The sequence below is a fragment of the Pseudopipra pipra genome, chromosome 4 (assembly GCF_036250125.1).
Source record: "Pseudopipra pipra isolate bDixPip1 chromosome 4, bDixPip1.hap1, whole genome shotgun sequence".
NCBI classification, from domain to species: domain Eukaryota; kingdom Metazoa; phylum Chordata; class Aves; order Passeriformes; family Pipridae; genus Pseudopipra; species Pseudopipra pipra.
The window spans coordinates 14165719-14411984 of NC_087552.1; the positions used below are offsets into that span (position 1 = coordinate 14165719).

Below are 246266 nucleotides of genomic sequence, written 5' to 3' on the forward strand. Positions count from 1 at the left end.
AAAAAAATTGTTCCAGAAGCAATGTCAAATTTCAAATTGCTTGCCTGCTATTGATCATCACCACAATAATGCTAGTAACTTCAAGGCAAAATTAGAGAAACTCAACTGCTGAACATAAGAGTATTGAGAGATAGATAGTAGATCAGTGGGACCTAGACTGTCACATCTGAGACAGTTCAAGAATCCCTTCATAGCCTCTCTAGAAAAATCAGTAATTATAAGGCACAAGACATCTCATTTCAAGGTTACGCAGGTTTGATGAAATCACACTCAAGAAATGCCCAATTTTTTTCCAGGACTAGTTCATATAGTGGTCCCAAACCACTGATGCCTAGTTGAAACAAGGACAATCCTGCACAGGATACCTGAACTGGAACTACTGGAGGACAAAAAGGAATGTGACGATTTGAGCCTCTAACACTTGGTGAAGTAGGAACAGAGCCTGGATTTGAGAAGTTTTATGAACATTCTTAAATTTCTTAGTGCTTAAATGAACCAAACCACAGAAATTTGAGGTTTGCCCTTCATGAGCTGGCAGATTACTATTTTTGGCACTCCATTTTCGTGATGATGTCAGAATGATTATTTTATTGTAATCAAAATTTGAATGTATATGACATTTTGTTTATGCCAGTCCTCTTTTTGTTCTCCATGTGTATAAACAGATATACCAGTGCTAAACAACTATGATTTTGTGTCACAGACACAGATGTGGAGCAGTATGGAGGCTTTCAGAAAGTTCAGAGTTGCCAAAAATAATCTTCCACCTATCATCTTGCACAACAGCATTTCAGAAGACTGTGTACACCACATACAGAGCACCTACTACTTATGCAGTAGAGAAAAACTAGTGTTTTGCAGGATTTGACTGCACAACAAAGATGTAGGCACACCTACAAGTTCTAGAATTAATATGTATCTAAGCATATTTTAAGAAAGTTTCAGATTCATTCTAAATGGCTGAATTTCATCAGATGTTGAGGAACATCATTTGAACAAGTTCAGTTCTTGCTGTCTCACACTGCAAGACCAAAATGTATCCTAATGTGTTTAGCACTGTTACAGTAACTGTACTTTGCAACAGTGGGGATGTTTTCCCACAAGTACATGGGCTATTTATATTTAAAGCTATTTATTTCATAAATGGTTTAAAAAAAAAAAAGAACCAAACAAGCCAAACAACATAGAGTTCCCAGCCTAAAAAGGTGAATCAAACAGGACAGCAGCTTCCTTCCCCATCAGTTCTTTGGTATGCCTTCAACAACAGCCAGAGGTGTGACAGTGGCACTTCAGGCACTCCTGAGCTGGCCCTCATCTTGTCAACAGGGCTGTGAACGTAGCAGCAGAGATTTCAACACAGGCTCTGTGACCCCGTGGGACTGTGGTCCTCATGCCAGCTGCACGGATGCTGGCTGGGGTCTGACTCTTTCTGCTGCAGGCACACTTCTGATTGCTCTGCAGACACAAGTCACCCTGCTTGGTTTTGTGTATCTGTGACTGAGTCAAACTTTCCTCGTGCTACCAAGCCTTATGCTAGCACGCTTTCTTTCTGTGTACAGTGAGTCAATATACTCTGACTCTGTTTTCAAGATTCTAGAAAGACAAGGCTGGAAAAGCAGTATAAATCATTCCATGTTGGAAATAATTACTTACATTTGAATACTGTAATCCTTATTTGAACAAAACTCACATAGACCTTAGTGGGAGTTCAGCTCAGTTAATGACTGGAGTACTTGGCCCTTAATTCCTTTTTCTGCCCTGCTATCAGATGTATTATTATTATGAGAAACATCTGTAATAATACTTTACACTTCCATAGCCCCTGACATCTGGAGGCTTCAACAAACTCTCTCTGAAATTACTATTAGGTATTCTTATGTTACTAAGGATGTCAAGTAATTTGCCTAAGTCAGAGATACTATGTTTATGTTTCATGCAGCTTTAAAAAAGTTAAATGAGCTTGCACTGATAAATACCATCCATTATACAACCCATGTATTTATTAACTAACTGGAGAGAAAGACAACTAAAAAAATGACTGATTCTGGAGATTAAAAGAACCGTAGATGCCCAATATGAAATAATGTCAAATTCAGCTACCCCTACTTGAAAATTCTTGTTTTGCTTTACAGACTCTAGAGATCACTTAACAAACATGAGGCCAGAAGTCTGAGTGGGACAATAATGTGGTTTCTGTTTATGCTTGCTAGCTTGTCTGTCTGTGTTTATCTGTGGGCTGCAGCTAACTGATCACATACCATATCTGTTCCACTGTGGCAAACCAGCACTATTTGCTTTGTTTTTCTTCCTTGAGGTACTTTTTAAAATGCTTCCAGATACCAAGCAACCAATTATTTTAGGAGAATCTGGACCTGATCACATTCCATCAGACAAAATGCAGCACATGGCAAGCAAATGCTCAAAAATGCACCTGAAATGAGGTATGTTACGTACAGGTGGCTGTTTTAAAAGATAAACCAACAAATCTATATACTGTAAGGAAAGAAATTACAGACTCACCTCATTATATGAGAGCAAAAACCCAGAAAAGATGTAACATCATGAAGAAAGTGGCTGCCAAACTGATCATAAACAGCAACATCTTCATGACAATGAAAGGGAAGGGTCTATTTTCAGTTCACAGCTAGTTACAATTCATCCCTCATTGTAAGACACTCAGTTATCAAGACTCAAGAATAATAGTTCATTGTTCTCTTAGCTCTTTCAGACACTCAGAACCACAGGATTGTGATTCTCCTCTGAGTATCCCTGTCACCGAAAAAATACAGAATACTTTACAGCTCTGTATGTCAGCTGTTATATGCCCTTGTACCTTCTCTATGTGGGTTGTCAGAGTAATAAGACAATACAGTACCTCGCTTTCTGGACACTTCTAGCTGTAATTTGCCCTTTATCATCTGAAGAAATACTGAATAAAATCTGAGATGACTGTTATGCTGAACCACGAATGGGCCCAGAGCCAAAACAAGTACTTCTGCTTTAAAATATAATGTATGATTTACCTCTATTAACTTAATCACGTAACAATCTCCAGAGGGAAACAGATTCTGTTTCAGCCTTAAAAATCTGCTAGGATGTAGTGCCTTACTGAAGCATTTGAATGGCTTAGAAGTGTAAAATTCATGGTTCACAACCCTAAGTCTTCACATGCATTTCTTTTAAGGGTAGAGGGCTAACTGAAAGCATTGCCTTAGAGGAGGGGGAGTGAAAGAAAGTGAGACCAAGTGTTCTGCCTAGCTGCCTACAACTTTTGGCAGTGGATCAGACAAATAAGTTCAGCAGAAAGTCGATGTAATTTTATTGGACCACACTGTCTCAAGCAATTAGAAAAATATTTGTAAAACATCAGATGAGAAGGGGAAACGTGGAGCCCAATAATGCAAAACAATGTTTATAAGACAGAAATTGTGAAACTGGAAGAATAAACACAATTACTCTATCAGCACCTCCAGTTCTGAAGATTACTTAGCTCAAAAGCAAAATGTTTTCTTGTTTCATTTAAAAGAATTCATAGTTTAAAAAGTTTTAAAAATGTACATGTATATTAAAAAAATGTTATATAGATTTTTACTGTGAAATCGTCAGTCCTCATCAACAGAAAATTACATGCTACATGAATGCACTTTATGTACTGACATTCACATGCATATTTGGGCAAGGAATTCAAATCCATGGTTGAGCAAGAAGGATCATTTTTAGAACCACAGATTCTTTTTAGAAGAACTACAGATCATCCAATGTATGTGTAAGCTGCTCAGATAAATTAATACTGTGTGAGGTAAAAATCTTTCTTTGTAACTATTATTTCCCCCCTTTAAATACTATGCTGAGAAAAACAGTTTTGACAACTTGCATAGGGCAATCTTAGACACACACAACAGTAAAGATGACCATTTGAGTTCCTTTTTAAGTTGCTGGTGAGTCAGAAATTTGTCTGCATCTGCAGTTGGGACATTTGTTCTTTTCTACCAAGTAGAAATATTTCATTTTCTGCCCCAATTAACATCATAAGACTTGTCACATTAACTATTCTGTTGAAACCCCAGCTACTTAGGCATTAGGGCATGGAGAAGATTTATCTGTTAATTCTAGGATAACATATTACTGTCTGACTGTTGGCAGCTATCTGAGTAATAGGATTGGACAAAATGCAAGTATTACCATGTCCATTAGAGGTTCTATCAAGATTAATGTTGGTTGTTAATGAATCCGAAGAAGATTCTGAGCTCCCTGGAATTCAGGTGTATTGGGCACATCAATTCAAAACTATCTTCAGCCAAGATGGAAACCTGCTGTCCGTGTTTACCCTTAGTGTAAAAAGTCAAAGAATTCTAGCAGTTGAAAGGACTGTTTTGACCTGGGTCTCAGTGAAAAACACACTATGCCAAACAAGGGAGAGATTCAGGTGAGGGAAGGGTGTTTGGACCAAAGGTTCGTGATGATGAGTGACAAAGACAGGACCTCCACAAATACAGGCTGCTTCAAGCTAACAAGATGGCAGCCCAGGCCCTTGAAGAATTTTGCTGTTGCAACACTGGGAAGAATTCTTAATGTAGCAAATACAGGGATCCAGGAGCTGGAACTGTCAAAATTTCAACAGTTTACAGACTACTACAGTTACTCAGCTGCAATCTCAGCAAAAGCAGGAACAGGCCTTTATAACACCAACCATCAAGTTTACCTTCCAGGCTCAAATCCAGTGCCAGCATACTCAAATAAAAAACAGAGAGAAGAGCCTGTGTTGCCCAAACAGCCTACTTGTACCTGGCTATACAGCAATAATTTCTGGGCAATAGTGAAAATTATCTACACTATAACAGCCTTTTCCCACAAGCACATTCACAATGAAAACAAGCTGCGAATTTCAGGATAAACCTAAGTCTAGAGAAAGCATCTCTGTTTGAACTTGTGTTTACAGAGAAACTTTGGCAGTCCCAAAAAACAGCTAAGCCCTGATTTCCGTACTTCTATATACTCTGCAATATATCTTGTGTGGACTAGAAGTGAATCCTTTGCATTCCAGAAGCATCAAAGAACGACTGCTGAAGAAGACTAAAAGTTTTGTGAGTGATTGCTGGCGAGATGTGTGTGTGTGTGTGTGTGACACAGCTGCAGCCAGACAGGACATTAAATGTCCCAGCAGAGCTGTTGCTTACACACATCCTTTAGCATACTGTCAACATTGGAAAAGAATCTGTGCTGGAAAATACTGAGAAAATACGTTTTTCAATACATGGTACATAGTCAGCTGAGCTAAGAAGCAGCAAAAGCACATGAATTAGCTGACATCCTAAGTTCAACCAGCAGTATGGACAAAATCATGAAGACAGAAGTGGTCAGAGAAAAGGAACTAGACAGGTGAAATAAGAGCATAGAAGACAGAGAGTTGAATGAACAGATTACATATGGGGTTTGCATGATTTTAAGAAAAAAACTTTAAAGCAGCATGTCATATAAGCACATTTCATTCTGAGAGAAGTACTTCAGCAGATCAATTTTCTACTGAATGTCTTCATTGACCACACAAGATTTTTTTTTCAAGGATTAATGCTGAGCAAATACAGCGTAAAGAAACCCTTTTCAAGAAGTATTTACAAACAGCCATTTGAATGAAACCACAAAGTGCTTTAGGTGGTATTTGGTTTACCTCACCATTCACACTCTAAATAATGAAAATTACTCGTATTTGCAGAGAGAGAAAAATTTCTCCATTAATATTTTTGAGAACATTAAATAGAAATAAACACAGGATAATACCTTTAAAGTTTGTATCTGGAAGTTACGGTTGTATAAAGGGTAAGATGCAATGACTATGTTTATAAAGCCTGTCAGGAAAGACTGCAACATTATGAATATTGTTGACTTTCTCACCTTCCACATATATCCTCTTCACCTCCTCAGCTAGCTTGCAAACATAATTACCTGTATGGCATACCAAACTACCAATAGCAGAGAGAGACATCATATATGTCACACTTGCTGGCTCCCACACTTACAGGCTTACTATCTGTCTGGAAAGAAAATGTGACCTCATTGGAGCATTCAAAGAACAGTTTAATAGGTAACCAGTGCTTTATTGTCTTAGTGAGGATTACCTCATTCCCAAAATCAAGGCCCATTAATAGAGCTATCAAAGCACACCTGGCAAGGCATCCTCTGGATATGGGACCCTGAATCTTACTGGCCTGATTCCTTGAACTGTGTGGTCCAGAAATGTAACTTTTCTATACAGACATATTTTAAAATTAAGGATTCATAAATTTGGCACTTTCAACATTTCCTATGTTGATTATCTACTACTCTCTCCTTTAGAGTACCCATCCCAGCCTTGAAAGAAAAAGAGCTTGCTGGAGTGTTTCAAGACGTCCTCCTTACAAAGCAATGTTGCTTAATTAGAAATAAGTACATTCTCAGGGAATCCAAGAAAGAGAAGGATTAGATGGATAATGAAAATATCAAAAGCTACATGAAATCTTACTTTTTTTAGAACAGTATAAACTCATGTGCTTTAGGAAATATGCTAACAATATCAATATTTGAGGATAGAAAGTTGCTTCTCAAATACATTAGGTCTGCTCTTGTGCACTCCTTTGCTGTGTCCATGCACTGTATCAAATACTTGCCATGTATACCTTACCAATGATTTAAACTGCACTTGCATGTATTCCTCTACTGGAAAACTCCAGTAGAGAAGCAAGGTTGGGGCTCTTACATACTGGATGACTGAGATTTTAGTATTAGAATCTCATCCCAAGCTGAATTCAGAAAGATCACCTCTGAAACATGTATGTTGAGCCAGAAAACTAGTGTTTTTCAATATGGCAGTGAGTTGTAAGACAATATGGAAAATGTCTTAAAATATGAGTATCATTTTGCCCCTTCACATTAATCTGCTTTCCTCTCATGGTAAAGAGGTGAGAACTAACCGAAACAATACTTTGACTGGGATACTCTCTAAATTATTAAAAAATTAGGATGTTACACATGGAGTTCTTTCATTCAAAGGGCATTGTTTCAGTTGTCTTCAAATACAAATCAGCACTTTTCAACAGTTTTTCTTGTATCCCAAGAGATACCACATACTAAGTCTACAGCTATCCCAAGGTAGAACGTAAAGGGGAATGATACAGGGTGATTTTTCTCCTGATGTGGTCACCTAACCTGGCAGAGTATATACCATGGCAAGACTGCAAACATCACAAAATATAAGTTACTCAAGTATGAGATGAAAATACCATTTCTGCAAACAAATCCAGGACACATTTGTGAGAAAGTGTTTACTCTTTTCCTCCTTTTCCATCTTAATTACCTCCACAAAAAAAATCGACTACAACTGGTAATACATGAAAAGTAGAAATCTACAATACAGCCAAAAAAACTGAACTAGGAAAATGCTGTTTCAAGGGAAACTAGTCCAAATTACAGTAAAGACTTGTATGTAACCAAGAATAAGTTACTAATCCAGAATGCCGGTTCATTCTGGCTGTTTAGGTATGAGGCAGTGAAACAACCCATGAACAAGAAAAATACACACAGTGGTTCTGCAGTATTGCACTACATAATCTGAAGCAGTAGGCAGCAATAGAAGTTTTGTCTTGCAAGTTCCCACAGTCATTCCTTAAAGACAGTAGGATAGAAAGGAAAATGTACAGATCATACTTTCACATCGAAAAAAAGTAAATGGAGGAGGTTTTCAGTTGGCCACATACAGACACATTAGCTTAAGCTTCTCAAAGAAAAAAAGAAAACTGAACAAAGCCATCTTTGTCTTGCTTCCTTGCATCAGTTGACAATCATGGTCCATCACAATCAGCTTACACTCAGGTATAATAAACAGTACTGAGGAGGTTATATTTTAATGTGAGAGATGTAATTTGCTGCTGGTGACAGGTTCAAACCATGCCTGTAAACCCATCATATAACACATCCTCTTTTAGTCCTACTTAGATTTAAAATAATAATACTGAAGGATAGGTTTTGGCTTTGGTACACACTGCAGGCACTTCAAAAGAGCATACAGGGAAATGTGATGCATTTTGATTGACTCATCCAGAGGACTTTTTGGGTGCATCCAAAAAACAACTTAAAGAAAGCATGCACATGCTCCCATCACATAATGGTGCTCCATCACATCAGTGCATGTGTGGATGTGCATGGCTGTGCAGGAGAAAGAGAAAAAGACACAGAAGGAGGAAACTTCTCACCCCATTAGGCACTGAGTGCTTCCAGAAGCTCTGCAAACCATAATAGCAATTTCCCTCCCTGCCCTGCCCCCAGGGTTCATCTAGTCCTTGCACCATCATAAAAGCGGGAAAGCTGTAGAATCACAAAACTCTTGCCCTATTTCTTACACTTAGCATCTTCTTGTTGACATCTTGGGTTAAACAGACCTCTGGATGGCTCCAGTGCAAGCATTGTTACAGTTTGATTTTATGTTTCTTCTCGTTTCCTTTGTGGAGAAAAAAACCTGTAGAGTCAAGCTGAAAAAATTGTCGCTTTGATGTATTCTCTTACAGTAAAGGACATAGCATTAGAAATTAACTGTCCCAAAACAATAAACTTAGCAGACTTAGTAAATCTGAATAATAATTTATCTCAAATAAGTCTGGGGAAACCAGTTTGCCTCTGAATATTTGCCCCCAAACTAAAACAAGGCAAGTCTTCGTAAAATTTAGGTGGTATTTCATTATTATTTTCCATTTCCTACCCCTGCCAATAACCAGACCAGATCTGAAAGGCTGGCACTTTTGCAAGTTTGCCTTCTCAGATGGCCTAGTCCCCCACCTCAGATTCTGAATGTCAGGGTAGTTTAGATTGGTTAATTTAGGCACCTATCCAAGACTATCGCTGCTTGTTTATTAGAATATAAGAAGGTAATTGGAAGGACACACTTTTCCTTAGTGGTAGAAGCAACTGATTGATTACATTATGTGTAATCTCCTATTCATAGAAACAGCAGAACATAGCATTCTACAGGCTGAGATAAAGAGTGTTTGTGTGTGTGTGGCTGAGGGGAAGGGGCACAGCAGGGGAGTAAAATACTAAGAATATCGGTGCACCAGATGAGATGTCAGTGGAATAGAAAGTCATCACAGGATAATGGTCTCCTGCTGCTAAATGAAGGCCAAGGCAAAACAGATGTTGACTCAGAGCAAAGAAGTTTATTTTTAAAGCACAAGACACTGATCCTGTCCTAGTAGTTACTCAGCTAAACTGCCGGTAAAGTATCACTCATTTCACTTGACAGACATTTTAAAGAAAAGCATTACTTATTCCAGGATATTATTGACTTGTTTTATTAGTTTGCTTAAAAAAATCCCAATAAACTCCACCCCCACCCCAGACTTACTGTTTAAGTTCCATCAAGCAGAAATGGAACTAGCAGTGAAAGTATAACCTTTCTGGAAAATTGCACTGAACTTTCATGATTCTGCAACTTTCTGACTGAGGTTGGTTTACCCATAGGCTTCAGGCCATTAAAAACTAAGTTACCTACCAGTGCAACTGGCTGTGTTCAGTCACCTCCACTGTAAAAATCAAACAGTCGTCCTAACGTTTGCAGGAAGGAAAATGGTATGTTTGAGTAAGGAACCCAATCTTTTTGTTAAAGCAGACACTTCTAGTTTTGAAGCTCGGACAAGACTAACAATTCTAGATAGAAATCTTGGTTCCACTTACATGAGTGGCAATATACCCACTGATCCACAGGGACTAATGATTTCATCACGTGTTAGTCTGCAAAATGGATGTAGATGAAAAATGGTCAGTGCTGGAAATTCTTCTGTCTGCTTCCCACTGAGGCACTTGGACTCCTCTGTCAGAAAACCACCTCTGTGAGGAATATAATATCTTCTCTCACTTGTTTACAGCCTTCAGAAAATCTTTTAATCCCCAGTTTCTCCTTTGTACATTATATGATCCCATGATCCCTTCTCTCTTTTTTTTTTTTTAATTTAATTTTATTTTATTTATTTATTTATTTCAGGGTAGGGACTGTACTGAACAGAAAATGCATGGAGAGAGGGTAAAATTCTCAGGCACTGATCTCAGCTATTGTCACTGAAACTACTATGCCAGAAGATAATAAAAACTGCCACCTCACTCAGTATGCATTCTGTTCACTCTGTTCACTAGTTTTCTGTTGAATGCAAAAACAAATGAAAGGCCTTGACAGTCCCACCCAAGATACTTTACAGATTTGGGTATGATTATTTGAAGAATTATTTCAACTCGAGTTACGACTTTTCATCAAAAGTACATTTGGAAGAAGACAACTCCTAAACCAAGAGGACAAGAAACTTTCCTAGCAAGTTCTGAATAGCTGTGTTTTGGAAGAATTCTATTCTGGAAAAAAAACATCACAACTACAACTTACTGTCTTCTTCTGGGAGCCATTATTAAATCCTTCCTTAGAGTCTACATTTTAAAAAATCATGGACATTTATGAGCAGAGGTCTCCCTAAAAAACAACAGAAACCAGGCTCCCAAGTCTTTCTGTTCTGGAGAATCACAGTTACATTTTCAAGTCACTCAGGTGCTTCAGAATTGTACAGCTGTTCATCTCTCAATAACCTCTTGGGGATAATAGACAGCATTCCTAAAAAAATTAGTCCATCTGTTAAGCTTCTCTAACCAATGCAAGAAAAGTATCACACAAATCCATTTAATCTGGTTTTCTTGATGTATATTGACCATCTCTCTACTAAATTAAACATACTGTCCTAAATTGAGCAGCTGTACTATAATTTTCATACTTTTCCTAGCACATTCCCATTGGTCAAAGGATAGTAGTTCAAATGTAGACACTAACAAAAATCTCAGTTCCAAAAATCAATGTCACATATAACTAACAATACAAACAATTATGTCAGTACTAGTTGGAAACATACACATACTGCAGTGACATTAAATTGCAGCTCCAAGAAAATAAGAAGTCACTACTTCTCACAAAATAATAACTATAACATTGACCACAGTCTGTTTTTAAATACTAATCTGTTCATGCATTCTGGTCATCAAAAGATGACTAAAACTAGATTTATTAAAATGTGCTAGCTAATGAACCTGCTAAACTCAACCCAGTTTCTCCTTCTATACAGAGCTTTAACATGTTTGAATTTAAGTTTGCTGTAAAATGGGGATAATTATACTTTCATTGCTCTTTATAACTTGTCTGTATAGACTGTTAACTCTGTTGGGCAGGAACAATCTTGCTTGGCAGTTTACACCTCACAGCAGGAACGAAAAAGTACTTTAAAATTGGACTGATTTTTCCAAAGAAATAAATTAAGAACGGTATTATTATTGGTAGTAGACTTCAGATGATATTTAAAACAAACTATTCAAATGCTACTTAATTTAGTTTCTAGTTAAGCACCATTTTCTACTGTAATCAACTATCAGTGCATAGCTAAAAGCTGGTTGTTCTCTGGAACATCCTTTTTAGAAGTGGTTCTGAATCCCCTTTGCTCTATCCACTTTTGTCATATTTCCCTGTCCTCATGGATATGTGGGGCTCTGCCGAACAACAGCAAATCCATAATCCACTATTCATTTATTCCCTGGTTATTCCACACGTGATTCTACAGGTAACCTCTGCAGATGTTTAAGAATTAATGACTAGAAAAAGTAAGAGGGGTTAAAAATGACTCCTGGAACTAGATGTCACTGTCCAGTGTCATCACGTGCATAATGTGACAGGCAAAACGTGACACAAGGTGACAGTCAGTAGGTTCACATTTCAGTTATAGCTGATTGCAAGTTAAAAACTTCTTTGAACAGGCACAAAAGTGTGCATGAGCAGGAAAGTGATAGAGCAAGCACACACAGAGCCTCATTCAGGTGAATCTGAGGGGCTGGTGGAAAGCCTGGTGAATATGGATTTCACCATCTGGAAATGAAGCTGCTATATGTTTACTAGAGTTCTCACAAAGAAGATTGATCATTTCCAGATTTCCCATTTTGTTGGGCTGGATTACCATCTGGAGAAAAGAAAAGCTGTGTTTGCTCTTGCAGAAATTTCTACTACTTGTATGCATTTATTGAAGCCTGCGAAATCTTGGGATATCAGAGATTCCAACTGCTAACCAAACCTTTACACTTCCTAGATAGTGGAATTGAGCTAAGAAGGTTTTTGCCTGTTCTTGGTAAAATAGTTACTGCTGCTATATAGAATGACAGGAGAAGTTTCTGTTAGATCCTTGCTCAAGGAAAACTTGTAACATCAGTGCTTTTGTCAGAAATCTGTTCTGTTGAAAGCTCCCTTTTTCATAAGGGAGGCAGTCAAGTCTAACTGCTCTCAGTCTGCCAGGTTTTGCTGTTATCTCTTTTGAGTAATTGTCCAGAGTTCTGCATGATAACTGTTCATGAAATATAAATATTAAAGAATCAAGTACATACTTAATATCATTCATCCCATGGATTAATGACTCAAGTATCAAAGTATTTTTGGACAGAAGAGTTAGAGCTAATAAAAATTACAGATTTGCATTTTTATTTAACCATTAATAAAACTATTTATTTTGTAGACTATTTTATTTAAAGGCCCATCACTTTGAATATTAGTTACAAGAAGGCACTTTTCCAACCATCTCTCTTTCATATATTTTTCATAGTATGATCTGAAATACCTCCTTGCGTACAAATGACAATCTGTGATGGTTTTGGACAAGTTTTATGACACTCTTTTTTTAAAAGGTATTTATAATTTTTTTTTAAAAGAGGGAAGACATTTCCCATAAGAAAACATAGGCATTAAAGCTAACGTATTGATGGAAATAAATGAAAGCTATTTTAAAAATAAAATGGAACATTACTTCTAGAAAAAAAGAGAGAGTTTCTTATCTTCAGTCTGATTAGGAATTGCCTCTATAGAATTCAAGGGAAAAAAGATAGCTTTTATAAGCTCTAAATCAGCAGTTTGTTTGTACTCAGAAAAGTGATTTAGTACAGGTTTAACTTTAGGCACATGGTTAAATTCCATTGATTCCTATGGAAATAAAGCAGATGTGCTTGGAGTTGATCACATGCTTAAAGAGTGTTGAATTAAGGCCTTTATACTTTACAAGTTCAATATACCAAATGGTAATTAATCCTCACTGCACTTCTCAAGGAATGTCTCATTACCAAATGCAACTAGTGGGACTGGAGATTGCCTAATAACTCATGTAGTAACTAATTAATTTGGGCTACAAAATGCAGTTGCAGACCTCCTAAGCTGTCTCATTTTTCTTGCACTGCAGAATTGTGGATAGGAAGGAGGTGCTAATGGTAAAAAAAAGAGTTTCTTGTCAATAGGAGAACTTCAGTTAATGCTTGTGTGTTTGAGTGTGCATTCATGGTAAGCAGCCTATATTTCAATCATTGTTGGTGATATATTGAGAATGAGAAAATAAATACATGCAGTATGTAGGCAGAATGTATTCTTTGTGGTCAAAACAATATAAACAGGAGGTGAGGAAGAATGATAGGGAAGAGAAGCAAATTTGATAGCACACTAAAAAAACTAAAGCTTCCTTGCTGTGGAAACATCTAAAACAACTAAACCCTGGCAAGCAAAATCTCTCAAACCTCTTAAAACAAATAGTTATAAACAACAGCTTGTGAAGCATTTAAATGAAACTTGCCATTACTTCTCAAGCGTAGCCCGTATAAGAAAGTAGGAGGGCACTTCCATCAGCTCAAACTGCCAAACAGTCAATATTTTTTAACATCAGAAAAGGCCAGAGTAAAAAGGAGGCTTTTTATATTTTAGGCAGCTTGTGGTAAGCATGGTTAAAAACTCCAAACCAAAGAAAACCAGGCTTTCACCAATCCCACAACAAGTTTTCAGGGTTGACTTCATTAACAAATATACATATGCCTCCAACTAGATATTTCAGTTAGTGGACTTAATCAAGAACAGATTAAGCTTTATAGTTGTAGTACAAGACATATCCAGACTTAAATCAGTTCTGTAAGATCATTTTCTAAAATGATCTAATAATATATCAGTTTATTACTAGATCTACATATTTTACCTTCATCTAAACTCTGTCCTTTACATCAGAGTTTGTCAGTCATCGATACTGCCATAGGTAAGAGCCTTTCATTATTCATCAGTACTAGAGAGAACCAATATTCTCTTTGTAGAAAGGAGAATCTGCCTGAAAATGCTGGGACATGTGACTTCCCCCTCTCTCCCTAGTAATTTCAAGAATAGATTTGAAAAAAATTAATGGAGAATATTTTAAAATTAATAGCTCAGTTCCATTATAATTTTTCTTCCCACTCTCTCCCCCTCCAAACAGTCTTAATAGTCATGAGGTTTCTGAAGAAAATACCAGCATCCAGCTTTATTTACTTTGAAAAGTAAGAATCTGATGTGAAACAAAGCATTCATTAGAAACTGGCTATCATGAGGAGCTAGGCTGTTTTCACCTCATACTCTAGAAGTTTCTTTAAAGATGTGCTGCCTAAATTCCTTTTTCCATAGTGACTCTGTGCTACATCCTTCTGGCAAAACAGCCTCCATGACATCTTTTAACAGGTAGCACATGGGGAAAAAAAAAAAGAAAAGCCTTCCCTAGGAATTTCCAGGGCCAATATTGGAAAATGTGACTATAGACAAGAAATCTGTTGTCTGACTTTTACGTTCTGGTGTAAACTGGGGTAAAAGATTTCCCAATGCCAACGGGTTGGCTCATTGGAATAAACATAGTGGTCAGTGGCTTGAACCTCCTGTGGCCAAGTGTGTCATTAAAACCTGGTGGTCCGTGTGTAAGGTGAAACCACGGCCATATAAACACACACGCCATTTCCCACACGTCCTAAGGAATGCTAGAACCTCCTACTTCCCCACTGAGTGATGCTGTTTTGTGGGCAATGGAACCTGGGAAGCAAACGTAACAGGCTGCTTTTTGCTCCTTTCAGTTTAAAATTCAATGGCTCCCCCAGAAATACTTCTGTGGTTGAGCCAATGACCAAATAAAGCATCAAAGATGATCTCCACAACAAAAATGACTGATTAAACTGGATCATACAGAATTAAAAAATTTCCCTCCAATCCGTGTTTCTGGATAAACACTTCTCCATCAAACAAACAGAATATTTAACATGAGACTCATATCATTAACTCACAGAAACTCTTTATGTTCCCAATGTTAACTGTTACTTGGGATCAAGGCCAGGTCACTTGATCCTTGTCATAGGATCAAGACCAGGTTTAATCTAAGAGTAGTACACATCCTTGTAAAACACTCTGTAAAACACAAAAACAACAATGCTCTATGCAACAAAATAGAAAGTTGATGCAGCAGTAACTAATCATTTCAAAAGTAAACCTAACATGAAGTTTTTAACTGTGCTTGGTTATCACTCTCCTCAACTCTAATATGTCACTCAATAGGCATTATCAAATCAAGTATCATAGTCAAGAACCCTTACGTGATAAGGGCAGGGCTGAAGTCTAGAAAAAGGAGATCAGTCTTGGTCTAGTTATTATTGATAGTAAGAATTGTTCCCTCCTGTGCCAGAAATGGACAGAATACTAAAAAAGGCAAAAAATAACTAAGGGGAAAAAAATCAAAACAGAAGAAAAAGGGCAACATGGAAATAAAGATAAAGCTACATTGGCAGAGGTGTAGGAAAAGAGTTCAGCATGCACTTTATCAGTTCTTGGCCACACAGGCCTGCTCCCAACAGATCCAAAGAAACCCATTTTCAGATTAAGAGTAAAAAAAGATTGGGCAACCTCCCCAGTGGCAACTTTCAGGTGACTTTCCTAGTGCTTATGGGGTCTGCCCTGGTTGGGAATCAGTTTTGCTCAGAAGGGCCTTTAATTGAATTCTGCCACGCAGTACCTCAAACCTGATCTGATATGCTGCCTGCAGGATTATCCAGGCAGTAGCTATGCAGCTTATTTAGGATAATCATTTTGTATGAGGTCCATTTAGAGGCATTAATTGCAGCAAAAGTGTGCTTTCCTTTGGCTCTCCAGCAAGCCAAAAAGAAACAACATAGAGGCAGAATGATCCGAGGAGTATTTACATGCTGATATATTTTAAGAATACTAATTATTTATTTTAGAATGGCTCTTTGTTCTGATTCTCCTAATTTGGAATGGTCTTTTTGTAATGCTTTAAAGCCATATGCTGTCATAAGGCCCAAAATAACGTTTAATATGTATCTTAAAAGCTACAGTGAGTGGTGCAAAGTACACACTTATGTTTTGATTAGCTCCATTTCGTGCTATATGTCAGAACAAAAACTCTCACAAACATTGGCCTTACTGTATTGTAGGACCTATGCATAATTATTTCAAAACACAGAAAGGGGCACACAGCAAAGCAATGAATAAAATGTGAAAAAAAAATTCAAGAGAAGTTTTAGATACTACCAACAGAGCACTTTCTGTAGGACTAGCTTCTTTTAAATCCAACATATTTATAAGGGTACCCTGCTCAAAAAAAAAAAAAAAAAGCTGTATATAAACTAGATAGCATACATAGCTGCTCTGTTTAGAAAACAGCAAAGTACCATGTAAAAAAGTCTCTGTTTAGTCAGCCCACCCACTATGAAAGAAAAAAAAAAAAGAAAAAAGCTGACATTTAGAAAACAGGATATACTGAACAGTTTTCACAATTGTGCCCAGCAAATCTGATAGAGCTTTTTGTGTAAATTCTACAGTATGAGCCCAATCCTGCGAGTTACCAAGTATTGGGAAATGTAAGCTGTTCAGGATAAAAGTTGAAACAGCATTGTAAGTCCAGCTTTCCTTTACAGTATGGCATTTAAAGAAACCACTAGTTAGCAGGGAAATAGGAAATCAAACAGTAAGTGTGAGGCAAATATCAAAACAACCCCACCTTTTGTAAAAGTGGTCTTTTCAGTCCTACAATGGACATGACAAAGTATTGTTACTGACAGACCAAATAGGGGGTTAAAAAAACCTGCAACCCCAAAATAAGTACATATAAACACGAGAAGAAAATCCAAATACTGTTAAATACAATTTTCAGAGCACAGATTTTTCCCTACGTGTTTGGAAAACGCTCGGCACAATGAGGTCCAGATGCTAATTGGAGCCAACAAGCTTCTTGCAGAGCAAATCCTGCACAGAATTATCATGCAGGTCACTTTTGGACACGCCACTCGCTGCCTGGTGCAGAGGCAGCCCGGGTGTGACACTGCTTGGAGCAGTCTCAGTCTGGGGGTGACATCAGCTGTCAAATGATGCAGTGAATTATGAGTGTTATGGTGTGGCAGGTATATGTGGATGGTGACATTCAGCCTCGGAAACCACATCAATACTTTCAGTCCTGCAAGTTTTAGACTTTCAACAGTCATGAAGCCTGTATTTACACACACATGCATGTGCATATATACATATATATATATATGCATCCATCCATCCATTTCTGGTTAAAAATACTGCAATAGGGGAAACATTTATTGTGGAAAAACAGGATAATAAAGAAATGCCACTCTTTATTGTGTTACTTGTTCTTAAGCACTGGGCCTACCTTTGTCTCTGCTCCTGGCTTGCTTGCCTCCCTCCCTTCACCCCTGCCCACAGTACTCGCAGTTTGAGCAGGAAGGCTACTAGAAATACAAATGAACAACTAATAATGCTGAGGTTATGTATACAGAGCCCTTACAAGTCTCCACTGAGCCAGCTGAGGAGTTCTCACCTCTTCATCACTGCCCCCTGAAGAAGTCTAATTAGACCCTAAGATCAGCTGGCAGAGATGCTCTCTAAGCCCTCCAGCCTGTTCCCCTCGATGTGAGATGTGTTCATTTAAACAGCAGGTCTTTTCCATCTCCCTCAGACCTATGAATGATAAAGAGCATGGGCAACAGATAAGGAACAACTCTAAACACTGCAGAATCATAAACAAAACTTTAATTGCAAGCTGAGTGATTTTTTTTTTAAAGTGCAAACAGTCCAACAGAGGCATCCTATACTAAAAATTCCAACACAGAATTCCTGCAAAGAGCAAAATCCATTGCCAAGGAGTCTCCCCTTGAGTATTCACTGAACCTTACTAACTAGACAGCGGTTGAAGGGGATTCCATTGGGGCACTCACAAAATCAGCCCTTGTACAGATTTGTGTCAGCCTTGCATCTCAGAAACAGAGTAGCCTAAGAAACAGCAGCACACTGTCAACCCGATGGCAGGCCAAGCAATTCAGCTCCTGACAGGTTAAAAAAGTGCTCATTGTCTGAGCAGCAAGTCAATACAAGCCAGGAAAAACTTTCAGAGATTAGACCAGTGGCTAAACTTCAAGGAACAGAGGAAGTTATGCTGAGGAATCCACAGCTTTTTTTCTTCTTTTCTCCTTCCTGCCAGGGGAAAGGAGGTTGGAGCTGCTGTGCAGGCTGGCAGGCAAAGCAAGAAGATGAAGGAAGCTTCCCTTTAGCTCCTTTTTTCCAAAATTATAATATGTTCTCTCACCCAGTTTCCTTGAATACTGTAGAAAGATAAGGAATTACTCTAAAATCAAATGTTTTCCCTTTGTCTTCTGAACAGACGTAAAGAGTTTAACGCTTTCAAAAACTACTAACTGGAGGATCATCCCTAGGAATAAGTCCTGAAGGGTACTTTCAGAAGGAATGTGTTTGCTAAGCTTTAAATCACCCTATTTTGGGAAATCCTAATTTCAAATTATAATTACAGTAAAGATAAAAGGTCTACATCCACAATTTTCATTAGTGTCTCTCCAAGCTTAAAAAATATTTCCTATTTCTCTTGTTCAGTGAATGAACACTTAGATCCTGCGTGTCCCACCAAGCAGATACACATCAGTGAGATGCATTACAAGCGACTGAGTTCTGTTAAAAGGCCTTAAGCTGTAAAATGCTGTTAAATTATATAAACATTTTAGATGCATAGGCTATTGTTTACACAACAAAATGTTACAGACTTTTTTTAGAACCAGACATCCAACAGTCAAAACCTGTAATTCGTTAATATAGGGTTCAGACAGCAAGTCTGACCACCACTTTTTGCATCCACTTGCCCTGGAAGAAGCAGTAGTACATCCATTAAAGATTGTTATTGAAAATATTCAGAAGTTTCACTCTTCACTTTATGCTCCTTCAACTGAATTTTTATCATACTTGAGGACATGCACATTTGGAGTTGGTCTAAATGTGGCAGAACTGAGAGCAAACAAAACTAATCCATGTGTCATTGAATAATGATATACAGGAAGCGAAGATAAGCAGATAAATAAATCCTTGGTTTTTTTCCTGGAGTCTCAAAGACTGCACACTCTAGGAAAACTTCTATTGTTTTTTAGTTGTTGGACAACCCCAGGTATGGAAAAGTGCTAAATTCATGTCCCTGTCCAGATCATCCACATCTTTTTAGACTCATGAAGCGTTCCTTGGCAATGCCAGAAGAGAGATAAGTTCTTTGCCTATACCATATTTAGGACCACTATAGAAAGTGCTAAAAAAATGACGTTTCTCTTGCCTACTCTTCCAAATTTTATGCCTCTCTCTAAGCTCCATTGGGGCATTGCCATCTGCTGTCATGTTTGCCAAATTGAAAGGAATATACAACCGTACTTGTATACACTGAATTAAACAACTGGCATAGTAAAGAACTTGCAGTCTGGCAATTGGACTGAACAGGGTGGCTAATAGCAGGGGATATGTATCAGAAACCCTATATCAACCTAAAATGGTGCCTCCAAAATGCCTTGCACAAAACCAGGTAAAGGTGTGATAACATTATCAACGAAAAGTGAAGTAGAATCTATGCACTCTGGAACCTGATAAAGTCTCAGTAAATGTAAGGACTATCATTCTGTATCTTAGTTAAATGCGGTCTTAAAAATATTTACTAAATTTCTAACCACGAGACTAAACAAAAGCATTACCACCATTATAAATCAAGATCAAGGCAGTTTCATGCCAGGCAGGGAGGCAGCTGATAATTTAAGAAGAGTGCTACAGATATTATGAGAGGTGAGAGATGATGACGATCCCATTGCTGCTTTTTCCTGGGATGCAGAAAATGTATTTAATAGGGTAGGATCAAATGCTGATATCTACAATATGCCTCTTGCAAGTTTTGTTTTGGATTAAAACTCAGAAACCTAATTAAAACAATTTACTTTCACCCATTAGCCTTAATCCTTATGAATGGCTTACTGTCTTCTCTGGTTATTTTAGCAAGAGGCACTTGAAAATGATGTCCTCCCTCTCCTGTCCTACTTTGCACTTGACCTTGAACCTTTGGCCATCTCCTGCATTTTTATTCTGAAAAAGTATTTGACATCCAGAAACTATTGGTATGAGTAGGTGAAATTCAGACAGTTATTAAAAGGCATTTTCAAAGAACAACAAAGACTTCCGATGCACTGGTGTACCAGAGGCATAATACCAGAATATCTAAAATTTTCTCTATTGCCTAATTCCCACTGAGATCAACTAGTGTTATGAAGTTTACTTGTTTAGGGATATTTAAAAAAAAGCAGTAGATTTCCAAAATTTTAAAAACATGGGTTACTTCTCGAAATAAGAATAAGGCCTATTATAATTTAATAGTTCAAAAAACACAAAGCTCTGCCAACTGTAGAATGAAGTTGCTAGTTCTAAGCATTTATTTTTTAATCCTTGATAATTTTTCCAAAGTGTAAAATGCTTCCAAGTAAATCTGAAGCTCAAACAAGAGAGACATACAGTGAATGATTAAAGTACAGAAAATAATTTAATAGGTTTCAAAACTGAGATAGTCTGAACTGTAGCCTTTCAAAAACACTTGCTAACATTAGCAAGCTTATATAGAGACAGTTAAAGTTCCTCTCCATTTGCAAGCAATACACAGTTCCATCCAGTTGCTCTAAAGAAACAAAATATACTAATAGGAGAAGAAATTCATACCCCTGGGAAATATATGAACTGTTGTTTCTGTAACTGAATTACCCAAGTTCCTACTCCACCATGAAAGAAGACACCCATATTTAAAAGCATCCGTCTTTATGTTTCCAACTAAATCCCTAACAGCACAGTTACACACATAAAAAGGAGAAGAGGCTTCAGGTTGTGTGATATACCTCCATCTAGGGTGACCCATAGATTTCTTAAGGGAGGGTTATAAGTTTTCTCCCAACTCCCTTCTTAAGGGAGGGTTATAAGTCTTCCAATTATTCTAAAAAAACAAAAAATTGAAGGCTTTGTCATGCCACTACAATGCTATTCCAAAAGACAATCTTCTATCCATTACAGATCTTACCATATACTAGTGAAAGGGCTTTCCTGACAACATAATTTCAAAATTTTAGATTATAAAGTCTTTTTCAGTGTTGCTTCATTTTTAGTTTTTTAGCAGCAACAGTCAGGTTGCTTTTTGTCAAAGCTGTTGGCCCGCTTTCAAAATCTACAGAGCGAGTACATACTAAAACTCACCTATGAACAAGCACAAGATACAGCTGACTGGGCTTTATGACTCACTCAACGGATCTGTGCATGTCAGAGACTGTCAGCAGCTTTGGAAAGATCAGTAATCCATGTACAGTAAGTAGCATTTCCAGCTTTTAAGAAAAACAAGACTCACTCTTTGGTAAAACTGAGAAAACTAGATGTTGTTGAAAGAAATGTCCTTGAAAAATCTTAAAACACAGAGAACGCTAAATAAAAACTAACCAAGAATATTATTGCTTCATACTTCCTTTATTATGAATACCTTTCAAACCTTTTCACCATGCTGGAAAGACCAGCTTTGTCAGTGTGTGCTTTTGCCCTTCCAAGGTCTTACTGCTCCTCTGCCCATCAACCATCAGCTTAGCAGGATGCACATTGTTCACTTGTATTTCTTTCTGCCATTTTTCAATTTTTAGACCTCTACCTGATTGATTTATTTTTCTCTCTGTGCTAGAAAAAACACCCAGCTAAAAAAAAAAAAAAATACAAATAAGCCTCCAGCTAAAAGCCACAGAATTCCTGAGGTTGGAAGGGATCTCCAGAGGACTTCCTGCTCAAGCAGAATCATCTAGAGCAGGTTGCCCAGGACCTTGTCTAGAGGGATTTTTAAGTATCTCCAAGGGCAGAGACTCCACAACCTCTCTGGGCAACCTATGCCAGTGTTTGAGCATCTCTCAGTAAAAAAAAAAAAAGCAAGCACAAAAACACCCAACCTGCTCAATCTCAAACAATTAACCCCCCCCAAAAAAACAAACAAAAAAACCCACACCACTATTTCAAAAGCCTGATGACATATTATAATCTTTCTTCCACTCAAAAAAAGGAGTTAATTTACAAACTCTGAGTGACTAGGCCTATGCAAATCTGAGTACCCAGGCACCTGTATATATGCAAGTCTCTTCTATGTTTATTAAAGTATTTCAATAGGAAATGGTCTATTCAGATAAAATCATTTATCCCCAGTGCTGTCCTAGGGAAGGACAAAAACAAGACAAGAATATATATCAGTATACATTTCAACATACAAAGCATGTTAAAAACAGCTGCACATCATATTTTCTTGAGAACAGAAATTGTAAATTCTGCCCAGATGAAATATAATATATTTAGTTTAATGATTTTTTCTATTCAATATATAAACTTGTATTACCATACATATTAACTTTCAAATATTTCTATTATGATTGGGGACAGAGATTATTTGATAACATATGAAGTGCAGTGCATACAATACTGTATCTAGAAACTGAATTGATATGTTACATTTTGAAGAAAAGGATGGGCAGAACCATGGTTTATGCTTGACATTTCACTTCAGCATAGGAAAAGAACAGATTTCAACATAGAAAAATTGGTGAAATCCTGCTCTTAGAAAATATGCCATTGTTTTCTCAGGTTTTTAGATGAAGCAAGAGAAAATGTCATTTTAAAGTCTCAGCTGACAGTTCGCCATCAATGTTTTAAACCCAAGGTTCATCTTTATTGAGCACAACAGCAATTTCTCTCTTCCTTAAAATCTTTACTGCTTTGGTAGTTGTCCTCCTCCACCTCCCTTAAGGCCTTGAAATATATGACTTTCCTGTGCTTTGAACAGGTTTGCATTTAGATCTGAGAAAGATCACATTTCCTCAGTAGTGTCATTTCAGTGAGTTTGGCTGGAGGCTTTTCAAAAGAGTAAAGAAGGCACTCAATTCCCACTGAATTTCTGTGACACATATTCTTAGGAAAACCTCACTTTTTCCCTGCACTTTCTAGCAATGACTATTTTATATACTCTGATTCTCTTCTTTACCTATTGTGGCAGATAGCCCTCATTATTTGAACACCTACACTGATTTTCTGTGACTGTTTGTGTATAAAGGTTATGATAAATTTCACCTGCTCCAATCCAATTCTCTGACCTTTGTTGTTGCCAAAAAGTTCCAATCTCTTTTCAGCCAGCAATAATATTGGTGTCAGCTGCCAGGTCCCTTCCTTTGTGAACTTTTGCCCATTTAAACTAATGGTGTCTTATTTGTTTTATGATTGTTTTTCTTCTAGTAGCCGCTCTTCTGTGAAGCATTCTCTTGGCTATGTAAGTCATACACCAATCTGGAGGACACCTGCTTTTTAGTACTTGCTGCCAGACCTATTTGAAAAGTCAAATCTCCACTAAGCACATCAAACACTCTGGTCTCACTAGATCAGAAACACTGTGAGTTGTTTAAGAATGTGGCTTGACATTATACATAATCTGGTCTAGGTGCAGGTGGCTGCCAAAAGGGGAAATCCTGCTCTCCCTATCCCTTGAGCTGAATGCTCTCTCCCTCTCCTCGCTTCCACTTGGATGCAAAGATCCAGAGGCCCCTGGCTGAATCAGTTTGGTGAGCTGCTCCAACAGAGAAATCATGTTTTGCCCCGTTGAGAAATGAGTGATGTTTGCTGAACTGACACCCTGGCAGCAGCACGACGTGCTAGACCTAAGGTAAGGGAGAACATACTCCTGGACAGGAGTGAAAGGAAGGTACTAGAAAACCCAGAGATGACGTGAGAGAAAAGCTCAAGCAGCAAGTACATGGGCCACAGGTGAGATCAGTCAGGATATAGAGCTGAAGATAAATACGAGAATCAGCTGATATGTAGCATCATGCAATTTCTTGTGAAATATTTTGGCAAAGAAAGATGGTATTGATTAGAAAGATTAATGCAACAGAGGATGTTCTGAGCTTCGAACTTCCATCCAACTGCAGTTTTTTTAGATAATCAAGACATTCTTAGTACACTTTTTTTCCCAAGACTATTCATAATCTGCTTTTCACAGACAGTTTTATTCTTATGTATTGCAGAATACAGTCTCAAAAGGGCAGATAGGGGAAATGAAGTGATCATCCTATTCTGAGACTGTAGAATACACTTGGCAAATTGCCCTAGGGAAGATAAATGTCTACATTAAAAAAAAAAAAAAGATGAAGATGATGAAGAGAAAATACATTAAAAAAGCAAAGTCAAAAAGAATCAGTAAGCTATGTGTTGGAAATTATAGTGATAGGGTCTGCATCTAGCATTTGCCAATGTTAACAATTGTTTCTAAATTTGGAAACAACTAATTCTAAATTAGGTGGAAAATCCATAGCATAGTTTTCATAGTGACTTTTCATTCGAGGATCTGAAATTGTTTGGCAAGTAGTAATGACTTAAGATGCACAGACCAGTTGTCTGTTTAGGGAATATTCATACACATGTTTCTATGAGAAGAAATTAAATAACATCAAATAATACTAAATAAAGCATCTGACAGGCCCAAGAATATTCTATTAGAGAGCCAAAAATAAAACCCAAACCACTTGCCTCCTGAAGACCTCTATAAATTCAAGCAATTATATAATACACAATAATGTCCACATGATTAAACATGTCAGCATATTGATTGGCAAAGGGTGAAATTCTCAGTTGTTTAGAAGACGTTTTCCTGGACAACAACATTACTGACTCACACATTACTTATTATTAACTATAGTTTGGTCCAAGAAGATGCATATAGTAATCTGTGCTACACCAAACATGTTCAATTACTGTATGATATTAATAGAGCAGCTCCCTGGACAAGGAAAGTAAGCCTCAAGGATGAAGAAACAGGCTAGAGTCTGACTTTGGCTCTGTTATTATAATAATTTAACCATAATAGCTGCTCTAAGACTGTATCAGAAATTCCAGCAAGTAAAGGCATCTTAGCTTAGCTTTCAGTGACATGGAAGTCAAAGACAATGTTCCCATAAACTAACAGATCAAAATCTTCCAGATCTTATGACTAGCTAACAGAGAATCATGAGAAAACTCTGCCCTTTGACTCAGGAGCAAAACCAAGCTGTATGGGAAATGATGCTGATAGAATGGGAACCAAAGGGGAACAAACTGAGGAAGCATGCTATGATTTTCTTTATTTTAAGTGATAGATATCACTGTACAAACAGCAAAAGCAAACTGAGCATTTCATGAGACTGGTACTAAGGGCTGGCAGGTAGTTAAATGAACCACCAAGCTACAGTCAAGCCAGAGTACAGATTACATGAAGTGACATGAAAAAGCCAATAGCTGATTAAAGGGACCAGATCTCCTTGTCTTACCCTGTGAACTCTGTGCAATGAACATGCACACCAGTCCTACAGCCTCCACGAGCAAGCACTGGGGGATTATAGTTCCAACACAGCCTTGACAAAAGTAAAAAAACATTTGATAAGATTTCAATGTAATGTGTATCCCAAATGAGGATTGATGCAACCCCCAAGTGGCATCTGGTAGTAATACTGTACTGTAGCGAATAAAATAACAGTAATAATAATTTACATTGCTATATACTGCCCTTTAAGGCATCTGAAACTGGCTACTGTCAGAGAACAGATGTAGGACTAAATGGCATGTGTCCAACACAGACGAAAAACCTGATTCCTGACTGTTACATTTACATGAGGAGAAAAAAAAAAAAAAAGCCAACAAAGAAGAAATGAGGAAAACCAGCTTTTAACTGTAATATTTATGTGGGTACAGGCAGACCCCAGTAATTTATGCTAGGACCTCATTATCGAAAGCCTAAATTGCACAGAACAGTGAAGTTAAGCCCACAGATGACAGAACACAACTACCTACAACTTTGCTGAGTTGGTCTTTATCTTGACTTAGGTGAGAATATCCCAAGACTACTCTAGCTTTTACCAGCTGTCAATCATTACTAAGAATTTCAGAAATTCAAATAACTTCTCCATGCCCTACACACTTCAGTCACAGAAGGCAGGTGCTGTCATGATAATCTGGAAAATATTATCTTCAGAAAGAAGATCCTTCCCAAGGAAGGATCTAAAGCTACTGAATGTGTAGCCACTTTATGTCCCCAAAGCAGTTCTTAGTGACACAAGTCACTATGTGACTTCCCAGGGAAAAAGAAACCTACTGAAGAGAAAGTTGAGCTTTTCAGTCAAGAAAGCCCAGAGTCAAGTTTACAACTTGCAACGCAGAACTCCTGGAGTACTAACACAATCCTCATAAGTCAAAAAAACGAAGAGGCTGTCTTCACAGGAGAGAGAAAAACATCCCAAGTCTGTACCACTTGATTTATACTTGCAAAGGAAAGTTGAGCGAGTTATATGTGTAAACAGGGGGTTGAGCTGATGTGTTGCTTTTCTCCTCTTCCATTCTGGGAAATGACTGTGGGTGATCCCTCTTCTTTCTTTTACCTCCCACTGTCTCTTCCTCCTCCACCAGAAAAAGAAATTAAAAAAAAAAAAAGAAAAACCCAACTGTTTGCCAGTAGACAGTGTGAGTGAATACCAGCTGAAACACCTGCACGCCAGACACATCCAGCTGTCCTCTCCCTTGCCTCTTGCTGACAAGGCATCTGTGCTGCACACCACACACACCAGTCTGCTCGCTGTAGGTAAGGAGACTTTTAATATTATTATTCCCACTGCTCTTGTACAGTTCTCTTTACCCTCCCCCATAGCCTGCAGAGGGGAACTTCTCCACGACGTATAGCAGCCCAGCAAATATGCTCTGTATAACCCAAAGCTATGGCTTTTCAAATTCTCTTATGGTACAATCACCACATCATTCTAGTGTTGGGTTACAGGGCAGCATGAAGTCAGAGCCCTCCTCTAAGCAGGAAATACAAACATTTATAAGGTTAAAACCAGGCCTAATCCTCTACTACAGAACCCCCTCTCTCCACTTTCACAAATTGCTGTGCTTAGATAACAGCATTACTGCTCATTTCTTCACATTTTTTCTTCCTGGTTGTGCAAGAATCAAGAATAAACTGAGCACAGCAGGAAGTCTTCCACCTTGAAAATTCTAATCTTATTTCAGACATCCCAGAAAACTGGACAGGAAGGATAAACTTCAAACCAGAGTCAAGCAAAAATTTCAAACCTTAAGATTATAAAATAGAGCTGTATGAATAACTGTATGAATAACTTCTTTCAGATCCTATCTAAAAAGGAAAAAGATTTTTAAAAACTGTTTCAGTTTAATAACTTATTTTCAGGGGTTTCGTTTGACAAGATACAACGAAGTTTTGGAACTCACTAAAACAAAAGAAGTACTACATATAGGCAAGACTGTTTCAAAAGGCAAAATTGAAACATATTCTTTTCAAAGTGAAAAGAATATTTGGCCTTTTTCAACTAAGTATTTTTCACCAAATAATTCACCATATTTTACTATGTACATAATCTTTTCAGTGATGCCCATATTTTACTTTTGGCAAAACCAAATGTTGCATGACTTTTTTTCCTAATAATATTTATAACTAAAAATGGCCTGAATTTCAAAACTGCAAAACACCTGCAGTACTCTTTCACTTCAGTGACTTCAGTTTTGTGGGTTCTCAGCCTTTATAAAAACTGATGCCTGTGTGCAGAAATACAATTTAGGATCTTACCATTTGTCATCTAGATTTTAAAACTTTGGCTACAAGACAAAAATCTACAAGACTGCAAGACAAAATGCAAAGACATACGCATAAAAAAAGCGTTATTTACATAAAATTGGTTAATTTTAATTTTTCCCATTTTCCAAAACTTAGTGACAAAAATGGCCACTTTTATCTTTTCAGATATTTGATACTAAAGGGACCTAATACATTTTATACTTGACCTTTTTTTCTTTCTCTACATACTTTCGAGAACTAAACTAAACACTAGTATGAAATCTTGCTTATAGTTATACTGGATTGCCTTATAGTTGCTGGAGCTGACCAAGATCTAACTATGGAAGAAGAGAAAGAATCTGTAATGTCGGTTCCTAGAGCTTTGAATCATCTTTTCCCCTCATTCTCTTGTATATTTGTTTCTAAAACGTGTCCTCACCATTTTCAGATAACAAAGAACATTTTTCAGAACACAAACAAACAAAACCACTAGCAAAGTGTTTGTGATTAATTTTTAATGCTCCACTGGGTTCCATATGTAGCATGAAGAAAGATGTTAGTGCTGGGAAAACAGAATTTCTAAATGCTTTTTAAAGACTACAAAACACTTCACACTTTTTTTTCCTCAATATAGGTAGTGGTGGTAGTTTTGATATATCCATAAGAAGACGATCAGCTATCCATAGGAAAATAGACATAGAACACCTTAACATACCCTTAAAAGTCAATAAAATCAAGTAAAACTAGTGGCAGTGTGGCCATAAAAACCAGATGATTTCAATTTCTCCCAATGAAGAATATGTGGGTTTGCCATTCTCTCGAGCAAGGACAGGAGCAGACTCCTAAATCTAGCCAACAGTTTTATCCTTTTAATCACAGTAGTGTAACTAGTCTCAAGCAATGATGCTTAAATATTGTCCAAACCTGTTTCCCCTTACAGTTCTAAGCAATATATGAAGACAAATATGGTTAGAAAGTCATGTGAACATGAAGAAAAGTAGGAGATGGGAAAATGTAAACAATAAGCCCCGTAAAACCCACGAACAAACCAGTACATTTTGAATTGCTCTTTGGTAACTGATGAAAAAAAGTGTTATGAGGCAAATCCTTCACTGGGTCACTCACTGGGGAGACTGGTAAAAATAAATTGCACAGCTCTAATTTTCCTAGCAGCTTCCATGCTATTCTTTGAAACTGAGTAAGAAACCCTTGGCCTAATCCCAAGAGCCAATCTATAGTAAATAGTGCACACTTAATGCCTAAGTTCCTTTTTAGCACCATTCAGACAGTGACTTCAGCCACACAGCTTAGTCATAGCAGACATTTTTGTGGTGAAAGCATTAAACCCACATGCAGCTCTCTTTCTGTGGCCACTGGGGGTCATGCTCCTTTCCCATTAGCTGAATAAATCATAAAGTCTGCACAGACCACACAAGAAGCAAGGCTAGCAAGCCACAGGCAGTGCCTACAGCCTGCTATTTCTTTTCAGAATTAAAAAAAAAAAAAAAAGAAGAAAAGAAAAACAGGAGTGAAATACAGCAAAACAGCCTAGCTTTAAGAAATAATTTGCTTTTTTTTTTAATTTGATCTCTTTGAAGTCCTCAGAGATTTGTTTGTTTGTTTGTCTTTTAACCCAAGCAGCTACAGCGAAGAAGAAAAGCAGAGAAAAATAAAAAGAGTGGCGTGCAATTCCTTTGTCCTGTGCTACAACAGCAGAAGGTAAAAAATCCTGCTAGTCTGTTAAATAAGAGAGGCTGTCACACAGTATAGAACCTCATCAGATACCCACAGAAAACAAAATAGATGTTGATAAATAACATATAATATACGACTGCACAAGGAATCAGAATAGTGCACAATACTTTTCACATCAAATGATTTATTCTGCCAATGAAAATGACAGTAACTGAGCAAGGTCTGGAAGTCTAGAGGTTGGTTCAAGTTCCCATCAATCAGGAAACAAGATAAGAAGGAATTTTAAACATAACCATTAGCATGCAACTAATGAACATGGAGAAGATATGCACAGCTCATTATGCTAAGGAGAGTTCCTTTAAAATGTACCAAACCCCGAAATACTTTAAAAAGTGCACTGAACTTCAGCGAGACTTTACATAACAGCTTGATTGGCAACTAGAACAGGCCCCATTTCTCAAAGCACCCCGATGGGGCTTTGGGCGGGGGGAGCATGTGGGAGAGCAGCTTTTCAAACTATGTTCTGTTCCATGATCCCGTCTAGATCACTTGGACATGCAGTGTTTAGAAAATAACATTTACATGCTTCACTGTCTACATGCTGAAAAACTGTTTTGAGCAGGGAGGACAGCTGAACCAAGGATTGCTGGGTCTATTTACGCACTGTCAGCTGAACCTTTGTTTGCTACCCTATTTCGGGTTGGCATTTTTGGTGCAATCTAGGGTATTTTTTAGCCCAACAAAAAAAAAACACCAGAAAAGAAAAATATAACAACGAACCAAAAAAGCCCAAAGGACAACAGTACCAAAAAAAAAAAAAAGAGAAAATAAAAGAAAGTAAGCTAGGGCCAGATAGGCTTAGATCAGAGTTCAGAAAGTTCTTTCAGTCAGCTCTACCAGTAATCCTATATCCTCACCTGCAATATAACTTACTCTTTAGCTATTATAGTCCTCCTGAGCAAAGACAGATAATCATGTTGAATTGTGACAAATTATACGGTGGTTTTGAGATGTGAGCAAGCACTCACAAGGGAGTAGGGCAAGACCACTTAAATCCATTTCATTTGTGACTTAATATTGTGGGTTAAAACTTACGTGACCTTTGCCAAAGACATCTCATATATGTGCAGGAGAAAAATCAAATCCCAAGTCTCAAAAGATTCCTAGCAATAAGATATACAGTTTCTGACAGGTCACCCAAGGCACAGTCTGAATTTTATCATGGAATTCTTACTGATGGATTAAGTACCACTTTAACCAGAATAACAATAAATAAAAATCCCCCAATGGAAAAATGTAAAACTGTGTAAAATTTAAGATTTCACTCATTCCAGTGGAACAGCTAACTTTTAACATCTTCATACATAAGCTTTCCCTACCAGCAAAAAACATAGACAGCTCATATAGAGTGTACCTCCTGAAACTGGAGCACTCAAAAAGATCTCTAATACTTGAGATTTCAAACCGATGCAGCTAACAAAGAAAGCTGCATGAAGCACAGCTCCTTTCTGGCCATTATAAGCCAGACTTTTAACCTTTTCCTTAGGCAGAATTTGTGCTGATCCCACTGGGAGATTTGTTCAAGTGAGGACAGCAATATTAAACTCCACTAGCAGGAAGAACCAAGGATACCACTTCAATGATTTTAAAATTAAAACCATGTAAGTATACTTGTTTGGCCCAAATGTGTATGAACATTAGCAACATAGAACATTTCACAGGCCTGCATGACACAAGGATAGCTACAGACTCAAACGGGGCTACTTTCAAAGCACCCTTACTTGTAATGAACAAGCACAATGCAAACATTGTGAGACCAAATTCTCTCTCCAGAATCTGGCAGGGATACATGCTCTCCAGAATCTGGCATGAGCCCAGGAAAGGGTAATGGAGTATGTGTAAGGGAAGGGAAGAAAGGCTTTATCGAGGCAAGCAGAAGGGAACCTAAAAGGTTCAGGTGAGGGAGGAAAGGCCAATCTTCCCCTTTCAATTACACCCTCTGCCTGCTGTCCTAAGGAAAGAGTAAGCATAGCTTGATCAAAGTTTTCAATTGTTTAGCTCTCTCATTCCCAGAATACAGAAATTGTCTATATTTTTACCCTTCTAAAAAAAAAAAAGAAAAAAAAAGAGAGAGAGATGGAGAAATCATGTAATCCTTAAATAATATGTGGTATCAGCAACATGGTGTCAGGCCTCTGTCCTCAGATGTACTGATGAGAAAATATCTGAGGGTTACAATATACACTAACCAGAACAATCACATTGATTTCCACTGTATACCATTACTTCTACGTTTGCAAATGAACTGAAGATTCAGGATGTTTAAACAAAAGAACAGCATCTGACAACTTATTCTCCATTGGTTTCTTTTGTACCAGTGAGAACAACCACACACAAACCATAGAAATCTTAAGAGAAAGAAGCTTTCCTGAGTAAATATGGGGATCTTCCATCTTCAGGGATCAAATGCCATGAACAGCATAAAAGCATAAGTCACATCTTTATGCAATGTAAATCAACCAACATAAGACAATCTATAAAAAATATGAGCATCTCCCATGCCAGTAAACAGTGAGAGAGCTGGGACTGCTCAGCTTAGAGAAGTCTCAGGGGGTGGGTGGGTGTGTTTTATCAATGTATATAAATACCTGGTGGGAGGGTGCATAGAAGATGAAGCAAGCCTCTTCATATTAGTGTCCAGTGAAGGGACAGTGCAAGAAGTTCCCTCTGAACATCAGGTTTTACTGTGAGGATGACCGAGCACAGGCACAGGTTGAGAGGCTGTGAGGTCTCCGTCCCTGGGGATATTCAGAAGCTGTGTCAACGGGCTCCAGGTGCCCCTGCTTGAGCCCTGGGTTGGACCAGGTGCCCTCCAGAGGTCCCTTCCAGCCTCAACCATTCTGTGATTATGGTGATTTTTAAAAACCTGAAAGTTTCCAATTTCAAGGCTGAATTTCTGATATTAAATACCCTTCCACCTTCAGGCCACAAATTCTAGACAAAACCATAGTATTAATAATTGTACTGAAGAAATATGAAAGAGTGCACTTCCACATGTTGCATGAATTGGGTAAATCAGTCATTGAAGGTTCATGTCTTCTGTATTTATAAATAAAAATTTAACAGAGTGAGTATTTATTACAACACAATATGAAAAACAGCTGACTCTGCAACAACACTCCAAAATAAGAAAAATGTTGCTCACTCCATAACTCTGTGTTGTGTGACTAGGTGTACACTAAATTTCAGGTGCTCTGGACTACTATCACATCACTATTTTCCAACGTGCATGAGAACACACACGTAAAACATAGCCTCACTTTCCAGAACAGATCTTAAAAAAACACAGGGGCAAAGCTAGGAGTGTGGTTATGATGAGATAGTACCAGCCACTCCTTTTTTAAAGATATCTCTTGCATGTTGGACTTGTGATATCCAAGATAAGGAGTATCTCATGCTAACCAGCTTCTCTGTTGTGCCTAATTGTGTAATTACTCTTCTGCTACCTTCCTCTGCATCTTCACTGCCCCTTAATATTACAACATTCATCTTACTATTGTTGATCTCAGAATTTTACTAACTGGTGAGCTGATAAATTTAGGAAAACTGTTAGGAGTATGCTACTCACAATAGTAAAATTCAAAAATTATAAGTGTATCCTTTTATTATTGCATAACTATTTAGAACTGATGGGCAATATCCACGGATCACGTGCATAGTGCTTCCATTAATTTTATAGGAAATTACTGAGGACATAAGGAGCACATAGAGCTGTGAAGTGCCATTTGCCTACATCCCATCAGTTAAGATTAAACCTTAAAATTTATCATCACAATGAGCGATTATTTTAAATTCTTGAATCCAAATGCTACTGAAGCTATACAAAGAGGCTCATACCTTGGTATGCAACAGTAGATTAAGACTTGTTAAAATGAGATTAAATTTGGTTATGTTAGACACTTTTCAAAAGGTAGAAAGTGTTAAGTTTTTTTTAAATGTTTCTTCAAAAATGCATTACAACTGGATTCATTCTGTTTCCAGGAATACTGCTGTAGTCCAGATTCAGACACTGTTCAAGAATAAAAGGTATTTATACAAATATTCCTAATTTGGAAAATGCTGATATAAGAACTGCTTATTGATAGGACAACAGATTGTTCTTTTTAAATGCCAGAATAAAATACTGTACCATTTGGTCAAACACTTTGCTAGGGGAAAAACACATTAAATAAGCCACCTCCCTGAAATGATCATAAGAAATGCTGCTGGTGTAAAGCATACTTACCTAACACTTTATTTATCAATAGGGGTAATTCCACAAACTTAAGAGAATGTTTCTGCTTTGTCTTATTATGAATTGTTGCTGCTGCATCCCCTCTCCCATCTAAAATCACTTTACTTAGAGTGATATATATTTTGGGCATTGGAATATATTTGTAAAACTGGTAGTTGCGGTAACAAGATGAGGTTTACATGTCTGTCCACATCAGCACCATGTACCCATGATGAATTTCAGCTGCCAAAAAGGTCAATCCAAACTGCTTGCACAAACCTGTCTTTATGCTCCTGTTTATTATGCTCCCATGTAGTAGATGTCTCGTGCACTAAAACAGTGCAGCCATATGTCAACATCTCTCTGGTGGTTCCCAATGTTCTAAACAAGAGCAAGGGTGCACTGAACCTCCCATGTAAACTTTATACAACAGATTCAGCAGAACTGTAATTATTTACAAAATGATGGCATGAGAAATCTCTGGATTTATATCTCACTTTAAAGTAACGGGGATTGTGTCCACATAATTCTTGAGTTCATGGTAGGTTTCTAATTTACTTTCTTATTTTTGGTATGATAAGATACAACTCAGCACTCGTTAAAAATCAATGTCATTACTTTTTAAAGTTATTAATCTCTTTCTAAAAAGCACTTCTCCCTCTCTCTCTTTTTCCTCTAGTTTTTTCTTTTAATAAAGGCACTGTATTTAATTACAGATGAACCTGTACATTGAGTTATTGGCACTACATGATATTGTGTCTTGGATTCCAGTTATTCCCTGGATAGAAAGGAGTCAGTAAATGAGAGAACAAAATTCACTCAACTACAGAGGATAACAACAAAGCATGGTTGGTAGGTAAATTCCATCAAAGCCTGACATATTTGTCATTATGTCAGGTCCTCACCTGACAAACAAATGACTATGCCTTTTCCACTGTTCTTTGCAGCCAAATTAAACAGGACAGCACACAGAGTCAGGCCTACCTGAAACAAAGTGCACTCAGGGATTCTGACCCCAGCTGATCCCATTTTTGCAGGACTGTACTTCACCAGTCCTCCCATGCTCTGAACTTAAAATGTGTCCCTCTCTCAGTCTTCTTCCTTCTTAATTTTACCTTTAAATATTTTTTCTCTCCCCTCAAACAGTACATGTACAATGAATCAAGCTGTTTCTGGAATATCAGATGAAGTGACTAAGTAATTACGACACCATGGTTTTTAACTTAACAGCCACAATGTTTATGAACATTTGCATCGACTGCTTTCCAGTTGCTTTAACATTTTAATATGCAAGCAATATACATTAAGGTCTCCCTACATAGTGCATATTGAATTACCTTTACTCCATGTACAAAAGTGTTCAGTTGTTTTTGTTGCAGAGCTAATATATAATGAAATAATAATGATTATTTTTAATACAGTGTTGCTTGTCTTAGGATCTTCAATGATTGAGTATAATGAAGTATTTATTATTTCTAGTTCAGGACAAGCAAACAGTGTTAAATGGCTTCTCCAGAATCCAGGGCTTATGGTCCTCTGCTCCAGCCACTCTTACTACAGTTTGTTATTTCTCTATGCTGGTGGGCCTCTTGCCTGACTTTAAGACAGTTAAATAATGTAATTAAACAATTAAGATGATTGTCCTTAAATGATCAATTAAGACAGAATTCTAAACATGCTTTCTCATTTGGAATTTAGCCTACTTTTTATCTCCTTCTGTGTATCAAAGACAAGGCAGCTAGGCTAAATTCTGAAATCACTGCACTTCTTATATTATATGGTTTATTCTAAGCTGATATGAGTGCTATGTGGTGAGTGCTCCTTTTTTAGGGAAAACTTAGATCTATACAGCCAATTAATGAAGGCAAAAGCTGCATGGATTTAACACGAAGAAAAGACAATTTTTATTTCTTGCTGTACCACATATATATGTTACTTTCTTCAGTATCTGGCAGATCTAACAAGCAATTTCTAGAGTTGCAATGAATGTCCATATTAAGCATCTGAAGTTTGCTTAAGTAACCTTTACGTGCTTACTTACAACACTTTTTGTTAATTACATTGGAGCTGGGGCAATAAAAACCAAAGCCAGTGATAGCACAGTTCCCATACCCCTATTCAAATAATTACCAGGCAGAACTGAGCTGATAGAAATAGAGAGGCTACAGGGATTTTGTGATATGTAAATAAAACTGGCATGCCTAAAACATGCTTCATCTCTAATTGCAGATATTGTAATTTCATTTAAAAGGAATAATATTTAAATAAAAGATTACCCACTTAAACAAGTTTTCTCTCCAAGCCTCCCTCTCTCAGTTTTAAGTCACTCTGTTTAGATCCTTTGCAGAACTGGTGTCTTTCTTTACTACTTTCATTCTGTATCATAAACATTCAGTGTTATTACAGACATCATGGTATCAAACTCCAGATAGTCTGATGTTTTAGGGGAAAAAATTGGACTATTTAAAGCGATTATAACTTTCCACTTGATAGTTTAACATTCTACAATCATTACTGAGTCTGCAGGCACTGTTAACCTGTTCTGGTGAGACAAACATGTCTTTTCTAATGTTTACTGAGATATTGTAAATTACTTAACGTACAGCAGAGTACGTTTTTCTCAGTTAATCTAGATCTGATCCCTGAGGGGCTATTTATTACATATGTATACAACCTGTCTGTAGAAGTGAAGTTAATGTAATATGACACAAGTAGCACACATTGTTTAAATGTGTTCCAGAAAGTTAGCAAATTTAGTTAAAAGAACACTTACATGCTCTTCTGCCTGGAAAACAATGAGGAAAAGGGTTCTAAATATTAAACACTGCTGTTCACTGTAGGTGGCCAATTAATACACTGTATCCAAGCTGGAACAAATCCTTCAAATGTATACATAAAGCATATAATCTCTTATCTGCTTAGGCATTATCAAATTTTTAACAAATCCTAGTAACTTCAAACACAGCTTTAATGGGATGTAGTACTAAAACATGCAAAGTAAAGAACAGAGTTTTTAAGAACATAATCTGTTTTAGAATGTTTCAAGAGAACTGCTTTGAAATGCAATTATAATCTTAACCCATGAGTAAATGTGTGCCATCTTGCAGAATTAAGTTACATGAATTAATATATAGAGAAAGAGATACCCTCTTATTCCTAACACCTATCACAAATTGAAAATGGGAGTTTACATCTCAAGATACAGAAGTATCTTCAGACGATTCTAAAAGGTAGCTATGTTGGAGCACAGGAGCACATTTATGGCTACAAGCTTGGTCCCTGTAAATGTTTTATTTGATGATGAGAGAGAAAGTTTACTTGAGAGAGAATTCTGGCAGGATTTTACAACTATTCTATGCCCTGACAAATAGTCGGAACATATTTTAATAGAATCTATCTGACTTCTGCATCTTTATCTCACTAACATAAAATTCACACAAGGCATCTTTTTCTCAGGGTGCAAAAAGCTCAGTGTGTGAGTTGCTGACCCTCAGACTGTCTTAGCTTTCCCTTACACATATAGTGAAAACATTTATTCCAAAGGCTATGATTCCAGTTTCCTTCTTGTATGCAGAAAATGAGTTTTTCACACTGGTTTGGTCTCAATTTGTTCTAGTTTACAGTTCACTTGTCTGCATGACTGGCAAATGAGACATATTTTGAAAACAACAATATGGGTTTAAAATTGGTTCTATTACTTAGAAGACAAAGTGCAAACTGTTTCAGGTCATAGAATCATAGAATCATTTAGGTTAGAGCAGACCTTTAAGAAGGGCACTATATTCTGTACATATACAGAATCTTCAGATCACTGCTTTTCATTCTGAGACAAAAGCTATCACCTGATAATCTAAATTTTCCTTCTTTTCCCAAAATAGGTTGCAATTCCCAATTAAGAAAAGAAACAGACTGTATGCATGTGATGCAAGTCTTGTACTTTAATACAGTAAGCAAACCTTTAGACTATTTACAGACCACCCTGTTAAAGAACGTCAGTGAACTCTGTGAAGATGCTCTTTCTAGGGCTTTGATGTTAAAAGGAAAACCAAAAGCAGTGGATTTTTGCCATATATGGTAACTGTGCAAGGTGTGATTTTCATCTGTATTCAGTGAACAGCCAGGGTCAGATGCAAAAAAAAAAAAAAAAAAGATGCAGAAATGTAATTGAAAATCAGGTAGAATTTAGGCAATCATGGAAAGGCTATTCAGCTGCCACCAAATATAATCAAACTGTAAAAGCACCCCAGTTTTCATTTTTAAGAATCCTGAGTGTCTTCATTGCTGCTTTCATGCCTGCCTTTAAACACATCAGTTACCATAGAGCAGAGCAGATCAGAGCCTGACCAGTGGCATCCTGAAGATCTCTGACAAGGCAGTTTGTAAACATTCTACATCAGGTTCCAAGACTAATGCAATAGTGACTACAGCTTCTGGTTTTTTAAGATATGGCAAAGGGTTAGACTACCACTGTTTTTTATTAATAGTTCAGCACTTGCAGAATCCTCTATCCTCTGCCTAAAAAGGATTCAAATCCTTTGCAAAGGAAGTTATTACTGAAGGATGGAAAAGAAATGGATCTGTATGTCTGGAGAGCGACAACAATCATTGTGCTGAAGCTGTTTTGGAAAAATCAAGGTCTGAAGGTTTCTGTTCTAAGACCAGAACACAGCAGAAAAAGGCGTGGAAATGGAGTTTTGTCTCATGCTTCAAGAACAGTATATATAATTTATAGGGAAAAAAACCCTAGTAAGTCCATAACCAGATGATTCTAGCACTAGTAAACTCCTAGGTCTCTTGCTGCTAGAATGAAGGCTTCATCACCAACTCTGACAACAGTGTTCATATTTGCTTCAAGGAGTTCATCTACAGTAGCCAACATTCAAAGGAGGAGTTAGTGTCCCTTTGTCCCCCTGAGACAGGTATGGCATATACTAATTACAGCAGAGGATAGGTTTGAGTCCTCTAAAGTGGAAGAAGGACTCTGTACAACCCATTAGTGGGAACATTAATAATAGACATATTATTGTTTTGCAGGTTGTCATGGCCACTGGAAGATTTTAAAAACAGTAAGAGAAAAAAACTCAAACAAACAAAAAAACTCCAACAAAACCAACTAAAAGACAACAAACCAAACACCAAAAAAACCTCCTGAAACTTACTTTATTCTTGAAGACTCAGTAAGTTATATTGGGAGAGGAACTTCTGTTGCTCTAACAGAACCAAGTGCTTACCTCTCAAACATCTTATGGCAGGATTCAACATTCACCTCTGCCTTCACCACTCTCTACTGAATAACTAGATGCTCAGTGGCTCTGGAGCCTTCTAAGGCCTTCTTCTCTCTATATTACTCCCTATATTACTGTTTTATGTCTACTGTGCTGGCCACAGGAAGAACATAAGAATGGCAGTATGGATGGAGAAATGAGCTCTGCCCCCTTTTTAGACCTGGCTCTTAGTGTGGAATGACATTGCTTGTACCTTAGTATCTGTGTGTTTTTTTGAAACATGTGCCAAGTGCCAAGCTATCATTCACTATATTTCCTGGTTTTAGCTCTACTTGAGGGTCTTTTCTAATGAATAGCATCCTGAGTAGGAGAGGAATTATAACTTAAATTGAAGCTAGTTGTTTCCTCTTCAAATTAATAAGTGAGCTGCTTTCATTTTTTAATTATTTTTGCTAGAAAGATTCTACTATTTCTTCCACTTTTTACTACACAACGTACTGATTTAAACTATATTTATTACAAACCCAGTTTATGTAGTTTTTTACGTCTACAACAGCCCTTGTTCTAAAGGGAATAATGGGGATGTCAAGTCTCCAAACAGAACTAATTCCTTTTGTAGTCAGTATAAAGAAAGGAAAACAAAGAACTCTGCTGTAATCTGTACTAGTTTGGAAGTGCCTCTAAAATGCATACAAGACTGCAGATTCCAAAACAGGATCTTGATACAAATCCCAGTGAGTTTAACTGAAAGACCTCCCCCCCCACCAAACAGGGCAAATTCCGTAGGCTTTGAATCAAGTCCTGAATATCTTTACAGTGATTTGAATGTTCTTTTCCATGCTAACAGAAGAAGACAACTTTATTCAGGTACGATATTATAAACATTTATTCCTGTTCCCAGTAAACTCTCTGTAAATTCCACTAACCTGAAGAATATATTTATGTGAAAACCTTTCTCCATAGCTTCAGCACTATAATCACTGAAGCTTATGAGTTAATGTTTTCTTAGCAGTGTTTGACTAATGGCTAAATCTTTGTATCGATGACATATATAACAAAGGTCATTTTATCAAAATATTCTTGAGTTATATGCCTGGTTGCCTTTGAAGAATTTCAAATAAAATATAAGTATCTATATGATCTTTTTTTTAGAAATGGAGAGACTAAACAATAGGGAGAAAGCAATTTTCTCTGTATTGCACAACAAGCTAGGAGCAGGTTATTAGGCCACAACAAACCACTGCAATCATCCTATCTGATCTCATGAGTAACACTGGTCAAGGACTCTCCAGAGTTTAAAATAAATAAATCTTGTTTAAAATAAATGGATAGAAGTAAGAAATAAATTATAATTCTAAAATGTTCCCTGACAACCTATCCCAGCCATCCTGTTCTTGTGCTGTTCCAAAGGTTACTTACCTTCTCTCCCCAGTATAACACTTTAGGTGAAGTCAAAATTTTTCTAGCTAAGCTATCTGTTGTGCTGACTTCTAACTTTGCCTGCTAGAATGAAGAGCTCTTTATTGAAAGATGTCTGTTCCACATATACATACTTATATGGATGAAAATGCAAGAAGAGAATTTTGATTTTCCGTCTGATTGGCAGTAAGCCAGTCACTATAGTCCCCTAGGACATCCTCCCACAACTATAGCTAAGTATAGTTTTACATTCACTTTTGAAAATAATCATACACATTACTTTGATATAAAATTAATGGCTTGTGGAAAGCACGACATATCTTTATTAATTTGGATTGTATTGTAGCTTATAAGGAAGGTATTTTGCCTCAAATTCTCTGTGGACCTTTATCAATTTCTTTTTCCTTAAATTGATGCCAAACTCTTAAGATTCACCTATACAGAGATTTTTATTTGTAAATCAGCTATTTGTTTTTAACTATATGGCCTACATAAATCTGCCTTTTAATAAAACAGGAAAAAAACCTCCCAGTCTTCAGCTGTGCTATAGCATATCTCCACAAAAAATTTGAAAATTGTATAGCAAACCTCTGGCCTATATAAGTTATTATATGGCATGAAACTAAGTTGCCTCATTGCAATTTCTTTCCCAGCCTCTCTCCTCCCATTAAAGGTGGGCAGAGGTTGACCATTAAGCCTGCTCAGTCCCAAATTGTATAAGTTCCCCAGATCCACCAATGCTACAAGCAATTGAACCATCTAATCCTAAAGACAGAATAGTCTAGAAAGCAAAATTTGTCTGTCAATTAACGAATTAAGTTCGTGTTTTATGTTAACACTGGATCATTTTATTTAATGAATAGATATCACTGCAGTATATGTATCAATGGTTTGAATCTGAAATGTTTGCTTCTGAAAAAAAAACAACTTTATGTGTTTCCTAAAGGGTGTAAAGCAGAGGTTATCCTGCTTCATATTAGAAAAGAGAATACATTCCTATTTGAAGAGCAGCCATCTTTTTTTTAAATTTTCTGAAGCGCTCTTCAGATCAGAAAAATACAGAGGAAACAACAAACATCCATGAACTTAGCCTACAATTTACCTCAAGAATTCCACTTTCTAAATTATATTTTTTTCATTAATTTTTCACATTTACAACTCTTTTTGCTTATAAAGATATAGATGGTCCATTGCTCCCAAAATCAGAAAAGGAAGGGTTTAAATATAACAGTAACAGTGCCTAGATCTGGTTGGTGTTCTGCCAGCACTTATTGTAAATTCTTAACACAATACAGACTATTTAAAGATACTTACTTAAAGTACACACTTGCCCTACTTAAATCACATTAAATGTAAGTTGCATTCCATACTGAGAAAAAGATTAATAAAGGTGAACATGTTTCTCCAGTTTGCCTCTGTAGGTCTAGATGACACCAAGGTGCTTTAGAGAGAACCAAGCACTCCAGTTAAATAACTGCTAAGGTACTTGTTTTACCAAAATCTGCATGCACAAAATGATTTGAAACTGCACCAGCCAGAAGGAATATCTATGTCCTTACGGGTTTGTTTTTCTTCATTTTCATTTTCTAAGAGTAATAAAGATCTTGGGGCAGGGCATTTCCTTTGGATTAATGACTGGCTGGGGTTAATGGCCAGGATGTTCCTTGGGCCATGAGCTCCTCTCAGACGGTCATTAATCCCCAGGAAATGCTCTGTGCCTCAATCATTATTGCTTAATTTCAGTGCAAACAAACTACTGTGGCAGACAGCATGCTGTATGCTATCCCTTAAACACAAGCAACACAGATTCAGTTCATTTTATCAATTGTTTACTGTATGGGCTATTTTCTGTAGCAAGAGGAAATCACAGATCTTTTGACTGTTCTATGAAATCTGTTGGTTGGCCTCATGATCACTTGATGGACTGGGCTATTTCTGCATGAGCTGTTCTGTTTGTCACACTGTCATTGTTTTTAACTATATGCTAGATGGCCACTACTCACTTTATTTCCTGGCAAAATTCAAATAAATGCCCTAAATATTACTTGCAGAACGTATTTTCCAATGACAGTGTTACCTACCCATGCACACACCTCATCTTAAGTATGAGGTTATTAAATTTTACAGGATACCTCATTTGACACATCCTGACATTTACTGTACAATTTCAGGCGTGCCACAGAGTTATTAAATTATCAACAGTAAAATATAACATGGACCTTCTCCAGGCTTGTGCTATACAAATATTTACTAGAGCACAGAACTTTGTTATATTTCTCTAGTCTACTTGATAATCCCCTGATTAGACATCCACATGCTTGGTGGAGCCAAAGAAAAACTGTAAATGGTCAAAGGCGATGCAGCATATTTGTTTTTAAAGGCTAACTTTACAATAGTTTGACTTAAAAAAACTATTTAATCAAGCTGGCCAACCTCATTGATTTCTCAGCTTTGGGATTAAAGCAAAAGGATTCAAAGAAGCTATTAGTGGTAGCTCAAAGCCACTTTTACTACAGCTTCAAAAGCTGAAAACTTTAGGAATTTAGATATTGCTAACTAATTGGGGCACTTATCCTCTGCTTTTTATGTTAAAAACTGAGTTAAAACTTGAAAATGTAGACAATAGGTAGGTGCTTATGGTCAAAAGCATTTATTCTTTTCCAAACCTTTATCTTAACTCAAATACCGGTATAAGGACAATACTATGCTAAAATAAGTGGAATGGAATAAGCAGAATTTAAATTACCATTTTCAAGGACCTGGTGTATTCTTCATAGTTAAATGCATTTGCCACGCATTAAACTTCTCTGTGGTATAAAAAGTGTCCACTACATCTTTCCTGTGATTATTCCCAGCCTTACATTGTTCTGCTAGGGACCTCAGTGACTCTCTTCGAATCCGAGAGAGAGAGGATTAAGCTGTGAAGACAGCAACAGAGAAAGTGGTTGGATTACAGAAATTCCTTCTCCTCATATCATCTTGACTGGGCAGAACTCAAAGTTCAAAACCTAAACAGATATCTCAGCTGCATTTCCAGACATGTTCACCCACCTCACATAAGCAAGGTGATTTCCTAGAAAAGATGCAGGAAGCTGTTTTAGTACATTTTATTACTACCACTCCAACAGAAGGCATTCAAACCCTTATGGCATGCAGAATGTCCATGAAAAGCCTGGGCTGAAATGCTGCTAATGAACTTGAGTTGAAGGTAGAGAGGCAGGAAGGTCTCTTGCAGAATCTGTTTTGACAATGCCCTGACAATTTCCCCTGAAAAAATTGGCTTTAATATGGGCCTGCAGTTCAGGAAGTTGTTTCAGGCAATTCTGTTCCTTCAGATGTTAATAAATATAGGAGAAAAATATCTCTACAAAGGGTTGCCTTGTCTGTTTAGACTACAATGTAGTAACAGGACACACACTTGTAAATAAAAATAGTTTGATATGTACTATATTGAAGAAGGTCAACAAGTTGAAAAAGTACGACAGAGCTCAAAGCAATGCGCTTTGATAAGATTGCAGGAGTGGAAAGAAGTACACAACAGGATGAAAAAAAAAATAAAAAGAAAAAGCACCAAATATATTTCAGATCTAAATATGGCATTTTAATCTAAAAAACATGAACAATTGGCTGAGTGAAGTCACCCAGGTCATTCTAAGCATACAGATGTCAGGTATTGAAAAACACTGTTGCACTTTGATTCTCTGAACAAGAATTTCCAGTCTTTTCCTGCATGGTTTTGCTTTCAAGTATAAGCAGACCATGTTCATTAAAACCAGATGCTACTGTCTCTTTGCTCCATTTCAGTTATCAATATCATGTTTGAAAGATTCAAAACATTTTAATAAAAATTTAACTGTGTTTGTGATCACATCAGGCAAGGTTGGGTTAAGATGCCAAATTCCATAGGCTTTCTTGCAAAGAGAAAAGAAAAATCCAGCTAATTCAAACTGTACTTCCCCTTCTTCTTTAAAACAGTTTTAAAATTACTTGTGCATTCCAGAACAAAAAGCAAACAAATAAAAATATCATCAAACCCAAACAAAAGCTAAAACCCTAGGTAATAAGAAAACATATGTCATCTGATGGCACGCCCTGAGGACTTTCTGTCAGCTGGATGGAGAACCAGCCATGCTTATTCCCTGTTTTCTTCTACTGTGGGAGGCCTTAGAGGAGGAAAATGTAGAATACATCTACTTTGACTTTGCTTTTGCTTCAGTGGTGAATGTTATTCTAAGGGGATCTATTCTCTTGCTTCTTGCATGTTACTCCAATAGCTGACAAGGAGGTGGTCCAGAAAAATCACATCTTCAAAGCCTGGGTGCTCATTTTGTGGCTCAAACCCATTCTCATACTGTGAGATCTACTAGGCTCCAGGGTTTATGCCAAAGTTCAGAAAACATTGCTCTAATTTAGGTTATTATCATTATGGGAGCTTTTAATGGATTAGTGTTCCACATTTTCCTTGTTTAGGCAGATACACACAGTTTGGTGCTTGGCTTTGCTCTGAGCTGCTACATTTTGATCTTTGCATTTCTCAGATTTCTTACAATTTACCAGGTAACAGCTACAATACTATCCCCAAACATTCCATTGCTGGCAGTTGTTAGATATGACTCCATAGCCTTTTCAGATCCCATTACCTTTTGATTTATTGATTTTTCCTCTCTTCGTTGCTGTTTCTCTACCGAGCAGATTTTCTGCCTTCTAATTATGCCACTGATTCCTTAATTTCTTTCACATAGAATGTTTCTTTTTATTAAGAAGTATATTTGCAAGAAGCTACTGTCCTACCCCAGAGCCTTGTAATGAATCACCGCATCTGTCTTACTTCATTGTGAACACTCATTTCCATCACAGAACAGCTCTGGAGCTGAGTCTTGACACCAGTGAATTAAGCAGTAAAAATACTTGTTTTATCCAGGCCAGAATTTCATTCCAGAACTGGAATAAAAACAGGGTGAGGATGGCATTGAGGCATATTTATGCGAGGTGACTTGTCAATATGTCCTACAAGTTCTAATTTTCCAGTGGAATGTCTGTTTCACTTCCCACTCCTAAAATAATACAGAATGGATCTTCTGGTGAGATTATGAGTAGCTGGATATTTCAATAACAGACAACGACTGGTTGTTCTTTTAATTTTATTTTATTTTTTGCCTATTTTTAAAACAAAGCAATTTGATTAGCAAGAATAAATAGGCAGTGACATGAGTAACTTTACTGATCTTTTCTACGAGAAAGGCATAACTGCCTTAAAATGACCTCACTTTGTAAAGGTACACTACTTTCAAAGCATAAATTAGGAAAACTCCCTTTGAAAGATCCAAAGATACTTTATATTCATATGCTTCAGATTTCAAGATATTTAAGTGTACATCAGAATGAGTGGGAATACAACACATCCCTTAAATAAGTAATACATTCTACAGGCCTCATTTTAGACAATTCATTTCGAACTCGTCAAGTGTCCCCTTGTTCTCAAAAAAAAATATTGCGAAAGGTATAACTCTGACAGATTCCAAAACTTGGCTCATGAGCACTGTTAATTCATGGATCTTTATTTCACAGGTCACAAAAATTCTGCTTAGTAATGCAGTTCTACTCCCTCATCATTTCTATTTACTACACCACAGCTAAATGCTGTTAAAACAGCAGACCCTGTCTGCACAGCGGCAAATTGTAGAGTCCCACTGTGACCAGGAATCAGATGAAACACACCTTGTATGATCACAAAAATGTAGAGAATTACTGTGTAGTACCATCTCTATATTTTGTTCTGATCCACACTAAAAATGGCTGGTAGGTGAATGTACCTACCTTAAAGTAGGAGAATGTACCATGACTTGTAAGCACTTTCAGGAAGGCTGAATTATATTTTGTAAAGAAAGAGAGTTCGAAAGGAACAGACCTTTTGGAAGAAAACCAGAATGACTTCCTGTTCATTCACTGTTGAGTGGTACAATGGCCACTCTAGTGCCTACAAAAAAATTGGTGCTGATTTCTGCTTCATTTTCCTATGTTGAAACTAACTCTGAGATACTGTACATTTTAGTTCTGCCAGCCATGGCATCCTTTCTCCATGTCTAACTTATGTCTGGGCATAAAAAGTGGACTCTGATGATATGGCAGAGATTTACAGACAGCCAGAAGAGGAAGGAAGCCTAATCTGTGGACCTGGTCTGCATCTGCACAAACTCTCTGGGCAGTACACACACAGTTGATCCAATACAAACTGGCCTTGTTGGGCTCTCCGCACATGCACTACCCAATACCTGTGCAAAGATTTCTCTTCAAAAAGAGTCAGACAGATGTATTAGTAATCCTGAAAATCTTGTTTAGCAAAACCACAGGGATCACAAAAAAAAGTGTTCTGTGAGTGGGAATTTTAACCTTAGTTTACTATATTGCTCCTTTTTTTCTGTGAGAGGTTTCCATTCTCTCGCAGTGTAAAAATAAATAAACACTATTAAACCTGCCTCATTCAAAAGGAGCAAAAAAGAAATGAGCACAGATGTTCCCCTCTGGATAAAGGCTTTCTATAGCTACTGGCTGGTAGTCAAATGTATTTGTCCACCCTGAACACCAAGGATCACTGGACACTTCATAACCACAGTAAGAATGCAGATCAGTATTTTTCAGTGTCAAGATGACATAAAAAATTCTCACTTATCCAGGGGGTCCTGATGGCTAGGCATGACTTTTTGAGGGATTTTCTTTGGATGAAAGGAAGAATTCCTAAAATAGAAGGCATTCTGTCTCACATGCCATGCCTTCAGGGTGTGGCTGCTCCCACTTGGAAACCTTCACTTCTCAGATTAACTCAGATAATTTATGTAGCACTGAAGACAGTTGTCTAAATAAGAGAGAGGAAGGAAAATAACAAGGTAGGGCCACCATGATATTGAGAATGGCTAAATTCAAACAAATTGTCATATGAATTTTCCTGTTTATCAAGGAAAACCCAAGATAGTTTTACACTGTCTACCCAGCGAATTTCATTTTAAGGTCTTCCTTTCTGTTAGGGTTTTAGGTGGGTTTAAAACTTTACCTACAATGTTCTCAGGCAATCTGTGCCGGAGTCTGCATTTCCCCAGATCACATGCAATGTGTATTTAAAACACAAGGCATCACAAAAGACCACAGCTGCAAAGGAACATTCTTTGTAACAGGTATCCCAGGTGCTACTCTCCGTATCCTTCTATTCCTGAGATGCCATGCATGTTATCTTTGAGGAAGAGTCCTAGAACTTTGAGTAGGTCACATATGACACTTGTGGATCACAACACAGTAGTCACTATAGAGCTTAAAGGAAGCTCATAATTATCCTGCTCCTTGAAATTCTTGGGTATTTAAAAAAACAAATGGCTGGCTGGCTTGTCTGTACTGACAATTATCAAGCCAAATGGAATTTTAAAAGCTCGAGGAATTTACATTCCCGGGTTTACTTCCTGTCCAAGGACCAATTCACTGTACCTAGAAGGATGAATTACTAAAAACAGAAGTGAAATATGCAATGTCACCAGCAGTGCTTCTTTAATTTCCTACTACTGTCATCACTGGCACATACAAGTAAAAGCTTGGCTATCAATAAAATGGCAACTCATTGCTAGACAGCAACAGATTAGTAAAAAAATTAAGTGATGAGGCTGGGATTTCTTGACACACCATTAAAGCCTTTCCTTGTCACATGTCACGAAGCATCTGCTACACTGCATGGTGCTAAGTGGAGGCTAATGACCCTTTAGGTCCCCTGGCAAGTTCTCCTTGACAACAAAGTGTAAATGGCTCTTTAATACAGCCAACCCCTATTGAAATGAACCTTGTAAAGCCAACAAGCAGTACTGGGGTCTTCTTTAGCATGCCATCTTATCTCTTGGGGGCTGCAGTGAAGGAGAGGACCTAAGTTAGTAGAAAAATGGTTCCTGTAAGCTTTACAGGTGAGCAGTAACTCATATTTCCTAAGTTCTGTGGGTCGCTGTAAGACTGCTTGTGGGGGCAGCACATCTTGAATGCTGTACACAGGAAAGTGAACCAGAAGGAGAACATTTTTACAAATTAAAAAGCAGAGAAGGTATACCTAAAAGGAAATAATCCGAATGCCACGAAAGAAAGTAAAAGTTAGCCTCTTTTCAGTTGTATTAAGAGAAGTCGAATGGCAAAATAGAAAATAACAGAGATATAAAAACCTAGAAGCTATATAGATGCATTTGAATTTCCTTGACTATAAACACAAGGTTAGTTTTTCAGGGACCAAAAAAGAAAATAAATAATTTTATTTAATCACTAGATGAAAAAATTTCAGATCTGCCATTAGCCTGATTAGCAACCTTTAAATATTATTTGCTTAAATGGGAATAAAAAAATAAACCCATAGAGGAAATTTTACAACTTCTTTTTTGGATAGTAAATAAAGATGAAAAGTCCTATTTTTAAGGCTGTTAATGCAGAAGGTATTTTCTTGTATGGAACAGTTTATAGAGACTTCACACATTCCATGGCCCCCCTGAAAGAGTGAGACTGATAAACTGGAGTGAGTGCAGAGGAGGACCACTAAACTCATCTGGAGTACACGACACAAGAGAAGAAGCTGAGAGTTGGATCTGGGAAGACAAGTCTTAGGGTTTCTATTGCTCAGCTACATGGTGGGCACCGATCTAAAAGACAGTCAGTATCCTTGCAGAAATGCAGAGTAAAAGAAAATATCATGAAATTCTAATTGCACGTAAGTCAAAAAAACATGGAAAAGAAGGTGGCTAGGCAGGGAACAAGCTGCTTGGAGAGGCTCTGAAATGGTCATCCTTGGATGTATTGAAAGCTCTACTAGGCAAGTCATGAGGCAAACTGATACAACATAGAGCTGGCCCTGTTTAGAGGAGGGGACTGGACCAGACAACATTCAGATCTAAAATATTGTACAATTCTATATACATATCCATTGATATTAAATTTTGATGCATAGGTTTCAACAAAATTTTACTGGCCAAAAACACCCCTCAAACCATCAAACAAACCCCATATTAAGTGATTCAGCATAATATTCAGCACTGTTATGACCAGTGATCAAACCATTTCATTGTCATTAACTACCATGAAAAACAAGCCAGCAATCATTACTTTGTTCTCTTTCCTAAGGCCCTTCAAGTGTCCTTTAAAGTATTACAGTTATTACCATATACAGTTAAATTATAAGCAGACAGGACCTTAAATTAGAACTTCAGAGACCCCTCTGAACTGGTGCAAAGGCAAAATACAGAGCTAAACTTTGAAACCCTGAGCTTTTAGCACTCTTAACTTAGGAAGGGCTTATTCTGATACTGTCCTAAAAGAAGTGATTTGCCCAGCTCCTCTAGGAAGCATAAGAGAATGAAATCTTGGCACCACTAAATGATAGGAATTTTGTTGTAGTGAAATTACGATTTCCTAAGTTTGTAAATTTTATAGCCTCGAGGTCTGTTCACTTCATTCCATCATCTTTTTGATGCAAGTGAGCAAGGCACATGGAAGCTGGAGCTATCTTAAGAAAATGTCCCACGAGCTCTTCAAGAACTCTCAAAAAAGACTCTGCTTTGAATCTCTGGGTACATTTATAAAATAGGTTTATGAAAATATGTATGTAATCACAAATTATTTTAATCTTGACAAGAGCATACGAATTTGAAGAACATGAGTCATAAAGACAAAACTTCAATCAGACACAAGAATCCAATTTAGGAATCCCATTAGCTTGCATCTTACTCTATTTCACTATCTTGAGCAGTACATTATTGCAGTATTTCCATCAGAACAATAGTAAACATTATTAGAAAAGTTTTCTTCATGTTAAAGTAACATAATCTTCATTAGAATGCTGAGGGTTACTTAAAGTAAAAAGGATTGTAGCTTGCTGTTCAACCAAACTGTGATGTGCAGGCAAAGCTTCTGGAAAGTGTTTATATCAAGTAGACATGGGAGAATAAGTACAAAGAGAAAGATGGATCACCTGTTGATAAATTTCTCCTTCTTCAACAAACAATTGATGTCAAGTAGGATACTGCACAGAACTATTAATTCAACTTCAGATCAACGGCTTGTTGCAATGGTTCAGCCTTTAAGAGACTACATAAAATGCAAATAAGAGGATCACTCTCCTGAGAAAAATTTGTATTATCTTTGTGATGTTCATGCAACTACTGAAAAACATAAATATGCGCATGTTTGGGTATCGATGTCACCACATACATCTGTATTTACTGATCGTTTGGCTCAAATTTAATGTGGAATTTTACACTATTCCAGAAAGTGCCATACCTACTACAGCAGCTTGCTTAGTATTTTTGTGAAAGGGGCTCTAAACAGAAGGGTATGATAATGATACTGCACTCTCACTGCCTTCTAGAGTTGCATAGGTCCTAGAGATGCATGCAGCCACACCACATATCTCCTGAAAACCTGTCTAAAAGTAATACTTTCAAAGCAGTGAAAGTCATTCCTCCATGTACTTGTGCAAGAAAGGTAGCGTGGAAGTCTGCTCCACTGCTAAACATTTTTGATTAACCTAAAAAGACTAATAGCTTTGTTACATCAGGAAAGGAAGACACTCAAACATTTGAAAAGGTTACACCTCAGCTGTGCACTTTGATTCCTTCAAGGAAAACCAGACTGAGGCTAAAGGCAAACCTATATGCACAGAGTGCCTCTTTGCAGTTTAAGCTCCATTCGCAAGGAGTGAAAGGTAACTTGTCAAGTATAAGAAAATTTATACTCCAAAGAATTAAAGAAACTCAGATTTTGTCAGATGATACCCACCCTCAGACCTGTATAGAGCTTTTGCATATGCTGCACTACATGTTTTTTTTCACTATCATGTTCAGAGTACAAGGCGGTGTAGTTTTTTTATATTTGAAACAGATCTCTTCACTTATTTAAATTGAGATTAGCACTACTTGGATTTTTTTTCTGGATAAGATGTCAAGGTAGGTGGAACCTAATCTTTTCTGAAAATTCATATAAATATTTTGGATTTATTGCTTTATTACAGCCTATGACTTAATTCCTTGGTTTCTACATCCATGATTAGAAAATAATTGAAAGTGGCTTGAAAGTGGCAGATATCTGCACCTGTTCCTAAAATTGTTTTCAATGAGTTCATATTTTTGAATCTGCCAACAACAGATAGGATTGAAAAAGATCCAATTCTCTGTTCCTTGAAGATGAGACACTGGGAAACAGCCTAAGATTTGTCACTTTATCACTATAAATTACTCTCATAATTTATATGGAAAATACTTTCTCTGAAATTAAAGACCAGCAAAAAACTCCCCAAAAATGCCCAGTAAAAGATCATTAACACCCAAAAAGATTAAATGCATACTGAATGTTTGTGCTGTCTCACCGGTTTGAACCAGATAATTATGTGCCAGCATTTCCCTTGGTTCACAGCTGATACAAAACAACTAGCCTCTTAAAAATGGCAGGGCAGACTGGTGGAGATTCAGCATATGAGATGACAAAACTGTCTGAAGTAGAATCAGCAGTCGGCCTTCTAAATGATTGCTGATGACCCTCTGGTATAATAAGCTCCCTTTCCACAAATGCCAGTCAGGGGTGGTATCTTGATCATATTCCTGAAGCTAGAATCTTGCTGTTATTTTGCACAGCAACATCAAAATATATCCTGAAGTCTAAAAAGATGCCACTGGTAAGTCCTACTGACTTCAGCATTATTTGAGTTAACCAGGAAAAACAAAACCCAGATGTAGAGACAAATACCAGCGATAGCTAATGTGATACATGGCGTGGCAGGGGTGAGTCCTGCTGCTGTGAATCTTTTTTCTTTCCTGTTGAAGCTGTTGAATCAATATTAGCTTGTTAATTAAAAAAACACCCACAAACCTGCAATAAGGGGGTGGGTTTGTGTATTTATCTCTTAACTGTAGGAATTATCAGTATACTCCCTTTTAACTGAACAACTCCATGCTCACACTGGAACCTGCAGTCTGACGTCACAGAACTTTTTAAAACAAGGGCCAAAATACAAATGCCTATTTTTTTAAATCTATGGGATCTCTCATACCTCATCTGCAACTTCCTAAGTGTATTTTACATAGTTACCTTGGACTGTTACCTTTGGAAGTGAGAGGAACTCAGGTGCTAGGATCTAAAAGAATTCAGGACTACCGTGGCCTTTCCAGAGTTTTTTACTGTACTGTTTAAAAAAAGCTTAAATACCTTTTATGTCTGATTAATATGATCAGGACACAACATAAGAACCTGGACCACACTCCTAAGGGCCAAGTAAAAGTATTTATTGGTGAAATTATTGTAACAGCTATATGTTTGCTAAGAAAGTACATCCCTTTGCTTTATAATGTTTTGGGCTTAATTTTTTTTAAGTTTTCATTCCTCAAAGTTTTATAATTGGGATATTTTCTTGAGCTCCTTGATATCTTGTATTGAGACACAGAGAAAAACTGAGGGAGTCCACTCAGTGAAGTTAAGCTACACTAACTGACAGCAGCAGAAGGTGCACTGACCCATCATTTATCTCTGTGTTGCACAACACCCATTGTGACCTGGCTTCAACATGGCAAAAGACTAAAGGTGAGTTAGTTGAGTTTTCAGCTGCTGGTTCTCCGGGGTCTCTCTTGGAATACTGCATGAAAAACACCTACGACATTTTTGACTTGTCATGGTATTAGCAATTTTCATGGTCTTTAACACTAAAGGCTTCAGTGGAAACCATTATGGTGGCTTTGAAGAGTAATAAATTCTGATGAAATATCTCCCACCCCTGCAGACTACTTTAACCTCTTTCAAGCATGCACTGGATAAGCTCTTGGAAGATCAGCACTCTGCTGGAGTACTGGAAAAAGGGGAGAAAACCTGTTGTTGATGATAGTTCAGATGAGAGATAAAACTCACCAACCTTCTTCAAAAATGATCTTAATATACAACTAAAAATAAAAATATTTTGAACACTGTCTTGTACTATGTAAAACAAATTTCCACTTTCTGTGCCAAAGCATGAAAAGGTTGTAATCAAGAATTACCCCTCATTTGAATGGGCAACTTAATGCCATGCTCCATCAGAAGAAGGAAATCACAATTTCTTATAATTGTAGGGAAAAAGGGAAATAGTTTCTTTTAGAAGGAAATAAAAGAATCATACGGCTTTTCATTACTTTAATGCTACTAAATAACTACTCTTCTTTGAATGCTTTCAAATTATTTCTTCCCACGAATGTCCCAACTTTTTTTTTTTTTTTTTTAAATTAGTACAGTAGCAAAGCTGAAATGCTTCTTGTTGGGAACTACTTCTCTAGAAGAAACCTCAAACAAAAAATTTAGATACAGAAGGGCATTAAATTAGAAACTGTTTCCTTGTATACACCGAAGAGATCCTGTAACTTATAAAATTTGCAGAGTCAGCAACTAGACTGCCAGAAATGGCTCTTCACTTCCTACTCTTCATCTTGTCCCCTTTGCTTCTCATGAATAAACACCTCAATAAATTATAAAATAGGACAATGAAGCTCAACATTAAAAAATATATGCCTTCTAGTAATGAAGTCACATCAGGTATTTGCATGTCATTCTCAGAAAATACCAGCAGTACTATTGGGCAAACAGTGCAATAAGGCAATGTGCAAGATGATCAATGGCAGTATTTCATTTCATTATTTCCACAGTACATTCTTTTTGAAATTATATTCACATCACAGTGCATACTTTTTAGAAAGATATTCAGAAGATACTGAGCAATAATGATTGGATAATATCGTAATGTCCACATTTTACCATCCCCAAACTCTGACTGGGATATTTAGTTCATAACCTTTCTATGGAAAGCTTACAGGTGAAGTAATCTAGTCTTTATCAATCAAAGACACAGATTTCATGATGGTAATTAATGGCTGAATTGTACAAATATCTTTCAGATTACTCTCTAACACAAATTCCACAAACCATTTACAAATATAGAAGTCATCAGATGTGTTTTGCTGCTGTTTAAGTAGAGGCTGTTGTAGGTCTCCGTTACCAGAGAATAACAAGTTAGTTTGGATAAAAGAAAAATGCTAAACCCCTGGCAATGCCTGGACTGGGACTTTAAAATATGTATAATGCTGATTATTCTTTCCCTACAAAGCTGACTGAAAAGCAGGCTTCGTTTCCAAATTTTCAAAGAGTTTGGTCAGCTGAAATGAACAAGCAAAAAAATCACACTTCTCCACACTTTCTGGTCTCAGCTGGAAGTGGAAGTATCAAATATCTGCAAAAGAGACTATCTCAGTGATATTTCTGACATGTCTGAAGGCAGAATACTCATGAAACACTCTGATACAAGAATTCCAGAGCAAAAGGTTAGAAGTTCAAACAAGCAAGCTTTTTTTCCCCCTTCAACTCTGGAATTACAGGAACAGCCAAAACTATTCTGCTGTTCTGAGAGCATTTTTCTTCTCTGTACTTGAGAGTAATACAACCATAATAATAAAAAAGGAGTTAAAAGTGGCACATGGATGAAATGAAAGTGACTTCTTGGCTGCAAAACCCCAATGTTGTATAGCAAATATAAACATAATATCAATAATAGACAGTTATTTTATATATAAGGAGCATTCTGGTTAGCAAACTAATGTCTTTGTTAAATTAATTAGGGATATATGTCATTTAACCACAGTTAGTGCCTACAATTTGTAATGCATTGTTGCAAGTCTGCCATCATTGCTTACTAACATTTATATTTAGAAATAAAACAATGTGGTGAGTGTCATACTAGGTCAGACCTATGACCATCCTATGACCTATGTCCACCTTAGCCTGGAATCCTGAACAATAGCAACAGGAGATGCTCACTAGGGAGAATACACCAGCCTGGTCTTTATCCAGAATCATTCTCCTGGTATCCAACAATCAAAATTTCCAGTTTAGGGATGTTAAAGAGTAGGTCCTCGTCTATTTTGTTTCGTGTCTGTTTACGGATCAGATGTTCATGGATTCTTTTAAACCCTTTTGAACCCATTGATACTGTCTCCACAGTCTTCTGTGAAAATGCAAGCAAAAATCAGTTATCTGCCTTGTAAAAAAGGATTATCCATTTTAAATGGATCTCCTGTTAGTTTCAACAAGTGACTTCCAATTCTTACAGTCCCATGTTAGGAGCACCTTACCTACCACCTTCATGTCCTTGCAAACCTTGATGATAACCCTTTCCAGCTCTGTTTCAAACTGAACAGTTTCAGTTGCCCTTCATCAGGCAGATGTTCCACCCACATTATCATTTAAGTTGTCCTACTGTGAACATTCTTTACCTCCACTAGCTCCTTTTAAAGTGCAGAAACCAGAAGCACACACAGTGGTCCCTTCTGTGCCCCCTTTGCAAGACAGGTGGGTCACACTCAGTTGCCTCTGTGTTGTCATTTTCACGGGCTGCTTGAGACAGAGATAGGAGTGCAGCCCTGCACAAAGCAGAAATAATGGAGTGTTTGGAGCCAAAAGGAAATGTGGGATCAGAACTATAAAAAGACTGAAAGGGTAAGCAAAGAGTTTGCGGCTTAAAGCAGTGCAGTGTGTCAGAGAGAGAGACCGGCAGTCTTGCTGGCACCGCCGCTGGCCAGAGCCTTAATCTGGAAATCACTGTTCAGCCAACACAGCAAAAAAGTTTGGCCACCCTGGTGGACAGGCACCAGGCAAAAAAATACCCTACTGTGCCCGAGTTCCAGCACACAACCCCTGCAAGAGTGCAAAACACCTGGCAGCCCAAGAAAGAGGAAATGCAAAATTGCAAAAGTCCAACTACTTTTAATCAAGAGGTCACAAGTGAAGAGAGCCTGTTCTATAATCTTAAATGAGAAAAAAGTCTCAAGAAGTGTAGTCTGCAAATTTCCTCATCTCCACATGGGAAAGCACTCCAGAATTTTTGGCACCAAGATGAGAAGTCAGTAGCAATTTAACTGAAATATCAACTGTTAGCGCCAAGTGTTGGTAGCTACTTCAAGATATAAACCCAGGTTGCCCTGAAAGCCTAAACTGCTACCTTCCTCCTCACTATCATCACTAGTATTTTATGGAAATCATTTAATCACGCCAAAGAGGTTCAGATTTTTAATCAAAACTAGAGATCTGCAAATTTAGGAGTTCTTTCCTCCACTCCTGTGGGGGTAGTGAGGCCAAGTTACATTCTCTGAATCCTCACACCTGGAAGCAGCACACAGGGTGGGGTGCAACCTGCTGTGAGGATTAATGAATTGCCCTTGTGAAGAACTCAGCATGCCTCATTAGGGCAAATGTCCTAAAGAATCACACCAAGACATAAGCACTGCATAGAACCAGTCAAGATTCCTTCTTTTCTCTTCTCCTTTCTCCTCTTCTTACATAAATTTTGGTTTTATAATTCTGAATGCCCATGCACTTAAGAAAAGACTGGTCACAGTCTGAGCTTTCAACAGGACATTAAATCCTGGCCTGGCAGAATTTTTCCAGTCAAATCTAAGGTCAGAAACCTCAAACTTGCACCTATCCTGGGGGTTATGGCACTAAGACAGGGTATGGGAGACACAGATTCAAACTGCTGTTTTCTTTAATTTGAAACAAGAACATAACTTAGATGTCCCAGAAGAACATTCTAACTACTGGGACATCAGATAAGTCCTTCCTGACAAAATGTTTTTGGGGAAAAAAAAGAAATGCTCACTATGACACAGAAAAAAAGAAACAAACTCTCTAGTCAAGTAGCACAGGAACTCTCTTTGGTAGAAAGCACACCAAAATGATGCTCATGTTTTAATCAAGAAAATGTCTCAAACTTACTGTCTGAGGCTGCTCAATAACTGGCTTGGTGTGGATCACTCCCTGTCTTCCTTCAAAACACATACTGAAAGTTTCTGTTTCTGTTACATACTACGAAAAACCCTATCAAATTATTAATAACAATGTTTTTGGAAAATTTTAATAGTGTATTGCTGAACCTGTCTACCAGCAACAGCAGTAGTAACTTGCATGCCTGCTAAAGAAAACAATCTTTGCAACTGGTTCACAAAGAAGGAAACAGAAAAAACAAACTGGGAAAATAGCAACACAAAATGCCAACCAATTTCCCACTTGCTTCTCATGGGTCATCTTTCTGAAACTTGAATTTAGTTCTGACAGTCTCTTCTCTGACACATACTTGCTAATCTTTATTAATATAACTCCACTAAGCTCAAGAGACAACAAATTTAAGAAATCTAGAAAGATGGCTTTTCATTACATCATTTGCAAACAAAAAATTTACATCTCCTTCTATGACTTAGGCAGAGTTATATTTTTTTGTTCCTAGACATGTATTGGTTTAATTTGTGCCATTTACAGAAGTAAATGCAAACCTTCAAGAGTAAGGGTAGAAAAATGAAACTTTAAGTATTGAGGTTACAGTAGTGCTGATTTGATTACTGTTCTTAAAATAACCACTTAATAGCACTTATTGAGACACTGTTTTCTGGATATTTACAAGTAAATCCCTTAACTGGCTGCTAAAGTAAAAGTTCTAAAATTTGACCTTTTAAGAAATAAAGTAATCCTGTAGCCTGAGATCAAATAATAGGAAGAAACCTGCATTAGCAGCTCCATTTTATAAAGCTTCAATATAAATGCAAATGTGTAGTTAAAAGAATTATCTTTCAGCATCACCAACCTCCAAATCTGTTCTTGTTACAAGCTTTTATTATGTTCCTTCCCACGGGTGACCTCTGTTTTCTTTTTTAACAGACAACTGCCTAGGGAAACAGCAAGGACAAATCCAGTTCCACTTTTCACAGCAGTTCAGGAAAAGGTAAACACCATTACAGCAGCCTAATGGGCATCCAGTGCTAATTTGTAAATGAGATGAGAACCTCAGACACTCACTAAAAGCCAGATGGTCAAGTAGCAACATTTTAATAGTCAGATTTTAGGCTTTCTAAAATGTTTGTGTCATCAAGGTCACATCAAGCACACACCTGTCTCAAAGTGCTAGCATCCCAATAAATACTTTTAGAACTTTCTTTAAAGAAAAGTGAAGAGTTCTGCTATTCAAAGCTAGCACATATGAATAATATTAAGTGAATGTAATTGATAGAACAGCTTTTTCCATGCCAGCTGGCAAACATTTATTAAGTTGAGTTCATACTGGCATAAAAATTGCTCTAAAAATAAAATAAAAAAATATTCTTTGAAAACTTTTAAACACTCCACCATTTTGTCTAGCATGTAAGTACACATAAATGAGTCAGACCCTGCTTTCTCCCTTAGGAGATACTGCTTTAACTTAGTTGAAAACTGTAGCAGAAATTCCATGGGGATATGTCATTTTGTTCAATCTAAATTTTGAGAAAGTGATATTTTAAATTAAGGAGCTTAGTTTTCAAATAATTTATCATCTCGTGTTCTTATAAGCACTGAAGTTGCATCAGAATTCAGCCTCATTTTTACTAGCTCGAACCAACAGATTCCATTATCACCAGGCTTTATTTGTCTATAGTATCAGCTACATCTACTTGGAGAGGGCTCCATTTGCATTTACCACCTGTTCCTAACACCTTTGTGCCTGTATATGTCTACTATTTCCCAAAGGACTTTAATGATATTAATGATATTAATGAAAGGGACTCTACTACATCATAATAAATATTCTAGCAGACAACTGGGGCCTTTTGTGGACAGTAAAATGGGGCATATAAAAGATTACCTTCTAATGAGAATTTGGCCTCTTCATCCTTAGCCAGAATGCCACAGACGACAACATTAGTGGGCAGCAATTTGCATTGGACTCAATATGCACATCCTCCTTCTGGAAAGCGTCACACAAGACAGTTCGTGGCTAAACAAGATTAACTCCCATGGGCTCTTTAAGTTTCTAGTTCCCACAAAGTGCTCATATGGCTTTTGGATTGTTGGAGGAGAAATGGAAAAGAGCAATAGTTGCACACCTGGGCACTGGTGGCTGAAATACTGTATGCATTCTCACAGCCTGTTTCATGTTCCCGGAGCACGCTAGGCCATTTCACCAAAACCAGTAGTAGTAGTAGTAAAGATTCCTGGGGACATTCCTCATGTAGTCCAATACCACTGGAAGCAGTGCTCTACCTGCAAAGGAAGTGCAGTCTATAAGGCTGAATTTGTCTCCAGTGACCCAAATAACTGCTACAAGTACCTACACAGAAAACACTGGTATTGCTCCCTGCCAATCTTGAATAATTTCTTTTTCTCTCTGCCTCAGTCATTCACCTCTGACATTCTTTCCTTCTCTTCCAGATGCCCTAAGCAGTCATCTTTTTTCCTCTAGTTTGTCTTGAAAAAGGCTGTTGCTTTCACCAAAGCTGAAGAATGGAACTGCCTCTTGGTCATCTGGGAAGGCTGAACTGCACCTACTGTGACTCAGTAGGTATTCATGGGAGTGTGAGTGAAGACCAACCTTCTTCTTCAGAGCTGTTGATCTTGCTTAATAATCTTTAGAAAATAAGATAAGGCAGTTAATGATGACAATTAGGTGTTGGTTATTTCCATACTGTTGCTAAGAGCAGAGTTTGGACTAGTCCCCCATTACTGTGTGCATTTCTCTCAATTTTTATGAGAGTCAGAGTATGATCCAACATGAAATCATTTGTACTTCAGACTAAATGACAGACACTGTCTTTTAATGGTGATCATCTTCCACAGTTAACACTTCTCTCCCTTCCACAGAGACTACTACAAATGAATCATTCAGCCTCCTTATACACAAACCTAAAGTTTCTATACCTTCCATTATTTATTGTGGTACTTATTTGATGCGTTGTGGGGTTTTTTTAATGAACTTTCAAGTTAAAACTTTCTCTTGAATGCCTACTGCTTGAAAAGTCAAAAAACATTGACTGCACTGCAGATATAAGCTGACCTTAAAACAAGGTAATGTGGGAACACATAGCACTCCAAAAATGGCAGTAAAGGAACCATTGCAGGTTAATTTAGACATAACTCCAAGTATAGCATCATATTCAAGTTTGTCAGACATTCTATTCAGAAGGGCCATGTGAACTTTCATAGTGTAAGAAGCTGTTATTAGAACATGATTATTATACAATACACAAGCTTTGAAAATAAATTTTTGATCAAAATGAATGTCTTGCTGGCTCTCAAGTCAGCTGGCTGTCTGAAAAATGGTATATTTGGAGGCTACATTAGTTGCATGGAAGCTTAGCTAAGAGACTGCAACTAATTTCTATCCTGCTTTAATAATGTTTTAACAAAAGAAGTGCTTAGTTCCCACACTGTTTTTACAGTGATTATAGTCCAAACATTTCCCTCCCTGAGCCCTCTCTTTTTTAGTGAACACACAGCAGTGGCTACAAAGCATAAATCAAAGTGTAAGTTCTCTTTTGAGTTTGGCTGCTCCATGTGTTCATTGCTAGACCAGCCACCTTTGTCCTTTCTCCCCTTATTTAGGGTTTCCCCTACCTACCTTGACAAGATATGAACACAGGAGTTCTTTTGTGGTCCTGTATTAAAACAGTAGTCCTTGTTGGTCTAATGGCAGCATGAGTTCTCTAAACCACTTTCGTCTCTGTGTAGGCTCCTAGGAACACTTAGCATTCCTCAAATAATAATCTCTTTGTATTATTAAGCCAGTTTGATTGATTGCCCAGTGTTGATACTCAGTATTTTATGGTATATTGTGTGGCCTGTCACAAAATCTGTTACTTGTCAACAAGTAGGCCACCAGCAGCAGCATGCCAAATGTTGTGGAATGACAAACATAATTATGCATGGTATTCTGAAATGCATCTCACAGTTCCAACGCGGAGCAGGATTACTAGTTTATTCAGTGTTCTTGGAAAAGTGTAGCAATAGAAAAGCAAGGAAAGAATCTGGGAACATCTGAGTTCAACTCAGAATGTGAAATGGAAGCCCATTACAGTTTAGAATATTTAGAATCACACTAAGATAATTCCAGAATCAGCTGGCACCTGTGTGGGAAGGCATTTAATATAAAAGCCCTGCATAGCTATCCATTAACATACGAACATGCTGAAATTCTGCAGAGGGAACAGCAGAGACCAAGGGGAAAGGATGAAGGGTATATGAACAGTGGATGGAAAGCACATTGCTTTCAACTAGTAGAAACACATTACAGAAACAAATTGTGTGGGCAGACAGAGACATGATGAAGAGAAGGAACATCAAAAGCAAAAAAGGAGGGGCAATAAGAGGTCATAAAATCAAGCAAGTCAGATGCAGAGGTTCAAGCTATTGGGGAAACCCAGAGGAGCGACTGGAATGTGCTTAATATATTCCATGTGAATATATGTCTGCCAGCTCCCTTTCACCATCCTCTGTTTCCCACAGCCCACCACACTTCTCCTGTGAAGAACCTGCTTTGAAAGCCCTCAGATGGAGGACTTCCCACACACCCTATGTGGCTCTTCCAACATACCCTATGCATAACTCACTTCACATATCCAGGGCCTCTTTACAGAATCTGGGATGAAGAAACAAAAATCTTTATTAAAAAAGAGAGAAAGTCGAACACATGTTTCAGTGAAGTCCAATAACTCCTGTAAACAAGTACTGTGTGTACTATTCCAAAACTATTGTCCTATGAAAACCCTTAAATTAGAAATATCTGGAACGCAACAGTAATGGGATCTGTTCCCTCTGGCCCGTATAATCCTTCCTAGCTTACACCACCCACTCAATTTAACGTTGCTCTGTCATAAAATTGGCAAAAGCATATGCAGAGGTCAAGATAATATATTGCTAGAAGATTGTTTGAATCACATTTCTTATTCAAGAGTCTCATTTCCTAATAAATATCCTAGTGATCTGTGGTTTTGACTCTTGCATGTGGTTCTATGAACACTAAAAAGAAATTGTCAAGTGCACAGTGAAGACTGGGTGGGCAGTAATGAGTGATAATAGATCTAATGGCAATCGGGAACTAGCTGGAACACTCCCTTCATTCCTGGGTTTTCCTCATATTTGAGGTTTTAGACATGTAGATATTTTCAGTATGTACAATGCTCTGGGTTGTTGGTAGGGGTCCATTAAAAAACTTTTGGTTTTTTTCTGGTTACCACCAGCCACTGTTGTTCTCAGTGTTCTGCTGGCTGAGAGATGTGGGACCAAGAAGGGGAGCGCACAGCGCTCTTGGGGTGGTCAGTCAGAGAGATGACAGAAGGAACTCCTAGAACAGCAGAAGGACATCACGTGGGATTGTTTCTGTTCACTGCAGATGATCAAATCCCGTACCTGAATTTATATCTTCAACCTAATTTTTTTATCCTCTTTGAGTTGTTTCATTGCATCTACCTTAGTTGTGACAATTCCCGTGCAATGCTTGGTGGCAGTCACTGTTACTTCATACACGTGAACATAACCTGTACGTTGACAATATCTGCCATCCCCAGTGAAGAAATAAGCTGTCATGATACACCACGGCTTTTCAACTACATGACCTGGGACAGCATCCAGACAGCACAGAATCAATGTTTAACAGGTACATCGGAATAATTAGGAAAAGCAGGAGATCACCATGGTGTTATTTGAAAGCAAAACCAACCCATCAATCTCTTGCTAAGGGATAATTTAACCCCTTGTCTCCAGCCAAATTTATGAGTGATGATTGTGGTCAACCTCATGATTTTTTTTTTCCCCACACAGAAATGGTGCAGTATATAAGCCATTATTTCTGGTAAACAGTACCTTACTGATACGTTATTTTGTTTGCATTGCCTTTTCAATCACAGCTAACTTGCTTTCTTTCTTAAGTGCTGTTTTTGATCAGATATCTCTTCAAAATTATGTGACAAAAATCAGAGTTCTTGTTCAATTAGTCGTTTTTGAAGACTGAGCGCTAAAGATTGTATTCAGTGATGGTGTGAAATAATTCTTTTAGATTGCTGAGCCATAGATCCAGACATCTCCTTTTTTCCCCAGTAGATTGAGATAGAAGTCAAGACTACAAAATATTTCCATCAAAACTTAATAAACATACTATCAATTACACAACTAGACTTCAAGTAGATGACTGGAGGAAATCAGCATGTTCCTGAGAAAAATCAAGGAAGACTGTAATTCGAATATTTTTCCTGTTACATCACAGGTCTTGCATCACAAACATACTGGAATTAGTTGCAGTGAACTGAACAAACATGTAAAGAAAAGCATAGGGCCTGCTCTTGCTCCTGTTTAATCACAGCCACTTCTGAAAACTGATGGGTTGCACAAACGTGACAGTAAACTGAAAACAGATTACTGAGCCTGTCATGCTCCCTTGCAACATGCTGCAACTAAGGACAGCAGTATATGCAAGGACATACACAGTATTTTGAAGCAAGTATTCTGGCAAGCTTTCAGCTTTTCCCTCTGAAAATCTCACCACTGCATGGTATTTCTTATTGTGTGCTTTTTTTGGCAACCTAGACTCAGTGTGTTGTAAGACTGCTGTCATGTCACTGATTTTAAATTGTTGTGTCAGCTCTTTTTTTTTGCATCATAGCAAATAATATTGCAAAATAAGCACAAGTGAGGTGCAAAATATCTTGTCCTAGAACAAAGAATTATAAGCACATGACAAATAAACATTGAATTCCTCATATCAGTATTTTTCATTATAAAATGATTTACATTACACTGCAGTTCTGCAGAGACAATAGTGGGAGACAGTGGTTCCATCTCAGTTATCTCTAAAACTGGGATTTAAGGGGGAGCTATTTGTATGAGCTGTATGCTTTGAATAGTTGTATTGAAAAAGGCTGTTTCGTACTATCACAGTACAGATACCTCAAAACCAGACTACCTCTAAATTGTCCAAATTCCAAATCTAAGTACACAAGCATTGCCTAAGAAGCTTGTTCTGTTAAGCAAGTAAATAGTCTGGATTGAAATCCATATAGTCCAGTGCCTGATGGATGAAACAGTAGAAATAAAAGTATTATGGGCTTCGTAAGTCATGCATTTCTTTGCTGTTTCATTCACCAAAACATGCATCCCTGATTTATATTTGATTGTAAATATTTCAGGTAAAGAATATGTCTAATTGTTTGAAAAAAAATGAAAATCCTACACTAAGAAGCAGATTCTATAATTCTTTTAAATAATAATTTGAAATCTTATTATTTTGCTAAGTATTCAGTGATGCAAAACTCATAGTTTTTAATGTGAATTTTGCTGAAGTTGAGAATTTTAGAAACAAACAAACTGAGAAGTACTTTAAGATTTAGTTAAAAAGAAATCATTATTGATGAAACAGTAAAGTCTAAATCCTATAAAGCCAAGAAAAATTTCCATTACAGTCGCTAGTGGCATAAAAATTAGATGAGCAGGCTTTGCTTATACCTTAAGAATCAATGTTTTAAAATATATTTTCTTAGAGAAACACTATAGGGTATTGCAGTGATACAGGAACTTATGATTTATGAGAATATTTTTGCTTTACCTCTCAATTGGTCTGGATTTAGAATTGCATCAATGCTACTGCTGTTTTGTAAATGTTTTATAGCCTTTTTTTCAAAGAATTGTTTTATAGCCGGAATATTACCTTAGAGCTGACAGTTTGTAAAGCCTATTAGAGTGTCTTACACTATGCCTGTCATATCCTACTGTCTATTTTTTTCCCCAAAACAATTACTTCTCACATGCTGAATGTATGTTTAAATGCTTCTTGGAAACTAATAAACCTGAACTCCATCTGGGCAAACTCCAGAATTAGAACCCTTCAAGTTGCTTACTGTTTCTACTTCATGAAAGGCTAGATCCTGCTCTTTTTTTCAGCTCAAACTTATTTGATAAAAAACAAATGGACACTGAAATACTTCTGTCTCACATGCTCCCGTTATTTGGAGAAAGTCGGCAAAGGATAAGAGGTGCAGGAGCAGCAAACGTGGCCTTTATAAAACAAACCCAATATATTACTTTCTTCTTTGAAACCCAGTGGTGTACTGCTTACTTTTTTCTTAAATTAAAGAGATGTATGGGTATTAGTTTGAGTGAAAATATTCCCCAGTACAAGATAAATTTGCATAATCCAGACATATGACACAATCTACATTATGGCTACAGAATGGCATTCTGCTTTTCTCTTTTATACTTAAAATCAGTGGTAGAGTTACAGGCAAAGAAAAAGGTGATCACTGGACTCAGTAGTTGTGATTTAGGCAAGACTGCAGGATTTTGTTCCACATCTGTCTTCTGAGATGGAAAAACAGAAACAAGATGGAAATGAGAAACAAGACTAATATGATGACTGTGACTTCCTAAAGGATGAAAAGATACTACAAAGGCTAGAAAAGGTGCATAGCCACATGGGCAAAGACTGCAGATCCAAGAATACGAAGATGGAAATTTGAAAAAAGACTATGTTTATTTTCCTGGAAAGTCTAAACAATCGATTTTTTGACAAATATTCATTCTCCAAATAAGTCAGGTTGTGCAAAATTAAATTATAACCCTGATTCAGCAACATTGTTAACTTTGAACATGTGTGCAAGTTATTCAGCAAAATTTACTAAGTATGTGATTAACCTAATATAAGAAGATTAGAATTAAACCTCATGCAAGTTAATGGGGGACACTACAATTCTTGACAAAGGCTAACTGATTAAATTGGCAACATACCAATACGCAGAAACAAAAACAAAAAGCCCACCTCTGATTATGTCACTCATAGAAAATTTTGCCCAGCAATGACACCTTAATTAGTACCACTGTCAGCTGCAAAAGGTCACCTATTTTCCACTGCAATAGCAGCATTGTACAAATTATGGTTGGCAGACTGGTATCTCCTCAATCAAAATAAAACATAAAGTGATCCTTAGTGGACCAACTGCAGCTGTCCAATCATAATAAACAAAATTCCTTAGTTGATTTCTTTTTCTCAATCTATGGTTTCTTCACCTTTCCAAAAAATTAAACGGATATAAGAGAGATGAAGGAAAAGACATTTTCGGCTGATTTGTGTATGTGTTGGATTATCTCAGATACACAGCTAAATCTGGGTGTTAGCCTGAAAACTGTGCAGTGTCAAGTTCAAAATAAATAATGGCAATGGTATTTTCAGGATCAGCTTTTCTTTTTTCTTTCATGTTCATTGCCAAAGCATTTAGAGTACCCTGTTATAAGGTGGGTGGTGAAAAGAGTTGCCTCTACACATCTGTCGTTTCTAGAGAACCTATTGCATGTTGCTGTGGAGCACTGAATGTAAAAATTAACATAATTAACCTTGATGCTGCTATGATGTGAAAAAGCACATTAAGCAAGGCTCTTAGAATAATGGCATTAGTAATTAAATACTGAGTTTGGCATGTTTACAGTAATTCACCCTGGGAAATGCTATAGAAAGAGCAAATAAAGCATTTGTTTTTTCCAATCCAAATTTGTCTAGACTAAAATCTGAAGCCCTTAGTAATACAATAGCAGTTCACACAATGTGAGGTATCAGACTCAGACAGTATTTACTAAATACCACATATACATTCAGTACCAACCACACATCAAAATACAAAAAATCCTGCCTCTAAGGTCTGAGATCAGCAGAACATGATCTGCTCTACTGTAATCCAGTAAGTGATAACAATAAATCTTTGACAGCCATTAAAAATGTGTTATCACATTATGAATGGCATTCATCTCACCTAACTCCAATAACTGCATCTAGACTAAATTTACAAGAAAAGCTCCATTTGTAGTAAATTCAGAGAGACAGGCACTTACACAGTATGATTTATCCTACCTCAGTTTGAAATCCTAGATAAGACTATGATTAAACTTAAAGCACAGGCCAAATTTTGCTTCCATCTGACCCCAACTTAAGCATAATGAAATCAGTGTAACTGAGAATAGAAAGAATGCCTATGGAATATTTGCTGGTTTTAAGACTTCTTAAATTATTCTATATCTTATTTCAAGACAGAGTCTTCAGCCACAGTTTGTCACTTTAGAGGGATTTAATAAACTTTTAGTTCTTATTCAAAGCTAAGAAATAATGCCTAAATTAATACCATAGCAGATCTCCCTTTAAACCTCTCAGACTGAGAAAACTTTTGTTGCAGATCTCAGTTTAATCCTCCTTCTCAGAAGCTACTAGGTTTTAGGCTCTTTGATCTTTTCCTCAGCACCATCTTCTCAGTAGTCCTGTGTCCAGCATCCTTAATGGATGAGCATCAGGTGCTCTTAAAATCCTTTCCTGCAGCCCCCAATACAGATCAGTAAAATTTTCCTGTGGGTACCAACTCTGTGCAGCCATTCCTCAACCAAATGTTGTCAGTCAGAGAATTATTCATTCCATGTTGATTCCTAGCAACCAGCTGGGCCTTCAGGGAAGCTTTTGATGATAAATACCAACGACGAGTTTCATTTTCCGCAATCCTAAACATAAAAATATGATTAACTCACCTCTTTATCTAACAGTTTTCTCACCTTACCTTCTCATGTACTTTCGTTCAATTGCCAGACGCTCAGCAACGTATTGGCCAAGGAGCTGCATGTCAGCAACAGGGTTTGATGGAGGTTAGACAGAACTCAGAAAAGAAGCATGATATAAGAACCTTAAGAACTTAAAATCATGATTCAGCAGACTTACATTCTAATTCCAGCTCTATACCTCGTTTTCTAGATGGCCTTTGTTTCTTGGCTCCCTCTTCCACGATTTGCCTAGAGCGTGAGTTCTATGCCATGCCTTAAACAAACACCAACTTAGCTGGCTCTTCAACTTCTCCACTGTTTTCAAGATTGTATCCAGAGTGGCACAGTGTAAGCAGGTCACAAAAATGACCTGGTAGCTTGTAGGTACAAGCTACAAAATGAGGCAGCAGTCATTGGAAGAGACTGGTACTGTCACAATTGACCTATTGCCTGAAAGCAAGAACATTTCTGAAAGGGAAGCTGCTAGAGGAAGAATCATCAAGGTGAGGTAATTCCACAGGACTGATTAAGCCAGTGGAAAGAGTGCTGCACTAAATATATTTCTCCATATATTCATCAAATTCCACAAACACAGACTTCTCAGGGTTAGGTAATGTCTGTTTAAGCCAATGGTTCTCAGTCATTTTAGATGTGCAACATACTTCAAATAAGTATTTTCCTGATTTAACAGTCTTCTATCAGAAGGAATCTTATTTAAAAGCAAATGTCTTCTCTAGTTTTCATAAAGGCTGTAGGAACAGCTACAAAACCACATATGAAGTTAATGGGTTTATGTGTCAGTCTGATATGTCTGATAATCTTCTCCATGTAAAAGGATCTTTTCATGGTAGTGACACAGAAACCGTTCCCAATAAATCCACAATTTCTTCTCCATGGAGATGTTCCAGAAGCTTCTGTTTGTTTTGCAGCATTTTAGTAATTTATTTTCTTGATTATATTTTTCTAATTAAAATTTTTATTTACACTGCAAGTGTAAAAATGAACATTTTTATGTTTCCAGAGACAATGCTTTTCATTAAGTATTATTTAATTTTTGTCTTAAATATACTCTTCAAAAAATGATCTAAGATTGAAGATAGTTAGTGAGCTGTTGATGAAAGTGCACAAAGAAAGACAAAGAATCTTATATTTCAATTGCTGTTGTCTTCATGAAGGGGAAAATACTGGTGATACAATCCCTCAAGTGGTTTCAGAAAAGCTGAATCTTAAGAGGCCTTTAATATTATTGCTTAATTCCACCATGATAACGTAAGCAATTATAAAAATGTGAAAAAGCTTTAAGAAAAAAAAAAAGACAAATTCCACAATTACCTCTACATCCCGCTCCTGTAAATGCTTGTAATTTTAATATACTTCAATCTACAAAAATTTTCTTTCTACCGACCACATTCAGAGTATTTGCGAAACTCCTTCATTGGCCTCACAGAAGCTGAAGTCACGGTGGAGGTGATGCTAAATGTTTGGGAGGGAAAAACAAGATTCCATTGCACTTGAGCATGACCTAGTGGCTGGTTCATTGAGTGGCATTTATGGCAGAAACAGAAAGGCTACTTGTCTGCTCTCCAAGCATCAGGGCAATTAATGTATGTGCAGCAGCTCACTGAGGACTGGATAAAGGGGAAAAAATAGTGGCCAGGAATGAGGTGCGGAGATGGAAGACCCCACACAAGTTAGCCAGTTGGGACTCAGGTGCTTGGTACTTGGACCAACCAAATGCACTCTATTTTGGGACTAAACAAAATGTGCTAATAGGTTTGCACGGAGGATCAAAATCTGTAAACTTCCTCATTTTTTCCAAAGTATTTAGTATAAAGCCTATTTGAACTATATAAAGGCTTACTGGGCTAAAAGAATAGATTTAGTAGTTCACAGTAAGTATCACCATTAAACCAGAGGTTGGTATTTTTAATATTGTGTATTTAAATTGTATAGGATTCCAGCTAGACAAGTGAAAACTCTGTTAGTAAAATAAATGGTAAAAGAGTATATAATCTACATGGTTTACATGTTGAAATCATATCTATAATTTCTCCAGAAAGGATGTATACTTGTTATTTAGACCTATAAAATAGTGTCCTCAAAGTTAGCCAAATTGATATTTGAGTACCCTGGATAAACTCTCTGCTATATGAAGCACCAGACAATTGTGCCTATTGAAGAATTATTGATGTAACTTACATCATAAAAATTTAATGTGATTGCCTTCAATTTGAAAAATATTAGTTTGTTTTAACCACAAAATATCCCACCATAGGATACTCCACACATTCAAGGCAATAAAATACAAAGCTGTTTGTCTACCAGTCAAACCAAAATGGTAAATGGAAACATGCATTATGTTTTCATTACCAATTTTTAGCTAAATCCCTTGAAATGTAAAAGAAAGTCTTGTTACTGAAGCTGTGTCAACAGAATCGGAATACTTGTTGACGATGACTGACAGATAATGATAAATATATATAAAATGTTGTAAGCCCCCCATCCTCTTTATCCATATCCTATGGCATCAAATAGGCTTCTGCACCTCTTCATGTTAGTGGTCAAAACACTATGACTTCCAGTCATTAAAAAAATTACTTGAATGTGCATTACATTGATCTACTTAATCACCCCAGCTACTCCTTGACAGTCATTCAACCACAAAACATTCACCTTGCTACCCAGATCTGATCCACCTTGAAGATGAAAGTCTTGGCTCTGATCTACACTTTCATTCATTCTGCTGTCTTCTCCCTTAATAAATCAAGAGGATTCAAAAAAAAAAAAAAGGTATAAATTAAATGGTTCAGTTACACTTGTCTATGTTTCAGCACGATATAGCTTGCCCTCATGTTGACCCTTAGTTTGAAAACTCAAAAGCAAAGGGAGTAGGTATATAATTCTGCTTGTAAATCATTAAAGCCAGGACCTACTACTTGGACTATGGGATCAGATTTTAGTCTCAAAATTTTCTTTCAGGCTGCCAAAAACCAGTTCACATAAAAGCAGAAAATATACAATTATAGTGATCGGTATACTCCTTTCTGAGCAAACATGTATCACTTTAAGGAGGACAGAACACACTGGGAGTGAGTAAATATATTCCAAAAAGAACTAAAATAACATTGTCTTTGGTCCTGATTCCTGAATGGGACATACTGAAAAGTGTAGGGAAAAAAAAATCAGGGACTATGTCATCTCCTGTTTAACTAATAAAAAATTATTCTTAGTTGAGATAATTCTTCATAACCACCCTATAGAGTTCATAAGTCAAATTTATATGCAGCCTTTCTGGATGAGCAAACTGCACAAGGCTACTTAGTGTACACAGGCTGCAAATACGTCAAGCAAGGGAAAGGCAAGCCTACTGCACAAAGCCACATATGAAAGAGGAGAAACCTCCACAACAGGAAGTTGTGGAGCTGCCTGTGGGGCGGAAAGCACATGGAACTAAGCTCCTTGCCACCCACACACTCAAATGTTACTGGAGCCAGGTACAATATCTTGTATGATTTCCTTCTGTGTCAGTGCTTCAGTAACTTTCCTGCACAGGCCTGCATGCAAAAAGGACCCACTCTGTTCATTTGTTCAGGGGATGAAGAGAGGAACATTTTGTGGTAAGGAATAATGCCTTCCTTTCCCTTCCCTCCTTCCCTAACTATCATTTTGTTTTAGTTGGATTTGCTATAATGAAATGGCCAATATTCTCCTGCACAGAACATCCACAGCTATGTAATTGTCAGGCGCCTCCAGGTTTCATATGAACAGAATTAGGTAGAACCAGTAAATCCATCTCAGAAAAGGAAGCCCCAGGTACCTGTAGTGACAGACCAAAATTTTCATAATCCAAATGACATTTAATCATTACATAACAGTTTTTAAGAGAGAGACGCCTACACCTGTGTTACCCACATAGCCCTCCATGTTTTTGCCCGGTACCTCCAGACTTTAAAGCACAAGTTCATTTGGTCTTTGATCCCACACATAATTTGCAGTTGGTGGCAGGAATTAAAGCCCACACTGTGCTTTTGCTTGTGCTGGACCGCTCACATCTGCAGTAAGGGCCAGCCTTTCAACACCTTTTTCACACTTCTTACCAGAAGACACGCAAGTTCTTCTGCAGTAGAACTAAATAATTACAAAAGAATCCTGGCATGTCCACAAAATCAAACAGTTGTGTGAACTACACAAATTCAAAGAGCACATCAGTGCTTTTGTACATCAATGAGGCCCAGCTAACTTGTTCTATAGACCCCTCACTACTGATACCTGAGCAAGTGCTTAGCTAGGCAACTCCAGATGGCTTTCTGCTGTAAAAAGACAGTAGGAAAAGAAAGAGGATGAGAAGAAAGTAACCACAAATGAGCAAAGAACTCTGATTCATGAATGAGAAAACACTGATCTTGGCAGTTTTACAAAAGCAATATTTTCACTAGAATGAACTGTTCTCAAACAATTTCTCCAATACATTAGAATACAAACAAGTTCAGTATTAGGCATGCATGTCTTCTCTTTCCACCTCTTTTTTTTTTAAGTTCCAAACCCAAATTTATTGTGGCCAAAAGTTCTCAAAAAAAAATCCCTGTCTCTGTTTGCATTTCAGCTGTGTTTTTCTCTCATGGTATACCAGAGCAGTGATGCAGTATGGGATCTCATTCCAGAACAATATTTCTTTTTCACTATCCTTCTCTTTTAATAGTCCCTTGCCATAGAGAAACTACTAGCATTCAGTGAGTTCCTATGCCAGTAGCACTCAGTTTTGGAAATGAATGAGATTTTCTTTGTCTCTCAGTGATATTAGTAAGTCAAATACTAATGCTTTGACAAACTCATAGTAACCAATAACACGTTATGGATTAGCTAAACCACAAGTGAAACACATAACTGCCTGTGTCAAGAAATGTGGCAATTGTTAAACAGTGGTTAGCTTCAGAACACTCAAAGTTTGGACAAGCAGCAAAGACAAGACCCAAACCTAAGTGAAACTTGAAAGGGGATGCAGACAGGGAAATCAAACCTGGAGCCTGGCCACAACTAATCGCCCTGCTTTTGTAGATACAGGTTAATAATTGCATATGATGAAGACCACCAGTTTGCAGGTCTGATGAAATGCAAATCAGCAGTTATCTAAAGGGTGCAGTTCCAGACATTCGGAGGGGAGAACTGAATATGGGCTTCTAATTCCAAAAGCACTGCATTAGGGGACTTATTTTGCTATTGAATCAGATCAGAGACCTGAAATTAGCCCTGCTGCTCAGGAGGGCAACCTGGAGACATAGATTTTGTGTGTGAAAACTGCATACTGTTTCTTCATTACCTTGGAAAGACAGTGGCATTAGCAGCAAACAGTGTGGATTCTGGTTACATCTTGGGGTAGGGATAGCACTTCCCCATCTGCTTTGGCTACATCTAGAAACTAAACTGGAGTTGCATTAAGGTCTAGAACTTCAAACAAGCTTCAAATCCTTTTGTTATAAAGGAAAGCAATAGCTTTATTCTCCCTCCCCAGGATGAGAGCTCTTTAACTGAACTCTCTTTTAGAAGAGAAAATATGTACCTTACAAAGCTAGGAATAAATAAACCCAGTGATTTAATTTTACATGCTCAAAAGAGCTGAACTGACTTTCCTGGTGTGATACTATTTTGTGTTATGCCACCTTACTTTAATACTAAGATTTTTGTTAGTTGAAACTATAAACAAATCAATGCACTACTTTTTAAGTAATAGTCCTGTTAACATTCTTTACTATGGGTAAGCTTTCTACAATGTTTAAAAAATGGTTTAAATCCCCACACTGAAAAAATTCTCCATATCAGAATTATGACATTGAAAACTCGCACTCTTCTGAGATCACACAGAATCATCTGAATTAGGTTCCTGATTTTGAGATTTCTGAGGTTCTGAGACATTCCATGAAAAACTTTTCCTGAAAATGAATCTGATAATGCCCTAAAAAGTATGACAAGAAATTAACTATGCCCCATTATATTAAACTGACTGCCACAGTTTCTTTTCAGCAGATATAACTCCTATTTAGTACTTGAAAAAGGTAGAAAGTAGAGAAGTCTTAAAACATCTTTTGAAAGTCAATATTTCTAGAAATATTTTAGTATAGTGTTGTGAACACTTGGTTTTGATTGCAACTTCAGTTCAGCTCTCTCCTTATCTTTTTTCATATCAATATTGTCTTTAACATGGGAAAAAAAATGGTATGTGATGCTTTTGCAAGAAAAGGACATGTTTCAGCTATGAAAAGTTCACACATTTAAGCCCAAATCATACAAATGATTTGGATCAAGAAAATTTACTCCAAAACATTCTGTGAAGTAACAGCGAGACTTTGTGTTTGAATGATAGTCTGTCACACCATCAGTCTAAAATAAATTTTTGAAGTTTTAAGAAATATTAAATGGAAACATATTGCTATTAAAAAAAAAACCAGATTAAAATGGGACTAATGAGCTACTACAAATCAACAAATTCAGCAGTTTTGTTTGGTTTTTTACATAGGTGTAAGTCTTTTAAATATTTTTATCTGAACAGGGTCAGGAAGTAAAACTGGCAGAGGGCAGTGTATCTGTAATAACAGAAGTGAACAGCTAACACCATAAGACCATAAGAAAATGATCCTTACTGGGTCAGGGAATGGTCCATCTGGCCTCCTGTTCTGTTTTCAACAGTGGCAGTAGCTGATGGGATTTTGGGAGAGTAGTCAAGCCTGGCCCTTGTCTATAGGTATCCTTTTTTAAGGCCTTATTTTAATGACACTGTCAATATTGCATTGCTACACATACCAATTCATTAGCTATCAGATTGGTTTGCATTAAAAAGCAAAAGGATTTCTTTAGGGGTTTCCACTGAAACTTAGTGTGAGCAAAAATACCCTTCTAAATGTAAATATAAAAAAATACACCCAAAGATTGATCTGATAACATATATTTGAAAAACTACTATGTTAAAATGCCAGAAATAGCTTAATAAAATCTGAGTCATAAAGATATATTTAATTTCTCAATAAATAAATCAAAGTACTGATTTAGATCAGTATTTGAGCACTACTCTTCAGCTTTTTTATATGTTCCTACCATTTTACAAATGCTGCTATAATACAGATGGTCTCTACATTGACTTAACTCATCTGTTATGGAAATCAACTGGGAATTCTTCTGAATGTCCCACTTAGAAGAGAACAATTTCACCAGTCCATCCTCGTCTCCAAAAGCCAGAGTTCCAGTGCAGTAGCTTGCTGTTGTGATTTAAATATTTCCATAAAACCAAATGTCACGATTTTCTGACAGTAGAATATGTAGTGAAAATTGAAAACATGTTACAAGCAGACTGAATTACTGTATAATTAGGATTTCCAAGGAGGCAGCTTGCAGGCTAGTTGGCATTTTAAAGAGGCAGAAATAATTAATAATTGGATTGTTCATGTAATTTTCCCAATAAATACAAGTCTGTTAACATAGATTCAACTGACATGAACTCAACATTTAATGACTTTTCTAAATCAATATTTCTTAGCCTGTGATTTTGTTTGCTTTATCAAAATATGAAAATTTGCTTGACGGGACTAATCTCACTATCTTGCTTTTGGCAATGATCAAGGATCATCTCTAAGAAGCTGGTAACAAAAGGATTTATAGAATCATAGTATCATTTAGGCTGGAAAACTCCTCTAACACAATTGAATCCAAACATTAAATTCATTGAATTGTTTTCAGTTTTATTTCTAAGTCTACAATTTAAAAAATTAAAGTTCTAGGGGAGTTGTAGGAAAGGCAAATAATGATCAGATTTTGCAAATAAACTGACTTCCTGTTTTAACTTGGCTAAGGAGCAGAGTTCATCCTCATACCTTTGATAGGTTTATCTGGACAACAGTCATCAGTCAGTGCAGTGTAACTATATAGGAGCTTAACTTATTGCTGATATAAACTATCAAATAATGTTTTGTCACCAGAATAAAAAGTGATACATGCAGGGTACTCCAGGGATGAACTGACTGCAAATTCAAAAAACTAATGACTTCCTTGAAAATGCTCCCGTAACTTCAGTGAACATAAACCTTGGAACAATTTTTAAATCACTGTCGTATAATTATAACTCCTTTTTTTCCCAAACATAAGTTTATACATAACAATAAATAATTACCAGTTCTCATGCTATTACACATTAAAAATAGACAAGAGTTATGGTTGTTCTTTCATTGCACAGAATTTTAACTGATGGGACTGATGTTGTTCATATAAGTAACTCGAACATATTCCTATGTGTATCACTTTGCTTTTAAAATACAGAAAGAAATGAAAAGCATGGTTAAGAGCTTAATCCTGCCATTTTATTAAGGCCATGAAATGTCACAAAAATTATGACTGCAAGCTGTTGTAAGAGTAGGTTGTAAAATGCCTGTCATCCCACCACACCATTTACCATGCATCTCAGGAGATTCATTATTCTCACAATAACCTGCTCCCAGCAGTACAGCCTCCTTATATTACACCTTCCTCCAGAGCAATATCTGATCAAGTGCAATTGTGATTTCTTTCTGTGAGGTGATTTGGAATTAGAGAGTCCTGTACTTAAATGTGAAGGCACTAAACAGGAGTGTTTGCATCAAAAGGTTCCTGTAGTGAATGTATTAATGAGAGAATTCAAGGGAGTTTTATAATTCAAACTCCTAAACCTTGCCATGTATGTCTCTTAGGGACGTTGCAAAGCTGGTCACCATTGTCTATCTATCTGTCTCTGGCAAGTAAGCAGTAACTTGCCTCTTTGTAGGCCTAGGACCTTATCTGTTATCATTCTTCACACTCAGGAGCATTATCATACTGACCATGAGTGTATCTGTTGAAGCAGTCTGTTGCTATGATCATTCTTACTGTGTCTGGCACTTCAGAAGGTATTTGATCAAACAACATTTATAATGCAGTTATTTCAGATATGTATGTGGCAACATGTAAATACAACTGTCTTTGCTTCTTCCAACTTTAGTTCTTCTTACTTCTTGAACTACTAAATCCCTTTAATAAATATTAAAAACAGCTATTACAAATAGCTTTGTGCAAGATATGATTGTACTTAACAAAGCACACAGTAGACAAACACAGTGTCCAGGCAGAAGCAAGAAACACTGAAAGTACTCTGAAACACCTACCTTAAGTACTTCTACAAGGAATACCCACTTAAATATTTCACACGTGCTTGAAAACAGGTTGGTGGACAATCAAAGGAAAATTATTCTAACCATGAACTGTCAGAAAACAGGAAAGAATGCTGTCATGAAACAGTGATGCACTTTTGAAAGAAGAGCAAGGAAAGGAAGAAGAAACTACAGTAAGTCCACACTGCAAGCTGAAAGCAGCATGGATGTAGTATTTTTTCTTGCTACTGAGTAATGAAGAACAAGAATTTCTGCACCTTCTGGCCCTCTCTGAGGATCAGAACAAGGGTGGAGCACCTGAACTGTGTGCTTTTCCTTATTTGCATGCATTCTTTCAAGTTGCCTGTTACATTACTGCTTTGTGAGCAGTAAAGACAGGGGAAAACCTTGTTTCATCTCCCTGACATGACAAAAAACAAATACAAAGTGTTTGTACAAATACAAAAATGCATTGATGATCAGTGCAAGATATTCAGATCTACCAAATTGTGCTGACACAAGGAAACAAAATGTAAAGTTTCATTTAAAAAAATACTTTCCTGTTAAAATCAGTGCTTTCACAATGTGCCTCTAGGAACAACAGTGTGCATCAGCAACAGCAAAACCCTTTTTTGACAGTGGTCATCCATTAGACAAACTGATACAAAAGCTGGAACAATTTATTACCAACAGAGCCATGATATCTAGACAGAGTGATATCATAATTTTAATAATGTTTTTCCAAACTCCAATTATTCATTATAAAGGCATTCCAACAGAGATTAAATCACACTCTGGATCAATTGCTAATTTAAAGACTGCCTGATGGTGATTGGCTCAGTATTTCAAAACTCTTCTTAATAAAAGGGTACTAAACATACTGAGATAAATTTTTTTTCTACAAGATAGTTATTCAGAGAGTATCTCCTTCATCAACACAAGGATTTGTGTTGATTAAATGAAGAGCATCATGCATGTTGGAAAATATTAATGGCTTTAAGTTACTAATTGTATTTGTCTCTCCAGGAGTGTTTCATTATGAAAAATTTACTAAAATTTGGTGTAATAAAACCCTGCATCTCTCAGTACCGTGTGTCCTGGTTAAGACTGATATTTTTTTAGAACTATTTTAAAGTAATTTTCTGTCTCCCCAAAGCATCAGCTGTTATAGATGAATTCAATACCCCAAATTGTTTAATATAAAATTTATTTCACCTCTAATTCGCATATATTTTACGTCTTTTTAGCTGTCAAATTTATAACAAAGTGATAAATAGAACCTCCTAAGGAATTTATTTCAATCAAGCTTCAGGGTGGTCCTTATTTCAGTCAAAACTAGAAAATTGATGCTTGATTTCCAAAGCAAAAGCCACACCAAGCTGCACAAAAATAATTCATTCTAGCATTTTACAGAGTTTCACTGATGTGCATTCATGGTACGTTCCACATTTTATTAATTGTTTATGTATTTTAGTGCTGTATTTCCAACAGCCTATAAAAGAAATCTCTAAATGTGACTGTAAGAAATAGTACAGTTGACATATCCTTAAATTTTTCTTCTAAAATAAATTCTTTGAATGATACTTCTTCTAAGCAAATATTACTTTTTTTCAAAAAAAACAGTTATTACAGAATACTATAAAACATTGAAACCATTAATGTACTAAATACAATAAGAATCAAAACTTTTTTCAATAAAGTATTCCCACAAAAAGAGCAAGCATAATGAAGCAAACTAGAAAACTTAAGACATCAGAATACAGGAAACATGGTTTAGCATTTAAATGAAAATGAAAATTACAAGACTTTTCCTGCTTGTCTTAAAATTAAATACTACATTTCTTTTAAATGTTTTTGAGCAAACATGATGGATTTCACATGAGTTGTCATGTTTCTAAGCACCTTATTTACTTTGTGTCTGTCCCAGAGGCAGATATCAAAAGTTACCCTCTCCCTACTTCCTTCCAGTACAATACTTACACATTTGTTGAATGTTTTCTTGTCACCAGAAAACATCAATACAATAAAAATTACATTTGATTGACCTCTCCACAATTGCATTGCAAATATATTGATAACAGTTGAGACATACTAATACTTCTTCTTACTAACATTTCTAAAGTCAAGTAAAAATATTTAATAATCTCAGTCATTAAATTTGCAAATGAGTGTCACTTGTCACCTGAAAACATTTGGTGCAGTAAATCCATCTTAAAATATAAATTTGTCCTTCTTTAGTGACTAGTCAAGTAACTTTTTCCCAAAATGAAAAACACTAACTTTCCACTGGATTTCTTCCATATTTTGATACACACAGCATGTGTTGCTGAAGTCTACCCTTCATCTACTCTGGTAGGTCTGTATACATATTTTATTTCAATGTTTAAAGTGTGTATACTTCTATTTGAGCTCAGAGGTTGCACATGCTTTTGGGCCAACTTTTGTAACGTGAATTGAAGACATTCAGGACCTCCAGAAAACTATTCCCAGCTCCCTCACAGACAGCTCCAAAACACTAGCAGATATGAAGAGGCTAAGACAATATCATACAAAATTATAATTCACACAAAGAATCATTCCTGTGGCTATATATTGCTAGTTAATAGAAAATTGTAAAAAATACTCAGCAGAGTTGCAGAAATGTCTCTCTTCTCTCTTTTTTTCTTTTCTTTTTTTTTTTTTTTTTTTTTTTTTGGTGCTTTTAAATTAAATTTGTTGAAGTTAGCACCATGTTGCATACTGGAAACACATGGGTGCAAATGCTCCTATCTGGACTAAAGACTAAAACTGTAGGAGCACAGTCAGATAATGATGCTGCTGAATGTCATCATTCATGGGAACAACTGAATTTAATTCCAACTTGCCTTCCACAAAAGTACAAGCTGTATTTCAAAGAAATCATGTCCTTCGTGTTTAATTGCTAATGTTCTAGGAAGCCATGGTAAGTTTTCAGGGCCAGGACTAAAATAGAACTACAGCATCCACTGATGTCAAAGACATGGTATGGTCAGTTTATGTCTTGCCACAGTTTGTAGAGGAACAAGCCCATTTGTTTATAATGTAGCCAAATAAACATTTATCTTAATCTTTGTCAATTGAAATAGTGTCTCAAACTATCTTAAATAGTTTGGCTTATCATAGAATACTCTTCCTGAAAGCAAGTATTAAAAATTTTAACATTCACACTAAAATAGCATTCTTAGTGAAATGAAGGAAATAGAAACAGTGAGTCACTTTCTATACTCCAATTTACACAAAAATTGTAACAAAAAAATTGTATTTAGAGTAAAATATTAAAAACTCCTGGATGTTGCAATTCTATTGCTTTAAAAAGTGTCTTACTGAAAATAATCAAGCCTGCTAGTCACGAATAGAGGAATGGCTTCAAGATATATTACTTACTGTTTGACATGACTCTACATCAACCTCCTGAACACTGGAGAAATGTTGTCCCACCATCCACACCAGTAATTATTAATTGCATGTCATTACAAGCAGTAATTTCCATCAGTTCGTTTCAGCCAAAAGAAACAAGAATTACTTTCCCACATAAAAAATAGAACAGTAAAAGTGTATTCTACGATATAAAGAGAAGCTCCCGGCAAACGACAATGAATGGAAGACGTTACATTCATGTCTCAAAACTAATTCTGAACAAAGTAATCCCTTTACCTCATCCAGCCCTTGTCCATTCAGAACTGGTTTTCCCCTTTCGGTTAACCTCTGTCATGAGTAGATTGAAGCAATAGGATTTCTCCTAATTACTAAGGAAACTTATAGGTTCCTAAGAAGCATTTTATTTTCTTCTTGATATTTTCACTTTTCATGTATTCTGCTCCATCAGACATTGCCACATCAACTTTCTGTTCCTTCCTCTTTAGAGACTGCTCATCGTTACAGCATTGTGTGTTATGGTTTAACTTTTATGTTCAATTGTTAATTTTGGTCAAAGCATTACAAACCATTTTCTCTAAATATACAAACCATTTTCTCTAAATACGTGCTTGTGTTTTAAGACAGTTACTTTCCATGACATGCAAAAGCTACCAAATGCAGCCACATCAGGATTCTCTCTCTCGAATATCAGATGTTAGGGCAGCAGTAAGGCACAGCTCTCTAGATACCTCTCTCACTACACTTTACAGGTACAGCCTAGAACAAGCATCCTCAACTTGACAGGGCTTGACAGACTTTCAGAACAAGACAGCAGGTCATTTCTTAACTGTGCTGTTTTCTCCACTCACAATTTATTTCCCACTCTTCCTGTTCCAAGATGAGTCACCACCAGCCTGATTCGCAGGCTGTTTCACTGCTCACCTCAGAGAGTCATAGCCTAGCTCTGTTCTGAGCAGAGCTGTGAATACATTCTTCTCCCCAGCCTTTCTTTACATCTGTACAATGCACAGTTCCTTTGTACACCCTTGTCTTCCTTTGGTTCCTGCTGTTCATTCCCTGTAGTAATTCTGTATGAACTGGGTGGATTAGATGGTGAGCTCTGAGAGGAAGCAACCAGATCTCTGGTGTACATGGTGTCATTCTCCTAAAAGGTTTCTTGAAATAAACTTCTAACAAACTCCTAAGAACATCCTCCACAAAAAGCAGAGATAAGATGACCAAAATAAAGGTCTATAAAGGAGTCTGTTGAACAGCAATGACAGCAAACTGAGGTTAGTCACTTGATAGCCAAATAAGCTTTTCTGATTACTCCAGGTCACAAAAATCATGTAGGAGAGCCAAATATTTAAGGCCAGATGGTCCAGTTAATTCCACACTTCATGGCAACCATTAGAAAGGTTAAGGACTTCAAAAGGTGTCACAGGAACTTACTCTACTTGGCCAGATGCCATAGGACATAATACTCCAGAAAGGAACAAACAGCACAGCCTGTGTGCAATGAGGTAACTGCCTTTGAAACAGAAATTTGCAGCACTGTGTAAAGCCCACTGTGATGATTAGACTTTAGAAAGGAGACTCTTCATATCATAGAATTGAAGCCTGCATAAAAAACCAATGGAGAATATAGATCTGAGTGTTTCCCATGTTTTATATGCCTTCCCTCAGGTAAGAACAGAAATATCCGCAAAAACAACATAGGTGTACGTAGCCACATAGTTTGGCCTATGTTATGTAATCCAAAGATATTTAAGTTAACAAATCATGACAGCTTCCTCAGCATGACTATTGCCTCTTCCCAGTCATTTCCAGAAAGGTAAGTGTAGCAGCTTACTGCAAATCATAGAAGCATAGAATGCTTTGGGTTGGAAGGGAACCCAAAGATCATTGAGTTCCAATCTTCCCCTCACCAGACCAGGTTGCTCAGAGCCCCATCCAGCTTGGCCTTGAACATCTCACAGCCTTTATCTGTCTCTTTAGGGTCAGATTTTCCAAAGTCTTGCCTATGTCTCCCCTACCAACAAGGCCTTCCCCTGACTTCAAAGGCACCAGACACAAGCCAACACAAATTGCTCTCACAAATCGAATGCTCATCTGTTTGGTTGCTCCCTTCTCCCCACCTGAGCATCTCCTGTTACCCTGGGCAGCAGCACATGCCAGTTCAGGCAGGGGCAGCAGCACAGCCATCTGCAGGCAGCACAGTCCTGACTTGAACAGCAAATGAGGAGAACTCCCCACTGCTGCCCTGATCTGTGCACAGCATTCCAGTAAGTCATAAAGAAGGGACATAATCACAAAGTCAATTGGGTTGGAAAAGACCTCTGAGATCACTGAGTCCATCAAGTACTGTGAAGAATAGTTCTGGTGGATGGTATTTTCAGACTATGTTTAGGACAAGCCACAGAGGCTGTAGCCTGGTAAAATATGCCTAAGAAATGACATTGCTATGCATAACATATTTTTTGCTACCTGAGAGCAGATAAATAGGGTAGCAGAATAGTTAGAAATGTCTGCTGCCTGAAAGCACTAAAAGAGAGGCCAGCTATTAGAGAATTGCCCTTGTCTCAAGCATATCTCAAGGCCAGGCTGGAACCAGACTGCACACAGATCCCAGAAACTTGACACAGGTATGTAAAATAGAGGTTGGAATTAAAGATGGTAATTATATTCATACAATATGTCCACTGACATATGGTGAAGGCACAGCTGGAATTAATGGAGTTTTCTAATATTTATTCAAGTCCTGCTGCATGTCCATACCATCCTCAAAATGTTGCCTTTCCTGAAAATTCTGGTGCGGTCAGTTTTCCAAATCCCCAAGGAACTCGATTTGTTCCTCTTACTATTTGCTAGCCTTTTTAATTCTCCAAGTATCCTACAGGCCCTGGATTGGTCAAGGGACTAATAGGCTGTGTGGTTAAAGAATCCAGTGGACCAAGAGCAACATTCATCAAAGACTTGGATGGAGGTGGCCAAAGGCATCACAGAACTGAGGGTGGGCCTGTTCCACAACTAAGCCCTGCATAGCCTCAGTCTGCTCAGTAATTCTTTTCAATTCATGCCTCCCCCACGGGGTCAGAAAGCTGGAGTAGGTGGCCTGCTGGTCCTCTGCCAAGCTTGTTTCCCCAGCTCCTCCAAATGTCCGGACTTAACTAAGGGAAAACATACTGGCTGACTTACCAAGCCTTCTTTCCCCTGCACGGTTGACCCACTGACTCTTCCTGCCTCACACCTCTAACACCAGTTTAGTTGCTCTCATACAGTCTCACAGTCAGTCTTACCACCCCACTTGCCCCTTGCATCGTCCCCCTCATGTCCCTGATAAATCTGTTGCTATTTCCCAGTCTATCCCATCTTTCCTAACACATGCCTTCTGTGCCTCTGCTCAAACTGTCTCTTAACCCAAAGGCCTGGGTGAGCATGAGGGAATAATGGCTTTTATGCTATAAAGTGGGCAAGCCTTGTTCCCAGTTTCAGAGTCCTGGTTCTGATCTTCCTGGGTGGGCTAGTCATGACCCTGTCTTGACAAGAATTAAGGACTTTCCACATGGGTTGGGCAATATTTAGGCACGCGGCATGAGGGAAATGAATCAAAACAGAGATGGGTGGAGGACAGAAGGCTAAGTTGGCAGGGGAGAATCATATGAATGTGAGAAAAGCAACTTAGAAGGCCAGAGGACTTTATAAATCTATGTGGATGGCTATCTGAATTCAATGAGTACTGCAACCTTAGGAGGTGGGATTAAGGAGAAGAGGAGAAAAATAGACCAATGACTTCTACAGCAAGACTTAGCTACTGACCTTCACATAACTAGCTAAATGAAAGAGAAAATCCTAATATTAATTTCAAGAATATTTTCCGGGAAAACAAATTACTTACCCATCTCTATTGAAAATACACAACCTTATCTTTTAAAACATTTCTGTAGCCCAGTCTATTTACTGCACTCTTTGAGTTCTCTGGAAATTTGGTGTTTAGAAGTAAGTTGCAGTTTTCTGGGATGGATAAAAAAATACTATAATCACTTTACGTCCATGCAGGTACGTTGAATGTAGAAATTAACTCTTTGTAATATCATTTATATTACGTTCATCTCACCAAGTACTTTCATTATGACCAAGGAACTAATTTTAAAGTAAGTATCAATGGAAAGCAAAACTAGGCATTTGCATCAGAAATTGGAATTTAAGAAAATTACAGCATGTATTTACTAGAACAGAGTAGTAATACTGTATAACTTTTACGATCACTAGTAACCAAATAAAATAAACTTTTAAAATATTTTTTTTCAAACAGCAAGTCATACCATGTTCCAAATTTCTGAAATGTTTTGTTAATACATTGTTTCAAATAACTATATTTAATCACTTCGCTGGTTTATGGTTATTCAGGAAAGATTTTTTTTCCTTGGCAAACTTGTCACTACTATTTTTTTTCAGACAGTAAATTTGACTCATGTTAGCACGAAACAGGAATTGACCCATCTTACATTTAAAAACATAATAGCTTTTTGATGGACTCTTTAGAGAGCTGGATTAGGCCCACAGAGAAGAGAGATTAGGCTGGATTAGCCCCCTTCACTCCATGATACAGCGTATAAACTTCAAAATTGAATTTCCTGTTTCCTACAAGCACTTCCACTGATTATGCTGTACCCATTTACAACTTGTTAGTTCATTTTTTATTTCTCCATCCTCTCTAGACCATGCTGTTCATCACAATTCAGGCACAGTTTCACAAGTAGTTTCTTTCACAATCCACATCCATGTTGCCACCAAAAGAGAAAGTTCTCCCTATTTCATTAAGCCCTTGGCCCCTCCTTTATGCCAGCACTGGATTGCTGGGATCAGATGGATTGACTCTATTCAGCTGAAAACTACCAAAATTAATTAATTAGTTTTCAGGCAGATCAGTTCTCTGGTCCAGCCACTTTATCCAGCTGCATGAATGCTGGTGCCAGCAGAAGAAAGGCATTAGAACCCATTGCCTGGAGCAGAAAAGTGGTGGGACAGTAGCAGAATAGACTTAAACTGGTTTACACCAATTGTGAAACTGCAGCCCTAAAATCACATGTAACTTTGCTGAACATACTGATCACCATCTTCTTCAATAGAGAGGATAATAAATAAAAAGGGAGAGAACAGTGATCCAAACAAAACAGCACTTGGAATACTAAATGGTCAATTAAATAGTTGTTAATGTGACACGGTGAATATGTACAAACTAGAAACTAACATATGACATTATGAAGCACTGTATCACTTGTTTATTAAAATGCATACTATTCTACATTATTCATTCCCTTAGGATCTTACTGAAAAAGGGACCTTTTAGATAAATTTTTGCTCCTCAGTTGTTTTTTTATGCTTCACAAATGCTAACGTTTTTACCTTGTTATTAAACCTTACCTAACAAAAATGCCTGGATTGCCATTTCATCACACAATGAAAATGTTAAATAAATTTTATCCTCATCTTATGTCAAGCCAAGTCCCTTAAAAATAACTTTTACTGTTACTATACACATACCAGTTATATATTTTTGAAAAAATTGGAAATGTATTATTTTGATCAGTCCAGCAACAATAAATATATTCATGTACAGGTTTCATCTGCTTCCTCACTGTTCATACACTTTGTTTTATTTGTTCCTGTAACTTTTAGCCCCACTGAAGATCCTAATAGGTAAACATAAATGGGTGTTGCATATGTGAAACAAGAAAGACATATCAAGTAATGTACCTGACTAGAACACAAGGCACTAATTTTCTAGAAATGTACTATTCATATCTGTTGAAACTATTTTGCTTCTAAAAGGAAAAAAAAATAGTTACAAACTCTCATCTTTATCCCTTTCATCTTAACTATACGGTGCTCAACATAGAGCACTTCCTGGGATTCCACCAGTTTTATCCAGTCAATAATTTTAAGTCAGCTCCACAAAATGTTATTGCAGAGCTCTGCTGAAAAAGTAAAGTAAGTTTTCTCAAAGAATAGCTGACTATTGTCAGCTATTATATACTACTAGGGAGAAGTTTGCCCAAATATACTAATGTGATCAAGAAATAATTATCTTCCTTCTCTCAAATATCATATTCCCAGTTATTCCAGTAAGAACTTTGTTTTGTTTATTTCTCCCATGGATCCTCTAGACCACACTACCTAAAATATTTAAAATCACCACATTACTTTACCATAACTGACATGCTCCAACCCTACCTAATTTCTGAAGAGCCCCCTGACACCAGCATATTGCAATCAGGATTTAAAAAGAAAAATCCAAGGAAAAAAAAACAAATCAAACCCAAAAAGCCAGGAAAGAATCAGGTATTCTGGCTTTTGTTTTTCCATTTCACCTTAAAATGCCAGAAGTCATTTGTCACTCTTACTGAATTACCTCATAGGCATTCAAAGTCCGCCAAGTCCTTCTCACTATTATTTCCTTCAACCTTTCAGTGTGATGACTAATCTGCTGCAGAACTACATGATGTAACACAATGGTTAAAAATAGTAAGGAGTATCTTTGCTTTCTTTTATTGCCAGTCATTTCGAGAGTTCTTCATGCCCTCACGTAACTTTCTGTCCTTATAAAACAGAATTTTAAGCAGCTTTATGTCCTTCAGTAACACTTACACATCAGTCTGTTTGCTCATACTGCATTATATATATATATATATCTGTATATTGTAATTATACATATCAAAAATGTATATATTAAGGCTACAACTTTAAGCACCGAAAATTTAGGAAACACTGGAATAAGTGTTGTTAGTACAACCCTACTCTTGGTACAACCATACTTAAAAAGTAAAGAGTGGCAGAGGCCTTACAAAAATATCAGAACAAAATGAATAATTCTACCTTTGAACAAGGATTTGAAATGTCTGCAGTAAGTAGGGCTTGGGGCCATGCATGATAAGGGCAAAGCAACATACTTAATAGCTGCTCATTAAGTGCATCCAGTGTGAGGTAGGGACTCTGTGGAAAAATAATCTCATAATTAAATGTAAACATATGAGGGACCAAGTTTACTCCATCAAAACCTCCCAGTCTTTTTCCCATTCATTCCCCCTTATCACAGCTCTGTTATCCCCACTGTCCACCCCTCTCTTGTTCTTGTCCCAATTCCTTTTTTTTATTTATGTATATTTGCCTTTTCCTCATATACATTCCACCAAGGCACATCCTCCTCTCTGTTTCCATGGGAGTAACAAACAGCACAAGCAAAACAGATTCCTTGATTTGCTCCAGTGACTGGACCTAGATCCAATCCAGTTTGAAACAGCTCAGGAATATATGTCTACAAAGCAGTTCAGTTCAAGGTTATTGTATTTAAAGAAGAACACAATTAAAAAGTTGATTTTGTCACAGGTGGAACTCTGCAACTTCAGTGATGGGCAATGCTATGAGCAGAAGCCATGCCTTAGGATGTGTTTGTCTGTTCCAAGCACTGTTGAACAAAATGTTGGAGGTCATGTAATTAAATATGGTGAGTACACAAAAGCTCAAATCAAGCCGCACGGGTCACGCTGACATATTAAGTCCTATTATTTGACTTCTGAATTTGACAACACTAACAGTGTCCTTTTAATACAGGTTGAGTGTGTATGTGGCTGTGCTTGTATGCAATTTATTTTACAACAAAACCAAATTTGATCAATGCTCTTGATATGAGCACTTCTCATACTGCTTTACACTGTTGTGATTTTCAGTGTAGTTATTTCTGATGCCTATTAATTTCCCAGTAAATTATTGATTTCTTTTCATACAGATAAATACTGCCACACATACATCAGGTTTTATACATGCAGTCATATATATACAGGTACCTGCACACTCAAACATTATAACAGAGTGTACAAAGCAATTTATGTCTACTACATTTTGTGTATGGTCATGTTTGACTGCATTTGTTCTACTGTGTTTTCTGGAAGATTAGCTTACTAAGATCCTATTCAAGCTTGCTGCCAAAAATTTCAGTTTAGCACTAAACTGAAAGCTAAACTAAGGCAATAAACTAAACTTACCCCTTACTCCCGCAGGGAGTCCAACAAAAAAAAGAACATAAAAGCTGCTTGTTCAGCTGTGACACTCCTTTTTTAAAGCCATTGTAAGACTGCCTTTATTTCAATGACACATGCTGCCTGTCAGAAGGTGATAGTCTCTGTCATATTTATTAAAAGGCATTTTGGTACTAAGCAGCCTTAAGTAGCTAACTAAAGACTGTGACATAAATCATGTATGACATTATAAGACACAAAAAATGATTCTCAAAGTAGTTAGCAACAAGTGACCCTATCACACAATATTTTTAGCAACATAAATGAGCAAAAAAATATAGGCTTGCAGGGCAGAAGCTTCAAAACATTTGAGTGTCAAAAGCCACAATTCCCAGGAGTTGAATTTGATTTTGCCTCTCTTTGATATCTGAAAAGGTATAGAATCTTGCAAGCTAGAAGAAAGCTTCTAGCTATGCCTTTTGATGGACTCATGAGAATTGTTTTATCTAACTATTTCTGCATCTGATTAACTCTGTTTTTTTAAAGTGTTCCTGATTGCTGATCAAAACATGCAATAAATTATGCTTTGTTTTAGAAGTACTTATTTACTATGCCTTTTCTGAAGGTAATCTTCTAATGCATTATCTTTTATAAAGCAATAAAGTAACATGGCATTTTATGCCATCAGTAATTTACATCATAGAAAGGTCTGTACAAAAGACTGGAGTGCAGAGATATTCCAAGCTCACTTTAAGCCAAGTACAAGAAAACATCCTGCTGCATGGCCATGGAGGAACATATCAGCTTATTTACTTTGGAAAACTTGCATGTTTCCCCAGCAAGATTTCTGCCAGTGGTTAAACTTTCTTATTTATACAGGTATTTGGGTACTTCTACATTGTACTAGATGTGCAGGTTACATTTATACATCTCTGGTCCTGCCTGAATTCCACAAGACTTCTTGATTTGGCAGCACTTGCCATGTTGCTGTTACTATAAACTTGAAAAGTGGATTTCTTTTTCCCTTGGAGATACCTAGTATGCAATCCTGATATTATACTAGTATGTAATCCTGATCACATATGCAATTAAGGTTTTTAAACACACTAAGCATTACTTTTCTCTCACTGTGCAACCCTAACACCAGTGTATTATTGGGTAATTGTCATTAAAATTGGGACAGTTATCTTAAATCTTTTCCTTTGAACAGTAAAACACAAGGAAATACAAAATCTCAAGGAATAAACCACAGTTTTATTTTGTGGTGTCCCTTTATGAATATTACATGTGATTGTTTTCATTAAAAAGGTGGACAATTGCTTCGTAAAGAAAGGAAAAGTTGGGTTTGGCTGCATAAGAAAATAGTAGGAAAAGAAGAAACTCTGTAGAAGTCCTCCTAACAATATTTACTGTAAAGCAAACTTACAGCTCTGTAGCTTGACTGTGTAAGAGAACAGAAAGACTTGACCTCTGCTTGGCTAAAGGAGGAGGATGTGAAGAAAGACAAGGAGGCTGATAGGGGGAGTGCAAAGGTTGAAGTCCTAAACCAAGCTACTGCAGGCCTTTGAAATGAGTATAAACCACCAGAATCAAATGGCTGTGAGATACAGTGCTGCTTATTTCTTTCTGCAAGGAAGTAGATAGCAATGTTCAACACATATTGAAGTACATAAATATTAGGTCTTCAAATTACACATAGAAAATAGATGGGTTTAAGGAAAAAAAGAGATGAAAGTTAAATGTACTGTCTCTACTACTTAAGAGTTTTCATGTTAAATTTCTTATTCCTAAAGACTCCATTATCCTTAGACTAAACAGCCCCATTTCTGTAAAGAAATCAGAAGCACCATCCTATCAAAAACCTATTTTGTGGGTAAGAATTTGAAATCTCAAACCTGGACAAGTAATCACTTTGAATGATTGCTGCTGACAAGTTTGCTTCATGCTATTTCTTGACATTGTAGCTGGGTGGTAAATAGTTCTTTTCCTGTGAAATTTTGAAATCTCAAAAATATTTCTTCCCCACATTAGAATTAACCCCAGAAGTTTCAAAGTTTCCCCACATAAAAGCAAGGAAAACAGAGTCCAGAACAGCCAACAGGCATTGTTGCCAGTGTCTTTATTTTAATGTCAGAGAATGGATTTGAAAGTCAGCCTTCTGCAACCCAATCCCAGTGTCCCTTTTATTTCTCATATTTTTCATTCATTTTTTTTCTTTCCTCTTCATTCCTAGTAAAAGTGTTCATGAATAAGCATTTTCGGGGGAAAAAAATTATCCTTCCTTATCAGCTTTTATAGAAACAAAGAGGAAAAATAGCCAGGTATTTTGCTTGCTCTTACTTCACCAAGCAAAACCAGGTATGTGAAGAAACATAATAATTTGCTTGATAAAAATACATTTGTTTTAAGCAACTTGAGAATATTAATCTAGTCAATTCTAAGATGTGAGTGTAAGGATGCAAACCATTCTGTTAAATAAGATACTACAATAAATCAACGTACTATTAACAACTGTTCTAAGTATTCTAGATTAAACTGGAAGTAAAGAGATTGGGCTAACATTATTACCCAAAGAATTTTCATCACTCATATGAATTTAAATTATTTAAGCCAGTTTCAACATTTGAAGAACTTTCCTACTCTCAAGGGAGATATTAAACGTATACATCAGTAATTCACAGATTGCTGCTGCTGCTGCTAGTCATCAGAATCTGGCTTTAATTCCATCCAGTTAAAATTTCTCTTCAAATCAAGAGTGTTTAATTCACTAAAAACATACCAAAATCAAACAGAAACTAAACAAACTTCCTAATGATAGATGATTTAAAATGATACCTTTCCTTTAGGACTTGAGAAAGGGAGGTACCTTAATATCTGAATTATCTGGAGAGTGAGCTGTGAGCTAATTTACATGGTAGTAATGAGCACATAGCTTTCAAATTACTTCCTGGACCATTTGCAGACTGAGCTGGCTGAACCTGGAGTCCAGGGAGCAAAGAATATGACACTGTGGGGAAAAGGAATAGTTAAGCAAAAGGAGGTTATAATAAACATTTGGATACAATTTGCATGGGCCTGAGGAAAAAAACCTGGATCATACTGTGGCAAAGAGTTCACTAGTCTTCATTTCCCACCCTTCATACATTTTAGGGCTACTGTAATGCTTCACTGTTCCCAGAAGAAACAGAAGATGAGGTAGTGGGCTTGACATTTCAGTCTGCCTTAGGCAGGGCTCTTGTTTGTTGTCTCTTCGTGAATGACAGCGTGGTTTCAGAACGGCCAGCAGAAGATGTTAGATTGTTAATTTGCCCTTTCATTCTCCCCAGCTATTAATCAGATAGGCAGGGGCTTGCACTTCTGTTCTCTCTGAAATTCTCTTGTACCATTCCTCAATAAACCTGGCTATAAAAGATGGCTTTCAGAGCAGTCGCCAACCATGGAAGGGATTAACAAATCATTTAAGTGCTACATGGCTACTTGAGGAAAGAGGGGCTTTATACTCAAGATCTAACATATTCTCTGCAGATACTGAAGCTGAATTGCCAAAGAGTTTTCAAGGAATGCAAAGTGGACCCATTGCTATGTAAGAATTCATTTACAGTTGTATTTATTGAACAGCAGGGTAAGTCATTCCTTTTTGATTTCTTTCCTGCAATGAGCCCAAGTGTCAGCTAGGCTTTAGCAGAACTATGTTACTTTTACACCAGAGGGAGAGCTGGCCTGACAACCTTTATTTCATGTAGACAGTCAGATACACATTTTAAAACTCCCAGCGATTACTTTGTTCCCCCAAAAAAGTTTTTTTTCTAGAAACTCCTGGTTTTCAGATGAATCTGGAAATTTCTGTGATGTTAGGCAAATAATGCTGTATCTAGGAGTCTTCTAAACCTGTGTGTGGTTATCCACTTTGATTTAATAGATTTAACACCCTTTCTGTAAAAGAACCAATAAAGTGGCTTACTTATACACTTCTACTTGTGTTAAAAAATTCTCATAGCTGTTTCACTGAGAGGGTCTTCCATCTTCCTTCTTTGAAGAAAGGACTTAAATTTGGCAGGGTCCTTTTCACTGTCACTGCAGTCTCAGCTTGTGAGGACAAGCTCTAAACTTCTGAGAAAAATCAGGAGTTTGCACGTGCTCGATGAAAGCTTGCTAGAGGGTATCAAGCAACGTTCTTTACAGAGTCTGTTTTCACATTTTGTCTTCCAGACTGAACAGAGCTTTTCCTTGCAATAGCTCCTCATGGCTGCCAGAAACAATTATGGCACTGGGCACTGGAACAGAAAAGAGGCAAACAGTCTTCCTGTGTTCTCAATGTTCTTCTTGTTATACACAGAGCTCAGAGGAAGAATCACTTGGGTTGGAAGACACGGTGCTCATAAAAAAAGGGAGTGAAAAGTGTATGGGAAGACTTGACAGGAGAAAGGCAGAAGGGGCAAACTGTTGGGATAAGTGTGAAAAAAATTAATTAGTACTATTAATTCCAACTTAGTACTACTAAGTACAACTATTTCCCACAAGAACCTGGAAGAGGTCACACAGTTCTCAATTTTTAAGATTCCTCTGCTGTAGGTATACTTTTGGGAAAGTCACTGCTAAACTGCATGAGTCTTCTCCATGCTGTGGTCAATCCCCAAAGGAGATGATAGCTTATGGCTGTTGCCATATACTTCATCTGCAGATATGCAAAAGTCTGTGCTACAGGTCTGTAAAACCTCTATTTAATATCAAGATTGCAGTCTGTGTAGCTCCACCTAAGAACAAATTCTGTTTTTCAGGAAGGTCTTATTTCCTTTAGTGTATTCTACCTTGTCAGATAGGATGGTACATGAAAAATCTGGATAAAATATGACACATGCTGCAAAGTCTTATTCAAAGTTTAAAACATATCAGCATTAAGTTCACCTGTGCAATCTTTAACTGCTTCCTGTGTGCATAATGATTCTATTTCAATTTTTCTTACATGAATTTGGGATCCCTGCCTCATTCAATAGTCAGGAAGTATAGTGTTTAGGGAACAATTAAGACTTAGGCCTTGAATGAGGACATTGTCATTAGACTTCTGCCTCATTTGCTCTAAAAGGCAGACAGTACCCTGGAATGAAGCAAAATCAAAGATTGGTCTTCTCTTCTGAGTGTGAATTTAAAAGTCTCTGTTGAGCTGAACAGGGGGAGATCCTGAGGGAAGGAACAGTGCTGTAGCCCTTGAGGGAGTAGACTGTGTCAAGAGAGAGGTGAGGGAAGAGAAAGCGAGGTCTCACTAATGCAATGGAAGACTGCTCTGTTGGAACTGTGCTCTGCCTCTGAAGTCTGTCAGAAGACCTGAATTCTTACAACACTGACATAAGTCAAGAAGATCTCTGTTTTTCACACTTCAAGCTCTATAAGCACCTCAGAACCATAGGAGCAATCAGGCCTAAAGTCTCCTACGTTTCTGAGGACAAAACAAGATTTGCTTTCTCAGTGTTTCAAGTACACAGATATTTCTGTGGGGACATGGAAAGGAGCTAATTTCACAAAATAAATTATTTCTTGCTTGCAGGAAATTCATTTAATATAGCACTAATTGCATAGAAAATCCCACATGGAAATTAGTTCCTCAAAGCAGGGTTTGGCTAGAGGTCACAAACAAAGCAAAAGAGGAAAACATTGATTATGCAACCACAAAGTTATGCTGTGTTGTCAGCTCAACAGAGGTATATTTAACTGGAGCAACACAGCACCATATACGGATAGACAAGCTTGCCTGGACGACAGACACTGTGCCCTCTGGGACAAAACACCCTACTGCTCAATAGGGCTATTAAGATAAAAGATTCCTGAATTAATTAAAATAAACTTATTGCCCAGAATTTGTTGATATTCCTGTAAATAACAGGTGCATGCTAGGAACTAGGATGTAGGGCTACAGGAACCCAAAAGGACTAAAACATCCCCAGCTTCCATGTGAGTTCAGAAGCAGCCAAGAGAAGAGTGTCTGCTTTTCTGCACATTTAGTTGGGAAGCAGATAACTTTTAACTCTTTGCCCTCCACTATGATCTGTTGCACCAGAACATAAAACTACAGCACGTCTTACACCTTGAATAACTTTGGAGATACAATTCTGCCTCTTTTGGAGAGCTGCAATTTCATGTCATTTCCTCACAGGACTTAACTTGGAAAGCACAACCAGCAACTGATTTAGTAACCCACGTGTCTCAGACAGGAGAAAATATTGCAAAGAGTCCTGAATTCACATAATTTTAAACTTATGAAGGAGTGTCTTCATGTCTGAGGATCAGATTCTTAAAGCCCAGTCTGTGCAAATGTTGCTTACATGGCTCTTGGCTCAACAGAGGGACCACAAACGTTGTATACTGTGGAGCCACTCAACATAATCTGAAGAGAATATTTCCTTCAGTGCAGCTGCAAAATACCATAAATAGGCATTCCCTCTGCTTCCTTACAAAGATCTCAGACTTGGCTCAATAACACATCTGCTTCACTTGGGGGAGAGAATCCCCTTCATTTCTTTCCTGCAATTATGACTATGTAATAGAATCAGTATTTGAAAAAAAGGGCAAGTTTACATTATGGTCATCTTCTCTGACTTCATTATCTATAAAAGACAAAAAGGTTACAACACTACGCTGGGGTAAACTTCACTCCCTATATGCCCTCAAAGAAAAATTAATGCTCAACAAGGAAGGGAACAGAATAGCATGGAAATCAAAGGCCTGTTCTAACCACTGTCTGTCCCACTTGTCCCAAACATTATGGTTTGGAAGCTAAGGCAAGTTTTTTCCTTTTCTGTCAAATGGCTATTGACTTGAACAGATTAACTTGTTGTGAAAGTTGTTTAGGTATATGCATTATAGTAATAAGGGATATATGTGCATGGTTCACTCTGATACTGAGACAGGTTATGCTCACTGCAAGTGACAAAATTGGAGACTGAGTGCCCATAGCCATTCAAAGTACAGTATTGCCTGTTATTTCTCCCTTATTGTCACTAAATTGCTGTAAAAATTAATAATTCACATGTCAAAATAACACAACCATAATGAACCTCTAACATGCAATCTAGCCCCAAATAAAATGTTCCTTTGTTTTTCAATAAAGAAAACATTTTTATCTACTTTATTTTTCTCTTCCTTGAGACAACAGTTGAAAACAATTAGCATGTAGAACATTTTTTACTCCTCATTTTTTATGTGCGTTCACCAAGGACACAGTGGGCATAGGCTACAGTATTTTGTGTTGTCCTCCCTTCTATCTGACTTTGTAAGTCAAGTATTCATAGAACCATAGTTTAGGTTTGAAGGGACCTTTTAAAGAACATCTAGTTCCAACTCCCCTGCCACAGGCACATATACCTTTCAATAACCAATCATAGAATCATGGAATGGTTTGGGTTGGAAAAGACCTTAAAGATCATCCAGTGGCAACCCCCCTGTCATGGACAGGGACACCTTCCACTAGACCAGGTTGCTCAGAGCTCCATCCAACCTGGCCTTGAACACTTCTGGGAATGGGGCATCCACCACTTCTCTGGGCAACCTGTTTCAGTGTCCCACTACCTTCATGGCAAGTAATTTATTCCCTGTGTCCACCCCAAGCCTACCCTCTTTAAGTTTAAAACCATTACCTCTTGTCCTGTCACTACATGTTCTTGTAAAAAGTCTCTCTGTCTTCCTTATAAAACTCCCTGAAGTACTGAAAGGCCACAGCAGGAGCTCCCTTGAGCCTTCCCCATGCTGAATAACCTCAACCCTCTCAGCCTGTCTTCATAGGGGAGGTGTTCCAGCCCTCTGGTAATTTTTGTAGCCCTCCTTTGGACCATTTTAACATGTCCATGTCCTTCTTGTACTGGGTAACCCAGAACTGGCTGCGCTACTCCAGGTGGGGTCTCACAAGAGTGGAGTAGAGGGAGAGAGTTAATGGCCATGCTTCTCTTTAAGCAGTCCAGGATACGATCAGCTTTCTGGGCTCATGTACCAATTTTCATCCACCAGCACCCCCAAGTCCTTCTCTGCAGGGCTGCTCTCAATTGATTCATCATGTAGCCTGTACTGGTACCAGAGACTGCCCCACCCCAGGGGCAAGACCTTGCACTTGGTTTTGCTGAACTTCATGAGGTTCCTATGGGCCCAACCCTCCAGTATGATAAGGTCCTTCAAGGGAACATCCTTTCCCTCAAACGTATCAACTGCATCATTCAGTTTAGTGTCATCTAGAAAGCTGCTGAGGGTGCACTCCATTCCCCTGTCTATGTCATTAACCAAGATCACAAACAGTATTGGTCCCAGTATGGACCCTTGAGGGACACCTCTCATTGCTGGTTTCCCTCTGAACATTGAGCCACTGACTGTAACTCTTATCCTTCTAACAGTCCTTCCATCGAATCAATATCTCTCCAATATTATAGGCAAGAACGTTGTGGGGGACCACATCAAAGGCCTTACCTTACCAAAGTCCAGATGGATGACACTGATAGCTCTTCCCTTGTTCACTGATGCAGTTATCCCACCATTGAAGGCTGCATGACCAGTCATGTACAATAGACCCTCGGTGAATATTTGCCTTTGGTGAAGCCATGCTGGCCATCCCTAATCTAATTTCTGCAAAATACTGCATGCCTTGTTGATGTTTTAGTCAAGGATATGCTTCTGTCACTTTAATTTAGCAGAACTCATGGTACTCAAGTGTGTGATACTATTTCCTGATACTTCCAGGAAATGTGGCTTTTAAGCAGAAAAATGTTTCAGCCACAAAGGTTATGGTACCTGATTATTCACTGGGCTGGGAAGCTACAGAGGATTCACTGGTTTTCAGCATGCAGTATACTGTTATCACACACAACACCCACTCATAAGCTTTCATAGCCAATGAGGGGTGACTAGCATTTTAGAAATGCTGACAAAACTACTAAAATGATCTTTTATTTTGGAAATTGCGTTCTTACACATATTGCAATAGGAAAGCTTGTGAAGTTTTTATAGGACTGTTACTCCAGCTATGCCAGTGACTGACTAGATTCTGCCTGTGGCTATGATTCCACTAAATCAGGGTAACAACTCAGAAAATGAATGTAGACACAAATTTTGGATACTATCACCAGTAAGATCCAAAAATTTTGACAAATTGCTCAATGGGTAATTAAGACTTAAATTCCTCTAGCTGAGCACTTCCTACCATCCAAGCAAGGAATAATTTAAACAGTGTGAACTATACCCTTTTTCAAACCCATTAGCTTCCTAGCACGTCATTGTCTTATCAAGAAAATTTTGCACCCTGCTTGAAATTGCCTTAATGAATAGTGTGTGTCTGGTACTCTCAGTAAGCTCGTTCTGCTGCCATTTCCACTGATCCTGTATTTTCTATCGTGGGTAACAGAATAGTCATTGCTTGTTCTCAGTTCTGTGCTACTTTTTTCTGGTTTTCAAACTGCACCAAATACTTGCTGCAGATCTTTATTGCCTCTGATTCACCATCTTTTCATACTTCATGTATGGCTATGTAGTTTCCTCATCTTATTTATGTATCTACTTCTTTCACTAACTTTCCTTATCCTCCAGTGCTATTTCTTTCTCCAGGAACACTTCTAGAGACATGCACCCTACAATTGTTTGTTAAATATATTTAATATTTGTAACTATGTTTTGCCTCTACTTAAACTTTATCTATTTTAAAATATGCTGTCACATAGTCTGTCTACAACATGGCTGATTGTAATTTTCAAGTAAAATTCAGTTTCACTAATGAATTACTACCCATAAATAATCAGGGTACTTGTTGCTGTTCCTGTTAGAGGCTTTAATTCAATTATTTATTCCTGAACAAAAGTTTTCTCTGAAAGTTAGCATATGTCTTAATTACTTCAGCTGTTGTCTTCCCTTCCTCTTTTCTGTCATCATCAGTCATGGCCCAGACGTAAGGCAAGGTTAGGGAAGACAAAGGAAAACAAAGAGGGGTGTAGGATAGTGCAGGAAAGTGAACAGAGCAGAAAGAGAAGGGAAACAACAGACTGAAGGATATGGGGAGAAACTGTGGAGGGGAGGAACACCAAAGGAAAACAGGGATGAATCAGTGTGAAAAAGAGAGCTGAGTATGAAAGGAGAAAGGAAGGAAAAGGAAAGAAAGACTTGGGGAAAACACTATAGCTATAGATAGCATAAAGAGTAGACAATAAGAAAGAACAGGCAAAGAGGAGACAGAAAACAAAATTAATCAAGACCAAAAAACAAAAGCCCTGGGGAGATGATCAGTATCACAAATAAGGGGTGTTTTTAACCAAAATTGGAGATGGATGGTATAATGGGGAACACTACAGACCAGAGTAGGACAATAAACAGAATACATGCTTTAAAATAAATGAGCACAGAGTGACTAGAGCAGTTGTGCTGCTGTACACTCTAAACAGGAAAGGAGTTGTAAGTTATGAATATTAAACTGGTGCTTCTCTACAATTTAAAAGGAAAGCAGGATGCTAAAAGGCATTAGTATAAAACTAAAATGTGACATTATGTTGGAGTTTTTCAGCTACATTCTCCTTGATACCTCTATGTGCTACAGTATATTGAATAAGAATAATAAAACTGGCAGAGCTCTGCTGCCAGCACACAATGATATATGGTAACAGTAAATGTACATTTTACATTTGGGTATATTCCTCCTGATTGCCTATTTCAGCCTTTTGCCAAGCTGTAGGCAGCCCCATTCTTGCTCAACGTTATAAATATTTTTAATGGAAATGGAATACACATCAAAAGATGTGATATTATTGTTTTATGAGGCACTGGTTAGACCTCATACTTAGTTGGGCTCATTTTGCTACAAAAAAGCTATTATTGTACAACATAATGGAGTACATGGGACAAGTTCAGCTTTTGAGATGATTTCTTATGAGAAATTGCACATTGGCAGATGCACTGATTCTAAGTGAGGCACCCATGCGCATCTGAAGGTAGAATATTCTCCAAACAAAAAGAAAAGTGCGAAGTAGCCAAATGAAACCCTTTGAAATTCTATTGTCAGTTTGACAAAATATACTTGGTCCTTATGGTGCTTTCACTGCCCAGAGCTTGGTTACTGCCATCATGCTCATCTTGCCTAAGGAAAAACGGCAGAGCCACCTGACAGAGGGCACTTGGCAGATGCACAGCCTGAAATATTACCCTGAATTAATAACATCAGCCTTGTTGAAATTGATATTAAAATTCTAACTAGCTCCAACTGTCCCGGGGCTCAAGCACAGTTTTCCTCTCCATTTGTCTATTAATTTATCAATCTAACCAGGAAAAATGACTGTGGCCCAGTTCTTTTAGGGACAGGTGCTAGGTTCCACTTGTAGCATCCTCTTTGAAGACCTGTTTTGAAAGGGCAACTAGCCCCTCTAGACACCTGACTGTGCTCAGGAAAAGGGATGTCTAGTGCCAATCTCTTTTTCTGGGTGGACATGGCACAACAGTTGGGCTTTAAGCATGGTTATGTATCTGAGCAATAGATAACATTTGCTTGTGAGGGCAGTGCATGCCCTTACAGGCATTTCCTAGCTCCTCCTTGGCAAATGCAGCAGGCCAGATGGAACTGTTCCTTGGGCTGCCAGTTGGACCACCCTGGTTTGTACCAAACAGGATTTTAAAAAACCCAAGGGGATGGAAAACGTCTGAAAATTAGCAACTAAAAATAAACAGGAAATGAAGGCAGAACTGTTTCACATGAAATGCCATAAGTAAATGAAACAGAATCATCCAGTTAGAGTTATCAAAATTATAAATTTAAGTAAAAACACTGAATAGTGAAAATAATTCCAGGGCAAAAGGGAAAGGAAGAGCTAAATTTAAACAAAAACCCTAAACAACCACAGCTACAACAATGCTATCACTAGAACCACACCTAGGTAAAGGAATGTGTGCAGCACCTATGGTGTGCAGCCTGAAATTTTTTTTCCTTTAAGGGATAGCTTTGAGATATAAAGGCTCACAACAAGTACATGATGGAATTTTGTATTCTGTGATTTGTACTGCATAACCATGAGCAATTAGATAGGAGAAAGTTACTGCATAATAACAACAAGAATACTTTACTAGTTATTCAGGATCAGTTAAGATTTAATGCAGATCTTTTTTTCCAGATGGATGTAAGACACTGTTGCGGTCTGTGAGAAGACATCATTTTCAAAAGACATTATTTAATGGAAATATAATGCCAAAGAGAAATAGCACCACCTACAATTTGACGGTACTTTTTAAAGCTGAACACATCAGAAGAATCTCAAAAAATAGGAGGCACAATCCCCTACTGCAGAGATAAAAACTAGATGATCGACACATGATCTTTTCCTTCTGTAGGTTCTGGTACAGCAAAGACCTCTGAAATTGCTTTCTGATTATTCTATTTTTCACTCAAACCAACAAAATGTAACACAGAAAGAGAAGCATAAACGGATTTTATTTACACAACGTATCATGTATGCTAATATTGAGACACTGAGTGAAACACTTCACTACGCAATTCCTTTCGGTATTTCACTCATCTGAGACCTCGAGACACTAAAGGCTGTGTTTGATAATTTTGGAGTTTTACACAAATGCGGGCACTGGAGCACTTTCGTCATCTAAACAGTTCCCAAGAAATTTAAACACACTGAAGCACAATCAAGCATTATCAGATAGCTTATTAAGTAGGACTTGCTAGGATACTTGAACTGTTAACCAAAACAACATAAGCAGCCCATGTTTGTGCAGCAGACTGGGAGCCCTGGAAAGTCTCGCTCTTCTGCAAGGTGAATTCCACTGAATAACACTTGATTCTGCGGGAGAGATGGGGGGCTGGGGAGGAAAACAACAACAAAACAATAACAGAAAGGAGACATTGCTTTCCTGCAGGACATATGGAATGCAAAGCATACGGGACAGCAAACTGAAGAAGTATCACTCCAGAGTTCTTTGGATTTGGTGGACTCTCCCTACAGCTAGGCCAGCAACACAGTGAGAATCTTAGGTGTTTCCATACCACCTCTAACTCAGCACTTTTTGAGACAGCTGTCTCTATAAAGTGGCATCATAGAAAGATGTCTCAGTGATTGTGCTTGTCTACCAAACCCCTTAAATTAACAGGTGAAACAGCACTAGGTCTTTTTTTATTTTATCTTTTTTCAGTTCCATTGCTACAAGCATAACCTGAAAATTACACCACATTTTTCTGGATCACTCTGCCTTATAATTACTAGCAACATTTCTGTATTTGCAATGTAAAGTAATGGGGAGAAGACTAATTCAAGACAAGACAGGCTGACTAACAAAGAGGACTTCATAAGACCATTTAAGAGGGTGAAAGGAAACTGCATCGTGCTTTAGTTGGCAGGCCACCTTCCTTTCTTTTGCTACTGAAGCGCCACTACATTTTAATATTCTAAAGTGATAAGGCATAAGATGGAGCAAAAGGCATTTCGTTGCTGATTTTTGGGCATGTTTTTATGCCTTCCCAAGAAAATAACACAGAAAGGTCTTTACAGAAGGACCTCAGGGCAGATCTGTAGCTAGAAATTACCGTAACTGAAGTCAACAGAGACGGGACAGTTTCAAACAGCTGATGAGCCTCCTCTTCTCTTTTAGGACTGAGACTTGAACATGGCCATAAAAGGATCACAGAAAGTCCCATCAGAGAATTTCCATGCCTCAGACATCAAGCACAAAAATCTGCCTCTGATACAGGTTTTAATGAAGCTTAGCTATTTTTACTTCTTTAATTGTAAGAGTTTGGACACTTCAAAAGCTTAGACTTTTTCGAATTTTCTGTAACTTAGAAATTTTCAATCTCTTAGAGAGTAATGGCCTGTTTTCCTTGCTCAAATTTAAAATTTACATGAAAACCAAACAATAAGTAAATTAATAGACCTATTAATTTGAGGTTTTCTTTTCTTTTTAAAATAAGATGCAATCTTTACTCATTTAATTAGAATTATTCATAAGACAAAACCAGGAAATTACCATTCTGAATATTATCTATAGCTCAGAGTTCACACCAGAGTTCAGCAAGTCTCAGTTACTGCCCAGAGATGTTTAATTTAATAATAGAAGGAAGCATGCATTTTCTCCATATACAACAGTATCCTAATAAATGTTCCTTCTACAATCTCCATATTTCCTTAGTTTATTTAAAATTTACTCTAATATTAATCTATAGACTACTGTAATATGAATTAGATGACAAAATCAAATGCAGATTGCCACTGTGCCTGGCAACATACAAATACATTTAAAATACACATGGAAAATTAATTTCCAGGGGGCTTAAACAAAAGACTAGAGTTATAGTGAACTAACTTACATAACACAGGTTCTTAAAATAACTGTATTCAGCTTCCTTCTTCATTATGAGTCTCATTCCAGTGCCATCACTGTAGTAAGTAAATTTCCAAAAGCCAGGTGATTCAAACACCGTTTTAACCATGACACCACGTAAAAATAAAATTATTTTTGATGCACATTGTATCAAAAACTCAACATAGCTCCTGCAAATAGTGCTCTGTAGCAATATTCATATTTTTTAGTGTCAACTAAAGTATTTAGTGAAAACTAATTACCCATTCTCAGTATGAAACATGGATGGAGTTGGCGGTAGAATCATACTTGGGTTGCAGCACTCCTCGCCATCTCAGCCAAAATTCACACAGCCAAGGGTGTTGGCTACCTGTAAAACAGTGATATCATCATTTCCAATTGTCTCCTTTCTACAGATATGTAAACAAATCACAGCATCAGCCAGTACGGCTCTTTGCAAAGCTGCATTTCCACAAACAAAGCAAATTCAAGAAACTGCAACAACAGAGTATTTTATATCTTTTGAAAATGTAAAACTATTAATGTGAAAAAGAAGGAACATTTATCATTCATTTGAACAGGAATAGTTGAGTATTCACATGCTTCTGACATATATTGATGCCACAGACCCCCAGTTCTTTTCCATCAGGACAATAATGAATATTCCAAAATGTTTATAAATCTGCAGACTCATAAAGCACTAAACTTGTATGACAAAGCACAAGAGCTCTCAATTTTTGTTGCTTTATGTTAAAACAGTTATTCAGAGCACTTGATACCAATGAAAAATGCATGTTTATCACATATAATAATTTAATAATAGAAACTGCAGTGATACAGTTCTTTTCTACTTTGTGGATTGCCATACATAATGACTATATCTTACATGCCAAATGAAGCACTGAAACATTATTCTCATTTAAACACTACAGAAAGTTACAGCACAGCCTGGTTAAATAAATTACTGCGAAGATCTTAGGTTTGGGAGTGCTAGAAAAATTTCCTATTATAAACAGTACTTGGCACTTAAGAAGTGCTTTGCATTCCCACAATACTCCTCAAACAAGCATTGTACAGGTAAGGTCATTGACATGGACATCTTTCTCCAAGAAAGATTTAAAAGTATGTGTTTTCTCAAATAAGAATCAGAATACATTGCAACTGTTTCTGTTTCAGGGCTAACCAGAAACCATGGCTTCCTCAACTGCTCAAAAGTTAAGTGGTACATGAACCCATTTGATTGTTCTATCAACACAAGATTGAAAATATTCCATATTAATGTAATATTAATGAGTATAAAAATAAACATAGGTATGTTAAGTCAGCAAATACTGTATATGTAGCTAGCTAGCATCTTTGCACTCCTGAGAAATAAAGTATCAAAGTTCAGGTCCAGGAGAGAAGGGTCTACATGTTAAGGGGAGGATCAAGACAGAATAAGGGGTAATGACTTTAAACTGACAGAGGGCAGGTTTAGATTGGATACTAAGAAGAAATTCTTCACTGTGAGGGTGGTGAGGCCCTGGAACAGGTTGCCCAGAGAAGCTGTGGCTGCCCCATTCCTGGAAGTTTTCAAGGCCAGGTTGGATGGGGCTTTAAGGAACTTGGTCTAGTGCAAGGTGTCCCTGCCCATGGCAGGGGGTGGAAAGAGATGACCTTTAAGGTCCCTCCAAACCCAAACCATTCTATGATTTTATGATATGAAATTCAGGGGAACCTGTTGAATGGGCTCTGGATCAAGCCACAATGGAGAGGATAAACTATATTTGAAAGAACCTTGACTTCATTACTCACTTTTCCTTGTCTATTTTATCATTAATTGTAGTTCTTTTCTTTAGTATTTTTTCAGTACTAGTTTCATTTTATTTTTATTCATAAAGTCTTATTTTCTTCAAATAAAAGGATCTTTATTTAGCTCTATCCATCAGTGAGTGAGTTGCTGCCTGCTTTGTGAAAGGATGTAAAAAAAATCAGGATTAACCCATTTAAATATTATATCTTTTCAGAATTCCATCTCATCCTAATAGCTGTAGGTAGGTGGATCTCAAGATACAGCATGGAATCCTATTTGAGAAATCTCTAAATTAAGGAACAGTAAGAAAGAAGAGAAGCACAGGACTGTTTCCCCATCAAGTTCTTTTTCTAGAGGTGTTCTATTTATGTCCCATATGACTCCCTTCCTGTAGGAAAGTAGAAAAATAAACAACTTATAATTACGATATTATCTGCTTGAAATTACATTTTTAACAGCATGTTAAAAATTAAAACTTTAAAACTCTGTCTCCTGTCCAAGAATACTGGAAAATTTATTATTACCTGTCCACTCAGCTCTGTCAAAACAATTTCACTCTGCAGACTTCCAGACTAGTTCATTGATTTCTTGGTACAACAGCACTCTCAGGGAACATACAGCTGTCACTTAGAAGTGTTTCCCCAAAGTTTTGTCTGGGCAGATTACCTACTCCTGAGACATGCAAGTGCCCTTGATGTTGAAGTTCAAACCCTCTGGAAAGCCATGCTTGGTGGAGCGATACGCAAGCCTCCCACAAGAACTGAATGTTTGGTGTGAGGTTCTATAAAAAAACCACAGATCCAGAGAGAACAACCCACACAGTCCCTCTGCTCCTTCAAGCTGCCAGAGGCACAAGATTCAAACATCCTCAGAGCCTTCCTTCCTTACATATATTCAGATAAGTTTATGATAACCAGTTCCACAAAAGTACAGTGCTAGCGTCTCAGACTTTGCATTAGAAAAAAATGACTGCTGGAACAAAGAATTTCCTCATGAACATCCAACCGACCCTTGAATTTCCAAAAAATGTTGAGTGGCAGTAGAAACTCCCTTGACTTCCACTCATACTTGACTGATTTGCTAGCAAAATTCAACAACTGGTCCACGACATGCACATTGTTCCGCAAACAACGTATTTCCATATTAAAAATCATTAAGTATCATTATTCCAGTGGATGGGTCTTGAAAAAATGATCCTTATTATTGTCCTTTATGAAAGTTAACACTTAATATCTGATGCTGACCTATACCTACTAGTCTTACCCCAAACATAGAAAGTAGTCTGTAATTTTCTACTGTCCCTGGAATGCTATGATTCTGTTCTAAATAATCGTTTAGGCCCTACTCTAAAAAATTATATGGGGAGTAGGAAAGGTTAAAAAGCTGCAGTAGTGACCACTTTAAACCATGTTTTTGTCAGAACTAGAACTGAATCTCTGCAGTAAGGGTTAAGTGCAGTCTGTTTACCTCATTCAGACAACATCTAGTCTGCAGTGACCATTCCTTGGGAAATTAGGGATTCCCTCACATCTGTAACAAATTACGTGGAGCAGTACAGCTCATCCTTAAAGTTCATTTGATAGTGATTGTAATACATGCCTTAAGGTTAGGATGGAGTGCTTAACCCAATCACTTGATTATATGCAGAATTTCAAATGCTGCAGAAGCCAGGCTGCATATAGAAGTTCTGGGATTGAGGACAACTCACCTGGAGATCAAGGCCATTATTGTTCATATCCTACCACAGGCAGACCACATTAATAGGGAGAACACTACTATCTAACAGGGAAGCATACAACAGACTAGAAGAAGTTTTTTATTAGAGCTGTCCAGGAACAGATGGTTCCAGCATCTGCTATTCTGTCTCCTTATCCTGGGTAACATATTTATTTTTTAAAATAAGGTTCGGCCTTAAGTTCAGTCAAAGTTCATCTGGCATCCACATCAGTTTACATCTTTATCCAAGGATCTTCTTTGTTCATACATCTTAGAGTCAAATGAAAGAAATTATTCACACATTGCCACCTGTGTGTGAACCTACCACCTACTTAGATTTATTTCTCACTGAAGTTAATGGACTCTTCATCTCAAGGTTTAGAAGAACTTACACAGTCCAATCTGTCTTTGAAGACCACATTCCTGGCAGAAGAGTATCAGCCTGTAGATCCAGGGAGTCCCAAAACCTGATGGCTTGACAGTGCTCTATGCAGATAAAGCAGTTTTATGACCACATTCTAAACTACTAGCCAAACTAGTGCCTACATTCCATTTTAATTACTGTGAAGTTGAGCACTGCCTTTTAGTTAAAGCTTCACTGTTGTAAATAACCTAAAATCCATATGCTTGAAATTTGCTGTGCATCACATGAGTGTGAGGGGGAGTAAGCAGGCCAAACTCAGTGAGTTCAATATCACTGAATATCCTGAAGAGCACCCTCTATAAGAATTAGCTTTCTACAAAATCACCTGTTTCCTCCAGCTTTTTCTTTACATAGCTGGGACTCGGGCTACAGTTTTAAGCCTCTCCAGACTGATCTCATCTGGCCAGGATTTAGGCTGTTAACACAATGTTCCCAATGCCCCTTCAGAGAAACAAGATAGAAAAAGTTTGGAAAAGAGAGGGTAAAATTTGTAAGCACAGGTCAGTGGAGGCTAAACGGACACTTAGGAAGGATGGCCTGATGTATGGATTACACTGCACACAGAAGACAGCCCAGCAGTGCACATGAGCCTGCAGAGGGATGTGTGATGCCAGAAACCTGAGGCAGCGTTCAGCACCACTCTGAATCATTTAACATGGCAGAATGGCTGATTCTGAGCATGCTGTTTGCACATGTCTGAGAAGAGTGTCAGGTACACCAGTACTTTCCCCTGTGTGCCAGCACACTGAGTAGCTGTGTGAACAATGCACTGAGGAGTAAATAGAATTGAGATGAACTCCCTACTTTCCGAAAGAGAACTTTTGGTACTGAATTAGAAGCATCTTTCTGAAAGCTGCATTACACATATGAATTAGACACATGCTCTTCCACAAAAATATGTAACAATGGCTGCTGACTCTATTGCTATTTTCTACCTGTGTGAGAAAAGCTTTTTTACTGTTTGGAAACTATCCTTAAATAGCACAGTTAATGCAGCCTATATGCCCAATGCTGTACATGGTTCCTTACCATGTATTATACGAAAGCCACTATCAAGAATTTCCCCAGGTTTCCACATCAAATAGGAATTGACTCACATCGATGTATGTAACAAAGTGAAATGCACGTGCACTGCATCAACACAGGGAAAACCTGGGGAATCCTGTCTGACATCCCAGTCATTGAGCAGCTCAGAGCAGAACTTCATGAATGCTCAGTTTTAACACTGCCGGGCTATAATTTCCATCCCCACACTCAGCAGGCAACAAAGAATACTAGGCACAAATATTTCAGTCAATTATTTAGTTCTGACATGCAGAATATCACTTATTCAGAAAGACCTTTATTCCTTTGAGAACTACTACAAGCATTTCCGAGTTTCCTTGATGGCATTTTAAGCAAATTGTTCCTACAGCAAGTTATGGATACTTCAAACACTGGAGCAAGGGGCAGCATACACGTGGCTGGTAAACTGCAGTACAGAGTGGGATTACTACAGTCCCTGGGAGGAAAGAAAGATTTTTCCCACAGCAGCTTCTTTTGTCTCTTTGTAGCACACGTAAATAGAGACCTGCCGTTGAGGTGAATTACTGCAGGTAGTGAAAGCATGCAGACTATAGGCAAGAAGGCCTCTTGAGTCTTCATTCCCTCACAGAAATGGTTTGCTTTATCTGCCTTCTAGTTAGACCAGCCTACACTGCAAAATTGAACACATGTAACTGAAGGTTTGTGTTAGCAGCTCACGTGATGTGCTAAAACAATCTGCAGTTCTTACTCCCTGATGGGCCAATCAAGTGGAGTTAACATCACCCCAATGCTGCTTTTGTACACAGACGGGAATCAGGTTTTTTGAAGTCATGTTTAGAGAGCAGACACATTAGTTTACAGACCCAAATGGTCCAGGTGGTTTCAGCTGAGCTGGTTTAGAAGATTTCTAAGAGCCATGGGGAACTCTGTGGTAAAGACATACGCTAAAAACCTGTCTGTGACTGTCTGGGCACCTATTTTCCCATAAAAAAATATCCTAACAAGTCCTGTTCATTCATGTTATACCAGCTTTCACACCTTGTATTTGTGGTATGCAAAGACAAGCAAGATGTTATTCTCAACCCCATGAAACGATGTGGGCTATAGTATATGGTGGATAGAACCAACCAGAAATGTTTTGACCAACTGAAAAAATTCTGTTACGTCACAAACAGAAACATAAGCAAAAATATAATGGTTTTATAAACTCCTGACTAACCACAAGATGCTTTAGTGAAACCATTCCAGCAGTTTTCCTTCTTCGTTACCAGAGGAGTTGCTCCAGCACATGGGCTTGCGGAGTTCACAGCTGTGGGGAACTCCTGCCATGAAGACTGTCCCAGAGTCAGAGTTTCCTGATATTTCAGTTCTCTGCCTGAAGCCACAGGAACCCCAGCCCCAGTGATGCAGCTGAGAGCCAGAAAAAACTCTCAGCTTCACTTCTAATGGGACTCTCAGGACACTTGGGCTTTCACCCAAAAAAAGCCAGAAGCACAGGAGCCCAGACTGCCAAACCTTGAGATTCCTGCCCAAGTCCTCATTCCAAATTTCCATATTCCTGTGTCTCTGTCCACCTAGCCAACAGAAAACAGAGAGACAAGAACTCTGAGTTTTAGGAGCCGCAGCTGAAGCAGAAGACTCAGAGCTCGGAATCTCAAGATTGGTGTTGTTTCAAAATAATTTAAATTAACTCTATGACTATGTGATATTCAGGAAGATTTTTCTGTTTTCCTTTCTAAATGAAAAATAAAAAAATCCAAATTAAAGGCTTCCCCCCCAATTGAATCTGGAAATGGAACTCTAATTTTGAGCATCTACAGCGGAGAATCCATGATCAAGTGTTTCTCACTTGTCTATGATACAGAGTGACCCCAACAAGAACACAGAATTTTAGAACATCTCAAGCTGGAAAGGACCCATAAGGATTATTGAGCCCAAATCCCTGCTCATCACAGAACTACCTAAAACTAAGAAATAAAGTCAAATCATTGACTTCACAACACATCCCACAGTTTATAGAGGGCTCGAAACAACACTTATAATGGACTCAGTGAAAAGTGTAATAGTGACAAGATATGGAGAGATTCCATTCTCATTTCATCTGACAAGGAAGTGGTTCTGAAATAAAAGAAAAAAAGCTTTTTTTCTCTTTACAAAATAATGGCAAGGGAAAAGTGTTTCAGAAGTTCAACTCAAATGTCAGCCAAAACAAGAGCATAGTCACTCTCCCAAGAACTGGAATCCACCTGCCTTTGACACAGAGGGGTGATGTTCCTCTACTAGTACTTTAAATACCATAATTTCTCAGATGTAGACCAAGGTGAGTGATGGTTTGTCTCCTAGCATGTTCTAAAACTGCAATATTCATCCTCATGGCATGCCAGGTATTTGCCACCAGCGTGCAAAGTTGGAATTTAGCCCTGATATCGCTGCTGAGAAGATACATCTCATACTACATGGGCTTAGCTGTGAAAGCAAGGTGACCATATATAAAGTTCTCCTGTGAGTCACAACAGTATGTAAAGCTGTGCCATCAGAAAACATCTGCTGGGACTTTAGGAATAATTTGATGTTACTGTTTGCTTCCATCAAATCTGTTGTCATGGGATCACTTTGCCCAGCTTCTGCTCCTATCTGCAAACTCCTGTGATAACTCTATTTCCCAAAACTGACACTAGCTGCTACACATAACCACGCATTTCCTCTTCTGTTCAAACTACTGGGGAATTCATTGACTTAGAATCACAGAATCATTAAGGCTGGAAAAGACCTCCAAGATCATTGGGTCCAACCTTTGACCGAACACCTCCATGCCAACTAAGCCATAGTGCTAAGTGCCACATCCAGTCGTCTCTTGAACACCTCCAGGGATGGTGACTCCGTCACCTCCCTGGGCAGTCTATTCCAATGTTTAACCACCCTTTCAGTGAAAATATTCTTCCTGTACCTCCCCTGGCACAACTTGAGGCTATGTCCTCTTGTCCTGTCACCAGTTGCCTGGGAAAAGAGATCGACCCCCACCTTGCTGCAACTTCCTTTCAGGTAGTTGTACAGAGCAATAAGGTCACCCCTGAGCATCCTTTTCTCCAGGCTAAACTACCCCAGCTCCCTCAGCTGCTCCTCACATGACACTCTCCAGACCCTTCACCAGCTCCATTGCCCTTCCCTGGACTTGCTCCAGCACCTCGGTGTCTTTTCTTGTAGTGAGAGGCCCAAAGCTGGACACAGCACTCGAGGTGTGGCCTCACCAGTGCCAAGTACAGGGGGACAATCACTGCCCTGGTCCTGCTGGCCACACTATTTCTGATACAGACCAGGATGCCATTGGCCTTCTTGATCACCTGGGCACACTGCTGGCTCATGTTCAGCAGTTGTCAACCAGTTCTGGGCCACTTTTCCAACCACTCTTCCCCCAGCCTGTAGTGCTACATAGGGTTGTTGAGACCCAAGCGTGGGACCCGGCACTTGGACTTGCTGAACTTCATACAACTGGCCTCAGCCCATCGATCAAGCCTGTCCAGATCCCTCTGCAGAGCCCTCCTGCCTTCCAGCAGATCAACACTCCCACACAATTTGGTGTCATCTGTTCACTACCGAGGGTGGACTTCATCGTTCCCCTCATCCAGATCATCGATAAAGATATTAAACTGGTCTTCAAACCTTAAAGCAGGGTTCTTGGTGCAATTAAATTCCCTTGCAAAATATGTATGACATAAAATAAACTGAGAGATAGTAAGTTCAGGTGCATGCCACAATTATCCTCACACTCTTGGAAGGGCATTCTGTCACATTTAACCCACATGATACAGGGACTCATGATATAGATAATAATACAGATAATTAAAGCAATGGCATAAATAAGCACAGTCTGCTTATCTCCCAGGCAAAACTAGAAGAAAAATCTAGCTATATTCAAACATTGTGTCAGCAACTGCTTCCTTTTTTAAAACTTTCTAACCTTTTCACGCGTAATTGCACTGTAACCCATCTGAACAAATAACAGAATTTACTCAGCTCACCTATGGCATCACCATGTTTAATCATTTCTAGTAATGAGCTTCGTATGACAGAAGCCAGGTTGCCTTAGAAAAACTGATGTGTTTATTATCCATATTTCCTATGTATATGTTTTTACTTCATAAGTATTCCCTTATCTCTGTTTATCAGAAGCTGGAAGTCACCTAAAGTTGGCACCCTGAACTGACATAAACTAATACTGACCTTAACTTTGCATTATTAAAAAGGTTTATAAATAAAACCCTGTATCAATCAGCTTGAGAAAAATACTTTGTTAAAAAAGAAGCCAACATGTACTTTTAAAGTGTGGAAAAGAACATGAGATTAAATCAGGTCTTTTTGCACAAAACCCCAAGAAACAGCAATTTCTATTCAGAGGTTTTAAAGAACATTCAACCCTATTCAAGTCTTGCTTATACATCTTTACATCACTCTGTCACTACAGAGCTCGAATTTTTGAGCACTTTATATTATACAAGGTCAAAAGGACACTCCATAGAATTTCTGGAAAATGTCTCCATCATAGATCTGTGTAAAATTTCTGTGTAGAAATGGACCCTCTGGAACAAACTGCCATCTCTTTCTTAGTTTGGTAGCTTGATCTAAACCCCACTTCAGGAAATCATTCTCTATCTAATTAATACACCTCAAACTCACCTTCTCTGAGAACTCGTACAGGTATACATAGAAATGGATATTTATGCAGGCAGCACTTGAAGGAGGAAGAAAGGTTATTTACTAAAGCTGCATTACTTTGATCATACAGATTTATATTCTTTACTTCCTCTCTCCTTCAGAGAGACGGGAACTGCAAGGACCAGGTCACAACTGCTCAAGGGATATTTTCACGGAACATTTGTTTTTTCAAGAGGGTATCTGCCCCACACTCGCTTCCTTCCACCGAGTTCTACTTTCCCACTCCAGTAAGGGAGCAGCAGTACACAACCTGCATGAGAAGCATGAGCACCTGCCTACACAGGGAAAAGAGGCATACAGACTTCCAGCTGTGTCCTTAGGCCACTACAGTTCTGCCAAGCAACCCTCTGTAAGGAGTCTGCTTGGGAATAAAAGTGACTTCTTTCTGATACAGTTACTCTGATGTATACCAGACTCACTTTTATTTTAAAATAATCTATGTAATAACCCAGAGCAATGAAAAGGGCAGAGCTGTTGTAGTAGAGCTACATTGCTACAGTTCAGCCATGTCAGGTTGATCATGGAACAAGTCAAGTTCATGCATTGCAAAGCAGTACTTTTCTCTAAAACTACAAAGCAGGATGCTGTATCCTCAGAATACACCCTTGTTTCTCTCACTAACATGAGTGCTGGGACCCAAGCTGCACCACAGGCCGCCCTCACTCATGCGGATGTGGCTCGGGCCTTGGTTGGGAACACCACCTTGCCTGGGAGCACTGTCAGTCAAATGAGAGTCAAGACAAGGGGTAGTCGTGAGTTAAAGGAAATACTAAGCTTCAAAAATGCACTTGAGGGGAAAGAGTCTTTATGTCTACTAAATAATTTATCTGATGTACCATTTATCTATGCCAAACTCCTGTTTAGTTCAGCGTGGACTGTGTAAGAGTTCAAATGTAAATATGGAGAGACTCATTTTGTTTGGTGAAAAACAAATGGGAGGTGAACAGGAACAGCGCCTAGTTGGTTTAGAGACACTAGTACACATCAGCACACATCCAGGCAATACTTCTTTCCCTTTCTCCTTGCTAAGGGAGCTCTTTGGGTACAAGCCAATTTTTTCTCTAAATACACCTCTGACTCTATTTATCCAGCTGCCCTTTACCCCCAAGTCAGTGGCAGTAGCTGCACCCTCACTTCAGCCACCTCCGAGGGCTTCCCCTCCTTCCTCTCCTCCAGCTCCCTCTTCCCACCTGTGGGGCTCTGCAGCACCTCCTCTCAGCGTTCTCGGCCTCTACCCTGGGCTCGAGTTCTCTGGGCTTCCAACGTTTTTCTTCCCAAATCCATTTCCCCCCACTCACATTGGGCTGGCCTTTCCCTTTTTGGTTGGCTTCTGGTCAAGCAGGTGCTCTCTTGCCACCAAGCAAAGTACTCGGCTCATCCCACTCTTCCCACACACAGGTCCCCCGTTCTCGGCACACCAGGACGATGCTCGCCCCTCCACATCCCGCTCCCTCCCACCTTCAGAAACGGCCTCCATGCCGCCATTACCAACAGGTTGTACTTTGCTTATCACGGTCAGAACGAAGCCGTGAGTGTCACCGCGCTCACAGACACCGAGGGGTCTGAGAACCCACGGCAACTCCGGTGGCAGTAACTACTCCGCAGCTCCGCTGGAAAAAGCCACCGGGAGCTGAGGGCACCTCCCGCCGTCGATGCCCGCCCCGCGCTTGGCCCCACGCCTCTGGAACCTTCCCTAGCGTTCGGGGATGAGTTATAGGGGCAATGGGCGGGCACGGGCGAGCAGACCCAGAGCCGAGCGCCGAGGGAGCCCTGCCCCGGGCGCCTCGGCCGTCGGGGGCGCAGGACCCACCTACGACGCTCGCCTTCCACCGGGCACCGACGCGGCTCCACCGGTTCCCGCCGAGACAGGGGAGCGGGAAGGCGCCCGCCTCCTCCCTCCCTCCCTCCGGGAGGCCCGGCTCCCGTTCCACCGGGAGAAAAGGGGCAGCCGGACCCCCTTTGGGTGGGGGGGATATCTCTGTGGGGCGGGGCGTGCCGCCTGCCCCGCGCCCCCGCCGCGCCCCCGCGCCGCTCCCTCCCGGCGGGCGCGGCCCCTCCGCCGCTCCCGCTTCCCGGCGGGCGGCACGCGCGGCCGGTGGATGCCGCCGGGTGACGTGCAGGGCGCGCGGTGGCAGCACCTCCCCGCGCGCCGCTTAAAAAGAAGAAGAAAAGAGGGAGCGAAACATGAGAGCCCGGGCGAGCCGCAGCCGCCGCCGGCAGCAGCAGCAGCAGCAGCGGAGGGGGCATCGCCCGGCCCGGCCGCCGCCGCAGTCCCGCCGCGGGGACACCCTTCCTATGGGACGACAAGTGAAGGGCTGCTGCTGCCGCCGCCCGCTGCCCGGCCCGCCCCGAGCCTCGGCGCCTCGGCGCGGCAGCGGCAGCTGCTAAAACCTGTGCCGCTCGCACAACTTCGCCGGCTTCGAGCATCCTCCCGCCGGGGGCTCGGGGGGCTCGGTCCCCCGCTCCTGCCTCTTCGCGTCCGCCTTTTTGGAAGAAGCGAGGGGTGGCCGAGGTGCTGTTCCTCCGTCGGCTTTTTAACCGCTACTGTTATTATTCTCCTCCAGACTTTCCCCTTCTGGGGGAGGGAGGTGGTTTCCTGATCTGAAGTGCAAAGAAAAGTCAGTGGGATTCCCCTCCTTCCTTCTCCCCCCACCCACCCCCCCCATCCCCGGTTTGGGTGCATTCACACGCTCCCTCAGGCATGATGCTCAAGATGCTGCCGTTTAAGCTGCTGCTGGTGGCCGTGGTTCTGTGCTTCTTCGAGGGGGATGCCAAGTTTGGGGAGAGCGGCGCCCGGAGGAGAAGGTGCCTCAACGGGACCCCGCCGCGGCGGCTGAAGAAGCGGGACCGGCGGGTGCTGTCCCCGGAGGCCCCGGGCGGCGGGGAGGCGATGTGCCGCGGCCTCTACCCACGCCTGTCCTGCTGCTCCCGCTCCGAGCCGCAGGGGCTGCCGCACGCCGAGGCGAAGGTAGGCACCACCTGGGGCTGCGCTGGGCTGTGGCCGGGGGGAGGTTTTCGGAGTTGTTTCCCTATTTTTCGCGTGGAGCCACGCACCGGCCGCGAACCTGCCGCGTTTCCCACGCGGGTGGGGGCGATGCCGCGGCGGGGGGCGACCGTTCCTGCCCGGGGGGCGAGGGCGCGGCAGGGACGTGGTCCTGGCGCGGGGCTGCTTCGTCGGGAGGCGCGGGGAGCGCGGCAGGTCCGCGCCCTGGAGGGGACGGGCGCCCCGCGGGGGGAGCGCGGTGCCGGCCGGCGGCTCTGCCTGCGAGTTACTTCTTGTCCGCAGCGCCGGAGTTTCTGGCGGTGGCCCCGGCCCCGTCCCGGTGCAGCGGGGCCGGGCCGCCCGCAGGTACCGCTGCCCGGTTGCGGCTGCGGGGAAGGGCGGAGGAGCCGGACGGGCTCCGGCCGCCGCCCGGGCAGCGGCAGCGGAGGGGGCTCTGCCTTCGCCCGGCGGTGCCATCCGGCTTGGCTTTTTTTCTGGGGTGAAGACTCGTGTCTAGTTTGCTCCTCCGGAGCAAAGTTAGGAGGGGGTTTGGATTGCGGCTGGTGCCGGTGTAGCAACACTGTGGTCTCCAGCCGCCTCGGGGCCCGGGTGGTACTCACAGTTACAGGTACCAGCGGCGAAAGACCCCCGAAGTCTCCGCTGCAGGACTCCGGTCTCACGGCTCTCGCTCAGGACCGGTGCCTCGCACCAGGTGCCGTGAGACACTCTGCCTTTTCACATTACCTGGCAGCCTCTCTGCCCAATTTCAAGCTGCGGTCATGTGAAGGGAAGCACCTCCTCTGCCCACCGATTTCTTAAAATCGTCAAGTTCTCTGCATCCTTCAGCAAGTTAAATTCTGCTTATCAGCCTGTTGCTTAGATTTTCAAACGCGTGGGTACCTAACCCGGCAGGACTGTGTTTGATAAGCTCTGCTATGATGGCCAGTGCTGCATCCAGGGGTACGCACAGGGAGGGAAGTTGCTGAATAATGCCATTAAGAGTCACTGCACGTGAAATAAACAATCAGGTGTCTTTTTTTTAAATTATTATTATTATTATTCCTTTTCTTTCTTTCTTTCTTTTTTTCCCCTATTTCATCCTGGTTTAGGTTTAATTAAGAATTCCTCAGTTACAACTCTGTAGTTGTCAAGGTCTGAGAGACTCTTGGAAAACTTGTGTTTCAGTCTTGCTGGCCCAAGCATAATAAAAAAAAAATACCCAGCCTGAATCGAATTTTTATGCTCAGTTCACGGTAGATTTCACTCCATTCTCATGTAAACAGCTTCTACGAATCAACATATGTGTCTGGGTGGTATCTCTCACTTTGTTTTGTAACAAAAAGCCATATTGCATCATTTAATTTGCTCAAGTCATGCAAATAGGAAAAAATCAATAGGACAAAAAGGGGTCGACTTATCCTCCTCCCCACTAAACTGCTGCCCACACACAGAGTCCTGTTGCTTATGGCAAAAGAATAACAACAACACCATTGTGTTTGTTAGTTGGTTCACTAATGGGTGAAACTGGAGAACATCATTCTCCTTCAGTCCCCAGCTCTGTCCAAATGTTCATGCCTTTTGAGGGAGCATTTGTCCTACCCCCTCTATTCCCAGATGAGTGAGAACTGTCTTACTGCAGGTTTTCAGCTGCAGATCTCTCTTTATTCATACCATATGCAGCAGCAGTTTGAGATTCAAGGCAGATATATTTCTTCATGTTGTCTAGAGACAGTGTCATTAAGCTCCTGTGTGATAATTGAATTAAACTATAAACTAACCACACACAGATAACCTGAAAGATCTAGCTGAGAAAAAGAGAAAGGAAAAAAAAAAAAGAAAAAAAAAGAATCAAGACTGGAAAATATGTCCTTAATTCACCCTGTTTACAATGTCTTGGTGGCATATATGCTACTGAGATTATTCAATGCTTGGAGACCCTTGTGGTAACTGGTTGAATGCAGTAAACTGGAAGTTCAGTTTTGGTTAGTTTTCCATCTCAGTGCTGTTGAAGGGTTTATTCTCTTCTTACTATTCCTAAAAAAAAATCTTTTAATTACTTTTGAGTGTAGGTTTTTCTTTTACTAACAGTACTAAAAACCTGACATAAGTGTGAGGAAGTGACCTTATATGCCACAGTATCTATTTCTGAGCTGTCGAACCTGTTTATTTGGGCTTTTTATTGGTTGTGGGGTTTTTCGGTTTTTGTTTTTTGTTTGTTTTTTTTTTTTTAATATAGATTACACTTTTTAAGGAATATTATTTTACAGGGTTGTAAAATCAGACTTTTTTCACTAAAGATTAATGCTTATGAAACTCATAAATCTGCTTTATCATATCAGTATATATTTAGAAAAAATGTCAAAGTATATGTCATTTACACTTGACAGAATGAGATGGTCATTCTGTAAAAGACATGGCAAAGTATTATGGGACACATTTGAATGTAAGTTTTCTAAAAGCACATTTTTAAACTGCGTTCTACTACAGTTCCAAAAACAGCTTTTTTAAACTCCATAATATACCCACATGATGGAGTGGCTATGCCACTAACAGAAACTTGAATGCTACCATCTTAAAAGAAAAAAAAAATAATTAATTGAGCATGCTCAGTAGACATTCTCATAAGAGCTTCTTGGTCAAGATGCCGAGTCTTCAAGAATTTTTGATCAAAGTATTGATCTGTGCTTATAATGAAAAGACCACCATTGCCTGCTTCTTTGGGAAATAAAATGGAGCTACCGTAATAAGCAGATACAACATTGCACTGGCTCAAGTACAATATTTGCATCCTGTTGACATTTAACTCTGTCTTTTATTTTTCTGCAATATCCCCTTGTTTTCGAAGGGCTGCTACATCCCAGTCAAACATTGTAATATCAGTTTTTCTAAAAGTTTGCTTGCAGCCTGACAAGGCAAAGAAGTCCTCTCTACCTTGGATGGTTTCACAGCCAAGGCTGTCAAGGAATGGGTGAAAAGTAATTGTTTTCAAGTGTGCCCTTTTACAATCATTTGTTTGCTCTGGCTCTTTCATGAACAAAGGCTATTGTTGAACACATCCAACTAAACAAATAACTCATCTTGGGGTCCCTTTAACAGCTGCCTTAGTACAATGATCTATTTAAATATTACCCTAAAATTGAAACCGAACTCTTTAATGACATAATCCAGCACTATAATACAGAAGAGGCATATGTTCAACTCAACAGCTGAACGATCTCATCAGCACATGATTTTTAGACATAAATGCTTGTATATCAAATATGGCTTAATGCAATGACTTATTTCACTGGGTTTTTTTCTGTTAGCATCAAAATTATACTGCCTTTCTCCAACTAGATATGACAGAGTACACAAAACAGATGACAATATTAATCATAAAGATTTTCTGTCTATTGTGTCATCTTCTGTTTCTTCTTTGCACTCTTCCTTTTGTTGATAAACCACTTTAGTATGCTACGTTTTCCTGTGCATTCCAGGATTTATCTTACCTTTAGTCTACCCATTTTACTTTCATGTGGCTAGAGATTAAAGGATGATCTTACAGATGTTGTAAATTAGTCAGCAGCAGGCATAATCATTATTAGGCATGTTGCAATAAATGTTTGGAAGTTTTACATATTTTCCAGAGCACAGTTAGTTTAAACCACTGCAGTTTGATGGTTTCACATACGACTTTAAAAATTGAAGGAGGAAATTAGTTTACATTTCTTCAAAAGACCAAAGCCATTGTCAACTTTAAGGTCACTTTCAGAGTAGACATCCAAAAAGCTTAATTCAAATAAGTGTTTCAGAATTCGCTTAAAACTGTTTTAATATACTCCAGGATAAATACATTATGGATTTACTGAAATTCAGAAGAGAGAGGTTGTCCTATCTCCAAGCCAGGACAGAGTTACACATCAGACCTCACACAGAGGAAATGTTACCACCCTATTTTGCTTGAGCATTCTAAAAGTTAAGTAACATTGTACTTGATTTTCAGATAATTGATTGACTCTCTTTCCTTAATCTTCCGATTAGCTATTATATGACCAAGATTCATTCCAGAAATGACATGAGGGGGTGAATTCCTGTGGTTAATTCCTGGATAGCAGCTGCTCAGGGGGATTAGGATCCTTTTGTCTTAACTTTGAGGACTGAAATGTTGGCAAGCCTGTATCACCAGGCAACGTCAATTACGTTTTCCACAAGAAACAGTAAATTAGCTTTGCTATCCTGTAATTTATTTCCCCTCCCCCTTCCCCCTCCCTCCATACACAATGTGTTCTGGAGTCTTCCAGTAGAAGTACAGTTTTCTATCTGCATCACTGTGGAGTTAATTCAATAAGCACACTGAATAATTACCTAGTAATACCTTGTGTTTACTTGTACTTCTAAACACACTGTCATAGTGCTACCACAAGAAAGCTTACTGCCTGAGATGAGCTCCCTGATGAAAACATCTGAGACTTCTGCAAACCAGGTGATACTACTGAATGTAGGCAAGTACTTTGAAGGGTCTGTACTCAAGGTACAGTTTCCTTCGGTGGAAACACCCAAATGGGCCATTTCATCCTCACTTCAGGAGAGAAGTGACATAATGTTCTTTAAAAGTAGCATTTATGGATAGTGCTTTTAGTCATCCCCTGTTGGCTTCAGACTTTGTTCTATTTGGCAGACAATGACCTGAATGAATTATACAGGCCCCTTCCCATCAAAATCACAGCATCCCTTAATAAAGTGCAGCTCATGCAGATTACCTCAGCAGCATGGATTACTGCAAGCACGTCAAGTCTATTTTTTACTACCTGGACTGCAGTCCTAGTCAGTATTAAGTCAAGCTCAAAGTTTTAGTTGTTATGTATTTTGGTTATAGTTTATTGTAGTTGTCATTGTGTTTTTAGTTCTTGACTTCAATGCATTTCCCTCCACATTTACCATATCTAGAACAACATACAAAACTCAAGACTAAGGTTAACAGTTGCAATGCTATGGCTCAAATGAGCAATCCAGCAAAAAGAAACTAAACTTTTTCAGGAGAGAAGAGCCTGCAGCCATGGAAAGAATTCCCCAAAGAATTCAGGACCAATGCAAACCTTCTGCCATACATGCAACATGCAATTAATTGATTACCGTCCTAAAGGGGTTTTTTTTAAAGAAAAAGAGAGAGAGAGAAGGCAAACCCTTTCCAAAATATGTGAGACAGTTACATTCTCAAGAAGGGTCTGAAGAGAGATAATAAACAATATGTGGGGCAGATGTTAATCACATTACTGAATTGCAGGTGCTATGAAGCTGAGGATAGTGTGAGAACAGATAGTGTCAAGAACAGAACAGTTATTGCATTTAATGATCCTGGCAAATCTGGAGGAATTATTTTTGAGGCCAGTGGCAGCGTATCGAGAATAAGGATAGAAGCCAAACGCTGTTCTAATCAGGGTCCCAACTTACAACATTAAACTTTAGTACACATTTCAGATGGATTTTGACAATATATGTATGGTAAGACTACATTTTCCTGGAAGAGTTTGCCTTTTAAATCAAGGTTGTTTTAACCAGAATTTCATTTAAATGTACAGGCTGTACATATATTGTGTAATATTTTGGATACCTATCTGTTGAAAACAACAGAAAGTGCATTTCTCTCAAGCTTTTGAAGTTCATGTAGTTATGATCTGTAAATAAAAAGATGAGTTCAGAACTATGTTATCAAAGTACAGCATCCAAGAAGAGAACAGATGTAGGAGACAGCATACTCAAACATATCAGGAGTCTTCCTGCATTGAATAACTCACTTTTTCAGAAGTAAATTAGATAATTCCCCTTTAATGTTACGTTGCAAAGGAGTGACATTGAAAAGTCCTTCTACAAATCAACTCAGAGATATGAGCTATAGCAAAACTAGCAATGTTTTCAAAATGCTATTTACAAATATTTACGAATTCTACAAACACAAATATTTGCCACATTAATATTTCTTAACCTCAGTGTCTTACAGTCCTTGTTTATAACTCTGTTAAATAACTGGCAGAAGGAACCTGAGCTTTGTTTTTGCATTGGATCAGATTCAGTTGATCTCAACAGAGGGAACACATTTCCCACTACCCACCATTGGGATGAATGATCAAAAAACAATCCATGTGGTTAACAATAGATTAACAAAGTGCACTGCATTCAAAAGCTAATAAAGACAACTATGCTGTTTTCCATTATTTTTCACGATTTGATGACATTGTGCTCCTTAGGCTCCTGTGTTTACTTAAACACATCATCAGTCGTGGTTTCATGCTTCTTCAAGTGCTATGCATACATAATATATGCTCTTTTTTTCAGGACAAAGTTACAGATTCAATATTGACGCAAACAAGATGTTACAAATTCTGCTTTTTCACTTGTAGAAAGATATGGCTGAAAACACACAGGTTTTCCTGCCTCCAAGTAGTTTGCACTAGAGAGAGCAAAAAGCAGAGCAGCATTTAAAGCATGAAAAATCCACGGCACCTGCTCAATTCCACAGCAGTCATTTCAGTAGCCAGGCAGTGGTGTCGTGCAAGATACACCTATTTTACACATACCTAGACATGTTTTTCCCGATGTGTTTTGATGGTAGAACTTTAATTTTTAGCCTCTAAACACCTTACAAGTTGGATTTGTAGGTATGTCTCATAAGAGAAGTGGATAAAAGGCCTGCTGCTGTAACTGCTCCTTATATACATATCTCTCTAGCTGAGAGATTGCCTATATGATTAAGAGATGGCAGGCATGAGTCTTTAAAATAACTTCAGTGCTATTATTCTTATCTGAGAAGCAAGCTCAGATAAGAAATCCTATAGAATCTTATATAAGGTTCTTATAGAATCTTATGTAAGAAATCAGAGAAATGAAAATCTCACCGTACTAATGGCATATTGCACATTTCATAGTAATTTCATTTGCACTTGAAACAAAATGCATTGATACTAACCGTATTTGTCCCACTAGCATTGTTTATTACATTAGGTCATGCAATCTTCCTTTGTGTAAGATGGGGGAACAGGTCATGTGCTTATTTGTCTCTGGTTTGTGGCTTGCAGATACTTTCTGTTACCAACAACACAGAATGTGCGAAGCTACTGGAGGAAATCAAATGTGCACACTGCTCACCTCACGCTCAGAACCTATTCCACTCACCTGAGAAAGGGGAAACAGCTGAAAGAGAACTAACTCTTCCCTACCTGTGCAGAGACTATTGTAAAGAATTCTATTATACTTGCAGAGGTCACATACCAGGTAAAACCCATAACGAAATACGGGGCTAAGAGATGTCTGTTTTGATATGTTGATATTGCCTGAGCGGTTATAGATCCGGCTTTTAATTGGGAAAAATTCCCATTTATATTCAGGGGATTTTGCCCAAGCAAAGACAGAATGTTTCAGTCTTCACAGTGGATCTTATGTAGGGAGGTAAATATTTTGAGCACTTTCTTACCACCCTCCTGTTAAACTCTCCATGACACACAAGTGGCTTGATTGTTGTCAAAGGCACCTCAAACTTTTACCTTTGCTGGAACATTTGCCTGTTAATTCAAATCATGCAAACAAACAGTTGGCCATCCAAAAGGCTATTCTAAACAATAGATTGCTCCAAAATGCAAGAAATAAAAGGTCCTGACTGTTTGCTTTAGACTCTAAAAGCTGATGAGTAAAGTGTTTTTTTCTGGTTTTGTTACCCTAGAAACTGATGTTTTTTTCCACAGGGTTTAAAGCCCATTGAAATCAAAGGGAACGATTTGATAGACTTCTGTGATCTTTGAATCACTTCCAACGTGCTGTTAACGACCAAATTCTTAACTAACCTAACACTTCCTCAGTGTAGTCAGTAGAGTTAGCTGGACATAACCAAAAGCAGAATTTCCCCTGCCTTGTCTAAGGCAGTCACCAAATGTGTGCTATCACTTGTAACCGTATCAACAAAATAACCGCAGAAGACGGTTCTTTTAGAAACACTGTCTTAATACACTATTACGTTAAATAACATCTTTGGTATTCTCAATAGTAAATTATTTATATGTTTAAGACTGTCATTTTTAAACTATGCTTTTTTCGCCGTCCAAACACTACTTACAAACAATGCCACACAGGAGAAAATAATTAAATTGATTGAGATTTCTTTTGAGATTTCTTTTTTGTTGTTGTTGGGTTTTTTTGGGTTTTTTTTTACTAGCAGACTGGAAAAAAGAGTTGATAATGAGACGAAAAATGAATTTGTGAATAGTCATTTTTTACATATGAACACATCTCTGTAATAGAATATAAACATATTTGAGTAAAGGGGATAGTTTAAGTGGATGGGATTTGGAGGAGGGTTTTTTAATTGCATGTGTACAGTGTGTACTTGTTTTCTCTGAAATCCCAAGAGCACAGGAGTTTTTTTGCAGTGTTCTTTTATTGACTTGGGAAAACATTTTGAATTGACTTACATTTTCCCTTTACTGTGGTTTAACATGTATCTCAACCCATTCAAATATGAAAATATTATTATTGTCTTTATAAACTAAGAGATGTTTCTAAGGCTTTCTTAAACCAGCTGTTTCTTGCTCTTTATCACATTCCCCAAAGCAAAGCAGAATAGATCATAGTTGCCAAGACTGCCTGCTGAACAGCGATAACAGATTAGATATTCTAAATGTTTGGCCCATAGAAGAAGTCCACACAAAGACATTTTTGACATGAGTTTGTAGCTAGTGCAAATGATTATCATATTCTGCAGAGCACGACCCTCATAGTTGTTTTGTGAAATTCTGTGTTTATGAGGAAACAATGTGTTTAACTGAAAAAAGTGAAAGAGGGAAAAGGGAGAAGGAATGAGGAGGTGGAGGGAGGGAGAGAGAATGAGAAAGGGCTGAGCAGCACAGGAGCTGTAGCCACAGGAACCTCGCTCCTCAGATCAACATATGCGGTGACGAATGACAAATTTATTTTTCTACAAAGTTTGTGTATATGTAAAACTGCTGAAGTGCATCAAGATGTCAAGTGCTTTTTGTGACCACCCAGGTTGTCTTGAAAGATAACCAGATGAAAGCATAACTTTAGCACTGGGCAGAGCACTGTGCTTTGCAGGAAAAGAGCTTACATACTTCAGCATCAGTTAAAATAGGATTTTTCCTACATCAATCAGATGCTAATAATCATTCTAAATACTTGTTCTGAAAGTAGGTTGTGCTAACAAAAAGTTGTTGCATACTTACATCCACCAACAGGGTTAATTTGGTGACTTGACTGGTACATATGGTTGCTGATACCTATTCTAGGATTCCCAAAGGTATTAATTAAGATTCAGGTCCCTCTTTTTGAGAAGATGGCCTACAGGATTTTAGTATAGTTCAATAGTCTTATACATTCTGAAATATAAATAATTACAATAACAACTTATTTGGGGTTTCTATTTTCCTTGTGAGACTCATATATCCGTAATAATATTTATTGCCAAAGACAGAAAAAAATAGAAAATGGGGAAGCTGTGTTTTCAGCTTAGCCTGGAGGATTAAACAAAGAGTTGAAAATTAACAGGCCCCCAAACCCAAGGTCTCTGGCAATGATTCACTGTGCATTTGTTAAAAAGTCGAATAATTACTCTTCCTCCATTAGGGAGTGCTAATTGTTTCTGAACACCAATGCAACGGAGTTTAAGGAAATCGCTGACTACAAAAATAATTTTATCCCTTAAGTCCCGCACAAATGAGAAATATTATTAGCATTTTAAGATAGCAAGCATCTTTTCTGGGATTGAAATTTTAGCACTACATATTAACCAAGACTGAGTTAGCTTCAAAAATTCATTTATTGTTCTGTCTCTTTTTGCAAAGATGAAAACTGTAGCAGATGCTTGGTTAACTCTTTTGAAGACAGCAGTTTGCCCACCAGTTATAACTGTATCATAACTTCTATTGACTTCTTTAGGAATATTCAGAGAAAAAGGGGACCCTATTCTTTCTTCAAACAGAATAATAAAAATAGCTGTTAGGATTGTGTGGATATGCAGGACAGTGTAATGTTTCACAAAAACTATGAGATTAGAACTTCCCTGCTTCATCCCAGGTAACTGTTGTGATTATTTCCCATCTAACCTTTACTGTAAGCCTCAGTTTAAGTGATTAGTGGTGGAGACACTGGAGTTAAGTGGTTTAATGAAGAATCTTCAAACGACATGAATTTTAAGTTTTACAAGGTCATAAGGGAAGACTGTCTAATATTTATTGTTAATGTAGCAAGTAAAGAAAGGCATGGCTGATTCTGCCTTTGGACATAAGCAGAAACTTGATCCATGCCAGTGGAAGTGGTGTATTCTAAGGAACAAACCTGTGCCACAGCCACAGTGCCATTCAAGGACATGGGAGAGATTTTGAACTGTCTGGTCTCCATTATTTTCATTTGAAGGAATGGGTTCCAGATGATTGTGGGTGAATTCAGATCCAGGCCCTGATCTGAATCCAGGCATTACAAGAACAGATGCTTGATAGGATTTTTTTAACAACAAACAGGGGCACCCCACCCCCAAATGCTGGAATTCTAAGAAATTCTACAACTCACACAGCACTCCCAGAAGTTCTAACGTCACTGATTAATAGTCACAGTCAACACAGTCAACCTGCAGAAAAAATAGTAGTGGCTCATAAGTTTGCTACCGATAACAAGGGCATCAAGGGTATTAACCCTGGCACTGCCCATGTGCAGGTACAGGCAACATCTGAGTATGAGAAAAGGGCCACTGGTCACTTGAAAACCAATAGGAAATGATGTGAGCTTCCAGTGGACTTACTACAGTTTGAAACAGTCAGTCTGGAATCATGTCTTTGATTTGGTTTTCACTGGCAGTTGAGAAGAGAGAGGCAAATGCATTTTTTTTGTTCACATCTAGCTGTCAAAAGTGCAAATCAGGAAAAAAAACCCCAAAGCAGGAAAATGCTTCTTTTACATAATACTGAACTGTGTGCTCAAGGTCACAGCAGAAATAAAGCAGGTGAGCCTGATTTCCAAATGTCCTCAAAGCCAGGGTAAGTCTACTCAGACGAGTGGATGATACTCAATCCTGTGTGCAGTGCAAAGAGGAAAGGGAGTGAATAGGAACTTAATTTGTTGTAAAGACTGGGACACGGGCTACCACGACACTGGAGTTGTATATCAAAGAGAAGAGGCAAGGGAATGGATAAGCAGGGAATCCAGCAAAATGGAATTTGGTGAAGGTAGGGTAGGAAGGGAGATACGGTGCGAGGAACAACTGAATGCAAATACAAGTGGAGAGAGGAGGTGGAGATCAGCTGAAAGCAGAAGTTTTCCTTTGAAAAGGCTTGTAATCATGCAACTTATTCCCACAGTGTTTTATAAAGGGGAATACAGAAAGCCTTCACTGTAACTGCCTTAACTGAAAAGCCTGTCATTTGATTCTTGTTTGCAAGACAGAAAGTTTTAAAAGCCCAGAAATGCAAGCCTGTGCAAAATCTGACACTTAAACATGATGTTTAATCTTCCTTTGTGATTTCAATTTTCTTTGTTAACACAGGCACTGCTCTGTCAACACGTACACAGATGGTAGGAAATTTGTAATAATATGTATGAGTTTTAAAATAAAGTAGTTAGTACAGAAATTCACACAGGACCAAGGGTTGCAGTCCCTATTAGGCACAGTTCTCACAGAGGACAGTGACGGAGCTGTATTTGACTGAGCAAAATGATCTTTTTTTTTTTTCCCTCCAAACAGTTCTACTGCTTAGGGGCACTTGTCAGGGACCATTCTTCTGGACACTGTACAAATGCTGAACAAAATGGCAAACTACACTAAAGACCTTACAATCTAAGCACGAGACAGAAGACATTAAATGGCTTCAAGCAGATAGGGAGTAGAAGCAAATGTTTTTCTAACTGCCTTCAGTGATTCTGTTAGTATGTTAAATTGAGCATGTATAACACATGCAAATTTTTTCTTCTTTGTAAGTTACTATGGTTTTTATACAACAAAATAACAAAATTCCACTCTTAATACACAGGTGAAACTGTCTTTACAGAGGTTACATTATTTCCAGTAATGCAACATTTTTCTCAGTTTAATTCTAACCCCATTTTTTTACAAGCACTTGTAATGAAAATGGAGCATAAGCCTTATCCCTTCTTGGAACCTGCTGATGGGCTTGCTAAATAGCAAAAGGCAACTGCAGTGCAACATGTACTTAAGTGCATGATAAAATATTTCATAAGGAAATGGGATTAGTCTTACATGTAAGAAAAGGCATTGCACTAGTCAAGTGAGTTTGCATCTGATTGTTATTTGAAAGGGACATGTATTGAGTGAACAACATGATCACAGTATGCTCTCAGCTTCCCTGACTAAAGAAACCATTCAAGCCAAGAGTAATTTGTCTATAGTAAATAGGAGATGGTATACTTGGAAAAGTCTAGAAATTCTTAGTAATCGTACACCTCTAATTTGCTGTTGCCTTTTTTTTGAATGACCCTCTGTGCCTAGAGAAATAAATTATTAAAGACAAAACTCTGTATTCTTAAGTCAAATAATTCAACAGCAAGATTTTAGATTACCTTTGAATTTGGCTTTATATCTACAAGCCTTGGAATAGTACTCTGTGATTATATCAGAGTTCCTCTTCCGTTGTTCCACTTGGAATTATATCTTCCATTTTCTCCAAATAACTACTATAAATTAAAACCAGCTCCTCAGAGATGAAATTTACTGAAGCTCCAAATCATGGTAATTAAACTTTTACACCACAAGACACTACCATGTGTTTCCAGATATTATTTTATAGAAACCAAAGGCAGGCTTTGTCATGTTATTTTTCCAATATTTTTAAAGGAAGATGTATATGAAAAGAAGTATAGTTGGGTGGGAAAGGCTTTCCACTCCACAAAAATTCTGGGATCTAAAAAATTTTCCTATTCCACATAAGGAAGAAATTGAACTCTTTCGAAATTTTCCATGAAGAAAGCCACAGAGAGACCACCCCAGGATAGCTAATAAAGTCGTTGTTAGGACATTTACTTGGGAAATGGGAGACTTAGGGTCAAACTCTTGCCTGACAGATGAGGGGCATTGACCTGAATATTCCTCCTCCTAATGAAACACCCTAATTACAAGACATTGGAGTATAGTGATATGAGGTTTGCTGTCTCTTTCTTTCTCGTTTAGACCAGAAGTTTGAGTTCGGACCAGAAACATCATGTTAACTAAAATTTTGTCAAAACTGATAATGTTTCTGAAAAAGCTTCGCTTAAAAGAAACTGGCACCTTCCAATGAAACACAGCTGTCCCTGATCAGCTCTTACTGTACATTGTAAGCCAGAGGTTTTATGGCCAAAACCTATGGATTACTGCATTATTCACAAGTGGTAAAGCCATGCATAAATTAGGCCTCTAATTCCAATTAAGTGCTAATTCTGTGTATCCTATGAGTTATGTCCTGGACCACAGTACATCGTAAGACAGTTGCCAATAATACAAAAAGGAATGAAGGCAACTTAAGACAAATTACCTTCACGTTCTAATAACATAGCACATGTATAACTAGCCAGACTCTGTCTTCTTAGATTTAATACTCGCGCTTAAAAACTGAATAGAAATTACTAGAAATAGGTTTGTGAACAGAAATAGATACTTTTAATGTCATTAAACATAGTGTAATAGCAGTAGTGGCAGGTTTTTTCCTCAAAGGCCCTCATTTTACCAACTCCTTGTTTATCTGGGCCTTCGAACTCCTTCCCATTTTAACCTAAAAGCTAAAGGCCACTTTTCATCCAAGCCAGCTCCAGTGCAGCATGAGGCATATCCCCCTCCTGAGGGTTTGGGGGCTGAGAAGTTAGACTTCATGATAGGACACTGTGTTCACCCACTGCAATGCTGGGAGTCAGCCAGAGGCCAACTGCATGTCAACCCAGGGCAGTTTTCAGCAGCACTTCTGCCTTTCTGAGATTCACCTGACTGGTGATTATTCACCTCTCCAAGCGATGCCCTTTGCTGGCAGCACTCCACGGTCTTTACTTCATGCCTTTTACCAAAGCCTTTATTGAGATTTTGACTACAGCAAGCCACTTAAAAACCAAAAAAGTTACACAGAAGCTACTCGAGCTGTTTTACTGCAGATACTGCACTTGATTGATAGGTTAAAATCAGGGAGAAGTGTATCATAGCCTCAACTCTGAGCTTTGTCTCTTAAATTTTTAGTCAGTGAATTGTTGTGTCATTTTGAACTAATTGGTATGTTTACATAAGCACACTGAAATCAGGTTTAATACAAATACAGATGAATAAACTGTAAAAGGTAATACTCAGTTTGTGTTTATTCAGAGCAGGCCTTTTTTTTTGCAGATAGTGCTTTGTTTAAAATGACCTCTTTTTCCACTGTAATCTATTTAAAGATGAGTTTGATGACACTAAACTGCAGACATGACAACACACTAAATATTTGTATGCTCTTTTGCATTTTTAAGGTTTTCTCCAAACTACAGCTGATGAGTTTTGCTATTACTATGCAAGAAAAGATGGTGGCGTGTGCTTTCCAGATTTTCCAAGAAAACAAGTGCGAGGGCCAGCCTCTAACTCCCTGGACCACATGGAAGAATATGACAAAGAGGAAGAGATCAACAGGTTCATAAAGATAAATGCTGTTTAATCTGAAAAAAAAAAAAAACAAACCCAAAACAAAAACCTATCAAAGCCTGTGGTTTTCACAGTGAAACAGCTCAGTATGTCCTTATGCTCAGCAGCTGTGTTTTCCAGATGTTACTTTCTTTTGCTGCTGTTAGTGTACATCAAAAGAGAAAGTTACATTAACTTCAACATTTCAGTACCATTTGATATTTGCCTTGCTGAAAAGGTGTTAGAATCCTGGTTTGATCCACCCTGTGGATCTTGGTTATCGTCCAGCCTGTGGATCATACATAGTTCTGGGAAGTAATTTCTACCTGAATGTAATATTACTTTACTCTATTGTGAACAACTACAATAAGTTTATTAGTAAAATATTTATTTCATGATCTTCAATTTATTTCAATAGTGTATTTTTCTTCATGAAAATAATGAAATTAGATTATCCCATTGTAAGTCATTATTTTTAAATGGGTTTTAGAAGCCAAATTTTGTCAAAGTGATAAAATTTAGTATGTTTATTTTATGGTAGAAATTCTGTGTTTCTAAATTATTCTCTTCTTTTACCAACTTTTTTTCTCTCCCATTCTTCTACATATTGGATCTAAGTTTATTTAATTTTCTCTTTCTTGCATACAGACCAAATTTTGCTCAAGTGGAATTCAAACTGATTCTCAGTATTATCTGCTTCCCTGCATTCAAGGAAGTAATTTATTCTGGATATGTGATTAGATATTTAAATACATAAAACTGGTTTATAATATAAACTTTCTAGTATCACTGCAGAACAGAAATTTTATCTTTTAGGGACATTGTTGTGTCACGGTTACAAAAAAGAAGAAACATCTCATGTTTTCTTTAAATTTCTTTAGAAAACACAAGCACAACTGCTTCTGTATTCAGGAGGTTGTGAGTGGACTAAGGCAGCCTGTTGGAGCAGTACATTGTGGGGATGGATCCCATCGCCTCTTCATTCTTGAGAAAGAAGGATATGTGAAGATTTTCACTCCCGAAGGTGACATACTCAAGGAACCTTTTTTGGATATACACAAGCTTGTTCAAAGTGGAATAAAGGTTGGATTTTATACTTATCTCTACCTTTTTATATTTTAGCATGTATAAGGGGGAAAAGGGAAGAAATGTCTTTCAGAAATTATTTTAATTTAAATAATGAAATAGAGTAATGACAAGAGACACTACAATTCTTCCTGGCAAGGAAGTGAAAACTTCCTCATACTGGGAATGGAAAACATAGCATCTTATAACTCTTACCAAAGTTTTTTCTTTCCCTTCATCTTTTCCTCACTTTAAATTCAAATGCAACTAGTCAGCAACAGCATTCCACAGCATTATCTTCATATTTTCATCCCTTGGGCTCCTTTCCATCCTATTGAATTCAGCCAGCTTTTGCTGTCATGCCAGTGGGAGCAAGTTTGGCTTAGGGCCCCCCCGACCTGTGGGTGCTCAACATTCCCGTGGGAGCCACAGGACACAGGAGGGTGCCTGGGAATGCTCAGGGATCCCAGGGAGAGGGGATCTCTCTTGGCTCAACCTCAAATGCAGCACAAGCTGCCCTTGGTGGGAAGCTGCTTTAAAACTGCGCGTATTTGAAGCGCACATAAAAAGCAGCTGACCCCCTAAATTCAGACAGGAGGGAGGGTTGGTGCAACAGCTTTCATCCTGTTTAATGGGGAGACTTTCATGGGCAGAGGAGTGAGAGGTGAATGGGCACTGATGGGAATAGGTTGGAGGGTGGAGGTAAGAAATAACATCTAGTTATGGGGTAATTACCAATGGAAAACTCCTAAGTCTGTTGGGGGGTATTTTACTCTGGAAATGCGGTTGAGTGTTCTTCCATGTTGATTTCTTGTCACAATTTAGAGTAGTGATGCAAGTAAAACCCAGGTATATCAAGAAAATTTAAATTGTAATCAGGTTATGCCTAGAACAGTGAGAAATATATAACAAAAAGCCTTCATGGATGAAAGATGTATTGACACACTCTTGACAGAGTAATCTTAAATAACAAACTATATCAATTTCAAGTGCATAGGACATGCTAACTGATAATTTTGTGTTTCAGCTATAAGGGCAATATGCAAATTAAGACAGTCTTTTCTGCAAGAAAGGGTTTTGGTTTGTGTTGAAAGAGTGAGAAATGAAATATATTGCACCTTTTTCAGGAAAAGAACCAATTTATATGATTCTGTGATTTGCTGAATGCTTCCCTTTCTGCCCCTGTAGGTAAGGTATCAAAACAGAAGGGACTTATCAGGGGTGTTTTTGAACATCCATCTAAAGCTGTTTCATATTTCTGAACCAAAAGTTCTGATAACTTGTACTTGTGAAAAACTGACAGCAAAATTCCCACAGAACTGCTATTGGTCCAAAACAAACCTTTCTTGAGGAAACTTTTATAGCTGCAACTTAGAGACAAGGCTAAAAGAAAAACTGATTTTCCGTGCTTCTGAATAGGCAATAACCTGCTTGATATGACTCTCAACAGGTACCCTCAGGATCAAATTCAACTTTTAGTTCTGTTTTAAATCAGTGACCTGATCTTTTTAGTCTTTACTACCTTAACCATCATTTAATGCTCTAAACTGGATCTGTTTCAACTATAATATTTTGTGTAAATAATTTGATGTTTCTAAACTAGGAAGTCTAATTCAATTCCCTGAGATAACAGTCCAGTGACAGAGGATAATTGTATTGCAATGTTTAATGCAGGCTGGCAAGAACAGAGGCTTTATATACTTTGCAGGTAAGGAGGAAGGGAATGTGCCTAGAAGCAAGACTCCAGCTCTTAAATAGAAAGAGTAAAGAATTTGAGGAATGAGTACATTATATACAATAATAAATAAATAGAATAAAACAAACCCCACATAATCCAAACGGTAGTTTTAAAACAAGGGTTCTTATAACATTTTTGTGTTTATCCCCTGCAGTCTGATTCCTACAATCATTGTCCATGGTCCCTTACCTACAAGGATGGGAGATTGCTGTGACAATGGTAGCAATTGTCTCTACTTGGCAGACTACTTGAAGGGTATTTGGTTTTGCTTACCTGTTATAGGCTTTAAAACCAGAAATCAGTGATGGAGAATACTATGTGGATAGATGGTTTTCCAGCAGACAGTGCAGAAAGTGTACAGTCAGCAATTAAAAAAAACCCAGCAAACCAGTATCTAAACCACTGCATCCACACACAAAGTGCAAGGATCACTGAATGTGTACTCTGGGCTTACTCGAGAAAAGTGTGTAGTGCCAGAATTTTGGCTGTATGTATTTTGCACATTGTGTCTGATTCTTCCCACATACTGGTGTAGTAGAAAACGTAAAATGGAATCAATGAATTTTTGGTTGTCCCTGATCAAACGTAGGCCAATGTATTCCAGTGAAGTGCTTTGCTGAGGTAACTCATTGCCTTTTTCAAGTCCTCTATTCATTTACACATATTCATAGATGTTAACCCAAATATCCAGTCTATTCCATGCTGTGGAAAGGGACCTGGGGGTCCTGGTTGATGGCAAGTTGAATATGAGTGCCCTGGCAGTGCCCTGGCAGCCAGGAGGGCCAACTGTGTCCTGGGGGCATCAGGCAAAGCATCACCAGCTGGGAGAGGGAGGGGATTGTCCTGCTCTGCTCTGCACTGGGACAGCCTCACCTTGAACATTGTGGCAGTTTTGGGCACCACAATATAGGACAGATATAAAGTTATTAGAGAGTGTCCAAAGAAGGGCCACGAGGATGGTGAAGGGCCTTGAGGGGAAGCTGTGTGAGGAGCGGCTGAGGGCACTTGGTCTGTTCAGCCTGGAGGAGACTGAAGGGAGACCTCACTGCAGTTACAACTTCCTCATGAAGGGAAGAGAAGGGGCGGGCACTGATCTCTGCTCTGTGGTGACCAGGGACAGGACCGGAGGGAATGGCCTGAAATTGTGTCAGAGGAGGTTTAGGTTGGATATCAGGGAAAGGCTCTTCCCCCAGCGGGTGGTTGGGCACTGAACAGGCTCCCCAGGGAAGTGCTCACAGCTCGAAGCCTGACAGAGTTCAAGAAGTGTTCGGACGATACTCTTGGTCACAAGGTGTGACTCTTAGGGCTGTTCTGTGCAGGGCCAGGAGCTGGACTTTGATGATCCTTGTGGGTCCCTTTCAAGTCAGGATATTCTGTGATTCCTTGATAACATAATGCATATAATGTTATTCTTTAATTAACTTAGAGACTCTTCATTGAAGTAAGCAAAAACCATTCACCTCTTTTCCAGTCTTGGAGCAATGATAGTAACAAAGGGCAAACAATTCTTTTTCCCTAAAAAAAAAAAAAAGTAAAAATTTTCCCTCTTATACATAAGTGTCTGAATATAGCAGTTTCTGTTATTTTTTTTTGTCTCTGCAATACAAACAAGTACTTAACTCTAGTGGCAGTAATAACAATAAAAATGTTTTTTCAAACTTTTAGGTATATATGTTGTATCCAGTAAATAATTAAAATGATGATCATGATGATAATAATGCATCTGTGGTTGAATGAAAGGTAATTTAAGTTGATGCCTCTGAAAAGCATTTTGGACAGCTATCCCTATAAGATGTTTTTTTATGTCGATAGGTGGAATAAAATAGTGGCAGTTGATTTTCTCTTCTTTTTCTAACATGAAGAGGAAATTTAGCAGCGATCAAATCATTATATTGTCGCAAAGCAGCGAATCTGTTACATGATGATTTTCCAAAGAATCTTGAGGCTCTGATATAACCAAGAAACTGAAGTGACATATTTCCTTCATAAAAATAATCCTGGAGTTTAGTTCTGATCTCGCTAGCATATTTCACTCATCACAGCACTGGCAGTCAGATAAGTAGGAAAACAATGTACAAAAATAGAGGAAGAGAGGTGACAGCATTGTCATGATAGCAATGTCATATTTCCCTCCTAAAAAGATGCCATTTTGTTTCTTTAATGGAACTAATGGTTCCTGTGTTGATGAAATTCATTTGGAGCCCCTGACATTGTTTTGAGCAAGTTTGTAGGGCTTCTTCACTAGTCCTGCACATAAATAGGATTGTCTGGAGTTGCTTCTTGTCAGTCACTCCTGTGAAGGTCTGTGGATATAAGTAGAAACTAAGTAAGAAGAGTGGTACAACCTGATGTGTAACTTTTATTGGTCCATTGGCTTTTCATATTCATTGAAGTCATTGAGGTCTCTGCTTGAAAATTGTTACTGCAGTAAAATTACTGACAGTGACTTGATTTAATTTTAAGGAGTTCAAATGAAAGAGAAGAAGTGATAATTTTGTCTGCTGCCAGTATCTCAGGAGGAATTAGAAGAAGCATGCAGAAGTATTTCATAATAGAGATAGATTCTATGAACAGATGATGATTACTTGTGCTTCTTGGTGGCTCTACTCAAGAGAAAATTAGATGCAAGATTACTGCAGATTTTAAAAAAAAAAAGAAAAACAGCTTAAGAAACAATTCTTCTTTGCACATCTCCCGAATTCTAAAACTCTTTCACAGCATAGTTATCAGGAATGTTTTTCTGGTCTTCTACTTTTCAACTTAGTTATTGGAAGCCATGAATGGATCTTACCGATGAATTCGCTGATTCAACATCTGTGGCCTTCTCCAATGCCTTTTATGTCACCCTGGCTACATAAGTACTGAAGTATGTGTGGATGCATTGGGCACTTGGCCAGGTCTCTCCTGTTACCCCTCAGCCTTTTCTTTCCTGTGTCCAGAACGCGGTGACAAGAAGCTGCCTCAGTCTGGCCTCCTCAAAGTTGAGTAAGGACATGAGTGAGACATGCACCTGTAACTCAAATCTAGGACATGCACCTGGGTTCAACTCTTTAGGAATATATAGCTCAGTGTAGTGGAGAAAATACTGATTCCACCACTCAATATGATATTAATGTGTCCATTAATATTACAAACTACCCTGAGTATGTGTTATGTATTCAGAAGAAAAGAATAAACTATTTACTAAAAAAACCCCAAACCTAAAAATCTGCTTCCCTGTTCTGCTGATTTACTGCTCCATTATGTTGTGGTGAAGAGAGTTATTAGCTACAGAGCAACATTTTACAGTTCTGCCTTCAAAGTCATGTAGCAAAGACAATTTTTTAATAAAAATATTAGTATCTGTTTTTTCTTTCAGACTGATTTTCACTAGTGTTATTTTCTTTTTGTTTTAAACTATTGCCAAGTAGAAGAGAGGTAGAAAGTTTGAATGAGAAGCTATTGAACTAACAGTGGTAGCACTTTGATTTCAGTGACATTTAAGGAGACTTCTATCAACTATCTAGAAAAAATAGTGTCTGAAGTGTCTGAATCTATTGTCAAAATTTAGACATAATAATTAAATGCTTTAAATTTAGATATAATGGTTTTTTTGAGATGCAGCAGTGCTGAATATGTTATTACTGCAAGATCAGTCACCTTGTATTCCATCTGTATCTAACATACAGAAAAATGGTGAATACTGTAGCAGTTTTTCAACTTTTCTTACTCCTGTGGCTGTATTTTATCTTATTAAATGTATTATTTCCTAAGATTTGGAAACCTTCAGATTAGTAACAGCCACCATAAAATGTAGCACAATCTATTACATCAATTTTCACTCACTTTCTTGTCTCCTGAGCCCAAAAACATGTATTGGTCTAAAATGTATTGGTGTAAAATAAATTGTTCAGAAGGGAAGTCATCAAGGTATGGTTTGGCAACAACAAAAAATTAAGAGCCTACCACTTCTCTTGGGAGTTAAATGCTATAATCACCTTTCAAACTACACTCTGAAAAGCTAAGTAGCTCTAGGGCTGCAACTGTTAGTCCTTAAATCATTTTTGTGGTCCTTCCCTATAATCATTCAACTTCCCAAAATCCCTTTAAAATGAAGGACATCTGAACTGTACAAAGTAGCCAAGTTTACGTCTTACTGCTGCCAATGGTAAAATCAAGTCCCTGTAGTTAGATGGTAGTTTTCTACTTATAAATCCACCAAGTGAATTAGCTCTTTAGTTATGGAATCATAGTAGGCCGTCAGGTTCAGTTGCCTGGCATCTCTGATCCTTAACTTATTTTCAGTTTATTGCATCTTTTTTTTCTTTCTTTCTTTTTGATTGTGACTAAGCTGTGGTGTGTATCTGCTGGCTGCAGGGTCATAAATTGTGCAGCCAGCAAGAATGGCTTCATTCTGTTGCACTTTTTGCCTCGCACAGTGCCAAGAGGAGAAACCCCTATAAAATGAGTATCCTTAAAATTGCCAATATGGAATTATCACTTGGACTTGTGTAGAGATTTTATTTTTTTTTTTTTAATCTAGTAATAAAATATCCCTAGTATATCTCATGGGAATACTGTGATAAAGGGCAAAGTCTCTGAGGAAGGAAAGGGCAGGGCAGGGGAGGGAAGGGAAAAGGGGCAGAAAAAATTAAATGGTATCAGAGATCACTGTTAAGAATACATGATTGAGACTCCTTGATGTCTGTCACCTTCTTCTCTGCTCTAAGACTGTGGTTTTCCTTGTCAGAAACACTTAAACTTTAACAGAAACTTCCCCTAAATCCTAAGCTATAGTCACCTTTTGATTTCATCTTGCTTTCAAATTAATCAGTAAGACTAGTTTTATATGCGTTTTTAATTCCCAAAGTATTTTAGATGCTATATTCCTATATAACTCCTTATAAATATAGTAATATCCAGTTTTCTTGGCAGTGGAAAAAAATGTAGAAATATCTGCTCAGCAGATTTGCAGGTAATAGTCTTAAGATGAGTGAAAAGTTAGATAGATCTCTTACTGTGTTCTGGTAGTTTTTATGTCAGAGCTCAAGTATTTTCAGTCCTGCAATTAACTAATTATTAATGAGTGATCCAGTGATTCAAACAGGAATTTTCTGTGATGCCATGAAGAGTGCTGTGAAACACAGCAATCTGTATGTTCAGTATGAAACTATGAAAGTAGACTGTCAGGCATTAAATATGTTAACTGTGCTCCTATGAGCCAGTTATTCCAGGGCTACTCAGGGTCAAACGAGCATCTTGTTGCCATAGGCATCTTTTTTCAGGAATGCATGGCTAGCAGTGGAACATCTACTATGCCTTCATGTTTGCATCCAGACATTGGAGTAGACTGCCCAGAAAAGTGGTGTTAAAAAGGCACATGGGGATATGGTTTAGTGGTCTTTTCCAACCTTAATGATGCTATGATTCTATAACCTTTAATCACCTGAATATTTATTACTCAGATAATTAAATATAAAATCAAATAAATTTTTTTTTTAAAAAATTACCACTACCTTCAGCACTGGCACAGCCTGTTTCAAGGAGCTTATAGTAGGTTGTACTGTCTTTGCAGTGAGGAGTGGTGCTACAGAGAAATATAATAAACCAGGGATAAAATATATTTAAAACTTAGTGTGTGAATAGAATCAGATTGTTAGTGTTATTTACTGAATTGCTCAGTTCTATCACCAATAAAACTTCTCAGATATTCCTCTGACAGTGGATATGTATATTTGGTTTTGCATCATGTTGATATACAGACAGACCTAAGTTAACATATATACTGTCCATCAATACCCATGGGATTTATGTTAATGACAGAAGACCTACAATTCACATAGTTCATACTAATCCTTCCATCCAAGTCCAGTAATTTCAATTTGTTTTCCTCTGAAAACTTACACGGATGGGGGTGAAATGAATGAACCTTTCTTAAACTTCTTTGCCTTGACATCACAGCAAGCTTGGCTTTCCCCCACTTAGCACTAGTCTACAATCTCAACAAAAGTTATCTTCTGGTCTCTGCTTCCTAGAAAGCCAAACTTATAGTGACTACTAAATTTGTGACCAATTAGTCCCAAAAGGGATTATTTTGATGTATGGAGAGAAAGGGCAGCAGTGGAAGGATGTACTTTGCTCCAGGCTTTAGAACTGGAAGAACAAAGGAGAGATCCTATCTGAATTTCTTCCTTAGTCAACCCAATGGGCCTGCAATTCTTCAGAGTTATTCAGAAACATTGTGAAAACTCTGGAAAGTAAACCCTCATTGTTCTACCAGACCAAGCACTCATCTGAAGAATAGAGATAGTCCTCTAAAATAACAACATTAGAGGACAGAACATAAGTATGACATATATCCTACTATGAACAAGTAAGATTTCATTTTACAATTAATTCCACCAATGCTGAGTGCAAATTGTATTTGCTGTCTTGCTCCTGTACTTCTAAGACTAATTAAATGGTAAGTCCATTTAAGATACAGGAAACTCTAGGATGCCTTTGGTGAGAAGCTGATATGCTGCTTTGCCTGTGTTGTTGCAAAAATAACGAGGCAAACATTACAGAACTTGGCTTTCTGATGGAGACTGCAGAGGGAAGTGATGAAGACTATTTTTCAGCACAGGACTTGCATGTGAAGTGATGTGAGGTCATAGGACATGGGGGGCAGAAGAGCAGCAATCAGACCTGTGGCACAAGACATCATTTTTGAGGCCACACCTCACCTGTGACCTGCCCACTAGGCATCACAGTTAATTGGTTTTAAATGTCTTCACACAATTGGAGAAGGAAACTAGGAAAGAAACAGTGGTTAAAGTGCACAAATGGCCAAATGTGAAAAAAACAGGACATTGTAAAGATAAACCAAGTAGAATATCCTTGTTTAAAATGATCTTAAACATTAATGAAATAGGCACAATGCACACAGCACAACAGCCTGCAGGAGAATTCACCCCTCTTCATGAAAAGGGTGGGCCTTTTTCTTTTTTAGTGCTAAGTTCTTTGTAATTTTTCAGAGGGCAATAATACTTTTGTGAGGACTTAATATACTTCAACTGTATTCAGCAACTGTAAAATACAGCATTTTAACCAGCTGTATAATGACAGTGAAACGTGCCTGGATTTCTCATTAACAATTTGCAGATTTTGGTTCTAATCCTAATAGGGGCACAGCAGCCCTTTGAAAGAGGCTGTATCTCAGCACCATATAGCTCTGTTGCTTGCACAGAAAATGAAGTTTCTTACAACTGTGAAAAGCGTGTGCCAAAAGCTCTAGAGACCTCTATTTTTGTGAGAGAGACTGCACTAGATAACCATACCCGAGCTAGCAATTGTGGAACAGAGCAGTGACTCTCAGGTTGTAAGCTGACCAGATGAAGAATTGCCAGTTTATTCTAAGGAAATCTGAATCAACAAAACAGTCGTTTCTGTTGATTTTGGGTAGCGTGTCTTCGATTTGAGGAGCTGAGAGGGGAAAGAAGATAATACTTTATCATTTTACATGCACATGTGTAGATTTTAATGTTCTGTGTTTCCTTGGGAGGAATCCCATGGTGCCAATTAACCTAACTTATTCCAAAACAATTCTCTGTTTGGAAAGAATAATTTTCATTGTGGGTGTTCCATGAAATTGTATGCCTCATACCCTGTTATTACTGAGATGTGTGCAGTGCAATTGAGAATGCCAGTTTCTTTTCCATGTACTGTATAGATTATAGCTGTATCCCACACACAGTGCTAGATAATCCCTACTTTAATTTTGTTATGTGTACAAATCCTTTTTGAACATTTAGCGGTTTTAAAAATGTAAAAATCCGTCATCTTTCTGAAAGTGCATTTGTTAAAACCAAAAGCTGAATTTAGAAGTGATCAAAACCAATGAATAACATGGCAATTATCTAATTAAAAGGAAATTATTGCGTTTGCTGAAATATAACAGGCAGATCATGATAGCCAACACAAAATGGCAAAGAAGGAATAAAGTTACGCAGAAAATTCCATGGTTTTTAGCCAACACAGTTTCAACCACATGTTTTTCTTTAATGGGAGGAGGTTTAACAGTCCACTAAGGCTCCAGGATTCATCATCCCTTTAAGCTCTTGGACACCCCAAAATCTGTAATGAGGTCCTAAGAATACTTCAGGGAACCCATGAAGTAATGGAGCTCTCAGAAACAGTACTGTGTCCTTGAGACTTCTGTGTACTTTCCCGTCCATCATAACTATGGGATTTCCTCTGGTGCTACATCCCTTGCACTGTGGCACACAGAAAATGGGTCATGTCTTTGTCTTGAAAGAGATGAAAAATTGAGTAACACATATACTGTCATAGTTAATACAGCCCAACTGCTATTCCTACATATACTTCCCCCAGATGCCACAGAACAATTTTCCTTTATATCCTCTTACACACGTTTTCTCAGAAGCTCTTAAGTCCTATTCCTTAGACAGGATCAGCAAGTTGGATTGAGGGAGGAACGCTTCCTCCAATGGAGCAATGGTATATTATCATGTTTTCCACCCATTTTATCCCCTTTGCAGTAAAAGTTGGACAAATGATCTGCCCTTAATTAATGGTTTATATATAATTTTAGCTTTAAAAAGCAGTCCGAACTAATTTTTCCCATTACCAAAAACAGAAAAAAGTTCCAAAAGATGAAACCACTTAGAAGCTGACACTTATTTTTCTTCAGTGTCAGTGTCTGCCTACATTCTCATATTGCTGGAATTTTTAAAGAAATTATTCCATAAATCTCAATAAAGTAATATTCTTTCTTAGATTTAATTTGGAAAATGGAATATACAATCTGTGGGAGAGAGGTCTGCAAAATACTTTCAACCATTTGTTTTTAATTTACAGCAGAAACTTTTTAAAACCTTGATCTATCTTCACTGGCACTGGATTGCAATCCCTACAGCTGAATTGCGACAACTGTCATTTATGTAATAATCATTATTTTTATGTTAACTGAATGCCTTGAAAAGAAATAAAAGAGGGAGTAAATCACAAAAAACTCCTAGATTTTTGACATTCCTAAAAATTTGGTGAATGTCTATCAGCTGGATTCTCAATCACTTTAGCAGGCCAGAGACAGCAGCACACCACAAGCACTAGTAGATGAATGGATCTGAGTCACACTGTAATGTGAATGAGATTTTTTTAATATCAAGATCCAGAAGAAAAAAAGTTACTCAAGCTCTTCCTTAAAGAAAGCACATGCCTTTCCATGGCAAACAGAATGCTTAATTGTTAGTAATGAACGTAAAATGATATTGTACACCTCATAGAAGCCTAGTTGAAGGTGTGACTAAGCATTATTGACTCTCTTTATCAAGTAGGGGACCATGTTTAAGAATGTAAACGCCTGCACTAAACCTTGAGCACTTTCAAGATCTCATCAAATCAGTGGAATTTCAGATTGGATGAAAGGCAATACAAAACATTGGCAGCTTCCATTGCTGCTATTTCTCTTCCCAGTAATTGCCTTGCAAGATATGACAGGACGATATAATCAGGACACTGTTGCTACAGTGACTTTTTGAGGGGAAGAGCAAGAAGTCAGGTCTCATCTAACAAGCACGTGTAAATGAGTCAGTACCATCAAATAAAACTTAACAAGCCACCTATGAGATTACTCCAGTTTGCCCCTGCAGTTACTTACAGATCACTGCCCTGCCAAATACAGTGTAGCTCCAAATGTCATGACAAAAAGTTTAAAGCAACAGACAAATCCAAAAGTAGGGAATATTAGGGAACTACCCAACAGAAACCAGTCTCTGTTGGGTTTTACCCCTCTGCAAGTTTCCCCTCACTGCAACAAACTATCTCACAGACAGTATCCATGTTTCTCCAAAGGCCTGTGGGGCTGGGAAGGCCACAGGTAAAATTGGATCAAACCTTTTATTTACAAATGCTTGGTAAAAAAAAAAAGTGTGATGGATTACTTATTTTAAAAGCAATGTCAGTTCTTGAAGCAGAAGCATTAAGAACCGTGGTTTTGCTGTAAATTAGTGAGTCTGTATTTTGCAACTTGCAATATTTTGCACCTCTTGTAAACATACATTCTCCTTGCAAATTATATGGTCCTTTAAAAATATTGCTTTTGAAATAGTCCGTTAAATATATAGGACACAAATAAAAGAACAAAAGGAACACAGTTCTATACATTCCATATAATCCTCTATTTTGTATAAAATGCCTATACATTTTATCAATGTGTATAAATTTTATTATATTTTACTATGTCCATAACTATTTCAACTTCCAGAAGTAAGCATTTCTAAGGAAAAACAGTAGCAAATGGCTATGGGAAATGAACTTAATTAGCTTCTTACTAACCTAGTAACTTCTGAAATCACTTAATATGAATGGTAAAAAAAAAAATCCCAAACAAAATGCATGAAAGAAACTATTACGCTGCTTTCAATCTGAGCAGAGGTAACATAATCTTTTAATAAGGCCTGAGGAATCCTCTGTTCCATAAAACAAAAAAGGACCTTCAACAACCAGTGAATAATTTAGGTGAATGGAAACAAAATGAAATAGAATCCTTAGTACTGAATTTGATTTATTTGGTTTTCTTAGGTGCTGTAGATCATCAAAATAGAGATTACAGTTCTGCTCACAGAAAGTGAAGAGAATATCTTATTCATGTGTTAGATGTGCAGTGAAGGAGAGGTTTTTGGAGAAAAACAGCTTCAACGCTGAAACACCGGATTTTAAAACAGACTCTGCAATGTGCCAATTTTTAGCAAATGTGTATTACCACTCAACAGCAACCAGTGATAAAATAGAAAGTGCAAAGGGTATTGCTGCTGTTACAGTATCGCTCTGTCCGGAGTATTCAGAGAAGCTCCTGAGGCTGGACTGCACACAACTTGCACTCCTTCCATTATGTTTCCTTGTTTTCTGTGTGAATTCTGCCCATTTGCAAAAAGGTAGAATAGTGTTTCCTTTATTCTGCCCTCAACTACACAATTCTTTATTTGGTTAAAAACTCGTGGAATTAGGATTTGTGTTTGACTGATTAAAGGTCTGGGTCCATGATACTCTGTTTTAGTTGTAGCTGTTTGAAACTTTATCGTCTTAAGTTTGAGACTGAACATACACTGTGTTGTTCTAATTGCACTGGCTTTTTGCAAAGAACTTTGTACTGTATTCAGCCAAGTTACAGGGTTTCCAAGATCATGGTCTTGGCTCAGGATAAATGGAGCCAATGAGCTAAACAAATTCCTGCTTTCTTGGTTCTTATAGTACGAGAAAAATGGAAAGAGCAGAATACTTTTACTGCTTTGTACAAGTGAAACAATCCTGGAAACTGAAAAAAATATAAGTTAACTGTGTTTATGTCAGCAAGACACACTATTTTAGAAATTATTTTTAGCTTTCTTTAGAAATGTGAACCACAAATTGTAACGTTAATGAAGGAAACATTTCTCTCTTGGCAAATTTAAGAAAAGTTCGATTTAAAAGTAATCAGTTTGGGATTTAAAAGAGTAAAGAAATTCAGTCTAGTACAGACAAATATTATTGTTCTCATATCATGTAATAGTAATAGCTCTCTTGCACTGTGCTGAACGAGGATACACATGTCTATATTTGTTTCAACTTCTGTTACTGAGAATGCTTTTCTAATGAGCTAGATTTTAAAACCAGGATTGAAATAAATGAGTAATGGAAAAAAAAAAAGGGAAGGGACTTCTAATCAGGAAAACAGTGTACATTCTTTCAAAGTCATGTTTATAAGTTCAGAGAAGCAGTGGATCTAGTTCAAAGACAAACCATATTTCAATCTGCTTTTCAGAACTACCATATAGTTCATTACTAAAGTTTGTTTTCAGCTGAATCTCAGCCTCACGACAACTGATCACTCGAGATACACTACTGTACATCATAACAGGCTTTCACTTGGAAGGCAGCACAATTTCTATTTATTACAGGTCACAGAATCCTTAATTTACAGTTTGGATTTCAGGTGAGGGGTTTTTTTAAGGAACCAACTGCTGTTTCAGTGGGCTTAGGCTCTCAAGCCATGGGAGAACCAGTAATTGGCATTTGCTGATTTCCAAGAACCGTGGGATATTTGACCTGCAAGGATTCACGCCACACAACCATGAATTTCAACGTATGCAGAGTTGGATGTGTAGCTGACCTCCCAAACATACAGCTTGATTCATGCACAGAAAAGGAATATTTGAATAAAAAAAACTCCACATGCTTTCACTGACAATTAAGCCCTTTAGACTTTAGGCACACTTAAAAGTGCACTGAATAAACAAGGATTTCTGGATGACTTTTTCATGTATCTCACAGCCACATATTTTTAAGCCCTCTCACTATAGTACTGGAATAGTGTGTAGGCACCAAAGACAATCATTTGTTACAAGAATTCTGGAATACTGAAAGGGCAAATCTAGTCTTGATGCAAGTCTTGAGCAAAATATATTAGCTGATTCAGGAAGTTAACGTGGCTGAGCCACTAAATAAAAGTGACCATAATATAATTAAGCTCGACATCCTCCCATGGGAACCTACCATAAGGTAATAATATTACAGTACTTTTCAAAAAAAGGAACATTTTTATATTGAGGAAGTTAGAAATAGCCTGAAGGGGAAAGTTAGGAAATTAAAATCCATAGAAGCAGCATGGAGGTTCTTTAAAAGTACCTTATTAGACTCAGAGAAAGTGTGTATATACTGAAACAATTAGGAATCAAGAAGGTGAGAAATATAGCAAGGTACAAGGGAATGTTCAGGCCCCAAAAAAATAATAATCCTATAATAAAATGGAAATCCAACTCAAGTGACACTAATAGAGCAGAATATAAATTCAGCACACCAGAGTAAGGGTTATATCCTGCCATTGTTTCACTGGCAGAGTAAGTAGGAGTTTCCCATAAATATTTATGGTAGAACAACATTCTGAGGTTTGAGAGGAAATTTTTAAGGACAAACAGGGAAAAATACAGAGATTTTTTAATACATTGTGATAAAAGAACTTCCTCAAGCCAGGTGATGGTCTTTGGCAGAGGCTACTTAGCTAGACCAATAGAGTATAAAAGCAAAAGCTGCAGCTTGATTTCTTTCCTTAAGAGAAACTGGGAAAGACACATCCCATAGTTGGTGTTTAACATTTGCCATTTCTCACCCTGTAGAATGAGAAGGGAAAAAAAAAAAAAAAGAGGGAGAAGGGAAATCATGGAAAGAGCCAGCATAAATTACCCTAAAAATAAGTGCTCTAAAGGAACTGAAAATTGGAGTAGTTAAAATGATGAAGTTGTACTATTTGTTTTTACAAAATTTCACTATTACCTGAGTCTGACTGTAAAAGGGCTCTGAAGATCATCTTGCAAATAACAGAAAGGGGAGAACCCCGAAAAAACCCTAGATGAAAAATTAAGAGAGTTGTAAGATTAGGTCAAAAAAGCACCATGTTTATGTGTTGATTTGTTGCCACAAGCAGAATGCTGTCAAAGAATTAGATAACAAAGGAAAAGTAGTTTATATTTCTAGAAATTTTTATACACTGTTTCTAAAGAAACTAGTATGAGAGATTGCTAGTCATATAATGAAAAAGCCTTGTTGTGGTTCTGACTGCATTCAGGGAAGAACTTCTCTATACCAGTACCTCTGGACATATCTCCAGAACACTGCTAAATTAGGAGTGAAAAACAAATAGAAGAAATAAATAACTGATATCTTTAAAATAATTTTAAAATGTGTCATCTAGTGTTGTTTCCAGAAAATCAGCTGTTACTTTGAAAAGCTCATAATAACAGGCAGAATTTGCTGGTGATACAAGATTAGAGTGCATTGGTAGGAAGTCTAGAGAAATTTTCTAAATCTAAATAATGAAATGGCACACTAATTCAATATAACATCAAGAATCTTTAAACACACAAAGAGCTCTCACCTTATTCTTTTCTATCCTGAAAAATATATAAGAAACATAAGTGCCAACTTAGAGTAGCTATCCAACTATAAAATAACAGGTATTAAGCAATATCTCAAAGAGAGTTTGAAGTACTTTGGATAATGAACACTGTCACTATTTAACTCAGTAGCATTTTCAGGAGTTCAGCAAGATACAATTGGATAATAGTGTTGAAAAGGGGTTTTGTTTGATGGCATCTAAAAATATATTTAATTTGGAAAAAATAAGATCTAGCAGAAACAGGTGAAGTAATAAATTTCCGAGAAGGCAATATTGCCTTTTCATTCTCTTCTTTTCTTTGATGAAAAAGTTTAACAAATTGAATTGTCACACTTAAAAGGAATATTTGAGCAACATAATCACTTGTTTGTTACATGCTGCTGCTTTGATAGTTTTGATTCAACACCAATTAATGAAGTATTCGCCTGTAGCTTTTCTACTACTATAATTTATTATCCAATTGTTTACAAAAAATACAGCAGCCATGTAGCGTTTCTGATAGGCAACTGGGTCATCTGTCAATAAAACTGGGTTCAGGTAGATCCTATCTCTGCTGATGTGGTAGCCTGTACCAGTATCACATTTAATCTTTGCATTGGTTTCCTTATCCAGAAATAATGCAGAGTTAATGTTTGTTTTCTGTGTGAAACAGAACCAAGTATCTCAAAAATAATAATCTTTTATGTGAAACTTGAGGTATGCTGCAATGCTTGGTGACTTGATAACTCTTTTAGGCTATTAGACTCACAAGTAAAGTCTGGTTTATAGCAGGGCTGGATTCTATAGTAAGCATTTCCAGCTAAGTAACCAAGAATTCTCAAGATATACTTCTGGGGACAGTTATACAATTGCAAAATATTGGAAACAATATACGAAGTGACAGATGAAGTTCAGAGAAGCAGCTCCAAAGGCGCATATAAAGTCAATGGACCTTGCTCATAGAGACCTGCTGTGCTACTGCATGAAACTAAATAGTGTTTGGTAAAAGAGACTCACTGCTCTATATAGATCAAGGAAGTTATTCAGGGTATGCAAGTTACAGATTGTAGTTCCTGTCATGAATCAAGTGCAGAATTCCTCTTCCAATTTTAAGGAAACCGTTGTTTGGAAACCTTTTCAGGTTAAAACTAGAAATTCTAGTAAAGACAGAAAAAGAAAATGAAAAGAAATCCATAACAACATAACCATTAGCTTGATAGGTTAGATTTTTAAATGGGATGTGTGAACTGACTATTTTTTTATATCAATTAGGATTTTACAATAACACCTGCCACGGAAACGTTTTGCCAAAAATCCTAGGCTAGCATAAGGGTCATAGACTCTCATAGAAGATGATTACAACAGTGATATCATTCTCTATATTCATTACCACACTTAAGTGCCCACTTGCAGAACAAGGTCCCAAAGCCTTCTCAGGGCTGAAAAATCCCCTCTCCACAGAGGGCAACCCTCCAGTCCCCAGCCACCCTTCATCGAACTCACTGTGGTGCAGTGATATCATTCTGGCACTGAGGGGCCTGTACATCCAGATGCAGTATTCTGTGTGCAGCCTTGTGAGTGCAGGGTAAAGGGAGGATGATGGGTTTCTCTGCTGCCTGTGCCCTTGTTATACAGCCCAGTATGCAGCTGGTTTTCTCTGCTGCCAGGGCACACTGCTGGCTTACGTTCAATTCGCTGTCTGCCGAGACCCCAAAGTCCCTTTCAGCAGAGCTATCCCCAGCCAGTCACTCCCCTGCCTGTATTGTTGCAAATGCAATGGGATTTGAAAAAAGAAAAAGTCTGCAGGGATCTGTGTCTGTAGTTCTGATTCACTCCCTCTGACTGGGCTAACCAGTCAGAAGTAGTTCTCCAACTCTGTGAAGATCAAGTTTTCTCTTTAAAACCTTAATCTAGAGACAGCCTCCCCTGAGATATCTTTCTTATCCTTCTGTCCCTCTTCCCACTATAAAACTCATCCAGTTGCTTTAACCACTGTGAGGTTTAGAGCTTCATATCAGGCTGGCTCCTCTCTGTCTAAAGAATTGCTTCAGAAATAACAGATGCTGTCACGCTGTTGACTGAGTGGCTGTGAACTGCACATGTGCCTAGAAGGGTGTGAAAGAAGCCTCGCCACTCACAGTATTTCCACTGAAGACCATCTTTTAAGGGGTTGATTTTCAGAACTCTTAATCACTGCTGTAACCAGATACTTAGACTTGAATATTTATTATATACATAAGGCATTAAATACTTATTGTGATTTATAGCTTGGGTTAGGATGTTATTTTTAAATAAGCCATATAAAGTACCTTCAATCCTGTCCATTCACACACTCATGAGGCAGACTCCAAAATCATGAAATTGGCTTTAAAAGCCACGTGCTTAAAAAAATCCATTTGGAAACAGGGGGAGTGGAAACTCACTGCCTCCTTACTTTTTAGTTTGATTTGTGTTCTCGGACTTCTTCCTGCAATCAAGAAGTCTAAAGGTTTCAAATTAAAAAGCTGAAAACCTACTTGCAATGTTTTATTCTGCTAATTTCAGCTTTCAATATACCTCTTATACCTCGCAAGACTTGTAATTTAATTGCAGGCATTGGCTACACTGCATACTAAGATGTGGACACACATCTATGTAGCTGAAAATTCCACAACCTAATGAAATATTAGTTGTAATTAACAAGAGTCTGGATTGCTGACGTTCTGTGGCATGCCTTCAAATGTTTGAGCCCACATTCCTTCCATACAGTCAGCTCTGACAAAGTTCAGAAGTCCCTCATGCAGTGAGACTGTGGGAAGAGCCCATATGGGCAGAGAGCAGGGGAACCTGCTGGTGTTCTGCAGAATATCTGCTTTGTTTCAATCTTCATGGGAGAAAGGACAATTTTCATATTACACTTATTACATTTCGTGTGTCCCTGGGAGATTTTTCTCTATCAGTTCCAAGACCAATTGCAAGGAAACATTTCTGAGTTTATGAATTTGTAGAGGAAGTTGAATTTGCCACTTTTAAATAGGTTTAAGCTGTTACATTTGTATTCCTCAGATACAGCAAATTGTGTATAGCCTGTCATTTTTTTCCGAAGTTACTGTTCTTTTTCTCCTAAGGGAATATGATTTCTGTAGCTTTAGTGAGGCTCTGCTAATTATTACATACCTTGTATTTCTAAAGAAGAAATTATATTTATGTTAGCTATTTTTCTTTCAGAAAATGTTCCATTCAGTACTTAAGTATAGAGTGCAAATGTGTGAATACCTTATTCCTTTCTGGAGGAGGGAGGGTAATAAAAAATGTTGGCATTTATCAAGGAATAATGAATCAGGGTATCACAATATTCTGACAATGCTAGTGATTTTTTCTATTTTGAATATCAATAACTGTCACATTTAGCTAATGTCCATTCAAATGCAAAAGTCATCATGTGTAAATAGTGACATCACTTAAAACAGATGCCCAAGTTTTCCAACAAACACAATAACAACAAAATCAGGAATAATGAATAATATTTGCCTATATTTAAGTTTATATTAAGTAATTCAATGTACTATCTGAAAAAGTTGTCGGAGTCTTTGGATAAAATTGGTCTGCATGTGTTTGAAAGATGACTTGAAATGAAAGATATAATTCCAGTTGATAATTTTGTTACAAATGGACTCAACTGGTACATATTTGTCTAGATCAAAAGTATGTTAGGGACAAAGATGCTAATGAGGCAGTCATGCTTTGGAGCAAAACAGCACAGATGGTTTGGGGAAGGCAATGGGGATCATGTCTCACCACCACCTCTCTCACTCATTTGCTCCTTTCTGGGAGTGGAGAGATGGCTCAGACACCCTTGGTCTGCATGTGGGAAAGGACACAGTAGGCAAGACACAGAAAAAGCAAGACTTTATATTCCACATGTGGAACCAGACTTGTTGCATGTGAAATACAACTTTCTCATCTTCTGTGTATGTTATTAGTACGTGCTGTTGCATAGAACTGTAATATTGTGCTGCTGACGTATCTCCTGTCACTAATAGAGAGCAATAATGAAATGAAACTACCATTGTAGGAAACTCTGGAGTTAAAAGAAAACAGAATATGAAAGGCATTGGCTGGCTGTTCTAAAAGCATAAATTATCACTTAATAGACAGTATTCTAATTAATGTAAATATAAGACTAAGATTTTCAAATGTGGGTTATTGCTTGTGGTCAATATGAGACTAGTTTTGAGGAAATACTGATTGTTCTATCTGTGATTCCTATACACTTTTTATTTGTTTTAAATTAAACATTAAAAATGAGGAATCACTTTTAGAAATGTCCTTAAATGCTTCATATCTCAAAAGAGAAGCATCAAAAAATGAATCCACGGCTCCTCTGAAACATATTTTTAAAGTGTGAGTGATTTATTAGAAGAAGCCTTTGCAAGTCAGCTGTGATAAGTGGGCATATATCACAAGGAAGAGAATATTGTTTCCTACGTAAAACAATTATGATGATGCTTCTTTCTTTTTAAAGAGAACAACACTGAAAAGCATCGTTACTTTTTTATGTGAGCACTGGGACTCAGGATTGAAATTTTGGTTCTTATACATTGTCACATTTTTGACAATTTGCTACTGCTGTACTCTTATTATTCCTGGGCTGTTTGGGTTTTTGTTTTGTTTTGTTTTGTTTCAAACAAGTTACAAAGATGGCTTAACTTCTGAGAGATTTTCTTAATGAAATCCATTCCACCCAGAAGGTGTTCTCTCTAACAAATGGGAAACATCACTAAATATAACCCAAAGTCTGAGCATATGGAAAGCTACATAGATGATGTCAGACATTACAAATATTATTTGTACTTGCTAGTTTACTTCAAGGGAAATTATGAGAATGACATCATAATGATGACTGACTAATTTTTATTAGTGTTTTCTCTCTGAAACTCTAGACTTACAGTTATAAAGGAAAACAGCTTTTAAAATGCCATATCTGTTATTCTTTTCTAACACTTTGTGATTGTCTTATTTATAAAAGATATTCATATTTTAAAATACCAAAGATACTATCAGCTCTTATTCTACTCCTTTGACATGTCAAATATTTTTTGTCCAAAAGGAAAAAAAAAAGTATTATTTAATGCTCATAAAAGATAGGAAATGATCACATCTTCTTTTAAATTAATTGCTGCTTGGGTTGGCCTACGAACCTATAAACTCTGCTGGAGCAGTTGTAGCAAATTCTTTACAACTGTTTCTTACTATGGAAATGAATTATGCTGATGAAGGGGTGATGACCAGCTTAGGATAGCGATATGTTTCTTCAATCAGCAAAGACAAATCACAGGGTGCCACAACTTTAGAAACATCAAAAATCCACAAAACCAGTATAACTCTCTTTTACAGCAAGAAATGTGGCAATCCAGGGCTGTGCAAGTACTTTTTAGAGAGGCCTATTGGGTAATTTTGCTGAGGACCTCTTCCCAAGAAGTACTGTATCAGTTCCAGCTCTGCAGGGCTGCTCAGACCTTGTGTGTTATCTTCAGAGCTGGAGACTGCAGTAGCCAAGGAGACCAATAGAACAGTATCTGCCACAGCAAGGCAAGAAACATTTCTCAAGCCCAGACAAAGGGCATCCCTACAGGGATACTGTGAGAGTCATCAAGGGACTAGATATGATGATTCAAGTCACTAGAGACTCTATAACTAAAACCTGTTGGGTGACACAGCAAGCAAAAGGCCATCTTTTGTGGAGAATTCCTCTCCCTATTTTTAGGAACTTGCCACCACCAGAGCACATTCTTAGGCCCTTTACTGAGGATGAGATGAGGCCACAATACCACAAATCTCCATTACCATATCAGGATCTTTCTCCCAGTGCTATTGTCCCATTCAGCACCATGTTTGTATTGGACCTCAAAGGCAATTATAGATGCATTTATGGTTGAGCATGTTCATAGGTGTTTCATGTGATAGGACCTTTTTTTATCTATGAAGCCTTGTTTTCATGCAAAATCAGTATTTATGGTGCCAAAGCGCTTACACACATTAGGGTACTTAAATGCTGTGCCCTAATGGAACACATAATTCATAGTCCTGAATTAATTTAATATGCAAAATTCAGGGATGAATTTAGCATCAATAATCCCTACCAGACCTGCGTATATGGCTCTGACTCCTGGCATAAAGTGAGGCACTGCAGTCTCAGCTCCCACATAAATATACATAAGCATATGAGTTAAGTGTGCAAAGGCAAGGCTGACAATGTGACTCCTATGGCTGAGTTCAAACCCTACTGGTAAAGCAGCTCCAGTGATTTGAAAAACTGCCCCCCTTCTTTGTCATGCTCTTGCCTCAGCTAATGCTGAGTAACTGTCTAACTCCTTCCATGTCATTCCAGTGCAAAGCTAATAAAGTTCAGCAAATAACTAAGGGGTGGTATCTTCATATAGTGTTACAAATTTTTAGTTGCAGAAAATCCAACAGCACATTTGGTAAATGATATATATTTGATATCCTGAAACAAGAGGTCTAGACAGTATCAATGGCATCATTCATCTCAGCAGTGGGAGAAAGTTAGTTCTGATTTGCAGAGCTCTTCTGGAGAGAGTTACACCACCATGTAAAGGGCCTGTGCAACACTGAATGCTCCACTAACCAACCCCATTTGCAAAGGATTTTCAGGATAAAAATGAACAAATGATCTGTAATGGATAATGAACAGCTAATCATTACCTCACACATACCACATCAATTAATATAGATACATTTACTAAACCTCTTTTATATTAGACATATCAAAGCATTCTGTTTTATCAAGGATTCAAAGGGATTAGATTTTAATTTGTTATTTTAGTATACTATACCTTTAAATTGTTGACATATAAGTTGTATAAATAGAAACACCATAAATCTCTTAAAAAATGTACCATAAATTTTTTATGTATGACCTTTAAGTAACAGCAGTCTGTTGCATAACTCTGCAGGGGAAGTCACATGGTGGAAACCTCATATTTCCTTAAATTTATGGTTGTTTCTTGGTGGTCTAAAAGACTTTTTTTCTTTTTTTTTTTTTTAGTTTCCTTTCAAAGTTGTAATCTTAGTAAATTGTTTAATGTTTGGTCTAATGCAGGTCAATGTAAGTTCTTATTTAGATTTATAATAGGAAATATATAATATCAGATACCAATGAAGCCTGGCTAATAAAGTCAAGGATACCAGTGTTATGTTTCATTGTAATGATGTGAAGATAATGCCTTTAGCTGCATAACCACCACGTTAGCTACAGACCATAAAAAAATCTTTATGAAATCTCAGGGTAAGATTCATTAAGAGAAAATACTCCGTTTTGTCCAGTAATTTTGTTGCATCCTCAATCAGAAGCATTTTTGATTGATAAATCCCCTCATCACCATTCTATCAGATCTCATTTACCGACACCAAAAGTCAAGTAAACTCTGACGTAGAGCGAATTGGCTGCCTCATGTTATCCTGTTTTGCTCTAGACAAAAAATAAGTGAAGTTTGGGCATGTGCCTAAATACTTGCTGAATTGGGGCCTTATGAAACAAAATTTTATATTAGGGTAATTATTATTGCCATTAGTTGGAGGAAATTTTACTCTTCCCTACTCCAAAAGAGTTTGGTCTACACTCAGAACAGTGTTATCAGCATCAACAGAAAAGGTCTGCCTCAAGTTAAAACATGCAAGTGAATATAAGTTGCGTGAACAAGAAGAACTTATTAGTGGTTTTCCACCTCCACTGAAATCCTCAGAATCCAAAACAGGAATTTACAACACTTGGCAGAATAAAAATTAAACCCCACTCAGAAATGTCAATATTTAAAATACGTAGTACAACCATAATGTAATGAGTTCTTTAAAAAACACAGGCACATACATGAAGTGTACAGTTTTCAAAACCCTTTTCCCCCAACATTAGAATTGAATTTCGTAGGCATAACAATATTAACTTATTCTATACTATAAAATAAATTCTTCTAGGTGGTTCAAAGACCATTTATTTAAGCCTTAAGATATGCAAATCAAGCACTGTTTATATCCACTCATGTTCCACCATTGGGACTACAAAAAAGAATTAAATTTGAGGAGAATGTAATCTACAAGGACAAGGAAAACTGTGTTCACCTAAATGCTGGAGGAAAGTCTATGTAGGCAGTATATGCATGACACATAAGCATAAACAGCTTGGAAAATTCAAGCCTTGCACAGCCATAAATTCTCACCTGAAAGGCAGATGAGCACGTTCCACCGTAGGTGCAAATGAAAGCAGTGCTTTGTGTGTCCAGCCTAGCAAAGGATGAGGGGAGGTTTAGATTAGATATTAGGAAGAAATTCTTTACTGTGAGCATGAGGAGGCACTGGAACAGGTTGTCCAGAGAAAGTTGTGGATGCCCCATCCTTGGAAGTGTTCAAGGAGAGGCTGGATGTAGCTTTAAGCAACTTTGTGTAGTGGAAGGTGTCTCGGCCCATGGCAGGAGTGTTGGAACAAGATGATCTTTAAGGTCCCTTCCAACCCAAACAGTTCTGTGATTCTCAATTCACAGAATTTCACGGAATATTTTGAGTTGGAAAGGACCCACAAGGATCATTGAGTCCAGCTCTTAAGTGAAGGGCCCATACAGGGATCAAACCCCCCAACCTCGGTGTCAGTAGCACCATGGTGTAACCAGCTGAGCTAATCTCAGGCTGTACCATTCTGTAATGAAGCTGAAACAGGTACCAGTAATTCATTTTCCAAGAATAAGGAATGGGTTTACCATCAAGTCATACATTCATAGGCTATTAGGTAGCAAGCAGGGAACTCAACCCTGTAATGGGCTGCTGTTCCTACCTCAGCCTGACTGCTTCTTCAGAGAGCCCATGCCAACCTGAATGTAATCCATCAACCAAAGACACACAACAGTGTGTCTTTAGAGTCTTAATAACATTTGGTTCAATAGACTTCGATCATCCTGTCAAAAGGTCTCAGGTGTTACGCAGGTTCAATTTGTACTAAAAAAGAATGGAAAATAAAACAATCAAAGTTACCATTTTAATTTTCCGTCTTTTGGGGTTTTCTGCATTCTCCCTTCTGGGTGAGCACTAAAACAATTAATACATGTTAACTAAATATCTCCAAGAGTGTTTAACAGTGATACAAATAAGCCTGTTCAGATATGTCAAAAATCTGCTGAAAATCAGACCAAGATACAATGATAGACAGTTTACTGTCCTCGTATGAGCATTGCTCAGTTAAGGAACATGTAATTTGTATAATGAGTGTCTCTGAACCTGGAACAGGGCTAATCTAGAATCTTAACAGACATGAAAGACTAGCAAACCTTTTATCTTCCCAATAATTTTCTTTTAAAAGAGCATTTAGAGCCAGAACTTAGAGAAAGGATGATAGTACTAAAGGCTAGTCTGGAGGAGAAGGCAAATGTGCACCAAAAAGAGAGCCTGGAACTTTTTCCTATCCATGCAAGGCATTCATTATCCTCACAAATAACAGAAAAATCAGCACTGCTGGGGCTTTCACAAGTAGATGAGGGTGTCAAGGGAGAGGCAAAAATCCATCCCGCAGGCAGCGAGTCTTAGGAACCTCAGAATGCTGGCAATGGTTTCGTTAGAAACCAGAGAGCCTTCCTATGCCAAGAACAGACACTAAAATCTCAGACAGTTAATGCAAGAACAGGATAGAGAGGAGTGAGAATATTCTGAGATTTTGAAAACATACTCTCACCAAGTGTGGACTGAAAGATTCTCAGAAAGGGCCAAATGAAATATTTCATTTCACTGTTGACATTCTTTTAACTAAAACTAATTTCTAAACTGAAAACAACTCACTGAAAGAATCGAAATCCCCAATTTTACAAATATTAGAACTGGATGTTTCAAGAATTTCAAAACTATTTTACTTTTTGCCCTGCAAATACAACATGTGTCACAAGCAAACCTCCCTTTCCATCAGGGAAAGCGGGGGGCTTGGACAAATCAGCTTTTTTAAATCCTGTCTTTACTCAGAGAGCTTCTGGCCAATTATACTGAAGACATTTTTCATATTAATTTACTGGTTGTCTTAGGACAAATGAATTCTGAAGTTCTATGTCTGCATCAGCTATTGACGCACACAAACATATTCCTCCAATTACTCCATATGCATGCAGTGCCTCACCCTATTTCATTTTTATAACTGTGCATGCTTAACGCATTCCTTCTTTGCAATGTCCAAAACTATCTTTGCATTCTCAACAAGAAACATATTTCTCATTCACACATCTTGGGCCAAACCCAGATGGTATTAGTTTCCTACAAGGGTATTTCCTGTATGTCTGAATTGTCAACACGGCTGTGGATTGCCATCATTCTCCTCCTATATACAGATTCTAGTCATGGAGAGCAAACCGTATATCCTCCACCACCCTGGTTTTTCCACTTGGCACATTTCATAAAAATATTCATGTCTCTCTTCAAAATATTAATATTTTTCTCACTATTTTAGTTGAGAGGTAAAGACGAGATCTGTATGAGTGATCCTCAAAAAAGCTTGATTATTTTCGCTTCCTCCAGTGTTCGCAAAACGTCTGAGGAAAAATCTGGATTTCTCCGGATTTATTTACTCCTTGCTTTCAGGTGGCTGGCAAATTACATATATTTTTTAAGACTTACTGAAAGAACTAAAATAATTTGATTACTCCAGTCAGTATTTGAAAGTTTAACTGCAGCGGTGCAGGTAAATTGCACGCTGGCCTTTCTGCCCTTGGGCTGCACAGCTCAGGAGGATGATGGGATTGGCAAAGTACCAGGGAGAAAAATGCTTGGGCAGTATCAGAAAATTGAAATGCATTTTTTTTCCCAGCTCCCATGCAGTGCCTTTTCAGAAATGCCAGGGTTTGCTGCGTAAGTGTGTTTCTGACCCAAGTACAAACATAATGAACATGCACAATTTTTGTTGGAAAAAAAACAAGAATAGCATTTTCTGGGGGTTTTATAGCTGTATTTGTATCAGGACTCCAACCAGTGCAGTCCTCACACTTCAAACAGTTTGATTTTGAGTAATAAATACAGTTCCAAGGCTCACACTAACATGTGGAAGCTTGAAACTCAGTAGCAGATGCTGGACCTCTAAATGGGTTTTCTCTTTGCATTTATGCCAATAAGACAAGACTGTTTACGTTTTGGAACAGTTGAATGGACAAAGAACATAGGTATAAACAATTTGGATGTTGGAGTAAAGAGACATAACAGACTTGCCTAGCATTCATGCAGTAGTGCTGCTGTATGTCCACTGGTAAACTGTTGGAGAATACTTACAGGGCTTCCAAGAATACAAAGTCTGACTTTGCCTATTATGTTTAGCATAATAATTACTGAGAAAACAAGCAACATATGCAGCCAGCATTTGCTTTGAAGATATGACACATTATTATCAAAACTATGCTGAATGCTGATGCTAAATATAGGCTGAAATATGCCTCTCCATGCATCCAGATTTCAGAGTCCGAAAGTTCTTCGGATATTAGAGAACAGAATAGCATTTGCTTTATCGCTAGAATTTGCACCCACATTCTTTGGCAATGGAAAGATGGTGACATGTTCCCATCTTTTGGTGCCTGCAGGCAAGACTTACATTCTACTTGGTGCCTGCCTTCAGGAGAAAATCTCAGACAAGATGATCACTGCATCAATTGCAGTGAACCTTTCATATGCTTCCTGTCTCTGCCGTGTTTTTATGTTACGTGAACTCCTATCCTTCAAATTGTCTCCCACTGCCCTACTAAAAAACATTTGGATAATGCAATTTTCCAGTTCCTTACAATAAGAAAAGGAGATTTGAAATATTTTGCAGAATTCATTTTAGAACCTTTACTAAGTACCTTCAGAGCCTTAGTGACTAAAGCCAGAAATCTGCTAAAGAAATAACCTTCAGTGAAGGAGGTTACCTTTGTATTTTGCAGTGAAGAAGAGCATCATTTTGATAAGCCACTGAACTCGCTCTTCTCTCAAAACAGTGACATAAAGCCCACAGTTTAATCCAGGTTATGTTTCAAACATGAATGATTGTCATAGCAATACTTGGCAAAGAAGCAGAAACAGTGTGGACTGAGGGAAGTGCCTCTGGTCCTTTATTACCCTCTGGCAAAAGATATCCTGTTGAAGGGGTACTTTTTAAAATCTTTTAAAAATGTTTTTTGCGAGATGCAAACTGCTAGAGACTCACTTTTAGCACTTGCTGAGCAAGTTTTAATATCCATTAGCATACAGACAGCAGTAAAGCCATGGGGACCAGTCTAAGTGGAAATCTGTAGCTTTTTTCCTTCAAGCTGGCTGTGGTTTTCTGCTTTCTCCCCCCACCCCACAATATTGAAATACATCGCTCATGTGATGCAAGTACCATTCCTCTTGCAACCAGAAAAAGCAAGTATCTGCTTTTATAGGTGACAGTTCGGTACTGAGAGCCAAAGGAGAAAGGCAGAACTGTTTGTAAGAGTAATGCCATCTTTCCATTTGCATCTCTCTTTTTTTGAAACGAGTTATTCTTTAATGCCTACAATTAGACAGATCAACATTTCTGGTTTTAATTTAATGCAGAGAGTATGATAATTATGTTATTCTGTTCTGAATTACATCCCTAAATTTCCATATAAAGTGGTCACGGTAAAACAGCATGAATTTGTTTTCGATTATCGGAGTACAGAATTTGTTGTAGGTTCGTTCGTTTTACACAAGCACTGTCAGATCTGCTCTGTGTCACTACACATCCTCTTTTTTTTCCCCTCTCTCAGCACAAAAGAAAATAAGCCTTACTGCTCATTTTAAAGTGCTGTAAAACTTTTTTGTGGACATTTATGAAAAGACTTAATTTAGCAGCTCAGGGAGATCTTTGCACCATAGTAAGATTTTTATTTTTCCATAGCATATTTTTATCTTTAGGAATGACAGAAGTGACAGCAGTGGTTGGCTGAAATGTCATGCCATTAAAAAAGCAACTTATGTATACAATTATAATTCTTAGAGTCTTTTGACAACTCTCTGCCATTAGATCTGTATTTTAACTAAAATGGAAAATTTTATGAAACATGATGCTGAAAAATAAAGATAATTTTTATATACATAGTGAAGGAATGAGGGCATGAGAAAACCAGAACAGATGGTTGAAAGGACCACGGTCAAATTAGAGCATTGGTAGAACAGTAAATCACTAATAAGATTAATTTGTATTGTTTGTGTGTTTACAGAAAAATAATGTTAGATAGCACCAAAATAGGGTGTAAGTTTAAAAAAATCATTCTTGATTGGAAGAGGTGAAGTCATAGTTTTGGTGAGTGCAAAAGGGATTATTGGTGTCTTGTCATCATGTCATGTATTTGTGAATGTTAATGGAACGCAGTCTGTTCTCTGTGGGGTATCATCTCAGCCAATTTTATTGGACTGCACACTGAAAGAGAGCTGTAAAATTTGCCTTTATCACAGAAGTGGCATGGAAAGGTGGGTAAAGCTTCAGAGCAACAGAAAGAAGGAGAAAAAATACAAAGGTCATCAAGTCTATTCTCCCTATTAATGAAGGATTTTCATGGTCAGTAAATTTCTTAACACTTACGGCACTCTCATTCACTGGAAGGAAGCTCTCTCGCTTTCCTAAAAGGCTAATTCTACAGCACAATAGGCCTCAAACCAATGCAGCTGAAAACCTGTTAGGAAAAGACAGTCTGAAGTGGAAGAATGCTGGAGAGGAAAAGTGTAGGAGAGCAGATATGCCAAATAAATAAATAAAGACCAGAAAGTGGAGGCATGCCAGGGAAGTAAGAAGGAGCATGCTTATTTTTTACCTTCCCATAGTGGCCTGCGCTGGTGAACCACTCACTGAGTTGCTGGTGGAATGTAAAGCTTCCTTGAAAATAAATCCAGCTGGGGACAGAGGTGGAATCACCACCTGTGTTCCCAGAGGATAAATGATGCTTACAGCTCAAGAGGCCTCTGTGGTGCAGGGAAGTGTGTAATTCACACCTTCCTGAGCCAGCTTTACTGAATGCAATAATCATCTGGTCTTTATTTGAATCTCCCTCTTCCGGGACTGATTTCCACTGTCTTCTGTTATTCCAATTCTCCTAAAGCAGTGCAGTACATAAAGTTTCCCAGTCCAGATGCAGACCTCACATGGGCTCATGGCCACCTCCTTGCAAGCACACTCAGTCATATGTCACTCTGCCCAAAAGCTCCCAATTATTGGCTGGCTCTGGGCAGTCTCAAAGCTTTCAGCTGCTCCGAACCAATAATTGGGGGAGTTGGGAAAGCAGGATTCATGTACTGGAAGAGTGTGAAGGAGGCAAGCTGTGGGTTTGTGTTGGGTTGGTATCTGCATTTATAAGTTTCATGTACTTTCTTTAGGAGGACGGGAAGAAAGAATTGTATTATCAGGGGACGAGGATTGGCATTTGGATTAAACTAAAGACTTGCCCAGCAGAACAGCAAAATCTGGAGTTGAGGAATTAAAAAAATAAGTACAGAGGACTAGGACTAGAAGTGAAAGGTCCTGCATTTAGTGACTGGTATCTTCAAAGGACTGTGAAGGTAAGGAAAAGAAAAAATGATCCTCCCATGTCGAAATTTTGTCTTTGCTGCAACAGAAGTAAGAAGAAATAAAGAATTAGGCTTTAAGTTCTAGTGCTATCTTTAGATCTCAACACCTTTTTATTTATTTCTGTTCAAGTTATGGCCACTTCAGAGTTCTTTTGCTGGAAAATTATGCTGCAAATAAATATGCAAGTGTAATTCCTGTGAACAGGTACTGTGACTTTTCTCCAAGTGCAGAGAAGCCCCATCTAAAATCCATGCAGAACTGGTCTTATGAATCACCATCTTGATACCTTTTGATATGTCTGTCATTTGGACCCACTGGGCTCTAAAGGAGTGGGACATCATTACTTTATTGTGAATTCAGTTCTCAATAAAAAAAATTCAGTTAATTCAGTGAATTCAGTTCTCAAATTCAGTGAATTCAGTTCTCAACCAGTGAATTCAGTTCTCAAAAAAAAAACATTTAAAAAACACCACAAACATCAGAACAGACAACCTTGTGATGGATGCACTTCGGCCATTTTCAGCTAAATCCTGCCCTGCACTGAACTGAATAAAAAGCACCTCTAACTTCAGTAGGATTTGTGCTTAAATTCCAAGTCAGAATATGGCCCTTTAAATATTTTTCATGTATAAATTAAATTGTAAAGCATTCCTGTGTCTATAGTTATTTTAAAGTCAAGTATTAAAATAGTGCACTTGTTAAAATCACTAAAAAATATTGAAAATGTTTTGAAAAAATCCTTAGACAAGTGTAAAGCCCTTTATAAACAAGGAAAATAGTGAAGCTCTGCAACCCGACAGGAAAAGGGAAATGCTTTGGAGATAGGGTCTTGTATGTATACTATACTGAGCCATGACATCAAGGTAATTATTTTCCCCTAAGTTAAATCTCTTATCTTACAAATCCTTCCTTTTCCAGAGGCCTCAGGCCCCACAGATAGCAAAGCACTTGAGTTCTCAACACCCAAGAGCTCTACTCTTCCACCCAACCGACAATCAACTTCTGTCACTCTGTGTTTGTTGTCCCCTTTCACCAGTCAGAGGCACTTCCCTCCTGTGCTTCTCCAAACATCTCTGAAAGGCAAGCTGTACCCTTGCAGCAGGCCTTTTGCAGGCTTCTACTTCTGCTGGAGTCAAATTTCTATCCCATGCTAGGGCCAAATTTCCAAAATGTGTCCATTAAGCAAACACTTCCCACTGAGAAACACGCCTGACATTGATCTTCAGCCCTACTGAATCTCTTCCTGAAGAGTTCATGTGGTGCTGCCTGATAAGAGATTTAGGTGTTCCATGACACCTTCACCCATGGTTTTTTTACAAATCTTTACAATCTAACTCCTTAAGTTCAAACAGATGGCAATGCATATTGGTTATGATATTTATTATATAGGAAATAAACTAAATTAAGGGTGATCCTACTACTTCAACAAGTTACCCAGCATTTGCACTATAATAATAGGTGAAAACAAACAATACAAAGGCACTCCAATAAAGTTAGAATATTGAGTCACCATTGAATATGCATATTTTAAGCACAACCCCTTTTAAAAAAGGTTGCTACTCCTTTCCAGCATGACAGTGGGATCGTTCAGATGAAAAAGCTGATAAGTATAAATACAATGATTTTTTTAAGGATTCTATAAGAGCGTGAATTATGAAATCAATTTTAAAGAAAAACTTGGAATATGCTGCCTACATTGCTTACTATTAAGGCATATAGAGTAACAGAAATAAATGGTCATATCTGGTTTTGCTTACTAGAATTAATTACTGCTTAGGTTACATAATTAGGGGTCATACTTACAATATGATCTGTTTTAAATTAAATAGTTAACAATACCAGTTAAAGCATTCCTGTGTATTTCTCTTTACTATAGGTAATAACACATGTATTGACATAATTAAATGGCAACGTGTCTTAAAAATAACTGCAGCATATGTTTCTGTATTACAGAAAAAGTATAATATCTTAATAATGTAATAAAACTTCTATCTATAATATCAGAGAGATACCAAAGTACATTTATAAGTATACAGGTTGAAAGCAGAGACCACTTCTAAGGAGTGGTTACATGAAAATAGTACCTTTCTATAATATTCACATGCAACAATTCCTTCTCCTAGTGTAAGTCAAAATACAAAGTGGATCATGTTGTGCACTTGTTTAAGATTTTTACAAGTGTAAATATATTATAACAGAAATTCCAATGCAAAAAAGAAATATCAAAAATCACATATATCAAATATATATTTAAGTTGAGAACACTTACTGGTGTAATGTACTCTCAGAACCGACATAATGTAGCTAACCAACCATTTAAAACTGAAAAGTAAAGAAACACTTTGTTTAATACCTACAATTAATCTTTGCTTGGCTTTATACTAACAATAGAATTCTGATTAAATTCTTTTCATGGTTGTGGTCTTAAACTAGATCAACCTGGGGTTTAAAGACCCTTTCACAGAACTCCTTAGCTGAAACATATAACCTGGCCCAAGGAAATCAGTTTTGAAATCAGTGTGGTGTTGGTGCAAAACGTGTCGTTACCGTGAAGAGGAGAGAGGAGCATTCAAGCTCCAGAGCAGCACGGAGAGTGCCGGCTTCCAGACTTCCTTACAACAGAAACTTCACATTGGCCCCAGTCCACAGTATGTTTAAGTAATTAATACTCATTTCAGCCAACCATCATTCTTTGTCTTCAACAGACATCCCAATGGAATATAAAGATTTGTCTCATTCTTCTTGCCCTTCCTTACACAACTGACAAACATTAATGGTTATTCCATCAAATAGTGCAGTGCAGAATCTCATACAAGCTCCTATGTCATCTACAGTTTGTTGGTGCTGGTTTCATCTAAAGGGAAACTTTAAAAGGAGAGGCTGTCAATAAGTTACTAAGCTGCTAAGAAAAATATATATATATTTGACATATGTTATCTATAAGAAAGACTATACAGCCTGGGATGCTGGTTTCACATCAAAAGTCCATTGATAAAAACTTAAAAGTGAGGAATATTCTATAGAGAAAGTCTGAAGTTTTGTACATAGTTGTTCAGTTTGATAGTACTAAAATGACTGCTCCTAAGGGATTTTGCTGAATATCTCTCAATGTACCCCACAATATATGAGACAACACTAGAGAAAACTCTATATACTTTCTGGCACATAGAGAACATTTCAAAAGCTATAGAAGTTGTGTCAGTGATTTAATTGGAAAGAACGGGTTTGCCAGTTAGTGATAAAGCTGAAAATACACATGAACAATTATTTTCCAAAATCAGGAAAAATTAATATGGAAAAACTCATCTGGGTTTTAAGTTGACCATAAGCCAAGCAATGGCTTGATACTGCACTGATTTCAGTATCTTGGAGGGATATTCATGAAGTTTTTATTAACTACATGAGTAAATAGACTTTTTGAAAAAAATGTGTATGTCTCACTTCAAAAAAACCCAGCAAAGTGACTTTTCAGGAAGCAACAGATACATTCTACAAACTGAGTAATATATTACAGTCTAATAGAGTCACACAAGACAGCAAAGAGTAGAAATAGTGGCCTGATCCTATGAATACAATTTGCCATAGTTACTACTTTGCAAGTCTCGTTTCTCATTCATTTTTCAAATTCTTGCTTCATGTGTACTTCATTAAAAGCTCTTAATTTAATTTTCACCTGTTTACGCTTTCAACAACTTCGCTTTCACACTGAGACGGCTGCCATGGCATCAAGCACTAAATAAAATCTTCAGCTTAGTAACAGAAAGATCTTTTCTTACTAATACTTTCAATAACTCACCTTGCATGGCAGACCTAGTGTGACTCATTGACATTCCTGGGCCCCTAAATGAGTTGAACTCATCTCTCAGGAGAAGAAATAGGACTGTCTTTGTCTGGGCACAACAGATAGAATCATTCGTCAGGAATCTTTGAAATATGCCTTCCTGTTCCCAAAGAAACCCATTTGCCTCCCTTTGCTTCAGACTTTATCAGAGCAGCTTGGTCAAAACTCTTAAAAACTCAAACAATAATATCTACAATCAGTTCAGACTCAGCTGCAGAATTATTTTTGGCTCATAAGGGAGAAAGAGCTAGATTACCAGTCCCTTCATCCATGATGACTGCAACTGATTTGGCAGCTCTAACTAGACTTTCAAAACTAACCTCTCTGATAACCCCCTGAAACTAAATTTTTCTAACAAACAAACTAGCAAATTTTGGCTGCCTCTAAATTAGCAGGATCCAGATTGCATTGTACAAATCTGTTTGTATGGAAATCTCTTGACCTATTTACATCTCCCTTTCTGACTCAGGTTTCTCGTTGGTGGTTGTGATTAAAAAGGAAGTACAGCAATCATGTTGAATTAAAATAAATTAAAGCTGTGCACTTTCCCAATTAGGCCTTTTGTGGGATGACTTTCAACAGGAAGACAGGCCCATCCATCACTCTGAAGTGCAAATACATTTTAAAAGCTTCATTCTCTCTTATGATTTAAAATTTCATAATTAGTTATCATGGGTGTGGTTGGAGTTGCAAAATGTTGTCTCCTTATGGGTGCAGAGCTGGAGCACTTGAATCTGCAACAGAGTCACTAGTTTTGAAGGGCTGGCAAGCCCTGAGTTAAACTCCAAGACAAGTATCACCTTGTGAATAATCACATATATGAATCGAATTTGAATTGTTAATTATGTACTGTGTTTATTTCTCTGCCTCAGCTTCTCTCCCCTGTATTACTTCAAAACCAACAAATGAATCTTAAGTTTTATTCTTCATTTATACAAATATAATTTTAGGCATAGTTATATTAACACACATTTTTAGAAGCCAAAAAGAAAATTGCCTTCTCTTTAAGTACACAGAGTATTTGCATTGTCACAATATATTACATGGACTGGATGCTTAACATGTAACTGTACTAATCTTTATGGCAAACATAATAACAAAAGAAAGTTGTTCCGAGATTTTTCTATTTTTATTTTAAAAAAATAACAAAAAACCTTTCCAGTGAGGGACCACATGTAAAACTATGGTTTCTCTGCACAGAGACCAAGGCTGCTTATTACCTACAGTACACTAGCTATGATGAACAGACCACCATAGTTGTGACAACTGATGTTGCTGCCTCCAGGGTAAAACAAAGGTTTACATATTACACAAGCAATTTAACTGTTTTCTAAACATATTGCCAAGACAGTGGGAGTTGGCAGCCAGCACTATGTTTTAGGTTTTGGATACTTGGATTAGAAGTGACTGCTGATTAGAGACCTTTTTATTCGTCTTCTACGAATTACAAGCAACCTAGTAACCCAGCAAAGAATCCTTCACAGCACTTAAACTTGTCTTCATGGCTTCCCAAAGATTACATACACAAATCACTCCACAAAAGTGGTGCAACAGACTTGTGCATAGATAACTACATACGGCAATTGTCTTGTTCTAACTCTTAAAGACTTCCCCAAAGTGAAATGTTTTATAATCCTTTTTGTGCAGTAGTCAGGAAAGAAATAAAAGAGTTTGGGGAAAGATTATCCACAAGAAAGAAACTTTTTTTTTTTTTGGGTTCCAGCTGAAACACAATAAAGAACATAATTAACTTCACAATTCTTTGTGTTTTTCATTTGACTGCAGGGAGGAGATGAAAGAGGACTGTTAAGCCTTGCATTCCATCCCAATTACAAGAAAAATGGAAAGCTGTATGTGTCTTATACCACCAACCAAGAACGGTGGGCTATTGGACCTCATGACCACATCCTTAGGGTCGTAGAATACACAGTATCCAGGTATCAGTAAAAGTCTAAAATTCACAAATTCTGTATTTCTTAGCAACCCTTGCATTTTAGTATTTCCCATCTCTAAAATAAGCTATCAGGTTTACAACGTATATACTTGGGCACCTGCAGAAAAACTATTGTGGGTTTTATTTCAAACAGTAGTTTTGAAATGCCAGTAAGTACACCGGTTTTTCTTTTTAAGACCTTTTTTTTTTTTTTAGTTATTGTCTCACTTTTTTTTTTAATTATAATTATTTCCTACTTATTGTGTATAGGCAGCAAAATAATTTTTCTGTGAACGCTACAAAATTGAAATTTCTCAGAAACAACTGTTTGGCATTTTTCCACCGAGTTACAACATCCACATCTCGAAGCATAATTTGAATGAGTCAAGTTTATTTTTAGAAAGAAGTACATTGATAGTGAACTGTGAAAACTGTGCTCATATCTTTATCTTGCAGGAAAAATCCACACCAAGTTGATATGAGGACAGCAAGAGTGTTTTTAGAAGTAGCAGAACTACATCGAAAACATCTAGGAGGACAGCTTCTGTTTGGCCCAGATGGTTTCCTATACATTTTTCTTGGAGATGGCATGATCACTCTAGATGACATGGAAGAGATGGATGGTTTAAGGTACAAAAACTACCAATGGATAGACTTCTACTATTGTCTTTGCACAGTATTTGGGGTCAGAATCCAAAGTGATCAGCAGTTGTCAGGACAAATCTTGCTCCCTCATCCTTTACTAAATAATCCTACTTATTTCAGTGCCTGGGTTTTGCAAACTGCTGATTTTCAGAACAGTCTGACTGCTTAAATACATCCTCTTGTAGCTGTGTGCTATCAAATCCTTTAAATACTGCAGTCCTCATCAGTAAATTCAATTTTGTTTAGGCTTCTGTTTTCTGAACTGTTGTTCTATGAACAGAACAACTGTATTGAGCAAAGATTCCAAAATGTGTCTACAAACACATACCAGAGTCAATAACAACAATGCATCACTTAGGAAAATGTCCAGAGAACATATGAAGTAATCCTACTTTGGTTCTACCGTTACAACTTTCCCAACCTGCTTTTTCCCTCTGCTTCATTATTCTCTGTTAGAGTTGCACTATTTGTCTTAATTTAGAGAAGGTGTGGTACTGAGCCTTTACAGACCTAAAAGGAGTCGCTGTTCAAAGGCCTCTTTGGCTCAGCAAAATTGCAGGTGCTCCTGCGATTTTTAAGTATTTTTTAAGTATAAGGATATACTTTAAAACCCAGGGCAGAGGGCAATTCTAATACTCGGTTTTAAATTAATGTAAAACAAGAGAAGACTGAAACAAATTAATGATGAAGAAAGACAGAAAGGAATCAATTTAAATATCACATCTTTTCATGTTTATAAAGAGAGTTTTGATGATCTACTCCTTGTCCTTTCTTCCATCACAATCATGAACATAATGTAAAACATTTTACTCTCTCCTGTTTCATGTAACAAGAAAGGTCTGAGTGCTTACCAAAAAAAAAAAAAAAATCAACATTTCCATTCAAGCAATACAATTTATTTCTTGCTTGCTTTCTTTCTATGTAATTAGTCTTTGGATTGTACTGTGACTAGAAATCATTGAATTCAAGAGTAGGATTCAAAGTGTTAGCAAAAAGCATTAAGCACAGTTGCTCTAGAGGAGATATTTGAAGCCATAAAACAATGCTGATGTTTGGAAAGTTGTTCTTATGATCAAGTTGCTTCCCAACACCATGATCAGAGGTGTTCTAGTACATAACAAGGCAATATATTGGCCACAACTGAATCTTGAATAGGCTCTGCTATTATTTTTTGGACTTGCATGTACCATAAAATCAATCTATATGTGATTAATCAGTAAAAGTGGGTGGTTTATTTTTCTGTCTCACTATAGTATTATATGGATTAAATCTACCAGTAAAATATTTTTAAAAACCCAATTCTTTTATCCTCCACCTCTCTCAGTGATTTTACAGGCTCTGTGTTGCGCCTCGACGTAAATACTGACCTGTGCAACGTCCCTTATTCCATACCACGGAGCAACCCACATTTCAACAGCACAAACCAACCTCCTGAGATTTTTGCACATGGACTCCACAATCCAGGCCGGTAAGTAAGTTTCTGAATTACTGAATTACTCTGGAGTAGATACTGTTTTCAACCAGAAATTTTTTATACAGTCAGGTAACAACATTTTAATAATAAAGGCACTCGTGAAGTTTTTAAATCCTCCACTCCTCCTTCTCCTCACATATTTCACAGTTAGAAATAAATGTATATTGGCAAAGGGGAAAACAAAGAGCATGCACAACTACTAAAAGTCAAGATCAAAATGACAGAAATGAAGTACAGGATTTTTGGTTTTAATGAATGATAAAATGACTACCCTTATGAAAGAAAAGAGCTTCAAGCAGAGGGTTGGGAAAGTACAGCTGAGATGGGAATCTTGACTGGGAATAATAGGCACGTGGAAAACAAATGAGAACATCTGGTGATATCTAAACAACAGCAAGGAGGAGAACAATGCTTTAACTAAACAACACATAATTCAGCCAATTAGGTGGGTGGTAGTACTGAAGTGACATTTAGAGTCATGGTTTGAAAAAAATCAGAAAGTCAAGTTGTTCAGATAAGGAGTTGATTCTTGGACTTTTTAACAGTCCAAAATTCCTACACCATATAAGTCAATTCATTTTGCTTGGTTAAGGCACTATTCATTTCAGGTGCTTTAGAGCAGAGTACATTTTATTACTAGGAAAAATTATTTTTACATCAGATTATATAAAAAATGGTGTAGGAATGGGAAAGTTGTAATATCTTTTGGGTCTGAATCTAACACATTGTTGGATATTTTGGCTCTGTATAAAATAGGTCCCTCACAGGAGCAGGCACCAAAAAGACACAATAATATTTTAAAATGTGATGCTTCATACTATTTCAAATTATGAACTCATCTATTTCATGGATTTTCTTCTCTTTTTTTGTTTTGTTTTACAGGTGTGCTGTGGACCGCCATCCAACTGATGTAAACATCAATTTAACTATACTTTGCTCAGATTCAAATGGAAAGAACAGATCTTCAGCAAGAATCTTACAAATAATAAAGGGCAAAGACTATGGTAAGTTCCATCCAGGGTAAAGCTGCTGGGAACAGTCAGTTTTTATGCCCATGGAATAATAAATAGAAAGCAGAAAAGATAGATAAAGGACTGTATAGCCACGATAGGAAACTTAGAACATAGATAGAAGAGATAACCTACCAAAGATAGAACTTCTGAAAAGTTCCATCTTTTCAAGGTAGAACTTCAAGGTACAAGCAGATAAAAGATTCAGGACAAAACAAAATTCCAATGACTCAACTTTGTTCTTGTTGGTGTAGAATATTATGTAAATAAGATTTAACAAATTTGACAGTTGCTAGTCCGTCAAAGGTCAAACTGTTGGTGCATATATTGGCTCAGAAAGAGAAGATTTTGGAATATCAGGAAGTGATGAAAATGTATTCTTAGTCATTCATAAATAACCTTTTAAGACAGAATGGAAACCTCATGTAATGGACCTCCTATAATGGAAAAAATGAGATAGACAACAACAGACCTCAGCCAAACAGGGAAATGACTGAGCTCTGTTTAAATGTTACTAAAAATAAAAAACTTAGAAAAATGCTCTATGCTACTACTTCATGATAAATGGCTAGTTTAGATTAGATGACAAAAAGATAAATATACTCAATTAGAGACTTTAAATTATTAAAGCATTTCATGTTCTCTCTGAATTAGTATGACTGTCAGTCACAATTTTAGTTTAATGTTTAACTCTGACACTCACTAAGGTCACTTGCTAGTTCAGGCAAGCCAGGTGACAGCTACTCTGAGCCATCATCCCCCTTGACTGACCATTTAGCAGCTTGTAAATCCACGATGGTAAGAGGTGATAAATGCCACTGGTCCATCTCCTGGAATGCAGCATTTTCCAGTTTTATTCACATCCCTGGTTCCCCCACCTGTACTTTACTTACAGGCAAAGCAGCTGTGCTGTCTAGTACAACAGTACACAATAGTATCGTGCAATTGTACTGCTTCAGTTATTGTGTGTGTTTTCTGTGTCCATTTTACAAAAGCCAAACCAAAGAATAATATTTGGTTAACCACTGCTCCAATGGAATTTTGACTGCATCTTTATTGCAGAGTAAACTAAGCAACACTGTGTCTATCCAGAACAGCTTGCCAATATTAATACTAGGCTATGGGTCAACTCCTTCAATAAAAAGAGTTCATCATCCTTTTCTCCCCCGTAAAATTTCAGGTCTTACTCTTGTAGAATAATCTGGAAAATGCATTTACCAAAGACTTGCAGATAGCCTTCTGACTAAAAAAGTTCCTATAAAACAAAATGGTCTATCAGCTGTGGCTTTTATTTAAAATTACGCAGTTATCATGTCAAATTGAGCCTACTTGTACCCTAAGCAGTATTTGATTAAATGAATAGGAAAATGTACACTGAAATTCCCCCAAAGAATTATTTGATAGGACTAAACTCTGTGGCTTTGTGAAAAAAAGAAGAAAAAATGTATAGGAATTGCAACTACAGCAACAGGGTAAAATTGCTACAAGAAGCTATGGCAAGTTATATTAGTTTTTATGGGATGTAAAACACTCACTATGTTTAAAACTGATTTTGAAAGAATTTCTCAAACCACTGAAAGGCTTTGAAAACAAGTTTTGTTGAAAATCAGTGGAATTTCTGCTCTTAGTTACTGGGCTTTACAGTAAAGGGGGGGTAAATTGTGCTCCTGAAGTTCAAGAGATCCATTTTGCAGACTGTATTGATGTTAGAAATTAATAGCAGTAACAACATCAATTTCAATGGAAGTCCAACCTAATCTTTGTGTAGTTTTATTGTCCCAGGTTGTGCACATGGAAGACAAGCAACTACAGCCTCTCCTATTGAAAGTCTTTAATGGATTGTTTCACAAATAGACTTGGTTGTAATTCCACGACTTTATTTTTTTTTTTAAATGTTTCATTTCTGGCAACACATCTTGAATTTTGAGGAATCTTTATATGGAATTAACCTTGTTTTCTTCAAGTAACAGCATTTTCATAAATGTGAATCAATGTGAGACTGCACGTGATCTAATGCTACGGTAGTTCCTTTTTAGAAAGTGAGCCTTCACTTTTAGAATTCAAACCGTTCAGCAGTGGATCCCTGGTTGGTGGATTTGTCTATCGAGGCTGCCAGTCGGAAAGACTCTACGGAAGTTACGTGTTTGGAGACCGCAATGGGTACGTTTCTTACAACTCAAACACAAATGCCTCTAGGGTACATTTAGCCACCAAAGGTCTTGTACATTGTGTCACTTTGCCAGGTTAGCACTGGGATAAATGCAGATTAAACTCTAGATTTGGAAATAAAATAGCACAGCATTCTAATGGTGACACGCATAACATAGTTAAGCCTTGCAAAAAAGTACCGAGAGACTCACATCATGGTTCTCTTAAGATTTTAGTTCTAGATATGCTTACATGCAGCTTTTGCACTATGAGGGGAATTAATCATGAAACTGTTTCCCAAACCAACCGGTAAGACATTGAAAATTTTTGGGATTTTATGGAAACATCACTGATGGAGCAACATGAATGTTTCTGTAATGAATGGGCATAGTTTCCCCATACCAGATAGCTGAATATTCACAAATGGTTGTGTAGGATAGCTTGAACACAATTTTGCAATATTTAAATGACTGGATGGCTTTTAAGCATCTGAAAAATAAATCATACGACAATTAACTGCACAGATGTATCTATGGAGCTTCTTGCAGAAAGTGTTTACTTATTTATCTGGACAATAAAAACTCTCTATTCCAAATATAATGTAACAATTTGTTTTATGTGTTCTTGACTATAGAAATTTTTTAACACTGCAACAGAGTCCTGCAACCAAACAGTGGCAAGAGAAACCCCTCTGTCTTGGCAACACTGGCTCGTGTAGAGGTTTCTTTTCAGGCCCTGTCTTGGGATTTGGTGAAGATGAATTAGGTAAATACTAAAAAAAGTTCTTAAATCATAAGGCTTATTAGTCATGCCTGCTGAAGTATTCACAATTCTAGTAAATGTTTAAAAAAAAGAAGGCTATCTTTCCTTTGCCAAAGCTGTCTACACTGCTCTCAGCTACACCTCAGCAGCCTTGTAAGAAGAACAGAGGAGAGAATGTGTTATTGGAAGGGTCAAAGGTCCTTATTGTCTCTCACACCCTGTGAACTGTGTCACTCACTATGACACAATGTATCATATACTTGCCTTTATTCCCAACATTACAGACTTAAGTGGAAAAGAGATTGAATGAGCAGACTGATCCCCCTCTTCTCCCTTCCTCACAAATTTTACCTTTTTTAACCAATTTATACTATATGAAAGATAAAACACTCATGATAAAATATATATCACGTTTTAGCATCAATTTGGGTAGAGTGCTTATATACATTTTCAAATCCCAATGGTTCTGCTGTATACTTCAGTGTCGAGTGTTTCTTCTGAAGTTTTTTTAATCTCATTGCAAATACAGCTAGATCACAAAAGTCATGTATTTTCCTTAGAAAAGGAGAACTAATTTATTGCACTGGCTTTCCTAACAGGTGAGATTTACATATTATCAAGCAGTAAAAGTATGACACAGCCTCACAGCGGAAAACTCTACAAGATTGTTGACCCAAAGAGGTGAGCATTGCATTTCTCTTTCAAATCAGCCTTTCCTTCAACTGGTTAAAAACCAAAAGGTAGCTGTAGTTCTTTCCATGTGGCTGAATTACACAATAGTGGCATTCAATAAAAAGGGATGGTCCTGGTAGTTCTGAAGCCAAATGGCTTTTAGGTACCAGATGAAAGCAGATGCTGGAATTCTCCAGCGGTGCTACTGCTTCCTTACTTGACACCATGGTGGGACAGTGCACAACAGGAGCTGGCTCAAAAGATTAGTAGAGTGGCAATACCTATTCTAAGCAACTACAGAAAATCATTTGACAGTACTAGCTAGTGTCAGTTTTTCCACAAGTAAGTTCTAAGGGACTAGTTCAGCCTTTCCCAAATATCTCTCTGGTTGTATAGGAGATACCACCAATGGGGAATAACACAGAGGCCTCACTCAGTCCTCAGTGGGTGTGAAGTGTCCCTGCTTACTAGTTTTCAGTGTCCTTCCCTGCATTTACCTGTCTCTCCCTGGGCAGGTTTGGAGCCCCAAGGAAGGAAATCCTTTGTCCTTGGGCTGTGTGCCAGAAATACATGAAGTTCTTTAACGGTTCTTATAACTCTGCTTCTAAAAGACTTATAAATCCCACTCAAGTGATTTATAAGACTCAGATTTAATAGGATTGGTCTAATTATTTAGACTAATTTACCAGTTTTAAAATGAGGATAAATTAAAATTATCAAACCAAAGTTTCCTGAGATGTGATCTTTGCAGAGCAGCTGGAAATATGAAAATATTAGAGAATATGCAAAAAAAAGCCAGTCCCCAACATGACCCAGGGGCCCCAGTAAGATCTGATGACTTAGCAGACACTCACTTTGGCTGGGGGAATACCATTTTCTTCATGATGGATCTTGCTGCTCTATCAGACCAAGTCTGCCAAGTAAAAGTAGCACATCCATCCTGAAAAAGCATCAGAAATCAACACAAAATGAAAGAACCAATAGAAGTGAAGTTTGTTGTATAATTATTTTGACCCCATCATACCCTGCAAAAGCTACTGTCTATTTTTTTCAGCATCTACTTCAGCACGTTTCTCCGTTAGTATCAGATACAGTCAGACTTGTATTTTTGGTTTTGCTGTTAAGAAAAGAATTTTCCTGTTGAACTAAAACTCTTAAAAATTGTTATTGGGACAACAAGTGAATGCAACAATAAAATCATGAAATTGGATGCACGCTGTACTATAAGTTACAGTAGAGTTTCAGTGTTTTATAACTGTACTATCCCAAAACAATAGCAAATAGTCTGGAAGCAGATGTTACCACAGGTTAGTGCAGTCTGTCAGTCAAGGTTATTATGTATGTTTTATTTATGCTTTCTGGTATTGAAAACATTTTTTCAGAACAAAACTTGCCATTCTTACTGGGATTGTTTAGTCTGTTGGTGTATGGTTTTAAGTGAATTTTACACCCTAAATCCACTATTAGTATCTAATTACATGGGGCTGCCTTGTTTGACCTCGGCTTTTTGTTCTTGTTACCTCTTGCAGTAGGGTGGTCTTCAGCTGACATACCTGAAAGGCCAGACCTCCCATTGCTGCACTCACGGTTGGCTGTTTTCATGTATGGAAAAGGGTCAAGACTGTGTTTGGTTACTGGTGAAAGTAACCAGAAAACTAGAGAATACTTTTGTAAATTGGCACACAGTTGAAATTAAACAGACTGTGGCAAAGGGATATAGTTTTTGGTAACCTTTTTTTAGAAACATGGGATAATTTTCATTCAGGCAAAGTTTTGAGTTTTGTTGTTTTTCAGTCTCACACCACTGCAGGCTTTTAAGGGAAAGATAATGAGATACTTCCACAAAAGAGAGCTGTAGCTCTATTTATCATTTCATGCTAAGTTCCTATTACCCATGTAAACAATTTTAAAAAAATTCCATGGTTTTGGAAGATGTTCACGTAAACTTTTATTAACAGAATATTATAATTCACATGTTAATATTTTACTGCTTCTTCCTCATGGTGTGCATCATACATATACAAAAATATATATGTATATGTAAACACTGGCACACTAAAGATGATACGGGTGGACTATGAGCATCAGGTATAACTAAAATCATCAAACTATTGATCTTTCATGTCTTAGAAATTCATTACTTAATAACAAAACCCCGTGAGAGGTGGCCCCCGGCAGACTTGTCAATTTGCAAAGAGAACTTTCCCTGCCTGAGGCAGTGTAAAAGAACAAAATTATCATTCCTTGTGGTAGCCCCTTGCTGAAAATCAATACCTTCATGCAAAACCCAGCCTTCTTCTGCTAGTGGTCATTTGTAAGCTGCTGCAAGCTTGCAAAATTATTCTTTTATTTCAGATAATGAATGTTACATGAAGGTGCAGAATTTGTATTCTTCTGATCTTTGTCGAATCATAGAAACATTAAAGTTGAAAATGAGCTCCAAGATCATCAAGTCCAACCTTTTGAGAGAACACCACCTTCTCAACTAGAACATGGCACTAAGTGCCACGTCCAGACATTTCTTGAATGCTTCCAGGGATGGTGACTCCAGCACCTCCCTGAGCAGCCCATTCCAATGCTTCACAAGTCTTCCAGAGAAAAAGCTTTTCCCAATGTCCACCTGGAACCTCCCCTGGCACAGTTTGAGGCTGTGTCCTCTTGTCCTGTAGAAAACTACTGCATAATCAAAAGTTGTTCTCAACCATAACCATGACCCAGACTTTCTTCTCAAATGTGGCTTAGGACAGAAATCTACTACTTGGATATTGCTAGCAATAGAAAGAAAATCAAAATATGTGGGCAGGTTAAAACATTAGATGATCAGAAGATGAGGGTAATCCAAAGAACCCTTTGCATTAGTCTTCAATACTCAGCAATGGTATAGTCCTGTCCCAAAAGAATCCTTCAGATGTAATAAAAATGAGGTGTTTGTTAAACTGAGGTGATATATGACAAATTGATAAACATGATCAACACAGAGGTTCTCAATCCCACGATTGTCGAGGCCTTTTGAAACGTAGAATTCAAGGTACCACAGAGAAATTTGTGTTCAGTTCCTCCAAAGACTTCATGTCAATACCTAAATAGACTCCCATCAAAAGCACAGAGTGAAATAATATTTCTTTTTGTAACAAGGTTGTTGAAATGATACATTAGTACTTGAAAGCTTGTAGACAATAAAGTGATAAAAAAAAGCCCAAAGTATGTGAATTGCTGCAAAATACATATATACTACCTATTACCAAAAATAGAGTGAAGGGTACAGCCAATAGCAAATTTAGCTTTGAGATTGGAGGAGATGTTGGAAACACTAAGAATTACAAACACATAAAACCAGCATGAGGCACATTAGTTAAACTGGCAGTTGAGAGGAGAAGTTCTCAAGTTAAAATTGTGTCTCTGAAAAATATATCCATTTTTTGATGATTATCCAAAAACCCAACACTTTCCAGGGATAGGAACTAGTGAGAAAATACAGGCAGAAAGACTTATTTTCTTCTCAAATAAAAGAGTTAGTCAGATATCTGAAGATTGATGCAAATACTAGTATTTTATAAATTGCCTTTGTGACCAAAAAACAAAACTTTTTTATTTTGTGGTTTCCTACTTTCTGTTTCATAATTTTTCTGTTGTGCTTTCTGTTTCTACAAATACATACTTATATCAATCACAAAAGCATTGATGTATTCAAAGGCAAAATAACTAGGTGATCAGTGATGTAGAAGATATATAGAGGTTCAAATATTCCAGCTGGTTGATAACAGAGAAAATAGGAGACAACCCCATTAGAAAAGAAAATGTAATCATTTTTCTAGCATGATGAGAGGAGAAAATCAACTGTGAAAATGAATATTTAAATAAGTAAGATCTGTTGATAGGTCCATGTACTCTGTAACTTAAACATTATTACCAGACCAAGAAGTAAGAAAATAAACTTTGGATGGTGGTAGAACAGCCATAAAGTGGCTTTGTAAGTCTTCTTTTAGAATACTTGCAACAGGATCACTTTTATTTCTAAGGAAATTCTAGATAAAATGAAAGACATTCAGAGAAGAGTTCTCAAACTGACAGACAATGCAAAAGTTTTCCATTTAAAAGATGTCCTTTATCCCCTGTGAAGTTTTAAGTGTTTGCCACCATCCATAGGGTGATTCCAAAGGGGATGAACAATTCTTTTGACCAGGATGGCTCACTGAAGCCGGAAGGTGATTTTTACAAAAGAGGGCAGAGCTTAAGTAAGTGTCCCTGCACACGTAGGAAGATTTCCTCTTCCTCTCCTTATAACACCTTATAGAGCTGGATTTCAATGTGTTTCCTATCAACAGCCGGAAGAGCTGCTTTCCATTGGGTTGAAACTTGAACTTGATTCAAACCATCTCACTCCTCTTTCATGCCCCCCCAGGGTATATAATTCCACTTATCATCCTTTCCATAATCACCTTCTGGGATTTCCGCTGTCAGAGAATATTTCCAAACAACTGATTTCAAACACGAAGGGACAATATCTAGGCCATGCCTCATTCTGACATTGTTCAGGCTCTTTAGAAAACCATTAGTGATTTTGTTTTTTAGTATGAGTCAAGAGTGTTTGATGGTATGATAGAAGAAAAGCATTTATGAAAGTGGAGCCCTGTTAAAGACTTTAATTACTATGGAAATGCAAACTCAGAAACACACAGTTTTAGACTAATCTGCATCAAGATACTCAGTTCTGATGGGTTATAGACATACTCTGAAGCTACTACTGGAAACTCTCTGTAGAATGAGCCAATTTTGTTGGTGAATACGCTCACCAAGCCAGGTGGGCCATATGATTTCTTTCTGTTCAGAAAGTTACTATCCCTTAAGTCATTTGAGGGAATGGAAAGCCAGAATTAATGTCTAATTATGTTTAGTTTAGCCAGAGCATGCAAAATTCTTATCTCATTTACCTACCCACATGCAGTTACTATTCCCATAAGAGACACTAAAGAGAAATTAGAGCTTTTTGCGAATACCAGCCTAGAGAGTTTCAATTTACAGAAGTACTTCACAAAAACTCCTTTGTAACCACGATGGAAAAACCTAAGGATTTTTTTCAATCACATCACAGCTCACTGACTGTAAAAGTTTTTGTTTTGGTTTGGGATTTTTTTTTTCCCCCCTTTTTTTAAAGTCTTTCTAGCATTGGCTATTAAGGAGTTCTCACTTTTTATCGCTTTATAAGGAAAAAAAACAGCTCAGTTTATCTTTTGCTTATTTTCTGGAGCCTGCAGGAAGCCTCTGCCATCCTAAAGAAAGTCACACATAATAGAGCAGCTTTAGCGCAGTAAGCCAGTCTTTCCCAATTCATCAGTCAAAGTGTTATGCAAGTGGCCCCCTAAATTGATAAATTCCCACAGTGCCTGTTGACCCAGCTGCCAAGTGCTCATGCAGCAGGTGTTGTTTTCATGACCACCCTGACAGTAATACAAACTGTTTAGCAGTTGCATTGACCTCTTAGCTATTAACATTGATACAGGCTTCACTAGGGACTAGTTTTCAAACATGACAGAATTTCTTAAGACTAGAGGTCATGAACAAGTATACCATATAAGAATAAATTTGATATGCTGCTGAGTTTAAATCTTAAAAGCCATGAGTTTTTTCCACATTATTCCCATGTAGTAAATCTGGAGACAAGTAACGAGCTTTTGGCATCTCTCCCAGGACTAAAGGTATACTTTTTAATTTTAGAAGCTGTACCTGAAGAGATGCTATATTTATTCCATGACAAGTAGTAAATTTAGTCTATGACAAGGAGTGAAACAAAATTATTTTTTCTTGACATTTTCCCTTATAAAGGAAAGAAACCCAACAACTAATGCACGAATTTTGGTGATATACTTTAGGATCATTCTAATGCCTCATATCTTCTGTGCAGGTAATTGAAGCATAACATTCCATATATTTTGTATCACAGTCAGGATTTCTATGGCAGTGTGTCTTGTCTGAATCTGAACATCCAGGAATTTTGTCCGGGTTTTTGTTTTTTTCCTCACTTCAGTGGAGAAGGAGAGATTTTGATATTGTGTCAAAAGCATGGTGAAGGAATTGCTTTCTGTTCAGTACCATTGTTTTACTGCTGAATTTGGCCCTCCATTTGCATCTGAGTTACAAACAGCACATATAGCAACTAAACCACTCCGTGCATTTTAGTGGAGAGAAGCGCTAAAGAAAGCACAAAATCCTGAGCAACACCAGGATGAGTTTTAATCTATTAAAGCATGTTAGACTTTTATATGCCTCTAAACTAACAGTAGAGGCTACTTTCTTATAAGGCAGCAAAAATTTCTTTACTCATTGTAGAGTCAAGAATTCCCAGCTCGCTGCACACGTCAGCAAAGGGATCCAGCGAGGGCCCCAGCCCCCAGTACAACTTTTCCTCCATGTTCCATACATTTAGAGTTGTTATACAGTTTCATGAAAGCCTGTTTTAACAAGCAAGATATACTGTACTGTACTGTATATATGAACAGCTCTTTAAGATAACTAGAATTGTACAGACCATATAAATAGTCATTATCAGCTACATTTTTGGCTGACTTTCTGTGGACCAAATAGTGCTTACTGTAAGAGTAATCAAGCTGTACCCTTTAGAGTTTTATAGATTGAGGAATACAAGGAAAAAAATTCTCTCCAGCCTAGAGTGTGGCTCCATCTATTCCCCTCCATTTTCCACGTCAAGAGACACAGCGAAGCACTAGTTATATAAACAAAATCATAGGCTTGTCTAAGTGCAGGAAAGATCAAGTCCCAACAGCCCATTTCGAGACTTATGTTACCTTCGTGAAATTCAGTTCAACTTGTGCTGAGACTGAAAATTTCCACCCCTTTCAAGCCTTAAAAAATGCAAAGTGTAAGTAGTGAGGGGCAGAGACTTTCTCTCCACACACGTTGGTCCCATAACAGCATTCGAATCCTGAGAAAGTGTGGCTTTTCCTGTAGCACAGCTAAGGAAACCCAGCAATTCTCACACACAAGAAGGATTCTGCTGCAGCTGCATTTGTATTTCTCTTCTCCTAAGGCACTCTGCCAACCACAATTTTTTCCATCTTTGTTTCTACTCCACCCCATCATTAATAAATATTATCCAAGGCTGATGAGTACAAGTTATTGATTGATGGTAGAATAAAAGGCAAGGTTATATTCACAAGTACCAAGAGCAGTAGAAAATTTTAAATCATAAAAGTGACCAGCCATACTTGGCTGGATACAAAAAAAGCGTGATTTCTGCCTTCCTATCACATACAAAAAGAACCATATATTCCAGCATTATCATAGATAAATACTTTACATCTCTTAATAAAATAAATCATTATGTATACAAATAAAATATCTTTGTGACTTATGAGGTCATTCTCTGCTAAAGATTTGCCACTGGAGCTTGTTTCCAAGAGATGCTCCAGGAGCCTGAGGTTATACTTCCTGCTAAACACAGCACTCTACTTGTGTTTGAGCAAGAAGAGGAGAAGACTCCCATTTAAAGTAACTTGAAATACATGGGCTTTAATAGCGCCAGATGAAGAAAGAATCTTGCCTCCTATGCAGTTGGCTATAAAGAAATCATCTCAAATATAGATTTTTTTTTTGCCTCAGACATAGGAATGAGAAAACAGATCTTTTTCCTTTAAATCTGAACAAGTCTCCACTGAAAATCATATAATTTTGTAGAACAGTTTCCAAAATATCATTGCCTGTGAATATTGCATATAATTTTTAAGTGTAGGAACTTTTTTAACCAGATCATGTGTAACACACTCATTACTACAGAACTGGAATTCCTTACAGGTCAGAAAAATAATGCATTATATTTAAAAGACAGCTGTGGAAATATGTAAACACTAAAACTGAAAGGGTTTCAAAAATGCTGTACCAAAGGTGTCAAAACATGTTTCAAAGCCCTTAAATAATACAGGACCTTCAGTGATTCTCAGAAATGGTTTGGAAATCAGAACTTAGTGCCACGCTAAAGATTCATCTACACATTCTTTCTGCCCTTAACATCTTTGGGGAACCAGTTCCTCTGTATGAATGTTTAAATAATCATGGTAGTAATTAAGATTGAGCAGAGAAAGTGCTATGGTGAAACAAACCAGTGAGCCTGTACTCTATTAGTCTTTCTCAAAGAAAAATGCAAGAAATCCTGTAGTGTACAGTTAGCAAGCTGCATGCCAAACTGGGAGGGGGAAATGTAAGCCCAGTCAGCTAGTGAGGGACTTCGATGACATTAGCTATGAATGCTTATTTTTCTTAAAAATTATTTTTACTCTATCTAATATTACTTTGAATGGCCCCATTGTGCATAGAAATATCTTTTCAAAATCCTACTAGAACATGGGCTTCATTGATATTTTAGAAGCTATGAGTTCAGCTAGTTAATTTTATTTTCTTTAGCTTAATTTTTTCCCCTTGATATTTCTTCTGATGTTGAAATGGGAGATAAACAAGAATGCCCAATTTTCCTCCTCTTTTTTTTTCTGTCACAGTTTTCTGCACCTCCATCATACTCATTCTTTCTCAGACTCCAAAAACTATCCTTTTCTCCACACAAGAGGATCAGTCTAGGATTTTAATATTTGACAGGGTAATCAGGGCACAAGTTGCTATTCCAGCTATTTGCACATAATTGGGGGTGTAATACTGATGTTAGTATTATGAACAATGTTATTTTCTATTCTGTCTAATACAATTTTGGTTTGGTTTGTTTGGATTCCAGCTGGACACTTAGCCAAGCCTTCTCAGAGCTCTCCAGAAAAGTATTAGAATCTTTGTCCTGCAAATATCAAGCTTAGGAATGTATGCCAGTAGTTCAGATTTTTTCCTCGAGAATGAGTAATTTTGTATTTGTCACTAATTAATTTAATTTACCATGATGCTCCAATTCAATTACTTGATTAGAACACTTGGGAGATCCTGACATTCTTTTCTAAACTTATTCCTGGGCAATGAAACCTACAGCAGAGACAAAACACGGTACTTCTACTGGGAACCTGTAGCCTTGTGATGATCCTGTCAGTCTCTATCTGCTGAATTCAGACAGCAAATGTCAGTATGATGACATACAGCTAAATTTAAAACCAAACAAACAGTAAATGTCTAAAAAACCATAGCAAGTTCTATCAACAGTTAGGGCACACTTAAGTTAAAACACTTAAATCTTTTACACACTTGACACTGCAGAAGGAACACCACAATTACTCCTTTGTTAAGGAAGATAATGCTGTTCTTTTGTAAACAAAAAAAAAAGGCTACTGGATATCCAAAATATTTTGTAGAGAGTGGCAGAAACAGTTGCATTACATAAGACTTGACAACAAGAAGCCCAACAAAAAAACCCCAACATCTGCAATATTTTAAGTCAGCTGAACTAGAATTTCCTTTGTGCGTACATTTTACAGAATCACCTACAGAAAGGCTGAGTTTGGAAGGGACCTCTGGAGTCCAGCCCAGGGCTCAAGCAGGGACACCTGCATCCAGTTTCCCAGGACAATGTCCAGACAGCTCCTGAGTATGTCCAGTGATGGAGACTCCACAACCTCTCTGGGCAACCTGTGCAAGCGCTTGGCCACTCTCATAGTGAAAAACTCTTTCCTGATGTTCAGATGCTTAAATAAGCATCCCAAATGCATAATCCAAATATGATTCCATGAAAATATGGAAATAAAAAGCCAGCAGAGTAAAACTGAATTTGTAGGCAGAGGTAATACTTTTGCAGAATTATTATACATGTCCTAATGTGTGACATAAAACTTGTTCAGGTTAGTCTTCCCAGCATAAAATGGGGAAGTCTGAATCAGCTAGAAACACAAAAAGACACCATCAGATGCTGCCTGTGATAAGCTCTTCAGCAAGCTGATTTTGCCAGGTTCATGCTTCAGGAATTCTCAAGGACTATTATTCAACCTTGTAGAAGATCTCTGAAGGCACTTATATGAAATAATAGCAAATAGCACTGTATTTTTCTGTAATGTAACATATCATCTCTAGGCTTATTGGTTTTTCTGAGGAAAAGCACGATCCCCTTAGCACACAATTTCTCCCACTGCTAGTACCAGAACAGAGAATCAGGTCTTTAAAAAAAATACCAAAATTTGTTCTCATTGACCCTGACTTTTAACTGTTTGCTTGGTTTGTATATTTTTCTTCAGGCCTTTAGTCCCTGAAGAATGCAAAAGAATGGCTCAGCCTGCACAGATACTGACGTCTGAATGCTCAAGGCATTGTCGGAATGGGCACTGCACTCCCACAGGAAAATGCTGCTGTAATCAAGGCTGGGAAGGAGATTTCTGCAGAACTGGTTTGTATATAGATTCATAGCAACAAGGGGAAAAAGCAGTGACATGTCATAATTTGCTTTCAGTTATTTTTTTCAGAGAAGTTTTAAGTACAGAATGCAATTAATAGCATAAATATGACATACAACAGTATTCTTATTTGTTCCACCAAGACTGTAAAATGAAAGGAAGTCAATACACATTCCTTGTTTGGACATTCAACTTCCACTTGCAGTATTATCACTGTCAGTGTCAAACAGGGGTACCTTGTCAGGAAAGATGGTAAATAACAACTTGAATAGTTTTGGTACTTTTTTGATTTTGATCCTACAAAATGAAATGGCTCCAGTTTGTTAAAGAGGATTCTATGTACAACTTACCACAAAGGAGAACACTATTGTCATCCCTTATTACAGTGATTTCATTAAGTCTTGTTGCTTTAGCTTTTAAAAGTCACTTGAAGAAACTGTGGTCAAAGTAGACGTTGGGTGCACCAGCAAAGGGGTGAGGTGAATGAACCTGGAGTGCCACAGCTGTGCTATCACTGTCCCACAGAGGCTGTGGTTATGTCTGAGCTGTACAATAACATCATGGCAGCAGAACTCAAAGGAGAGTCAGGAACTAAGACAAAACAAGGATCCCACAATGGACCAGGGATAATTGCAGTTGGAAGGGCACTCAGGAGGGCCCTGGTGCAGCAGGGTCAGCTATGAAGTCCTTAAAGCCTCGAGTGTAACTTTCAGCAACCTCCAGGGCTTTAGTGATGAGCAGGAGGGACTTTGGAATGAAATGAAATTAATGAAATCACAAATGATGGATCTTAGGGCAAGATTCATGAGCTGCCCATCATACAACCCTGCAACAAAAGCAGGTTGGAGAAATTGTCCAACCTTCAATTGTCCTCACTTGTCAGTCAGAGCTTTCCTACATTTAGAAAATGAGGCCCATTCTACAGCCTTTCTCCAAGTGGAACTTAAAGTAAAAAAGGCCTCCAATGTGAGCATAAATGGGTCTTGAGTAATCTGTTTTGTTTAAAAAAATACAGGTTTATGGTAGGTAATTTGATGGACACAATGAACAAGAAAGGTACAGAAAATATGTAGAATGAGGATCTTTCTTTCCTGTATTCTATGCAACATTTAACAGAGATGGTCTAAGTTGGACCTCAAGCCACTATTATAATTGAAATAAGAAAAATTACCCTACGAGATATCAGTTTTGTTCTAGTGTCATTAAGAAGTATGTGGATAAATTTAAGAAACCTGTATTTAATAGTGTATTATAAATATCTGTAAATCTATATTACAGTTTATTGTAATAGATAACACTAAACATCATAATGCCTGCAAAAAAGAAAGAAAGATACATTGTATATATCACAGTGCTATGACTCTACTCCAGAAGAAAATACCTCCACAACTAAAGTTATTATTAGTTTTGCTAACACTGGCTACAATTTAAAATAGCAGTTATATTTGAAAAGCTGAAGCAAGCTGATTAACGGAGAACTCGATAGGTAAATCATCTGTTAAAGAGAGAGGGGACAACTTTAAAACCTATATAACTGATAAAAACTGTTGAAAAAATAACTCTGGCTCTTTTTTCACTAAATGGAATTTAATCCTGGTCCCAGGGTTAAGTGATGCAAGAGCCAAGGGAGTGCATCTCTGCTCAGTTTTAGTCTGTTCTGCTAAGGAAAGAGTGTAGTGCAGAACTCTGTGTGGACAAAGGAGTTTACCTGAGATTCAGCACTTGCTGACTTGGAGATGGCCAGGTGCTAAAATGTCCCACCAACTTCAGGACTTCTTTGGGATGGCAGCATAAGAAATGGAATGAGGTAGACCACCCCTGGTCTAGATCTAGGTGTGATGTGTATCTTGTTTTCAAATTATAAGATATGTGGAGCCTGAAGTCTTTTGAAATAGGTTCTCTATTCACTCCAATATCCAGTCCGAATATGGGAATTGGACAATTAAAAAATATCTGTTATTTATCAGTCTTTCATAGGTGATGTCCACTCAGACATACAAAATTACTTCCTCCCCCTAATATTTTAGAACTTTTAAAAACATGCTTTCGAAACTTCTAATATTTCATTTTTTCTATTTTGTTTTTAATTTATATGCTTGCTTCATCACTACGAGGCTAGGATGTGTAACTGCATCTTTTCAGTTTGTGATGTTCTAAACAAATCAGAAAAATCACTGGTTTTTTTTTTCCCCACAGCAAAATGTGACCCAGCCTGTCGACATGGAGGTGTCTGTGTAAGGCCTAATAAATGCTTATGTAAAAAAGGCTATCTGGGCCCCCAGTGTGAACAAGTGGATAGAAGCATCCGAAGAGTGACAAGGGCAGGTATTCTTGATCAGATCCTAGACATGACATCCTATTTGCTGGATCTAACCAGCTACATTGTATAGTTCCTGGGACTCTTTGGAAACTACACTCTCAACGGGCATTTGTTTTGAATCCTGTCATTTTTCAAAGACTCTTATATCCTGCAGCAAATACCGGTGATTTGAGTTACTTTATTAATTTAAGTATAATATCCACAAATGTGCAGAAAAATCCCTCGTATGTGTGTAAATATTCCCGTACGTCTCCCCAGACGTCCCGATATCCAATATGTGCACACATACCCATGCACAACCACAAATACGGTTGTGCAGAGAGTGGAATCTTTTTTAATATTTATTTCTTCATGAGAAATAGTTTACAAAGCAATTCCACTGTAAACCACATTTTCGTCACAGGACTTCCATGATGTCTTAATGGATTCTTTGATACCCCAGCAATCTCGTGTCTGTACTTATCTGATTAGAGCGGTGAGGAAGCAGTTTTCAAACGTCGCCGTGTAAACTGCTGGACTTAATAAAATCCAGTTGTAACAGTTTCTAAGGTGAACTGAACTACATCATGAGACAATATTTCAGAACTGCTTAATGCATTCCTATCTAGGCAATTCATTGTAAGACTGTAACCTTCACTTTCATCAATGTAACTCTATTACAGAATGTTACGCATTTCTTTATCTAGCATAGATGCAAAAATCTGGTTATCGCAGCTTAATATCAAGATTGTTTCAAGTGTTTAATAATTAAATTATATTCGCATATTTCAAAACCAGTCATCCTAGAAGGTCTGCTTTTTATCATATATTTTATTTAACGGTGGGCACTGGGTTCATGTTACATATTTATATTATTTTATTTTATTTTTATAATATAGACATCACCTAGATGAGACAGCTTTACCATGTCCTGTAAAATACTAAAGTTACATTTTTCACCAGCTTAATTGGAAAGACGGGGAAAGAGAGAGCAAACACACACACTTTAATGTGTTGTGGATCTAATCTAGAAATGTATCCTTGTGTCAACTTGTGTTCCTTTACGACGGATGAGAAAAAAAACAACCGCCAACCAATCACAATAAAATTTCAGCATGTGTTAAAAGTGTCCATAAAGTGGTTTTCAGTGTAACAGGACAGTGTTAGAGGTTATGCAGGCAGGCTGCTGCCAGTGTCACACTGAACAGAACGTCCCTGGCCGGGAGCTCACACGAGCACGTGCTGCCTGTGCACGGTGGCACTTGTACAAGTCGTAGAGTGATTCTTGCCAAATGTGGTTCTAAATGTAAATGTTCCTTCAAGAGCTAACACAAAACTGAGTCTTTGTAAATGGATCAATAAATATGGTGTACATGCTATAGTCAGGTTTTCTAAGGTATTAAGAGTCTAATTACATGTATATGCAGAACTGGTGCCCTCTCATCTCCAGCTCTAGGGTATTATTGGCAGTTTCTTTGCTCACTACTTACCATCTATCAGGTTTCCTTTGCACTATCTGGCTTTTATAAAATCTTGCCTAAGACAAGAAAACGAAATAGCCACAGTGTGCACATCCTGTGGTCCTTATAAGCAGCTGCTCATGCATCAACAATTGACAACACTTTAGTCAATGAGATCTAAAAGACTGTAGCCATATTACTCTCCAGTAGCAAAATTACCTCTCCAGGGCAGCAACATGCAACAAATTTTCCTTTATAGAAATTTGTCAGTCTTCATTTAGTAGGTATTAAATCTGAAATTACAGAGCGACTGATACTTGCATTTCTGTGTCTCACACATTCCAGCTCAGAGGAACAGAAAATTACATTTGCCTTCCATATATGTTTGCCTGGGTTTCGAGTGACCTCATGCCACATGGAAATTGGTTGAGAAATCTTGGTTAAGTGCTCAGAGAACAATGGTCTGCATTAAAAAGTGCATGCATAATTTTGCACAATGTAGATTCAACTGACAGTCCATTGAAAGACATCTTGGGATTAAATGAGCATGAAGACCAAATTGCCCTCTCACCCCAGAAAAGGGTGGTCCCTTATAGTCACACGAACACTTCATTGGCTAAGCAGTGTGACCAATCTTAAAATGAACCCTGTGGTAGCATCTGTAGGTTAATAGCAGCTCTTTGTCTCCGCTGCTTTCTGCCTTTAGTCTTTTCCCTGAATTCCATCACAAAAAGTTTTACAATTAAAAAATGTCCTGACAACCATTTTTGTAAATTGACCTTAGCATCTAATCTTTCCTTATTCAACGTGGGTGACAAAAATGTGAACTTCTCCTGAATGAGCCAGCTGTCTAAATCTGTCACATAGCGCGGTTTTATTACACTCTTCATAATCAGCAAAGCAAGAAAGTCGCTGAAGTATTTTAGCAACGTTTAAATATCTGACAGAGATAACATCTTTAACACTTTCTTCAATGAAATATATTTAAAAATAAACCCAACTTTAATTCCACTGTGACACATTATTTTCAACAACCAGCTGGGGAGATGTGATAGTTCTTTTCTCACTGCTTAGTTCCTTAAAAAATACCACAGATGGCACCTAAATTGAAGACTCACAATAATATATATGCCACAGTCATGCAGAGAAGGGATAACAATGATCTTAGAGTTTTGATGTTAATAATAAAGACAATTTAGTATACTAGTGAAATCAGAAAATAAAACTCCAGTAAGAGCTAAGAATTAAATCCAGGCCTTATTCAAATCAATGGCAAAACCTTATATCAGCTCTGCTGCACCCAGAAATTACTTTCAAAATTTAAGCAAAATACTTCAGCTTATTTTATTTAAAAAACATTTTCTGTTTGAGTCATTCCACTAAAACTTGAAAACTAAGAAGTAATCTAAATGAAGATTAGAGGGAAAGGGGAGATAGTTTGTGAAAGTGTTTTGTTTCATTTTTAAATCATCTTTTATATCATGGGAAAGCAAACATCTGCATTAAGCCCACATGTACATAGGAAGTCCCACTGCAAAAGAAGCATTCTCCAAAAAAAAAAAAAAAAAAGACACAAAAAATCCTAGCTGCTTATTTATCAAAAGAAATTATACTATTAAAAAGAGTGAGCAAACCCCAGGCCTAGCCACCCAAGATGCTGATATAAAAAGGGCAACTGCAGTAATTGCCCTGAGAATTGGCATACAAAAAAAAAAAAAAAAGGGGTCTGTAGAAAGCCTGTTGCCAGTTAGGTCATTCTGCAGCCATTCTCACACAACCTCCGAGAGTGTCCCAGAATAAAACTGAGCTTATAAATGAAACTAGATAAATGAGGCAATTAGATAAGGGCCTCCAGAAGGGATTTTATGTATGTGCTCAAGTTGTCTCTGTCTCTGTGTCTCTCTCTCTCCTAATCTTTTATTCCATTCATTTCTTCCTTTATTCGGAGATACTGCCTCTCTGTTCCCAACACATTGTACATTTCAAGCATTCTTTGAGGCTTTCCACTGTTAAAAGAGAACAAACATACCTGTTGCAAGAAACATAACTCTGTTTCTGGTGTCTGCTAGTTTTAAAACCTCCGTTTTATTATTTTGGAACAGAAAACTTTCATTTTGCTCCTTTTAAATGCCACTGATCAGAAAGAAGGCATATTATTGGAATATAAGGAGACAGATGTTATGTAAAATCAGCTCCAAATTGTTTCACTGCATTTCAGAAAAACAGTAAACTCATTTTTCTAATGCGTCCAATAAGAAATATTAACTCAAACCCTCTTCCTGGGAATAAATTCTTCCTGTTAACAGTCAGGGACACAGATGCAAACCCTTTATACCTTTAAATCCTCATAGGTTATTATATGTCATGCAATGTGTGTATGTTAGTTATAACTAAGAGGACAAATTCTGTATCACCAACATGACACCTCTGTTTATCTCCTCCTTTCATTCACTTCTCCACATTTGGCTTTGCAGCTTCTTCCTTTCTAGAACCACAGCAAACATTAATAACCCCTGGTTGCTGCAGGTGATGCTTATTATTTTTGAAACTGCCTGACAGACATGTGCAACGAAAAGGCTTCCCAGCAGGCTGAGGCTTTTATCTTTTGATCATTCCACAGAACTTTGTTATTTTATAGTGACTTCTAATACTGTGTCTTAGCTGGATATTTACAGTTCAGGAGTACCAGTCTCACACAGCTCAGGCTCAGGCTGAGAAGTTCAGGCACAGGTAGACTGAAGCTGGAGGAAGAGAGAAATCACTTTGACACTTTCCAGTCACTGTGCTTGTCAGAAAGTTACCAATTTCAATTCAGTGATCAGATGCCTTAACTGAAAAGCATAATGATATTCCTGGGATTCTGAAATATTGCTTTTCAGTGTTTTAATTTATTATCCTTTAATTCATCTGTGTATCAGTTTATTTAGGAATTATACAATTTTGATCTTCTTTCCAACTTAAAACGTGATCCTCGTCTCAGGAAAAAAAAAAACAAAAGGAAGCCAGGAAGTGAATGAAAACTCACTAATAATTTGCAATTAAAAAAAAAAATAACGTTCTCACCGAAAAGGCAACCAACACTTTAAATTTATTCCGATTCAAATTTGAAGAAAATTTATACCAATTAATCTAGGTTCTGGATAAAAAAACCTGATAAATATTTCTGTAAATAGTTTCAGGACAAAATGTTTTAGAAACATTGAGAAAATACTGTTTTGCTGAAAAGTTTGTTGTTTTCAACAACAGAGTAATTCAGTGAAATAAGACACGTACTTTTTGGTTTATAGGTGTGAAACAGCAGAAGCCACCTGAAAGTTTAGTACAGGATTACTTTAATCTTTGAGGGCCTGACTCCAAGTCCATTGATGTCAACTGAAAATCTCCTATTGACTTCATTAGTTATAGGATTAAGTCTTTAAAAGATATCCACTTAGCTGGCAGAAGATCTTAACTTCAGACATCAGTGCACACATGACCTCTCTGTGTCTGCATCTCCAGCCATTAGCCCAATGTTTTCCAGAATAAGCCTGCAGATTCAGCCCTGCAACAGTTCCCTCGGCTGTTTTGAGTCCAGTATTACAAAGGATGATTTTGGCGTATTAGGTGTGTTTTCAGACCTTTTTTTTCCTGTATATGTAGTAAGGATGGTGTAACATTTCAATCAAGACTATATCCTAATTAAAAAATGTTGTCACCCTTACTAGTAAGACTAGGGAGACTGAAAGTGGTGAGTCCTCAGTAGTGACCTGCCAGGCCTAAGCAATAACAGGGTGGGACATGAGCAGACACTCCTTAGACGTGTCCTCCACGTGGGTTTGCTGCTTGCCTTTGTTCTCATTGATTTCAGTTACAGCTCTGCACACAGAATTTATTGTGCTCTAAAATGGTTTCGACGTCCAAAAAATCTTAGCCCAGCGATTAATCCTGCATGGATTTACACTGGGTAGTCTGACTAATCAGACAGTATTTCTAATGCCATTGCTGGGAAAAGAGAAATGTTACTGGTTTATAGCACAAATGGGTCAACTGACACATCCACCTTTTTCCTTCAGTTCACTCCTGAGTTATTAGGAATTGCTATTTGGTTTATATATTAGCAAAGGATTATCCTGTTGTTCCATAACCCAAATAAAACTCCCATAGGCTTCTGTAGGAAATTTTTCTTCACATTACACTGTACGGATTGGTTTGAAAGCCAAGCAACACACCTGCTTCCAGGGCTCTCAGTACTGAAAAGATATCATCTGGCAATCATTTCATGCCACAGAAATTCACAAACACTTAATATTCTGTGTTAAATACGTATAATGTGTGTCTTTGCCTATTGTCTACACAGACAGGCTTCTACAAACAAAAATGTCAGAAATTATTGCACAGACAGCAAGCTGCATTGTTGGAGAAGAGTTCTATTTCTACTGATAAAAAACAACTTTCCATCTGCTACAAGTTATCAATAGGGTCCAATGTATCATATAGTAAAGTTCCTCTTATGGTCTATGAGATTTTACTATTTATTGTCGTTTTGCAATGAAAAGAGAAGTAAAAAAGTAAAAAATATTTTACGTGAAAAATTGCTTTAATTCCAAGGAAATTTCAGAAAGGAGGCACCAGCAAAATATTGTGAATATACACAGTGGCTGTGTTCACAATATTCTTGGAAAGAAGGTAGAGAGAGGTGGCTGGTTTGGAGATTGTTTTTTCTGTAGGATTCATTTTACTGTAGGACAAAAGGGTGTTTTGCATCACAAGGCAGTAACAATCAATCCTGTTTTCTGAACGTTCTTAGGAGGAGCTGCTAAAAAGAAAATGTTCTAGGCAGTAAAAACTGGTGTGCAGAATTAACTTAATTCATATCAAGATATCCCAAGACCAGAAACCATGTGGTATTAAGCCACCAGATGTATCTTGTAGTGATCTCCATTAGCACCAGAAGCAGTAACCCTACCCTGTGAATTACCCAGAAATACTATTAGCTGTCCCCCACAAAATATACTGCAGAATTAACATTTCAAGTCCCAATTGAGAACAATTAGATTGTAATGGCAGCCAAGCAGAAAAGGAAATAACAAGCTTCAGTCACTTGAGAACATTACTGTTGTGACATTCCCCTGTTCAATTAGTTTTATTTTATAGTAGCTGTCAGGTACTGTATGTACATTTGAAATGTGGGGAAATAGCTTAGAAAATATCATTCAAACTAGGTTTAAGTATCTTCTATAAACTGTATTATACTACTAAGCATATCCAGGCACCAATCTAGCAGAGCACCGGGAGCACACAAGTAATTTTAAGCATATGAGTCTCACTGAAGTCATGTGCTTAACATTATTAATATAATTAATTAAGTGCTTTCTTGGTTTGAGACCTTACAAGTCTTTGCAAGTCTACCTACATAGACTACATAAGCTATATGTGCATTTCTTCTTAGGGAGACAGCATGACTGAAGTTCACAACAAGAGAATTCAGTTACTGTCTGTCACAAATTCTATATATCCTGAAATAATTGCATCTTTGTGCCTCCACTTTCCATCTGAAAATTAGTCAAATCAATCCTTGTAAAGCGCTTTGAGCTCTTCAAATGAAAAGTGCTATAAAAACTACAAATTATTATTATATTATTGAACACCATGTATGTATACACACTATTATGTAATATATAATATATGTATAATGCATATAAATTCTAACAAATGTATTTGTGTAATATCTGAGAAATGGAACAGTTGTATCTGGAAGTGATAAATACATAGAGTTGGATTTATTGTTAATCTGTGGATTTAATGATTTTTTTAGACAAAAGGATGTTTAAGTGTATAATTGCTTTTCTTAATTTAATATATTTATGTAAATGCATGCCTGAAGTTCTGGATAGATAGTTATTCTGTGTCCTTTAAGCTAATAAAATATATTAAACTTTATCTTACTATATAAGGTACACCTGCTGCTTTAAATTTTTTTGTTTTAATATTTTTTTATGACTAAATGCATAATTTAAAGTTCATGAAATTTTAATTTTAATCGGCTCTTTGATCCCTGCAGTAAAAGCAAAACGCCAGCATTTTATATATTCTTTGAAATGTACACTAGTCTTGTTTATATAAATTCTAAGATGCTTTCATGAAATGTGACTGAACACTGCTATTATTTTTGGAATGGGAAGTTTGGAGCGGGGTTTCCTGGATAGAAAAGTAAGACATCCATATTGAAAAGATACCTGTGTCATTGCAAGCAACACCTGAGTGGCCATGCAGCTGGAACAAGGGGATTTCATGTGCAGGTGTCTTGGAGAATTAGTTGGGTAACGATGGGAGAAACATCGGGGTCCTTTCTTTGTTTTGTCTATTTAATATCTTCAGAGAAGCACGTCATCAAATCAACACACATTAAATTCAGAGGTACCATTTCCAATGATTAAGACAAGGGCCATAAAAAATGGATGCAGTGTGGAATTCTTTCCTTTTCTCCCCACCTTAAGTAACAGGTTCTGTACCATTGAGCTCGACACCTGAGCATACATGTGGGAGCAGGGCCAACTCTATATCAACCCACTGTATGTTTTTGATACAAAAGAACAATTAATCACAACACTTAAATGCCAACTGCACTTGCAGCTTATAACTGGGAGAGCAAAAACCAGTTTGGACAGGGAGCACTAAAGAGCCAAGGGCTTCTTCACACACTGAGTTTACTTTAGTGGTTTTGAAATGCTGCTGAATTAGTCTCACACATTTAACTTACCTAAAGTCTTTAGCCTGTCCTGTGTTTATTTTTTAGGCTAAAGAATGAAGCATTACCAACTACGATATTGATGCTATCTTTACGTTTCAGGACTAAGCCAAAATAATCTTGAAATTTTCATGAAATTGTTTTTCCATTTTTCAGCTAGTTATACCATTAGTGATATGGGCTGGTGGCCAGCCAGAAAACTAGGATCCAAGGAAAATTTGAACTTCACCCAAATTTGAGGATATTTGGAAACTATATTTTACTTCAGCTTTTCAGTGAATAAATATAGCAGTTGCAGCAATGTTCTTTTAAGCACATTTTCTTTAAAATTTTCTTCGTTTCAAGAAGTGCTCAACAAGAAAACAGCTGGAACATGGCAAATAAAAAAAAAATTAAGAAATCCATGAGGATTGTTTTGATTTTTTAGTGGGACCTATTATATTCATGTAGAAAGTAAAAGAACTCTGTGAGGTATAGTACATAATTACAATAAATACAGTGCAGCATGTAGTTCTGGTGACATCATGAGTCACTGAGTTTGCTCTTGTAATTTATTAAGACATTATGAAAACCCACTGACATATTTATAAGCCTTGGAATTAACAGCTACCTTTCATTCCTTTTACAACACATCAGACATGAATTTTACTTAAAGAATTATATACACTCAGCTGTGTACAGCAAGACTGTAATTCTGCCTAGAGCTTCTGATAGTATCCTAAAGCTGAAGGGCCAAATTCTGCTCTGCATTTGGATGAGCCAAAGGAGGTATCCTTGGCCTCTTGAAAGAGGCTTGTGTGGTTTGTCAAAAGTCATCAAAACTTTCAAAAGGAATTCAAAGCTTAAACGCACAATTCAGCAGCATTTCATTTTAGTAATACAGTTACTACTGTTATATTTGATTCAGTATTTAATCACTATTCCCAAAACATACATGAATAAGCTTCTGCCCTTTTATTGCCTTCTCTTTATTTCCACATACAGCTCTGTTCTTTAAGTCCTTTGCTCTTTATTTGTTTTCCTATAGATGTGCTGCTTTTCCATTTCAATGCACTAAACTCACTACATATTTACAAGTTTTTAACAAGACTGATTACAGCACAAGTTCTTTTTTTCTATTTTATTTTAACAAAAACACTAAGTAAGGGATCAGCCCCTGGTTTAACTCCAAATTAAAAATGCACCACAAGTAAGTAGGGTAGAATCTTTAAAATGCCAAAGAATCATTTCGGTCTATGCGGTTGCATTTATTTATTTTGGGGGAAGGGTTGGTTTGAGTCATATTTGATGACATGTCTACGGATGACATACATCTCTGGGCAAAGTGGGACATAGCTTTGGTTTGGAAAACCTCACTGAACAGTGGCTTTCTTGTTTGCTTGGTTTGGGGTGGTTTCTGGGGGTTTTTAAGTTCTTTTTTTTTGTTTATTTTTTTGTCTTTCAAAGCTAGGACTACTCCTGGATTTTGTCCGATTTCCAAAATTTTGGGCTAAAACAGTTGAATGAAGGGCTCTTATACTGGTTCAATGTTCAATATTGAAAATTTCAGATATTGTCAATATTTCAGTCGTCTTCCAACCGTCGCTTACCTTACATTAGTACAAATCACTGATGTTGGTGTTGTCAGGAGGTGAATCAGGTTAAGTAGTTGCTTTGCCCTCTCACTCATTTTGTATCACTTTAAATACATCTCACTCAGAAGTGTCTGTCACATCACTCCACAATGAAACCAGTGGCATCATACTAGCGGAGTTGTCTCCAGTTGGACACACTGGAGCAACTTCCACGTTTCATCTTTCACTATGTACATTCCATTACTCAGAGAAGGACTGGCTGAGGGATGGAATGTAGGAGTTGTATGCCCATCCTCCACTAGATCAAGTGGTACGTTCCCCTTTCAGTATCAGAAAATTGAAATTCTGCAATACATATGCAAGCTACTTCCACTTCAGGGAAGGAGGACATACATGTGAATCAAGTGGCTGCATTTAGTTCAGGAGATTTATAAGAAGAGATGCAAACTCTACAAGCTCCCATGCAGTGGAATTTGTGCTTTCCTGGTTGGATGAATAGAACAGGTGTAGACACAGCTTTCAGGTCTTTAAACTACACCAGCCCAAATAAATTACAGCTACGGAGCACGTTTAGCAATTTCAAGCAAACATTAGAAATGCAATGCCCAGGGTGCAGATAAAGTGCTTATGAGAAAGGTGGACGTAACATCTGTACTGGCACAGGACGCCTGTTCTACAGTAATAGCTGCAAAATGCCTCCTATAAAGCATAAGACTGTTAGTACAGCTGCAGCTTTTAATAGCTATTGAATTTCTTGATCAGGGAGGCAGTTCCAGAGCAAGGGAAATGGACAAGTGAAACTATAAACTGCTATTTTACACCTATGAATGTAATATCAAATAAATGTGGTCAAACCCACTTCTATTTTTTTAAGCAATTCATCCCTAGAGAGCCTCGTGCTAGATCTTACCCAGCAAGCCATCAGAAGGCACTTATGTCAGCCTAACCCTGAGGTTTCCAAGATGTATAACTGTGCTCTCTGCATATACCTCTTGCTTATTATATCTGTAACAGAAACCTGCAGCCACACACACATGCATAATACCTCATGCATCATTTCTGCACTTGCTCAAAGCTGTTTGTTCGAGATCGATGCAAACAAGTGGTGAAAAGGTAAGCAAGAGCTTAGGTAGTTTTAAAGATGGTTCTGCAAGAAAAAAATTATAGTGAAGTTACTGAGTTGCTCAGACTTCAATATAGGGAACAGGATGCAACTATTAAAGGACGCAACAGGATGCAACATGGTAAATCACCGTGGTAGCTTATTAAAATTATTCCAAAGAATACAGTAGTCTGGCATTTTCTGGGTTTTCTTATTTAAATACCTTAGTAGTAAAATGAATTTGGGTCTAAGGGGCCCCTCTGAATTACTAGAATCGTATTTACTTTGCATTTATAATTACAGCTTTTTGTTCCTGATGGAACGTCTACAGAATTATCAGATTTTCAGTATGCAGATAAACTGCATTTTAATATTTTCTAAGCTTACTGTCTTGAAAATTCTTCACATCTTCTATTAGCCTGGAGATGAAACCCATCACATAATACTCAGGCAGCAGTGACTGCTGAGACTGCACATTCACCCGAAATTACCCCAGGTGGAACACTCTTAATATCTTCAAGTCTGTCATACACAAATTAGACAGGATTGTTTTCTTTTGTTGTGTTTGTGTTTAGGACCACTTTTCCCCCCGGGATGATAGCAGGTTTTAAGCTACATGCTGTTGATATCTACTCAAAGTGTTTTCCAGGCCTGTAAATCCTTCCGAGTCCCAAACAACAATTCCATCTACCCAGTTTCCAGTAGTACTTAAATCTGCTGGCACCTGAACTCACTGTGTTTCTTTTAATATGGCTAAAAGTTCTTCTGGCTGGCATACATCCTCAGACATACCCGAACAATATGGAGATAGATAATTATCTCCTTCTAAAAGCAATGCAGGATAAGACATACAACTGCCAAAGCTTGCTTGAGACCTTAGAGAATCCTGAAAAGTTAGTCATAGTCAGCACCTCAATTAACTTCATGGGTGGTGGTGCCACTTTAGTGATAAGAACACCACTACAATTCAGAAAGAGGTGGATCTAACTTCTGGTTACTTCCCAAGAAATTGCTTTGACTGCTGTCTTTCTGGTTGAATCCAAGCTACAGTGAAGCCAGAAATGACAAAAAATGGTAGATCAAAAGAAGAGAGAGAAGAATGGAGTCAAAATCTTCTGGCTTAGAAAGCTCATTTGAAAGTGTAAATCAGCCCACTAAATTATCCCTGCTTACCAATTTATATATACACACTTGAGGAATCAGGACCAAATGCTCCCGTTCTTCCTCCTTTCAGGTGAGCCAACTCCTTTTGCTGCCTCTAAATGGTCTGTTTGCAACAGGCAGCACTGGGAATGCTGCCTTTTCCACATTTCTTCACTTAAAATTCACTGTGACAGAGCCATATATATATATATATATCTGAAATATCAAGATGTTTTGTAAGAATTTAAAGACAAAACCCAAAGTGTTTGTTCATCGGGAATAGTCAGGGATTTTTTTGATTATTACTATTTCACAAATAGTTATTCTGCTTCCAGCTCTGAGGTCCCCAGCAGAGGAAAGACACGGATCTGTTCAAGCAAGTCTAGAGGAGGGTCACAAACACTATTAGAGGGCTGGAGAACCTCTCCTATGAGGAAAGGCTGAGAGAGTTGGAGTTGCTGGAGAAAAGAAGGCTCCAGGGAGACCTTTCTGCAGCCTTTGAGAACTTGAAGGGGACCTATAAGAAAGATGGGAACAAACTGTTTAGCAGGGCCTGTTGCTATAGGACAAGGGGTAATGGTTTTTAACTGAAGGAGAGTCAATTTAGAAGAGATATAAGGAAGAAGTATTTTTACAAAGAGGGTAGTGAAACACCAGCGCAGGTTGTCTGGAGAAGTTGGCATCCCTGGAAACATGCAAGGTCAGACTGGACAGGGCTCTGAGCAACCTGATCTAGTTGAAGATTTCTCTGCTCATTGAGTGGGGGTTGGACTAGATGATCTTTAAAGGTCTCTTCCAACCAAAGCTATTATGTGATTTACAAAGAAGAGAAGACTGAAAAATGGTAAAGAAAAAGCAAAAGCTACCACGCGAACCACTAAGAAAACAGCCCCAACATAAAAATTACCACCTGAGAGCTAAAAGGTTTTGGCTTTCAAAATCCACCTGCAAAAGAAAGAAAAAAAAATCACAGCGTAGATCCAGATTTGTTGATGTCCACAGGAGCTATGGCTGTGCTTTCAGTGGTGCCAGAATACCAACCCACAGAGCAATTAAAATCTGATGAAGTTTAACAGAGTCTCTAGGAAGGCAAGTTCAGACGGCAATGGGCTTCAGTGCAGCGTGTGTATGTTATTGTGAGTTTTGAGCTTCAGATCCCTGACAAATGAATACACCTACAAAAAGCTTAAAACAAAAGGTTTGTCAGATTACGGCACTGAGACACTAAAAACTCACAAGATTAAATGAATCCTTTCATGCTTCTTTTGAACAGGTAAAATAAAGTGCTGAAGTGTTCTCTATCTTCAACAGGTCAGAAAACGATCAAATCAGAAAACTCAAATTAACAGGGAGTAATTAACAATTAATCCCTAACCCTTTTATAAGGAATAAACCCAAGAAAATCAGATTCCTTCCTCTGCCTATTTTGAAAGCTACCTGCTCAGAAAGAGCTTTCTATCAATTATTATAATGGAATTATTAGCACCATTTCCTCAGTAAGTTTCTCCTCAGATATAGGCAGTGCTGGCAAACTTTCCACAATAACTGTAAGAGACAAAAGATTTTAAACAAACTAATATTCTCTGGGTTGCAAATGTTGAGATTAACATAATCAGGGTAGTGATTAGCACTCCTATAAAATGCCAGCGCAATAGAGAATAATGTTTGGAGTAAATAAACTGGATTTTGCCTATGTAAAATATTTTCACCGATTTTAATTAAACATAAAACTCTCCTGCATTTGCTGCCTTAACAATTATCCTATATTTCCTGCTATTATAAAACAACTGCTACCTTGCATTTCAACCACACAGATAGGTTAGCTAATATTACTTACCTCCTGCATTTTATGTGGCTGTAAAAGCATGAAGTTTGGCCTTCTTTCTGCTGCTTCTCAGCGACCAAATTATTTCAAGCATTATTTTAGCCACAGCACAGCATGTAAACTGCTTAGCACAAAAGAGAGAAGTGGTCTGCAGGCCCATTTCCTGCCACCAGGTGAAAAGAAACAAAGTTTAATCCAAAAAAAAATCAAAGAATTGACTGAGCTGTATGAGATGTGCAGACTTATGTGCAGAAGTGTAATTAACTGTTAAAATTTTGCATGCATAAAAATTGTACTTACCTGAAAACTAGAAAATCCTTAAGCATCAGCTATATATGTACAAAATATACATTTATTAAAATATACCATGGTGATGCCTCACTTGAATATAGATGGATCAACATAGTAAATCTAAGAATATATCTGCAGGGGGTAGTCCCACTTATAAAAAATGCTTCAAATCAATAGGGATGAAAACATCTGGAAGTTGCTATTCAGACATAACACATGGCAGAAGATGCTACCTACAATGTCCCATTCTTAAGATCAGCTTGCCATCTGATCATGACAGACAGGAAATGAAAGAACACGTACCAGGGGGAGTTTGCATCCTAAAAAAATTAAGGTTTAAAGTAATTATTTCTGTTTGCTCCTATCAAAGAATGGCCATAAGAATTTCCAAGCAATATGCAGGGTAATATTTTAATAACAGGAATGGAATAAAACTCTGAGAGAAGGAATTAGAACCTGATTTTTAAAATCCTTTGCACAGAAAATTGGTGTCTGAACAACCTTGAAAGTCTGGCTTTTATTTCCTGATCCTGTAAAGTGCTCTACTTGCCAGCTTTAGAAGCATAAGTCATTGGAATGAACAGAGAGCATCTGCCCATGGATTTTAAAGTTTCACATGTATAATATGTTCCGAATCACATCTTGAGAATAAAAAGCTTCTTTTCACTCATGATTTCTTACGACATGATATTATATGATAATCTCTCCAGTGTTTAAGATACAAGAAAGAACTTTAAAAGTTATACAGCACAAATGTGTTTACATTTTTTTTAGACATATCAGTCGCTTACAGCAATTTTTTCTTTCTCTCTCTTGGTTAGTACATATCTGAATGCCTCAGCAGCCCAAACACGAATGTGAATAGATAAGCTAAAACCTGAGAATTTCAAGAGCACTGAAGTGCACCTCTCCCCCTTTTTAAAGTGTCAAATGCTTCCTGACACGCTTGGGTCCATGGAAATGGAACATATTTTCTCATTACGTTAATTAATGGGTCTGCTTGGGTGGCATAATTCAGTATAAATTTCCTTTAGTATTCTGTCATACCGAAAAAGGATCTTATTTTTGTGATGTCTTTAAATTTTTATGACTTCTACTCTGTTTAGTCTGTGTGTAATCCTTCTTTTGAAACCTAATGTCCTAGAAAATCTGCAGGTTTTTCTCAAAACTGGCACACTCTGTAGTTTACAGTCATTTCTTTTCCTTGCCTTCTCAGAACTCCATGCGAGTCCTTAAGGTGTAGTTCACAGCTCAGGGAATTTATGATTACATCGTCAGTGTAAACTAAAGCCCTGCGATATATTAAACCTGACAAGATGCTGCTCATTAATCTCTGAAATATGGCCAGGTGTGATGTAATGAAGAGAGGCTTCCAGCTCAGAGAAGCTTAATACAGCTCCCAGCTCAGCTTGCTGGTGGCTTCCTTTACCTCATCTGGGAGCAGGACTGCCTGGGTGGGGACTCTCACTGGAAGCGTAATTCCAGAAAAATGTGGTTTGGGGAAAAGGAGACAGGGTAATCCCTCGCCGTGCCAATGTTTCTCAAACGGCTCAGCTTCTGCTTTCCTTTCATTTCCAGGTTAGAACACTAACTTGGTCATGCTGTCATGAACCACAACTTCCCAAGGAAATGGTTTGATGGGCTGGAGGTACATTTTTATGCATGAAAAAAAGGAGCATTTGAAATACTGGAGTCTCGACCAGTGAAGAAAGCCACGTCAGGCTGGGAACACAGGACAGCAAGTGCTACAATTTACACACACATTATATCTTAATCAAGGCTTCAAGTTGGTTGTGACTACTTACTCTTTTTTTTTAATGAATAATTGTATCATTTCAACACAAAAAAGGGGCAAAATCAGAAGAGAGTAAATATAAGGGAAAGCTCAACATTTGCATGTCATTAAATCAAATCTCAAAGTAAATTGATAGATGTTATTTACCCAATTTTACTTCATTAATAGTGCACGTGGAATATTAAGACTTTGAAACTCATCCCTACCACAGTAACAGAAGAGACTTTGAGAATGAAACTCATATTCCCAGATATTTTTCAAATATGGAAATAAAATGTGAAAATAAGTTTTTATAAACTCCAGGATTTAGCATTTTTTATCCACAAAACACTGAAGTTCACATCCTAAAACAAGTTATGGCCATTAAGCAGCTTTGCTCTCTGGTTATGGTTTTCACAGATTACTTGATTTATCAATTTTATCCAGCTACAAAAGATAAATTTTGAGTACAAAGATAGCTCCTACTACAGATACCCTGGGAAAAAAAGACAGATCTTCTCAGAAAAACAAGAACTTAGGCAACATTTGTACTACCTTCTGAAATTTCTAGGAAAGAATGCAGAGCAAGACTAGCCCTTGAATTTTCTTCTGACCATGGAAAAGTAATAAGGAGAATGTTCCACTTTTTAAATTGCCATTCTATTTTTTGTGATTGTTGTTATTAATATTATATTACATTCTCTCCTGTTTATTTCAGAGGAGATTTCTGTTAGCTATTCCTGAGCTCCTCATCCATGGACAAAGTGAAAAAAACCAAATAGGATAGAATAGTAAAAAGATTGTGGTATTGGAAACACAGATCAGAAAAGACTGAGGGTCTGAAAAAAGAAAAGTGAAATGGCATGAAAGATTATAAAGAAAGAAGAGCTGATAGGATAATGAACCCTGAAGAAAAAGTTACAAATATGAACAATAACAGTTTTCCTTATATTTCGTTGCTGTGAATTGTTTGTGAATATGATAAGTTTAATTACCTTTTAGTCCCTATCTCTCCCCAGACATTTTTACTGATGTCACTGCTGGATGTGGCACTGGATAGCCCCAGGAGCAGAACAGCAGTCAGGGGCACTGGCTCTGGCATTTCCACCTCTGTGTCAAACTCTGTAGTGCTCGAAGCCACTTGGTGCACGACTGTGTTGCTGTAGCAGTTGTGGATCCAGTTTGCACAGAGCTGTCCAGGTCTTTGGATAAGACTATTTACTCCTTCATATCAGAATCCAAATCTTAGTAAAAGATGACTCTCCTGTGTCAATTATTAGCATGTATGCCTTCCTGTCTCAACTGTTTCTATCCTACCATGCATGGCCCAAGTCACTGAATGCCGTCTTTAGAAGAGAAATTACATCAGTAAATAGATATGAATACACTGGGATTAATCTGCAGAAGAATGTTATACCTAAGAACTTAAATTTGTAATGGATTTACTGTATTTATGCTCAGGACTTTCAATTATTTTTGCAGCTATTCTGGCATTTTACTTGCAGAAATGATAAAGCAGATCCTGATGAACATACCTAGAAAGGGAATCATGTATTTAACAAGAAAACAGAATTTTAGAATTTTATTCATGCGTTAGATTAAAAATTTCTCTTTTGGCCATGTTATCTATCAAGCTAAATTTGAATATGATATCAAATAAGTACTGGAGTTATTTGTTGGTTGATTATCACAGAATCATAGAATGATTATGGTTTGGAAGAAAACAACTCCAAGCCAAACCAAACCCAGCTAAACCCACAAACCCCATATACTGTGGATTATGTTTCAGACATGGAATCATAGAATGTTAAGTGGTTGGAATGGACCTTAGAGATCTTCTAGCTACAATCCCCTGCCCATGGGCAGGGACCCCTTCCACTAGACCAGGTTGCTCAGATCTCCATCCAACCTGGCCTTGAACACTTTCAGGGATGGGGCACCCACAGATTCCCTGGGCAGCCTGTTCCAGTGCCTCAGTCCCTTACAGTAAATTATTTCTTCCTGTTATCTAATCTAAAGCTGCCCTCTTTCAGTTCAAAACCATTTCCCCCTTGTCCCATCACTACACCCTTGTGAAAAGTCCTTCTTCAGCTCTCTCGTAGCCCCTTTAGGATCCCACCCTTTAGAGAAGGTGCTCCAAGGTCTCCCTGGAGCCTTCTCTTCTCCAGACTGAATAGGTCCAACTCTTGTATTTAATTTAACCACATATCTCTTATTTAACTACACTAGTTGAATTAAACACATAAAAAAATTAAATTACTCACTCCAACCACTAAGTTTGAGCATATCTTAAATCTTCAGAATTATTTTGAACTCATTCACAAATAGACAAAAAGGTGATGTACATCAAATTAAATATCCCACAAGAAGAATTAATTTAGCAATGGTCAAGGTATGTTGCAATTTCCTCAGTTAACATTGCATTCTTGCCCTAAGTTAACATTACATCAATTCTGGATCAATTCCTGCCTTGTGAGAAAATTTAAGAACAAGAGTTCTTGCTGTTGTTAGAGGTGTACCACTCAGATGCCAGCACTTTATACAGAGCTATCTCAGCCTTTCACCAGAGTGTTTTCTATTACAGAAAAGGCATTTGGCCAAGAAAGAAATATTTCTTGTTAGATAAATATTTAAGAAAGCAATAATTGTGAAACAAAAGTACTCCAAAACTGACACAATATCCACAATACTTTGACCTTTTTTTCTTTTTTTTTTTTAGCAATAGCCAGATTTATCACATTTTTAAGACTAAGAATGAAATTTAAATTCTCTTGATGCCTAGCCAACAATCTTCATTAAACTACTGAACCCTGTAGGCCTCTTTCTGTACTAATGCTGCATTTATTAAAGACCAAAACATGATGTGATCAATCATTTCAAGGTAAAGGTGGACCCAAAACCATTTGAAAACTAGTTACTTAATCCCAGGCTCTGTAAAAACTTGCTTCCAGCATGAAAATAATGCCCAAATCTTTAGATTCAAGGATACATACTCATATTTTCCATCAGAAAAATATTAAACTGAAATTTTTTTCCACAAGAACGAAACTTGCTGTAGCCTTAGTTGCAGTGATCAGGAACCAGTTATGGTTTCAAACTGAAAGTAAGTAGGTTCAGGTTAGATAATAGGAAAAAAATCTTACCTGTGAGGGTGGTGAGGCAATAGAACAGGTTACCCAGAGAAGTTGTGGATGTCTCATCCCTGGAGGAGTTCCAGGCCAGGTTGGGTGGGGTTCTGAGCAACCCAGTCTAGTGAAAGGTGATGATACTTTAGGTTTCCTTCCAACCCAAGACATTTTATGATTGATTCTTTGATTCCATTCCATTCCATTTCTATTTTATTTGATACACTGTGGATTTTCTAAGCCAATATAGATCAGTTACCCTTCAAATATTAACTTGATTTCCAATACAATGATAACAGAAGCCCATAAAGTTCATGTTAATTGCACACAAGGTTTTTTTAACTGATCATAGACCTTCTTATCTATTAGAAGGGATTTAGTATAACTTCATTTACCAATAACCACTATCAAATGATACTGCAGGAATTTGAAAGCTTAGACTCTTTTAAATATTTTTAAAACTGTAAGATTCATGGTTTTTGAGACACTTATCAAATTATGCACATAAAAGAAATGCAAGAGCTATTCTGAGCCAGGTTTTACTCTCATAAGTTCACTGACACCTGTATTATGTATTTCCCCATCCTTATGCCTCCTCTGCAGTAAAATGATGTCCTAATGATTGTGTATTTAACATCAATTATCTAAAAATAAACAATTAGGCAATAACTCAGAATACAGCAGATTATTGTAACAATTTAGGCTAGTAGTAGGAAAAAGGATTCACTCTTGATGGTTCATCACTTAAAAAAGTGACTGCTGCCCCAGATTAAAGAAGCAAAAAGACAAAATCCCTATGAATTCCATGTCTCTTGCAAAAGCATGTGAAAAGTTCTGTTAAAATCTTTTCAATGTCCGGGTGTTTTCAGTATCATTGACCAAGAAACCTAAAGCTCAGCTACAGATAGAAATTAAGATTTAACTAATTACCTCTCAATAGCTACTAGAACTATTGTACAGATGCTTTATTCAGATAAACTAATAGCAAGTAAATACTGCCTCCTGCACATAAAATCTGCTGTTAATACCAGAAATGAATATTCCCTAACAGCATTGCCTTTAAAACTAGCCTGTCTCTCTTCTCTTTCTTCTTGGCTCTTGGCTTAAAGTTCACGGCCAAATTTTGTGTTCCAAAATTAAATATTGACACTCAAAATTTGTACCTTTATATCACCTTCTACCCAAAGTTTCAGAAAACTTTGAAAGGGCCAATTAATTCTCTAAATATATATAAAATATTAGTTACATCTTACAGAAAAGGAAAGCTGGCACAACAAACCTGAACCTAATTTTCAATGCTGACTAGTCTAAGCTCTGAAATCACACCATTTCTGTTACTGGAAGACTATGAATATAGATACTGAAAAGCAATCTCTGAGTTTGAAAAACATACACTAAAATGGTGCTCAATAGATCTGGGAAAAAAAAAAACAAAAAACAAAAAAAAACACATGATTGGCATTATCCAATAGCTACTTCCTTCTCTGCATTATCATAATCATACTCAGTGTAGGGACATCCACCACTGACAGGCATATTTTGTGGCACAACTCCCCTCTACCAGAAAAGAAACCTTCTCCTTTGCAGAAGCCTCTCTGCAGGTTCCCCAGAGCACAGCTGCATGACTTACAGAAAAAAGCTGGAGATATTTATTCAGTTGGGCTGGCACACCTCACTACACTTCTCAGTAAATTTAATACAAAACCTCAGGTGAACCAGAAGGCTTTTCTAAACATCTGTGGAAGTCTGTCATACCTATCTATGCCCACAAACTGTTTGCCTGGTGAGATATCCAAAGGCTGTCACGGTCTTTAAAAAGTCAGCGTCTAGTGAAACAGAATCCTTCTCTAAACAGTGTGGGAGGTTAACTGATTTCATTCTATCTGCTTCTATTCTTTGATTTTATCTTTTAATATTAATATTCTTAAGACCACCCATCAGCTAACCTGCTTAACAAAACTTACTGCCCAGTTATCTGATCAACAATTGCAGTGAGATAGAACTTCCTAAAAAGACGCAGAAGGTAATTATTTAATTACATTCTTGTGTCATGGATCATTCTGTCTGATTTTTTTTTAATATAAATACTTAGAAAATATAGTGGATATAAGTTCATGTTTAAGGTAGTGGGACACTTTGAGATTTGGTTCAATAAGATATTTAATACCAAGTGGTTCTACTCCAATTAGTTTGCAAATGCTAATCCTCAAATTTTTTACCTTTAGAACTTATTGAAAAAAATCATCCTCTCTAAAATTTCAAAACTTAACTTGATGTGATTTAAAAAATAATTTCTATGCAATATACAAGATTTCCTGAATTACCTAAAGCTAAAGGAGTGTGTCAGGACTACTTGTGGTGGACTTGGGAGTCTCAGTTTAATGCCTGATGATCTTAAGGGTCTTTTCCAATCTAAATGGTTCTATGATTCTATTTGTGAAAGTTCTGAGGGAAAAAAACCCCAAGAACAAGTGTTGTATCTCTATATCCTACACTGCATATGCTATTTGCCTCAAACAAATTCTAAGTGAAGGAAAGCTAAAATGGAGCATTGCTAAAGTTCTATGGAGCCTCAGAAGATTGTTTAGGAAAAGGAGGTTTGCAGGAAAGACCAGATATTAAAATAGCTGCCATTTCAATCTGGATAACGTTCTACAGTCTAAAGCACACAAACACATTCTGAATGCATGACTGCTCTGAAAATGCAGCCTCCATTGCAGGCAAGGAAATATGGGATTAATAACGTTCGCTCCCAGAGCAAAACTTACAGCTTGTAAAAGCACGCAACACATGCTGTATATTGATCAAAGAAAAAACTTTCCATCCAGTTTTATTGATGCATTGTCAACAGCATGTCACCAAGTCTCCTAAAATGTGCCACCTAGTGGAGCCTGTGCCCAAGTTCTACAACCTAGAAGCAGCCAGCTCTGTTCTGCAGCCCTTGGCTACCTTCCAGCTCTCGCCTGGGACAACTGTTTGGCATTTACCATTTCTCACACTGCACATCACCCCTCCTCCTCAACCCACTCTGAAAACTTTGCTCTGCTAAGAACTGAGCCAAAAGACTTCTAGAATATCTAGTACTCGTGACCAAAAACACCTAAACCCTAAACCAGTACCAAAATTAGTTGATTACAGAAAAATGTGCCAACAGACAAAACCAAATGCAGCAATTTCTTGGTTGTCTGCCTAAGAAAGGATTTGCACGAGACATTATTGCAATATAAGATATTTATGACTATTTTGCCCTAACCAGCAGAAGTATATGGTTGAGACAATGAGAAAAGAGCTGCCCACTGTTTAACAGCAAAACAGACACACACACAGCTCACATGCCTTTGGAAAGGCTTGGGAAATTAATCTGGACAGCAAAGAAGAGAGATGAGACCAAACAACATCCAATTTCAGATATCTAGAAAATAGTAACTTCTGAGTCTAAAGACTACTTTAATATGCAATTTTCCACAGGATGACTTTATTTTCCCAAGACCTCCAGCATTTCTAATAGCAATACTAGCTAATTGCTCAAATAAATTTATATTACCTTCACCTTTCATCAAAAACTAATTGATTTTTTCTTGAATTTGAATACCAAAATACATAAATTATTTCAATATTACATTATAAGTACACAGAGTGGAATTATATTTTTTTAATAAATCTAATTGTATTAGATATAGAAATATATTTCCAGTACAGAAGGCACTATAGGAAAAAACAAAAATTACATGAGTCAAAAAAATTCAAGTTACAAGTTGTATACAATATTCAGCTAAAAGTATGAAGTTCTCATTGGTGAATCTCTCTTAGAAGAATACATATAAGTCATGTTCACAGGTCCTAAAATACTCTGAAAGCTGTTATGTGCCCTTACCTATTTTCTAACTGCAAGAAAACTTGAGGATGCCAGAAGTAACTGGTGGTGAGGTGTAATTTCACTGTACACCTTCCATTAGCATAAAATTTTCTGAGTTCAGGTATCCTTTTTTCATGTACACTATGCAATAAACGTAATAAAACACAGATCCAAGACAGGCTCCTTCAGTGCTCTGTAAAGCTCTTGTTCATGCTTTGAGGAGTAGTCAGAAAACAGACTTGGTTTGCTGGTAACAGGGAAATACAGGAATCTGAGAAAGCATCCATGTGTTAGGATCACAGGGCTGGATGTTAAACATCTGCTGAGGACAGTGAACACCAGCTAGATTTTTAGCATGTTGCCCTCTATACTAAGGTAGAGCCCAAACGCTCCATTTGCAGCTACTTTATTGGAACAAACAAAAAAAAAGATAAAACCTTGCCATGCAGCCAGATAGCCTAAAACACTCAGCTGGGTGAAAAGCCGGGGAATGGTTTCACACTGTGAAGTGAAAAAAAAAACAAAACTACAAAAGAAGGCTGGTTTTGTTAGAGACATATAGACACACCTTCCCACCCCAAGAGACAGCTTGGGAACAAAATTAGGCTATATTTGTCATTTCTGGTAAAACTAAATTCAGATGGTTAATTTTTTTTCCTCATATCTCCAAAAGTCTACACACTTTTGCTGCTGGGACCCTAACTTGTAGATTGAAAAGCTGAAATGTTTTCACCCTAGGCAGGTGCAAAGATGAATAAGGTATTCTAGAATATCATGACAGCTGTAAAATTACCTAACTAGTCTCATAAAGATTGATTTCCTTTGCTTTCAGATTGTCATATGGGTATTTCCTCTTCTTGTAAGAATATTCAATATTTTGATAAGTATAAGCAGATCCACAGTATTTCAGAACTTTGTGCACCGCAGTAAGTGTGGACCAGAGCATCCATTAGTAATTAAAGAGGGATGAGAAAAGCAACTGGTAACAGTTAAAGCAAGTGTTCACAGGCTGCTTTCAATGGCTCTGCATTCTTTTGCAATGAACAGGGAAAACTGTGATTGGCTCCATATGACTGGCAAAGGTGATGATAACATGACTTATGAGCAACCTGCCACAAAAAGTATTTATCTTGCGATATATGAGGTGTACACAAGCAGAGATGCTCCTCTAGAGGCACATCACACGGTAGTTAAACACACCATTTAGGAAGGTGATTATAAAATCACCTCAATCCTCACGGATGGAAAGAACCTTTGCAGCCACGAGGCAATCGCAGATAGCAGAGCTGTGAAGAAAATAGAGGAGTTTACTCTCTTCCCACTTTTCAAAACAGTTCTCTATTAATCTCAGACCTTGCAACCAGCACAACATGCCAAACTAATTAGGCAGGTATCATACTTAGAGAAAGTGAACAAACTTTCCAAGTCAAAAGGAACAATTGTGTTTGTGTCCCGCTGCCTGACACGTAACCACAAAGCTCTCCTCTTGGCCACCTCTGTTCTTTTCCAATCTATTGTAGTCTGGATTCTCTCTTCCTAGTTGCAATTTGGGTTGTTTCCCCTTTCAAGTTAGTTTCCAGATGTTGCTTACCCATTTTTTCCCTGCCACACCGCATCCTTTGCCTGAACTTCTACACCATCCCCTTCTGCCTTTCCCCCCACTATTCAACTCACAATCTCAGTTAAGATTTTGAAACCTGTTGTAAATTACATTAATTGGCAGTTCTTTCCTGCAGCTGTGTGCATTTCTTAAGACCACATACTTACAGGGCTTGGTGTGTCTTTTTTACCTTCTTTGGACAAATTTTATACTAAACCAAATTGCACCTGGTCCCAACACCAGCTGAATAGTCATGCTGGTACCTTTCAGGGGTCCTGGCAGGGACATGTTTATAATTATTTTGTGCAGTATTCAAATGGAAGAGAGTTCTACTGGAAACTTATACGGAAAATTGTTTTATGCATAACGTGCTTGAATGCTTTGTGCTATCATGGGTAGCTCATCAATTATTTCCTGCTTGCTAAACTCAAAAATACATTAATGAAAATAGAGCTTTAAAAAATGTGAGTCATGAGGTTGTCTGGTAAAAAAGTAAGGCTCCATGGGCATGGGCAAAGAGGTTTTTTTAGCCCTGCTAATAAGGAAAGTTTCTATTTTTATTTAGAATCGATTCAACCTACACAGTTTAGAAAATAATTGTTTAAAAAATAATTTAGGTTCCCTTAAAATTACAGCAATAATTTCCACAGTTTGCTTTATAATATGGTCTTAAATTAAAAAAAAAATCCTGAAATTATTCAAAGAAAATATGAGTAAGGCCTAGAAGTAGTATGTAGTATGCTAAAATAAAACCCTGAAACTGTTCAATATCTTTGAGTCCTAATAAAATAATTTAAGAAAAGATATTCTGTTTCTTTGTATTTGCCCTGCAAAATCAGTAAGAAGAATGTAACAGGGAAGAGAAAATTAGAAGGTAACATTTTTTAGTTTAGATATTATAGTGACTTTTCCACTTAAAACTAGGAAAAAAGCCCTAGCTTTCTTGAAAAATGATAAAATGCCATCAAAATATTTTCATTTATACATATAGCTGAACCAGAAAGCTCAAAACCACTGTGGCACAACGTCTGTAAGTAGTAAGGCTGTCTTTGGGAGGCACATTTACTCTGACCTCTAATTCCTCCTCCCCAGTAAAATTGACCGGCCTAAAATCTTGATTGCAAATCCAAGAGACATCTCTGGTCACGCAAGGAAACTAAAATTGCCTCCAGCAGACATATCTGAGGTCCCAGTCACTGTGTAGCCACTCTGTTCAGTGATGAGTGAAGCAAAGGAAGCCTTGCTCATTGCAAGGTCTGTCCTCTGTCCCTGCTGCCCTTTCCCTCTGCTCCACAGTGCTCTGGGTCTCCCACGGAATCACAGACTCAATCAGGTTGGAAAAGACCTCTGAGATCATCAAGTCCAACCTTTGACCAAACACCACCTTGTTAACTAGACCATGGAACTAAGTCCAGTCTTTCCTTAAATAGCTCTGGGGACAGTGACTCCACCAGCTCCATGGGCAGCCCATTCCAATGTCCAACCACCCTTCCTGTGAAGCACTAATGCTGGTCTACATCCAGTTACCAATTATCCACAAAGATTGTAGGAACAAGCTATCCCTCAAGCATCTATCTTTCTGCCAAAGAGAATTTAAATTAGTTAGTGTTTTTTAAAAAATGTCACATATGTTAGATTGTGAAAATAGTGAAAAATGTGGTATGTACAAATGACTGTCTCCATGCCTAGAAAAATTAATTTCCTATACATTCTGGCTACATTTCACATTCTGATTGCTTTACTAGACATTGGAGAGTAACAGGCTGACAAGTAGCTTTCTTTACATGTCTAGTAGAAGAGTGATGCCACTTACTCCAAATCTTACACTCTTTGAGCTGTGAGACTCTATTGGCAGCCTTTTCACAGCTTTTAAATGACAGCATACTAACCAATGTATAGCTGAATACTAAAACTCATGCAAAATAAAAATAGATTAATCTCACTTGCTTTAACAACAGATTTTATTTACCTTTCCTCCAAGAATATATATTATGAAATTAGGCCAACAAATGCACTATCAAAACAAGTACACATGTCATTGATTTAAATTTTCCTACACACTTTTTCTTTCTCCTGCTGTGTTGCCAGGTTTCTAATACAAAGTTCCTGAAAACAAGGAACTTGGACAGGGTTTAAATTGATGAATATTTGTAGGTAGTGAAGGTCCACCAACAGACCTGGTGAGGCTGTGCACACAATGTTGGGCTTTAAAAAGTAAAGCTGTTACAATTAAATTAACATGTAGTAAAACAGAAATTATATGCATTTTTTAGAATTACATACAAAACCATGAGAAGCATCACTTATCTGAAGTTTGTCAGTGCCCCAAATGGCTTTACAGTGATTCACCAGCCTGCTGGCCAATCTATAATGAATTAGAGACCTTCGGATGCATCCAGTGTTCAAAAACACTTGGGTTCAATTATCATCAAATCAACTAATAAAAAATATAATCTTTTATTAAAAAAAAAACAACCAACTCATACTATCGATCAGACTGTGTGGTTTAAATCAGCTATGGAATTTGGACAAACAAATAAGAACCATTTTACATAGCCAGCTGCACATCAAAAGTAATTTTGCAACACAAAATTTTTTGGCCAGACCTGCCTTTTAGACAGTTATAGATCCCAGTGGAGGCATGGGAAGACCAGAGTTCAAATTCAGTTTACTATGGCAGTTCTCCCAGCTCTGAATCTTAGCCATGTGACTGGCAATGCTTACTGTCACCACAGGGGAGTCTTAAAAGGGAAAAGTGGTAGCTCTGACATTCAAAGAAAAAGCAAATACTACCATACATAACTCATATAAGAGTAGCATGTTTCTCAGCAGAATTTCAAGCTGTTTCTTAGCATTGTGCTGGTATCTCATTGTTGCTTGAGAATGATAGCAGTCATAGAATAAATACTATTACCCAGCAAAGTGCATTTGTCAGCATATCTGCCTCACTGAGCATATTCTGAATAAACTGGATACACCATGATGACAAGGTAAGAGAGACAACAACTACACCTATGTTAGCAAGCAGTGCAGTACAACAGAAGGGGTCTACTAAAATAACCAGCATTGAAGTATCTATTGACACTGACAGCACTGAGAACCTGACATTCCTGCATATATATGTGCCTTTGGAGACCTTCTGTTTCAGAATTGCTCTGCTTTGGGGTTGTGGATAGAACACCAGTAGAGTTTGGAGTGTGCACTCCTGGAGTACAAGTTTCTCTTGAAAGGAATCCAATTTTTGTCCCCTGGGACTTTACTGTGATACAAACCAAAAATGCAGCAAGTGGAGACTACAGTGAGGCTTGTTTCGAAAGCATACACATGATCTGAACTGTAATATACATGTAGCTGAGGTTTAAAAGTTTGAAAAAGTGTTCCAGGGCAAACAAACAAGCACCTATTATGATCATCCTCAAGTCATGAATATTTATCTTCACAGTAGATGATAAACTGGACACAGTATTCTAGATGTGGCCTCATTAGGGCCAAATAGAAGGGCAGTATCACCTCCCTCAACCTGCTGGCCAACTCTTCCCAGTGCACCCCAGGATACCTCCTGGCTGCAAGGGCACACTGCCAGCTCATAGTCAGCTTGTCATCCACCAAAACTCCAGGAGGAGTTCTGAAGAACTGCCCTCTTCTCTTCTTCTGTTTGCTTCTTTCAGTGAATTACTTATACTCCATTCAGCATCATGAACTTAAACATACAGACTACATGTTCATATGAATATAACTTATATAACTTATAACCAATCTGGAGTCAAATAAGAAAAGGGAGCCCAGGCATTGCAATGTACTATTGGTCAGATTTACCCCTACAAAACATTTCTAACAGACCTATATACCAAGAAGCTGTAACACAGGGGTTAGCTATAGAGAATTTCAAGGGACCAAGTAAAGACAGAGCACTTCATAACTGGGAAGTATCATAGATGAGGAGTGAGAGTAAATCTAAATTCAGGATACTGACACTATACATACTGTGCTGGCTGTTTGTGACCTCAGTCAGTTTATTCTAAATGAAGTGAGAGCGTCTAAATCTGGCCAGTGCACAATAATAGCCAAGAGTATAAATGCTATTATCATAGAAGCTTGTTGAGAAATCAAAATAAAGCATATTGGTGCAAACAGGTAATGTGATTTGTGAGGAAAACCTGTGCAAATCCCTAGTTGATTTCTATTTAAATTCTTGAGGGAGCTAAGCATACATCTTCCTATGCCAAAAACACATCAAATACGAGCAGATTGACAAGATACTTGTTTTGAGGAGCAGCCGCCAGTACTGACCCAGTACTGACACAAACAACCTCGGTTTAGATTCCTCAGTTTTATTCATTCGTACAACTGGAAGTAATGATCTCTTCTCAGCTTTAGCATAATGGTGATTAAGCATTTAATCCAAGCCTCTGGCAAGCTGGTAAGCATAGCTAATCACAGACTGGAGGAACTGATGTATTCACAGGCTGACCCTGCAATAAGAAACATTGTACACTACTTCTGTCACTTTTGAAAATCTATAAACTCATAAAAGCAAAGTCATAAACTATAATAGATTACTTTTAATGAACAAGACAGATCCTTTCCATCCCAGAAATTACTGAAATTTTGTACAAGTGTTTTCATAGTTGAATTTACCTAGATACTTTAAAAACAAATAGAATTAATGTTGTCAGATGGCAGCCAATTTGTAAAGCATACACACAGATTTGGAAAACTCTCCCTGCAACAGTCTTTAGCTTTGCAAATTTTTAATAATTCAACATCATTTGCAACAACAATACAAATGCCATTGAGATGGCTTCTTGTAAAAAAGTGTCTCCAGCTCTGTATTATAGAGTCAGTGACAGATATGACAATATGGCTTTGGCATTTAAAGGTGTTTTCACTATCAAAGTGTTCAGCTGAGCAAAATGTTTCAGGAGTTTCAGACAATACAGGAAGTTTTCATCTTTAGGTCACTCTTCACCTCCAGTCAGGTCACACCTCCAGTCAGGCCCCCCCTATTTGGTGTGACAGTGACTCTCATAGAACACATTGGTGTTCTAACAGTAACTATCAGATAATCAACCACATCAATAAAATTGTTGCTGTAGCTACCAGCATTTGTGAAAAAGACAGTCAAGAGTTCAAAAACTATATGGGCATAAAAAAACCCACCACACATTGTATTTCTTCAGATGACTTTTATAATATATTTTAAATCTTCACTGCTGACAGCACTCCAGCTTAAGTATAAGAACATTTAAACTTGTTTCAACAAGCTAACTCCAGGATGAGAAACAATTCTGTTGAGCTATCTGCAAGCATGGTATTTGGTTAATTATCCTGCCAAAATGCAGAGTGATTAAATTAGCTAAGTGCCAAATGCAGGGAACATTGTACAAACACTGCTCCATGTATTGAACCTGTTCTGTATAATCACCAGATTACAGGGTTGTCAGTCTGCTACGTGCGGAGCTGTGTCGCGTTTGTGTGGCAAGGTTTTGGTAACAGTGGGGCTACAGGAGTGGCTTCTGTGAGAACCTGCCAGAAGCTTCCCTCATGTCTGATGGACCCAGTGCCAGCCAGCTCCAGGATGGACCAGATGCTGGCCAAACCCAAGCCCAAGCCCATCAGTGACAGTGGTAACGCCTGTGGGATAAAGTATGTAAGAAGGGGAAAGAATTACTGCGCAGAAGCAAATCGTGGCCAAAGTGAGAATATGTGAGAGAAAGAGCTCTGCAGACACCCAGGCCAGTGGAGGAGAAGGTGCTCCAGGCACCAGAGCTGAGATTGCCCTGCAGCCCATGATGAAGACCACGGTGAAGCAGCTGTGTCCCTGCAGCCCACGAAGGTCCATAGTGGAGCAGAGATCCACCTGCAGCCTGTGTAGGACCCCACGCTGGAGCCAGTGGGTGCCCAAAGGAGGCTGTGACCCCATGGGAAGCCTGCACTGGATCAGGCTCCTGGCAGGACCCATGGAGAGAGGAGCCCACACTGAAGTAGGTTGGCTGGCAGGGCTTGTGACTCCATGGGGTGGACCCATGCAGGTGTAGCCTGTGCCTAAAGGACTGCACCCCATGGAAAGGGACCCATGCTGGAGCAGTTTGTGAAGAACTGCAGCCTGTGAGAAGGACACACATGGGAGAAGTTTGTGGAGAACTGTCCCCTGTGGGAGGAACCCCACCCTGGAGCAGAGGAAGTGTGTGAGGAGTCCTCCCCCTGAACAGGAAGGAGCTGCGGATGCAACATGTGATGAACTGACCACAACTCCCTGTTCCCTGTCCCCCTGCACTGCTGGGTGGGGAGGAAGTAGGGAATTGGGAATAATGTTGAGCCTGGGAAGGAGGGAAGGTTGGGTGGAAGGTGTTTCTAAGATTTGATTTTACTTATTCTACTCTGATTTTATTGGCAATAAATTGAATGAATTACCCCAAGTCTGGTTTGCCTATGATGGTAACGGAGGAGTTCTCTCCCCCTGTCCTGATCTCAACCCGTGAGCCTTTTGTTATATTTTCTGTCCCCTGTCCTGCTGAGGAAGGGTGTGATGGAGTGGCTTGGGTGGGCTCCTGGCATCCAGTCAGGGTCAACGCACCACAAGAGTCTAAATTCCTGCGCAAAATGATGGAAAAGCTGGTCTACATAAGATATGTATACAGAACAAAATAATGAATTTTGGCAGGACATAATTATAATTGCTGAGTCAAACCTGTAGCTCTTAAAGCTATTTAAGAGACATATTTCTGACATACAATTTATATAAAAAATCATAATTATGCTCTTGCTTTCTCTGCCTTATTGTCACTTATTTTTAAAACAGCTGCAAAATTTCTTTTCAAAGAGAAAAGCAGTGTGCCATTTTTACCCCTCAGACTGAGAAAGTTCTGAAAAATATTACAAACATTTCAAATGGTTTCTTTGGATGTTTTTCATCTAAATGGAATTTTCAACATTCCCAAACTGTAAAAGTTAGAAGGCAGTAAGTTCACTGGAAGGCTTCTTCAAGTGCTTCATAGCTTTAGTTCCATGCAGTGCAAATTTTTATCTGTGATGAGATTATATTTCAATGATATATTTCTACTACACTAGAAAGAAGTTATAAAGATAGGAAGGTATGTCACAGGATTGTAGTCCTCAGAAAGAACAGGACTATTACTCTACCACAAGTAATCACCTACCAATTTGATGGCAAAATAAATTATTGCTATGATTTTGAACAAATCAAAAATGCCCTGTTAAGGAAAAATCAACGGATCTTTTTTTAAATTTCATTTTCTTGTTAAGGTATTTTCTATAAAGAAAATGTTATAGATAGAGAAAATCAATTTTTTCTTCAGAAGATATAAAAATAGTATGTCATTCTCCACATTATTTTAAATTCTGTTTTTAGTGGGGCAAAATATAGCTTACATAGAGTGTACTTAATATTCTTTTAGATTAGGAAAATCCCTACTTGGAATCAGGTCTTCCTAGTTCAATGGCAACAGTCAAAGTGAGACGCCATGTGAAGTAAACAGGCTCACGGAGTTATTCATAAAGGCAGGAAAGACAAACTTGTTAAAAAGTTAACAGAATTCAAAGGAAGAGAGCATATTTTGATTCATTCCCCTGGTTGCACCACAGCCAAAGGGACTGCTGTCCTCATGGGCAGAGTGAAAAGACACTAGTCTTTTAAAAGCCCAGAGGGCTAAAAGTGGATAACAACCAAAAGTAATGGCTTGAAGCCATCAGTACATTTCCTTCATTTCCAAAAAGAACTTCAATATGTGCTTGAAATGCTTTGTTTTAATTTGTTAGCTGTTCTGGAAAGATCTCTTGATAATACAGAATGTTTCCACAATAAATGTTGGCCAGAACAAGTTTACTCTAGAGTTTTACTCTATCATTGAGCATTTACAAAATAAAATAAATTTAAATAAGTCAGGTTGGCCAAATTCAAAACCACAAATCAAAAAACCACCAAGTAGGACCATCCTCCCTGCCAAAGCTTAATGTGACCTAATGGGAGAGCTGTAAGAGGTTAGAGTTGGTTTTTTATGTAGCTTCATGTAATACTTGGCAAACTGAAGGGGCTGGGTCAGGACTCCTGATCCTTAAACAAACATTTGATGTAATTTTTTTCACTTTTTCACTATAATAATACTCTGCATTCTGCCCTCCAATGACCTCAGCCCCTTTTCCCCAGGGTGGGTCAGATTTAGAACCTCCTTCTTCACTTACCAGTGCCATTTGAATCAGCCCCTTCCAGATGTGTTTCACCTCCACCCACAACAGGCCCTGCAGGTCCAGCAAAGTGCAGAGAGGGAAAGGACCACAGGGAGAAGGAGCCGTGCCCTGGCAGCACATCAGTTGGCTTGCAACTTCTCCCTGAGTTTATTATTCATAGCACTGGTGGGAGGGCAGGGGGCAGGGTGACTCACACAACATCTTGTCTAAATTGAAAACCAACACCAATCCACACCCCTGCAACTGAGAAGCAGAGCTGTGGTGGGTCACTGTGGTCAGTTTTGCTTCCAGTGGATATCTGGGCCCCAGGGAATTGCTGCTCTGGGCTAAGCAGGTCACTCGCTATCATCTCAACGAGACAGAACAGCAAGTTTATCTTCAAAGAAGTGATCTCCACTGCCTGTTCTCTCTGAGAGAAGTTACATTAATGCTTGTGACAAAAGTGAGAGTCAATGTGAAGTCTCTCAAAATATTTTCTAATTTGTAGCAAATATATGGAGAACTGTATAAAACCCCCCAGCACCCCAATTTAGTGCTACTCTAATAATACAGAAAATTAAATAACCACCCTACCAGCATCCATCCAGGTAGAAAAAGGAATGTTATTTAGCATGAACTCCACATTGTTTCAAATGCACGTGAACAAGAACACTGTGGTCCTAACCTCAGATTGAATGAGTAATGTAGTAAGGCAGAAATAAAGTGGCATTTCATTTCAGGTACTGCTATAGAAAAAACCAATAGTTTACTGGATTTAATAGCAAAGCATTTGCCTAACAAATTAAGAGTTAACACTGTTCAACCCTGTTTTAAACTAAAAATTCCAGTGGTTTTGCCATCATCAGAGAATTTACTACCTCGGGATATGTGTGTATCTTCAACAGTGATGATATGACTTTTTTCACTGGTACCACTGTCCTGGCTTTCACTGCTTAACAATTCTGTAGAATCTTGCCTTCTGCTTGCCCCCAGTGTTATTTTTGATGACCAAATACCTAACCTTGTTGTCAATACACCCTACCCTGAAGAGGGCAAGAACAAAGTAAAGAACTCTAAAACCCTGGCACCTGCAACAAGTGCTCTGAGATGGACAGGGAACTGGGATGAGCATCCATCAATGCTAATCCAGGGCTGCCAGAGAATCTCCACAGTTGAGTGATAGGAGGCTCCCAGGATGCTCGAGGTTGTTTCAGTCACCTGGAGTCAAGCAAAGGCAATGAGGACAACAGGAAATTGTCCTGCCTATATGCTGCTGCAACTCCTACCTCCTAAGAGCTCCTTCCTACCTGGGATCCAAGAGGGAGGAGATGCTCCACGTTTCCTGCTCAAGAGTGCCACAGTGGCCCCAAGTGGTAAATAAGGAAAACTTCAAGCAGAAACCTGCAAGTCTTCCCGCGGCAGAGCCAAATCCAAAATTAAAGGAATGTGTGACAAAGCTGCCAAAAGTGTGACACTTGGCAGCTCTCCCAGCTGCCTTCTACTACTTCCTTTCTAGCCCCCAAAGTATCTGTGATGTGAGTAAGGGGCACTCTTAAGTAGCTGTTGGCCCTTTCCCACTGCAACTGCTTGGAAGGACTCTTGGCTTCTTCAGGCGTCACTGGGTTAAGGTAGAGAATGTGGCTCCTGGGCCCTGTGCCCGACTCCTATTCAGATGGTGGAAAGCGGCACAGGAGATGGCTGGCTCCTTCTGAATCGAAGAAAGCTTCTAGCAAAATTAGGCTCCTTTCTTCACAAAGCTACACTGAAGAAAATAAAGCAACAGCCAAAAATCTCTGCCCTTGCTTTCTCCGAACCCTGATGTCAACTGGAGTTAACTCCCACCAAACTATATAGCAGCTAAGGGCAGGAATATCTCACTCCCTTCACATCTGTTCCACAAACCAGTGTCTGCCCCAAGGTACTTGACTGTGCCTTCACAACCATCTTTCAGTACCTTCAGTCCTGACACCTTGGAAGTGAGGTGTGTTGGCTTCAGCTCTTTTCCTTGTAGGTAGCACATGCACTCTTCACCCAAGTCACAAAAGCCATAATTAGAGAAAAATCTCTCCCACCTCGCCCTTGCTGATAAACTCTTTCCATCTGGCTAAAATTAAGTTAAAATTCTTTCTTCTCAGCTTAGATTGATATTTCTAATATTTCATCTCCAGAGGGGAGGAAAAAACAGCAAAATACCAAAGTGTTTCATATTATGTTACGCTCTGCATTGAACTGAACATCTCACTCCCTCCTATCCATGTAAGGATAATTGTGTTCTATCTGCTAGCATCAAAAAAGTGTAATTACATGTCATCTTTTAACCCCAAAAGTAGAGCATTGAACAAATATGCAGGTATTCAACCAACACGGCTAGCTACAAACCCATGGAAAATTACTATTTGCACACACAAAAAAACACCTCACAGAGGAACAGAACAAAAATGAATATATTATACCTAAGTTATCACAAGGATAATTTAATTATTCAAATTATTATATTTTCAGTTGGCACAGATATACACACACAATATTTCTAAAATGTTTGGAACGTATGAGCAATTCCTTCATATCTTACTGATACCATGAGGGGCATGGGCATGAGGTTATTGATCCAGAGGAAAAAGCAGCACTGCATTATTTCAAGTAAACTCTTGCAGTTCTTTCAAATTCCATCCTGCTACTGCTCTGACATTACTCTCTTGAATTTGAGATACCTGACATACAAAGTAGCACACCAGAACAAGTGATAGCTCGCTATTTTGTCATTTTTTACAGCCCAGAAGATACAGCTTGCTCTAGGGATTTAGGTTCTTAGCCCTGCTGAGTCATTGGCTAATTGTGTGAAATCAGCAAAGTCTATTAATCCCTGTAGTAATCCCTGTTAGTAAAAAACTACCTTTTATGATCTCTGAATGAAATGTAAGATATTGTCATTGCTGAGGTGACCTAAGGATTTAAAAACACATTTAAAATTGACAGAGCCATGCCAGGGAAACAACTTTTATATTCCCAAACAACAGACAGATATTTATAGAGAAGATACAGATTAGACATATTGAGGCCCAAATCCCTCCTATCATTACAAAGACCCTTCAAAAAGCTGTAGGAAAAAGTAAGACCATTTGTTTTACATGACAAATGTCTTCAATGATTGAACAATTCCCAGATAAAATTTAAATGTGTTTCCATATGGAACTTTTAATGGCATCTTGTCAGTATATTTTTAATAGAAGTTGTCTTAACAAGGAACCATACAGAATCTACTTTAGTATGAAAGACAGTCATTTCTGCTGCAAAGTCCATTGAAGAGTAATGACAAAAAACCACAGGTCTTTCCTTTCCTACAATTTTGGGGTTCCATTTGGGCCTGAATGCCAGAAACCAAAAGTTTCTATTCCTACTGTCATCCCTAAAGAAGCAATCATACAAAAAAAATGGTACAGAATTTTTACATTCCTCGTATTTCTGTAAATGCAGCCACTTCCCATCGTCCTAAATTGAGAGACTTCGCCCAAAAGTTAAGGCTGCTCTTTTCAACAGTCTATCTCCCTCTCAGCAACACAGGTTCCTTAGGAGCACAACTCTGCTCAAACACTCAAGCTCTATTTGCTCATTTGCCTCTGTACCTCAGGAGCCATTCCTTTTTGAGACGGATTTCAAAATGGAAAATTGGCTTTCTCAATCAAGATCTGGGCCCTCCATACAGTGTTCAGAGCCTGGCAGGAAGTTGCCTCATTTGAACTAGAAATGGGAAACTTTCCTTATGCATATCTTTCTTCCCTTAGTACTATTTGAATTACTTAGTTTAAAATTGCCATCTGTTTAGACATTAAGAATATTTTTAAGCATGGGGCTGAGTTTTCTCTTTCAGAAATTTAATTTCCTCCCTTTAAAAGCAAAAGATATAAATTTTTTTGAGGGAGTGGGCTACTGAGGAGCACTGCTCTAATCTAAAGTGAAGACTCCCCTGGCCTGTGCTCACGGTCTGTCATGAACTGGTGTTTAATGTTCAGTGGTCTCCAATGTAAACTCTATCGTATAGGTGAAAAGTAGCCTATCAGCATAGTAGATATGCTGATAAGTAGATAAGTAGAGGTGCTGATAAGTAGAGATGCTTCCCATGAATATAGTTTGTTTCAGAACCTTGAAAAACACCATAGCTGAGGTTGCTACTTACACCACCAATCACCCAGGCCTGGCAATCCCAAAAAGAGTATGAAGGCATTGGTTATCGTTACACAGCCTGGGACAGATAGGGACAGAGAACAGGAATATTTAACAAGAGTAGAGAACATTCAAATCTGCTTAAACATGGGGATTTTGTACGACAGGATTAGAGAACTAAATCTACTATTCTACACATCCCAAACAAAAGTAGTTCAGCGACACAGTGGTACCATAAGTGCGTCAGGGGGCCTGTCAGAAAATTATTGAATAGCTAAAGCATTAGGTATTTTAAAATTTATTATATTTTGTGACCAAACTGGCAACTGCAGAGGGGTTGGGACTATATTACAGTGTAATAAAAACCTCATAAAACATTTAAACAAACTCACACATCTGCAGAGAGATGGGAGGTATTATGTAATGCAAGCCATTGCTAAAGTCACCTCTCACCCTACTAGCTGCTGCAGGAGCAACGGGCAGCATAAAGTACCTCTGTGGTTTCTCACTCCCTGTCTCACTCACTCCCACTCCCAATACACACACACTCTCTCATGCATGGGTGTTTTTCACAAATGGGACACCCTGGGTTTGAGTGTAGGTTGGTGGGTTTTTTCAAAAATAAAACCCAAAAAAATGGTCGAAAAGAAAAAAATTAACAAATCTGGAATTATTTTAGTTTCAAACAAACAAGTGTAGAGGCAAAGGAGATCCAAATCTCATTTCATCTTACTCCCCACAGTAAGGAAGTCTTGGATACAGGTCTTTCCTTTAACTCATATCTAACAACCTCCAGAGGATTTCACTGGATTTAACAAAGAATATTCTGTGGACAAATTCTTGACCTACATCCTAGGCTGGCATTCCTATTGTGTTTGTTCTTAGAAAATGTAACAACAGCTCTACAGCATTCCTTCCGTGGATTGCCAGAAAGCTTATGTCTCAATTATATGCAAATGCAGATGATAATGTGTGAGGTAGGATCCACAATTTCACTCAAGGGACTACCTCAAAACCAGTCCAACAATCAACAATATTCCTTCCAAACCACAAAAGACAATGAGAGATGAGTGCTTGGAATGTTTTAAAAAATTATGTCCGCCAAATTGTTTGAAGGCAGTCAGGAATGTATACTGAGGACTCATTAGAGTTCCTCCCTGGCTGCTCTCTTCACTGCAACATATTCAGATCAGCTCCCAGAAGGCCCTTGATGAAATATTAAGTTACTGAGCTGGAAAAAACAAATATCTTCAAAGTTTCATTTCTTTCATTCTTGATTTTGTACTGACCTACTCTGAGACATGACACAACATGGGATATGGAACACTCTGCAATGCAAAACAGCTTAACCACCACCTTTCCTACTGTTGAAAATATTGTTATTTTTGCCAGCTGGAAGCTGAGCAGAAGCTTTGTAAAACTCTGAAATCCTTTGTAGGCTGGTGGTTTATGTGAACAGATATTATCTTAGAATACTGAAAACTTCCATGTACTTCGTTTTTAATTCATTTCTTTTCCCTTCAGCTCTTATTTTTCTAACTTAGAAACCACATTTTCACTTATAAAGGTGCAGACCAACAGCATGCACAGCCCAAACTCTGCTAGCAGGAAAGCCACTTGAAGCAGCATTACGTGTTTAATCTTCCCCTCCCTGCAACATGCCGTGAGAATAATCTAGCACAGCATAAAGAGAAAGGGATGAAAGCCTGAAAAAAAATCTACCTGTAATGGTGATTTCTAGGCTGCTAACTTGTTCCTGAAGAACAACTCAAACACAGTGATTCCTTCCGCACTTGGTAAACATTTTTCAAAGCCATCATGAGACAAAACAAGCCATGTATTAAAAGAGCTACTGAAGACATCTAAACTCTAAATAACTCACCTATGTCTCTCCCAGCTACCAGATCAATTTGAATAATATATGAAAGGATAGAGTTACACAACATCTCTTGTTTACCAATCTACCATAAAATAATTTTGTGGTCATGAATTGAAGGAGTTCTGCTTTTTAATGATATATTGAAAGAGACTTTGAAAGACGTTCCAGCTTTATCAGCTTATCTAATGAAACCAGCTTAGCTCTTTGAGATCTTAAATCCCCTATAGTGTAATCCCATCTAGTGTAATGTAGAGCTGTTTAGCAAAGCACAGAGCCCACCTGACTTGGGGAAGAACAGCCTATTTGGGATACTGGGAATATAATGTCTCCATGACACCACATACTGGTAGGTGCAATAGTTTATAAGTATGAAGGGCATTCCCCAAATCTACTTTTGGAGTACTTACTGAAGACTTTTCAACGTCTGTGATTGGTAAAGCTCAATTTCTCCTTCAGTGGTTTTGAAAGATCAACGTGCACTTCAAAATTACGGTGTAAGACCTCATAAAATAAGCTTCTGGTCTTACAGTTTTGGGAGCTAGCCTAGCTGGGCTCTGCAGGGAATGTGTTATCTCTGCTTAATCCTTTAGGCAAATCACTGCCAGCGTGGTTCCCACAAGAGTTTAAAAGTTCAGGACTAGTCATAGCTTCACTTGCTTATAAGGGCATTCAAGGAACCCGTATGCTGGCTTGGGAGTACAAAAGCTTAGCAGCACCGCTGCCATCTTTCCTAATCACCTCTTGATATGGCTGCTACAAGAGTGCTTTATATCAGTATTTTATGACCATCTCTCAGCAGTCCAGCAGTTCTAAATTAAGCTTCTGTCCAAAATGAAGGGTATATATATAAAACAATAGCTTTAAATTATCTTTGTTGACATTAAAAGATCTGAAATGATAGTGGTGAATTAGATACTTTCTAGGGTCCATGTAATTTTTCTGCACTGAAATTTTTAAATATATAATTTTTATTCTTCTAATGTACAGAATAAACCAAGTCACATACACATATATACATGCACATACATGTACCTCAGTACATGAAAGCAGCCACGGTGAATGTTTATGGGAAAAAATTAAATAAACAGGCAAGCATAAGTGATACTTCTCAGACATATTCTCCCACATCTGAAGTCACATCATATGTGACTTAAGAGCTTCTGGGTTATTCATGTTGCCCTCCATCCTCTGAATTCAGTGGAGACCATGAATGTATGATGGTCCCGTAAAGGAAAGAGGTTTGAATTAAATAAAAAATATATCAGAAGTATACTTCAAAACTTTTAACTCATAGAACTTAATTTAAAACCTGATGTCAGCTGAGAAGTGTTGTGTTGGCTTCAGTGTAAAACAGATCACAGAATCACAGAATATGCTGAGCTGGAAGGGACAACCGAGGATCACTGAGTCCAGCTCCTGGCCCTGCACAGGACCATCCCCAGGAGTCACACCACGTACCTGAGAGTATAATCCAAACACTTCTTGAACTCTGTCAGCCTTGGAGCTGTGACCACTTCCCTGGGGAGCCTGTTCCAGTGCCCAACCACCCGCTGGGGGAAGAGCCTTTCCCTGATATCCAAGCTAAACCTTCCCTGGCACAACTTCAGCCCATTCCCTCAGGTCCTGTCCCTGGTCACCACAGAGCAGAGATCAGTGCCTGCCTCTCCTCTTCCCCTCATGAGGAAACTGTAATTGCAGTGAGCTCTCCCCTCAGTTTCCTCTTCTCCAGGTTGAACAGACCAAGCGCCCTCAGCTGCTCCTCACACGGCTTCCCCTCAAGGCCCTTCACCATCCTCATGGCCCTTTCATTTAATCTCCCTTAAGTGAGAGATTTTGCACCTTATTAAGACTGCAGAACTCTCAATGTCAGAGCACAGGCTACCCATACATTCCTTTCAAACTAAATTGAAACTAAACATAAACTACATATAGAAATTGGTCAGTCATGGTTTCTATTGTCCATTCAAGAGCAAACAGATATTATGCACAATTACTGGTGTCTAAGTATTAAAGTAAATGCAGTTTACAAGACTGTATTTTACTAATTGTAGAAATCACAGAATGTAGCTTAAAGGATGTATTACAGTATTCTTGGAGGAAACAAATCACTGTTCTCAGTAACCAGTCTTATTCCACTGATGTGCAACAGCACATAAATGAATGGACACTATAACTGATCTCCTTGGCTGCTGCAAATGACAGTAATTCTGTTGCAGTCAGTGAAGCCTCTTCAGTTGATACATTACACCAGTGTAAATCTAGTATCAAGTATGACAAGTTTAGTCTAGCTTAATATTCCTTCAAGTGTATATGAATTGATATTATTCAAATTAATATATATAATATTAATATACTTCTATAGGCTTAAGAAAGATAGAAGTGAGGACTTAAGTTGATGACTTAAAAGGTGTCTCCAGCCCTGTAAATCTATCATTACCCCTCAAAAAGAGTTTCCATGACTATGATTGTCAAATGAAACTGTAAATTAATATTTAATGATGTTGGTTTGTTTGTGTGTCAGAAATATTGTCAAAAAAATAGGAACAAAATTAATTATTAATTTATGGTCTGTCTGCATGTTTCAGAACCAGACAGTTGGAATAATTCTACAAAAATAGCTTTGAAATTATATTTAAAATTGATAGAGCTATTCCTCCACAGAGTCTGGAAGGAAAGTAAGTATCCCATAGAATAATACATTAGTCTATTAAATTTTACAGCTTGAAAAAAGGCTGTAAAATATTAGATGTTTCTACTAAAGCTGTTTGTTGGTTTGGTTTTTTTAACCTCTTTCTGCCTTCTTATTTCTAAACAGTAGAAACATTAGAAATTCTAGACTTAATGACAGTATGACAGTTTCTATTTGTTGAGGACTTGCCCTCTTGGGAGAAGATGAGCTCTGGAAGCATCACCAGCTAAATCTTACAGTTTCAACAACTGTTCATTACTGCAGTTAATCCAGATCCTGAACTCTGAACTGCTAGGGAACAGCACTTCACACAACCGAAGGAAAGAAGAAAATTCAGTTTTAAATAAAAAGTATTCAATCCCACTCCAGCTCCCAGCAGTAACTGGAGCTGTTTCGGCAGCTGGTGACTGCTGTGCCTGTGTGCCACACCATCTCAGTTTTCACAAATCTTACCGGAATTCCAGAAGAGGTGAGGCAGGGGCCACTCTGGTACACACAGAGGAGGAGATCTAGCTAGCTTTTATGCCTGCACAAAGTATGCCACAGGAGTAGCTGGCAGCTTATCAGCAGGCCTAATGTCTGCTGAGTATGTAAGGAAGTGAACATTTGAAAATTCTCCAGCTATTAGTAATATTATTCCTCTGTAAGATGAGGCCTGACTAGAGGTGCAGAACAATTGTTTTGAAAGTGGGATTGAGAAAAGACTACAACCACAGAAGCATGTCCAAATACCAATTATGCTTAAAACTTCATTGCTATTAGATAAACTTGTGAATGAAGAAAATTTAAGTCCATATTCTGACTTCTTCATCCATACCAATTAAATTAAGTAGTATTGGTGCACCAAATTCTGTATGAGTGATGTAGGTAAATCCCCACTCAAGCCTATAATCTCAGTCAGCTCGGTCTTCATCAGCAAAAAAGTGAGATTTTTTTAATTATCGAGAGACTCATTCTATCTGTACTTAAAAGAGACAGGATCAATTATAAGGTGATAAGTACAGACATATTTAGCTCTTATAGTCCAAGAAAAACCTATCTGCGTAAAAAACTCATCTAGCAACAGACTTAGAAACCTCTTAGTTGATGATTTAATGATTAACTGTATTCCCACTGCCTTTTAGAAGCATGAGAAATCCAGGAAAAGAGGGTGGAGTAAGCTGAGAAGAAGTCGTTAGTTGCTCAAGAACAGCTTACGCCAATTCAAAAGAAAAATTAGAATTATTTCCAAAACTAGGGAGTTTAAGTGAAAGTCACAATGTGTTTAGTCCATTTGTGTGGGATTTCATGTTAAGGAATGTATTTGTTTACCTTTCAGGAGAAGCAGCCATAGTTACCGTAATCTCAGAAATATATGAACTCTACTAAAACACACTTCAGTAGCAAAGCCCACAGATTACTATTCCACAGCACAATTTGATACAGAAACACATTATGGTGGGGCTTTCCTTCTTCCCTTTTAACATATCTTTCTCCTACAAATAAGGCTGTGGGGACTATCCCCAAGATTCATCCTTGAAAATGATCTTCCATGCTTAGCCTTCTGCTCATTTATAGATGAGGTCTCACCCGTCACTGTAGTAACATGACCTTTCCTCAGGGCTCTAAACCAAAAAAGGGTCCAAAAATTCAAATTGTCCTCCCTTTCCCAGCTTATCAGAACTTGCAAGGCAACAACATTGAGCCTGAGTCACAATAAACATAAACACACTGTTGCAGAGAAATATCACAGAAGGTACTCGCTGAAACAGCTCCCAAAACTTTGCCCAGTGGAAACTGCAGTCCCAAGCTGGCTGTCTCAGTTCCCTTGGCAATGTTCAGGGAGAGACAGGCACTTCAGGAAAGAGTCCTCAAAGAGAGCAAGGTCAGCTTGGAGCTGCGTAAGACTTGTCTACAGCAAACGCCCTGGAGATGGATTTGCTTTTCTCCTGAAACTAGAGTATGTTTACACAACGCTCATAGAATTCCAGACAGTAAACCTCCAACGCCAGTATGTGTGCTGTGCTTTCCAGTACTGACAGCTCCAAGACTGGGGTGCAGACACAGCCAGCCCAGAGTCCCAGAGCAGATGTGCTCTTAAACACCTGACTCTGGGCTACAGGAAGGAGCGCTCCTCGAGAAGGATCCTGCCCTGGGGTTTGACTGGACAGTGGAATTCCCTCTTCCTCATCCACCACCAATGTGCAGGGCCAGAATTCACCAACCTTTCTGATCCAGAGCTATTTCAATTCACATCTATCACTTGTGAGGCAGGTCAGAAAGGTTGCAAGAATGAGGGAAGCAAAGGGAGGAAAATAGTTTATTGATTTTTAATGTTGAACTGACCCACTTGAAGGAAACATTCATTAGGCCAGCAGAGGAAAAAGAAGACAATTTTTCCCAATTCCTACAGATGTGTCCAAACAACCAGACTAGAGTATTTTCCTCTGCTCTTTCATAAACACACACACCAGTGACTCATCATTGCTAATTAAAATCAGATGTGGGTGATTCCAGAGATATCCAGAGGAAATGAACCAGTGAAAATACAGGTCCTATGGTTTTCTGACATAGTCAGATAACAAAATGGGCATTCCGGTGATTAAAAGAGTGTATTAGGAAATGGAGGTTTGCTCTTATATGGTATTTAAGCCTTTAAATTGATTTTGTGATGTAGGCCAGAGCTTTCACATAGACATGGGAATAAATGAAGTTCCTGGGGCTTCTCAGGGCTCAGATGAGCCCAGCGAAAAAGTATTGCAGGTTTTCTGGTACAGGTATCTCTTGGAATTTTGCTCTCCAAAACTGCATTCCAAAAGATGGAGAAATTATCCACTGCTGCTACACCTACTCTATATAGCATTTCTGCCAAGTTCTAAATTGCCACAGAGGAAGAGATAGCTTTAACTAAAGTACCTGAAGGGCCATCAAAAATCTAGCAAAACAGAGCATTTTTCAGGCATTCTTAGTTCACCTGCTTTGCATAAGTACACCTAGAAAAGATCCTCCAATCAACTGAACAAAATTGATATGACATTAATAGAAACTCTGGTTTTTTCCTATCTTCTGAATACAAAAGAGCATTGTCTCCTCAAGAAAGACTGTCGTAAACAGACTGGTAACAGCCTGACCTTATCAGAGCATCTTACATTAAATATGTTAATATTGCTTCTTCTGTTACTTAAACAATTATTTATATTTTTATATTGCAGGAATTTTATTTTTCTCTTGGCCTCTTACTTCCCAGAAGCAACTTTCTATCAGTGATCTATGGCTTCCTATTGCCATGAGCATTCAACTAATGGAACAACAGCTGACTTTTTCTGCCATTAGATTAAAACCAATTCTGCATTTCATGTCAGGAAAGGAGTGACAGGGTGCAGTTTACCAACACCAGTCTCTTGTTTTCCTTTTAGTTTGTCATCATCATCCCTTCCTTGCCTTGTGTCAGGATCGGGGAGATAGCAGGTATAAGACAAGGCATTGCAAACTTTCTGCCAGGCAGGGAGTATTTTTCCCATGAAAACTCCTGTTCCTAAGTGTTCTTGGTACTGAAAGCCTCCTCAGCAGGATGGAAAATATAGTCTTTAGTTTTGGTAGAGATTTGTTTCTGCAAGTTTTGACAAGATTGTCCATAAATGTCAAAGCTGAGCACCTGTAACAATCTGCACATTTTGTACTCTCTGAATGTTTCGACTTCAGAAGATCTGACACCATTCTATGCAATGTAATACTTATTTCCAGAGCAATAAAAATAATTTTCTACTCAATAGCCATCTCTGACACATGGAGTAAGTCTTGAGCAAAGGCTAGAAATTAGGTCTCTGATATGTCAATATTAAATACAGATTAACGAGCTTGATCTTAGCCGTTAAGTTAAATAATTGACGCACTTGCAACAGTCCTTTAAGACAGTTCTGACAAATATTGTGTGCATTATTTAATGTAAATTCTAGTTGCCCTAATGACTTCTGTGAGATTGATTCTGCTAAACATGCATGAGTAATAAAAAATGCAAACTGTCATTATTTAGATTAGTATGCCAAGATTTAGCAGTTTTAAGCATAAGCTGAAGCCTTCAGTAACACAATGCTTTCTGCATGGTCCTGCAAAGTTCTTTGGAAGAATTAGACACAAAATAATCACACAAATCCTGAGGCTGTAATTTATAAGCAGAAGTGAAATTCTACAAAAAAAAGGAGCCTGTTTGATTTTGCCTCCCTATAATAACAAGAGGAAATGGCAAGTGTATGTTTAAGGAAGATTAAAAACCCAAAAGTCTGCTGTGTTTCTCTAACAGTCACAAAGATATTTCAATAACTATTTCACTTTCTATTATTTTATATTACATTATAAATTACAAAAAAAATGCCATGTTTGGAGGCTGAATGAATAAACCATTGTAGAAAGCACAGTTCAGCATCAAACATAATTTTTGCTACAAACATCTCTTGTATCTTCTTGTATCAGACAGCAAATCCCTTTAGTATTAGTAAATAGAATCCTTTGAGAAGGATACAGCACCACGCTATCTAGTTGTCTCATCCACTCACAGACTTAATAAAAAAGTCTGCATGACAGCACTTTTAAAAACACAAAGTTTTGTTCCTAAGCCTTTGAGTGGAAGTGTCCTCAAGCACACTGTCATTGACAAAACCCCCTGATTCCGAAAGCCATTTTTTTCTCATTAGCGAAGTGTAGCCCAACAGTGCCTTTACTGTAGTCCTGCATGAAAGTCATAATTTTTCTGTACTTTTCCTATGACAAATTTATTTTTCCTATATGCTTTTACTGGCTGGTGCAGCTGGCATGGCTTGGCTGACAATGAGCCAGAAAGATGTTGAGAGCAGGGAAAACTCACAGCTCTCTCAGCTGCTGGCACAGCGGAGGGTAAGAGCACAGTAGAAGTGATGCATTCAAGCCCAGCCCTGTGAGTTAGTATTACCTGCCTGCCAGCTTGTGAACACTACTGGCAGTGCACGTAAATGCAGATTATTCACCCCCTCATCTACTAAGGGAAGGTGTTGGTAACTAACTGCCTAGAAGAACGTAACAAAATATTGTCAGTATTCATCGATCGTACGAGCGAGTGAGGGCTGTTATTTGATCGCAGGATTTTAGGAGGTGAAGTCGATTTGCAAACTAAAATGCACCTTGTATCATGCTTAAAACAAAAACTGTTAAGGATGTTAACAGTTTTTCCTGTTAAAACATTACACCTGTAATGTTTTACTGGGTATTGTTACCAGAACAGAATTGAAGTCCGATCAGGACACCAAACTCATGTATTCTTATTGTTTAGGAGACCATCTTTGAATCACAATGTTGTAGTTCAGTCCTAGGGAGAGCATCTTAAAAATTCTATCTGGTGATATAAATCTGTTAGGTGATATAATGCCAAAGGAAATACTAAGGTCAGAGGAGTAATAAATTTGTATGACAGCAACTCACTTTAAATCTCCAGAGTTCCAGCTCACTACTTGCTGAGCATCAGTGATTTGAAGGTATCACTACCTACAATTTGATTTTTAAGATGACATCCAAAGAAATTTTGTGTATTTTCATTTGAACATGTGAAGCAGAAATAGTAAAATATCTATTTGGTAAACTGGATTCTCTGCTTTCTAAACAAATACTAGTAATGCACTTGCCTTTGGAAAAGTAATTTAGAAAAACTTCAGGAGTAGTGAAAATATATATTAAAGAATTGTCCTCACGTTTTGTGAAAAACAGGGGAAAATCCCATTTTCAGATGAACCAAGGAAGTTGAATAAGAATAAACACACAGGTTCTATGATTTAAGAAAGCCCAGCAGACCTGATAATGACACAGGATGACATTATAGGCAACGGCACAAACATACAAGCAAGATAAGCTAATTATCCAGTCCAACAAATCCCTATAAAGTCTTTTTATTTCAGCAAGCTATAAAATCCAGGAGAAAAAGAAAAAGCATACTGTAACCAGAAGCAGATACAATGCAAGAATTTATCTCAATAAATGCTAAAGTTGACGTGGACAGAAGAATACACACATTAGGACCTAAAGCACTTTCTATTTGGACTCTGTGATGACAGAAACCAAGATGAATATGACACTATCTGACTAGCCCAGGTTTAGCAGTACTAGCCAAAAAGTGCATTTAATACAGTATTTTAAAGATCCATTATTGTATGTGGTGGAAAAGGAATGGCAGGAAGGAATATAAAGGGATCTGCTGCAAATACAGTCAAGTAGATACCAAAGCTAGAAGTGGAAAAGCTTTAGAAACTACACTATTTGTGATATTTTTGAGGAGCGGGAAATGACAAGTAAGTTCTGTGGCAAGGAGTTTATTTTAATGGAACAGCCGTAAAAGGAATGACACAGTGGAAGCATTTTGTGTGGTCCTGTTCATATTTTCACTGGATGGACAGAGTGCTGATTCCACCATAAGCTTTTATTAACAGCCAAATCCGACAAAATGTGATTTTAAAGCTAAAATATATACATACATAAATTGTTTATTATTTAAATTTCAAAACAAGCATAGCATTCAGACTAAGAACTAAGCTCTTGCCAATTTTATAGAACATAACACTATGAAGGTTATATATCAGTCTAAATATTTTCTCAGTGTACTGTGATGAGAAAACAGACAGTGTCTTTTCCCCTCCTTCTTTCTTTAACATAGTCCTCCCTGCTTTTCGGGGTTAGAGAAATGCAGTGCTTAATTATCAAATCACAATGTTGGCTTCACATTCTACACAAATTTTGCCAACAGCTAAATGTTCAAGAACTTAACCACTGATGAATGTACAGTAAAACCACAAGGTCCATTTAGTTCAACCACCTGTTCCTCACAGGAGCCCAGGGAAGTATCCACCAGGTCCTTCCATATTTCAAACACTTTCTAGTGCTTTGGAGGGTGCTCTGAACAGCAGAGGAAAAACCTCCTTTTTTCATCTTTGACACTTTGAATTTAACAGACCTTCCTTTTACCACATTTGTTGTCCCCTGTAGTCAGTTTGTTGCTCCAAACTTTTGTTTCCCTTATCCCTTTCCAAGCAAAAGTTGTTTGGTCTTGTTAGGGCTTGACACGATCCTGTTCCTGAAAAGGAACTGGTATAGACCAACACCAGCAAGCAACTGCCTAGGGAAGAATGTAGTTGTATTTCACCCAGTACTAGATAAACCTCCAACAATTTATGGCCTGTTTTTTGGATTTCATAACCTTCAAATGATTTTTCTTCCATGAATTTGTTCAGTCCTGTTCATAAACTATGCAAAAGTTTTAAATGCCTATGAACTGTCTCAGTCAGCAGCTACACAGCTTAAATACAGTTTTGAGAACAATATTCTTTTAGTTATTTTGAACTTCTCATCTGCTGACATAACTTGATATCCTCTTTCTTGTTATGAAAAGACATGGGGAGGGAGAATAAAATGAATCCCTACTCACTCCATGGTACTCTTGATTTTAATCAGTTCATTTGACAGTGATCAGTTTTTAGCAGACTGCTCCTTAGCAGGTGTGTGAAACAAGAAATTACATTCAGTGAAGAGATTTGTCTTGAGGTAGCACTCCTCTCTATCCCAACTCACCCATCCACATGGTAACAGGAGCTAATGTGAATTAGGTGGTGGGGGAAAAACTTTCTATGCCTTAATTATCTTCCAGGATGAACAGACTGGGGTTTTTTTCCTTTTTTTTTTTTTTTTTTTGGGCTGCTTTCATTTTGGTTTGAGTGCTTCAAGACCACCAGAGCACAAAAAGGCTCCTTATGATCAGAATTGTCTTTGTCAAGTACTTTTTTGCCTTCAGCTGAGCTTTTGGATTTAGGAGTTGAGTTTAGGAACTCCTGATAGCCCTGATATGCAGTATTAAGTCTTGTATTTGAAGGCCAGGCAGATATATGTGCTTCGAGACAGTAAAGATGGTTGGAACATCTATCTAGCACAGAGGACCTTGCATGACAGAAGAAACTGGCTTTTTAACAGTTTTGAATAGATTGAGCAGGTCACAGCCATACACCAGGAATCAAGAACCATCAATTAGCCCAAAAAAGGCCTCCAGTAATGAAGGTAAGCCTGGGTTGAAACCCAGTGCAAAGCTGGGGGAGGGGGTAAAAAAGAAGAAAGAAAAGTTTAATAATGACAGAGCTTGAAAAACAAGAGTGTGAATAAGTCTGGCTCACACAAGCAGTTAAGGAGAACTAGGCAGGAGGAGTGTACTTTGCTTTTTTTATTGCCACACAGACTGCACACTAGGGAAGCAGATTCCCAGCGTGGTGCTACAGACAGTGGTAGGTTAAAACCCTCTCAGAGAGCTAACTCTGGGACAGTGCTACTCTAGCACAAATCTCTGGTGGAAGTTATAAACAAGTATAAAAGAACAGATACTCTCAGTACAAATGCCCCTGGCAGGCTGTACCTATATAGAAAGCTACTTCAACTAGTCTGAGGATGCAAATAAATTATTTTTAAAAGTCTTTGACTCTATAAACTCCAAATAAAAATAGCTCTTCCAAAGTGCTGAAGCTCAGCTACTTTCTATAGAGAGTCAATTTTAAAGCAAATGGAAGGTCCACACGAAGTGACAAAGCATATTGCCCAGAGGATGCTATTTGGTGAAATGTGAAACATTACCCAGGGTTAACTCCCTCACAAATCTCTTCCGAGTTTCTCAAAACTTAGCCAAACTGCAACTCTGTTAGCTGAAATTTCCCATACCAGCTGTCTGCCTCAGGCTGAATTTATTTTTGAAAGCTCCAGCCAAAACTATTCAGCCATTTCAGAGAAACACTCTCACAATCTTTTATTTGGAAACTTTTAGCACTCGAATGCTTTACAGTAGAGTTTCTGAAATGAGATGGGAAGAGAGAGAGAATAGGAGATACACACAGAACCATTTAGGAAAGTCTGCCCAATTTTGGCCAACCCTGAAAATGCACACCCCACAGAACAACCCCAAACATGATCTGGTGTGAAGCTATGGGGCAAAGTCATTTTGCTGTAATTGCTGCTTCCAGGTGTTGTATCCTTGGGCTGGGTTGACTGTTATAACCAAAAGCAGAAAAATCTCTCCCCTGTGCTCTCAATAATCTCATCATGTTGCTACTTCAGCAGGATGGTAGCAGAGGTGACAGGCAGAATATGTATTATGCAATATGAGGAAGAAGCATGTGGTATTAGTTGGGACTAGCTGGGAAAGAAAGGAAAATCATCAGGATTTGGGGGGGAAGGAAATGGAAAGATTAGAGGAATTGGGAGAGAATAGGATACAGCAGGATACAAAATGCTGCTACAGTGACTATAGCAAAGGGACAGATGAGAGCTCTGGGGAAGGAGAATGGGAGTGAGGGGAAAACTAAAGGCTGGGGTGGGAAAGTACTCAGACATGGAGATGACACTGGGACCAGTTTGAAAACCGGGGAGGAAACAAGCATTTCAAAGAAGTAAAGCTGGGTACAGAGATAACGACTTGTACAGCAAAAAATTTAGGGCTGCCATCAGAACCCAGAGAAATCAACTAATAGAATGCAAGCTTTTGTCCTCAATTAGTGAATTATGTTGTTTTTAATTCAAAGGTTTATTTTTTTTAAACAGGCCACCTTGTCAATGGAATGGAACGGACAATGCAAGTAAACCTCTGCTGTCAGCAACATCTGAGAATGCTAAGGACTTCCACTAATACTTCAGAAAATCTGAACCAAGGCTTCCAGAATAAAACCTCCAAGAAACAGACAATTAGTGATCACCTAAGAAAATACTCAAGTGACTTTGCTAGAGTCATTGTGCGAGAAAATAAAGATGGAGTCCAACTTTCCAGAACAGCAATTTGTCTTAATCAAAAAACCACGTCCTCCCTTTCTGCAAGACTTCACCCCGTTCACTTTATATTTTTCAAATTTCCAGATGAGCCAGAAGTAACAGACTCCTTTCACCATGCTATTCTGATCCATTCCTAAAATAAGGTGGGGGAAAAAAGAATACATAACTATACAAAAAAGGCATTATCATTTATGGAAACAGGAGGATTGCACAAACATTTTAGATAATCCTGATTTTTTTACAACACAGATAAACCCAATTGTCATTGCAAACTTTGCAAGATACGTATATCAATCTTTTTTTCATTTAATATGCAAGACCTGATTCTCTCCTCGCTTCCACTGTTCCACTGGTTTAATGAGGTTGCCCCTGCTTTAAGTTAACATGAAAACACAATTAATTCTTCCATCTGGGAGATATGAAAACTACAATATCTGGAGGAAAGCAGTCTAAACAGACATTTGAAGGAAAGTATATACTCAGAAAATAATGCTTCTGAGAGATCTAGGGATGACTGTTGATAAACACCACAGCCAAATCATGTGCTGTTTTTTCAGGTGTAGCCCCATAAACTCCTTCTGGAAGTACAACTACTTGATAACAAGCCTGAAAATAAAGGAAACAAACAAAAAAAAACCCCATCACAAACAGGGAAGAATTAAAAGCAAATTGTTACTGGAGGTAAAAACCCAAGGTTAAGGAAGAAAACAAAAATTAAAAGAAAAATTATTTTTGGATTACCTACATCACTGCTTTATTGTGGGGCTTCAAAAAATTGAATAAAAGCATGAAAATACGCTAGGATTGGATATGTAGGATATGGCAACATCTGAATACATGTGGTACATGTGCTTACACTGAGATTTACATATCTACACACTAGGAAGATTTAGAATAACTTGAGACTTAGTTGAGAAGCAACAGAATATAAAGACTCTTTCCTGGTTTTTCAATAAATTAAAGGATAGAAAATCAAACATCATGAAGATATACATAACTTGTAATGAAAGATTAGCTAACTCTGCTAGAAAATTAACAGTAGCCTGTAAGCTTTTCCACACACTAAGGGTTTGGTTTAAATCTTTGCCTCTTTAAACTAACAATCACATTGGTGGTTTTCCAGTGGAAAAATGTACTTTTAAAAAGTGCTGTAAATTCTACACTGTCAACTGCCAAATTACAGGAAGTAGTATCTGCAACAGATAAAGTCTAACATTTGAAATATTAAAGACTAGTCTTAACTGAAAGCAGAATAAACTTTAATACTGAATACAAGCTGTCACAAGATCCTGGCCTAGCAGTAGGTCTTAGATAAAACATTACATTGGGTTTAAAGATAAAACATTTTCAAAAAATCAAAAATCACACCAAACAAAATATAGGAAAAATTTAAAGACAATGGAAGAACTAGATTGTGAGGGCTTATTTGTTCCCAAGAGTGGAAATTCTCTTCAGAGACGTGTGTCCCAGATTAAAGATTCTACTCTGAAGCACCAGAATGAACACCTATGTACTTCACACAGATTTTCAGTGGCAGCAGGAGAGCAACCTGAAGCAGCTGTGTAGAAAAACAGATAAATAAAACCTTTGTGAAGGAGTGGTAAGAGTTTATAACTGCCTTTTTCTTGAAACTTCTAAGCAGTTTAAATGAAGTGATAAATGCATTTTTAAAGGGAATGCACAAATGCAGAAAACAAGATGATTCCTTTCATGAGGTGTTTTCTAATTACAATGCCTAGACATTATGTTCTCATAAATTCATTGCTTGTCATGATAGTGTTTTTTCTAGGGCAAATGAGAGTCAAATTTATAGACTCTTTCTCCTCTGCTGCTTCAGATTACAGATTATATGAAACTCCAGTACAAAAATATGGTAAATCTTGAAATGAAACAGCCATTAGGTATTTTGTTTGGTCCATTTTGTAAGCTAGATATTCTCACCCTGGCAACATTGGCCTTATACTCAAGAATAATATTCAACATTCAAGAATGTTAAATAATCATTTTAATTCAGTAGCACCTGCAGATAGAAGAGTGTTTTTTTAACAAATCTCATTTTGTCTGAATTTATTAATCAACTAAATTTATATTAGGTTTAAATGTTTTTACTTGTGGTATAAACATCATTTCTTTTGAGGTTATTTCCCTGAATTATGAAAGAATAAATTGATGAAAACTAGCAAATCAAATTGTTCTTACCAGCTTGGTTTCAGTAACCAAAATCAATTCAAGGAATTGCATGAGATTCCATATAGATCTCTCGGTGAGCTTTTTGCTGATATGTAATATAAAGCTCTCTGTAGAGCCCAAACCCAGTGCTTCTCCTTATCAAGTTGCATTAGTTGAGCTGCCAAACTTTAAACAAGTAGCAGTGGAAAGTTTAAGCACTCCTAATGTGACAAACACCCTCTGAGCTCTATACACAGCGACAGCAAGACAACTGCACTAAAGCCCACCCTCACCTGTGAGCCAAGTCACTCAGCACAACCCAGCCCACCTGCAGATATGCCATTGACACATGGATCATCCCCCACATTGGAGATCCAGCCCCAACTCAACCAAAAGCAAGGGAGAGCTTATATAAACTGTGTTTGCAAATCAGCCTGTCGTGCTGGGATGATGTGTGTGGAAATCATGGTGTTGGCTCAGCTGCCAAATCTAAGTCATCACTGGGCTTTCCTCAAGATGGGCAAGATAACCAGTCAGCAGTGTGATGATGGTAGGCCTCTTCAGTCAACACTAGAACTGATTCTCCAGCCATAAACTGTCCCAAAACCTAAGTGTTGCAGAGCTCTGATGCTTTCATCTTATACAAGGGATTTTTACCTTCCAATTTTAAAATGACATGTTCAAGGCTACATTGCATGTGTCTGGAATTTACTCCTGCAGGAGTTTTGTATATTGAGAAAGAAATTTTCAAAACTGTTCCAGGTTGGTCTTTTTTTATCTATATAACTGGGAAGTCACTGATCCCATTTAATTTACTCGAATTAAAGTATTAAATATTGGCTAAACTGTTCCCTACTATAATTAATAGTGGTAATTCACTTCAGTGGGATCAGAGTTCAGGTATTTAATGTTTTCAGTGATCCCAAACTTACTTTCTCATTTCATATGTAATTATGTCTGGATTATATCCTCTAGCAGCATCAAGTATTAGCATAATTTTCATTACTTGGGCTTTGGTTTTTCTTTTTAACTCTTCCATTAAACTAAACCACACTAATACTGTTGATTGGCTGCAAGAGATGTTTATTCTTTGGTGCAAATGGAGAAACTGCCACAGGTAATTGTTGGGCTGACGTAAAACAGCTCGTTGAAATGTCAGCCTGAACTACAGCAAGTATGTCATGTGAAGGATTACTTAAAATTTACTTCCATGAACAATGTTTAATGATGGTTTGTGCAGCTTTATAAAAGCACCTTAACACCTTTCTGATCTAAAACAGAACACTTAAATATTCCAAACCAACAGCAGACCACCCAATACCTTTGCCTGGAAGCCTCAGCAATCCCATCTTTGGAGGGACATACTCTTAATACTATGAACATTTTAATTGCATTTAGATTATTATCTCATGCTCCAGCAAAAACCCATTGCCTTTAATTAAAAGAGTAAAATATTGTGGTAGTTAAATATTAAACAAAGCTATTTTGTGTATACCTGCAAAGGAATGCAAAGCATTCTTGTAATCAATGCATCAGTGTTAATTAACCATTAACACATAATGACAAAATTCAGGAATAAGAGCTGAAAGGTTACCACTAATTAAACAAGTCAGGCTCTTGAAGCACAGCACTCCACTGCACGTTATAACAACCAGGTACTCTTCAGGGCACCAAAACTGTATTTCCCCCATGTAGGCAAGTGTATGCTGATGTCAGTCTGGGTCCCTCCAATGATCCCAAAGAATTCAGATGCATTCTACTAAAACTGCAGAGCTAGTTGGTAAATTCAAGAAAAATATCCACTAAAAATTACCTCCATAATTCACTCACATACCACAACACAGTAACAGTACGATGACCATTTATTCTTTCATTTAGATCTGCCAGAGCAATGAACTCTTGCTTTGTATATTGCTAATCCAGATCCATCCTGAAAATATGGGTTATAGAAAAACCCACTGGTCATTTTGAAACAAAGAATCACAGAATATGCTGAGTTGGAAGGGAGCCATCAGGATCATTGAGTCCAACTCCTGGCCCTGCACAGGACCATCCCCAAGAGTCACACCATGTACCTGAGAGCCTTGTACAAATGCTTCTTGAACTCTGTCAGCCTTGGAGCTGTGACCACTTCCCTGAGGAGCCTGTTCCAGTGCCCAACCACCCCGAGGGTGAAAAACCTTTTCCTTATACTCAAGCTGAACGTCCCCCGACTCAGCTTCAGGCCATTTCCTCAGGTCCTGCTACCGGTCACCACAGAGCAGAGATCAGTGCCTGCCCCTACTCTTCCCTTCATGAGGAAGTTGTAACTGAGCTCTCCCCTCAGTCTCCTCTTCTCCAGGCTGAACAGACCAAGTGCCCTCAGCTGCTCCTCACACGGCTTCAAGGCCCTTCACCATCCTCACGGCCCTCCTTTGGACACTCTCTATGAGCTTAATGTCTTTTCCATATTGTGGTGCCCAAACCAGCACACAGTACTCAATGTGAGGCTGCACCAGCACACAGTAAAGTGGGACAAAGACATATTTATGGTTGACAAATGTCCAAAGTCTTTGTGATTTCCTGAGAAGTTTACTACACTAGCTTCTGACACTCCTTCTTTCTTTACAGGATGTAATGCAATTCAGCTCTCATTACTAGATCCAGTCTTGTCACCCTGACTTTCTTCAAGTGGCACTTGCAGTTGTAGCACCCAACTTATTTCACCAAGTGGAGGCATAAATTGCCTGAGCACCTGTTTCACTTGCAGTTCTTGAGTCTGAACTTCTACAATTATTGCTGGCTATTGCTTTGAGAAAGGTGGGGATTGTTCTAGCAATGGCCTGCTGCCTAGAGATGTGGCTTGCTCTATCACGTGAAGTGATGGTTCGCCTTCCCACTAACTGGTAGCTCTCCATGGTCCTTCAGTCTCTTCCATCACTTCATTTATTACACACAAGTTCATGCATTTTTGCTAATCAGAGCTGGTGATCCGAACAGCTGGCTCTCTCTCCAGTATATAAACAGATTTCAAGCCTAAATAATGTTTCGATTACTTCCCTGAAACTGTTTTAAGGCAGATGAAGAAAAACAAGCACCAACAGTAAGACTCACTTCAGTTCCTCTCTTGTACTGTGTTCATGGCAGACTAAGCCTTTGATTCTCAGAAAGGTACCTACATGCTAACTGTTCAGTAAACATCTAGTCTGATAGTCTTCATGTTGGGTTATCACTAACTTAAGCTTGAATTACAGCTCCAAGCACCCCCCAGCCTAGCAACATGCCTATCTGTGAAGACCAGGGTAACTACAGAATTGGGCAACAAGTGATGCTTTACTCAGATCACTCATATCCAAGTAACTGAATATCTGCGTGAAAGACATCTGAAGTCTAATATACAAAGCAGCTATTAAAAAAAACCAACAACAATAAAAGTCCAATATTCTACATTTACACCAAACAAAGCATGGAAAAATGGCATGCACACAGCTCTTCAAACCAGACTGCAAGCAACTATGAATCTCGTGTCCAGTGTCCCATATAAAATCCAAGGCAGCTTATCCCTCTTTAACTAAAGAGTATGCTGTGCCTTTTTGGTAAGGTAAGAGCAAGTACAGAGGCAGCAGCTGAAGAGCTCTGCATCTATAGGCAGTGTGTTGGCAAAAGTATCTCCCCTACAGACTAAGCTAGAACAGCAAAAGCCAAAGTATAGTTTAAATTTCAAAATGGAATTACATACAGAAATTGCATTAGTGAAAAATTTGTCTTTAAAGCAGTATCATTATCTGAACATCAGCTTCACAGCGAAAGAGAAGATGGACAATGGCGATATGGCTTCAACTTCCAGCTCTGCCAGAGATTCCTCATGTGAGCTTAAACAAAACATAAATGTTTTGCTGTTCTCCATTCTAGAAACCAGGAGCAGCAAATACCTCTTTGCTTCCTCTCCTGCCATCTGCCTTTTTTGTTTACACTGTGGTGCTAAGAAGACACACAGACGTGACTTAGTCAAAACACAGTTACTCCTGTTCATTTCAACAGGAGTTCCTCACCATCCTGGGCACTCACTTACCTCTCTCTTCTTAGTGTCTACAAAAGAATTAAGCTAAGTTTAATTAAAATAAAGGGTTTTTTTCATTCATACTAGGAATCAAATTTCTGTTCTGCGAGGCAGAAAGGCCTCGTATGGTATCTTCAAAAAAAAAAGTTTTAAAATCCCTAAATTACTCCTATTTGAAGTGATGATTCAGATCACTGCTGTCATGATTTCTTAGAACAAATACATCTTCCATTTTGTCTGTCATTTATTTCAATATTACTTATAGTAATCAATATTTATCAGATGTTTCTTATACAAGAGAGAGTGGTAAGATTCCAGACACCTGTGTGTCTGAAAATAATGAGCAAGGAAAAAAAGTAGCAGCTAAACACAACATGTGCATAAGAACTTCCTGCAATGATTTGGCAGACCAGTTTGTTTGTCCCAAATTAAATACTAAGTACTGTATTAATACACAAAGGCAGTAATTTGCCTTATTTTCAGACACAGTCATCCAGGATCTCACTGCTGAAAAATCAGCAGCCCTATGTGACCAAGCACCAAAAACGTTAAAATCGATGGTGATTGCACAGGTGTTAAATACCAATGCAATGTACACACAACTGCTACAAAACAACACAGACAATACTTAATATGGGTCTAGAATGGCCACTGCACTCATTTTCAAGTGACACTGAATATCAAAGAGCAAGACACAAACTGCAGTAATGAGTTTGCATTTTTATACTGTCTTTCAGGCATGGTCATACGTAATTTTGCCAGCAGCAGTTGAAGGAGTCAGTAGTTGCACTCTCCCTTTTAATCTGCTCCCACTCTCTTCATCATGACTCTGTTCACCCCCAGGGTCTTACCACAGATTACTTGCTTTCACCCAATACTAAGAATATCCTTATTTTAAAGGGCCAAGGAAGGACCTGTTTGGTGAACAGCAATGGAAGCATCCGAAGAGGTTCAACCACGGAGATGGTAATTTCTGGCAATAAAGTAGAAACAAAATATGGGAATGTGCAGCTTCAGACTGGATCTGCTGGTGATAGAAGAATAAAGTGTAACTGTAGCCTTAACCTTTACAGAGCCTTGTACACTTTAACATCTACTAAAAACCCCTACAATAATTTAATTTGTAAGTACAGATTCTCTCCTCAACAGTAAAGTTTAACATGGGTATCCACAGGTTCTTAAAACCACTGGAACAGCAGCTGTGATTGCAGAATAGCAGGATAAGTACTCAAGCTAGGTTTCAGCTTATTCAACTAGACTGTCAGATGTAACAATTTAGAAACCATCTAAATGTATGATCAGAGCCCTGAAAAAAATCAGTAAAAGTAAGAATAGCTCTCTAAAGATCCCAAAATAATGCCTACAAAAATGAAGGCAGGGCAGAAATAAGCAGAACAAGACTGTGCTGATGTGCTTGTTCCTAGTTTACTGGATAATGTTTGTCACAGAGCAATGTTAATTTAGATATTACTTGTAGGGTGAATTGTAAGAGAAAAGAATACTTTAAAGTTTCTTTCAATTCAAAGATAAATGTTACTGACCAAAGATCAGAATCCCCACAGAATTGCCTGTGGTAGAATCACTAAGTAGGAAACAGTGGCTTGACCATAGAAAGGTAGGATAGGTAACTGCCATCTTAACTTTCAGGGAAAAACAGGAAAATTCCACATCTAATAATTTCCTTTCTTACAAGACTATCCATAACTTATCAAAAACAACTCAATATATCCAGAGAGGGGTTGTTGTTTTTTTAACAGAAAAATATGCAATGGTACACGTTTTGCTTCAATTGCTTAAGTGAATAGCAATGTACCAGTCCTTTACACTAAATAAAATTCACTGGACTGACAGACTTGGTGAAAGGCATGAGTTCAACCAGATTCTGATGAGCAGGAATCCTGCAGCTGATACATGGAAAGGTAAGGTACCATTAAGGTCCTTGTGAAATGATTGAATCCACATTTACACAGAAAACTCAAACTAGTCATGCACTTCTCTACAAGGTTCATCACCATGAAATGCCCTGTTCAATGACCCTCCTAAAGACTGTGGAATTCAGCCAGACAAAACTTTTCAGTAAACAACAGCTTCATGAAGCATATAAAGGATTTCAAAGCTAAATCTTTATCCTTCTTTGACAACCTTATCACTGTTTGATGAGCCTCCTATATTGGCAGCCTTTCCTTGCTCACAATTAAGAAGTGTCAAAAGTTTTCCTTGGCTGAGATTAGTCTGGATTGACCATCAGCTTTTACGGTGCTAGGAGGAACAGGTCTGATCAGTGCTGAACATTTTAAAACAAACCCTTGTACTTCAACAACCCTGCTAAAATCTCCTTACTTTTTTAAAAGATTAAGTAACTAGTAATTAGATTATGAGATGTTAGCAGAGGTGTTAAATATTCCTACTCACAGTAAGTAGATAAAGCCTACATTTTCCTTGCAATGCTCTTTACTTTAAAACACATTAAAAAAATTCTGTGCTACGAGTCTGAGGTTATCTGGTGTTATACACTTGAGTTCTCAGTATTTTAGAGGTTCATTGGGCCTTCAAATTCATTTCTACATTATTGTAGGATGTCAGAGCATTCTTAACTCTCCTCCTGT

The 246266-nt window shown here is 37.9% G+C and overlaps 1 protein-coding gene and 1 long non-coding RNA gene across 2 annotated transcripts; one reads left to right on the forward strand and one right to left on the reverse strand.

Moving 5' to 3' along the window:
* Window positions 1-70483: 70483 nt before the first annotated feature.
* On the reverse strand, window positions 70484-116204 carry LOC135412794 (uncharacterized). The gene is made up of 3 exons (XR_010429953.1): window positions 115929-116204; window positions 102918-103024; window positions 70484-70565 (listed from the first exon to the last, which is right to left on the reverse strand). It is a non-coding gene; the product is annotated as an uncharacterized LOC135412794 (long non-coding RNA).
* HHIP (hedgehog interacting protein) lies at window positions 114425-189275 on the forward strand. Its single transcript, XM_064651682.1, has 13 exons — window positions 114425-115293; window positions 122361-122556; window positions 129763-129919; window positions 130792-130993; window positions 166785-166936; window positions 167389-167562; window positions 168902-169045; window positions 169934-170055; window positions 172098-172221; window positions 172844-172974; window positions 173571-173652; window positions 183813-183961; window positions 186165-189275. Exons 1-13 carry the CDS (start codon window positions 115027-115029, stop codon window positions 186356-186358), a joined length of 2094 nt encoding a protein of 697 aa, XP_064507752.1. The 5' UTR covers window positions 114425-115026; the 3' UTR covers window positions 186359-189275.
* Window positions 189276-246266: the final 56991 nt, after the last annotated feature.

What these genes read in the sequence shown, in the direction of transcription:
- HHIP (XM_064651682.1), top strand. Translation starts at nt 115,027, where the DNA reads ATGATGCTCAAGATGCTGCCGTTTAAGCTGCTGCTGGTGGCCGTGGTT. An exon ending in TTGCAGAGGTCACATACCAG is followed by an intron (nt 122,557 to 129,762) that starts GTAAAACCCATA and finishes TGCATTTTTAAG; the next exon opens with GTTTTCTCCAAACTACAGCT. An exon ending in AAGATTGTTGACCCAAAGAG is followed by an intron (nt 173,653 to 183,812) that starts GTGAGCATTGCA and finishes ATTTTTCTTCAG; the next exon opens with GCCTTTAGTCCCTGAAGAAT.